The 264,418-nt window shown below is 39.7% G+C and overlaps 2 protein-coding genes and 1 long non-coding RNA gene across 21 annotated transcripts; all 3 read right to left on the minus strand.

The window, feature by feature from the left end:
* Window positions 1–859: 859 nt before the first annotated feature.
* LOC139687819 (uncharacterized) lies at window positions 860–4,427 on the minus strand. Its single transcript, XR_011700667.1, has 3 exons — window positions 4,280–4,427; window positions 2,958–3,163; window positions 860–1,219 (listed from the first exon to the last, which is right to left on the minus strand). It is a non-coding gene; the product is annotated as an uncharacterized lncRNA (long non-coding RNA).
* Window positions 4,428–14,129: 9,702 nt separating this feature from the next.
* Window positions 14,130–193,237, minus strand: Unc-115a (Uncoordinated 115a). Of its 10 annotated transcripts, none has more exons than XM_071585289.1 (20): window positions 193,045–193,237; window positions 57,141–57,251; window positions 55,521–55,616; window positions 52,364–52,547; window positions 50,843–50,967; window positions 49,600–49,726; window positions 48,468–48,561; window positions 47,177–47,267; window positions 45,094–45,272; window positions 44,130–44,201; window positions 42,308–42,506; window positions 41,271–41,534; window positions 38,713–38,822; window positions 37,597–37,783; window positions 36,436–36,561; window positions 25,036–25,133; window positions 23,736–23,805; window positions 22,248–22,291; window positions 17,756–17,962; window positions 14,130–16,739 (listed from the first exon to the last, which is right to left on the minus strand). In XM_071585289.1, the coding sequence occupies exons 2-20, from the start codon at window positions 57,235–57,237 to the stop codon at window positions 16,626–16,628; spliced, it is 2,484 nt and encodes an 827-aa protein (XP_071441390.1). In that variant the 5' UTR covers window positions 57,238–57,251; window positions 193,045–193,237; the 3' UTR covers window positions 14,130–16,625. The 10 variants fall into 10 exon arrangements, with proteins under 10 accessions (XP_071441390.1, XP_071441392.1, XP_071441393.1 ...); XM_071585291.1 differs by lacking the exon at window positions 57,141–57,251 and adding an exon at window positions 123,758–123,778; XM_071585292.1 differs by lacking the exon at window positions 57,141–57,251.
* Window positions 193,238–197,564: 4,327 nt separating this feature from the next.
* trbd (ubiquitin thioesterase trabid) lies at window positions 197,565–241,018 on the minus strand. Of its 10 annotated transcripts, XR_011700704.1 has the most exons (10): window positions 240,815–241,018; window positions 238,973–240,574; window positions 235,395–235,597; window positions 230,592–230,865; window positions 230,268–230,512; window positions 228,836–229,083; window positions 223,275–223,423; window positions 214,823–215,031; window positions 208,607–208,711; window positions 208,215–208,527 (listed from the first exon to the last, which is right to left on the minus strand). XR_011700704.1 is itself a non-coding variant. In XM_071585300.1 (9 exons), exons 2-8 carry the CDS (start codon window positions 240,235–240,237, stop codon window positions 215,114–215,116), a joined length of 2,442 nt encoding a protein of 813 aa, XP_071441401.1. In that variant the 5' UTR covers window positions 240,238–240,574; window positions 240,815–241,018; the 3' UTR covers window positions 214,712–215,031; window positions 215,108–215,113. The 10 variants fall into 10 exon arrangements, 7 of the variants coding, with proteins under 7 accessions (XP_071441403.1, XP_071441401.1, XP_071441404.1 ...); XR_011700702.1 differs by lacking the exons at window positions 208,215–208,527; window positions 208,607–208,711 and adding an exon at window positions 197,565–197,695; XR_011700703.1 differs by lacking the exon at window positions 208,607–208,711.
* Window positions 241,019–264,418: the final 23,400 nt, after the last annotated feature.

Raw genomic sequence — 264,418 nt, forward strand, 5'->3', positions numbered from 1 at the left:
TATTTTTCGCCGGGTGGACTCGGACTTGAATATATTTTCTCGGGGAGGCCTGGAACCTCACTTTTGGCCTCACGGTACTCCGAGACGGCTCGTGAGCGGTTGGGCGTCGATGGAGCTACTCTTTTTTGAAGCGTGACCCGGTTCTTGGAAAACATTCGATACCATGCTTTTTCGTATGTGATAGACCAATTAACTCTAATTATAGAACGTCGTTCAGTTCGGTGCATGACGTAATTTTTCACCAGGCGCGGGCAAATGTAGCTGATGTTTATTTTAATCTCAGATTTCAGATTGCACACAATGTTGCTATGCAGGAAAGTATACATTTACTTTATAATTTGACAACATTTTAGGCTACCAACGTACGGATTAAGGCATCTTTTCGTATTATACATATGCTACACATGTTACATATTTTTTTATATATGGTAAACCTACTTCTTAACAATTACATGATAATTAATTGAAATAATGACAATTTCATGGTTTTCTCGGTTTTGAATAATCAATTCTTAAACAATATACTTGCAGGAAAAAACATTCCATTCAAGTTAAAGCATGTACGTATACGGGTTATAATTCATAACGAATCGAATAACCCACATTGCCAAAAGTATGGCAGAGGGTGAAGATATATTCAGAATGCCATTATTTTTTGGAGATAGAATATTTTCATTTACAGTTTTCTTTGTCAGCATTTGTATAAAGTGTTAACCTTGGAAAAGAGATCTTATTTTTTTTTAGATGAATTCTTCTATTTCTCTTTTTATTCCATGAGTAGCATATTAAGGCAAAAGTAGTCATCCAGAGTTTACAAAGAAATATTTAAAAATTAGACAACATTATTGTTTAGCTCATCTTTATTACTCAAATACATTTGTATGAGATACATCTGAGATACATCATGAGATACATTTGTATTAGAAATTGCATCAGTATTCAAAATATCCTTTTTTGACCAGAAAATTTTCCTAAAATACCCTCATAGCCACTGTCCACAAAGTTAGCAGTGAAGGAGAAGCAGTCTCTTCAGAGGCCTCATTTAAGGCTGACTGAATGAAGTGCAATTCTTTCAATGCTGATGACACTGTCCAACTTGGCAGCAGAAAGGAAATCTACACCTTCGTTCCTTATTTCCTTCGGTGAGAAAGCTGGCTGATCAACCTTTATTCCAATGGATGATTCTGTTCTCACTTAGCATAAGCATCCAATAGAAGACCTGAGGGAAAAGAATTGAAATAGTATGATAATGAATTTTAAGTTAATGTAGTTTTCTAAACTACTATTAGGATGTTTTAAGCAAAAATATAATTATTTGAGTGATCAAAAGGGCTAAAGAAATATTTACTGGTTTAAGATTGAAAGATTGTTCCCCTTAAAAAATGAAACTCTCACTTTAAATCTATGCATATGACCACAAAGAAATATTAAAGATATTAAGCTTTAATTCAAATGGAAATGAATTTCATACATATGGTATTTTAGTGAAACAGATTAAATTCATCAATTAGAATTTATTGAAAATATTTTGATTAACTACTGCTGCTACTTACTTGATTCCAACATTTTATAAATTTGTCTAACAGTAATGGGTAGAACACCTTTAAAAGAATATATCTGTGATTAAGAATGGTTAAGAATGCATTCTGGAATTTAATAACTTCAGATCATCAGTCAAATACCATGCAAGAAATTTGAGCCTAAAATGCATTATTATGTTTGTGTTAAGATTTCAAAATACATTTAAATATAATCATATGAATGTGGAAATTATAAGACAAAGTTAATATAACAATGGAAACTCTTTCCTTTCAAGAAAAGGAAGATAAGGTACAATGGATGTTGGAACAACATATATTTCACATCAGCAAATATGTTTATTTAATGGCAAATCACCTGGGCTAATAATGAATATCGTAAGATGTTTTACAGACTTATTGATGGATTTTTAGTTTTTTTCTTAAGGAGCTCCAACCACTGCTTAGCCTCCTCTTCTACTCTCCTTACCTGCCCATGTGAGCAATATATATCCCAAAAGCTGACCAAATATGTAACAAGGAATGAAGAAGATTGGGATGTGAGAATAAGGACAGACTGAAAGAAACGGAGTGTGTGTTGGGCGAGTCCAAGGCAGGAGAGCTGGGAAAACAGTGAGGGTAAACAAGGAAATGTCTTGCCAGTTATCAATCATCACACCTGGCTTGCTCAATATCCTTTAACAGAGGAAGTTAGCACTTATTTAAACAAATTGTGTTGTTATATAACACTTAACACAGTTGCTACTGCCAGTGATTAAGCATATATTGGAAGCTTATGAAATTGCATGGAGATAGGAAAAAAATTAAATGGTAATGAAATTAAAACAATAAGTTAGCAGCAAGGTAAGAGGGGGGGGGGGAGACGTTTTTTGGGAATAGTTTGAAGAAAGTGGGAATTATTGCAGGGCATATTGCCTGGAAATAAACATTCAATGTGTGCAATAGAAGTGAGATTGCTGGGAATATGAAAGAAGAAGGTATATAAGAAGCATGTTAGTTTTATGTTTGAAGGTTGCATCAGCAGCTAAGGTCACTTTGCACCACTGTTGATTAACTTAAGAAAATAATGTTTGTACGTAAATTCAAAGGCATTTTATATTAAAAGGCAAAATGAAGGGAAAGAGTTGATATTGGATGAAATTGAAAGTAGGTGTTAAACTTGTGTGGTGGAAAACCTTACACCCAGAAAACATCACAGCGTTGACAGAAGTGACCTAATGGACATCATAGAAGGAAATCCAGTGGTAAACAATAAGACAAGAATGTCTCCATCACCGAAGAACCTCTTAACCATCTAGTGAAATCACAAATGAACTCAAAAACAGAAAAGAATAAAACGAAGAAATTGAACATACAGAAGCTGAAGGAATGAGGGCCCAAATAACATTTTTATTGTCCACAGACCATAGATATACTAGCCCTGAAAATGGATGGCGCTGAATTGACGTGCCTATACCAGGCCGTCTCCACAGGACGGACTCTGCTCCCAGTCGAGTGTCGCTTGACGTGGCAATGAGTGGGAGGGTTGCGGCGGCGTGCGCATAAGTCTGGGCTCGAGCATGCCTGGAGCCATTGTCTGTGCAGATCTTGGTGGTAGTAGTAAATTTCGGTAGTAGCATAGGAGTCTTAAAAAAGAAATTAAAAAAATATATTATTTAGCACTATGAACATGCTTAAAAAAAGTGTACACATGAAAGTATGCAATAAAAACTATGCATCACAATGACTTTGTGCAAAGGTTTCCACAGCATTGAATTGCTTCTCTTTGCATTTCCGGGTTCTCCATCCGCATTGGTTGTCTTTTGGTGATGACAGTTTTCCTGGCCATCCTGCCTGCATCTTCAGGTCGTAGGTATTTTTAAAAGCTTTCTTGCCTGTTTTACATAGGGCTGTTAGTCATGTACTACACTCTGATTGGATTGTCCTTTTCCACGCAATGTTAAATGGATATCCATCGCCCAATGTGATATTTCTTGGTCTGGTACAAGAAAGCTTCAAAAAAATACCTTTGACCTGAAGACCCAGGCATGATAGCCAGCGGAACTGTCGTCACCAAAACAACCAACGTGGATGGAGAACCCAGGCATGCAATGACAAGCATTACAATTATATTTTATTTTTATATTTATCCAATGAAAAGTAACACTTCATTAGAAGGAATTTCCTAAGTTTCAATTTGGAACCACAATTTATCATTCATTTCAATGAGTTTGGTATAGTGTTATAAATTATTACACCCATTACTATTGGGATTTTATATGGAATTGCTGATTTATGATAACTTATGTGGATGTTATGATTTCTAGTTGAATAAGAGTGATTTTTGCTATTTGCATGAAAGATCTGGATCTTATTTATGATTAAGACAGACATGGCAAATATATATTACATAGAGGGAATGGTAAGAAATTTTAAATTTTTTGAATAAAGGCCTATATAGTTGATAACTTTGTACAACATGTATACAGATGATCCCCAGAACATGCCCATTATTACCTTGCTGATTTATGAATGTCGCATAAAATTCAGTTTAATACTAGGTGAAATATATCTAAGCCAACCTACAAGTTAATTAATGTTGTTAGATAACCTAAATAAACATGACATCCCAGTCAATATGGTTTCACCCAAATCCATATTCGAAAACTATTGGAAAATCAAAGTAACCTAATGATTAAACAAGAGTAACCGCAGTGATCACCACAAAGATTGATTTTTATAAATAAGAGGGTGCAGCTCACCTCACAAAGGCCAAAGGCATGTCGGATTAGAAGGTTTCACAGAATACCGCACACCAGCTTGCACAGGAGTTTGGCAAAATAGGGCATCATGCCAAAATTAAGGAACTGAGATGAAGCAGTTCATTTCCTTGGGCTGCCTGTGGTTTAAGCACCCTGAAAATAATAGAATGACAGTTAAGCGAGGAATTTTCCAAAGTCACCTGGAATATGGCCTGGCCCTCCAGAGTTAAACTGAATTATATAATCCCTTGGCTACTGCACCTCCCAGAAGAAATAATTTGCAAGCTTAATTTCCATCATAAAATTATGTTGATTTAATGATATTATTAGAAAAATGACTTCTTTCAATAAATAACAAGATATCAGCAATCCTGCATCATTGGGGTGATTACAAATTGGGCTTATTTGGTTACTTTTGGGATGTTTTGCCAAAGATGTCATGCTACAACATGGGCTACTCTACTCTCAAATAAAAGCTAATTTAAAGATGTAATTCTACCTTAGGTGTCATGAAACTGATAAATTTCCTAGTCCTATTAATACCACAAAATCTACATAAACTCACTTGATTTGGCAGATGCTACATATTTAAGAAGTGGTTTCTCAAAATCCTTTGCCTCCACCAGAAGTTGGTGCCATATTTTACAAGTAAGTTTTCATTGCGGATTGATTAATTAGGTAAAATATTTCACCATAAGAGAAAACATACTTTTAACTAATGTTACTAAATAATAAAGCTAACTTGTACATGATATCTTAGTTAATCAATAGCTAGAAGTTTCAAGTTGGTATTGGAAAGATACTAAAACACAGCCACCACTTCTCAACCTTGCCAAGAAAGAATACCAGACTCAACACACAAAAAATCTATCATTCTACCTACCTTCATTCCACCCAACTTCCCACGTATAATCCCACAGTTACCCGTCTTGACTAACGTTCTCCCATTTAATACACTCAATATCAGTCTTGATTGCATGGGAATGCATTTTTTTAATGAAAGGAGAATGCGATGTACTTCCTACAAAACTTTCATTTGCTTTCCAATTTCAACTCAGGGTCATCATCTTAAAGTACCCAAGGACTGACTTCGCATTGAAACTGATTATCGCAAATGTGAAGTTTTATGGAAAATACATAGCAATCTTTTATTCTCGGTTCTATAACAGTGTCAATGTTTACACCATTCCTACTTGATAAGACTATAAATAATTAATCATTGCACGTATATTATCCGGGAAGTGAGTGAAATTAATAAGTTAATTGACTCAGCAGAGACAGAGAAACCTTAAGTTAGTGGATTTTACCCATATTTTCTCATCTCGGCAGCAGGTGGAATTTTATGGGGTGATTCTCCAAAAATAGACGTAAGATGAAATGACGAGGGAAGCTTGACGAGATTCATTCTAGGAGGGACCTCATCTGAAGCGTATTTGCAGAGAAAGCAATTTCAAAATAGTATTTTTTTAAGACTGACAAAAATAAGGAATTGGTGGCTAATTTCACCGAGCTCCAACGCGCCAGGACGGTACCTTTGTTTTCCTTGTAAGGATTCCTGGGAAATACATTGCAGTGGCTCGCTAACCCGACGCTATTTGTGAGCGCACAGCCTCTGTGCTTGAATGGCGAGCGCGATACTAATTAGGGTGCCACCGTCGCGTACGAAGGAATGAACTTCAAAATTCAGATTGAATTTTTATCCACTTAACATGATCGAATCTGCAGTCCCCTCCCATTTCGAAACACATGCCGAGTGGGGGTGTTAGACCAGCAGATAATCCGATTATATATTGTGGATCGTCTACAACGACGAAGAATTGGACGTCGCAAATCGAAATTGCAATGCGTGTGCACACAAGAATTGGAAGCTACCGCGGCAGTGATTGCAATCTCAATATTAGCCGAAGATCGACAATTTTCGGAATTTTAGGTGAGGCGGCCGAAAGCAAAGGTCATTAGCTCCAATATGGGATGGATTAGAGAGGAAGGAAGGGCGGATATAAACCTGACGTGGGCAGTAGTTCACTCTTAACAAAAGTCGCAATGGGGTCCGCAGTTTAACGTCCCATACGACGGACGGTGTACTCCCGCAAAGTGCTCTCCACAAAGCACCTTCATCGTAGGGATCACGAAAACACCGAAATATACCTGCCGCCTCTAGGATTCAAACTAGGACCCTCGGGGTGGGAAGCCAGTACGTTACCCACCGCACGATTCCCAGTGATAACAATTACGGGACCATCATTAATACAACCAAGGACAATAACCAACGACCATTGAGCCAAGCTGATGATTGGATTTACCGCGTACTTTAACCGTTCGCTCAGTGTATATACGGATGCCAGCAAAAGAAAGCACATTTCAAAATAATTTTTTTAGACCGACTACATGCGTACCAACTTACAACCGTCAAATTTCGCAAGTGGCCCTAGGCTCTAGATAATCTAAGCATGACAATTAGAAAATTGATACACTGTACACGCTTATGAAGAACCCTAATCTACGTGGGCTTGCATGGAATCGCCACTCACCAATGATATAGAACTGCCCGTGATTACGACCGCTTAGTCTTCTCCTGAGTAGCCCGACGATATGCCCTCGCGGTTTCCACCAACTCCGGGATATCCATCCGCTCTGATCGGCTGCCTCATCCCAGCTCTCAAAGCGAACTGGCGAGACCAAATACCCGTCGGCAAGTAAGGGGGGTACTTTGGGAGGAAGGCGGGGGAGGCTAGGGAGGTTTATTTAGTGTGAGACTTCGCTCAAGAGAGAGTGAAATCGAATTTATTTATTTATCGACTTAATTGGGCGAGGTTGAGACTAATAGTCCCTTCTTCCACCTAACCCTACATTACAGACATTTGACGACAATCACATACAACCAAGCCCTAGATGGAGGGAAATCCACCTAGGTGGGAATCGAACCCACGACCTCTGGGTTGGTAGGCGAGGACGTTACCCCGCCGCCACCGCCCGGCGAATTGGGACGAAGGAAAAGGAGGCGGAGGGAATGGTTGGCCCATTTCAATTCCGAAAGTGCGCATTTCGCGTATCTTCGCAGGGCTTTGCACAGGAGCGAACTGGGATCCTGCAGTTAACCGCTCCCTTCCTTGGCGATAGATTCAGTGCGGAGTGTACGTACAGCTGTGCCCAAGACCACCAGCCAACGATGCAATTGCATGCCCCTCCAGAAATGTGCGCCGCGTCATTAAACGAGCATTCGTGTGACCATCCAGTGAATCCAGACTTGGGTCTCATTGTACATGCCCAAACACACATGTAAGTAAATGAGTCCAATTATGAGGCTAATGCCTTGCGAACTGGAAAATAATTTGCAAGTTCCAATTAAATTGGCGTTAAGTTGCTGCAAGGAAAATTTCATCAGGGACTCGTTAAAAGAAAAGTGTGGGAAACTATTATTCCTCAGTAGATAGTCGGAACCTGAATATTTCCTTAGTTTTCTTGAGTTTATTGCATAAGGGCATGGTACCTTGTACATAACTGGGAGGGTCGGTTGGATGGTGGGCCAAAAAGAGGGGGAGGGAGGGTGGAGGCACAGGTGAAGCAGCGTTGCCGATCCCGCCTCGGTAATGCGATGAGCTAATCTAGATAATCGAAGCATGAAAATTAACAAATGGATACACTGACCACGCTTATGAAGAAGCCTAATCTACCATGTAGGTTTGCTCGTGGGCTTGTATGATATCGCCACTCACCAATGATATAGAACTGCCCGTGATTACGACCGCTTAGTCTTCTCCTGAGTAGCTCGACGATATGCCATCGCGGGTTCCTCGAACTCCGGGATGGCCATCCGCTACGAACCGCAGGCTCATCCTTCTTCTCAAAGCGAACTGGCGAGACAAAATTCCCGTCGGCAAGTAAGTTGGCGAAGGCGGGGAGGCTAGGGGGGGTTATTTAGAGGGGGACTTCGAACAATAGAGAGTGAAATCGACTTGGGACGATGGAAAAGGATGCGGAGGGAATTGTTGGCCCATTTCAATTCCGGAAGTGCGCATTTCGCGTATCTTCGCTGGGCTTTCCACTGGAGAGAACTGGAGTCCTGCAGTTAACCGCTCCCTTCCTCGCCAAAAGCTTGAATGTCGAATGTACGTACAGCTGTCTCCAAGACCACCAGCAACAATGCAGTTGCGCGCGTCATTAAACGAGCCATCGTGTGATCAGACTTGACTTGGGTCTCATTGTTAGTCCATCAATATAAAAATACGTGGCGAAACACACATTTAAGAAAATGAGTCCAATGATGAGGCCAATGCCTTGCGACCTGGAAAATAATTTGCAAGCTTTAATTAAATTGGTGATAAGTTGCTGTAAGGAAAATTTCATCCGGTACTCGGTAAAATAAATGTATTGGCAACTACTATTCCTCAGTAGGTAGTAGGAACCTGAATATTTCCTTAGTTTTCTTGAGTTTATTACATAAGGGCATGGCACCTTGTACATAACGGGGAGGGTGGGTTGGATGGTGGGTCAAAAGAGAGGGGGAGGGAGGGTGGAGGCTCAGTTGAAGCAGCATTGCAAATCCCGCCTCGGAAATGTGATGAGTCAACTGCGTCCCATCCGACGGACTATGCACTGGGATATCCTTGAGTAGCATTCAATTCCTCTTTCGCGGTGACTTTATCATCTCTTTGGCCGGTCTCAATCCCCCTACCTTCATAAGGATAGGGGTATTATTGAGAATTCTCCCGCAGTATCCCCGCCTGTCGTAAGAGGCGATTAAAAAGGAGGGGAGACATACCCGAAAACTAACCCCTGGTAAGAAAGGGATACTTACAAACAGTATGATTGATTTACTCTCTGCGCACGGCTATACCATCCGGCCTGCGTTCCACATGGGTGTTTTCCGCGTATGGAGACTCGTAAGTGAGAAAAGGGGATCCCGGAGGGGGAGCGCTCTGGTTTCCAACCCGGTCTCGGAAATACGGTACGGACCAGGGAGTAATTTTCCTCTTTGGCCCTGGATTTCTTGAAAACGTGTGTCCGGGGCCTATCATATATCCCAGTCAATATGCATTCGTCACGTTAATATATTTTTAAAGAAGATTGGAAGTGGGACGGCTTTTTTCCGAAATTCTTCCACTTGGTCCTCGATAGTCATCGCTTCAAAAACCGAGCATAACGTTTCTGAACATTCCAATGCATGATACGAAGAACGGAATGAAACAATTCGTGCTTTGCCCTTTTACAATTCAATCAATATTAGAATTCACAGTGTATTATCCAAGTACAAGGGAGAGCATGCTGGTCTGAATGTGTGAGCATAGAGACCATTGCGCTCTCACACACCCTTTGCCCACCGACTAGAATGTATGGAAACAATTAATACACTTTATTATGGCTTGTAAATCAAAATTCGGATCGACCGTAGTTCAGCGTGACACGTCTTGTCGTATAAAAAGCGGGAGAGTTGTGGTCAGAATATTGCTAGTCATTTTCGGTGAAATTTTGTGTTTAAATCTAGGCGAGGAGTACGTCTAAGCGCCATAACACAGTGCATCTGCGATCAATATTTAGGTTGCCCCGAAGGACTTTGAGAGAACCGCACATTTATGGTTGCCATTTCCATCGGAAATCTCTAGAAATTTGGTCATTGAAGCCATTCACTTCCGGTGAGAGGTTCAATTGGGCATTGTAGGCTTATTTCCATGTTTAGTTATGCCAGTATATTGAATCCAGATATCTAAATATAAAATCTTTACTTCCTCTATGACACTGTTCTGTTTTCCTAATTAGAGATTACTGATGACATCTGGTAATTATTTTCATTTATTAATTTACTTTTTTAATCAATAAATTTATTTCATTTAAATATTATTTATAGTGTTAACGTTACCACCTCTTAAATATCACTACAGGTTTATCACCTTTTAATTCATCGAGGTCTAAATTTATTCTGCGGTGGAGGAAATACTTCGATTATCATAAAAGTCGTGAATTTTTACCTAAGAAGCGGCCAGCCATCTCGAAGACTGTCGGCGCATACTTATCAGCCTGGGAGCAAGAATTACGTAAACTTGAGTGTACCTAAGACTGAAACCTAGTATTGACGCAAATGACGGAAATGGCACTGCGGTCGGACAATGTTATTCTTATCCCTTATCGTTCGTGGAAAAATGTATATCTTTAATCCATCTATTCTACCCTTAATCTCTCTAATTTTATTGACATGATCTCTCCTACCGAAGTAAGATGGGGGTAATGATACATTTTCAACATCGCCGCTAAAGAGACGCCCTTCCAATTTATGCGAGAGCTTCAATCTGTAATTTAACCTTCGCTGCATGAGTGATACCGAGCCCTGCTGCTCTAATATTTTGGATGCGCTACTAAGTTTATCACTACAACATTTTACATATCTAGCTCCTCTACGCTGCACGCGATCCTATTTGGCAATTAATCCAACTTCGTGAGGATTCCGTATTCTTGCAGCATATTCTAAATGAGGCCGAACCATCGAAAGATAACGTTTCTCCTTGACCATTTCATCATATTAATCTAGTACTCTTCTCATAACTCCTAATTTTTTGCCATCTTGTCCACATATTCTCCGTCTATGTTTCACCCAGGAGAGGTCGTGAGTGAGGGTAACGCTGGTAAATTAAAAGCAGAATCGACGAACTCGGTCAATGTTCATGTAAACATGTCACCAAGTATTCATAAGGAGGAAAACGTCGATAGGGTAAACGATCAGTTAGGGGATATTCTCGCGGATGTTCCTGGAGGGAAGCATTTTATATTGAAGAGGGATTAGGAGGCATCAGTATGCGAAGGAAAAGATGGTTATGAGGTAGGGTGTTACGGTTGAGGTAGGTGGAATTACCGCGGGGAGAAAGCAATGGAATTCTGCATTAGACAGGGGTTACAATTTACCGAAGAGTATTGAAAAATGAGACCTGTGACTACATTAAGACTTGAACTTAAATAATCTGTTCATCCGCCATTGTTGCCTTGTGAACCTTGACCGTCTTTGTGAGGCTTGTCTGAAACTGCGTTCGATGAGGTTATCGCTTTTTTTATTATGGATTTTAATAGTTATATCTGGTGTTGTAAGTACCTCAAAACCATTTGTAAAACCGTGCCCCAGAGTTAATTAAGTTTCCTTACTTCTATGGCATTGTTTCCGCTTGTTAGTAGACATTTCTTCCGGTAGCATAACCTGTCCCCATACTGCTGACGAAATCCGTCGGGCTTTTTAATCCAGTTTGAAAAACAAAATCGCATATTTCTGAGCCGTTATCCTCAGCTATTTAAAACTGAGAGGTATTAGCGATATAATTTTTCACTTTAGATTGCAATGCGGATCAGTAATCTTAGTTGACGCTGTAACTAGGCGACAAGGCGGTAGGGTTCAACCTGTAAAATATATTGAGACCAGTTCCATGAGCATTTTTTAAAAATATTATCGTAAAATCAATGTATGGCTGCTGTGAATACCTCAATGGTAAATGTACCCTCATTTTCCCTCCGTTCATATCCTCCCGTGACTTTGCTGATGAAACTTAAGTCTTAAACTAACACCCTAATAGTTCACCGCAAACACTTGGCCAAATTGTAAGAAAAAAATGTTCAAGTGTAGGAGATATTGTTAAGTACTTTCTGCTTTTTGGTGTGAAAGGACGACTCTGGTGACTGTAGTGGACCCTGGATCGTCAACTATGCAATGAGCATGGGACAACTGTGTAATTGGTGATAGAGGAAGGAGTACCGAGTGTTTTTGGTGATTTTAAAGAAAAAAAATGTTATAGTTTTGGAGAGTGTGTCTCAGAAGTTTCTCCTTTTGCTATAAAAGATCACTTACAGCTTGGGCAAACTTAAGTTTAATTATCTTTCTAGGGCCGTATATTATATACTATGGCATTAATATCGGTGTTGCAATTGGTAGTGTGATTACAGGGAGTATAATTGAGTATATTATCTCCAATGTATTGAGATAAATTCAATGGTTAAGGAGATTTACTTAAGTATTTCTACCCACAGTAATTTGAAATATATCCTACGATCTTCTCCCAATTTTAACTACTTTAATTAATGACTTAGATGAAGACTTACCTACAAGACTAAAGCTCTCTCAGTGCCTTACACGGACATAAAAATTTTGACCTTCTAGCATTTGTGAAACACAAATTATTTACAGGACCATAGCTAAGTCTTTCATAATTTCTTGAACCAATTAACAAAACCCAAAAGTCTCAAAATATTGTAGATTAGAAATAAGCAAAGAAAGGTCAATATCAAACTCAAAAGGATGTTCCGATGTATGGTGTCAACCATGAAAAGCAATAATGTCCCAAACAAATTCACAAGTCCAGTAATCATAGCCAAGATTAAAGAAATCAAGGGCAGGTAGTAGGAGGTGGAAACAAAGTACTTATTTCCTACTCGGTTTGCCTGTCAACACTGATTCCACATAGTAAACTGAAATTTAGCATGAAGGTAATTATTCCAAAATTAAAATGCAACTTAAGGTTACTCTTGTCAGACATAACTTTTACATGATATTTTTCCATTAATTCAACTCCTAACTTAAATGGTTAAAAAAATTAAGATTAAAAACTGTCGGGACTAACTAAATTCAGTTGGCTTCCTTAACTAACTTCCCCAGCTCTGCTATAATCCCACAACACAACATATCTTCTGAGCTCCACCCAACCTTCTGCCTCCCTATATACAATCTGAAGTTCTCACCTTTCCTCCCTGTGCCTCACTTTCCCAACATTCGCCCCTCCATCGGTCTTCAAAATATTACTGCCTCTAAATATCTTCTGCCTTTTTGAAATTTTCCCAACTATCATTATTTCTCCATCAGAGCAAATGTAAAATACTACAGATTGCAAGAATTGTTCATCAGACCTTGATTTGAACCCTGACACTTCAATTTCTGATGGTACTTCAGCCATTAAAGCTATAATTATATCCTCTTAGACTATGAATTAATTGAGGGATTCATGTTTAAATTCCAGTCTGGTTAAATGATTCTTGTACTGTGAAATTTCTTGTGTATACCACCAGTCAGTGACTCCTCTTCCTTCAGCAATATTTCCCAGTTTCCAATATAGAATTACCAAATGTCACTTAAAATATTTTATTTACGAAATACATATAATGATAGATTTTTAATTAAGGTGGAATACAATGATTTTAATGATAATATTGAGCATCTATAGCATGATACCCACAACTATAAAGATAATTTAGAAGTCAATTTTTCTTTTTACCTCATCCTTGAAGCACCTAAATCACATAAAATATGCATTAAATTCATACAGTGATGCAGCCATTTCATGCATTTTGGGCAAAGTCAGAGTAAGAAGTAAGGGGCTGGAGCATAACTAAATATTTACCAACACAGAACCACGAAAATTAGCCACATCATAAATTTTGAGGACCCAAGTTGTCCATATGCTTGGAAAAGTAAAGAGATGCACATTACGTCTAGTTTCAAATGAAATTTATTTCAAGGAATAATAGCGGAAGATGGGCGCTCTAAATATTTAAAAAAAAGGGCTGGTATTTTTATATAGAACTTTGGTATCAACAATTGGGCACATGATTATATGTACACTCAGGTTCAGTATTCACCACTTGGTTATCAGCATATTTTGATCTTTTTCATTCTCATTCAAAAATTATGAAAGGGAAATTTACTGGGAAAAAAGCATAGGTAACTAGAATAAATATAAATTAAAGCAGAGGATTCCCATAACTGATGCCAAGAAGAAGGTGCATTGTTTACAATGATTTCATCACAGAAAACTCGAATCACCTGAATGAATTTTTTATAGAACTTATTTATATAAAACCAATTACACATTATAATGAGGCAAGATTACAGAAGAAAGATTTTATTTACTTCAGCTTATACATCTAAATGCCATCGTCAATCTACACTCAATGAATCAGTTAACAATTTTGATAAGATATTAGCATCACCTCTGACCTGCAAAATTTCGCACAATTTAGCTACCATTGTGATCAAAGGATGTTTCCCTTATTACAAGTAATTATGGTACCAATGAGTATCAGCAAAGGCATTGAAGAGTATTGAATAATTGTCCTGAATTAAATTTTCTTTGCCTTTTTCAATGTGAAAGTTCCAACTAGCACCACATTTCAATACAATTGAATTTCACTTGGTGTACAATACAAGCACAAAATACACTGGCACCATTTCCAATCAACAAGAATATTATGTCTTTTACAATCTTCAAGTCATAGCTGGAAAAAAAGCTGTTTATTGGCAATGCTAAGAACAAACTCATTCCTATGTCAATAAAAAATAATATTTTGAAAATTCCACAACAACCAAATCTCCAAATGAGATTAAAAATACAATTTTTGACAAAAAGGAAACTAAAAACAGAATTATTACTTTCCATTATGCTTCAAGCTGACGTGAATTTTTCTAATAATTAATTGTTTTTGTAATTACGACATTTGGGTAGTGTGAATATCACCACTGCAATTCACGGCAGAATCAAGCAGTAGCAGCAGGACTATGGGTGACAAAATTGATCCTTTCATCATTTGTGTTTTTGTAAAAAAAATGCGCTCTTCTAAGCTTATTCATTCATTTAATTTAGCTAATTTTTCATCCCACCATTTAGTAATCTACTCCTTACCCTCTATCCAGAAACAGGCAAAGAGTTCTCTAATCATTCAGCACCTGTTTATGAACATTATAAATGGCACCTTTAAGATCAAAATTAAAAGATTTGAGAAGCAAGCGATATCCAGGCTAAGCTAGTTAATATAAAACCACCAACTAAAAACGTGTATGATTTGCAAAAACTCATCAAAAACAGTTTCAAAGAATAAACTTTCATCCTTGCGCACTTAAAAGCAGGATCACTTAAACCTCCATTCATTAGAAATGCAAAAAACAAGTATCATATAGTTTTGTTTCAGACAGTAAAAATCACCATACCAGCAAAATGGCTTCTCTACCAGGCTCAACTATTGAATCATGAAAGGCTAAACATTTTTCTCATGACATGGTCAAAAAAATATTTCCAGATGTTAACACTAAATAGCAAAAGACTGCCACACAACCTTTGCAGCATACACTGTTTTTGCAATTAACCATTTTCACTGGCTCCCATGCTTTTTTTTCCTTGCATCGAAATCCAGCACCAGCACACACACACATATCTTGTCTCATCTCAAATTCAAAAAATATGAAATTACAACCTTAGCAATATCCTCTTCACTTTCATTGATGACCCCATTTTAAGGTGCAGACACAAGCACGCACTTAAAATATAGAATTCAAGAAAAAGCAGGAACTGTACAATTACATTGTCCTCAGTATTGCTGTCCTATATTTGTATACATAATATCAGCAACATTTCCATATTTTTTTTTCTTTTGAGAAGGTAAACTTAGTAACTTTGAAGATAAAAAAATTTAAAAAGTGGATACAACGGCTATAAAACTTGATATCAAAACAATTTTACAGCAACCCATTCAGGAAAGCTTGAATGAAGAGTAACAAACTTTGTTTATACTAGATATCATTTACATCAACAAAAGATTTTGGGAGAGTATTTCTGAAGATCTATGTGCATGTCCTTAGAAAATAATAACAAAGAAATGGAGTTGCTTACTCCTGGAAAATTAAAAAGTTGAGGCCTTCTTGAGAGATAAGTCACAAATGAACAGCATAGGTGTATACAGCTACATTATCTTAACCTAAAGGCAATTTACAAAAAATTACACTGAACAAGAAGGATCAAAAACATTAACATTAATAATAAAATTAGTGTAAAGTAACATAACCTTTCAGGAATTGAATGTACCATTATGAACAAAACAAAAAAATATATATATTTATTATATATGTATAGAATTCCACCACTATCCACCCATTCAATTCTACGTGATGATTTCTGAACAGCTACAATTTTCTTTTTAGAACTTTTTTTTAATAATCTGCACATCAATAAAGGAAAATATATTAACCACCACAGCTCTTCAACAAAATGCAAAAAGAATGAAATTAATTAAAACAGATAGGTCCAACGTTAAAAGATCTGAAAAATGACCTAAATGCTGTAGCCCTAAAGATTAAGACTAGAATTTTGAACCATTGTGAAGAATTAAATGGACATCCATCGAGAAAAATAGCGTCCTTCTTCTTTCATCTCTTTTTCAGGCCACTAGACATAGTTGAAATTTTTAAAACATAAAATTGCTTTACACATTGGATTATATTCCATCTTTGGTGGGAAGTTCAAGGTATTGCAACTTTAGTGACATCTGACGGGCACAGCCATTAGATGTCAATGCAATACCTTAGACAGTGGAAAAGATATTGAAACAAAACTTAAAACAGTCTGGCCCGTCGCTTCAAGTCGTTTCTCCTCCATGATGGCATCCGATAAAACTCTAACCGGTTAACATGAAAGACAGCTTCAAATTCTGCCTCAGAGAGGTGGCGCTGAAACAGAACAAAGAAACTCATTAATTACAACAAAACTAGAGGCTTCCCCCACAAAAAACTGATGAGGGAAACCAGCCAGTCATAACCACTGATAACAATTAGACTTCAGGGTACTACAGTAGCTGAGGTCATACCAAGGAGTTGATAACAAGATGTTTACATTTGAATTTATCAAAACTTAAGTCATGAAATAACTGGAGATCTTAATTCTCTGCTAAATATGACTTGTACATTTTGCTGTAATTAGTAGGCCACGGTGTACCTCTTAATACAAAATAATTTAAATTAATATTTTTTTCAGTCTCAAGTGAATAGTATGACTGGTTTCACTATTTTTCTGAAATTAGCAGCTCTGTGGATTATACTGTGATCGCAGGCATCTCTTCATATTAGAAATATCGAACTCATCCATAGAGAGCCATTACATGTAAAGAACAAAATTCATGTGATGGATTGGAACAAACCGAACAACACACATATTGTTGAATTGATGTTGACAGGTGAAAAAGTTATCCGCGACACTATATAGGGCCTGCATAGAGCCAATCAACATTTGCACTAATATTGAATATAATTACTCATAACACAAGACTTGGAGACCACTAAAACTATACAAGAAATATTTTGTACTGGAGATTTAGGGACTTTTCATGGGTATCAAAGGGTAAAATATAACAACAATGAAAAAATAAGTAAATTTGCAGGAACTTATTTCTCCAAAGCATATAGTGATCAGGGGCATGATTATGTATCTTTTTCATAATATGACCTATCTCAACTAATAACATGTTATCTTTCTGCAGGACAACTTGTGACCATTAATATTGTGATCCACTTTCAATGAGTCATGGTAGCATCAGGAACCAAGTATGCTGGGTTCCCTTACATATATTTCAAGAAAAGAAAAAAAGAATTATTATTACCCTTTAAAATAATGATAATAATGTATGCATGCCATCGTTAACCATGACTACACCCCTGGTCATTGTTAAATAGTCACTGTTGCCACTTACTTCTAAATTGCACCGATCAACGTCGACGGGCAGACGATAATTGGTGGTCACCAAGAGATGATAAGGATAAATTTTTGGAGGTTCTGAAGAGACAGTGGTGGCATGTTGTGCCATGTTGGGCAAGGAGCGGCGTAGGTGAGGACTGCATGAAGAAGCATAGCGAAGGAGGCCACCCGCAAATGTTGTGGAGCAGCGGAGGTCAGCAGGCTGTAGGCGTATCACACAACAAAAATGAGCATGGCTTCCAACTTGGGAGGCACTTTGAGTTAGTGAACAGAAATCTTAAGAAGAGTGAAGGACTGCTTCTCTTTTAGGAACCAAAAGATTTGGGATGAAAACCACTTGTAGACGAAATAAGATGCATATAAATAAAGGAATACAAGAAGTGATTCGACCATGCATTGGTCATTTACAGATTTGAATCATGTTCTTTAAAGAAGCAGAGCTCTGTACATATTTACATGGCCAGCAGCAAAACGTTTCTTTATTATCAATACATTAAATGCAGAGGTGCCTTGAAAAAAATATTAAGGGAACCACTTTCCCACACTAAGCTATGCCAAAATTTATAAAAAGTAGACAAGTATATTTTGTTTCCATGTTAGTCATCAACTGGCCAAATTAAATACAAAAATATCATATTATTGACCAAGGAAACTTTCCTTGAAATGTTTTCCACTTTATACTTAACAGTTAAGACCAAGTACTAGAAAGAGTATATGTTTAAACGAGCAAAAGTTTCATTTGTGCATACAGAAACAATGGTTACATTAATAGCCAGAGAGAGAAAATATTCAGCCATAGTAGAAATATATGTACAGTTTTTGAAACACCTTAAACCATCTACAGGTTGTGTGCACTGAGGAATCAAATGCAAGCTTCATTCAAGGATTATGCATTTTTGAAGTACCATCTAATGCAGACTGCTTCGTGTAAGAAATCTCACTCAATCAAACTATGCATTAATACATAACAAAAGCAATTGGAATCTGTATAGGAAAGTTATAACAAACGTCATTCCGGAAATAGGGTAGTTTCCTAATTGCATGTACAATGCCTCACTCTTTTTAACAAATTTACTGCATGCCATATTGAATGTTTAAGGGGATAAAACTAAATTTCAACATATAGTTTGGCCACAGGCAATTAAAATTACATGTGCAATTACTAAGTAATAGGGAGAATGACTGTAGAAGAACTTTTAAATAGGGAATTAAATGTTTGATGCTTAAACCCGACCTTCTTTTCCTGAAGGTAATATAAAAATGTTCAAGACAATTAGACACTGGAAAATTGAGTATTTACTATTATTGGCACTACATTCCCATAAAGTTAAGGTCTTTATAGAGTGACGTAGCATGAATTTTTAAAGAAACTTAGTTTTACTGTACCAACAGGTGTAAACTATGTTACTCTTTCACACAAACTAGGTGTGTCGCTGCAACACCTTTTGCTGGTCAGTATTACTTTTACTTATATTCTATAAGTAAAATTTTTTATAGACCAGACATCTGTAATATAGCTAGCAATCTGTTCAGTAATTCTGAACAAATGAAAAAGGGATATTGGATGTATGCATGACTTTTGCAGTTAATACAGCAGTGCTGCAGCAATTTTCACACAATTTTTCCCTTGCTGTAAGTAGGACAGTAGGTAGTAGGCATAATAGGGCAGTAGGTAGAACTTTCAAAGAGTTAATTCAAAGAGATGAACACTGTGTATTAGGAAATAGTGACTGATTATGGGAGATCAACCTTACAGTAAAAGTACCATATAACCGAACTTAAGAATGACACTCTTTACTAATGATAAGTACAAATGTATAATTTAATTTTCAAATGGAATACTACACTGAATCTTTATCCAGGCGATACAGTAACACCTTGAAGTGACATGAAAACCCTGGCTAAGGGTCAGCACGGAGACTGAATGGGAATATTTAATGGCTAATTTTGTGGACAAAGATGTAATGCAGGAGTTAACAGAGAAAAAATTAAAGAAAAATATCCTCATTCATATGCAATATGGTATTTTGCCATTACTGGCTTATTTATATAAGGATTAGAAGATGATTTTATTTGAAATTTTTATCTACCTAAATCCACTTATGAAGCCTAAAAATTAGATATGCCAGTAATGAAACAGGGTCAGAGAAACCTTACTCTAGCTTTGAGAATATTATTTGTTACATAAGTGTTGAAATGTTTCCAAAAATATTACAAACCTGGGAAACTACCCTCTAGACATGAATTGATGAAAACTCAATGTTTCTCTGCATGAAACAGAAATCCAAATTATAAAAATATATTGATAAAACAATAGAGCATGTCTACTCAAAAATAAGATATTGTAAGTTATGTATTTTGAGCATTTGACCATGAAGGGAAAATTAACAGTGAATGTAAAATTAGAACTCAAAAAGCAGTCCAATAGATTTAAATTTGGGGGAGTTAGTTAAAAGAAATGAGAGAATTATCAAGGCAAGGAATTAATCAACACTAAGAATACCAAAGAGGGGATAAATTTTCATTGTTACATTATTCAAACATAGTTTATGCAAGTATTTAAAAAGAATATTTCTGCCAAATGCACCATTAGACAAGAGCAAATCAGAGGTAAAAAGATTTATAGTCAAGCTTAGATAAAGAGAATAACTTTCAAAAAATCAAATGAGAAAGATAACATGAATTTCTACTCAAACTGAATTAAAACACTTAGGAATACACAAATAGACTTCATACTGATAAGAAAAGATAACTAAGGTTCTCAAAATCATTACCTACCACCTTATACTTAACTATACAAATATTACTCCTTGTTACACATAGGAAACAGATGAAAAACTAAGATGACCAAATTTGATATGTGCAATCAAAAAAATCTATTTAATTTCAACAATGAAAAAATGAAAAGGGAAAATTAATAATAATTTTAAATTAATGACACTACATTTTGCTACACAATAATTGAATATATTTTTTTAATTCTTCTAGTCTACCATGCAGAATCCTCTACTTTCAAAATACCAAATCCTTACCAATAAATCTGATAAAACAGATCTTGGTAAGATTTGAACCTACATGTAAAAAAAATGAAATGTGACTACGGGGAGAAGATTAACCTTAATAAATGTCTGAGTAGGCTTAGTCAACATATCTGCAGAAATACAACCTATGGCAAAACACACCAGCTGGCCCTGGTGGCAGTGGGGTAACGTCCTCGCCTGTCAACCCCGAGGTCGCAGGTTCAATTCCCGCCTAGGTGGATTTTCCTCCATCTAGGGCTTGGTTGTATGAGATTGTCTTCAATGTAATGTCTGTAATGTTAGGGTTAGGTGGAAGAAGGGACTATAGGTCTCAACCTCGCCCAATTAAGTCGATAAATAAATAAAATAAATATGTGAGAGGAGTAATAAAATATATAAAGGTCATTAAATAATCAACAATGTTCACAGAATAAGGTATACCATTATTTTGCTCTAACATCTTAGACAAGGGAGGGTGGCTGAATTTTTTTAATGAATTTCCATAACTTATTTATGCGACCAATAGGCAAAAAAAACTATCTTGTGGCCAAGGGAATTTTTAAAAATTTATTAACCAAAAAATGTATTATCATTCAATTCGGCATCCTCATTTTTACAGTAAAAGGTTAATCTGGAATTATTTCTGCATTTTCACCTAATCCAAATGTATATGTACACAGTGAAACAACCTTGCTTGCTTACATTACAGTTGAATTAGATAACTTCAATCCATGATTATACACTTCAAATTTTATTGACTATAACTTGAGAACAATATTGTCTTTAACTTCAAAGGGTTGCACAGTTTAAATCAAAAGTGTTGCACATACCTCATTTGGTACCAATTAATTAGCATTAACTTAATCATTACTAGCAATATGCTAATATGAAGAATGCTTAGGCAGTAAGTGAATAAAGACATTATTTATATCCAGTTATACATACATTTTTGACCGAAGGAGTGGCAAATATTAATAAAGTCAGCAATAAAATATTAGCATGAAAACACAAAATGGCATGCAGCGAACAAAAGCCAATCTGATACCTAAAATGAAACTTGCCTTTGTCGTGCATCAATAAAGGAATATGCTTTCACTGGAAGAATGTCATACCCATCAATACCTTGAATACAAATTGAATTAACAAATATTCAAAGCATGCATCTCATCAAACAAATTACCAGCAGGAGTATTAAATAGGAAGATAAGCAACAAGAATAAATTTTGATCAACACAATGTATTTTACAAGGTAGATACATAAGGAGGAAACGGGTGCACTTGTGAAAAGGTGTTAGATAAAGAACGAGACATACATGGAAGAGATGGTTTATTGGAGAAAATGAGATAACTTAGAACATTAAGAGGGAGAGGCCCGCTACTAAGCGAGCCAACTACAGTGGGAGGACAAACAGGCTTGTGAGAGGAACCAAATGCTGGCTTCTCCACAGCCACATTCGTGGTACGTACCAATGCCCCCCGCCTGTCCACCTCAGAGATGGAGCCAGCTGAAACTGGGGAGGGAGAAAGGCAGGCGTCAGAGCTTATAGAGGATGGCTAGAAATTTACAAGAGGGAACTCTCTCTCGTGGTATGTCAGCAAATATCATTAGGGGGCAAGATAAAAAATAGGTATGCAAGTCAATTAAAAGTCCACCCCCTATTCTATTCTAATGTCTTTTTGTGAACCCAATCAGAAAGACCTTCTGCAAACTATTGAAAACTTGAATTTTAGGTAATCTATAACATACTTTCAATCCTTTTCTTAGAATACAGTGATATAAAACATACTTTTTGCTCATTTGAATATGACAACTTTGTCATCAATTCTGTGTTCTAAAAGCATTGATTTACAAAAGAAAACTTGTTTCACCTAGACAAGATTTTGCAAGCAGATGCATTAAAAAGGGCTTGTTAGTTGAAGTGGTATTGTGTATGCAAAATTACAAATAGCAAAGCATGCAGATTATTAGCCTACAAAGGGATGCCATTGGCATAATAGAGCCTTCAAAAATATTAAGCATGATTAATATTACTTTAGGATGAGATTCTTATTGTTATGAAATGGATAATTAAATCTTACTTTATTATTTTCATATTGGACTTAAGCAAATCCTAACATATGAACCAATGAATATTTTAATTTTGCATTTTACAACTCCCACAGACTTGTGCAAAAAGTACAATGCAAATATTAATGTCATGGATTCCTGTGAATATTTCTCAGTTACTAGCTCGGAAAAGAATTACTTGAGTCAACATAAAAGGTTACTTCATCTTGATTCACACACACACACACGTGCTGACTGAAATGAATTGAAACTGATTAAAAAAACTCAGGCGCTTAGAAGGCAAATTTCAAAATAAATAATTTATTATACAGCATTTACAATAAGAACATTCTCAATTAATCCAAAATTAAGTAATTGATTAGGAATTTATGTATTTTCATAAAGCTTTACATAGCCCAGCTTCAAGTAAAGGTGAGAAAATTTAATCTTGTGAAAATATTCAGTTCCAGGAACAAGTAAAAAGACTTCTGCAGGACTTAATACTGCAGGTTAATGGCAAATAAAAAATAAGAAAAAGGTGTAGTTACTTCATACCTTGTGATGCAGCAGAAATTAGCTCATTAGTCTTTGCTAAGAATCAAACAACACCCCAAATTCACAAATTTCGGACATCAATCACCATCATTCTTTCAGAAAACCCACCAATCTATAGCAGACATGTTCATTCAATTGCCAATCAATGCAATCAACTTCATCTATTTTTAAAATGACCAGCATGAAAACAGAAGTTCACTCCAAGGTAAGAATTAACCAAACCAATCTAGGTTGTCATTAAATCATATTTTCTTTGTTAATTGAGAGACTGCACTAATAATGTCATCTAGTTATTGATCTATCTATCTGTCACAATTAGTCATACACACACACACTGACATACACACACTTACTGTCTGACTTTCCGCTGCTGAACTCAGTGCTTTGAGTCTTGTCACCAAGGCCCGTGAAGGAAAAGTCACCCTACAAAAAAAACAAATTGACACATAGACAGTCCTGGAAACATCAATACAGAAAAAATCTACTAGAATTACTATATTTCAAATACCTATGAGATGGTCATGACCAGTTATCGAGGCAATACTTTGTTTTCTTCCCTCATGTTGAACTATCTCTGCTGTCAACATGCTTTTCAACACACAAAGGGAAACTAGCGATTTCTAAACTAAACACATACAGAAAAATGCACTTATCAAAGCCATGGGGGTCATCTCTAATTCTGAATACTCTCATGACAAGCGTTAAATTAGAGAACATCACCTTTAAAATAGAGTAATGAACATTTTAACTCATTCAAAATTAAGGGCAATCAAAATAACAGGTAAATGTGAATATAATTAGCTATTTTTTATCTCAATTTCATATTACCATCTCCACAATTTTCATTTGAATAAATAATTACAAAATTTGAAGATAATGTTCTCAAGTTGGTAAAAACAATTGACAATTCATGCAATTTCATTAATTTACACATCAGATTAAATATTGAGCCCACATTACGATGATAATGGAATAAATAGCTGGTTGGGATTATTTTTATGAATTAGATCACCATAAGGAAATATTTAAAATCAATCCATATTGAATTAACTAGTTTACTTTGAAATATTGCCACTTTTTAAAGTTTAAATGCCAACATATTTAGAGAATTTACCAAGAATTCACACCAAATTAGATATTCATCCGTGAAAAATACTCTAAATAACTGCTCTATTTTAACTTTAATTAAAGAACAACTGGAGGCTAAAAGTGCTTTTAATATTTAATATAATAAGTTACTTTACCACTTAAATCATGGGAGCTTTTACTGTCATAATTTTCACAACAAAAAATAAAAACTATATATTTCATTCAACAACAGATACAAACTTTCACATAGAACTTGTTTACACAGAAATGGAAATGAAAATATATGAATCAGTCTTTTGATGAGAATAAGTAATGGACTAATGATGAATGCATAAACACTCAGAAATGAAAGATAAAAATGAAAGCATTGAATGGAGAACTAAGAGAAGAGATGAACAAAGGAGAGAATAACTAAACTCTCACGCGAACACGTAACAGTGCATGCCATCACAATCTAAACCAGGATTCTGGTACTTCCTCCAAGCAAGTTGACCTTCATCTCCTTGAGAACATACATACACAAACACAAGACACAAACACAGGGTACTGAATGGGAAAACTTACTCCAATTCCTGAAACACTTCCACCCGTTGAACTGAAAGTGTGCGAACGTGGGGCGAGGCCATATCCAGGCTTGGGTACATGGCGGAGGGCGCTTACGACTACAGGTTGGTGTGCCAGTGCCATGGCAATGATTGCAGTTTGCATAACAAGGGATAAGGGAGGTTGGGAGGGAGACAGGGAAATGGGTGAGAAGGACGTTTGGTGTGGTGATTGGAGGGAGAGAGAATGAAACATATGAAGTACACATTCTACGACATGAGGAAGGAACCTCGCCAACTAAAAACCATGATGACTACAGAAGTTAAACCCCTAACCTCTCATGTGCCCTCCAAGAATGACTAAAATTAAAAAAAAAAATCCTTATGTTCGAAGATACATACTGGTGATGATGGTGATAGGGTTTTATTGTACTTAAAAAGAAGAGCATATACTCACAGCTAACCCTGCTGGACCACCATTCCTTCCAGCCACTGGCAAAGTAGAAGATTTCAGTCCATACCCTGGTTTTGGGACCGAATGTAGTGATGAAACGACTGTTGGCAAACAAGATAAACAGACATCCACACAATCAAACAAACATGCAAGACTTTGAAGTGCCTATCAATTCTCATAACAAAAACAAAACATCAAAAAAAATCAATAATGCTTATTTACACATTAATTTCTCCTAACAGAAAGCCAAAAGTTATTCAACCAAATGACATACAAAGAAGTTGATCTACCATGCCTTATCATGCATATATTCAACATTTTAGATAAACAGTAATTAGTTTGAATGTTACTTGCTACCTATTTTATCATTCACAAAGTCATTGCAAAAGTTCTTAACACCTCCAATAATTTTTTTCCTGAATCCCTTTAAGTTTTAGTATGTTCACAGCAAAAAAAACTATTACATAATATTATAGTGGCTATGAGATGTTTTTTCAAAACAAAAATAAGGCAGGATGGTAGAACTCATGTATCTCAGTATACTCCACTCAATATCTCTACACCAACACGAATTGAGGTAATAAAGGCAAGATATTGTCAATAAATTTAATGTATTATATAGTAACTGATAAAATATGATATCTTGAACAAAAAAGGGAAACCTGAACAAGAGTAATCTTCAATTACCTAGTTTTTTAGTTCACTAGAACAACTCGCAACTCTTGTCATCATTTAGGACTGGGATCCATCACTACAGAAGAGCTGGCCAAACAATTTACCAGGCTTCAGACAACGTACATTGGAATGAAAAATGTGCCGGGGGAACACTAAATATAAGAGTCAAGGTTAATCGAACATTCCTTACCACCTTGGCCCCTTTCCATTAAGCTTCTAATTTTCTATAAATTACATGAAGGGTCAAATACTGATACATACTGAAAATTAGAGATGAGCTTGACACTCAATTACATATACATTGATGAACTAAAAGTATTGGCGGGACAGCATTAAGTTGTAGACCTCAAAAAAATATTTTTTTTAAATGTAATAGGGAAACTTACAGAGTAGGGTAGGTAAAAAAGTAAATAAATTATATTATTTTATTACAGTGATACCAAAAGGTCGATTTCCTTCAAATTACATAATATAAAACAAGTTAGCTTTGGCTCAGTTGCATTATTTTTCAAGATTATTTGGATCCATCCTGAGGAAGTTCCTGATATTTCATTCATGTTCACAAATAAACCTGACATCCAACTTCGCATTTCAACTGAAAATTTGAAACAAATTTTTTGTAATAAACAAAAATAGTGACTTATAGTCTAACACTACCAATGCTATGAATTCATAAATTTAAATAAAGAAGCACAATTGTGAACAGCTCAAATAAATGGTGAGCTTACCAAAATGCAAAGAATGTTTTTAATTGTGACTTTCCTTCATGATACAAAATTAAGGCTACTAAAATCAAAAAGTGAATGATACTCTTAATCAAAATTGGAGAAATAAATTACCACAAGTTGTGGTAACTTTTTAAAGTACAAATCAAACAGTTAAGTTTCTAAAGAGTCTGATGTCATTTTAAGATATGCACCTTTAAGAGGATAAAAAAATGATCTAGTTTCAATGCAAATGCATACATACTAAAAGAACAGGCAAGCCCACAAGTCTCAGGTGGTAATGGTAAACTAGACAACATTTTCCAAAGAAAACAACTAAAATCATACAAGAACAGATGCTCATTTTAAATGCATGTTAAACTGCCTAGACTTGCATATTTCCTGGGAATCTTGCTTGAATTAAGCCAGCTAATAGCACAATATAAATTATTTAAAAACTCACTACTAAAAACAGTAGTATCCTTGGAGTTTGACGTATGTTTTTGCTAACTGTACTACAGATGAATATCCAATGTAATTAAGAACTTAATCATGTGCATGACTTGTACGAGGGTCATCCGGAAAGTAGTACCCGTTCGTGAAATAAAGACACAAAAGTAAATATTAACAAACATAAAAAATTTTATTTGAAAGAGGATACTTTAAACTACTTCTCAACATAATCTCCAAGCAAATTAAGGCATTTGTCATAACGTGTGACAAGTTTCTGTATTCCTGCTGCATAGTCCTTCGCCGCCAGCTCATTGAGATACGCGAGGGACCCATCTTGCACAAATTTTTGCATAATGCAGATGGTGTTTAACAATTTCATGAACAATTGTTCGAGAAACATTGGGAAAATGCTCACAGATGTCATCAATTGTGACGCGCCGATCGTTCCTCACGAATTCGTCAACTGAGCTCACCAGTTGGTCTGTAATGACAGACGGTCTCTCCGAACGCTCATCGTCGTGTGTGTTCCCCCTCCCCATGTTGAAGTTGCGACACCACCGCCGAACAGACGACTCGTCCATTACATTGTCTCCATACACCTCCTTTAATTGGCGATGAATATCACATGGGCGAACGTTTCTTGCATTGAGGAATTTAATCACTGCCCTCACTTCACAACTGGCGGCGTTCTCAATTTTTTTAAACATTGTAAACAATCACAGAAACAACACAGGCAATGCTAGCGTCACGCAACTTGGCTCAGAGAAGGCAGACAAGCCACTGAAGCTATCTGACCTCGTCCAGCGGCTACTCGCGTCGTCAGCACTTCATGCGGCACGAACGGGTACTACTTTCCGGATGACCCTCGTACTTTCAGTTGCATGAAGGTAATAAATGTTTTTAGTTAAAAAGCTTAATTAAAAGTTTAATGAAATAGGTAGCATTATTGTCCAAAGTTATCAAGCTCTGATTCTTGCTTCGTGCACATCAACATGCTCTGATTCTGTTCCTTCTCAGTCAGTGCTCCTTATCTCATTCCAAAGTTCAATAAAGTCAAATACATGAACTCATTATCATCTACGCTTACCAAGAATTACTTCATTACTTCCTCAATTCAATTTAGAGAATTCATGTTTTAGAAAAGGCTTATTCAATATTAGTGGCAATTTTGATATTGAGTTGGACATCAGCTGAAATATAGATGTCTAGGACCCAATTTCTTCAAGAACTATGTTTTGACATATTTTTCGACTCTTCCAAAACTTTGGTAACTGCCACCTAGATATTTAATGCAATTAGAGAAGCCAGTCTGGAGATTACAGAACTCCAAAGGCAAGCTTTTCCTTGGGAGGATATATGTAATATCAAATGCCTGGTACATACATGTCTGCTCCACATTCTCGAACAACCTTGAATAATTTTTTTAACTACATTAACTAGATGAATCTTCAAATTTAAAACAAATACAGGCTGATTCTGTGAACATTATTAGATTTACTTCTTAGCCACTGTAGTACCTGAACGTTTGCCAACAATAATCAATGTAAGCAGCTATGATTTTCTATTTATAATGCAAAAACATTTCTAATAATTTATATAAGGAAGTAATATGGATGAACATTATTATTATATTTTCGCCAAACAATGTATTACTATGCCAGTGCCATCAAAAAGCAATTGATAAAAATATTTGAGATAGCACATAATGTCCAAAATTACAGTTTCACAATACTTTTTACTTTATTTAAATACCGGAAAGCAAGATATAGAAGATCTTATCCTGAGAGCAGTTGTTATGGAATAAAATTTTTAAAAAATAACAAAATAACACAAAGGAAATCGAATGAATCCATTAAATCAAAAGATTTACTTCTGACCCAGGAACTACTTATGTGCACGCTTTCAATAAAACTAAAATAAATTAATACCATTCATTAAATATATAATGGGCGGCATTCAAGAGGTTATTAAAAAACAACTTTGAGCTATGACACTATCCTTATTAATATTGTGTGAGTTATTTACCAATTTAAAATCTGGCTCAATGGAAGATACCTATTATAATGAGCTTATAAAGAAAAATCCACTAAAGAGCTTTTAGCGCTAAATTACAAATTAACACATGCAGAGAAAATAAATTTTACCATTATGGCAGACATAACATATGTATCCCCAAAAATTATTTCTAATTATAGTGCCAATGCATGACTGGCATAAAACTACCCCTTTTGCCCTATGGAGCCACTACAACTTTAACTGTATATTACTACTTGAAGACAACATTTTCTCAGCCTTTTAAAATCAGCTAGGTATTATTGACACCATAAAACACCAACAAAATATTTCTTTGATTACCTAAGGGCTAGCTTTTAGGCTAAGGATGGACTGTGGAATTGAATGCAGTTAATGAATTTTAGAAAGAAATAACTACATATCTAAATGAAAAATAATTTTTTCATGAACCACCAACAACTGACATTTTTTACAAAGAAAACTAAGAGCATTTGAGAACACTTCTTTCAAAAATCCAATTAAGATTTTAAAATAGTTTTTAAATAGAATTAGTACATAGGTGACAAATAAAGTGGTCAGGGTAACTAAATTCTTCAAAGGAATCATGAAAGTCAAAGATATCAATATATAGGATAGTATTAACATACACAACAATCTAATGTCAATGCCCTGTCACAAAAAATTAGGAGGGCCCTTCAATAAGTATTCCTTCAAGTATGATATTTTTGGTTGTTGTAGTCATTCAAGATCAATAAGTGTGGTTTGATAACTCAAATGGAAATTAGAGTTGACTAGAAACATCACACTATTGGTCACATTTAAAGTGAGCAAACATACATATGTTTTAATCATGATTACCATGATGGGAAATTCTTCAAGAGTCATAAATCAGATTGCTAATCTATGATCACATCAGACAAACACCTCATTAGTACAGATTCAAATTAGACAAGGATTTAAATGTTATATCAAACACTTCAAATAATTACATTTTAATCTATAACATTCAAACATACAAAAGTTTATGTGGATAATTTAACTTTCTTTAAAAATAGCATGCTTCTTACACAAAAACCATACAAACTGGGAATGAGTAGGTTGTGGAAATTTTAGGAATTCTAAAACTTTAGTTCTTCCCCAATATCAGGATGAGATAGGAATTACTTAAAAAAATTGACTTAGGACAAGAACTTTTCTTTATACCTTTCATTCTTGAAATTACTTTCATCACATACTGGAGAGAAAATTCACCAAGCTTAATTTAATATCAGCTGTCTTACTCTAAGAGAAAAAATTGACAGAACTTGAAAACATTTGCACAAGTAGACATAGCTTCAGGTTTTGTTGGATTTTTAATGCACACTGTGTTCATTTTTAATTGTTACGAATGATTTTCAAATTCGTGACATGCAAGTGTAACAGTTAAGAAAAGAATAAAAATGATTGAATGCTCGTCTGCATACAAGAAAGCAAGTTTAAATTGTGAGCAAAAATTATTCTATTATTTATTCCATTAAAATGTTCTAATGGTTAAACGACTTCACTGAACTAACATTAACGATGTTGGAATCTGTGCTAAAAATGCAATGCTCTGATAAATGCCAAACAAAATTCTTTAATTCCTAACTGACATTATAACAAAGTTGACAGTCACAGGGCCAAAAATAATCAAAGATAAATTCTATCGAAATGGAGTAAAAAGGAGACGGATGAAGAATTAGACCTCAAAATTGTAACTGGCTTAATGGATGACTCAATACTTCCAGCATAATCAAGGAGCCATTATTAGAGCATTTTCAAGACAAAAGCTCATCCCAAGTTAAAGGATTTAGCTAAGCATAAGAAGAATATTGGCAAGTCACTTAAATTATTCAAAGCCCTAATTTTGACAAAAGTTAGTTCAAATCCTCTTCATGATTGCCAAATGGATAATGTTGGGAAAAATATTTTACCATCCTATCCCACCCCAGCCCAGACATCTTTCCCACTCATTCCCAGTTAATAGAAAATGACTAACTAACATTCACAAAACTTTCAGTCTATTGACTCATAAAATGTTATATCTCGTGTCTGAGATAAGAGTTATTACAAGCAAAAAATCAAATGTAATTATAATTCTTGAATCATTGGTAATACAATGAAGTCACAATATTTTCACATTTAAAATAAATTTACAATGGGATTTCTTTTAATGAGCAATTTCATCATGCAGGCAAGCAGTCAGAATTGGGAAAAGAATACATATAGTAAGTAACAAATAATTGCAACAAATAACATACAAGCTCTCTACATGGTGCTGTTAAATCATCAGCATACAAAACAAAGAACTAATATAACAAAAATTCCATGCAGTTTACCCTTCTTTGGATTGCCAGTACACGAGCTTGTGCCACTTCAGAAGCAAAAGTGTTTACATAACAGAGCAATAAAGTATTAAGAAACATGTACACTTTGGCTACATACTACAATAAAATCCCTACTTTATTTCATTTCCTCCCAAGAAGCATTTCACTAATAATATTAGTTTGTCACAAGAAATATCCAATAAGAAAAGAATTGTGAAAACCACTGAAACATAATGGATAACATGGAGGTTTAAAGAGTTTATGTTACTTGAAATTGCCATGAGAACCAAATACATTTAACATTTTACAGATCAAAAATATGAATAAATGTTTGCAGTTTGATCTGACAGGAGGAGATAGAAATATACAGTAAGTCCTTGTTTTATGTGTTGATTTTACAGCACGAGTTGCAACTATATAAACAGCTTATTATTATGAACTGAAACTGAAATTCTATAAACTCTATTATTCAAGTGCATACAAACAGTCAACTTCTTAACCTATTTTTAATAATGATATTTTGAAAGGGTGATTTCCTAATATTGATATGGCTTTAGTTAGATAATATTTTAATACTGTCCAAAGTATAATTAGAACACAGATTAAATTGATAGATAAAACAATATCTATTTTTTTAAATTTAACTCTCTTGAGACCAACCACCTCCATGAAGCAAATCATATGCACCAACAAAATTAACACTTTCACTTGATCCTATGCGTATTTTCATTAATATTTCAATGCCTAGCTGAGAGAACATCAGTTAAATCCACATTAGGTTTGATACAGACTGAACATTAAATTTGAGCACCATTTAATTCCCTACAGCATGAGGATATTGATTTTAAATTTTATAAATGGATGAAAGCATCTTGTCAGCAAGATAATAAGTATTTTATTTTAATCATAAAAATGCCAGAATTACTATCTTGGTTACTTTGGTACATTCAATGCATTTCTCTCACACCCATTATTAATCTTATGGGTGTGAAATGAGCAGAGATTTAAGGGGACTAATATAATGCGGTACACAGAAACCACCATAATTTTTAAAACAGGACATTCACTTTCTTATATATTCAATTAACTAGGTTAATACTGGTTGTTACTACATTGTGATTTTTTAGAAAACTGGCTATGTTCAAAACAAAGCCTTTAAGGTTTTTCATTAAAAATTGCCATTACAGATGATGTCCTACTGATAAACTTAAGCCGAAGCAAGATCTCAATTTTAACCTGAAAAGTATTAATGTAATCTGTTCATAAATGTTAACATCTCTCAAATAACCAAGTCTAAATTTGGTGAGCAAGCAATAACTTCATTCATCAAGGTTAAATGTTGCATTTTGTCATATGCACACATGAAATTAACTCTTCCACTAGGCATATATATTATCACTGAATCAAGAGAGAGAGAACATCACTTCAATCAATAACACCTCCCCTAAATTCTGTACCGAATGAATTTGAATATACCCTTCAGTTTTAATTGAACTATGATTAGAATTCAGCCACACATTTTTGCTAAGACTTATTTGTTGGCAATTAATTCCCGTGTGTTGGCATATTTTATTCAATAACCAGTGAAGATTTTTTCTGTTGAGATACATCAAATTTAAAACAGAAATCCTACATGTGAATGGTCTACCGAGACAAAAATACATTTCATGAGGGAACTGCTGCAGATAAAAAATTCAATTATTCTGGAGGTTGACATGTTTTTCACAATAACATGACCAACATAATATGAGGCACATGTGATATATTTTTCCATTTTACCATCATTTTCAGCAATAAAAATTCAGAAATTATAGACCTGTGAAAAAATTCCATGACACCTGTCCACGCTACTGATATAATAAATGGTTTTTAATGGGTTGACATAAATCAAGGACTCACTGTAAGTCTTTAGCTAGACTATCATGTTTGATTGAAACAACAGCAACTGGTAACAATTAAAATCAAGGATTTAACGTAATCAAATTAGGAGAAAAACACTCATGTTTCACTGTACACTGTTAAAAATAATCTTTCAAAGCTTAAAGCACACAATGGAATCAAGTGGCATTTTAATATATATAATAATTATTTACAAAATACACTACTTTACTTGACTTTTTGTAAAATAGTTGGTTTTACCTTCAGTAACCAAATGTAACTGGCACCTAAAAATGGAGGGCACATACTGATTCAGCTATGTAAAACTGGTAACTACTCTTTATTTGACTGATCATCATGATATATTCAATATTCACTAATTCTTTATAATAGACCATACTCAAGAATAACAATATTACCATTATGTTAAAATTTAAGAATTATTTTCACACACACAGTGCACATTGCGATAATTCACAGCTGTATACAGTACACTATTGTTTATCAGGAATTAAATGACATGATTTTCTAGTATCAATTATTTACCCATGAGATGCTGGAAATTTGGCAGCATATGTACAAAACTCAATGCTGGAAAATTATTTTTCTAATGATGCTTTTTATATACATTTTCATGACTTCTTTAATATTTTTACTCTCGCTACCAGTAAATGACAGGGATGAGAAAAAGAAGGCACAGTTACTATTCAATTTCAAACATAAACTGAAAATACTTTAGAAAATAATCATGGAGATACTGACAAGAAGCCCTAAAGTATTATGGCTCCATTGGGAGGCAAATTAAGGGAATCAGATAATTTTTATAACTATGATGAAAATTATTCTGTTTCTTAGCGACAAATACATTGTTGATGGCAGGACCAACCAAGAGTGTCTTAGACAATTATCGGGAATTAAGGACCAGGGAACAATCCTGTCAAGATAGAGACATGCTTGGTTCAAGATTTTTAATATCAAATCACTTTCCCCTAGCCATCCCAAGCACAGTTAACACTGGGAAATTTGGGAGATAATCTCTCAAGCCTAGAGGACTGTGTAAATAATACAAAGCCTTATCCCCTCCATATGAATGGATGAACCCCTAACCCACACACAATTTTTCCTAGATATTCCAAAAATGTACTGCACAGGTATCAAATTCTCTGAGCATTCTAGATAAACAGTAGTGCACTGTAATGTGAATTAATATGAGAAATAATGAATTCCATTACACATAATCTCTCACTTACTGCATAACATCTTAATACTTCACAAAAGTGAATCACCTTAGAGAAGAATACAACTTGGGCAGGTGTCTACATGCCCATTACTCTTTCAGTTCAGTCTTTGGCACATTGGCAATTTTACCCAACCAGCAACCCAAAATAGAGATCAGGTGGACTCTATACCCTCCCCTTACCATCATTTATGCATCTTTGACATGGCCTTCATCAACCGGTAACCCTTACTTAAGCATTTCTTCGTTGAAAAATTGTAAGAAATTTTATGAATTGGGTGGATCATTGTAGAATCAAATAAATGAATCTCCTTCAAAACACCTCACATTTTAAGAGAGAGTTTTAAAATAATTTTTATATCATGTGTCCCAAGGACCCTCTGATTTTTTCTGGCATACAACAATAACTTAATTCAATTAAATTCGTTTGAATGTAGGATATTTCTCGGTGATATAGTTATTACTCATTTTTATGCATGTGAAAAATATTTCATGAAAAATATAAGAATTGAATGAAACTCAAATTTTTAATATTTGACTAAATGAAACAAAAATCAGCCCAAAGGAAAGTGCAACGCACCTTATTTTCTATTTAAGCAATTGCAAAAAGTGTTTTAAGTGCTGGTCACATTCTATCCATTCAAAAAAATATATTAATAAATCTTCAGTAGATTTAATTATACAAGAACAAACACAAAAGGAAGTCACCATTTAAAACTTTTTCAACATTATGCTCACTTTCATAACTTTCATACTAGCAACCATCACAAATATAAAAAACTAACAGCCGCTAATTAGGGGGCATTAATGCATATTAGTGCATTCAGATGATAAATATTCAAGTGGCGTGCCACGGAAGTCTCGAGCTATTGAAATTGAGGCAGCATTTATAGTGTGATCAGTTGATTTCTATTAAGCCCAAAGAAAAGTTTTAATTAAATTCAGAAGTAGATTTCACCCAACAAATAATGAGGGGAATTTTTTTGAGATCGAAATATTTTCTTTTAAATACCAAGGTGGAAATCCAGGTGCCATTCTATCTAATGCCTGCATCAATTTGATAAGAAAGGATTTGATTGGAAAATCATATTATTTTCAAAATCTGCATGTATCATTCCAAACTGTAGGCTAACCTGTTTATGAAGGACTCTTTTGAGTTATCAAATCTTGAAAATTATGAGATTGCAATATTAAAATCTCAGGGAATCCCAATTTTTGCATGCATAAAACAGTATTTTTTTCAAATAGTGTCAAAGTTAAAAGCACAGCCAAAGCTTGACAATTTTGAGTCCTAACTAATCAAATCTTCTGACCCACTAAAATTCACAATGAAACAATTTCAGTGTGTAAAAATCGTTTCTCTTGACTAGGATTGAAACCCAGATCCCTATAAGTCCAGCCAAATACTTCAGCCCATTAAGCTAGCAAGGCATCCTCTTACACTCCAAATGAAATAAAACTTAGCAGAGGGCCTATAGTAGTGTGGAAAAACAAGTACATAATATTTGACCAGAGTGCATACTTTGAAATGGATGTAATTTCAATATACAAGTCTATTGCCATTGAGAACTAAGTGGTGCCATTCATATTACATTAAAATATGACATAAACCTTAAATTTCCATTGTAAACATAAAAGTGATCCACCAGACACTAAGACATACCATTATAGCTGGGAATTGTACCCACTGATCTTCCCACCGAGGAACGATAACTTGAACCTCTTTCAGCAGCCATCATTGCTTCTTCTTCTTCCCAAGGCCGTGGGTGGTCCATATTTCGGGACGGAGCTGTCAAAATTCATCAAGTACTCAACAGCAAATTCTTCATATGCATTACTAAATTCCTCTTGATTGTGAATGTGCTCATTTCATAAATAAATCCATAATGTCAGACATGGTAACAATAACATAAAATCACTTGCCCCAAACAATACAGGAATAGATTCTACAGCAATCATAAACATACCAAAATAATCCAACAACCTTGCATTTATTCAAAATATTGGCTCTACACCTGAATTGCAATGGGTAAAAGAGGAATAATTCAACGGTGTTCACAAAAGCGATAGTAAATAAAAATAAGTTTTTGAACTCACACCAGTGATTAAAAATTAATTAATGTTTTTTTCCTCCTGATTAAAAGAGGTAAAAGGATTAAAAGGGGAAAATTATGAAAAAGTTATTTCTAGTGCTCTTGGAGAGTAGCCACAAGTTTCTAAAACTAACTGAAATAGAGCTTGAGTAATATGTCTTTTGTCTAATTTTATTCTAACTGAATTAATGCTTCATGCTGGAATAACAATCAGGCCAACCTTATGCTTCATATTCTTGAATTCAAATAGAATCATTTATTAAATGTGCAGAAGTGAACTGGGATCTAAAACCTGAGTCACTGGAACACTCAATGCTGCTAACCGTTGCGCTTTTGATTAAGTTTATTCTATACGATTTTAGTGGCTTTATAGCTTATGGACGATGAAAACATAAAAATCTTTATGCATATTGGTCTTAGATTAAATTCCACTCACTCCACATACAGTTAGCTCTCTTCCCAACTTCTAAATGTGGCTTCTGATCTCAGAAACACTGAGCAGTGATTCTATCACCCTCCAGCATCCTTAAAACACTGTCCTTGAGTGAAAATCCATAATTTCAGCTCAGTCCTAGTCACATGCACTATTACTAATAAAAGGATTTTGAAAACTGTTCTCCACTCCAGGAGCCAGCAATTCTGAATAAATATCAAGTAAGAAAAATTTTTTGTACATATTAATGATAAAAGTTAGCTGTGCACAAAAGACAAGGCACTTGTGCAGTACTCACAGGCATTAACTGGTGACTCATAACGCAAACGGTTCACTGGCTCTCGAGCAGCCGATGGAGTTCTCGATGCATTCCTTGGATCTAAATGGCTCATCTTCCACTGACGCATCTTCTCTCGTTCACGGACATTTTGCAAAAACACTTTCCCAATGCCAGTTGCAATCTTACTCAGCTCTTCTTCCTCTTTCTGCAAGGTGTGTGACACAATGATGAATACAATAATGCATTCCAGAAAGGAAAATGTTAAAAAATTATTACCTAGATTTAAATGCATGCTCTTAACTAAAATAAAATGTTTCTGAGGGGATACAGAAGTTCGATTGCTGGTAAAATTTTATATTAATATCTGGGTAATACTACTTCAAATACATGGAAACTAAACTAATATCATACTAAAAGCATACGACAATTACATATTTACATCAACAGATAGTACCTTTCTTAATCAATTACTCACGTACTTAATCACTTACCCAAGTACATGGAAATTTAATAACGTGTGTGTAAATCATTATGTGTTTGGCATTATGCATTCCCTAGCACTAGCCAAGCAAAGTCAGCAATTAAAAATACATTAATAATTTCACACAGAGAGATAGATATCCATGAGCTTTTAGCTGGAATACTAAGCCAGAAAGCAATAGACTATGCAGTACAATTTATTCAGCTATTTAGCTAACTATAGACTAAATTTCACATTTTTCTATTTTGCATACAAGTTTTATGCACAATGCATCTAAAATGTCTCACTTCACAACGAAGACATACATCCATGCTTATTTTAGTCCCCAAGAATACTGAATTTAATGAAATTAAAATAATCAGATTAGTTTCTCAAGTATTAGGATAACCTGATACACACTATATTCCCTTTTATTTATTAGCACCAGAGTATACATTTCTAAAACTTTTCAATTAGTAGCAAGTTAATTTTTAAATTGTTAAGCAGCTGATAACATGTCTAAATACCTAAGTCACAATTCCTTCTGTACTACCGATGAAGTTAATATGTTTTACAGCATTGTCAACATATAATTGTTCAGCAAGTATTTATTTAAAATATGCAAAATCCTAAATGAAACTACTATGATCTGATTTGACCTAAGCATCTCATACTTTTAGTTTCTGATCTTCTGTCTGCTCAGCTGTTGCTGTCCCATCCACTTCTTCCTCATCATCAGATATAGGAACACCCTTATATGTATCAGACCAACGGCGTCTTCGTTCTGTAAAATATTTAATACAAATACATGCTATTAAATACATACAGCGAATTTTTTTATTTAAAACAGCGAGTAATATATATTTTTTTATTTGTGCACTTCCTCAAATATACTACCTTGATCAAAAATTTCCCGGAATTTATTCAGAAAATTAAAAATACAAGTTTATTCATCTAAATCTATATTGTCCCCTTCAAAGTAATCCCCATCGACTGCAACACACTTATGCCAGCGCTTGATCCAATCCTCGAAACATTTTTTATATTCGGTTTTCGGTATGTCCATCAGTGCTTCCTGCGATTTTTCCATTACTTCCTCTCGGCTGCTAAAACGCGTTCCCCGTAATGGTTTTTTAACTCGATTGAACAGAAAGAAGTCACAGGGAGCCAAATCAGGTGAATTCGGTGGCTGTTGGATGGTATTTGTTGCATTTTTCGTCAAAAAATTACGAATAATGATAGCACTGTGCGACGGTGCGTTATCATGGTGCAAAATCCACGAGTTTTCTGCCCACATTTCTGGTCTCTTTCGGCGAATTGCTTCACGCAAACGTCTCATAACGCCCAAATAATACTCTTTGTTTACTGTCTGGCCTTCTGGCAAAAATTCATGATGCACTACACCGTTGTAATCCATGAAAACCGTCAGCATTGCCTTCTTTTTTGACTGAAAACGACGTGGTTTTTTTGGTCTCGGCTCATTTGGTGAACGCCATTCACTTGCCTGATGTCTGGATTGCGTGTCGTACTCATAAACCCACGTCTCGTCTCCAGTAATGATCCTTTTGATGAATGTGGGATCGGATTCAGCCTCGCAAATCATGTCTTTTGCGACGTCAACACGGTCTCTTTTTTGCATGAAATTGAGGTCTTTCGGCACCAACTTTGCTGCTACACGACGGAAACCCAAATCATTAACCACAATGTCTTGGGCGGATCCATAGGCAATGTTCAAGTCCTCCGCTATTTCTCTGATGGTTAATTTGCGGTTATTGACCAACATTTCTTTTACTTTATCAATTTTTTCACCGACTTTCGATGTCGATGGTCTGCCACTGCGTTCATCATCTTCGATTGACTCACGACCACTTCTGAACCGCTCGTGCCACTGGTAAACGACCGTTTTTTTTAGAGAATCGTTGCCGAAACACTTTTCCAACATTTCCAACGTCCGTGCGCCACTAAATCCGTTTTTTACGCAAAATTTAATACAAGTTCGTTGTTGCAAATTTAAATCCATTTCTGCAATTGTAAAAAATCGCCAACACACACAGAGATAGATGTACTCTTGGCTACGTAACTTTTGCAAATGTCAAGTTATGACACTAAGATTTAAAGGGAATATCAACAACAGATGTACCAATTTAACAAAAAAAACAGAACTCAAATCGGAACGATGGGAGCGCCACACGGTGGTTATTCCGGGAACTTTTTGATCAAGGTAGTATTTTAGAATTTGAGCTCAAATGTGAATTTTTCCAGGTTCAAGCAAAGGAATGAGCCAGGACTAATGTTATGAACTAAGTCATCAAGGTATGCTCATTTCAAAGATGTAAAAGTAAAGCTCTCTCCAAAATTCACACAACCATGCACATCAGGGAGCAGACTAGGCCTACCTAAAGCTTCATTAAAAATCTCACCTCATTAAAAGGCACACTTTCATTAAAGTAATGGTAAATAATAATAAAGTACCCTTAACACCATTCAGTAGCATATGTGGCTATTAACATTTCCAACATATTAATGAAATTATGAAGCCCATTATTTGGTAGGCAAGTAATTTAAACAATATCGTTTAACAGTAACAAGGAAGATCTCATGTATTCAAGCATACAAGGCATATGGACAACAGTTACTAAACAGCATGGAAACTGAAGAAAAAACAATTTAGCAATATTTACTTATCAATAAATACATCAGAGCTAAGTAACACGAAGGTAAGAAACACAATTATGTAACTGCCAAGAAAAGATTATGAACTCTTTAAACATGTTGAATTAAGTACTAAATGTGTTCATTTATCCAGGGTGCGGCAACAAAACTCCCTTTCATGAAAGCGTTTTCAGTTTGAGAAAAGGAAGTTATATTGTCGCACCCAGTATAAGAATAAAAAACAATGCATTTAGCATCAGCCAATAAACATAACTTTACAAAATATTTAATACAGCTTTAGAGTGAACAAAGAGAGAACCATAGCAAAGAGTGTAGAATAATCCTTCATTTAGGGCAATCACCCCTAAAATGAGAGTAAACTTTCGTATGTAAAAATGATTAACCATGGTATTGCCAAATAATGAAGTAAAAGCAATACTAATGGGCATATTTCATTCCTTTTCTCACTCAAATGCATGTGAACCATGATTTCCTACATAACTCTCCAAAAACGAGATATTTCAACTCTCACAGTATTAAAAATGACACCAGGCGAGACAATTGTTAAGGTGACACAAACCTGGATCAGTGTATGGGTATGGAGGAGCAGGGAAGTCATCCCTTTCAATTTTGGGCTTTTCATTTGGTGCAGGTCGCTTAGCCCCAGGGAAATGGGCCAACTCTATTGGTTCTTCATTGTTCATGTGAGGAGAACGGGGTCGAGGAGTCTCACTCTGAATGCTCTCAACCAACACCTTCATCCCTGGCTTCATGGAGCCACTCTTCGGCATGTAGTAAGACCCAGCAGTGCTGCTTCCAGCTGACTTGGACCGTGAATGAACGGCTGAAAGTTATAGCATCGAGAATTGACATATTGCATTAAACTCCAACTGTTTAGCACAGAGGCAAATCAAAAATATCTCAGCATCAACATGGAAATACAAAACAAATTCAAATTAAATTATTATATTTTGTTCATTTTTCACTTTGCATAACTAGAATATCCACCAATGCCGGCTTCAGACAGTTGAAGTTTGCAATTATTTGAAAATAACAACCCCTAATCTTCCAAGATTTTTTTAAATTTAATAATAATATTTATGAACCAAAAGAGCATTGATATAACAAGAGACCTGATTGAGGGTAAAGATTACACTGAAGAATCCAATATAATATTTCCCAAGATTGCATACATATTACTAACAGAATTTAATACAACTACTTAGAAGGACACTCAGACAAAATTTAACTGTTTACCTAACAGCTATCATAACATTTACATTTAAACTTTACAAATAAGTTAATTTCAAATATCTAGAGCTTATTGAATAACTTCATTTGTACTATATTCAACAGCTCTGCTGCTGAAAATTCAGTACATAATATCATTATCATTAACAGATCTTTCTGGTTTAAATCAATGCATCAAATTAAGCTGCAGCTTTCAAAACAATTGACAACATAATTACAACACATAATATCTTTATGCTTTAGGTTCCTCTTTCTTTCATGAAGCCAGAAATTTGGTTGTCCATTAAGAAGACCACCTGTAAACATATCTACTTATCTTCTCAACAAGTTTGCATACAATTTGCACACTAAGGTAAATAAACTTACATGGAGGGCGATGGAAATGAGGTGATGTAGGAGGCTTATCATATGGGTCAATTGGTCTTTTGAGGTAACCATGAGTTGGTTCTTCTGTTAAGTAGCTGTATGTGTATATGCGGCTGATGTCCTCTCCACCATAATGCTGGCTTCCCTTGTATTCTCGCAGGATGAGACCTGGGCTGCCAGTGCGATATCCACCCGAGTACTGGAGTGGTAGGGGAAAAAACTTATACATCACATAATGAGAGTCATCCAAATCCAAGTATTCTTGAATTGTAACATGACAACATATATTTACTTGGTTATGAGCGAGGGGCTACATTATACTCTCTCAAATGGCCATTGAAGTGATTTAGACTATGTTGATGTTTCTTTTAGATGTTTCTTTTTAAATTAATTGTTTTTACTTAAATATTTCCGTAGATGCAATTTGGTACCCAGAGTATCAAGCATGGAAAAGGTCAAGAACACCTTGCTCACTTTTATGACACTCCAGGAATTGGATATGGAGCCTCTTAAACTTAAAGCATAAAACATTGATCTTATTGATCAATTTTCTTACAAAATAATTAACTTGCACATGTGGACACATAATTAAGTAATTATGATCTCCTGAAGATGATATATCAATGACATCAATAGCCAAATTTAATGGTCATTTGCATCAGTGCAAATTGATGGGTTCTAGTCTCAAAAGCATTACACATAGAATATAAAAATTAATACAAATAACTAGCAATTCATTTTTTAAAACTGACATAACAAGGACCGATTGAAAAAATGCTTTAATTATTAATTTCCAATTGCCATTTCACTCTTAGAATTGTCAGAAATCAATCTATTTAAACAATTTAACTTAACAAATGATACCACTTACAAAGTTGATGTTTGCCATTAAATTATGCTGATGCTTACAAACTGACTACATTTTCCTCATTCATTCGAAATAACAACATCTGGTGAAAAAATATGGACGAAAACAAGTTTTCATAGTCAAAACTCACCATGCCTGTTAAATCACGCTATCTGGTTCACAAAAACAAAATTCCACATGGTGTGCTCTAACGCGCAATTATGGAGAGAAAGCACTTCCTTGTCAAAATAATTGAAAATATTACACATATAATTGGTAAAATCCTATATAGATTGTACATGATGACTAAGCTAAGTAACCATCAGTCACAACATGACATCCATGCTTAGGGCAGATTCAAGCCTAATATATTTTTAATAGCCAGCATTCAAACTAACTACAATAGGAACACAGCTGGCCAGACACCTATGTTCAGTAATACATCTTCCTTCAAAAATAGCTGATGCAATGAGAAACTACCGAAATTATTTTCCTAGAGAAACTAGTGTTTAAAGCTCAATAATTTCACTTACATTATTTGATCATTGAAGTTTTTTATATAATACCATTAATACATATTTCTATGGTATAAAATAACCATTTAAATATAAGGGATGAAAATTAAAAGGTTACTTAGCTGGCATGATTAAAAAAACTCTAATCCATTAAAAGCAAAGCCAAGCAAATGAAGAACAATGCTGATGTTACTCTTGTGTGGAACAGAGTGTGTGGTATCCAAGATACACTATGGTATCCAAGTTCAAATTTTGTGAATACATGTAGATTTTTAGTGTCTATAAAATAACAGTGGCCATGTATGCAATGACATTCTAGTAAAAGGAACTTTTTCAGTGATACACAAAATGTATTCTAGTAAGACAAATGGTAGCTCAGATTTACTCAGCATGCTGAGTCAAACCATTACTAATAATAATCAACAGTGTTTTCGACCGTGTATTATTGCTATACACCAACCTTTCTTGAGAGGCTATTATATGGGCTATAGAAAGAACCGTTAAGACTAGGAGTGCGGGATCTCATGGAGAACTGAAACCAAACAAAAAAAACATAAAAACAAACTATCACACAAAAACTATTACTTGTCAAACAAAAACAACTCACAGCATGCCATTTTCAAAATTAATACAGTTAAAAGTCATTCCCTTTCTATCACTAAATATAAGCCATAATGTGAATTACATTAATCATTTGAAAAAACTGAGCAAATTAAATTGCAATCCATTATATCATTAAATTAGACATGCTCAAAAATTTATTAACAACCAAATATCATCTCAAATAAGATATCATGAAAAACAATAGCAAATGCAACTTTCCATGCACTTGAGCAAAACAAATTAATTAAATAATTATGTTTCACTCTAGAAGATGAGCAACTCATTTGTTTTTACAAGGATGTACGTAAATAATACATATAACAGTTCCAAACTGGAAAAAAATGTTTTAGCCATGCATGTATAAATCATCAAGTCGAACTAGTGAATAACAAAATAACCTGAATGTCATTGAAGTTAAAAAAATAATATAAATCCATGCAAAAGTAATTTTTCAACTAAGGTGCACATAAATTAAATGTCAGTTGCAACAATCAGCAACAACAAGTCATTAAAATGTTCAGCCCTGCTAATGATTAATAACGTACTAACATTAAAATGTTCAGTCATTGAATTTAAAAGTAAATTATAAAAATACACACCAAAGTCTAAGTAATGAACTCTCTTCAAATGAACGAAATAAAAAAAACCATGGTTAAAATAATAAAATTTCACAGCAAACAATGGTCTGTTGGCTTAAACATTTTCTAAAGCCTGCATGCTTAAGTTATGGGGACAGACAGGCTAATTCTCCCTGGTATCCTGAGGTGTGGGTCCTTCCTTCCTTCAGCCACATATCCTGCACAGAGCCCTCCCCCCCTTACCTGCATTTCACTAGCCGAGCTGCTCATGTGGTCAAAATCTTTCCCGCCATCCTTGCTATCCTCTCCACCTGACCTGTGTCCATCACCCCCTCCTCCATGCCCATTCTCCAAGGAGCCATTGAGCACTGTTCCATTCTCGGTTGGTCCCGGTCCACATCGAGGGTGCCAAATTGCAGCACCTGGAATCCATTGCAAGCAAGAGATATTCTTTAGTAAAATTCTATGTCACCACAATGTGATCAAATAAGTATGTTGGAGTGATAAACATCACCAATGATTTGTTACAGCACAAAATTATTTATTAACACCTAATAAAACTTATTTGATAGTTGAAACAAGAAAAGACTAGTAAAAATAACATATTCGGGTGGAAATTTCTTTTTTAGCATTGAATTAAAATCTAGCAATTTTGTTAAAAGCCTTTAAAACAATTGCTCCAAATCATTTTCAAGGATTTATGATTTGCTTGTTTACTACAAAATTAATTGAATAATTATTAAATGCATGTGCCCAGCAGACATCAACTGATATTTCACTATTTTGATTGAGATAAAAGAAAGACTGAATTGGTGGAATCAACTTATATTTTACTATTTCAATGCCAATTCTTTTCGTAGTAGAAGTCATAAAGATGTTCTATCACTGACTTATTCAAAGAAAGTTAATAATAAAAAATTGAAACCATATTTTTACAAATATGCAGCATTTTCCAACATTATCCAATTAAAGAAATATTCATGAATTAATTTTGGTTAATTACAAGACATAATTTAAGTATGTCTAGACATTTGAAGATATCCATAAAAATTATTAGGGTATTGAGTGGGTTAACTTTATTTGGGACAAATATGTATCAAATTATATTTCCTAACCTACTCATGAATACAGCCATATTTGCACAGCATGTTGTTAATTATCTCTTTTAAAAGATGCTGTTCTTCATTTAATGAATTACTTATGTTTCTTCAGAGGTATTCGCAAATCTTCATTTAATAAAAAGAAACTTCTTTTAGAGGGCATGAACAAAAAAGAAACAAAAAATCATTTCATTCATACATAGTGTTGGTGGACATTACATATAATTTTTCTGAATAATTTGTTAGAAGTTGGCCATTTATTCATAAAAAATACTGAAAATATCGATATTTAAACACTAAAGCTATACAGGGTTCGTCCGGAAAATAAGTGTACTGATTTTTTCCCGCCTGTATACAGCTCGGAAATGAGAATTACATAAGAAATTTGCTAAACTACCACATTCAATGTGAGTAGTGGACCAATCACGGTACAAATGAGTTCATCAGAAAATATATCATTTCAAAAGAGGTACAAGTTATGTCTGAAGGCATCCTTGCAGGGATAAGGATGGTGCCATGGCTAATGCCCAGGCTCCCTTCCCAGGGCCTGGGAGGAAATCCTGGATGTGGCAGGATTTTTCATTGTATACCAATCCCTATTTGGGACGTCAAGTGGAAAGTGCCTTGAGTGGAATATGCCATCTGTTTGGTACGTTAAACTTAGGACCCCTTGGCACCTGCTGTTAAGAGTACACTAATGCTAATGCCTGGTTTCTCTTCACCCTTCTTCTATTCCCTAAACATCTTACCTCTACCAAATTACCCACCTATCCCTAACCATGCAAGGACCTTAGCTGTCAGTATGCTCCCCTAATAACAAATCCATCCTTACTTTTCAAAGGCATCAGAGCATAAGCAACCTAATATTACAGGATATAGAAGAGAACTGAATGATTATCAATGAAGATACATTCAGAAAAACTCTTGGATCTTTTGTTGTCTCAGGCGTAACTTTGTGGAACTTGCATAACATATGATGACGTTCAACATCAACACCTGGGTCGTGTTTTTTTAAATTAAGTGTGTGAAATAACAAAGTAAATTATTTCATTTCAACTCTTGGATCTTGTCTTTATATCAAAAGATATAACTATAAAAATTAGTACCCGTACACACAACTGCTGCATGAACTTCAGAAAGATAAATATAAACTAACTTATGCAGAGGAGCTAGAGTGATGACAAAAAATATGATCCCTAACTATGGTAAAAAGCACTGTTCAATACCTTGTAGGTACATTTCTTCTCCGTCACCAAATGGATCACCACACTTTGTACATCGAGCGCAGGTTGGGTGGAAATGATGATTGTCTCCAGCCTGAATAATTGAAAGAAAGTAAATGATAAGATAATGAATAGATATTGTTTTGTAGACACTAGATATCTAATTGCCATAATTTCAAATTACAGTCAAAAAGACAACTCAAAAGGTGAATACTTTGGAATACAATATGCACTAATTTCATTTTGATTCATAATTCAATGAGAAAATGACAACACAGAGCTTGGCCAAAATAATTATGTCCTCATTTGACTTGACAATAAGCATTTTGGTTTCTTCGACCTACTTAATGAAACATATTTTCATGACAGAGCAAGAATTCCATTGGTTGAATTCGAATATCAAATGTTGAACTTTTACCATGAGGATGAATTTTCAAATTAGTTTTAATGGTTATCAATTATTATAATAATAAGTGAAACTAATTTAAGGGATTAGAATACTAATCCTACATGTGAATGGGCTTAATCCCCATCCCCTAACATCCACAACCTTAACTACTTGTTCAAATTATTACATCCCACATCCCTTCCTCCTACATTCACCTTAAAGAGATGAGAAAATCCTTTTGTAAATCTTTGCTCATGGCTATGACTACCAACCAAAACTAACCCAGATAAGACTTTCACAGATTACATATCATATCACCATTGCACAAATTAATCTAATGACTGACTATCAGATAAGTAGCCAGTACAAGCTAATACTTTTATTCTTAGTACATACAATACTAATCACTAAGTACAGAACATAAAACTGACAAGATTACACAAAAAATTAAACAAGCTTTACAACATTTCGGTAAATATTACTCCCACAACAGTATTGCCATCACCACACAGAAATTGAACAGCAAACTAACTTGCAGGCATAGGATGAGGGAAGTCTTTTTTTTAAATTCAAACTTCTGTCGTTGATACTTTGGCATAGAAATAAACCATGATTGGAGGCTAAATATTTTTTATCAAAATGTTTTAAAACACTAAAATAAGTGAGAAAATCTGGCCAAAATAAATGAATAGGTAAATAAAATCATGCAATCGATATGATCAAGAACGATCAATTCATTACAGTTTTATTACTTCCTATTATCAGAAATATATTTTGATCCTAAAAATGATTATTCTCTAACTTGTAAGTATTATGTTCCATTATAAAAATACAGATTTACATACCTTCAGCACAGAAGACAGTATTTTGTAACAATACAACATCTTCAATGCATTCCTGACTCACCTGAAGTACTTTTCCAGATATGTATCGACTGCAATATGCACATTTTACTCCAAACTGCTTTTGGTAATCCTTCTCACAGTATGGTATTCCATCCCTAAAAGAGCAGAAATGTCATTAAATAAGAATAATTATAATGCAGAATCATGTTTGCATAGAAATGTTTCAGAGACCATTTGTTTGTAGTTTCCGAGGGGGGTCCAAAATATATTCTCGTGTATTTAAATGGCTTTCAGCACAGAATAGGGCCCCAATTTATCATTGAAAGAAGAACACAATGTATTTTTCCATTTTTCTTTATCTAGGTACTACTAGTTTCAACGCTTTAGGCGTAATTATCAGGATGATGAATACATTGGGTTCTTCATTCCATGAGCATGAACTTCCACGAAGTTGGGCCAGAAACCGTCAAATACTCCATGTTTGTATTTTGCAGGTTCCATCACAACTTTCTCAGCTACTGAATGTAACCTAACTAACAATAAAACTTTCCAAGTGTATACACTGGAAAATATAATGACCATGCCTTTCACTCATGGAAAACAAGATTTGCCGGCATATTTATAAATAATGCTGAGTGGTATGGCTACAGTATATAAGTTTTACATTATATGGTTTGTTCCCACTGAGTTACTTATTTCAACTACAAACTCAACAGTCGCAAGCATTAAAAACTTAAAAATGTCTACAGTCTGCCATAAATCTACAGGAATGCAAGTGGTTGGCTAACTTCATCAGTAAATAATTACAATAATGAACCAATATAAGAGGAGTTATGAGCAATTCATCATACAAGCAATGCCATTTCATCTCACAATGACCATAGTAATAGAAATTGAGTTTTTACAAAATTCCAAGGGCATATCACACAACAAAAAATACAACATTCATAACAATATAATATTCATACAAGAGATGGGACACTCAAACCTACAACAGTTAAGAGTTAGCAGGAAAACTGAGTCGCAGAATGATGAAATGAAACTGAAGCATTAACTTATTTTACCATTCATTCACACTCACAATGTTTAAATAAAATATATGCATACCATAACTGGTAGAAGTATTGGACCAAACAATAAAATTAGAACTACATCGAAATAATTGAAGGCAACCACATAATTTAATCACTCACTTTCCCATGTACTCTCCATGAAGAACAGCATCACATGTTTTGCACTTGAAGCACCAAATATGCCACTGGCGATCAAGAGCTATCAGGGCCTGTCCTTCTTTCAGCTCCTCCTTGCATCCGGCACATTCTGAAGTGCAGAAGAAATCAGAGAGAAATGGATTATCTTCATGATCCACACCACTACTGCAGAAACATCACCAAGAGTCAACTGAATCACATAAGGGCAACAGGTAACTGATGAATAAAAGGAATTAGGATCACACAGGGGCTGTCCAGGGGATATACCCTCAATGCATTCTGGCATCACAAGGAAAAACACAGGACATTCAGCCACTTGGCCCCACCAAGGTACTGTGAGGTTGAAGTCCAGAGTTAGGAATGATGAGACCATCCTGGTCAGGGTGTCTCCATGAAACCTCTCGTCTTTATCCATTCATCTGATTCAAATGATAGGGCATCCACAGAAATAAGGGGAGAGAGAAGTGAAAGTGGTGATGCTTAAATTCTCAAGGAGCATGGCGGGAAAATTTGGAGGTACAAAACAATAGCCTTATGCGGTAGGCTTGTGGGAAGGGGAGAGGGAAAAGTACAAAGAGCAGACAATGGGTGAAAGTGTGGGATGATTAAGGAGAAAGGAAGGATGGATATCAGCAGATGAGAAGAAGGTCAAAATGAAGCTGCTTATGAGGGGAATTATAACAATGCCAATGAACACACATGACAAGGGCATTCTACATTATTGTTTCAACTATACAACATCAGCAAAAGTATATGATTTATTATTGTAATTCATTTGGGGAAAATGTCTACTTTGATGAAACAATATGCAATATACAATGCAGATACACTATTGTCGAATCAATTAGAAAAAGTAACTTCCTGTTCTGTTTTGTGTTACATTGACTGATTTAAATGAACAACAATCATTGCCTTCCTCTGGCCATTTATGAACAACCACAGCCTTCTGTTACTATAAATGACAATTTATCAAAAAATATTGAATGTTGATGCAACTATGAGTCTAAAGAAACTTTTACCTAACATTAAAATAATATATACCAATAATTTGGTTCCAATATTCCACTTCAGATTGAGAAAATAATTGACGAATTTTAATTAAAAATCATGGGACACTTGTTATCCTATCTATGATTACTTTGTTTCTCTCACAAAATGATTCCACACTTTGGCCTTGTTGGGTACACAAAGAGTGAAAATACTATTGGCCACCATCTGGACTCACCTGGAGTAGATCCTGTGGGGCTCACTTGAGAGGACTGTGAGTCTAGGACTGGGATCTGCACACATTTCTGACACAGCACCTCTTTGCCAGTGTATGTCACTCGCTCACCCGTTGGGAATGGTTGCCTGCGAGACGAACCACATGAAAATAATAGAGTATATTACATTTTCATAACCTTTCTTTTTTAAATAGACACATTACAAATCTGTAATAATTTTTGCGCAATGCACTTTCAACCTTGAACATTCAAAATTGATGCTTAAAACTTTTCTATTAATAACCAGGTGTACATTAATCATTTTCATTTAGTATTAGATTTTATTTTAATTTTTCCAAGCAGCTATGCATAAAATTTAAAATTCTGAAAATGTTGAAATTTTGTCGACTGCAAGTATTCTCCTTCCACAATTTACATTCTGCTATCAACTCATAAAAAAATGGAATGAAATTCTGGGCAACTAGATAATATAGACTGCTTCCATTATTTCAAAGCTAAGCCTCAAGAGCTGACAAATTATATTTATTTAATTTGAAATAAATATAATTGAAATAAATATAGCTTTTATTTCATTTGAATCACCACAAATAAATAAAGTGGTAAAATAAAGCTTGCTGAAAGTACATGTCTCAAATCAGTTTGAAATTGAAGATTCACAAAGCCAGTTCATTCTAGCTGACATATCAAATTTCACTGATAAAACAATTATTTTTCATTGAATTCAATTATTTTTTAAATGACCACACACAATTAAGTTCATATTTCTATTCAACAATTCCAATGAAAACTAAACAGCTGAGTTTTCAACTTCAAGCTGCATTGACTCTTCACTGAATAGATTTATAAGTTCATGAGACAAAGCCTTTGACAAAGGTTATGGTTAAAGAAATTTTTCAAATGCAAGTACAAAATGAGAACCGCCAATGAGTAACTGCCCAACCCTTAGTTTTGACACTGATATTTGAAAACTTTTACATTATTAGAGTACATGCAGATTTACAACAAAAATGAGCAATACTAGGAATCAATAATAGGAAGTCATTCAAGATTATAGTACACATTCCTTGCTTAAATTATAGTAATCCACAACATTCCTTTCAAGTTGCTCACAGACCAATAGCATCATAATATTTAAATGGCATTGGTGTACTAAATCAAACAAATCACACTATATCAAACTCATACAATTTACACAACTTGCAAGGTTAGGTTAGTTTACATTACTCATACAGCACAGAATTTATTCCTATATCTTACACTTGGCCATGTTAACAGTTAATGCAATGCTTGAATGTTGCTAATTGATGCTAATGCATGGTAATTGCATAAGCAACATTCAAGCATTGCATTGAATATGCATATGCATTAGCATGCTGTTGCAATGCCAATGCAAATACAATTCTCAAGACTAATCCCACACACTTAAATATTAATAGCCATGGCCTTAAAGCCTTCATGACAAACAATGACAAAATGCTACCGAGCAAAAATCTCATGAACTTCTCTGATGAATGACAACTCACCTGCACCTTGCACAAGTGAAACATTTTTGATGGTAAGTGTTCCCTAGGGCAGACACAACTTCTCCCTCAACATATTCACAGCATACTGCACATTTTGTTCCAAATTGTTTCTGGTAATCTGTTGTGCAGTAATAGGCACCATCCTTACAGAAAAATCCACCCTGGGCCAAAGAACCCTTGCAAACTGTAAGCAAGAAAAATTATTATAATACAGCATGGACACCATACCGACGACAGGATGACATTGTAAGAATAGAGAGAGTTTGGTGCATCATTTTAAAATTCAGGAAATTTAGAATAGTTCTCTATCATTCAAACTTATTCAACCAGAAATAAAAAGGAAAGTATTTAATTCTTTTAGCCTGCCCTCCTCCATTACACCATCATATAAATACGGGTTGTATTGAACCAAGATATGGGGTATATCTTCTACCAGGGAAGAGACAAAATTAGTGACCAAAGGGAGCATGATAAAGATAAGCTCAGAAAATTTTGAAAATAATATGTGATATAACTATGTGCGAAAATCCCCTTGTTGGAGAAGAATTCCATTCATTTAGAGATCAATAATAATTACAGCTAAATGAATAGAGCAGGTATTAATTAGCTGTTTTCAGTATGAAAATAAACTTAATAGATGATATATTTTCACTCGTTTCTAGGCTGCAAAACCATTACCTTAAAGTGGGCACAACATTAACTTTGTAAATATAAAAAATTCGGCTCTACAGCCTCATAAATTAATAAAATAAAAAGAAAACGCCTATTGCCATCATAAGTTTAGCACCACTCGTCCCCCAATGAAAACAAAATATTTTTTCAGTTCGCTGAGGTGTACAAACACACGTATCCGACACACACACTCGTCTTTCCCTGTTTTTTTTTGGCTAACTTTGAGTAATAATCTTCCAGTAGTGAGGCCCTTTTTGAATGTGCGACTGATGTTTCCCAGAGTGCTTGTGAGTGTGTCAGCTCCTGTGTTTGTCCCTGGCATGGAATTTATTCCTGTAAACAGTCACGGATAATATACATCTGTTAATAAACTCAGGTATCCATAGCAGAGTCCCTTTATCCCCATCAATGATCTGAATTGGGTTTTGAGTGTTAGGGTCAAGAGTTAGTCACAGGCAAGGAAGTAACATTCCCGCAAACTACTGCAGAAAGGTGTTCTGATTGAGAGGTTGTGGTTGGTCAATGTCATGCAATTTCTTTTCCCACAAACCATCGCAGCAAAAATTTTATTTTCATAGCAGGCAGAGTGGTGCTAACTTATTACGACTATAGGAGTTTTCTCTTTATTTCATTAACTTTGAAGTTAATTTCCTTCTTACATTGATCATTAATTATTCCTGAAGAGATAAATGTGGCATAACTGAATTTATGTGGCATGAAATGATTACAGGATTACCTTTGTTGAAATAGGTGCCAAAAATTTGCATAAAAACATGACACACGTTATTATCATTAGTTACCTTAATATTCCAGCATATTTGCAGTATGGGGGGGTAATGGCACATTTGATTAAACAAATTCAAATTTGAAAATTTTAATGGAAAAATAGCAATAGGAGTGACTTCGGGGAATGAGAGGCAGGGTTGAAAATTTGTGGCAAAATACGAAATACATGATTGTGACAAAAAAATGGGCTAACTAAAATAATGCGAGAGGTGGACAATCTGTAATTAATCTATATGAAGAAATATTTACTAAAATTTAACCTTAAATATTTAACTTTTATATTATAAAATATACCTTCCTCTGAAGTCTCACATACCACAGCCTATTTGTGAATATTCTACATGGTATTCAGTCTTCAAATACACTTTAATCCTTTGACTGCACAACTGAATTTTGAGTTAATTTTTGAGTAATTGAAATTATCTATTTCAAAAATATTTATTTCCGTTACAAACATTTTTTTCAATGGCGATTCGAAAAGTAAGGGCCCCTAGTTTTTTTCTTGAAAAATCAAATTTATTCCCAACTTTGCATACATCGTTGGAAAGGTTGAGCATTTAGCTATTTTTCCACATAGTCGCCTTGACGATCAATCACTTTTTGTATCCTTGTAAGCAGCTTTTTAACACCACGTCGCGAAGGCAACTGACGACTGTTTCTCCGATATAAATTCATCGCCATTTAGTGGAAGTGTACGGTGAGAAGTGTATGGACATCAAAAACGTGCGGGAGTGGTGCAGGGAGTTTTTTGATGGGCGGGAAAATGTCCACGATGAGCAGCGGCCGAGTTTGCCGGAATCAACAGTGGCTCCTATTGACGAGATGGTGCACAATGACCAGAGAATTACCCTTCATGAGATAAAGGAAGGCCTTAATGAAGAGAGTGGCTACTACTCCGTTCAGCATAAAATTGTGTTGGAGCTCCTCGGTTACAACAAGGTGTCTTACCAAAGGAGTGTTTGCATCATGACAATGCACGTCCACATGTTACAGTTCAAACGACCACCCTACTCAATGAATTTGGCTGGGATATCATCGGCCACCCTCCTTACAGCCCGGACGTTGCCCCCAGTGACTACCACTTGTTTCCCGCTCTAAAAAAAATCTTTGGAGGACAGAAATTCAAGTCGGACGAGGAAGTGCAGGAAGCAGTCGTCAGTTGGCTTGGTGATGTGGTGGGAGAAAGGTATGATGCCGGTGATAAAAAGCTGCTTACAAGAATGCAAAGAGTAACTGATCGTCAAGGCGACTATGTGGAAAAATAGCTCAACCTTTCCAACGATGTACGCCAAGTTGAGAAAATTTGATTTTTCATGAAAAAAAATAGGAGACCTTACTTTTCAAATTGGCCTTGTATGATACATATATTGGTATCTCTGGCCACCAATTGACACCCTTTTTCTAGAATGTAGATTAAATCTGACTTTTACAATGGGGGATGTAAGAACCAGTTTACAAATATATTTACCCACATCCCATAGGTTTTAGTTTAAACAAATTCCAGAATATTCCAAGGGAGCATAGTTACACCCAAAATGAATGCAACTATTAAATACCTATGGCATTAAAGGAAGGAATTAATAATGGGATAATTTGGGGCTACATTATAGAATTGCTATATGTGTGCGAATTAATGCTTACACACAAATGTTTCATGAGGTTATTTACTTTAATTATCCTGAAAGTTCTCTACTCTTACCTTTGCACTTGAAACAGCTAATATGAAAGTACTTGTCTTGAACCCTCAGCACTTCTCCTGAGCACTTCTTTTTGCATAGTTGGCAGTATGTTTTCCCTGAAATTAAGAAAGGAAAATTTAATATAAAATACATTAAACATCTTTTTAAATCCAATTATTGCTTACGCCTATTAGCAAATCAACTAAAATTCCTTAATAAATTAATACCAATTGCATTATAATATCATTATGCAGTACTTCTAAGAAATTTTGTTCAATTAAGTAGATACAGTTATGGAAGCATACTACATTCCTTCTCTCGCACTTCACTCAGTAGAACACAACAGAGAATGCAACTATACTTCCATATAACCATACTATTAGATGCTGTCCTAAAATTTGTAACAGTTTATGTTCTCATGCTTGCAACAATGCCCAATTGCAAGCAATGTCTTACGCTTCATAACAGTCCCCAATACACTGATAATAACAAGAATCACTGCAAGAGACTAAGGTAAGAGCTGTCTACATCATTAACAGGCCACAGCAACAAGCCAGAGCTAATCTCATAAACTTTATGCCTCCAAAGCAACTATCTTCTCCATTTAACTTTCAATCAAAAATTATGGTTTACAGAATAAAATTATGTGCAGCACAAAATACAAAACTGTGAATGAAGGAAACTCAGACAGATTTCTTTGAAGCCACTACAAAAATTAAGGACAAATCAAAATCAGGGCTTTGGAAAATCTTTAGTCATAGAACAAGATTCAAAGATCATCAATATTTAGCAAGAGTTTAAAGCAATTAATGCAGTCAGGATATTTCAATGTCAGTTCTTGACAAATAAAAACACAAAATAATAATCAGAAAACAGTCAAACACTTCCCAAACTCTAAAAAAACTTAACGTTGCACCAATGTAACTAGAAACATTCAAATTGAAGCAGTGGTTCTCAATCATGGTGTCTTCTCACTCAAGAGCCTGGAATTATAGGCAAAAATGACAGAAAAGACCTTCATCAGCAGTGTTTTAAATGTGGAAAGTAATGGCATTCCTCTACTTTCTTTAAGACACTTCATTTAAAGCAACTGCATTGCTGAAGGAGTTTAAGGAGACATAGCTTAAGAAGATGTCTCCTCTTTTTGTCATTTATTCTTTCATTTTTCCAGTGACCAAAAAACGAGGACAACCAAAACTTCAACTCTTCTCCATCTGATCCAGTGCTGCCACTTCTGAATGATTCACAGGACAAAACCGCATGATTCTAATTGATGCATCTATGGACTTACTGTTCAACTGAGTTCCATGGGTATGACAGACAAGCAATTCTGATTTTTCGACTTCATCACATAATACAGTTGTGAACCACTGCTTTGTTAAGGTAAAACTCACATCAAAAGCATGAATCGATTAGAAAAAAATCTGACCGTTTACCAGGGGCTTGGTAGCAGATTCAGATTTTATCCAAATTATGCAAGTTCAAGAAAAATACCTTTCAAAGAAGAAAAAATTGCTTTTCATTGCAATTAAAAGTTTGTAAAAAAAACTTTAAGCACTAATCTGCATGCTACAATACATCATGGCATGAAAATGTATGGAATAAATAGGCTTTGTAGGAACTCCAAGCATAGACATTACAGTAAGAATGGCAGACTGGTGAAGGAGGTACATTTGTCATGTTATCACGGAACATTGAAGCTGATCTCTCCTCAAATCCCAACTTGCTCTCCGTCATTAGTTGGGCTCACACTTGCATTAGGAGACATGTTAATACAGAGAAAGATTTTTCATGTTATGCTCATGGATAACATTGGATAAAACAGTCTAAAAGCTGCTAATTAGAGATGGAATAAGAATAGTTATTAGTTAACATTTATTGTTTTGCTAGCAGGATAGAAAAATTATGTCGCATACACCACATTTATTCTGGAAAATTAGGTCAAGGTACTACTGCTACTCATTAAAAGGTAATATAAAAATTCATACAGTGGCATTGTGGATATAAGACTGGGGGCCTATTAAAAAACTTTGAAGATCAACTTAAATTTTAATTTATGCACCCCCTAATATTTCAACATTTTTTTAACTGCAGCAATCATAAAGGTTTGTTTTCGTATTTAATTTTGGGGCTCCTTGACTTGGAATCATTTACGGTTTGATTCCTGGCCACTCCCAGGGGGTTTCCACTACACCACTATAAAAGTATCATGAACAACCAACTGTTGAGGAAAATTGCATTTATAAGCAGTGAGTTATTACATTCGTATTTTAATAAAGTTTTAACACTTTATCGTACACTTCTCATTGTCAACATGTGGAAAAATTTAGAAATGTATCTGTCTCTTCAAGATGAAAAGCTCAATTGGTACGTTTGGAGTCATCCCTGAAAAATCTAGTGGACTTCAGCAACAGACTCACTTCAGCAAACCACAAGAAGAGGAATGCAAATTTCGCTAAATGGTTATGAACTACTAGCCCATAGGTAAGCTACTAAGGTTTTTTCACGTATCAAAGAGTTCAACAAAAGAAAGAAGGATAAAAATGACAATAGTTTGTTTGGCAGAACCAGTCTCCACTTTGGTAATGCATCTTATATGCTTACAGTGCCCTGCGAAATTTAACGATTCATTTCTTTCTCTCCCAACTAAAAGCCAATCACCTTTCAAGTGCTCCCCTTGCGTCCTGAATGTCAAAATGGTGGAATCAATCCATTCCGTCTTCGGTCCAGGGTTTCATTATCAAAGGAAAAATTTCACGGGCATCAGACGGATGGAGTGAGAGGATTACGGCCGTTATACCGTCACACAATCGACATTCGAGCCAATCGCACTGCGTGAGGTCAACTCGTTAAAAGTTAAACAAAATGAAACGACCATCGCTTGTTACTCCCCTCCGTTCATTCGTGCTTCAATTACGAGTCACCACGACTTGGGTGCCGAAATTTGCAAACCATAAATTTGCTTTGATTCACAGTGTCCAAACCACGGCACGGGAGTTCTGGCGGTTTCGTCCGTGGGTACCACAACAAAACACCCACGCAAGACTGAAATCCGCGACTTTCCGTTTAACCTGCCAGCGCGTTGTCCGGCGCAACTACTGCTCCGGCTGAAATATTACGATCATACGGTGGGATCGGATTTCCACAACATTATTCAATCATACAACGTAATTGGCATATTAAATATTTTTGTTGTTTCACTTCTTTTTCATTATTTACGTTTAACGTCTTTTTTGCGCAGAATATTTTTCTAAGCCGAGCGTAATGAGTGAAATAATTGCATACAACACTTCGGTCGAGTCTAAATCGGTTTTAATCAACATTTAACAAATAATTCCAACATTATTGTGGGTTCAATTTTATTTGGCCTTAATTACTTGAACTTTGAGCACAATGAAATTTGATTTATTAGATTGATAGCATTGCCATCAAAACGTGAAAAACAACGCTCACACCTGCGGCGCTATTCGAAATCCTCAAGTTAAGCGGTTAACTAACGAATGAACCCGATTGGAGACCGACCCTATGTCGACAAGATTGGTTGAGCTCCTGCGCAGGAGAGTCAAGCGACTAATGGCATCAATCCATATGCATGATTGCGAACCGAAGAAGATAATAATTGTGTTCCCAGCGACTTAATTTGCTTGAGCTTCCGATAGGCCTTCCACCGAAGGATGAACACTGGAATATTTTCCATCAAGCACAAATTACTAAGCATTAATACGGCAATAATAATAATAATCGACTGCTTCACACTTCACAAATTGATTTAATTTTCATTTCACGGGTGTTTGTGCCGCCATAAGGGTTAACAGCGGGAAAGAAAGGGAACGGGATATTTTCGTGGACATGATGACCTAACTGTGGACGCATGAGGAAAATCTCGCCCCATTCTCCACGGGCTTCGCAATTACCAGACGAGCCGGCGACTATGTACTCGGTTACGCAATGGATCAAATGAGCGAAGCGGAGAGGCACACTCGCTTGAGAGCACTGTTCATTCGCGATCAGAAGGGATATAAATACACCGACAAGTCAACTTAATCGCTGTTTATTAGCGGCAAACCGACATCCACTTCCACACAGGAAATACGGTTGCAGTGGCAGCAAGTCGAGTGTGCGAGACTTGCATAACCGCCTTCTGCACGCGCGTAGCCGCCACGAAACAACCCTAGAAAGAAGAAAGGTCGCGCAGTACGTAGGTAACGATTCACAGGAGGCTACAAAACGGGCCCATGCCCTAGACCTTTCTGGAGAGTAAGACACCACACAGTGATGTCTTCGACCACGAATGACCATGCTTTGAAAAGTCAAAGGCCGAGGATAAATTTTAGTTGTGTTAGGAATTCTATTTAATTTATTTCGAAATATATTGCCCACAGATAGCAGCACGGTCTATAATACTGACATAGAGAACATATAGGTAGTTACCATCAACAGAACGAGATTAGCCAAATACCGGCAACATGAAAATAGATGAAGGAAGAGCGCTAATTGCTTTCAGAGAGGTGAGATAATAGCGAGGTAGGTAAATGTGTTCGAGCACACCGAAAATGGATGAGAAGTGAACTCCAGAGTTGAGAAGAGATGCATGAAGAGCAAACTTTTCATTAGAGATAATTTGGGAATGGGCGAACGGGATGAGCTCGTACGCGCAGGGCGTGAGGACACTCTTTAGATAAGATTAACAGTTCAGGTCAGTCTGCGACCAGAGTTTTGCCTGTGATTGGGGAGATTACAGATGAAGAGTGAAACAGAATTGCATCGGAGAATATACATGTATTTGCACATTATGGGCAACGCATTCTACTATTTTACTGAAGTAAATAGCAACCGTTAAAGAGAACTAAGATTGAATGTAGCTGATATCGACAATGCATGAGAAGAATGAATGCATTTACAGCGCTCCGAAATTACCATCCCTCAACAGGTCCAGTGAACTACTCCTTCGAAAAAGACTTTCCTTGCCGAAAACAAGGCTTAATACGATGTGACTGGCTCGATAATACTTCCCCTATCCTCGACAATCCTAAATCGTTTTCGTTTCACATCTCCACTGAGATTGAAATTAATGCCCTAAATCTCTCGAAGAAAACACAAAAAAATCAACAGATCAAGCACAATTAAGCTATATTACAATTATGTAAAACAGTGTCTCAATAGTTTCAGCCTCAACTTTGTGGAAGTTCATTTGATTAAATGAAAAAGAAAAACTTTGTTCCAATCCACCACTTTATTTCAGGTACGACTAGTTTCGACGCTACGGCGTCATCCTCAGGTACCTTCCTATGGTACCTGAGGATGACGCCGTAGCGTCGAAACTAGTCGTACCTGAAATAAAGTGGTGGATTGGAACAAAGTTTTTCTTTTTCATTTAATGTAAAACAGTGTTTCATATGTTTAATTCGCCGGGGTATACATGTACAAATAGGAATGTCGGGAAAGCTAACAGAAGAGCTCAGGCAGCTCAAATGCGATAAAGAAAAACTGTAAACGTTATGAATAATTCATTATCACGAAAACGAATTTATAATAACACACGACTCGCAACCAGCCGTTTATACATTGGAACTTTTTCGTTCGCCCCGATCTAATAAATTGAGTTTCATAAATATTAAAGAAGCAATCAACAAATTTAAATCTCCCAATAAAAAAAACAAGACAACTTACACTAGCAAAAACAATGCGGCAATTACTCCATGCAAATCAATTTCTTGGGAACGTATTTTTCAATTAGGTGCGTACAACGTTCATAGGTACGTAGAAATCAGACAATTGAATCTAAAGATTGGCAACAATGAGCCCAATAGGGTCGCCAATTCTTCCAGAGGCAAGTTCTCTCAATCACGCCGGCAATATTCGGGATATGAGAGCTAATGGATGCACGCCCTGACCCTGAGATTTCCACGTCCGCGTCTTCTCAACGCGTAGGGGTACGCGCTGACGTGGGAGGTGCGGGGTCGATGATCGGTATCACACACACATACAAGACACCATCAACGCCCGTTCGACGCGAAATAAGGCGAGGGGCACCACCCGAAGGCATTTGACGCGCCGATATGAATCCCAATACGAAGCAACTCCCACGCCCAATAAAAACCCCATACGTGATCTCTCTCTTGCCCATCACCAATCGAACTCCGGCATTACACAATCCCGAGACACACCTCCTCCCTCTTCCCTTCCTTCCCCGTCCACGCCGTGAGTCATCCTTAAAGGAACAATTTAAAGAGGCGGGGTGATATGTGCGGCCAAGACGCGACGAAGGAGGCAGAACAAGATAGACCATCGTCCTGCCGGCCATCCCGAAGATCACGCCTCTTGAAGCAAGGCCAAAAGTAATAACTCTTTCCCTCGATGCGCCATAACGCGGTAGAGTACCTACCACTCACGCCCGCGTGTAATCACGCCCTCCCCCTCCGGTGGGGAAAAATAAGGAGCGTTGTACACGCGAAGCGAATCGATTATTAAGAATTGCCAATGCTGTTTACGCGGCTTGGCACGAGAAAAACGAGCGTGTCTCAACGAGTGACTCATTTGCATCGTTGGCACGAGATGTGGACTCCTCCTCCACCTCGTACTCGAGAGCACCAAGAGGAAAGGGGGAGGAGGGGGAAGGACAGAATTGAACAAATATTTATTCGCTCGGGGTTGGCTTAAAAGTCTCACGAGGCATCTTGAAATATGACGCGTACGCCATCATGGTTGCTTGTCGAAATGCCGTTAACACACCAATGCGGCTGTTTTTTTGCTCACAGGCATACAAGGTTAATACCAAAATGGTAACCACACTTTGAACTAAAGTCGGTCAACTAGGCAGCCAACCCCCGAAAATATTTTGATTGTATTTTATTATTTTAATTGCCTCGGACCAAACATAATAACCTGACCAAAGCGCCTCCGATTGCCTGAATCCGACAAGCAAGTTAATTATGCACCGGTTCATTTCTTATGTTTCGGGAAATTCATAAATATTATTAACACACCGACGGAAGATTATCTTGCTTAAACACAGTGGCGTCGACTATCAAATTTATAATTTGAGATTTTTCAGAACAAAAATGTTATGTGCAATACTTATCAACGAATTCTAGCACTTGTAAGTGCCACTCAGGTACTCTGCTTCCGGGTCCCCATCGGATTACATGATTTACAACATATGGATGAAACAAAATACCATACAAGGCTAAAGCAAAGACTGTGGGCTTATACAATGAATTGTTGAGGTTGAAAGAGGAAAAACTAAAAACATTAATTTGGCTAATTATTTTCCATCATTTGGAAATCAAAACTGAATAAATATGGTAGAAATGTTATTGTTCTTAACGAGCAAGATAACTGATGCAAAGAGGACTATACATAACTGATTTCAACTGTCCAAAGGATGTTTACGCCATTCATCGAGCAGATGCAAAAGATTCATGTCCATATCTGTCAGCGGAGAAAAATTAGACTCGACTGCAGCTTTATTTTTTGTCGATACCTCGAAGAAAAGGAAAAGAATGAGCGAACTTGATGGCCGCCACTTTCTTTGTGGGCAACGCAATTGCTGTTGGCACATGGTGGGATTTTCTGCTTCTACAACAGAATTTCCTTCGTATTTTCCAAGAAGCATAATGTGCTTCCACCACGATCGACGCTTACATTTCGGAAAACAAGACAAAAACGTTGTCTGGAAGAAAATGAGGAAGTGCACGTCAATTTCAAACCATCGTCTTTCTAGCAATTCAGGGAATTAGCCATTTCGAACGACCCACGGTGAAAACGCCCATTCGGGAATATCATGGGCGTCGACTGTAGTATATCGTCGGTAAATCACAATAAAAGAAAGAGGAGACGCAGTGTCCACGAAGCTCAAGGGAATTCTTTTCTCTGCCTTTGCTGGTGCACAAAGTACCAGCAAAATTAACAAAAATAATGACTCTCACGGAGTGAGATTTATAGATCATGTATTTTTCATGCTGGATGCTCCGACATCGCAGGTAATTTCGCGAAGTAAATTAAAGGAGCGGCTAATTGTTTCGGGTCACTTTCATTACGACCATTAACAGCACCTGACTTCATGGGCCCTCGGATTCGAGCAATAAAAATATTTTTTGTCGTAATTTGCCTAATGATGCTGGGCAACACCGTCACACTCGGTGCAAGGAGAAGCCAGGGAGGGGGGTGGGCTGGCATATACCCACCTCGCTGGTTCAACTGGACTTTACAAAATGGATCTCCTTTTAGCAGTCGCGTCTTTAAAGAAAATCAATGCTCTAGTCGGAACACTTTTCTCCCAGTCTCCCGGCCGAGACCGGCGAGCACAGATAGTGAAAAAGCACCCGAAATGGATTAAAACTTAAAGCTAGCCCACGGAGCGGCTAAGCTTACGATTCCCCGGCTGAAAGTGACTGAGATTCGAAATAACACAAGCATGCCAAAAAACACTTCAGCAAAAAAAACCTCATTCCACACCATTCTCATGAAAAACTCTCTACAGAAGGATTTTTTACGACAACATTGGTGTACATTGTATCGGAGATTGTACACGGTAAAATCCTTTGTTGACTGGACACACAGCAAATTAAGACGTATTAATTTCCCCAACGACAACAATAAAAATATAAGGCACGTCATTACGCCACTGCGATACTAAAAAAGTATGCATGCACACACTGAGGAGATTCTATTCAGATTAGCTAAAAAAATCCATGACCATAATACATATTATACGATCTTAAATGTGACTTCTGACTTAATTTTTAACCGAAGAGTACCTCCTATACTTAGGATCGGCGTCAATGTCTCTGTATTACGAAAAGGAAGAGCATACTACCTTCCTAACCCGTACCATAGCTTTTCTTCGTGGAATTCGTTTTCACATTTATGTTTTCCATACTTCCAGGTGGATTTCAACATTCGATGCAGCCGATGGTAAACTGATGACGCAGACAAGGACGAAAAACTTTTTCACCATACCATTGCGGTTTTCTCGATAGACTTCAGAAAAAAAACCTGTCAGACCAAACTTGCTCAGATATCTATGCACATCCTCCTTTGACTGTAGACTTCGTGGCGGCCAACTTCACGAGAACATTTGGGTACAATGACACCGAGTGGGAATTTAAGCGAATTTTCTTTGGGATTTTTCGCGGTCGGTGGACTTCCGGGCAAACTCAACCGTGTTTGAAGGGAGTGCGCACAGACCGGCAGAACGTCGCCTCATTGTTCTCATCGCAAGATGCAAAAGGCAAGAGTGCAGTCACCTCTGGGGACCATTCGTCGCTCCCCGGAGCAGCGCTGATTAAAACTGCACTCGGAAGGGATTCAAAGACCCTTCGAGCCCGGCGGGAAGAGGACGAACGAAGGGCGAATGTCACCGGCCGGCCGAGAGGAGAAAATCACTTTGGATTCGCTGTAGACGGACGCCTTTACCCGGGACACACGAGCCCTGGACAAGGGGAGCGAAAGGGAAGAAATTTCCCACGGTGGCTGTTTCCGACGACGGAATTTCGCGTAACAGCCAAGAAAAACAATAGAGGGATTCACTGTTTTCACTCCTGAAAGAGATTAACGATAAGCTGGAAAATATTCTGACAATAAATGAAAATAAAAGGCGACCTAAATACGCTTAGAAAACGAGAGTGCCATTGTGTGTAAATAAAACGTCGTCAATTTAGACCGTTGCGCGGATTTTTTTCATACAAACATATTTTTTATGGACTGCTAAGTGGATAATTGAGTGAATTCAAGGTTAGTCTACCCAGCAAAACGACGAGAAGAGTAAATTATCAGCTGCATTGATGTAAGTTTAATATTATCATTACTTTTGCCAATACAAGTATTATGACAAGAGATAACTTGGAGGTCTTTCAAAGCGAATCACCTTTCACACGTACCTAGAATGAAAAATGTACGGCAAAATATGAGCAAGCGCTATTGCGCTCTGAAGCTTAGAAATTTTGAATACATAATACGATGATGAAGTTACAGAACTACACTAAAACCTTTCACATGGACAAGGGAAGATTGGAAATGGAATTATTGCAATTTGCTTTACTGCCAGCAAAACATCCTTAGCCTATTTATTAGTAAAATTTTATCAAAATTCAACCGCTAAGAGCACTCACAACTCCTAGAATGTAAATACGCAAGAGAATCTGAATGAAGTACTACCATGGAAATTTAAGTCCAGAAAGCAGGGTCGAATTTCTCGAGCCCAAGTCCGCGTTCAGTTATGGAATGAGAAACCCAGGCGGAAAACCACAAATTAGGAGCCATTTGGCAAAATTAATAATGTTGACAGATATATGGGGACAGGGGCGTTGACAGGGGACATTAATAAGGTCTACATAATCTGTTGTTTATGGGATGGGAATTTTTAAAGAGAGATTGGCGTTTAGATGTTTTCTGCACGAGTATCTTTTGCCTAATTTGATTTTTATTTTTTGATAGATTGTATTTGAAACATTCATGTTATTGTTTCACGCTTGATTGTGATGCTAGGGATTTATGTGCAACCTGACAATACTGCACGTGCATTTTAATAATAATATTACTAGCATTCAATTTTCATTTCGTAATTATTAATTTTTAAATATTTCTTCGGACTAATGATGAAACCTGAGTACATCCTTAGGTAAATAATTTAATCCGATCGATCAAAACAACCAACCTGAGCAAACAAAACAACCTCTTCCAAGTTCTGATTTTTCTGTCACCATGTTGGGTAACTAATTCCGCTGACGCAGCATAGAATTTGCAGTGTTAAGATGAGATTTTTTCATAATGCCGATTATAATTTACGCAACTTGGAAGGAAAAATTTACGAACGAGGGAGATCGCACTGGGGGGTACTCCCTCAGCCTTGGACAATATGTAGGCATCGTACGCCCGTCAACCTGTCACCTAGCCGACACGTAACAAGCTCAAGCCGTCCTATTAGTCAGTCGGCTCTCGGGCGGGTTCAAGAAAGATTCTAAATAACCCAATTCAATTTTCTAAACACGCAGCCATGTCAACGTGGACAGCTAAAAAGGGTTATCTTGTATAACGCAAATGAAAAAACAATCACTTCGTTCATATTTCTCTCTACATTGCAGCGAGCAGGAAAAAGAAATTAATGTCAACACCAAAGAAAATCTTAAGCAGCAATGTAGTAAATCTCAAAATAATATTTTTTTCAAACGCATGAAATCTAAAATTCGGAGTTACTACTGAGTGAAACAAGGGCCTTACACATACGACTGCAATTGTAGAAGTAGGACCCCAATACCAAATAAATATAATTTCTTTTTCCTATAAATAATATAAGATTCAATTCCTTCCAGTTTAATAGTTCCAAGATAAAAGGCGGAAAATCAATGTGAACGAATAATCTGAATCCACACTATTCCTGGTGGACTGCCAATGAAATAAACTCGGATTGACAGCTTGTGGCGAAGCATCGACGAATTTCTTGAGCCCAGGCCCGCGCACAGTTTTCGAATGAGAAACCCGAGCGACAACCACAAATTGGGGAGCATTTGGCGGGCAGGATTATGATAAAAAATAAAAAAAAACAGCACGCTCCTTCGTTAACTCTTTCCGGTTCGCTCTTTACACGAATAGGGGATAGGGAGGGAGGATATTCGGGGAAGGGAGCTTGCAGGGAGGGTGGGGTTAATTGCAGATGGGGAAAAGGAGGAAGGCGAAGAGAGATGAAGATGGGAGCAGGCAACGTGGTGAAAAAAAATCCAATCATACAAAACGAGGAAGTTGAGAAGTGTGACGTGAGGGGGGGCTGAGACCACCTTCGTCAAGGGCAGCGGGCATCACAACGTGCCCAGATGACGGGGACGCTCCGTCGGCGGTGGCAGGGCGGAGGGATACTGTGCAAACCTAGCGCGGGGGGGGGGGGGGGGAGAGGTTGCTGTCTTTGCAGCGCAGCTTAGTTAAATTATGAACGAGAAGTGAAATATTTTGCAGTCGGTCTTTTAATTAATATTTCCACCAGAAAACAAAATTAAATGTATGGCAAAAAGCAAGTTTACTTAGGATATATCAACTTACTGAAAGATGGTGTATTATGCTAAGACTTTGGAATCGAGAGTGCCCAATGACGGGAACAGAGTTTTCACAAAAACCATTAAATCATCATACTAACGATTTCTACCATTATCATTTCATGGGAAAATAATTGAGAATTTTTCTTCCTCAATGCGCTTTTAATTGACACCATCACGTGGATGATCGCCCCCTCTTGAGTTCAGAAGCCATTGCAGTATCTTTGCGTAACAGACACCCCGTGGACTACCTTTCGTCTGACTCCTAACCTTTGACCAATTATTGGCATAGGTGACCGTACCAGGAGGAAATATTATTGCTCCCGCCAGCACAGCTCCAGGAGTCATCAGAATAAGCTAGATCATCCACCACGTCAAGGCTGTATTCCGCGGAAAATGAATTTTGAACGACACGAAGGAAGGCGAGAAGTATGTTGATCTGATAAATAACCTAATATTGCCATGCAAATGGTTCGATAGTTACAGAGTCCTTAGAAAGGTCCAGTTCTTCAGAGGGCCACAGTGCTTCAGGCCCATCTAAAACCTACGTTCGATCGGAAGAACATTACTTAAAATAGTACAGCTATGCTTCCCTTATACAGGTATGCTGTCTTTTTTAATCTAAGGCATTTAAACTCTCTAACTCCAGTGGAATCATTCCATGAAACATGATTAACCGCAATTAATACAATAAGAAATGCCTTTCGCATGTGCCAGATGAATTCAACGCATAAACATAATAACAACTTAATTTCCTTTCAACAAGATGGACGAAATTTCAGTGGCAGTTATGAGTTCAGAAATCCTAGAAGAACTCGATGTTTGAATCCGCCCATGAAGCTGACGCGGACGCACTATTTCGGGATCACTGGGCATTTTGTGAATGGAGGCAGGGAGGCGTTCCGATGGATGACTCGGAAACCAAGCCACGTCGCGCCGACCGACGCCAACCACAAGGGCCCACCCCCCTCGAACTAACCATTTTTAAACTCCCCTCGCCGCGCGCGTAAATATTTGAGCGCACCTTTTAAACGGTTACACAACAATTTTTGGAACTGCACGTCAGGCGCGAGCCAAGGCTGCTTCACAGCTGTTTCGTGGGTGTCAAGTGCTGCAGTATCGGGTTCTCGGGAGAGCAAAACATATACTCGGACAAAATTGCCTTCGGACACACCGCCTTGATGTTGTGCCTGTCGTCAGTCAATGGCTGGCTAATGTAAATACGATAACTCTACACGCAAACGCAGCTCTTATTACATTAACTTGCTGCTACTGATTACAAACCCGATGTTAAACAGACACACCCGTTTGCAAAATATAGTAGAATTTCTACACTTTTATTATTTTTACATTCCGTTGTCCATTTTTAAACTCCCCTCGCCGCGCGCGTAAATATTTGAGCGCACCTTTTAAACGGTTACACAACAATTTTTGGAACTGCACGTCAGGCGCGAGCCAAGGCTGCTTCACAGCTGTTTCGTGGGTGTCAAGTGCTGCAGTATCGGGTTCTCGGGAGAGCAAAACATATACTCGGACAAAATTGCCTTCGGACACACCGCCTTGATGTTGTGCCTGTCGTCAGTCAATGGCTGGCTAATGTAAATACGATAACTCTACACGCCAACGCAGCTCTTATTACATTAACTTGCTGCTACTGATTACAAACCCGATGTTAAACAGACACACCCGTTTGCAAAATATAGTAGAATTTCTACACTTTTATTATTTTTACATTCCGTTAGGTACTCAAAAGTTTGAATCCTCAGCGAAGAGTACACCAATATTTTAAATATTTTTCATCAATACTCTGTCGCACACTTTTTTATTGACACAAAATGGCCTTTATAATAAGAGCTATCTTGAACCAGCCAATACGCGAATTTTATTAATGAACTAAGAGCGGTGTTGTAGAAACGGAAGACTGAATTTTTTTAGCAAGTTAATTTTTTCAGTATGGATCGGTTTACATCCATTAGAATCAGTTTACAACCCATGATACGTCTCCATTATTAACCTCATTCGGATTGTTAGAATACTTTTGCCTAAATATTTTCTTGCGCGAGTCAGTTCAGGAGTCTTGGCAAGCCTTGCTTCAGGCTAACGCTTTTCTTTGAAGAACTTTCAAAATGCAATAAAAGGCTACAATATTCTCGCCTGATTACTTTTCTTTGGATCAAATAAGTGCAAAGCGAAGCAGGTAGATAAAAGAGGCAATAAAAAAATGATTACCTATGTACATATTTTAATTTCACACAAAAATTAATGCAATTGGCAACGAGTCATTGATAATATCGAAGATTACTTTGGAATTTATTAGCCTTGTTGCACCAGTACCATGGGGTTAACTGATGAAACGGGATAATCATTAATTTTCTGCAAGAATACAGAACAAATAATATGCAATGGCGATTCCAAAATGTGTTTTTCTTGCCTCTTATAGCTAATCTGCTTTGTACTCGCTTGACCCAAGAAAAGCGACTTACTTGACCCAAAAAAAAAGTCTATCAGCAGATAATACTGTCCCTCTTCGTAATATATTTCGAAACTTCTTCAAAAGAAAGCGTTTGTCCAATAATATGATTACCAAGACTTCAGAAGTGAGCCACGCAGTGCATTTACACAAAATTTCATTTTCTGCTATTTTAATGCCGGAGAAACGTTTCCGTTAGGAGCTTGGCACGCTCACGCATGTCTAAGACATGATCACACGAAGGTCATTGACCAAAACCTAGATTAACATTCAATGAAATAGAAGTTGCAAATGCTGAAATATCTGCCTGCTGGAGCCCGAGACGTAACAATACAACCGTTATTTAAGGCAAGAAAACATTTCCAAAATTATGAAGAGCAAGGAGGAACGCAGCGAGCCAATCGAAATGTCCTTAGATACGAGTCAATCTTACCCGTAGCTTCGTGGACATATTGCTTCCAAAAACACGCCGCGCAGCTCCCGCCCATCCACCAATTCGTTTTCTGGACAGGCGACGACGGAGGCGGCTTAATTTTTGCTCGCATTAATTCTCGAACGAACACTCATTGCAAACAGATCATTCCAAAAGTTAGATCCCCCCCCCCCCCGAAAGAGAACGTATCAATCAACCGGCACCCATATCAATCCCTCACACCATCCAGCACGAGAGCTGGTTTCGATTTTTTTCCCTTCCTTCCTGTGCCGGGAAGCCAGAACTCGGCGCCTGAACTATGATCCACGGGACGGAAATACTTCCCCCCACCCACCTCCAAAGCGTGCACGCATTTGGCGATCGTAAATATTTCTCCTCGCGCTAAGACGATTTCGACTAAGGAATGCGACGGTCTCCTTTAAAGCGAGCATTCGTCCACCTCGGAAGGAAGTGGCTCGCTGCTGAAGATAACCCATGGGTGGAATCGGTGGAGAAACGTGGGGAGGAAATAGAGATTAGAGTGCATTACTCGAATCGGTCTCAAATATAACGTTCCCGACTATGATTCTCGGAGAGAGGAAAGGTGTATTTCGGGCGGCAGGCATGTATGTATAATAGGCGTGATCGGTCGCTCTCGCTCAAGTGATTGTTTGTCCAAACCGATAAACGAACGCTTGAAATAAACTTTCGAGTGATCGACAGACTGAAAAGAAGATATGGATCGATTCAAAAATATTCCTTTTTGCGCTCACACAATAAGACTCTTCCCATGATTGCCAATCGGGTGTAAAATGGAGCCATACAAGAGGCGGTGGTTTTAGATACCCTGCCTTCTGAGGAGAAGACTCATTAATGGAATCAATCTCACACAAAAGAAACATGTAAAAGGATTCATTTAGAGGCCCATCCCAGATAAAAGAAAGCAGCCCTGACGCCTCATTAGATTCTTAAATAATAGTTCATCGTGCCCGCACGTTTTTTACAAGCCTCAGTTCATTGTGACTAGGTCCTTTGTCCTTGTTCATTACTGCTTAGGAGTCGTGTCGAGAGCCGAGCACCGACACTTCAGAAGTTTCACACCGTCAGCATTAATACGAAGGTATCGATTTTGCCGCACCGCCCATGGCTGAAAATGTTCTATAAATATATGAGGAGCCGGGGACGGCTTGAGCCATAGAATTTGCTGGGCAGCAGACCCTCCAGATAGACATAAAAGGTTTTAAGCATTCTCGTCGAGTTTGAGACAACATCATTCAATTCGCCAGTCCTCTTTGTCGGTACCCACTCGGCTAGCGGGTCGCCTGAACTCGCGCTTCAGGGCTGCAACCACTGCAGCCCACGAGGTTATTTACGCCACACAATCAGATCTCACCATTTTTCCACCTCTTCCCCCAAACAAAAAACCGGTGGTGAATTCAACAGCATCGGTCTGAAAATTTACCACTACTTTCTGTGTGTGTTAAGAGTACTTTGTAGAATATTTGGCAGCTAGTAGACTTTGAAACTAAAATTTGATAAGCTCATTAACTAAATATTGCATAATACACCACTGATATGCAATGAATAATGCCGGAATATTGAGAGCTCATCACAATTTTACCAACAAGAAAAAAAATAAACGGTCAAATTTTTATAAATCAGGTAAGTTTCAAATAATCTTCCAAAAAGTTTTAATATGGAACCTTAAAATTGGTGTGATTATAATATTTAATTACGATTCATAACAGCGATTAAATGAATTCGCAATTCTCAGCATGTCCAACGTAAGAACTGAAGGTCAGCAAATAGAATGCCCTAACGTATTGATTTTGCCGCATTGCTTCGTATGAGAGGCGTTCTATGAACATGGGTCCGTTCGGCTTGTGGCCATGACAGCAGGGAGAACACGCAGTTATCTCACATTTACTTCTTTCAAAAGGGATGTTTTCGACAAGTTATGGGCGGTAATATTCAACAGAAGCACACGTACAGAACAGAGTTTGACCTCGAGTTTGACTTAATGTATGCTGAACTTGATCGCTTCAATGAAAAACTAATTGGCCAAAGCTTCGATGATTAAAACCTAAGCTCTTGATTGCACGTTGTCTACTTCGTCAAAGTCACGGGAGGTCGCCTGCGCTGATGACATTTAAGCCATCAGAGAACCCGGCAGAGAAAATAAATTATGAAACCTTTATAGTACAGCTAAAAACTACATCACAGCACAACGAGACGATACTGACCACATAAAGACGAATTAAAAAAACAAGTATTGGTTAAACCTATTTCGTTTCCATTAGCATTGACGGGTTCAAAAACCTTGCATTCTTTTTACTGGTCCATCGCTGTCACATCATGATTCGGAAATTCTTCGATTACTAGATATTACGAAAACTTCACATTTTCGATTTACGCTGGAGAATTAATACCAATACACCTTAGTATCTCGTTAATCTTCCTAATAGATGAAATCGAACGCGTTTCTTGTACACAGTGCTGCAGGTTTAAAATTCACCTTGTGAATCCGACAGCGGATAGACAGAAACGACGTAATACCAGGCTTCAACACCGGTGGCCTATATCCTAGGCGTGGTTCAGGGAATCAACAAGGGCGCATGAGCGACCGTTTCGCTGGAAAACTGGCCTAGGAATTCAATGGAGTCAAACACGGGCGAGGCAGCGCCTCCCAGAAGACACAAATGCGATTTTACACCGCCAGCTATGGGCGCGCTACGCTTTTTACAAGACCCACTGCCCCAGTGCGGCGCCATTTAAGTCGACTGTGTTCGGCCGAAGAGCTGCTGAGAGACAGCAATGGAAGAAGACCGAACACGAACATCAAGAGCATGACCAAAGGAGAGAGAAGGACGGTCCCGAAATTACAATTACGCAAACGTGGGTTGCATTATCGTCGCATTATTCCCACCTGTTAGTAGGAGCCGCTGACCGTTAATTCTATGACCCCAAAACATCTTGGAGAAGTGAGCGATGGATTAAATCACCTGATGGATCCGAAATTCTTACCAGACAAAAATCCAGATGGAAATCATTTCTATTGAGGTTCAACCGTGCAAAAAAAGACCAGCGAAGACACGTCACCAAATGCCACGCATTCATTAATCCATTGGTGCTTCAAAATATGAAGTTGGTCGATGATTTAATTATTTCATTCCGAGGCCCATTTTTACGATAAAGGAAAAAATATACAGGGAATTTTTCTTATAGAATAGTTCTTCCTCCTGCTTTTGAGGACGTTAGTACCTCATTATGAGTCATGGAAATTAAATGGTTAAAAAAAAGCATTTATTTAATGGTTGACTATATTTTACATTGCAAAAACTTCGTTTATTGTATTACGCATGTCTTTATCATAGAGTTTAATAACATTTCACGAAAATTTAAATGGTTTCTACTTGTGACGCTCAATTATCTACCATCCTTGAGGTCACTGATCAAGTCTTTTTCCTTTGTGTGTTAGGGTTTCCCTTTCCCCCATAAGTTCCAGCGTTTCTCTGAGCAGCCACTCCCTTCTCGGCGCACAGTCAACCCATTTTCTTTTCGATCCTCCATGGTGTTCGGTATTAGTTCAGTATGCGGCGTTGCCCAGAATACTAAGTTAACCAATGAATTGCACTCGTGAAACTTACTAATTAAACGATGGTTTATAATAATAAATGATGCAAAATTTGCCCCTATAAGCAAGTCCCACTGTCCACAGGTGCAAAACTTGCGACGTCTCAAAATCGAGTCACGTTCCCATGAGAGGGTCTCGAAAACAAAATATTCTTTGATATAGAGAAAAGATATTTTTGCGCGATTGGAATCTTATACCTCCTCCACCGTGTACCCAATAATGAGGTCACTTAGGCTCCCGATAATGGGGTTTTCCGATAGCGAACTCGCTACCCAAGGAACGAGGGAAGTGTAGGTAGGGATGGACAACTGGTTACCGATAGTGAAGGGACTAGGCGTACTCCGCAACGCAGCCTTGTTCTTGATCGTCGATAGCGTTGTTTCACAGAGCACAATGACATTCAGTCTGACGCCGAGCGATACGACAAACACTCGCAAGCAGAAGAGAATAATTTCCATTAATCCTCTCATTAAATATACACGACATTTCTACCGTTATCATCCGAAGATCCGTTTGATAGGTGAGGATAGAGCTCACCTATTCCCAAAAGCGTGAGAAATTCACGCATCAGGATAGAGGGGAAGCATTCCTTCCCCTATGCTGTCTGTTTTCCAAGGAAGATCTGATACCCGAACGATCGAACAACTTGGATGAAGCCGAGGGTTCCCAGAAGCATCCCCGGGAATCGAACCCGGGGCCTCCGGTCAATATCCCAACGCTCTACACACTGAACTACCCATCACCATTTCATTTAATTTGTATATATTATCTTTATCGTTGTTAATATTTATCATGCATTCCTGAAACTTCTATGTATTTAACTTGAATGAATATGGATAGCTATACTTTTTTTGGACCAATTAATAATATGATCTGCAAAAAAAATGTAAACTCTTTCTCGTGAATTTTCGAGTTTCCATCCTACTGAGCCAAACGATTCGATTGCTGAACGCGACACACACCGATTTCAGTTATCGGGGCCCAAAATAGACACGATGCCAGAGCACCCATCTAGGCGAAAAATGGATCATGTCTCCATCATTGCCTCAATCGACCGGTGCGTATTTCGAGCCCTTGACATCATTCTAGAAAGTACACGTGGGTAGGCACGGGAAGGCTGCTTTGGGAATAGGCTGATGACACGTGAGAGACTAAATCCTCCTTTCCCTCCTGTTCGGAGGTAGAAGATACCCCCGGTGTGACGGTATTGCAAGTACCCCGATGACAGCGATCACACGTCAATCGAGTCACGTGCCAGTTTACACCTCGATTGTCCCCGAGCCAATGAACAATGAAATCCCTCTCTATTGGCCAAGGACCGATAGAGGTGAGCAACCTGAAGCCTCTTTCTGCTACTTATATTGCAAAACAATCACCAGATCGAACAAGTAGATATTTAAAAAAAATATTAATGCGGATTTGATACAGAATCGACAACCTCAATTGTTGCTTTTCACAACAGGCACAATATGAACCAAAAACCTACATTCAATACCAACTACTTTTCACAGCGGTGAATCCGTGTTTGAGGGCAAAGTTTAAGTGCTTTAAGGACGGTGGTATTTTAATATTAAACTACGCGTACGATTTTATTATTTCAAGCAAAATTATACATGAAATATTTACTACACGGAATAGCTTTCACAACAGTCTGCTTGCATCGGCCCTTTATCAACATTTACGAAAGGGGAGAGTTCACTACGCTTTTGGTTGTTTTAATCAAATTTTTTATCGGCGCACTTAAAATACCGAAAGTCGTTCACAATATCCTTGCCCCATGGTTTCCCACACCGCATTATCATTTTGTCATTCACCGACAATGTGGCCCCAACGCCAAGGTACTCGTAGGCCCCTCCGCACGCGCGACAAATGCACTAACTTCGGTACGTCAATAATTTCCACAGCGCATATCAAATCGCCACTCCCGTCCCACCCCCTCCAAACCAATGGGCCGCCCCGAAAGAGTTTAACGGTGAAAATTTTTCCGCGCCGCTGAATAAGAAGATGGGCCCAAAGATTGAGACACGGCCGCCTCTCCCCCCACGCTTCCTCAAAAGCCTTCCGCTCCTAACCTCCTCCCCTCTCCCGTCGTCCCTCCCACCTCTCACAGAACTCGGTAAAGGGCGGAATAACGCTCGAACGGGCACGGGGCATATTGAAGGGACGGCGAAAAGGGTGGAATGACGATCAAACGGTTCTCCTCGACAGATAATCACCTGCACGCGGGAAAACTCTCAACCCGCCCCCACTCCTCCCCAATCCACAGTCTACCTTCCGCCTCCCGAAACAAAAAAAAACAATCCCACGGACGTCGTTGCCGTGGCCACCTGAATAACCGCGAGATTTTTAAAAAATCAGATAGAAATGTACATCCTCATCGCCTCTACTTCCTATTCCCTCCTGATTTAATTCCTCCACCAGCAGAACAGTGTCAAGGTCTATCTTCTTCCGAGGGGAAAAATCATGCTCCGCGACACGACTGTTGACGACAAAAGCAATCGCGAAGAAAGCTACTCTACGTGGAAACAAACAAGAGCATCGGAAACGTCGAAGCAAAACCGGCCATGGGCGGAATTGAAAGAGGCCACGTGATATTTTTGGGGACAATCAGATTTTTCCTCCCAGAAAATGGGCACAATTTTGTGAAACACAAACGCTAATATGACGAAGAGTATTCTACCGGTGCAAGCGTATTTTTTAAGCACCCAAAACCTATGCAATGTTACATTTCTACGCTCCCGACTAAACACGGTACTATATAAATAATATATATTTTAGCACACATCAAAATAAACCATTATCCAACACCGCATACCACGATTGTGATATTGCCACCTTTGGCTGGCGCTAGCCAGATTCCGTCAGCGACCGAGTTTAATGCGTTTCAGTTAAACTAAGAGGTGGTGCTCTCATATTACGGAAAAACATTTAAGAGCACGCGCTCTAACACAAGCAGTCACTTTTCTTCACGTCGAGATTATTAGAATGAAGACATAAGGTATGCATGTACATTTCGTGATCTTTTCAACGGCGCTTAAGTTTGCTCGCGGAAATGTCAGCAGGTCTAATTGAGATGCATCATCGCTTTAAGCCTTCTTGTTAAGGTTCTGATGCAGTATTTCTGAAACTACCCAAATTATTTTCCTTGGCAGCACGACGCGGCATGTGGAGGAGGCGTGAAGAGGCCGAAGCGATCGGTTTCCCTTGTATCGATTTCCGTAATTCCCATAACCATAGAAAGAAGCTTTTAGGATGGGGATTGTACACGTAGAGGAAAAGATGGTGGAATGGTTAAAACGAGGAGTGAGACGGATCCGTTTATACCAGGGAAGAGCTCACACTCTTCCCACTGCTTTGGGTATACCCTCATGCGCGAGTATTTATTCTGACGCGCCATATCCACAGATTATTATTTTTTTTACAATTTACATCCATCATTTATGCCGTTTGCTACATTTTCCGAGTTAAATTTGGGCGGAGGGAGACCGCTAAACCATTAACAAAAAAAAATGCTTAGCGCAAACTTACCGGCATACTTATCGACTAAAGGACAACGGGTTTGAAAACAAACTAAGTCGACGGGATTAAATCGAAGATGATCACCACGATGGTCTCATGCAGTATTCGATCTTCCCCTGATATTTTGGGTTGGCAACACCAGGCCTCACCTCTTCTCCCTTGCGCCCTCTTCACGAGCTCACTGGCGAACCCACGCAGCGGTCCCTAACGAGGTTCTCCTCGCCGCTCCATCGCCCACCCAGGCCGCCGCACCCTCCCACACCTTCCCACCATTTCCTCTCGGGGCGGACCGAGGGCCGGGACCGAAAATGCTAACGGGCCCGTCAAAAGTGAATGTCAAGTCAGTCCCTTCCTTCGGGATTCCCCCTTGGCTCTACCAATCGCCCACCCTCGCGCGAGTAAACCAGGGGGATGTTGGGGGAGGGAGGGAGAGAACCTCCACCTGGTGCAGGAGGTGGTACGCGGTAATGGAGATCTGGTATTGGGAGCTGAGAGACGGGGGCAGGCCCGGATGCTGGCTGATGACTTTCCTCCTCATCTCGCCTCGCGCCACATACGTCTGCTGCCCTCCCCCACACCCACCCGGAGGAAGTCGAGGAAACAGCCATTCCCCCTTGGGAACTTGGGGGAGAGGAGGAAGGGCGTACCAATTGGGACGTTTGGGAATGGGGGGAGACGGGGGTGGAATAGCGGAGATGTTCGATCCGCGGAAGGAAAGAACCCTCGGGAGGCGAGCGAACGCTGTTCGGCGGGGGATGGGAAAGGGGAAATGGGCAATTACATGCGGGACGCAAGGGATCCGGCCGCGCGAACGATATTAGATTCCATTCCCTGAACTTTCGGAACACCACTGACTTCTCCCGCCAAACCCTCCGGTTAAATGGTCCCTAGGCGGACCTCTTTAAGTACGCTTGACGTCGTAAACGTTGCAGGTAATGGCATTTTGGCTTAATAAATTCGGCTCGGTTGCTCGGACGGCCCAGGGGCCCGTTTCTTAACGCTAACAGTGAATTTACAAACTCAAGCAGATAGTGCTCGTATTGGATTCTTGAAGAGCCTAGGAAGTTCGTTGACCCGAGGTTCATTTATCACCACATAAGAACTTAGTAATCATTTTTCCAGGAGAGATTGCGGTCCAGAATTAAGTACTCCGTAAGTTGTCAATTTCCCAGGTTCATATTGGTCTTTTCCCAAGTTAACATATATTCACATTACCCTGTTACACAACACGCCATTGCAATAGGTCATTGATTCTAATCGGAATACGGCTCTCGGTTTGGTCTGCCATTAGCTCACTTACTCGACCTGACGTAAATGGGCAAACCAATTACGGTAATCAAGAATGGTCTATACAAAGGAAAATAAATCAATGACGCTTATTAATTCCTGAATTTTTAATCCCTATATTACTGCAACACAACTTAAAAAACGTATCTTCATTATTTTGGATGGTATTTAGAACTACGCCGATTATGTTAATACTTACAATAATGGTAACCAAAAGACAAGTGCATGCGTCCCAAATAAAACGCATTGTCACTTAGCAACTCTATTAAATGACATACTCTTTAGGCCCAAGATGAATAACATAAATGTTCATATGAACACCAGAAAATCATTTCCAAAAATTCGTCGTCTATAGGGGCAATATTTCACCTCAAATATCTCGGAATAATCGTATTACTTATTCCAAGAAATACGTTAAATAATTTAGGAAGAGATGAGAAACGATGGTGTCTCAACTCTTTAATACAACTTCCAGCAGCGTAACGGCAACTATGACGAAGCCAGAAATAAGTTACATTTCCGTACGGCGATAACCTTCAACCTTCACTGTGTCTTGAAAGGAAATACAAACGAGTCAAGCGCTGAGAGAAATAAAATTACGTAAATGGCACAGTGGCCGTGATACTAAGAATCACATAATGAGATTACACTCGAACATAACACATGGAACGCGAGCGTCAGGATTTTGCTGGAGTGCCCTCGACGACTGCGTCACACGACTCTCGAAGATGGGGGAACATATGAAAGAAAGAGAGGGAGGCGCATTCGATCCCGAGTCCGTCAATCTTCATTGCCGATGCGGACCAAAGGCCACTGCCACGTCGCACGGGGCAATACTTCCTTCTCCCTTCAAGAGGGAAGAGTTGCGGAGGGGTGATGGGAGGTGAGCTCCTCCTGATGGATTCGCGCGGAGACGGACGGACGAAAAAAAATCTCTGCACATTCGCCTTTTCCTTGATGAAATGACAAACGGCGAAAGCCTCTCCAACCCTTGTGGCCTCCGCCATTGAAAAGACCACTCAAAAGATAAAAGCGTCCACTGCCACCATTTCACGGGCCCACTAGAGGTCGCGGACATTGGGATGGTGTTGTAATTTTGAAAGGCTTCGCCCAATTTTTAACCCCTCCGTGAATGCCAAGTTAATTGAGTCTTGATGGCTAACATATATCGGGATCGCTAATCCAGGGGTCGGTTTTTGAAGTGCATCTCCATTTAGGTCTACCGACTCGCTCTTTTCCGACATGATTTCTTATGCCTTAAACCTTACGTCATCCGTTACGCTTCGGACATCTCATTCCAGTTTTTCCTCAGCGGTTCTTTCCGTTTGCATTCCATTCAATAAGAATGCATCTAAGGGTGTACATAGAATCGCAATCTGTTCCTCTTTAGAAACAGTAAAGTACGCATGTACAGCTGCCGAAAATTGTTAAAGATAAAAATTTACGCCAAAGGAGACTACGAATTTGCAGGTTGAAGGCGGGAATATCAAGAATGGCTCGCATAGGACGGTTTTATTACTCGATAGAACGATTAATTATCAAGCCGAAACAATTTAACCCGAACTTGAATTAAAAAAAGATAGGCAGGGCGCTTCAACTCAATTTTGTAATTGCTTTAAGAAATGATAGACTAAGAGAGAGATATTCATTAAGGCGACGAAACAGGAAAACCTTACAGAGAAACCAGTCAACAAAGCGAGAAGAAGGTTCACAAAAGCCATCATATGGCTCTTCACCGTAACTGCTATAAAAACACAGATTGGTTTTTAAATTGGTTTCACACAACCATGCTCACTGAAAACTAATATTTTAATTGCACCGATCTGTCGGTGGAAAGTCGTTAATTAAAGGCGACAGAGATGAACATAAAATCCAAAGAGGTACTGAGAAACATCAAGCAGTGCTCTAGTTCGTGCATAAATCAAGACACTTTCTAGTGCACACCTGAACTAAATCTCAAATACCACTGCCGGAGGGCCTAACTAGGACGCCAAGTATGGCTGGCTAAAATCTGATGAAGGAAAGTGAATTTTGTTGAATTCCTCTACTTCTTCTGCGAAATAATTTGAGAGAAAATGAATATTTACCATCAAACTGAAGACATCAAGCAAAGGTTCGTCTCGGCCATTTTTCTTTTACCTCTTGAACGCCTAATAGCTACATGTATATCGTTCCGAAATTTAAGTTAGGCGCAGAGGAGAATCTGATAAATAACCTACAAATATACCACATATAATTATCCCACAAAATAGGTTGAAGTGACATATTCGACCATTTTTTTGAGCGTGCAGAAAATTGTAGATTGTTAGCCCATTCATTCGTTTCGGAAAACAAAGATGATACAGACATTCTCACCAATGCGAAAGGAATTTGGGTAATCGGCTAAGCAGCCCATGACATAAACACACCAAATCCTTTAGAAATGCGCGTAAAGCATTATTAGTTGTTCCCACTTACAAAATACCATGGAGTTAGAAATAATTCACCCTACATCAAATTTTTATCGCCCACCGACGTAGTTTAAACAACAGCGGCCACTCTCGGTTTGGTCGAAACAAAAACGCCATGTTTCCATCCTCGACTTTCTGACCATCCCGGGATATTATAGCCTCTCAGTTCCCAGAAAAGATCGACCATCCCCGTACGAGGGAAGACGAAGAAGAGGGTAAAGTAGACAGGCGGAGCAATCAAAGCAAATACGGCAGAAAAACGGCTTGCGGTTCTTTGAAACTAAAAAGATAAGACTAAAAAGTTAAACAATCCCCATGTTTTCAAGGGAAGAGAGGGATTGAACGCGCCGACGTGTAGCCTTCCTGTGCGAACGAAGAAATAATAGGATTGGATATTTTCCTGACCACAATTTCCGAGAAAGAGATGACGTAAAAGACGAAAAAGGAAGGAGGCAGGAAAAACATAGCTACATGGGAATGGAAGCGATTAGGCAATCACGCAAAAGAAATGTAACCCATTTTTTTATCTCCGCGACGCCAGCTCGTGCCTCTCATTTTAAGTTACGATTATAACACGCTAATACATCCTGTGCGTTGTTCGCTTGGACGATATAACGACGGATCCACACCTGGGCGTCACCACAATTTGGATGTTGCTGATCCCAATTATGCACGTCACTCGTGTATCTATTTCAGAAAAAACCGAGCAGAAACGCAAATTAAGACTGAAAACTTTTGAATTGCACAGTATTTAGAAACATAAATAATCTTCGATTGGGAGAGGCATATCTTAAAAAAGAAACTAAAGTATTTCAACGAACGTTTGATCATCCTCGTTCTCGCGCCCAAATTATTCAAAATTCTTGCAAACACAACTCTTCAGACAAACTACACTCTTATAGGATTAAATAAAAGCCTTTAACTACGGTAAAAAAAGGATTGGCGAATAATGAAGTTACTATCCATGAAATTATACGCTGGTTGAATATTTTTTGGCAGCTCAATGCATACCCAACATAAATAGCGAGCGAATAAAACATCTGAACGACACCAATAAACCGGGACTGATTCGGACGGGATATATGATCGATTTGGCAACCTCACCGTCATTACGTTCACGTTTCAAATTGTGGCAAAGCTCTACCACACGATGTTAGGCTATTGCCACGGTGAAATATGACTTAGAGAAAGCGGCCGGCGAGGATGAGATCAGCCGCTGTGGGACAGGAAGGCCAGCTCGCTGGAACTAATTCACTCGCTACCCTTCCACAGCACCCCACAGCGGAGTGAACGCCAGATGGGGAAAGGACTCGCTCCAATGCTGCCTTACGCAACGCCTACCGCGAAGAGATGACACCAGCGCTTCTCCTACTGGTAGCGACGGGTGTCGAAGGTGCCCGACAACGGAGGTCATTTCGCATCGTTAATACAAATCCACTTGGACACTAATGCCACTACGCAATATCCATCCTCTCGCCGGGATAGAAGTACCTGCCGGGGGCGAAAATGGCCCATTGCATTGTGGGAGCACGTGGGGAGGGATACATTTGGGTTGTTTACGCTTCATTCAGCTGCATTATTAGCATCAGGAACTGGAATTTTCGGTAAAAGAATTTTCATGACAGAATTAAATCTACGAAACCCACGTCGATTGACTGGGTAGTTGTAATTTTTAGAAGAGGCGACCGACAGCTAAGGTCATTCGCACCATTAGGGATGATTGGGAAAGGAAAGGTGGGGAGGAACTTGGCGTCGGCATTAGCTTACTCTTTTCGAAAGGCGAAGAGGGGTTCGCAGTTTAACGTCCCATCCGACGGACGCCGTACTCACAAGTTCTCTCCGCAAAGCACCTCAAGTAGGGATCGAGATACCACTGAAAAATCTGTCGCCTCCAGGATTTGAACCCGGGCCCTCTCGGTGGGAAGCCTACGTTAGGCACCGCAACATCCCGATTCCCTCGATTGACTGCGGTGATTTGATTGACAGTGGAGGGCGACGGTTGGTTTGTCACGCAGTTTTACACTCCACGGATGGCCTACTTTTCTGAATATTGTAAGTATAATTACGAAGTGTAATTTATTATGCACCCAGAAATTATTCAGCGTCGAATTGGTAGCAAAGGAATCACCAAAGGTCCCGGACCCGACCCAATTCCACGGTGGTCCACTGGGACTCGCGCGGTTGACCCCCATTTCGTCAAGAATGCAGTCATTTGATCCAAAAATACATTCCCAGTGGGTGTGAGGTCACGATTGAATTCCTTCTTCCCCGTGCTACATTACAAACCGTGTCTGAAATCGTAACGAGTAGCAGGCGATGCAACCGGATAAGTTCTCTCGTTTTTAAATTGCCGTATTTAAAAGTTTAACCTTAGGGAGTCTTCACGCACAACTCGTGAAGCGACAAGCGAGTGGTATTAGCACATCAGTTGATTGCGTGAAAATGATTCCCAACGGTCATGAAAATTACACGACAAACAAGGAACTCTTTAATGAAGACATTAAAAGAGAGCTGCCCTTCGACATTTTTGCCGCCTTTCCCAATAGCAATTACTACAAATAATTATAGCAATTACTACAAAAGAAACATTGGTCACACCTCAGTGACTTATTAAATAACTCAAGGAGACATTCAAAGCCGCGTCCTGCATCATCGATAACTGCTCCTTTCATTGCTCAGCGCCCGAGCACGAAAAAAAACACCCTCGATATAGGCCACGCCGCCAATGCAAGTGAAATGCCGACGGGGGAAAACGGAGGAGTGAAATGTTTCATGTGAAAAAATAATATAACGATCACTCATTTCAGCGTGATCACGTGGACGGCTGGGAGGGAAAGCGTTTTTTTTAAAGCAGATTCCCATGGAACAATAATCCCCTCCTTCCACTCAAACGCTTCAATTGGCTTGTGCTCCCTTCCCTCTCTCGGGCATCTTTTTTACTCGAAAGGATTTGACAAAAGATATGGTAGAGAACGGAAAAATCGGGGCGCTTGGGGGAGACAAGGGGAAGGGAGAAAAGGAAGGATGGAGAATGACGAGAGGGGGTGAGGAAGAAAGAGAATAGACGAGGGAAGATAAAGAAGGGGGAGTGCTGAAGTAGGGCATGGTTTCGGAAAGGTTTCAAAAGGAGGGAGCGTGGGAGATGAAAAGGAGGGTCGAGGGGGAAATAAAACTGTGATTAAAGTTTAAACAGAAATATGGGAATGGCGCAGTGACCAGCAGAGAACTGCCTCTCAACCCTGTTCAGTCATAGGATTCTTCAGATGTATCCTGGAAACCACTATCAATAGGGGAGACCTGTAGCTCATGGAATCTTACCAAGTTGTTTTTTCCTTAAGGCACGGCCCTGAAGTTTTTCTGCGAAATAAGGTCCCTTAACGAAGGAACACTTCCGTCAGTAGCCTTAACAATTTGCTGCCTTTATTTGAATATACGTTTATAAGAGACCGTTTGGACCTTCCAATCCACTATAAAATAAATATAACGATTTACCATTCCAGGAGGTAAACACGAATACGGAGCATTTTGGGAATTGACTTAATAGGCCTCCAGTTCAAGTTTAGAATGCATTTGGACGCGTTCGAGAGCCTGCTAACTAGAATGGCATTTTAGCGCCATTAAACTCTCTCGTCAGCCCCAATACGCACTTGGCCAATAACCATCACGTCACCGCCGAGAATTGACTCCCGTTTAAAGGCGGCAAATACTCGACGACATCACTTGGAGTTCGGCCAGAATGGTCAAATCGGAATATGATTGACGTGGGATAGTTGGGGTGAGGGGGGGGATAGAGACGATTTAAACGTTAGGGGAGTTGGGATAGTGCCCGAGCCCGAGAGAAGTAGGGTAAAAACACTTGAAGCGCGATTCAAGGGTAAGAGGTTCGAGAAGGAGTGATTGATTACGTTTACAAAAACCAAAGCAGAGGATAACTCCCCTCTCCAAACGATTTTCATTGATCACAATGGTTGACAGAGCAAAATCACCCGATCCCAGCATCAGTAACCCATAGCGTAAACTCTCGCGCATCAAGCTGTGCAACACGGAAAGAATTTCACCACTTCTACCACTTCTCAATTGTCCAAACCGAACCACTGCGTTGTTTGGCGATCTGGTTCGTTCGATGCCAGGATCTCTCATCGAAGCCTGCGCGGGATTCCTCTCAAGAGAAATGGTCTCTAGAGCAGAGAAAAACAAATGGGAAATTTCGGGCTAAAAAGGTAAAGTAATTTCCGTATTAGCTCTTGGTTCTCATGTTTTAAACACGGCGAGCCTAACGAAAGCCGAACGCAAAATATCTGCTTTTGCAAGATCGAAACTAATAGTGAGGAAATAATTTGCACAAATAAAAATTTGATTAAAATTCGAAATTCAAGTTTTAGGTAGAGATATTGACAATAATGGCTGAAAAAGTGGAATAGCTTGGGAAGATTGACCGTTCGGTTACAGACCGAAGGGCCGTGTTTCTATTTTGGATGACGCCTTTGGAAGCCACTGGCTTCACCCAAATCATGTATTTTCCGGTGAACCAGATCTCAAGAAAAAGTAGGCGGAATAGTGAAACCAGCTGGTGCCATAACACCGTAGAATACGTGAATTTTAGGCACTAGCTATATAGGGCTCAGTAAAGGGTACCACCACCATCGCCTGTCAAATCAGCATTCGATAATGGGTTCAGGTAGTAATAGGAAAACTACAAATCGCTACACGATCTTTTTAGGGTTGGCTTAGTAACATTTTCATTTTCCCCTTTTCTTTTTCTCTCCAAATTTTAAGGAGATACCACCTCGCCCTGATGGGAACAATGAATTTTTCTCTCTTCGTCCCCACCACAACAGAGTTAGCAACATCCTCTGGTACCCCTTGCAGAGGCGAAGATGAGAGCAGCACAAAGGGGAGAGGGGATGCAACAAAGGAGACAAGAGGAGACTGAAGGAAGAGTCCTCGGGCGAGGAGACGGGAAATGGAAGAGGGGAGGCACTCCAGAGGAGCGGTCACCATCCCCTTGGAGGGAGCGGCGGCCTTCGCTCGGGGGTGGGCGAGGAGATTCGGGTTAATGAGCCCAGGTGGCGGAGAGGGAGGAGACGACGGAGTGAAGGGTGCGGGAAGGAAAGGCATTGCCGAGAAGAGGAAGGAGAGCGAAGGAGGCGGTCAGGGGAGTCCACCACCCCGAGGTACCTGAAGCGGGGGAGTGTCCCTCGAATGCTTTCTGAGGGTATGACTCGAGGGAAAAAGAGGACGAGGGGAGAGCGGCAACATTCTTCCCCAGCCTGCTCCCTCTTGCTGGGGGAGGAGCACGACAGGAGAAAGATGGGAACGATGGGGGGTTGGAAGGTTTGGTGCTTCCGATTCGGGGAGAGAGAGGGAGATCACGACGCGACTGGGTTTGAGGGAAAGGGGGGCGATTGAGAGGACACGTGGGGGAGTTGGTAGAAACGAGGCAGGCGGGTGGAAAGCCACGGACATAGCGTCGCGGCGGGTGCAACTGAATATTGGGGGTGGGAGATGGTTGGGAGTTTATGGGACCCGTGGGGGTCCGCAGGGAGACGAGAACGGGGGAGGGGAGGAAGAGCGGACAGGGGAAGGAAGAAGGGTATTACACGCACACGCTGGGGGGGGGGGGGAGCCGTACACACTGCTGAATGTGCGAGTTATTGTCGGGAGGGGGAGAGGAGGGTCGAGGGGAAGGTGGCGAATAGGACGGACGAGGGACGGGGTTCGGAAACGCGAATGGGAAGGATGCGTGGTGGGGGAGGGAGGTTAGTTAGGGAGGGGTGGTGGCGTTACCATGGCAGCGGACATAAGAGCAGGCGCCGTCTGGTCTCTTTGGCTTGGCTTTTTCAGTGGCAATCGATGCCTGCCGGCCCCTCTCCTCTCCCACAACTGCCACCTTCCTATTCCAAGCGGTCCAACTCCAGGCAACCACACCTCAGAGACGCCGTGGATTTAGGGGAAGGAGTCAGTGACAATGGGACAGGGATAAGGCGGCGAAAGGGACGGGAATAGAAAGAGGAAAAAAAGGAAACGGAGAGTTTGGGTGTGGGGAATCATAAATTAAATTCAGCAAGATTGAAAAACGTGTATGTACGAGTGTCTTCTATATTGCATGTACACCCACGCACACAGAAAGTAGGAAATTCTAAAAAATAATTGAAGTAGATAAACTTCTACAAAATGCGACAAGAATTTGTTTCGATGGTCATACCGCCTTCGTCGGTCGGAGAAAAGTGATCTACCCCCTAAATCGAATTAATAACCTCCAGCCGAAAAAAACTGAACAACTTCCGAAACGTAAAGTACTTCCGTATCTTTATTTGTCTCTCTCCGAGTTTATATTAAGCTCCACCGGTCTCGAGGGTTTTTTCACGAAGACTTATATATGCATACATATAGGTCAGGGGTGAGAGCGAAATGGTGAGAAGGGGATCCGGAAGGAGAGATTGAAAAATTGCGCGGCCAATTGGGGAGGAGACAAGGGTATTGGTCTCCATTTAGCGGAGCGAAATTTAAACTAGAATCCTTCCTACCAACTAACCTTAAACGGGCCAGATAGAGAAAAGAGAGAGAAGGAAGAGAAGAGAGAAAAAACTACGAATAAAAACGAGAGAGGGAGAAAACGAGAGGGAAAGAAAAATAGGTCAGCGGGGAGGGAAACGTTGGGTGGGAGGGAAACGTTGGGAAGGCGGGAGAGGAGAAGGAAGTCGGAGAGTGGGAGAGAGACAGCCTCATGAACACAGCCAAGTACTCGTACACACGCGCTGCTGTTTTCGTTATTTTTTCATTTATTCTCCAGACGGATCGTGAGCAAAGGAGAGGGGGGTGGGGGCAAGAGCGATGAACTTTCACTGCGACAGCCCAAAAAATGGTTTATCCGCCGGAGACGTAAGGTAGCGATTTCATATCAGTCGCTCTCCCTCTCTCTCTCTCCCGCTGCGACAGTCGGTGGAGTGGCTGGGAGTCTCATCTCGAGGGCGTCGCCGCTGGGGGGAACACTTGTCCTTCCAACGGACGCTTCGCGAGAAGGGGCAAATAAATGAATGGGGGGGCTGTTTGCCGAGTGCGACGCGGGACAAGTCCCGCGGCTGAATATTACTATATATCCCACTCGCACGCCACTTTAAGCGCACGGCTCACATGAGATGGGACCATCAAATATCATACATGAAAGATATATCTCCTCCCAACACCATCCCTCTCTTTCTCGAGCACACTCGAGATACTTATTCGACGACGACACTACCCAATGGTCCGTGATTTCACTCGACGGTAAATTTAAATTTTCCAGCGACCTGAGGATTGATCATTCGAAAAAGAGTCATATCCACTTTAATCCGCAAATTTTGACGGAAAAAGGTATGTCTCGTACACGTCTGAATACACGTACGTGAACATTACTCCGGTACGAGTGAAAATTGAACGGGATGCCCATTCTGCTGGACATTTCAGCAAAAATAATGCGTACTGCACCTATTATTCTTATCTCCTCCCCACCGTTACCTAACACATAATAATTCAATACTTCCGAGATAAACACAGGGAAAATTCTCATCCGAATGTCCAATGAACAATAATTAATGCTGAAGATCCAGGTTTGTCTAGAAAATATGTTTTAAATCACAAGAAGATCTGTATCTGTAATGATCACCCGCTTACGGACATAATATGAATACCATAAACTAAAAAAGTCACCCTAGTAACATGAAAGCGTTCCATTACCACAAGCACGGATGAGGGAAAGCAAAAGTGAAAGCCATCGCTATCCTATATTAAGCAAGTTTCAACTTTCTGCCAACAATCATAGTTTGGATATTACTCCGGTAGGAAGAGATTAGGTGGCGAAAAACAGAAGGATTGGCCAAAGAAATGATTACACAACCGCATCTCAAACGCACTAAAAAAAAAAGAAATCATGAAGCGGGAGCATTTTGAGTGAAGTGTAATGACAAGGAACACGCTAGGACTTTTCCACTAATAAGGCTTAACTATAAGTCACATTGAAAGTGAAGCAATGCATTGAAAATAGTAGCAAGAAAGCATGCCTGGTGGCAAACAGTGAGCGCGTTTCTTGTCATCGAGGAAAAGTCCCACCACAACCGAACTGTTACCGTAACATTTAATCGAGCGTAGAAATTCTCGGGGTCGGGAACTGGAAATGAAAGCTGGCGGAGCAAACAGGTAGAAGTACCCTAAAACAGAACGGAAAAGGTAAGGTAACGGCGAGGATGAGCGCAAACATTGAGAGAGAGAGGACGAAGCTGGACGACCGATGGGCTTCCCATTCCTTCTCCCCTCACCCACTCTTCCTCTTACCACGGTCTGGCATGCGATTGATCGGTGCGGCACCTCCCCCCCCCCCCCCCCATGGCGCCGCTGTGGGTGCGAACACCTGATGGGAACACACGTTTCGCGAGCACGAACCAAACAAATTGAGAGCGGGAATTCTCACGCGAGTAGAGGTAGCGCTCGCGGGGAGGTTCTACAGAAGACTGAACTACACCCCTCACTTCACCCTCCAGATACGAAAAATACATGGGGCTTACATTACATCGGGAAGTAAACAAAACGAAAAATATGATAGCCATGGCCAGGGAAGAGGTGGCTGCCAGGAAAGGAGGGAGAATGCAAAGTAAGCGAGGCAGAGAAAAGAAAAGAATAGGTAATTTGGACGGCATGCGGGCGAAATGTAGGACAGAAGAATGATTTATCGGTGAAGCAAATTGTTTCTTTGTTGTAAAGGGCGAATAAGTGATTCGCCCTTTATCGAGATATCACAATGAGATATGGAACGATCGTCAACGACGTTGCCATGTCGCACGGCCCTAATTTCCCTTCAACGGAAGCACGTATGTAAATAAGCTTGTGCATGGGATCGCGAATGTGTGTGTGTGCACTCTCCCTAAATTAATCCCCGTGTGATGGAGGTCCTCCACGGCCCCCCCTCCTCCGCACTGCCCTCTTTAGGGGGGTCGGATAATTCGCTGACCCACCGCCGAATTCTCGGCGACCCAAGAGGTCGGGGGGTCTACCCCGGGCAAAGCCGACAATCAAAACTTCCCCGCGGTGATCTAATTGCGGGTCAACAATCTGAATGCGCGCAATTCCAATCACAATGGCCGCTCGGTGAATGGAACGAGCGAACGACGATGAAAAGGGAGGAGGGATAGTGAAGGATTAAGAAGAGGAACGACGGCGTTGGAAACGCGAACGTTAAAAAAATATATAAAATAGAATACAAACACCCTCTTCATTCAACTCACTCATAGCAAAATCTTATTTTTCATTGGATCAAACGGAGATTTAAAAGAACAGACTGATTTGTAAGCGCTTGCACGTAATGTATGAATTTCCTTTTTCGAAATGCTCCCAATGTTCCCAACAATAAAATTGCAATTCACCGTCGAAAAAGCCACAGTTATCAACCCGAAGGTTGGCGATGGGAGAGTTCACCCAGGACTCAGCCCAACGGCGTGTTAACTTCCCAACTACCTGGTTACTTAGCTTCCTCCATAACCCTCACTCCATGGGGCATAACGACACCTGCGGCATGGATATATTTTCCTTGTGCATTTAAAGGATAGTAATGATGTGACATGGAGCCAACCCTCGGGATAAAGAAAACCTTCAGCTCTTACTGATGCGCGGATCCAATGGGGAGGTTAACATCATCATTTCCAGTCCTATTAGTAGCCAAAATATCACTTAAAGAGAAGATATGTCAAAGAATGCAATAAGAAGGACTCTCAGGCCGCACTAGAAAACCCTAAGATTCACCGTTGCCATAAATAGTGCTAAACGAAAGAAACTCTCGAATTAAATATCGTTAAAAATGACTCAACACCACGGCGCATGTTTAAGACGCAGAGTGGTGGTAATTGGTTTTATTAGAAAGGACTCATCTGCATTTCGAAGTGACCATGAACGCCCTCGTTTAAGAGGCCGATAATTTCGTTACGCCATCTCTCTAATTAGAGCCAACGAACGAAAAACCACTGTTACATGGAATTCTTAACATTTGGCAAAATGATTTGCGCAAGTCCTTCCGGGTCACATTTAGCTGCTGCACTCATGTTTAGAAGTACTCGGGGGATCAACCCCCGAGTACTTCTAATCATGAGTGCAGCAGCTAAACGAGCGAACTCTCCTGCACATGAATTGCATTTTGCCCAACAATTACCCACTTTCGAATTTAACCTGTTGCCTAAATAAAATGAAACATCGACCCAACCTCTCTCTATAATCAACAGATTCAGGCGAGATGTAGTGGATGTTCGTCATTATGATAAAAACAAAATGTGCACTTTGCAAACTTTGGAAAAGTGCAAATTTTGTTTTAATCTCTATAATATCCACTGATTTTGTGGTGGTGCAAACACGGAAATTTTTATTTCACATAATCCTACGAAAATATGGAAGTAGTGCACATATCGATACACACTCTTGAATCGCCTACAGACGGGACTCCCAGCGAGCCTAAATACAATAAAAAAACCAAAGAGTATGTTCTTTTACCTGAGGGAAAAAACTATGATGGAGAGGAAATTATTGTACTCACAGCGTATCATTTTCAAATCTTGATAACATCAGGCTGAGCTCGTTCTTTCATTGTAAATAATGTCTGGAAGCGCCTAATGTTCTCTATTCAGTACCCCAACTTTTGTGTAACATTAAAAACCAAACTACCTTTCCCTCGACACAGGTTTTTTATGTGAAACCCTTAAATTTTCTAGACAGCCGTGGGGAACGGCCCTCATGAAATCGACCGTATGCCATAAAATTTGCAATTACCCCACGACTAAGGTCTGACGGAGTCTGGGGTTCAAGAGAGCACGAGGAAATGTACATATTTATTCACCTCTCTGTGCCTACATTCGATACTGTATTTTGCATTATGATACCTGCATGTAGTTGTAGTTTAAATTAACTCCATAACAGATTCACATGAAATAACGCGCATACCGCCAATAGCACTAGAGATTAATTTCAGGTTCGTATTATTAGGTAAAGAATTGGTATTATGACTAACGGCATTCACTTAATGTTATTTATATTTTCACAGTAGTGTAAATTATTCCTTCAACGTCAGCAAAGTTATGCACACACTTTTCCATGCAAAAGTTTAAAAAGATCATCAGACCCGAAGCAAAATATCGAATGAATAACAGCTCGGGTGTATTGAAAGGGAATTAAACGGAAAATTACGATGGAAGTAAAATATTTGTCAGTCGCACGCGAGTTATTTCCAGCCATGAGAACACTGACGATGAGAATATCATACCCTCCAGAGCGAACTCGGGTTTTTCTAGGAATAAGTAAGCGGAGTGAACGACTGCGGGTAGGTTTTCGGTATCATGCACAACCTGTAGAAAGGGAAATTAAATAAAGCGATCCCTTCGGTGCATGCCTCCGAGGGAGAGTGAAGCGAGCGAGTGAGCGCTGTCGCCAAGGCTTCTCCCGTCTTCCACCCTCCTGACCTAATTACCCTCAGTACGCCAGGAGGTGTCAATTACCTCGGCCGTCGCCGCCGAGCATCGACGGGCAAAGCCACGCACGGAACACGCCCTCATCCATCCATCCATCTCGAATTCCTCGACTACGACATACTGAGCAAACCCCCACGGGACGAACTCAATACCTTTTGGGGTTGCATCGGAGAGTTCTGATACAGGGCAGCATACGGATTTCTGTGGAGAACTGGAGAGGATGGGTCCTCGTTTCTCGTGTTGCAAAGAAATCCAATAAAACCACATCCACCCACTATTCACTGATATCTTTTCCCGAGTCGTCGAAGAAATTAAAACGACATGGGTTCCATTGAAAGGAGAACTTTAACACTACGGAAATATTAAAAAAAAAGGATCCAGGAGGGTTTATGGCAAAACAAGGTAATTTTGAGCGTAATATCATGCGCTTCGAGAGTATTAATTTTAAACAGAGTGAAACAAAATCAACCGTTTTAAGGGAAATATTTTACATTCGCGAATCAGCGTCCGAAAATCATGTTTCACATAGTATTTCCGGGGAATATTTTCTCGGCTGCTCAAAAAATAATAGAAGAAAAAAAGGCGAAAAGATAAACTATCTCTTTTGACATTTAACACAAATCATGAATAAAAGGTGCCTGGGAAGTAATCCAGCAGCATCAACCAGCTGACGTTGAATTGGAACTGAAAAACAGGATGCTATATACAGGGCACGGATCATGAAAAACTTTTATTCCGAGATTGATATCAACAGATGTTCGGAGTCACGATGGATGATAAAATTTAAGATGATGTTTTCAAATTCTTTTTGATTTATCTCGACTTCCCTTGTCCTCCATTACCAACGGAAATCACGTTCGCAAAAACGGAAAAGTTATCTTCAACGACGCCATAACGGCATCCGCCAACTTTCGTCGAACACGGACTCAGCCTCATCCGTTCATTGTCGGAGACGGTGAACGTCGAAACAATTTATCGTTCAGTCGGCGCAGAACTTTTGGCTCATTATCATGAGAATGCCTTTGCATGATTCATTACCACAGGCATGCATTGGTTACCTAACTTTTTAAAGACATGCATTCACTTTACGGCGAACCAACTCATGACAGACAAAGTAGAAAAAATTAATTTCGGAAAACTTTACTCCTTTAAACAATGTCTTACAAACTACACCGTCACTGAATACTTATTTCGTCTATGTCACGTTCATTAGTTGTTTCAAACTCTTTTCTTTACTTGAGACACCTAATACTGCTCATTTCTTCTTTCGAAGTCTCTTCGACAACGTTTACCCATGAAGCTCCCGATCAACCCATTCCTCTCAAATCATTTGCTCCCCCCTTAAATATCCATTTCGTGAGTCTCGTCCATTTTCTTAACAAAATCACATCAATGTACTACACATCTTTCAGTCTGAACCGTGATATTTAACCTACCCTAAATGGTTGCAACTGGATAAGATTCCTTTCGATTCCATCAAAAGCATGTTTTCTTACGAGAGAGAATTAAAAAGGGTATATTTTTCGAACATCACGGAGTAAGGGTGCCTTTAAAAAAATTCAAGGGCTCCGAAAATGTAATTCCAATCTTCCTTACCCTCAAGTGATATTTTTATTCGCCACGAATTGAGTTAATTTCATGGGTCACCCTTATTTCTATTCAAGCAATCTCGAAGTACACACGGGCGTGCGACAAATGACCCTGGCCACATCATTAGGGGGGCTCGAACCATGCAGAGCTTTTGCTCTTTAAGTCCAATTCCGTCGATTCGCAACGCCTCGGACAATTCAAGACGCCTTGGCACGGTCCGGGGGGGTAGGGGGAGAGAGGGAGGGAGATGGAGACAGGGGGTAAGGCAGAGGCCGTCGGGCGGGGAGGGGGGGATAGGGCGGCAAGCTTGGCTCGATTCCCAGTCGGTGGCCGACCGAACGAGGAGGGGGGGTGGGGAAAGGAGGAATATATCGCTCGGGCGCTACTCGGCGGGCGCCGAAGATATGCACTCCCAGAGGCACCGGGGGAGGAAAAGGGGGGCGAACGATGGAAAGGGGACGGGGGCGTGGCCCAACTGGGAGTGCTGGGCGGGAGGTGGCCAGGGAGAGGAAGGGCGAATTAATGGTAACGCTGGAAACTGGAAAAGGGGGAGGGCGCAAGGGGTTCCGCTGAGACGAAGGAGGGCGGGAGCGCGCGATCGATGGGCCCGCTGCAGTCCTTCCTCAAGAAAAGCGTCCTGCGAAACCGACGGGTGGTGGTGCTCTATCCGTTCCCTTCGCCCTCGGTCAAAGGGAACGGAAGGGTGAGCGGCGAATCTTGATAAAAACCACAATTTGGGTGAGGCGACTCTATTCGGAACGAGGGTGATTGTTCCCCAACGAAACCACGCCAGCTGGCCTCCGACACGTCGTCGACTCACACTCTCGGGAAGACTATAGAATCTCCCAACGCCACTCTCTTCTTATCTGCAACATGTGACCCTTCGAAATTCAGCGATGAATTCAGACTAAGGGATGTTTGAATCGACCTTCAATGTAATGGCCCGTAAACCATGGGCTCACTATGACCCACAACAGGCTCTGAATCCGGGCACCATGTGGTACTCGTGCTATTTTCCTTTGTCGTCACTCATCACCAGGTGTCATCAATCCGGAAAGTGGTCCTTCATTACTTGTTCCACATAACTCATCCAGAGTTTTCCCAAGTAGTTCCTCCCATGAACTTTACCCTCGTAAACTGTCCTAATCCGAGCAATGTCAAAATGCGCATTAGAAGACCTTGTTTATTGGCTAATAATTTAATTACAAACTCTAGCAGCGAGTGGTGTGGTAACCGGATGGGCAGAGCGATCGGCTGCAGAAGATAGGGTCCCCATATTCAAATCAGATTAATGTGTACGCGGCACCCTCGGGTGAACCCAAACTGCTATTCTTCTAGGCAACAGATGTTTCCATACCATGACATGGTAAAAATCACCTGAACATGTGTAAAATAATCAGCCTTTCGGTGCGCATTACGTTCTTTTCTTTCAAAAACACCCTTAAAGGAAGAGAGGTGCCTCACAGTCGCGGTTCCCTCTCCCCACGAAGCAGAGACAAATTGTCGACGGCGTCGAATACTCGACCATCCGACGAGATGAGTGGGCGGAGGGACATCGCCGAGGAGACATGGGGAAGACAAGACGAGAGGAAACCCCGAGGGCAGGGGGGTGGGAGGGTAGAAAAGAAGAGAGAAGTAAGGAGGCAAGAGGGGCCATTAAAAAGGAAATGGACTAACGAGCGCGGAAGCGAGAAGACGGGAGTCAAGTCCTCCCGGAGCTCGTTGGATAGGAGGAACGGAGCGAATCTCAACCAGGGGCGCAGTTGTGGGGCACCCACAAGGAAAAAAAAATATAAGAACTCATTCCCCACAGTTTTGAGTCTTCCCCTCTTTCCTGGTAAAATAAAAATACGGAAGACGTTATGCACATTAAGCACGCAACTTAAAAGCTATACGGAGATTCCCTTTACTTCCCTCATTAAAGGGCTGGCAGGGAAAAATGAAAGGGACGTGGTAGGGCCGGGATGAGTCCTGGCAGCAGGAACGAACAATTAGCGCAAAAAATAAAACAAACTGCTTTCATGGCGTTCTGCGTGGGAATAAGTAGGCCAGATATAAAAAAAATAAACACTTATTAAGACATTTATCGCCAACACTCCGCCAGAATGGTGCGAAATAAAGGAGCGGAGACGAAAATAGCGAAACAAAAACGCGGCAATACACGAATCCTGTCTCCCACGCTTCAAACATACGTCTTAGGATAATTTTTACTTTCATAAGCCGCCGTACCAATCTGTGATTATGAACAAACGAATTGACTATCGCGTCATTTTAGGGGGATTTTCGGGCCAGCTATTAATACATGTATTATACATGCGAATTTGATTATCAATGAAAGGAGTTCAACTGAGCTGAGATATTACCCGTGAGTCTCCAGCCTGCAGGGCAAATTTGAGTTATTAAGGTTTCAGGATAATCTTGGTGGATTAAAACGAAACACATATGGATTATGTTTATCAATCCATCAATGATGAATTCCGAAGAGCGCAACCATATATGTTTTACAGAAAGTTAAATTAAACTTCATGATTAATGTGGTAGACCAGGTGGTACCATGATATGGCTAAGTATAAATAAACAGAAAATCGTATTAATTTCCTTCCACATTACCGAAAAACCCGTTATCCCCGACTTTCTCACGGCATAAGGTCTAAAACAATGAAATCACTCATATATTGGCAAGGAGGAAGAATTTTTCATCAAACTGTGCCTAACTTACTCCAAAGTGAAATCAACGAAAATAGTTTTCGGAAAATCGTGAATTTTAGCAATTTTGCACTTTCAGAATTACCAAATTAAAACAAAAATATTTCCTGATTTTTCTAATTTAAAAAAATGAATAACGCGAACACGAATGCGAATTTTGATACGTCAGATATTGTGGAAGGTGCACGAAGTGTCAATTTGAGCCATCAAGGACGAGAAGATTATTAAGTACCATTTAGTTATTATCAACGAGAGAGATGTTAAAATGCAACTTGGCGCCGGCGATAGCGCATGATAAATAACGTCAGTGATGCAGTTATATGTACGTCTCCATCAACGAGCATGTTCGTCACTTCAACTGTACCCCACACTTGGAACTCGAATACCAACGAAAATAAATCTTCTGAATTCGGGAATCGATCCCCGAAAAGTACCTATTTACTCTCAATCGAGCGAGGTAGCCCTCATTCCATAACGATCCATGAAAATATGCGCACGACGTGATCATTTTGAGACTCACAGTGAAAGAATGTAAGACGAAAGAGGATTCGGAGAAGCGAACTCTTTCAACAGATTATTAATATTACATTTGGATAGGCTGCCCTACTTCCGCGAGCTCAGAATTGGAGTATTTATCTGCACAGGTGCCACCACCCGAAGCTGCAAGCGACTCTCTAACCTCGGAGTCGATTAAACAATTGAGACGCCAAAACAATACGGCACGCTATCATGGCGCAACACTTGCAGGAGTCGGTGATTGCACCCTGTTGGATACGTGCGGATCATAAATACGTAAATAGTGTGTGGTAATAGCACTACCTTATTTTTAGGGGTTTTGCTTTATAAAAAAGGAAGTTATGTAGCCGCACCCTGTATTTACAACAACTCCTTTCCCCCAAACGCCGGCGTGCGATTCCGCCGACGAAGGCTCCGTTGCCCGGCGAAGGTGTGAGCGAAAGGAGGGAAAAAATCCCGATCCGCCCTCATGACTGAATGAAGAAGGCGGCGTCCCTCAACTCGCCCCCGGGAGTTATTTCCAAAAGCGTAAACAACCGTCGAGACACAATGCTTCTGAAAAACCATTCCCCTCGCCCCACCAACCCCCTTTCCGACCCAATGACTCCGCCCAACCGCGCCACCCCTTTCCACCTCCTATTCCGAACCAGGCGAGCCCGCCCGCTCTTTCTCGGACCCCGAGACCAAAATCCCACAAATACCCCGGCTCTCCCGTAAAAGAGTCGAAAGAGAGAGAAAAAAACATGAAAAATATCCACGGAAGAACAACCTCGGGGTTTCCCCTGCATCTCTCCCGGGTATTTATCCGCCCGTCTCGCCCCGGATTTCTACTAACCGAGGTTATCCCGCGGATATTGCGCCCCCACCATACGCCGCGCAGGACGTCGAAAATAGGACTAGGGGGATCGCGGGAGAAGGGAGAGAGGAGGAGGGAGAACGGTGGAAGGGGAATGGGGGAAATAAAAAGGAAGGGGGCCTCTGACCTCGCCGGCCGTGCAATGAGGGGCATAAATCATTTCACGCGAACATTTTTGATGAGGTCCCGTGGAGCGGTGGACCCAATTCCCTCTGCCACCCCCTCCCTTCACGTCTTCAGCACCCCCTTCTCTGCATTCCCTCTTATCTTCCCACATATCTTCCACAACACCCCCCTCTTCTCTACCCACATCCTTCGAATTGGCGGGGGCGTCCGAGCACTTCAAAGTGACGGGAGGGGGAGGGGCTCGAATTTTTCGGCTCCCTGCTCCCCGGTGAGGGAAATTTGACAAGACAGACCATAATTGCCCCGGGGTTATTTGCGTAGAGCAAGACGTTACCACAGCACTGATGAGATGCGTTTTACGCTCGACGGGGTAGCGTTCCTTAGGGTCAAGTGAATGAGTCAGTCGTGAAGACCCGTGTATCACTTGCCCACGCATCACTGAGCTGTGATGCTTAGCTACACTCGGTTCACTATTTGAAAAGAAGAAAGAATGACCGACGAAAATTTGGGTTCTAAATGGAACTACATCCTCCCGGCATTTGGGTGAACGACCCTTAAATCCAAGCACCACCTCCTTTGGGAAGTCTCAGCATCAGCCGGAGGTGTTCGAACACACAATAATTGTCTTGTGCGATTGATTCCTCTCTACATTTATCACCATACTAACTGAATGCTAAATTTAAAATGGTAAAGATTTAATTCATCATAAACGACCCCACAAATTTCAAGGGACCGAAACATCCAGAGAACTGCACGGCCTGTACATTTAAAAAATAAACAACTCGCAAGTTTTTTTTAGCTCAACAACGTTTGTACGCGGCGATAAGGATAAGGGGGTGTTCCCACCAATCGCAGTCACGGCGGAAACCGTCAAAGAGCCGCAATCTGGACCGCAAATTCCGACAAGGGTCGGGCGAGCTTTAAATTTTCTCGAATGACCCAAGAAACACTATTTTCGAACCTACCGCTTTCCACTTTACGGTTGGAACGCTCGCAACTCCGCTTTATCTTTACGAGTAGATGCGGTTAGACCTGTTACTTCAAGAATTTCGCGCGATTCACTCCATGGACACAACCCTTAAATCTCCGCGTCCCAGAATGGACATTCACATCCCTCGACCGCCACACTGCCCTCCTCACAGGCGTTCCCCTTCGGTGGTCCTTGTCTTTCCACCCTCCCCTCCCTCTCTCCGAGGCATCCATCATCGCCGTTCTTAATCCTCTTCCTCGCCCCTTACATTCCGTCCTTCATCCGAAGACATCATTCAACGGTTCTTAATGAGTTATAATTAAAACTGGACGGGAAGGATTGGTATGGGGACAGTGGAAATTGATGACCGTGAGAAGCTTCGAGACGCATCAACGTTGTGGAGGCGTTAAAATGTCCCACTCGATCAATCGTGGTGGTCCCATTGCGTAAACCATTGCCATCAAATGACACGACACATCTGAAGAGCGGTCCTCTCCACGAAGATTTTTATGAGGAAATGGGATATCATTTGCACTTAACATCGACTTTAAGATACCGTATGGATAGCGACCGTCTATATTTTATTCTTCAGGTCATAAACGTACGAGAGGAATCGCCGTCCAATACCCATTAAGAGAAATTTTTATTTGGTCGTGAAGCGAAGAACACGAGTTAATGCGATTAGTTTTCACTTAATTTGTATGGACCTGCGATCCTGCCATTGTGCTCACGATTTTTACGCGAAGCAGAATATTCGTTCATCTAAACTATCCAGGTTATGGACAACCTCACCCGGTGGCTAACCCAAAAATACTTCATCTACGATTCCTGCTAAGATTACCGAGTAAATTCACAGTTATTTCCTTCAACTTACTCATGGGATCACGACCAATATAATGTTGTGTAGCAATTATTACCTCTAACTCTAAGACGGCACTCTTACGATATTAATTTTCGCATATCCTACAAGCTCTTTTCACACGTGGAATGACTCCTAATAACATTTTTTTAACATATTTTTAAAACCTATCGTTCATTCAATTGTAAAATCTACTTAAACCTACGGGTGTTACGTTGATTCAATCCGACTTCACCACTTACGTCTTATTAAAAACTTTGAAAAATCAACAACTGAGCAGCACTGTCATCTTTTCACATTAAGGCGGAATTTCCAAGGTTATGGGTTGTAGAGACAACTTTCAGTGGGAGGAAGAGTAAAAACATCGGACCTACAAAACAAAAACAAGTGAATTGTAGAAAGAAGAATATTTATTGAGTTTATCATATTCCGAATACGGAATATTCAAAACAAAATGGTAAATTCATTACCAGATAAATAGTGTCCTCGGTGCAAATTTTTTTAATACAAAAATTTTGGCATAGGAGTGTGTGTGTTGGACCGCGTCAACATTCGCAGAGGCTTACGAAAGAAGTTCCACGGCCCGGGAAACTAAAGGCTGGCGGCAGGCTCAACGTGAAATTGAGCCAAATGCACCTGCAGGGAGATTAGCAAAAATAAAAAAAGAAGAAGACAACTATCTTGTGGCAGAATATTTGACACGCCTATAATTACTGACTACTCGGAATTCGTGTTGCAAGGCGGCGGCGCATTAGTAAACCACTGCTACCGAAATAGCGGACCTCTCTGAGCCACCTTTGCCAGCCAACTCTTCCACGAATGTTCAGAACACGCATCTTCGTTTGAAAATTGAATGAGGTGGCAAACGAAGTTCCTAACCGACCGATTTTTCTCCAAATCACATTTGAATCCAGTCCTTATCATTAGTATCACTGAGTAACCGGAATTAAAATTAAATATATAGATAAATTAAAAGGATTCTTCGGATTTAATATTCAAATTTAGTCAAATGGCAAGAGAAATTCAGATAATTTTTTAAAGATAAAATTTCATTTTGATATACATAACAAGACTGGCATATAAAAAACTATACAAACCAAATTATTGACATTAAAAGTAGTTGTCTTTTGGTATTCTTAGGAATAGGAGGCAGCAACGCTCCAAGATTTAACGCTCCAACTAGATTTTCTAATTTTTCATTCCTTCATATTTTGTTGCGTTAAGGAAAGTCATATCATTGTTTGTCCAAATTCCACATCAAAAGTACTTCGTAGGACATCCTTTTAATGTTTCTGCCCGAACTCCTTTTCATAAATGAATAAAAATTGCCTTCATGGCGATTATTGGCAATTTTACAACGAGACGACTCCACTCTATAATTACTTGGTAAAGATGAACTTTTTTGAAATGGCATTCAAAACCCATATCGATTTCACTAGGTAATAGCTGTTGCTGGTCAACTTGACGAGCATTTATTTAGATTTGCATGGTCTTATTGAATGCAAGCATGCCAAAGTATGTGCGTTTCTATAATATACCAATGCACCCCAGAAAAATAAAGCAATGAGTCTATTTCAAAATCTTTATTAATACTTAACAGTTCATGATATACACATTCCAATTGAATTAACTGCAAAACTTAGTCCTCAAAGCATATCTCTTTACAAAAATCTTAAAGAATTAAAGGCTGATAATTAGGTTTTGGAATTTTTCGGCGACCGGCAACAGGATAGTCTTCGAAATGTGAAGCCAATATTATGGCTAGTTAAAAATGAATTTATCGAAAGCCATGGGCAAAAGTACTTATTAGAGTACGGAAAAATTAAATCGAAAACATGTACGAGGAAAGAACTAAGCTCGCGGCATAGCCAAAGGCGACGGCTTTTTTATATGCTAAGACGCCTCTTATACCCTCCCTTTGATCGAGCGTCAAATTATTTCAGCACTAAATATAGTTCCCGAGCTCTGCGGCATTTAATGTTCACGTTATTTAGCCAATACACTACTAACCACGATACAGAAAAGAATCAGAACGACATCAGGTGCGAGCTAAAGGAGCCATTCCCCGCCGCACTGGCGACGGGGTCTATATTTAAATCCACGAGAGATGGGAAGTTTTGTCAAATAAGATTGATGAGGGGATGCGGCGGCGGCCGGAGAGGCGAAGTGGGTCAGCTCGCGGAAATCGAGTGTTATGAGGGAAAAAAGGATGCCAGCCAAACCAGCCCACCACCGCCAACAGGATGAGGGGTGCCGCACGAGAAATATGCGAGTAGGGAGAAGCAGAGAGAGGAACGGAATCGGGTCGAGCGCGTCACGGCTTGTCGTATTACGGGAGAGCGAGATATAAAAGCGGGGCAAATCGATAGTACGAGAACGAATCCCCAATGCGCCCGCCGCGTTTGCCGCACCGAGAGCACTCGCCATCCCTTCTCATCGTGGCGTATTTTGCTCGCTACCGAGAGAAGCTCACGGAAGTCAAGACGTGCCCCTTTGGCATGGACGGGAAGAGTCGCCGAGAAATCCGCGCGCCCTTGGTCGGGATCGAGACTGTCTTTTCTAATTCCGATGGCTGCACTTCGCCAGCCGCTGCTCCTTCCGACACACGCCCGTAACCCCGCCAACAGGGTGACAATGAGAGCAGCCGGAGTAGGTTAGTACCTTGATACTTTTTCGTGTCGGACCGGGACGAGGGAGGAAGGGGGACGGGAGAGTAGGCAATTCCTCAGGGGAGGACACAAGCTCGAAAATAGGAACGCGGGATGAGTTGCTTCCAAACTGCGGGCGAGTTGGTGGAGCAAACAAGTCAAAAAGACTTCAAATGAAAATAAATTCCCTCTGACGGTGACTTTAGGAAAATGACACTTGCCCATCATACCTGTCGCCTTCCAATTAAAATATTCCATTAACTGGAAATAACTATGACCATGTGACGTTCGAGGTTAGAGGGGTGTGAGAAGGAGAGTAGAAACAAAGGAAGAAAAGAGCATTTTAATCTCCAGAGAAGAAATAAAGAGGTCTAATTCGCGAGTGGTGTGAGAGGAGGGATTCATCAATATATCTCACCCATCCATATATACCCCCAATAATCAATAGAAGTTTTCAAAGTGCAGACGCGACACCTTTGGTCCAAACCGAAATATTTTCCGATCGCGTGATATTCATTTTAGTTATCTGAAAATTGACGAAACTCCACGATCCAAAACAAGTTTGGATTTATAGATAACAAGAAGGCAAAGTAGGGTCTCAGATATGTCCAAAGAAGAAAATTTTTACACCAGTCGAAACGATTAACGTGATGGAGGGGAATTATTTAAACCCGTTAACATCGATCACGTTTCTCAAAAAGAAATGGAAATGCTAGACGTCGGTCAAAAAAATTATCCTCATAAGATTTCCGACAAAATGAATTACAGCACTTAACCAACCTTAAATGTGGAAAAAACTTGTCTTCAAGCTATCAAAAGAATATGCTGGGATAATAAGGCGCCGTTCCCAGACTCTCTTGGCTGAATCTTTTGGACAATGACGGATGACTTTTGCGGTGGGGCGAGAGATTGCCCAGGCCGACCCCCCAGCTGCACTCGAGCAAATATTTTGATACTCTTTGGCGAACGGTGTCAGTTGCTAACTTTCAACTTTCGTTCGGAGCTGGGAACGACGCCCGGTTAAAATAATAGGACGGACAGTAGTTAAGGCCTTCGTGGGACATTTGCTCCCCCTATCGGGAGGGGTGCCATGCGAACTTCCATTCCGAAGCCCTTGGACGATGGGGGAGTGGGATGTCCGGCGACAACTTTGTCGTGGCGACCACGTCGAGTTGTGGGACCAGGGGTCAAAAACAAGGAAGAAAAACTACCCTCCCCCCGCCAACCGGCTACTAACCAGGGAAAGCAGTTTGTTGAGTAATCAAGTTCAGCTAATAATCTAAATGCAAATCGAAACTTTATTGACTTTCGTCCGGCGCCTTCCCCTCAAGGTCGCCTCCCCTTCGTGGCGCCAGCCAGACACCCCCCACGACACCGCTCCCCAGGTGGCGGCGCCATGGGCAACCGCCTACTTCGCCTGGATGAAAATGCCCACCATGGTAAGATTCTGGCTGAAATTTACGAGGGGAAATATATAATAATATTGCGAAAATTGTCTGAGGTGGAAATCTGTAAAAGACAGAAACCTGTCAAATCCGTAAGTACAGGAAATGTAAAACACATAATCAACGTTATATAGTATTCTATAATAAGGCCCTATGAAAGAAGGAAACCGTGAAATTAGGACGGAAACCATGACATAGCTTGTGATGTACGCATCTTTGGATCAGTCGAATCTGAATCCGATAAGGCCGAAATAATATTTCAGAAACGCAGTGATTTTGAAAATATATTATTACCCCCATTCATACTACCTTTGGAGAGATCATGTCAATAAAATTAGAGAGATTAAGTGAAGAACAGATGGATTAAAGATGTCATTTTTTCCATGAACGATAAGGGATAAGAATAAAATTGTCCGACCGCGGTAGGGTCATATTCGAGTCAAAATTAATCTGGAGTGCATTCACCCCCTGCCAAACACGCTAGCGGTGGTTTGCAGGGTACTAAATTATCTTAAAAATCTCATTTTTTTAAGCTTTTAAAGCATCGCGGGGACGTCCATATCCTATTCTTTCAACTCTCTAAGCCTGCGCATTAACGAAAATCACGTAGTGAGCTACGATTCCGCCTTTGGCAGTTTTTATTCTAAAAGGACGTTTTCATGGAAAGTGAATACTCTGCGATAATGGTGTCAACCATTCGACCGCCCTCAAAGAGATTTTTAAGGCAGGAGACAAGGCATTAACGAGTAAAATTACAACTTGAAAAAGGCTCTAACTACTTCGCATTAATTCACCGGCTTTTAAGAGCCTTATGCGAGTGCTATCGACGGCTGGTGATTCAGTATTCCGTCCCGTTCCGCGGTCAAAGTAAGGCAGGCCAAAGAGCAAAGAATAGTGCAATGCTCGAACTCGAACATCGCACCGCACGCAATACCGAACAAAAAATACATCAATGCAATAGAATTTGGATTTCGAAGGAGATATAGTATTTCAAATTGTAACGACTTGACACGGTCTGCACGCATATCGATCACGTTTACGACGGGGATATTCCATTTGCAGATATCCTAACCCATTGTCGAATTGTACGAGCGCAACTCGCTCTCTTTTCATTCCGAGGGCCGACATGGGGTCACGAAATACGTATTTACGCGCAGCCCACTAACGTATCACAGGAGACACCGCACTCTTGGTGGCGGTGAGGCATCGAAGTCGATATATCGCAAGAGTGCAAGGAGAGCGGTACTTCGGAAACGGGCTAGACGCACAGCCTTGGGGACCCCGATGAAAAAGACGACAAACCGCTCGCCCATCTCCATCATGCAATCTCCCTCCCCACACGCCTCGTGCCGAGCCCTTAGAACCCCTCACGCCACCGCGGCGAAAGCCCACCTCAACTTGCCTGGATCGAAAGTGAAAGAGAGAGAAACCAACAATTCACCACAACCACGGACGCGACCGCGGACGGTGTGTCGCAGATGAAGCACAATGAGCAGCAGAAATGCCCAGCCCCTACCACCGCCGCCCCCAAAGGACTCCTCCGCCCACGCTCCCCCCACCGCCGCAAACGCCTGCCTCCTCCACCGTAGATGTTTACGCGACGACGTGTGGGACGGCGAGTTCAAACAAGACACACACGCGAGAAATGGAGGGAAGGGGAAGAGCAAATGGAGAGAAAGGAAGAGGGGGGCCGTGACCCCGCATCGGAGTACGAGGCCCCGAAGGAAGGAGGGAGGGGAGAGAAGAAGAGGAGGTGGTGGGTGCCTCGCGACACTCCGCCGTGATGACGATGATGTCATTCCCGGGCGGGAGATCACGAATGCGGATATCGAACCGTCCGGAGCTGCGGTGCGGAGGAGTCTCGGCGGGGAGGGTCGTGAAGAGGGAACGGGTGGGTGCTGGGGGATCCCGGCAGAGGTGGGAACGTAGAAGGGTGCGACTACCCTCACTCCATCCCTACAATATCTGCGACTCCCACGTAGATTGGAACCCACCTACCGAAACTGTGCTCCCACTTCGGCTGCCCACTCCCCAGGCTTCGCAAGGGGACTGCTGGATTTTAACGGTAAACCTAAAAAGTTGTCCCGGCTCCAGGGTTTGAGACATGCTCCCCTGGCTTTGACTGCACAAGGAGACATGTTACGGTATGCTAATTATCAGATCAAGTATTTCCTAATTCGTGGTTCCTGAAAATCATACTACTACAAGAGTTTACCGCGCAGTGCCTAAATGATTTTCGAACAATTATCTTTCCCTCCTTTCAGAATCACCATTGCGCGTACCGCGCAGTGCCTAAATGATTTTCGAACAATTATCTTTCCTTCCTTTCAGAATCACCATTGCGCGTACCTGATACACCGGCGGGGGTAGGATGATGGAAAAAGTTATATGGACGAAAAAGAAAACAAATTTCGAAGTTCATGGTAGGGAAGGAGAGAAGTTTCCTGGTGGAAATTTGAAGGCAGGACAAGGGCATACAGGGCATATTGAGTTGAGCGGCAATAGAATGTCGAAGAGATTGTGACAGAGGGGAGAAGGTTACGTCAACGAGAGTTAAGAAGAGAATAGGCACGTTGGACGGAATAAAGGGAGGCAGGAAGTATGTGGACATGAAGATTCATTGCCATACAGGTTTTAGTGCAGTTATTTAGTACCGTGTTGGGTGGGATTTAGAAATATAGCAGAGTTTAGTCATTGGATCCATTAATAACTTATATTGAGTTATTGGATCCATTAATAACCTATCTTGACCAGTAGACTACTTAAAATAAAAATCCTGAAGACCATCGTCCACTTGAGATCCGAGGAAGCAATAGTTGTGGGCCACTGGTTATTATCGTAGAAATTAGTTCAATAATAAGTTTCAGTCGGCCTTTCCTATTCCTTCGAAACTGGCTCACCTTAACCGGTAGAATACCAACAATTATGATAACCAAAGTGAAAGCGGTGAAAATATTTTTCAGCATTCCAATCGGTTACACAATTTCTTGTAAAAACTTACGTTAACTCCGAAGGTTAAGTAGGCGCCTCACTTATGTCGTCCATTGCTTTCAATTATAATTCCCAAATTTCCTGATCACAGAATGGTCATCCCCTATAAAGAACTCGCCAAAAGTTTGCAACAATGCGTCCAACTAAAATGCAAAAACCGATAATTTGTCCTGACGAAAATATTCCAATCCGCGATTTAAAGCAGTATGGGGTCCGGCGTTGTCTCGGAGAGCAAAATTGCTCACATCGATAACTCGAGTGGTACAGTGAGTTGAAGCTGAAATCATGGCCAATTTCAAGGATTTCTTAAGCTCATTTCGCAGTGGAACCCACCGTCATCGTGGCTTGCCACGAGCATTAGGTCGCCAAACAACTTATGCCAATCAAAGATTCTAGCGATATGACACACAGAAGATCAAATATTCCACTCCAGAGCTACTCTTGTCAGTGTCAAATGAGAAGTCCAATCGCAGAAATAACAGAAGATCCTCTGGGACGAAAACGAAACCTTCCGTCCTTTGTTAAGTCCAGAGTACAAGCACCCAATTATTCCAGAGAGTGAACTCAGAGGGACACCGAGAGAAACGCGATGGGAACCAACAAACACGTTCTCCAATACGGAGCAGGCTTTGATCAAAACCCAAATGATGCTCCCTACGGAAACATCCATCTGCCTGCTTCTTCGGCCTTTCATGCGTGCCCACCGCTCGATTCCAACGAGGGTGACTATTGATTTCGAATACCAACTGCCGCTCGCGGCCGAAAAAGAGAGCATTCTTTCATTTCACTAACCTTCAGTATTTACACAATGCCCAATTGACGCAATGTACTTTATTGTAACTACCACTAGCAATCAGTCCCTCGTGCGTTGAGCTAGAAGAAAAACCAGTACAGTGGAAGGGGGGAGCGTGGCAATTGGGACATCTCATTAATTCCCATATGGGTTAAATGGAAGAAGGGACCATTAGGTCTCAATTTCGCCCAAATATAGACCTCTACCTATCTATCTAATTGTTCCATCCAAAAAAGCGATTCAATTTGATTTCTACATAACAGTTGCTTTCAATTCTTACCGACTTAGTGTCTTCTTCTCCACCCTCTCTCATCATTGTTAAATACCCCTCCCTCTCCAAAATTCGACCATGTGATCCCCCTGCGCTGTGCAGTGGTTCAAAATTGTAACTAATCACATATCAATGTTAAGTCCTTGTAAACCATTTTCATCGCTTGAACAATGAAACTTAAAGAGCCTAACCTATTCGTAAAATATTATTTAGGAGACGCATTCCTGCGTTGCAACACATTCTGTCACACACCCTAGAGGTGGATCCCATGGTACTACAATACCATGTTCATGTAGATCTACTCTTAAATTCGGCCCGGTGTCGCGGGCGCCAACTAGCAAAATCGCATTTTAAAAGAATCACGGCCTTGTGCTGAGCACGTTATTGTTCGAGCGATTAAGTTCTCAAACAAAAACGGACATCAAACAAACCAGCCTGTTCATGACCCAACGACCCAGAACACATTCGTTAAAAGGAAAGAATGGGTGCTTTTACCACCTACCCTATTTCCTGCCGTAACGATGACGATGCGAAAAAATAATAAACCTAACCATCAGGTTGTGCGGTCTTAACGCAGAAATAGATAATTACGATGGATGAAATAGCGGAAAAATAAAGTATAAATTGTAACGTAATTATTGACATTTCGTAACTCAAAAGTACCTGGTAGTGTTCCCTTTGGAGGAGGAGATGGCGGTTAACCGGAAAGTAAAGTTTTATTGGTAAGAGGGGGGGGAGCAATTCCTAACATGTAACTAAACCCTGCAGAACCGATTGACACATTTGAAAGCAGAAAATCTCAACGCCTGGGTCAAGCCGACTATGTCCAAAGAAGTTAGCTGCATTTGAATGTGGACTATTCGGTCAAAAGAGGAATGACCCATCGAATCCAACTAACGACCAGGCTACCACGCGGCCGCGAATAATAGAGCCATGGAGACTGGTGCCGAAGTTATCAGTGCAGTAGATTGAATTTCAATGACAAGAAGAAAGTTGGAGCGAAAGCCGAATCCGCCTTGAGAAGATAAAGGCAAAATAACGCAAACAGTTGAACTGGGAAAATCCCTTTCCCTTGCAGCGCTTCACGCTTGACCACAAATTACATTAGACACAACAACCAAACAAGGATCTGAACACCACCGATAAGTCAAGAATAATATCGGTAGATTAGACCACCGAGATAACATAAAGAGAGTGAGCGTCACCAATTCGACTACTGGCTCTTCCCTCGAACGATACGCATGAGTAACAAAACGAACCGAAGCACCCGAATATATAACATTAACACCAAAATTTAATTATTAAGTCGCACACACCAATTGTTAGAAAATGAAGCATATGGGCATGCACGTGTGTGTGTGCAATGTGGGTGTGTATATGAGCGCATACACACAACCCAATACCCCCTTGCAGCGGCTTGCGGGGTATTGCGCAGGTGTTAACGTACTCGCAACAACTAAACAAGGATCGGAACACCACCGATTAGTCGAGAATTGAACCAAGTTCTACCCACGGGTACGCATGCAAAAAGTCAGGCCGCCAATTCGCCCCCATCTGCGGGCACACCTCAGTTAGCTAATACACCGACGGCGTGCCTCGGGAAACCACGTAATTCAAGTGAAGTGGAAATGCCAACGACTGCCAATGTTGGACTGTCACGCATCCGACTCGGGGCTAGCCTCCGACGCACCCATTTAGCACGTCGATTTTCTCCTCCTCCGTGAAGGAAGCCTTCAATTACGACCGCTGATGTAAAAATAAACGTGACCGCGGTTGCCGGGGAGAGGCCATCGAGACGGATTAGCTAAGGGTGCAGGGGGCAAACATGGCCAGATTGCTGCAGAACCTACAGAAAAGCAAGTCTTATCTCGATTGTAGAGAAATATTTCACAATTCGAGATCGTAGTGCATTCAGCTATTCTTAGAAGTGTTTCCATTACTTGAATTGTTTAACTGATTTATTGGCAACAAACAATTGAGCACCTTCAATCTGTTGCATGTCACGTGTGGATTCACCCCTGCCCTAGACCCTAGCGGTGGATTACAAGGTAACATGTAAATTTATATAAAAATAAATCTGGCTGTCGCGCTAATATCGATCGATGTAACTCGCATGCGAGGTTAAAATGTTTCGTTTAAATCGGGTCCCATGGTCGATTGATCGTAATGAACTGATGCACAGGTGGCTGGATATGACACACCTTGGTATATCACCCCACTGACACTCGCACCATGCCTTTACCCGGTGGGATACTCTGTCCAAACGCAACCATTGCGGGTGGGGAGTTGGGATGCAGGGAGCTAGCTGCACGAGGAGGGGGGTTGCGAGGGCAGAGGATTGGGGCAGGGCGGGGCAACGCCGACCGGGAGGAGGATGGGCGGAGAGGGGAGGTGAAGCTGGGACCGTGACCTTGAATGCCCTCTTTATTTCCTCCTGAGTCAGGTGAGGGAAGGTGACTCACGGTCTTTGAGGCCTAGGGTGGGGGGGAAATGGAAAATAAACAAGCGCAGGAAACCCACCCCTCGCTCACTTTTAAATCCCAACTTTGGGCCGGCTGACCCAGACACAACGGGATTTCGCTCCCAGGGAGTCTGTCGAAGAGATTTCAAATAGATACGTACACAAGGAAATCGATCATTTTATTTAATAAGATCTGTTTTTTTAAAGATCTATCATTTCAATTCTACTCATACGCACGGGAAGTAGTGACCCAGGGAAGAGAGCACAGGCCGGTTTCTGAAGGAGTTTAAACCCTAGAGACTCCTCTGGACACCCTGGTCATCATCATGCAAGTGTGAATTTTCAGCTTTTTTGTTTCCCCGCACGTGACGCACGCACCACGAGGAAAACATAGAAAACAATGAGACCTTCGTCACCTCATCCCTGATATTGTAAAACAAACTGCTATTCAAGGTCAAGCATCCAGTGTATTACTAGGTTTTCCAGACATAAATTTACAGTTATTTTTGGTTATTGTTTCCGCAATTTTATAATATAGATGAGCGTATGAAACGAATCTTGCTTTGAAATAAAAATATTTTGGATTCTACCGATGATCTTCAAAAACACTGATGTAACACATTTTAATAAAAAAACATTTGATTGATAATTAAGACAGAAGCGAGGGGGTTTTGAAGGCTTCGAAAACTTCAGAAAGGGAAGTGCACGCTCTGCGATAACAATGCGTTCACAGCTTATTTGCTGTTAAATAAACAAAAACACATTTAAAAAATCGTACTCTTGCCTTATTCCATGGCAATCCACGTTTTACAGATTTTCCAGGCATGTGACCTCCCTTACACTGTCGGCAACAATTATAACAATTGAAGAAAAGAAAGAATTTCTTAATGTAATAGAAAATATGTATAACAACTGAAGAAAAAAAAGAACACACAACAATGTCTTATTTAAAAGCGTTGTCTTGTTCCTTTTGTGTCTAAGTCTCTATTAACATTTTACTTGCTGAGGAATTGTAAGGCTACTGCGCCAGAAGGGGCCTCAATATACTGGAGTCGAGGCGGGGCATGACCCAAAAAAAGTTAAGAAATACACTGCTCTAATCGATTTTCAGGAATACTAACTTTATTTGTGTGAACCGATACACATGGCATGATTTAAATAGCTTCATTCTTTCTTAACGCCACTCGCTCCCTATTTCCTTGCTTTCGCAGGGGGCGATCGGCGACTTCCCGACTTGCTCCATCACAATGCTCGCGTGGTTGGGGGGCATTAAAGGTTTCCTGCCCTCCTCCCCATCAACTGTGAGAGCCGCTTTTAAGCAGGCGCCCTACCGTCACGCCTTCCTCTAGAATTCAGATCTCGGGAGTTACTGAGCCCTTGGGTCTCACGATCAAATGCGGAAGTGGTTTGACCTTAAAACATTCCAAGCCAATAAAAGTATAGGCAAGCAAATATCAAGATGCGTTTGACACACGCATGTAAATTCTTCTACGGTCGCCGCAAAGCCAAGATACATCTCTGGTGTTAAGCCACCGTAGTTTGGCAGTGCTCAAAGCTTAACAAGAGCATGGGATGCTTCTCATTTTTCAGCCATGTGGATATTATTATTATCAATCTCGTTCTGTAAATGTGTTCGCCATTAATGATTACCGAGGACATGGTGGAGACTATTTTGAGCATCGGAGAGGCATTTACCCAAACAAGAACGGCAAAACGATCCGCCTGCGTTATACTCGGTTCACTCGCGTTTGTGTTACGGCTAATGGATTCCAATCACTGAGAGAGCGAGAGATCTCAATGCCAAACTTCCAGAGGATTTCAAACTTCCTTCTGGGTCCAGAATATTTGAGAGCATGTGAAAAAAATAGTGCAACGCCTACGTCAAATGTCCACATCATTTACTGCCAACATGATCAATTGGCAAAAAACCGTAACATTTTGACAAATGCACATTTAATATCTATTCAGTGCGACAGTTAGGTGGTCACTGATTAACCGGTTCTACACTCTCTGTTCTGCGAGTGTAATCTACACCAAGCCACCGTTATAATATTCCATCCGAAGTTTCATCACATATTTGCCTAGTTTCCGATTTGAAAATTCCTCACAAATATTAGTGACCTCCTTTAGATTTTTTTGAGTATCTAAAATATATATGGTTTGAAAATTCAAAGTTCAACGATTTCTGGCAACCAAGGATGACACGATTTTTACAAAAATGTTAAAGATGAAGTTTTCCATGAATTGGGCAGATCATCTTCCCCATGATTTATAATGTGATGCCACTTTGATCATCGTCGTTTCCAAACATGAATCCGGGAGATGAGCTAAGGAAATACTTTGTCCACGCACACGAACATGGCAGCCTTTCAGCTGGTGACAATCCAACAGACGATGAACATCCAATGGCATGGAATTTGATCCCAGAGAACTGGCTTCATCACTTTCCCTAGTCCCTATCAGCATTCTAGTGAAGTATTAATAACACTGTACCAATGAACTAGTAAGTTATCAACCCAGGCATTTTCTCCATTAGTAGAGAATTCAATATTAACTTCATATCAAGGTTTCATTATGTTGCTGGATTAAAACGATTTAGTAGTGTTTTCCAAAAGGAAAATTAAATTGAAATGCATATGAATAATTATTTGCTTAATTAGCAGCACTAGCAAGAATATAGGTACGAACTAATCATACTCATTGCAGCAAAAATAATAAGAATTTTTGCCCTATCTAGATTAAAAATTTAGAAACATATAAACAGCCTTGTAAACAAGACCAAAATGGATCGCATAAACATACCAAGATGCGGTCAACGTCGACTATTTTTCCAAGAACACAGGCGACGGAGGATAATTGCCTAGTACAAAGTGCACACTATTAACACTAAATCACAAAATAAGAGCGTCCCAGTTTTAACAGTGCTCCTGTTGATGGCAAGAATCGCCATGCAGGCGAATGCGTGAGTGGACGGGTTGGAGTACGAAACAACATCTTCGCCTGATTAACCCGATTCTTCCGGGAGGATGGAAATTAAAACGATGAAACAGAGAGAGACAACATTCAAAACTGACGAGAGGGCCAAAACAAATGGATCCGAATACAAAAAATATTCCTCCGTCCTAAATGAGGTTAAATGCTTGCTTCCGCAAGGATAACGGACTCGAAATGTAACAGGCTCGCAGTCGAAAAAACACGAGCCTTCGTTAATCGAACGGTGCTTCGGCCAATCGATTGCTGTTCCGGATGGCGTGGTGCCTCCGGTCTGCCCTCTGCTACCACCCCCCTCAATACAATGCAAGAGGGGGAAAAAGCAATTATTGGATGGGACGAGGAGGGTACGCAGTACAATTAAAACAAACAATGACAAGCCTGCACAATGTTTATAAAACCCCAAGAAACTACCCAATTGAATGAATAAATCCAACATTTACTTAGCTCTCAGAGTGAGAGGTTTTCACCTAAGGTTTTCGCCCCTTGAGTGCCCACGGGCACAATTCCAATCTCCCTCGTTACCCGAGCTATTTCTTTCAGTAAATGGTGCGCTCGTAAAATTCTCCGTGGATTAACGGTTTCCATATCCAATTTACGGAGGCCTTAAGTTTCACATTTTTGGTAAAAATCCAAGCTCAACCGATGTGACGTGAGGATAAAAACACGCCTAATGCACGCCGTTTATGCTGCGGTGGACAGAAAATGGGTGAAACCCCCTAACCTACACTCTCTTGTCCACGTTAATGGAGCTCAAGTGCCTGCTACATCAGTCGGTGCAAATCCGAGAAAAATATCTAGCCACGCGTTCATATATGGCTCTAATCGCTCTCAATAAGATATCAATTAGCTGAAAATGCATCTCAAAGGTTACTGAGTGATAAAATCTTCGAACTAAAAGCGCTTTTAATTCCCACTACTGCAAGTGCACAGCCAATCAAGATAACGATATCGTTAACCGAAAGGGATTCCTGGAAATATATCTACTTTTCGAAGGGCTTTCCCCATTAATGGAGGGAAGGGTTCACTATGAGTCTGCGGTTCGCCAATTCCAACTTATATTTTCAGGTCCGGAGAAGGACATAAGAGTCATTTCAAACGAGTAAAAAAAGGTATTTATGAATATGCCATTTTCTCAGGCGTTACCAAGGGAAATTTACCACAGTCATTTTCTATTTGGTGACTCTAAACTGCTCACCCGACGGACTGTGCATTTCTGCACATCTTAATTGGAGGAGGCCTTTTGGGATGTGACGACATCCACCATCTCACCGTCCTTGTACGCGAACTTGGATATTTCTGTTTTTAAGTATCTTATACGTGCGGAATTCATTGTTTTTTTTCAGAAAAGTAATAACGGCTAAATGAAACCCCTATAAAATTGCTTTCAGGGCACCACTTTAACGGCGAATAACTCGCTCGTCACTATCATTTTGCCACTGCAGAAAATGCCAGCAAACCTACACTAAACCGCATCCTCGCAGGTTTCAATTACCACTGACAAAATATCTGACACTTTCATGTCTAATGAGATTATCACTGCTTAACTGTTCCCTTCTTTCATTGTCCCTCTCTCTTTGGTAATCGCCTTAAACTAACTTCAGCTAGCACTTCGGGCATGCACCCTGAAAATAGACCTGCCACGGTGCACCAAGTTTACCTGGGAGAATAAGTTGACTCAATCACCACAAAATTCCTTCAACTGGAGCACCACGGTAAAAATTTAGTTTATTGTACGAATCATGAGAGAGTACACTATAATGCCGATTGATATTCTTCAAGAAGTGGAGTATGTTTAAATTATAACTCTGATGATACGGATTACCCGAGTTAGTGGGTGGCATATTCTATGGCGGTTGTCGATCCCGATACTTGGCGGAAGGAGTGAAACCTCTGGAAGGAGCGACGAACAGTCAGAAATAAGGAGAGGAGGAGATGCTTAAAACGGCGTAATGATCGTGGGGCGGAGTTAGGAAAGGAAGGCAGAAAGACCCCCGATGGGTACGAGGAGATTCGAAGTCGCTATCGACACGAATAAGAAAGATATGACTATCGGAAAGATAATTTTCTTCTTGCAATATTTTCCGTGCCAACAAACGACTCCACCACTTAAAGAATGAGCTCTATGCATTGCGATAGGCGCAAAAACGGCAAATACCCACGGCCACGAGGCGAGTATTGGCCATGGCGGCTTTCCTGCCGATTGGGCAGAATAAGGAGGAAACCCATTCAGGCAGATTCAAACACTCACTCACTGCCGGATACAAACCGTTGACTTAGGAAGCATATTCCTCTCACTGTAGTCGTTGAGACTGCGCAGATTCTGAAAGCTCAAGTATCAGCTATGTAAATGGTAAAAATTTCATCGCCATTAAATATACTTTAACTACTTCCAAGAGTGAAAACCATTCCAAGAGTAATCAAAACGAAACGAAAATTTGATTAACTTTCGGCGACCATACACAAACTGCTTGGCTCAAGCTAATGAAAGTGTCACAAACGAAGGAAACTATGGACCAACTGTCTTAACATGAATAAATATCCAGAGATAACGGTTAGTTTGAATCATTTGTACAACAACACTCAAAGTTATTAATTTTTTCGTTAAACATCGTATACTTTCTATGCAAAATAATTATTTTTAATTGCGGTTCTACAAATAACATTGAAGTGTAAAAAACTACTTTTATTTGGACATATTGAACCACGCTAACAACGAACGGTACCCTTCCAGCGAGGCTATGATAATGGAGACATTAGATTGAGGCTAAAGGAGCGCCGATGCTATTATATAACAGCCATCGAACTTTCCGTTAGACGCCGCAAAATTTGGAAGATTTATTAAAATAAAAGATCAAATAACAAAACACTTCTTGGAACTTCACCATCACAGAAAAACCCTTCTTTATCAATTAAATCCATTCAAAAACTGGGCCAAAGTTTCGACACAGGCTTCGTGATTACGCTATGCGTCGTAACAGTAGTCGCGGAATACACGACTCGAGTTGATTCCTTCCTGTGGCTAGCTCGAGTGACTTGAGAGGCTACGCGACCCGTGACATGGTTGGAGCCTTAAGGGATTCCCGCGCTTCTCCCCCCTTCGACGCCGACCCTGGCCTTTCGTCGCGTTTTTTCTCCCGCGAACCCGTGTGATGGAGTTTGGAAGCCTCCCATCGAAAACATTCGGGTTAAGTCACCACGGGATGAGGAGGGGGGAGAAAGAGAGAGGAGAGGAAAGAGGGGAAAATCGAGGGAGAAAGGAAAAGAGTTGCACAGTGGCAAAAACGGGAAATGAAAAAAAAGGAGAATCGACGGTGCGTGTCGAAAAAACCAACCATAAATGCTCGGTCATGTGGCACACCGGGGAAATGAAATCGAGGCAAGGGGAGTTCTCTGGTATCGTCTCTCAAACTTCTCCTCCGCGAGAAAACTCCACCTTCCCAGCCGAATCGAAATATGTGGTCGCCGGTCCAATTCACCCCTCGCCTTCACTCTTCCGCCCGTTCACGTTGTATGGCGAGATTTTTGCGAGTCGCGTATCAGGGGTGTGGAAAATGATAACACCTGCGCCTTTACACTCTTCGCTGATGTAGGAGAAAAAATTCCTGATCACGCAAAGACAGGAAACCTCTCTTTCAGAATTTTTATCCATACTCCCCTAATCCTTGTGTACTTCTTTTACCTATGTAAAATTCATACACTCTTTCATGCATGCTATTCTGCTGTCAATACCGTAAATATTCCTTGCCTCGAGAGTCTCTTGATTGAAATACGAATCGAAAGAACTTAATTCTCAGGGTCTTTGAAGAGAAAATATGGAACGAACCCTCACCTATTCAAACTAACCTTCGGGCTCATAACTATGGTGGTGTGTAGAAATTGCTATAATACGTACGAGTTTATAATATTTTAATTTAAAATATAAAATTTCACTTTATTTTCTGACGATGGACTACACCATTAAGAATTCGCATGCATTTTAAACATAAGGAACCTTTAAGCATACAAGTACGTCAGTGCCAAGGGTGGTGAGGAAATTACTCAAATTCTAATCTTATCCCTTCAACGAACAGCTAATTTTTGCGTGTTATCTTTTGATTCAATTGCAAGCGTTTTACAGTACCTACACAAGTGAAGGCTGTGAGCCACACACCCTAGCGGTGACTTGTGGGTACCAAGTACACGTGGACAGAAACAATGAGGGTGAACATTAAATTACTTAATTACCTATTTATCACTTTCGCTAAGTGAAACTGAACACAAAATACGTCGAATAGCAGCTGCGAATTGGTAAACGAATGAAATTAGAATGAAAAAAACGAATTACGAATTCTCTTTGCCTTCCAATATATTTTCCTGAAAATTTAACATCACGGGCATCTGGGGTTCGTGAATTCCTGAGTCACCAGCCATAAAGTTGGGGTACCCATGCCCTCCCGACGAGGCAAACCCGTCGTCTGTCTCCTTGACAGAGACATAAAGTATCCCATTCCGCCCACACTACACCGAAGAATCCCCCCACCACGGGGAATACCCCTCTCCCGGCACGCCCCCCTCAACCGTTCGACGGTGTTCCTCCTCGCTCCGGATCCCATACTTACGTATGCCACGTTCCGACCCCCCCGTGATCAAGAGTTCGCGCATGTGCGCTACTCCGCCCCGGGTCGTGCGTAAGTTACACGCTCAAACAGCCGTACGTTGCATCAATAGACGTGAGGAAATGGGATGATGGAGATCTAAGGGAGGAACTAACGAAGAAATCTGTTAATTCCAGATGGGAACGAGACGTCGGGGGACGGTTAACGGGAAAGGGATCAACACGTCTGACGTATCTCGAGGCACGACCGATAGTTCAAGGCGATTCCCGTAAGATTGCAAAGAACAGAGAATTAAAAATGCATGAATATAAAATGTAGAAGACTTGGTAACTAAACGTTAACGCTTATTAAGGTCGACAAATTTAAAACCCGTACTAATTACTAATACGTAATACTAATGCTTGTCAGGCCTATCCTACTGAAAATGGGAGTATCACAGAGGAAATCATCCGCCAAAACTGGCATTGCCTACGGACACAGTAAGGACGCTTCGGCAGTTGTATCACTCGACCGGAAATCGAGAGATCGGTAGGGACGAATGATTTCAGCACCGTGGCATTCTCACCTCTCTCGTTTACTTGCGAAAACGCAAGAACATCACTAATCCGGCATTTCCCGTCGTTTTTTGATTATGCTATTGCACTTGCGAAACTATCTTGCGGGGAAGAAATATGTGTACGAGCTTGAAAAAAATATTTTCCGAGCCTATAAAAAGAACTAAACAGCTTAAACAACAAAGTTTTCTCCGGTCTTTCTCGGCTAACACAACCATCAATTATTTGGGCCGAAGACAAGTTTTGCCACTCACAAATTTTACCGAGTTGCTATCATCACATCTATCTAACTGTAGGAGAAGAGTTTTACCATTGATGAAGAAAACGGTGCGACTAGGATTTAAACCTACTACGCGTATAAGTACGTTTAATCCCGTTAATTCATCAAACGAAAAATACACTTGAGACATTGAACGGTGATCATCCTTCACTAGAAAAGAACCGACTATTCTCAAGTATCGATTACTTACAGTATTTGTTACTACTTAGAAAGTACGGTAACTTTCGACCTACTAATGCTGTGGGAAGGAACGGCAAAATGTCTTCGCCTAATGGCCCTTGAATTAAAGAGCATACCGGTATGTACAAATAAAAGCGACAACAAGGATATCATTTCACTCGATACCAGTCGAAGATGCATACCGTAATATTTCGCTGTGGCAAAGAAACGGACGAAGACGAAATTACACGGCAACGGACCAGTAATGTATATCGAAAAAAATAACTTTTTATGGCATTCTTTTTTTCTTTAGGACACCTCCCTCCACTTCCACATTCCTTCCCATTCCTACTCGAGCTTACTCCCTCCTCTCTATAAAGGCGCACAACCACTCATTCCCTCCCCCCCAACCCCCCTTCACATTCCTACCTCCCCTCCGCGTTTTTCCCCATCCGTCTGCACCGCCCACTCCCCTCATCCCCTTTCCCGTAGGAAGGTATATTTCGGGAAGGCGTCTATGCCAAGCGTGAAAAATCGCTGGCAGAAAACTATCCCTTTAGCAGAGAGAGGGGAGGAAGCAGAGAGAGAGAGAGCGAGAGAGAAAGGGGGAGAGGATGTCACCTCTTTTGTCGCCAACAGTATTTCCCGCGCCCTCGGACCTTCGGCGCGACTGCGTCGACAGAACGAACGGAAGAACGAATAAAAAAAACCAAAGCGTTCTCACCCTCCGGGTGGGAGAGGCTGCGGTCGCCATTACGGCGCAGACCATGCGAACCTTAAGCTGCCCAAGATATCCCCGAGGGAATCTTCGAGAAAGAATGAAACAGAGAAAACGGTCGCTTTCGTGAAATTAAGTTCGAGGCGAAGTCTCTTCTGAAAGTTCCTGAAGTTGGCTCTGCCATTTAGGTGTTTAAAAAATCAGGATTAAAGAAAAATACATTATGATTCAGGATTCAGATTGCAAAAAAAATAAAAAGGAACAAAAACAGTTGTTCCAATATTTATTGTTTGCACCATCACCGCAGGCATAAATGCAGCGCGGCGGAAACGATTTAGGATGTTCAATACATTAAAAGCTAGCGTTCGATCAAAGAAGCTTCAGACCCCCTTAGGCCTCCCTTTCACACGAAGGACTGGTCGACGCAGTCACCACTCACGACTTAAGTCTTCGATACATGCTTAGTTCTATTGTGCTTGAATTTTCGACACAAAAGAAACACCTATTGACCCCTACTGAGATCATAATCACATGTTGTTTCCCTCCTGACTTCCGTTATCGAAAGTGCCCATTGTGTAAGGATACAATTTGTTGAAATGATCTTCTGCCAGAAGCTCCCACGACAAGGACCGTGTCCAGTAGCACGGCACCCGATCGCACTTATTCAACTTTCATATTAATTTCCTGATTTTATTACCAGGATCCGCGTGAACTCCTCCTGAAAGCACGTGCTGCTCAAAATACCCAACGAATGAATGGCACCAAATGAAGCTGTTTTTTTGGCGAAATTAAGCAGTTGGAACCATTAAAAGTCATGACACATTCGCAATATTTACACTATACGATCTACATCTACAATTTGCCAGCTGTACCTTTCATTACAATGCGCATCAAGCGGTCGAAATGTATAAATCCCTCCCACTCGTGCTCGGATGGAAAAACTGGACAAAAGCGATGGACAACGAAAAACAATGGCAAGCCATAGAGGCGATGTTCATTGAGAAAGTTTCAAGGCCAACGACGTAAAGCCTAAGCCAATTTAGCCAAAGAACACATCACTCAAACCGCGATGGAAACAAACAATCCTTCGTTGAGGGTCAATGAGACTTATCAAAAATACCCCAAGGCTACTTAATAAGATTTTATTAATGGTTTAGTTTAATCCTTGCCGGTGGTATGAGTTACCGTTTTCGCAGAAAGTCCTGAGGGGGAGAGAGGAAGGATTCTTTTTGGGGCATATTATAAATATTTTGACATCCGGCCCTGAGGAGGAAGAATGTCTTCGGTTGGTCTCCACGCGCGAAGTATAAATACACCCGTTCGCTCAGGAGCTGGCTGGAAGGTGAGGTGGGTGGGTGGCGGGGGAGAGAGAGAGGGTGCGGCCAAGCGGAAATGATTGGAAAGTTCATTTCCTTTCGCCTCGCCTCGTGATAGGCAGAGAAATATATGGGGGGGAGGGAGAAAGAGGAAGGGAGCCTACGCACCTCGTGCCTTTGAAAATCTAACCGGGTATCGCAAGCATTATGCAATCGGCCCCTTTGAATCTACCTTGCTCTTGGTCGGGTGGTGAGATTAAGTCAATCGAATCCCCTCTTAATATGCATGTTGGAGAGTACCTTTCCAAATATGCCCATATCCCACTGCGCATGATTTTAGAGTGGCCTACACGACGCAAGCAAATATGAATATCGGATTACTTTCCTTCGTTAACCAATTTGTTGGGCCTCTCTTTCCGTTTTCTAACACCCACCCAACAAATGCAACATAAAAAGATAAATTTTAACACCAAAGCTCTCCTCAAACCACCTCCATTGAATGATAGAGAAGTCACGTCGTCAAAAAAAAGAGCCACACTCTACTGGGTGCAAACCGAGTACATCGCTTTTCGATTCCTAGGGCTTAGAATATCGCACGAGGGTGGTGGCGAGAAAGGGCAGGTGCCATAAATACTCAGAATTAAGGTGGGGCTCGTCGTTATCACTTCGCAAGGCACGCGTTGTCCCAACAAGCTAACCGATGGGACATGGCCGGCGTCATAATCAAATGAATCACGTTCATCGCCTATCTTTGCGATAACCGGGGATTGCGGATTCAGGGGCAATGAGTTCCCGTTTTGTGGAAACAAGACGATGTTTTGATGACTTCACGCATCGACATACACGGCTCAAAAGCTTAGTCATTCGAACATGTATTCATATGGTTGGAAAGTAGGATAAAAGGTATATGAGCGCAGCAGCATACATTCAATGAATTAATTTCGGTTACTATACTCCGGCGACGCCGAAGGTCATACAGGTGAAGTCGAAAACAAAAACTTGAGAAATACACAAATATTTCAACGATCCAGCTCTCATAAAACAATCATGGCAGCCTAGATGGCATATTTCACTCGGTTCGCCAAGAACCACTGTAAAATCATCGGAAACTCTTTTCCTCCAGAAAAAAATATTAATTTCAAATATGAAAAGGCACGAAGCACGTATTTGAAAGTTCGTACTCTTAAGGTTTATCGGGGCATGAAAGTTCATGACATCGCCCACCTAAGCAACGGGAGAGGATTACGAATCTGGGCTGCGGTGGCTGCGTTGAGTAACTCCAAGCACCTAATAGTGACACTGTCAAGCCAAAATTGCTTCATTCATCATCACCGAAAAAGGAAGCACTTCCAACATTTTCCTCTGCCTTCGCTAATTATAATCGAATCAGGAAACAGAACAAAAGGCCTCCGAAGAAACCCTCTATAATCTTGTAGAGAACTTCGCTACGCCACCGTGACGACTCACCATCCACGGCTAATTCGAACGTTGGTATTTACCAGATACTTCCGACAAGAATAAACTTCCCCACGTTGAATTCTTCAGCAATTACAATAACCAATTATTATTACACATTATAAATTTCATATTCAAATTTTCACACGACATTAAATTAAATAATCTCTTCAAAGTAGAATACTTGGGAACTAGTTCAGGCATTATAATGTGAAATTAAATTTTTTACAGAGCATAAAAATTTAAAATACGCCACCAAACTAGATGAGGGGACTAAAACTTAAGATAGAGTGCTCTTACTGCTACAAATTTTGCTACAGAAATACGAAACTTCGTTTTATACACCCGTCGATAGTGAAAGCACTGTGATTACGGAATATTTTAAGCAACAATAATAGTAAGCTTTGCAAGATACATGAAGCCGACAAATTACAATACATTTTAGCATGCAACTAAATTCTTATGTCTCAGATAATTGTACGAAGTACAAAGCAACGTTATTCAAGGAAAAATAGAATAAACGGTGCATAGAGATTTCAATGTGAGGAGGTAGTAATAAGCTAATTGAGTTATCTATAAGCTGATAAATATTATACGTATGTGTGTTGAAGCAACATTGACGGATAATTTTGAATTGCCGAAGAAAAGTATGCCAATTAAATCTGAAACCACCTACCGTCCATTTCAGCAACAGCAGCTGAGCATGAAAGAAGGAAATACATCAGTTACAACAAATATTTAAGGCGATCGTTTGATAAATTATTTTGATACCTTTAACTGAAATATAATATCGACAAATTTAAGTAACAACGGTGTGAAAGGTTAACGATGCTATTCTTCGATTTAATAGACCAACCGCCCACCGAATTCGTCAAGCGGCTAATGCACGACTGCTGGAAAACCAAATGTTGGGGGCTCGAGTTACGTCTTCGGCATGGATACAATAGTGTCAACTCAGGTGGTTCCATACCTGCGACACTTGACGGCATGGGTGAGTGGCTTATCGGTATACCCAGAGCAGATGGAACATCAGATATCTCCGGAAAACCAAAAACAATATTAATAAACCAAGCTTTCACCCAAGAATTGAAAGCTATGGAGTAACACTAAGGTGCATGAAATGGATAATAATAAAAAACTTTACTATTCCATAGAAGCGAAGGGGATACCTACATAGATAAAAAAACCTCCAGTAACAAACACCACTGCAAACTTCCACCCGGTAACTAAATCTACCCAAGACATTGATAACAATATATAAATAACTTATGGATGTATAAAACCGTTCCCTAACCACCATTCGACCTGAGTAAGTACGTGTTTTAAACATTAGGGTCCATCCTTGAATTACAATTTAATCCATTTCTGTGACGATATCCGTAGATTAGCCTGAAAAATGGTTATACCCGAGTATATGGAAAGTTTTAATCAAATGCATTAAACTAGAATGGACTTGAATAATATGCGAGTTCCCTTTTAGGTAAAATTTAATTGCAAGTTTTCATTCAACCCAGCGGAATGTGGAGCAGAGCTGTTTTATCGCAAATTTTAGCCGTTAAATTTCAAATGAAGAATCTAAATTTTCGATCGGCCGAGTGCAGAGCGCTCTTTGAATACCGAACGCCACCGGAGGCCGGATTTTTTTGTGATTCGAGGTCACTCTTTCCTCATTCGCGAAATCACTAAAAAAATACCATTGTAGCACGGGAACTTGACCACTACTAAAAATTTGACTTTCTGAAAACATTATTTCTGTACGGATATCATGGTCGTGTTTATCACGGTCATGTCTATTATCTGTGACCGCAATCAATATTCCTAAACACTTGAAATTTTACAACGTCCAATGAGTGATTCGAGTCGTACGCATGGATACACGAGGCAACTCAACACGACCCCCAAAGGAAAAGAAACTCACACCGGTTCTCGTCTTCAATGCTCTTTACTACTATCTACACAAAAAGGTTTATGGTCGGGGAGAACTCTCGCTTGCGGACCGCGTGTTGCACAACCCGACAAGTTGAAAAATGAGTATCTTAGAAGAGCAAACGAAAAGAGTTTGGTGGAACGTATTTCCTCGGACGGCACGCAGTCACGGGCTCTTTCCTATCTTATCTCGTTTACAGCGGCTCCAAAGGACTAAAACAACAACTGAAGTACTTAAGCACACACAAACGCACTGGCGAGGTGGAGAGTGATGGCTACACGGGATTAGCCAGACCTGAATATTATCGGGCGAAAAAAAGCAACCCCTACTGAGTAGGAGTTGGAACGTTGCAAAAATTGATTGATGTAACGCCGAAAACGGAATTGAATTGAGCGTACATGAAATTAACTTACGATGTTGAGAACTGCTGCATAATGCTCAAACTATATGAAGAATCAAATGGAAAGGTAATGGGCGTATTTTTTATATGCTTTTTCATTAAATTAGTACCTCTGGCGAAATGCCAACCGACAAGAAGCAAAGAGATGCTTAATCGTGGGGATAAACGGTCCTCATCGTGGTTTATCGAATCATGAAAGATTTTACAAATACACAAGAATTTTTAACTCAAAACACACTTACCTGAAAAAAGTCAAAAAAGTTTCCATCACATCTTTTACACCGTTATGTCTTTTTCACGGTATTTGTGACGTTCTCCGAATTTTTTAATTTGAGAATGTTAAGCTTTGAAACACTTAGTAGTTTCATTTTGAAAACAGAACTTCATTAAAACGAGTTTGTCCGAAAATTATGGCCTTTCCGGAAACCCGATGTATGAGTATATATAATTCTTATGTCACCAGGTATTCGATATCAACTTCCACAGAAAAGTAGTGACATCATAAACATCTCATGCCCCACGAGGTTATGAAGCTCGAGTATTTAACTTCTTATGAATAAAGATAACCAGTTAATAATATACCATTTTAAGGACTGGCGAGTGAAATCCTCGCAGGTTTCCCACTCGGTCAAAAAATCAGCCAACGGAGGCTTCCACGAATGAGACTGGCATCTCCCTCAGAGAGTTGAGTGACAGACAAGCAACGAAACGTCGGCAGTTACCTGATAACGTGAATTGATGGAAGATCCCAGGTCTCAATCAGTATCCGATTACTGCTACGAATTTTCACGGAACAAATTCCGACGAAATCCACGCGAAATCCAAATCTACCCAAACACGTCATAAAAAAATGACCAAAAAGCCCACGGCCGAGCTTTACAGGAAAAGAGATCGTGATAGAGTCGCTTGGGACCCACGACCACGACAGAGCCAATGTAATCCAGCGCGAGTAAAAAGACAGGTATATCGCACGACTGCTCTGAGAGTCTCGGGAGACCGTGGCTTCTCGACACGCGTTTTCTCCTCCCTCCGTCACTCTCCTTAATGACCCTGGGCCGTGAATGGAATGTCCTCCCAAACATTCCAGTGGGGAACAGGGTCCGAAGAAAGACGAAAATATCACAGACCCCGGTCGGTCGTCGAACCGCACGCGCGGAAGAGCTTGCACAACGCACGCCCTCCCTCCTGTGAGCAAGTGCTGGCTGGCTCTCACGGTAATTCAGACATCGTACTCACGTCTTGCCTACTGACCAGAAGGCCCGGGTTCCAATATGCACTACCCCTCGACCAACTTGTGTAACACTAAGCAGAAGAGAGAATACCATTCCGATGAGTGCAATTCGCCAATGAGCGTGAGGTCCAATACTGACGAAGTGCGTTCGATTAATACGAAGTAAACAGAGAAGACTTAGAATAAAGCCTAAGTCATAGTCCCAGAGGATGCCAGCCGCCACGTAAAATTCCTTAACGCAACCGACCTTTTCAAAAAAAAATTTCTTTTCATAAAAATTACAGCTGTAAAGATGTTATTTTCTATCAGTGAAGACCAATTTCTTCCTATGAATAGTTTTTTTTCTATTTCACTAACTTTTTATCAAATAATAGATATAAGAGCGTTCCTAATTACCGCAGTTGTCGGCGCAACCAAACATCCAAGTCTGCCACTCAGTGACATTTACTCAAATCCGGGTTACTGCGGGCAAGCTTAGTTTCGACCTCGGATTGATTTTTCGGGTAGCATCTCCTTTACGGGGAAACCGCAGTCGGCACAGGGATAGGTGCCTCCCACCCTTACGTGTGAATTTCACACACCCTAATGCTCGGTAAGACGCGAGATTCACCGTTCACATATAAAATCACACTTGTGGTTGATTGCTGCCTGTTTCATGGAAGGCCTCGAAGCCGACCAGCCTTGAAATAACGAAGTCACAGCTCGCTACGAATGACGAAAGAGGAGACTGCCGTCTCGAAGTATTCCAAGCTGTTGAAGGCACTGGGGGGATGAATTGAAAAAGTATAGAAAGAAACTCTTCAACTTACAGGAAAATTGTGAAAATATAAGTCCGGTAGCAAATAAATACCAGAGAAAAAACACATCGTCTAGAAATGCATGCAGCATCTTCAAATGGGAGCTCTCGACGACCCGTAGGCTCGAGATGCTACGATAAAGCTATTACAAGGCTATCAATCTTGTCCTTAAGGCATCGGGGTAATGACAGAAGTCCTCCACTACATCGACAGGTCGAGCAATAATGACACATATGCCAAGAGACATTTGCGATGGGATTCAAGGAGTTATCCTCGAACAATTTAAGGCCACGAAACATATAGAAGGAATATTTTCAAAGAATCTCCCATTCCAATGCTTCGTTCTCTTCATTGCTACGGTTTTTCTATAATTATAAATGAACGAACCTAACGAAAAGAGCATTATCGAAAATCTATAGCGATGATTCAAAGCATGATTGATGTCAATACAAAATGATAATTTACACGGGTCGAGGACTCAAAAAGAAAAAACAAAATAAACACATCTGAATTACACAATAACTTCGGATAATTGAGGAAATGGGTAGCATGATCATTACACACGCGCTAACAAGTAACTGCTTTCAAGCAAAGTATTTTCTTAATTTAAATAACAGATTTTGGACGGTTCCTAAGAACCATTTACTTATAAGTAACGTGAGAACATATTTATGTTTGCCCTACCTTACTTCTTTCTTCGTAAATTCTGCAAGCTTTCACGCTGTCCAAAAAGCCTACTCTCTTCTCTCCTCACCCACGATTACACAGAGTTCTTTCTTCAATCACGCCCTTCAACAAACCTTAACGTATCTCCTCCATCCACTTTCGCTGCCTTTTTTATGATTCCCAATATCAACCTCTCTTCGCCCACCCTATTTATAACGTCAGCATTTAACCTTTCTCTCTTTCCAAATTATTTTTTTCCATTCTCTCCCTCAGAAGCATCTAAAATGCCTCAAATGTTTGCTCATCCTCTTGCCTCTCAAGACCAGGTCTCTTCCATTATGCACTACGCTCCTTATCATATCTTTGCCAATATTTTTTCACATCTGTACTCAGTTTATACCCGTCAAAAAAACTTCTTGAAAATACCTCTTTCACTATCGAAACTCCCTTAATGACCCCACTAATATGCCCCTTCTACTCTAAAATACTGCCCAAATACATGGACTACTCTTTTTTATTTCCTCCTCAAATGTATACCTCAACTTTCCTACTCCTCAAGAATCTTGTTCATTTGGGTTTTTTTACGAAGTAACACATATTATACCCAAACAATATGATTACGATCAAACCCGCATTTCATTTGGGTTTCTTTAAAAGAACACACTTGTAAAAAGGAACATTTTGAAGAGCATGCACAGGACAACAGGTCTGCGTTGTCACTCATCTTCGTCCATAGAAACCACCTCCCGATGAATCGGCGACATTCGTGAGATGGGAGGGGAGGAGGCATGGGAAAATATTCCACTCGCCGAGACAAGCGGCGGCGTCAAAAATGAAATAACCAAACGGCAATCAGAAAAAAATCGCGTTTTGGACAGCAGAACCGGTCAACAGGCCGTCCTCACTATGAGGGAAAGTGGAAAGAAGCCAGCCAAGTCTCGCTTACAAGTTCAACCGCCAGACCGCGAAGAATTCCGCAGAGGTGCCCGTGTATTCTAAACGGGCGTCCGTGCACGATGGTAGGGGCGCGAACGACCTGCTAAAGAGCATTAAGAAATTGCCGAGCTGGCCAGACGGTTTAACTCACATGAACGGTGAACTTAGCAGACGACACGAAGTACGGAGAGGAATCGTGCTTGAGTGTCTGCTTTGTCAAGTGCGATAATCCAACGCAAAATGATTCCTGCACGGATTCTTACCAAATCACTAGATTAGCATCATTGTATTCACTACGAAATTACGCCAAATCAATGTATGCTTTAAAAAATCTCAGACGTCACTTTTTGGAAACAAGCATACAATTTTCGAAATAAAAATATACTTGCAGAATCGACAAAATATTTTTAACTAGCCGACCTTCGACGATTCCTTAATAATAATGGGTTTCAAAACCTGGGTTAATAAAATTTTTAGTTCAATATGTAAGGATATCTATTTTTCCTATCAATCAATCCTTTCGAAATTATCAGTGATCACCAAGATATACATGTACTGTTTATAGTTTTTTTATCAAAGATTAATTCACTACCATGGAATCTCAGTCACGAACGAAATCCACAGCTGCACGAAGTACACCTATCATCCTTTTTTAGCGTATAGGTAACCCCACCTAACCATGATACATAACCCAAGTTATCATAACAATAAAATAAATACTAAATTGAAATAAGCTACATGATAAATGAAGCACTGCAGCTAAAATAAATCATCAAAAACATCTTATCTCCTTAAAAATTACCTCTCACACACCGCGTTCCATTAATTAAAAAACTCTGGGGAGTGGCTTTCCGATCGATTCCCTTCGCTTGGAAGAAGCCTTAACATGCAAGGAGGCGCGGAGAATGACTAACCAGTGCAAACGATTATATTTCAAGCAAAGATAACAATGGAAATACACCTAAAAATACGAATGAGCGAACACAAAGGAGTCCACAACCACGAAGTAAACTAAATCCAAATCCAAGAAGCGCCGTCCCCTAAAACCAGTTCTCTTTTGTTTTCCAAGAGAGAATCCGTACGTTATTTCCCGAAAACTATAAAGCAAACGACGCCATCCAATTACGCAATGCAGCCAACTTTTGCGAGCGGCGGAAGACATTGAAAAACGGAAAGCACAAACGCCCTCTCACGAGAAAGCTTCTCAAGGTTCTCTTTCTTGTTTTATTCTCCGACTGCGAAATGCACCATTAATCCTCACGGAGGAAAAAGAACCTCGCACGACTAATATGAATCTTTCTATGACTGCCGGACCAATTTTAAAAAGGTCGGTAAAGACGGATATATGTATAAGGGAGAACATTAAAAATATAACCACGAGGATTGATGGCCTATCGGGAAGCCTGCTCGTGTCTCGAGTGGATCGCGAGGACGCTAATGGGAAAAACAAGACTGCCGGCGCCCACGCCGGCCGATCGAATGGAAAAATTGAGAGGTCCGCAGGGAGGGTCTTAAAAGCAAGTGATTAGCTGCAATTGAACCGAAAGCCCGTTCTCTAACTCACATAACGAGTCTTGCGAAATAACACGTCGCACTCGGGCAATTTTCATACCCTCCGACAAAGCTCCACTGTTGACTTGTAAACCGGATTAATGTTGACCTTTTTCTCCGAAGAATATAAAGCGCCAACCCGAAAAGTGCGAGCCTAACTTGAGGCGGCACAAAGAAAGCTTCGTCCAAGTTGAGAGGGATAATTTCTGAATCAAACTTTTTCTTTATCTCATAAATATTAACATTTGGATCGGAAAAAATAAAATCCAGTAATTCATACCGAGAAATGAGCGCTGTCAACATAGAGTGAGACTGAGACGAAACGAAATGACAATTCGCCTTAAGAGACGCATTTTGGCCGTCTACTAGCAAGAGAGATTACAGCAAAATGTCCTCCTTTCATCCCGCATGAATTTTCTACGATCATGGATACGTACAAATTGTACCAAACGAAACGAAATATGAGTACAGCTAGCATAAGCTGATATCAGTTGCGTATGTATCGTATTTAATTTCATTTGATTCAATTTAATTCAATTGGATAAAATTTCATTATTTCATTCAATTCACTATAGATTTCATTCAACGCCCCTCACTCTAAAGAATGTTCAAAGAGGGGAGGAGTTTATTAACCCCCTTTACTCATCCCCACCCTTTCCCTCTAACCCTCCCATACTGGGAGGTGGGCTCTAGGGCCCGGCCTTGGTGCGTTATTCGCGTGGTATCAGCGGAATCCACGCCCTGCGAGCGAAGAAGCCCACTCGCGGCCAACTTCAGCCTCGCTTCGCTAGGAAGGAAACAGCGCCGATTATATTCGGAACCGACGCAATGGTATGTGGAAAACGTCCCTCTCTCCCTATCCCCCTGAACGAACTACTCACACCGTGGGGCACGCCAATTTTGATTAAATCCTCAAAGTAAACTCCGCAACCTTGAGGGCTAAAATAACCAGACACTGGCGCCCCACTCCCATGAATCTTTGGACTTCATCCATCCAAAATATCACTCTGAAAACTTTTATTTCCTAAGCTCTTCCCCACCGCCAACCGGACCTTAAGGGAAGTAACTCTCGCGATAAAACGAATACGCGAATACGTAGAGTTGGAACGCGAGGGAGGGGCGTGAGGAGAACAATATCCAACCACATATAAGCTGAATGTGCCTACATTCCTTACATCTAAATATCACAGTTTTATGGATTAATCTCACAGGTTATTTTACATTAGTTCAAAATATTTAAAATCCGCTCGCCACCATCTCGGAAGAATATTGTGGGAATAATTGTTTAGCCGATGATATATCAGAAAACAATTTTTTCCTGAATTATAAAATGCTATCATTTAACTGATAATAATATCTAGCGTCATTACTGATCAGAAGATAATTAGCACCACTTTCACCAAAGGCAGTCTTCACAATTAAAAGGTTGGTTTTGGATTGTTCCTAACAACTATTACATGTGGCGTGAAATTCATCTTACTCGCCCTACTTCAGTACTGTTCACTTTTTCGTGTCCTCATACATTATTTCAGCCTTTAAGCCGCATGAAAAGGCTTTCCCTTCGTCTCCTTCACTTAACCAAACATTTTCCCATATATCACAGCCATATAATGATTCTCTCACTGCTATTATCAAAAAGAAGGTGAGAAACAACCTTTCCCACCCCTTATATTTTTTTCCCAGCTCAAGAGGCCAAGTGGGTAACTAACGACCGCGTATCGCCTCAAGGCATATGGTACTTCTGCCTCCAACATGTTGGTAGCTTAAATTCATTTCTCTCATCCAAGAGATTTTACGATCCATTTGATTCTTTTTCAATCCGCCAGCACACGTCCTTCGTGCAGAAACATGACGGACGGAGGAGCTATCGATCGACGCTAAATTGAAGACTCGTGAGGGCGGCGCTAATGAAACTGCTCCAAAGCAGCACGATCCGCACAGAGGGAAAAAGAAAGATTATGAGGACATGAAAGAGTTCAAATTTTTTTTTCGATAGTCTACATTGATCAGGCCAAATAACCACGAACGCAAAATGCACGACACTGGGGCCGCTCGAACAGACTGGTGCGATTCTGGACATTCTACGTGGCTCAGAATATTTTCCTTGCTGAGGAAAAGATTATTAACCGGTTACACAGGATAAACAAGGGATAGAGAACGTGTTATAACCAACAGTTAAGAAAACCCTATAACGGTGCATCCATTACGCTATTTTTCATGGTTATTGTCTTAATTCGAAAACATTTTTTACCAGCGAAAACGGATCTTCAACTCATGCGAAATAAATTTTATCAACGTTTTTATTATTTGTTGCACAAAATATTTATTACCCTAGATATGCATGCGAAGGCGAAAAGGTAAAACATGTATTGCTGAGAACAGGTTCGCGAAATGAGTCATTATTATTCGACTAAAACATTTTTTTGCCCAGAAAACCATTCATGGAATACTCATAACTGTTATTGTTCATATCGGGCCTATTTTCGAAGTCGCCACAAAACTTCAAACGGAGAAAAAATTAAATTTGTGAAGCGAAGACAACCTGAAAGTGTATTGATGAAGGCATGGAGAATTAAGGACTTTGGCATGTTGACCGGTTACCCAAGTTCATTAGCCAGATAATAGAAAGCGCACTACGGATCCATACGAGTAAGTACGAAGAATATATATTGAAGAATAAAAATGTGGAATAAATATTTCTGAAAATTTAATTCGGTAGGTAGCTAGTAGCGTAATTAAGGCAAGATAAATCGCCAGGCTAGAAAGCAGTCAACTTGCCCACCAATGGAATTCTAGAGAGGCAGGAGCGATCGATGGGGACCTGAAAGAAACGGAGGAACACGCCCATTTCAAAGATAAATTACATTCACCATCCACACCACCTTGATTAACTGAATACACCAAGGATCGCATATTCTGAGAATTTCGAGGAGACGGCGACATTAATTCTCATTCGCAGGGAGTAATTACATTTAGGCGAAAAGAAATGGGATAATTTAGGTAGGTGCATGAGAAGAGATGACGACGAGACCTCATCCTCCTCTGTGGGATTACAAGAGAGAGAGACGAGAGAGGAAACAGACAATTTGAAACCGACCCACGCAGCCTATGGGAGAGATACGCCCCCTGGAAACAAGGCCTCTCCTCATCCCGTCCGCAGCTCACCCACTACTCTTCCAGTGCCCCGGCCTTCGAAACGCAGATTGGAAATGACGCCAAATGCTTGATCCTTCAAAACCATTTCCATTTTATGTCCTCTCACCTATCAATTTCCATAGCCTCAAGTAATAAGACGTGTACCTCGTACTCTCAAGCCTGATTGTTCCAATCACAGTGAAATCAACAATGACGATCCCTCAAAATATATCTCCGAACTGAATTGACAACAAAAATAGTTTCACCGTTATTTTCATTTCCAGGTTGATAACCTCTTTCCCACGGAAACTATTAAATGTAACGATAGACTTCCCCGGGGTAAAGAACAGTACCAATTAATATGAATGAAGGGAACCTCAGCAATGATAATATAGAACAGAACCCAGTTGACATTAACTATATTGAATGTAAAATTACATTTACAGTCATAAACGCAGTGACTGCATGGATGCCATGGCAGTTAATTCGAAAATTCTTTTTTTTACATGCTCATTGACTATGTCATTTTTTTCCATTTCATGTCAATGACCCCGATGATTGTACACGAACCCCAATGTGATCGACGAAAGAGAAATGACAAAGAAGGTTTCACAATTATATCTCAGAGGAATGCATTGATCGAGGTTTTCATTCGAATCAACAGTAACGAACTGGGCATAACGTCCGAGTTAAGACTTACACCCTCGGAGCCATTACGTTTTTAGGATGTTTTTCTTCGGCAATAAACGAAAGGTTGAAAAACGATGAGGAGAGAGAAGGGTATATGAACATTGGTCAAGGCCGCGTCTCCGATTGACCATGCGGGGAGCGGCGAGAAAGAGGAAGGGATTGGGGGGAGGCGGGCATATTTACTCCGCGCGCTGTGTTTCGTCCCGCAGACGCTGGGTGACAAATATCCTTCCCGCCTCCAACTTCGATCCCCCTTCCACCCACTACGGGGCTTCCCCCTTTTGCCCCACGCGCGACCTCCCTCCTTCCGCTCCGCCACTCCCATCCGCCAGGTAGACGCGACAAATCCGAATGCGGCACCAGAGGGGTGGAGGAGGAAGAAGGAGAGAGGGATACCCGACGGGGCGGGGGACAAGGAACCTCTTAACACCGCCCGCCCGCCCGCCCTCCCGACCACCGCCACCGCAGACACAGGCAACCCGCACTCCTTCCCCCCCCATCCGCCCGGCAACCCGCAACCATCCCACCGAAGCCTCGTTCCTCCTCCACTTCCCTCAGCGCACCACAATTCGACAAAAACCACACTGACTGACCGGTGCCAGCGGGCAGAAAGGGGGCAACGAACGCAGCATTCCGAATTGCACAGATCGACGGATACTTCACGCGCCGAGGAATTCCTCCAGATCGCGTATCAGTAGGCGACGTTAGGCATGTCTTCAAGGCGTAGACGGACACTTTCGTTCGAGGAGTATCGAGTGAAACGGCGTCGTCCGTCTTCACATTTCCACCGCAAACACCCAATTTATTCCCTAGAATGCTAAATTGTGACAAAATTAGACCTCTTCACTCAAAAGAAATTATTTTTTTCCGATTGGTCTTCAGGCTGTCACCAAACGGCAACTGGAATACGTAAACAAGCAACTGATGTCACTCGGGTTCCGTTATTACGTCCATTCCAAAACGTACATGATCGATTTATTATGATCACCTGACGAAACACATTGGCTTTGACTTTTCTCTCGTTTCAGTGAATGCTCCAACAGAAGAAGATTTCGAAACTAACCCAAGCATTAACGATTTAATGCGAAACCCTACGGTCGGTGATAATTACATTTAACTCCTGCATTTGTTTGCAATAAAAAAAAACCCTTTCCGGAGAGAATACTTCACGAGGACATATTATTACCTAGGGATGCAGTCTTTAAAAAATATGTACATACCAAATTAAATCAACTCGTATCCAAAGCTCCCTGAAATTCATAAATGCAATAGCTTCCAGTAACGTACATCATACCACGGTCATATTTTAAAATGAAGAGTAGTGAAAAATGAACTGTTTACATGCATAGCGTATTTTTAATAAGGAGCTCGAAATATATTATACTATGCATGCAAGCTCTAGTTGCTCTCGCATGCGTCCATTCCAGAACTTCTGTCTAGAACGTCCGCATTGCGAAGTTATAACAAACTGATTTCGTGCCTGGAAGATCCATGGACACACGAACTCAGCTAAAACCTTGCCCTATATTTACGAAGTAAAAGAAGGCATGATCTGGATGAACGAACGAAACTTGTATTTTTAGAGCATCCATGATTTTACATGCATAACGACGACGAAGAAACCAAGAGAAATTAATTGCGCAGTTAACAATATTTTTCAGAAAGTTAATACTCTATTCGTCATCGAATTTTTATGGTCTCTGCCAAACTTCCGGACAAAATATTACTTGATAGCTCAATCATTTTCCAAGACAAATAGACTCTCTCCCATTGTGTTGCTGGAAAGGGTAGACTAGTCCACAGGATAAAAACAATGACGCCACCGGTCATACCGAAGGAAACGAGTAAGAGAAACGACTGCGTCTTTATGAATCTGAATAATTCCCTCCGGTTTCTTTTTATATTATTCAATATGCCATTATGGGAAGAAACAACCCCAGCCATAGTCTCAATAGGATTAAGAGTACGGCTGGGGTTGATTCTTCCCATAATATTCATACGGCCGTAGTTACCGTTCCTTATATTCATTATTCCATATACCATGTTGGGATCTACCTATGTTGATGGGCCTACAAATTATTGTACTCCTATGACCTAACTGACATGATATCGATTATCCTTAAAACCCATGCTCCATACTACAATAAATAATTCCTCCATATTACTTATCGCAAAAACAAAATATGAGACGACCGAGATAAAAATGACGAGACGACGACCTCCATGCCTAGCCTTGACTGATATCTCTGTCGATTGGGTGAATTTCATGACAGCTCCATTATTTTTCTAGCCACCATTAACTCCAGGATTTCAGAGTACGGATGAGTCTCCGTTTACAAGCAAGTTTTGAATGCGTGAACAAATCAGATTCAGGCCGACGTGTACACACATTCCGACCGAAAATCCGTCCATCATTCACACGCAGCACACCCCTAGCTAGACCCCACTCGCACGTGATATAGACTACATTAAAACTGGCACTATATCAAAATAAAGATCTAAAAAGACGACCACGAAAAATGAGCTCTATTCAGTTCACCCTGCTGAAACCGGAGACGAGACGCTGACCGGAGCCCGTTCCGGAGCTCCGCGCTCGTCCCGCACGAAGGCCGGCCGTTCTGGAAACGCTCGAATCGTAGAACAACTGACAATCTTATTCCAACGGTTTCCGGTTCGCACGCACGAGCGGCGTCCGGGGCACTGCGATCGCAGTAGTGGGCGGGGAAGGGGGGGTTGGAGTGAGGGGGGGTGGAACGTGTACTTCTCACGCACGCCGCGGGGAAGGGAGTGGGAGGAGCCGGCTCGGGATACAACACGCGACGTCTTGCGTGCGAGGCAGCGGGTGGCGTGGGGAGGAGCGGGGAGGGTGAGAAGGGGTGTACCGTGGCCACGAAAAGTCCCGAGAACTCGGCGGACCCTTGACATTCAAGCCAGAACTGGGCCCCTAAACCAATCCTCATACGCCATTCTGAATTGTACGCCCCCCCATCACCCTCCGTTTCCTTCGACCTTGCGATAAGGAGATTGGCGTCGCCCATTAAATGATGCAATACCAGCCCATTTTTCCCCCTCCCGCTTCCCACGACATGCGACTCGACCAATTGATGATGACCGCCGTCGAAAAATAAGCCAACCCCCCCCCCCCACTAAGCGCCGAAACATGGGTCGAACGGAAGATTGAAAAAGTCAACCATAAATGTGGAGTAGTAGAAATTTTCAAGGTAGGGTTCGTCGGTTAGAGTCGTAGCGTGCAGCATATTTTACGATTCCCCTATCTCGAGCGCTCAAATCCTTTCGCGTTTTATCGGTGGCACTCCATTACTTCTTGATTTAAAGACGAAAAAGTAATTCGAGAACCATTCTAGCATTAAAAGTTAGTTTTATCAAGATTCCTGCTGGTGAGGAAATACATAACTGGTGCCTACGTAAACATATAGGGGCTTTCCTACTAATCCCTGACGCCTTGAGGACCGTTCCTCAAAGGCAGACGTGTATTCACATGTCATATAAACAGTCGTTTAAACTACACAAAATCCAAAGCGCAGCAAAACTCAGGAGTTGATGGCTCACACATCGGATGTACCCAATAAACCCTAGGGAGGGCGAAATCGCCGATTTAGGGACATAAAGCAGAAGTAAAGGTTTATTTTCCCTGTGTCGCCCAATGGTTCCTCTCAGCTTGGGTAAAGAAGCACGTTCCGGGAGATTTAAATTAGTGACCTGAGGTTAGCAACCTAACATCCAATCCACCATAATATCACGCCACCTGCTTAGAAAAAAAACGAATCAAATTCACGATCTGTGACACATATTCTAGTGATATATCCAGTTAACAGATTCACTGTCATTCGAAAGCTCAGTTCGATTTATCACAAGACCATGTACTCTGACCGGTTGCTTTGAGTAGCGGTACTAGCAAGGGACGAATTTTCACGCTTGACGAATTCCACATTTTTTCCGTAGCCTTTTGCGCATAACGGAAGGAGGTTGATGGAGGTGGACTGAGGCTAAATGGTGGGCGCTTTCATTCCTCCCTACCGGAAGCTTTCGATTCAGGTTCTCAAACTGAGAAACGGAAAGAAATCACCAGTCACCAGATCGGCAGGGCAATTGATGCAAGATTAATCCAGGGCACACTAAAAAATATTAGACACCGGAAGGGGCACTAAACCATACTGCCATACATTAAAAGACTAACTCCTTACACTTTACGCTAACTGAAAAGGATTTTCCTAATGGGGGAACATTTGGGCGGACATTTAAAATCCTCGGCGAACAGTTAATACTCAATTGGCAACCACCATCATGCGATCATGAAAACATTAAAATATTGAAATCGCCAACACATCAATCAATCGACTGGGATACGGAGATGCACTAAGAAATTCCCGACGTGCATGGAGAGAACCGATTAAATCTGCCGAGCCCAACGGCCGGAAGGTAGCAGCAAGACGACCCCATGGGCTATTAATAAAAGATTCCCACTTTCCATGTACACTCATTTTTGTGGTTGGGAGATTTATAGAGAGGGGGGTGGAGGGGGCCACGTGCATCGTCGACTTCAAACGAAACTCGCAAGATTAAAATACGGAATGCAGCCGTCGACGGGGGACGGGAACACATGGCGCCCGCCGAGCACCCCTGCAGCGCACCCGGGTACGGAAATTATTCTTGCGACCCTGGAGTATTGCAAAGCATCAAAGAACCCAATATATTACTCGGAGCGAGCAAATGATTAGACTACATCACTGGCTTCTGTTGAAAGAGAAGCGCCACACACAACGGGATAAACAACGCACCGAGTAGGATTACGAGACGTGAGAACGAATTGGTTTAACAAGCACGCGCGAACAACGTTAAGCCGCGGGATAGGACGTAAATCCAAACGCGTACACGTTAATTATGATAAGAGATTTCCAAATGAGCACAATCGTTGAAGCCATGAATTTGTTAATTTGGAGATTAATGAGATAATAAAAAATGTCACTTCTAATTGTTAACAAGGCCGGAGATAATATATGGTAAGAGGTTTCCATTAATTATAAACCCAGTTAATTCTTTTTTTAAGTTTTACGTATGAAACTTACGTCACTCGGCCACGAATACCAGATTTACCCGCCACCTTGAGAAAAATAAGCGTAAAAACCTGCAGGGTGAATTAAAATTTATCTCGACTGAAGATAGACATCAACTTCTTTCATAACTTTATTCTTACTTCCTCGGAGCTTGCCCTCGTGGTTTATTGATCCTTCCTTTCACAACATGTCGTGACATATATTCCATGTAGGTTATCACTGATCCTGAACTTTTGGAAGCGCATAATTTGATTCCCCAACTACCTTTGACCAATTATAATAAACTTATGTTTGATAGCTTCGCTTGAACAACGAAAAATAAAGCGAGCGTTATTATTATTTTCATGGGCAATAGTTAGAAATCTTTCGCGTCGAGAATACCACGTGCTTTACATTAGACAGGGCGCGACCCCAAGGCCATTCGCATAACAAAGCATAATTCGTATTTGAAATGACATTTGAATCAATGAATAAGTTTCAAAACACTCTCACAAGCATTAAGTTATTATTCCGAAATCACAAATTAAAAATGTGGATAAAAATAAATATTCCTTGTGTTGACTCTCATTTTGTAAATTTCCCAACACCGAAAATGGAGCTCGCCATCAGAGCGATAAAAAGTGACCAATCCGTCCTTTCCTGCCCCCCCCCCCCCGATGACTCGAATGAGGATGGGTCACGAGTCACGAAACGTCCGCACGTAGGCACTTACACGAGCTGGAACTCGGCCCCGCGAGGCCGGAAAAGGGGGCTGGCTTCATGCCACCCTGCACACACTCCACCCTGTGAAAACGACGTCCTCCTCCCGAAAAACACGAATGGGGGGACGGGTTTATCTTCCATGTGGACCGATTTCAAAACTTTCAGACAAAAGCTTCACTACCCCTTCCATATTTACCACTCGAGATAAACATCTCCCCTTTAGAACATTAGGTCAACAAAAGATATGAAATGCACTGTTCCCTTCGAAACAATCACGATGCCGCTTCAAAAGGGGTAGTATGCCTCTCTATCTTCCGTCGCCATCGGAATATTATTCGATCCTCATTTCACACTAGGACCTCTCTCCACCTCACACACTCAACTTTCAAGCATCGTTTATAATTTTCCCCGAGTCTCCCGATCTCCTTTTCCCATGGCTAAGTGAGGTTATTTGTTGACGGGCTACGCTCAAGAGATGTAAATCACACGAAGAGAGATAATACCAAGAAAAATACTTAAAATTTTTTCCGTCACGATAAAATAATGGCAAGCATAACTTAAATACTGCTGCGTAACGGCCGGTGGTCATGTCCGTGGCAAAAGGCAAGGAGAACAAAAACCTCAAATACAGAAAATACGATAACGGCTCCCATTTCCGGAAAGACCGATTTGGATTGCAGTCCGTTTGATTGCAGTGCAGGACGGAGTGGGCAGAAACAATGCAATATCGAATTCAATGGGTTAAGCAATGAATGTTTTCTCTGTCCATTTTCTAATATTGTTTAGAAATTAAAAAAATGCACACGATTTCTCACATGATAGTGGGAATTAATATGCATTCAGGTTTAATTGCATCAACATAGGTAGTATGATGGATATGTGTAAGTACTGGATCGGGAAACGGAAATCATTAATCATTACCTGGAAACTATTAATCATCCCTGAAGTGCTCTGAAAAACACCAATAAATATGATCGCCTTCTGCCGAAGAAACCATTTACCTTCATTCGCTCTTCGCCGCCTCAATCTCTCTTACACCGCACATAATACTTTATTATTTTCCCACTCCACTCAGCTTACCATTCTAGCAGCTCTTTCGAACTTCAAGCAAACAACTTGAATATCGATGTGCTTCACTTGTTGAGATCTTGAGAGCTCAGGAGGCGTGATCATTTAAGAAACGAGGCCGTATACGCTGCGACATAAAGACATTTCAGAAATCTATAGGTTGCCCTTTCGCGAGTTGTTTCGCACCTGATCCCAAGTACCCCCCACTACTTTCGCTGCTATAAGTTTACAAAGCAGTTCCAAACCACCGCCTCTCCGATAAGTGTCTTATTAGAGTGACAATGAGTGTTTTAGCGAATAATAACCCATTTGTTACTCATTTTACTTTTTTAAGGGCCTTTAAACTTTTCATTGATTACCCTGTATTCCCATCCTTCAATCTTCTCGGTAAATGCAATCTCCCTCTTCCAAGACTCGATCCCTCATCATTAATGCTATTTTTGCTCACAACACCTCCCTAGCCCGTCCAACATTTATTTTTTCTAGATAGCGTCCATTCTGACAAGAATTCTTGGCCATATTTCCTCGTTCATTCTTCGAAAATGGCCTTACCATTGGAGAGCTGGTCTCTGGATTCTTTGCACCTCTGATTCTTTCATCTTCAATATTTAAAGAACGTATTCTTCCTTTTTCCTCCCTAACTTGGAGCCACTATCCTGGTGGTGGCTCTTTGATCCACGGCCTGTATTTTACTTTTCAGGCACTCACTTTAAGTCCAGCTCTCTCCCCCGCAAGTCAGTATGCTCTCTACTATTGTTTGCAGGATTCTCCTCTTTATTTTTTTTTTTAATTTAACCCTGCTCCATAAAACCCCATACAACATTTTCATTGGTCCTCGAGCCTGACGTACTCTGTATTCTACGTCACCTTCACACCTTGCGAATTCGTGGTCAATGGAACCTAAATACTTAAACTTTTTTAACTGCCTCGATGGGGCAGCTTGAAATCTTTTCTATATCCTCCTAAAACCATATACGTAACCCACAAAAATTCAAAATTCGCGATACTTTTTTAAACATACCTCGTATATCCACCCCTTCTAACTTCTTAAAAGCAAAACTCACCCCCACCCAACCTTCTCCGTTTGCTTATTCCAATACCTGCGGCTCCACAGCTCACTGCATCATTCCATTACTTCCTCCGACTTTCTTCTCAAGCTGAAAAAGCAGCATACGTATGGCGCAGCACCACTCCCTCCCAGCCTCACCCAGTTCCAAAACGGAGGAAGACTTTCCCTCGTGCGAGCAAGACCCTCGCCCAACACTGCCACATTTCATTTGGACAAGGAGTGCTTACCGTAAAAGGCTTAAAACCGGTCCAAGCGGGCAGTCAAATCGCGAGCTAAGACGAACGGTAGCGAGCGGGTCGGCTGGTTAAAGGTTGAGAAACGCGCCTTTATCGTTTGCGGTGGTCGCTGCGCGGCGATTGTAGAGGACCATCACATTTCCACTCCGATTGTTCCTTTTTTTCGGCACCGGCAAATGGCGATGAGCGGAAGGTTTATGGGGCGTGGGTCCTTTGTGTCAACCCGCTTGTTTCGAGAGTTGCGCAATCAGGCAAACGGGTTCGGTGTATCCACACCGGCGCCGTAAAAAGGAAAGGAAGAAATTTATTACGTCCTACTCCGTCTACCACGCCGCCCTGATACCCCGGTGTATAACTTGCAAGTGAAGCTTAAAACTAATCAGAGTATTATATCGCAATATACCTCAAACTCTAGATTTAGAAAATGATGAGGCATGAATAAATTATTTTGAAAGTAAACCTAAAACAGTGCGTGGAAATTTTCAAATTTACAAATAGAAAGTTACGAGTCTTTAATGACGGCATATTACTACATCTCGTTTTCTTGCGAGTATTTCCGTAAATTCTGAGTCTCTCATTATTTCTCTTTTGAAGAAGGATGAGGAGTACCTATTTCCTTACGTGTCCTAAAATAGACATCTTTAAGATGCCATCATCAGAAAAACCATCGGCAAATTGGCTGAATACCCTAATGACAAAGGTCTTCTGCCGAGTATGGTTTTTGGACAGCGAATTCAAGGCATTATGTGGGCTTTTCCCCCATGTTTATCGCATTCCCCATTCCGCAAAATTAAATGGAAAAATAGAAAACAATCGATTTCATGTTCTTTGCAAATTTTACGACAGGATGACTAGTACCAGGTGGAATTCTTCAACCTCTTTTTCATGCTGCCTGATAAGGAATGTGCAGCGCTTAAATAATGACCAATGTGATGACTTAGCCTCGCCGGATGTCTATTCTAAATTCTATACTCATAAACTTGACGCAAACCGAAAAAAAATGAAATATCATTTTAACCTATGCGAGTTTAAACCTATGATTTGCTCACTCTTAAGAAAATAGTTATCCTTCAGACATAACTCTACCAATCAAAGTCATGAAGGCGCGGTTCACGCACGGTTTCAGTACACGGCGTTAACTTATTATGTCCATTAACCATTAAACAAGTTATCAAACATTTTCTGACTCAATTCCGATTAAATGAAACTTCTTAAAAACTTAAAAGTGCACATCTAAGTTGTGTTTCAATCCATATGACTGAATGAAAAAGTCGTATGACTCGCAACAATCCACTAACAAAGGACCGAGCGATATCTATCGATTAATTCAGAGATGTTTTGTTGACTTCGCGCTGAAAATAACGTGATATTTATAGACAGTGGCCCAAATGGCAACTTCCAAGAACCGCGGCACACGCTCCTCACAACGAGGCACACGCCAAAGTGTTTATACGAAGCGCTTGGGGTTGCTCTTGCGCACCCCTGATTGTAGAGTAGGGCAAGGCTGTTGAACTTATACTTTCCCCCAACCGAAATATTCGCGAAAATGGCAAACAAGCCAAAAGGAGTGACCCAGTGGACGCAACTCCTTTGGAATCGAAAAGTAGAATAAAAAGAGCCGTACCTGCGAAGAAGTTACGTCATCTCCGATAACCATTGCGATGAATATCAAGAATGGCGATGAAATAACGAATGGTGAAGAGTGGTCGAAGGCATTCTATACAATCAAGTTTGCTTCAAGGGTGAAGGCTGCAGATAAAACAATAGAAATCAACAGAAAAATACTTTGAGTATTAGGTGGCTTCGCGATTTAAAATTGCATTTTTAGGGATAGTACCGGTTGCGGTATCGGATGACTGATAGCAAAGCTAATGAACCACATATTTCGAAACCGCGAAATCGACGCCCGACTCAAATTAAATAATCGCCGAATCGGAGATTTATTTTAAGACGATAACAAATAAACACCGACGTCATTTGATGTTTCGACTGTATGAGGATGACGACAGAAGAAAAAACATGATGGGTTTCAAGTAAAGTAGATTTCGCAGTGAAGAAATTTTTTGATGGACAACAAAAGCGAGGGAGCGGAGGAAAAGGCTCGCTAAGCCACCCACAATGACTCTGCGGGAAGCGCGTGCTGACAATAAAATACGTCCCATTCCCTCGCGACACTCCATTGCCACTTCGTATTGCGTGGTTTTTCCATCTGAGAGAGAGAGAGAGTCCGATTCAGCCACTGTGCTAATGGGCGCTTTGAAAGGAACGTTTCTTAGCGTGAAAAACTCGACTCCTTTCACACTGTTTTTCGTTCCTTTGTTTGGTGCTATTTCAGAGTGACGAAACCCGGAGGAAATAATTGGGATAATCTACAAGTGCAACAACAGCTCCTTCTCCCGCCTCTCCCACATACGAATGGTTCCTTACGAAACCGCTTTCTCCTTGACTAAGAAAAATAATAAAATAGCGCCAGGATCGATTGTGTCATCGCGGCTCACTTCTTCAAATACCTAATTTAAACTATAAACAGAAAAGGAAAGGAAGACGCAGAAAAGATGTATTCACTAAAAACTCCAAGGAGACCATCACAGAGCTTATCGTCCTATGTAGATTAAGTGGAATGGCGTTATTACTTATTATTCGTAAACACGCATGCATTCCCACGGGTCGACGGGCGCAAGATGCGAACTTTTACACGTCAATGAATTCCTTCCTGATGGGTAGTCCAGATCAAAGAGTTCTCAAAAGGAAGATCTGCACTGAGTACTTACTATTAGCTATTACCGAATTAATTTGGGGAGTAAACGCGGCAGCGATTAAAACATGAAACACACATGACTCGCCCAGGGAATCGCGGTCAAGCTGGAAAAATATTTCCATTTCTCGCTTCACCGAATGGCGTAACCGAGCGTACTGAGAAAATGAAGACTCTCGTGGCATTTACATTAGTTGATTTACATGGCGATGTTTTATAGTACGACAATTTTGCTTTCCAAGGTCGGAGCTTACAGTATTCGAATAACTTCTTATAAATGGTGCAGGAAATAGAGAAATGACCTTGCATGCGAGTGCAGTGTTACCGATCCCGAGGGATACGCCTAGGAACTTAGCATTCAGCAAGGCCGGCCAACGTAAAACCATTGCAAAAACGATGAACGCTAATCAATCGACACACAGAGTTAATTAAACCCCGCCTTTATTAACTCCTACATAGAAATATTTAATAACTTAAATATATCAAATTAATCAGCACTCATTACTTGGGAACAAAATATTATTGACGGACCGGTGCCTCAACTTTTACCTTCAAATAGTCATGATGAAAAATCAATATTGTTAATTACTAACGATTACGTCGTAAATGATTTCGCGAAATTTTACACGAGTTCGCGACGCTAAAACAATGGGTGACGTGGTACATTTACGCAACCGTGTGCTGTCTAACTGCCATCATGCAAGAATAATGCAACAATATACATCCTCGGGTTCAGCCAGAGACTATATGTAGACCTACTATAAATATTTTAGTTTTTGATCCTATCGAACGGTTAATTTTGCGTTTTCCTAAAAATGTCTTTTGCATTGCTGGGCTATACATGACCCCAGATTTGAAAGTTAACTGAATTTGTATGAGGTTAGCTAAAGCATCACTTGTCACGCCTATCTTCGGGTCGTTACTCCATGGTTTCGAACAATTACACACCGTTGCCATTACACACAAACACATACATACATGTATGTATGCATACATATATACATACATATATGTATGCATGTATGTATATATAGGCCATATTTACATATATATTTATATACATACCAGGGAATAACTCGAGTTTTCCTTATTGATTTGAGGGCTTAAATCGAAACGCTTCTGATGCATGAGGATAAATATTTGATCCTGATTGGAAAATAATGTTTTCCCCATTCTATTCGTAAATAGTCCTTAATATCGAGGCCTCGGCGACATTCTCTCAACGGCCAGCACGAACGCGAAGGGCGGCGACAATCGTGGATGCGGCCCACATTTCAATCCACACCGCCCCAGAGCGGCCGATCCCGTTAACCCGGAGGCGCGCGGATTTCGACTCTTTTCAAAGGTACAATGGGAAAATGATTGCACGCCCCCTTCGTGAGCGGACTGACACAGTTCGCGCATGCCGCCGCGGATATCCTCGTGGGGACGTGATGAGGAGGCGTGTGAGAGGGAGGCACGGAGAGGGAAGCGGGGGCGAGGTTGGGGGAGGGCGGGGCGGAGATCGGTGGAATCCTCGAGGAGCTGAAGGAATCCAGTTCGAGGAGAAGAAGACGATGGGGATGCAGGAGAAAAAGAGAACTCAAAACATCGTGCCTCCTCAGACTCGAGAGTCAATTGTAGGTTTTTAAGGCAACAAAAAATTCCGAGAGAGTATTCGGGTCGGGGTGGGCGGGAAGGTCGGGGAACGGGATGTTCACCTTGAGCCATCTTCGCAGAGGGAGGTAAAGAGTGCCCCGACGGGGTCGATGGGATGAGGATCTCCTCAATAATGGTGTCATCCCCGAGGAACTTGATTCTCACGGGTTGCATATATCAGGGCGTCGCTGGTTTTGGCATTACGAAGTTCACACAACTTCCAACGTTTGAAAGAAAGAGCGTACCCTGGTTTTCCACACAAATTTCTATTTTTATTTAGCACGACATGATCTAGGTTTCTTAGAACATATAGGTAATTAGGCCAGATCTGAGGGCGTGCACCAAGAACTGATGATGTACATCATCTCCAAAACCTAGGTCGTATTTTGCGAAATTTAACTTATGCGCGAAAAAAAGTTGTGCTTTTACTTTTGCATATGAAATATTTCCACACAATTACACCGGATGGAGTTAACCTTATCAAGTCGCACGTGTTTTCCAGTCAGTAATTCGAGTAACCCATCAGGGCGACGACTCTTTTGAATGAACATTTAGCAATCAGACGATCTTATTACCAGCACTACTTTAACATGCCGACATTCATATCGGCTGCGATGCGCACTGCATGCTCCACGATGGTCGTCAATACTTCACCTAGCCGTCCAAAACCAATTCAACAAAGCACATTTTGAAGTAATGTTGGATTTCAACATTTCAGTAGTAGTAGCAGTTATTACGGAAGGCGACCGACAGCCCAGTTAAAATGGGTTAGGTAGGTAGTTTGGCTGAGGTAGAATTTTTAGGGAATGGGGGAATAGGAGTGGAGAGACACAAAGCGTCAGAACTAGCCTACTATTTGTTGAAAGGCACTAAAAAGGTGCCCATAACATTACGTCCCATACGACGGCCGGTGTACTCCCCATGAAGAGCTTTCCACATTACACTCCAAGCAGGGATTGTATTACCACTGTAAAATCCGGAGATCGGCGGGATTCGTGCTGGGAAGCCAGGACACTAGCCATCGCACAATCCCGATCTCCATTAATACATCAGAAAATAGATGAATCGATGACACAAAAATGACGAGGCGTAGTTCGGAAATATCGAGCTATACCATGCATAAACCCTCTCTGAATGAAAAAGGGTTACGCGTCAGGACAGATTCATTTTCGTTATCGTAAATTACGGGAAAAAATTTCGTAGAATTACAAGATCACTCAGTTGTGTTCAACCTGTCATCAAAGTCAAGAACGATACATTTAGTCCTAACATATAATGAGCATGTAAGACGTTAAATACGCAGTCACATTGCATACGTCAAGTAAGATACGAATTTCCCGTGAAAGGCACCAAATGCGATAGTCGTGCGAATTCAAGTCGACGCCCATCAATCGACACTTAAGCGATCTTCAATCGATACCCCACATCACTAACTATTCACCTCGAGGATGTGTCTTCCACCATGTCTAGCTAATTCGAGATGGTGAAATTTTCGAATCGTCAGCATCATACGCTTCCAGGCTTTCACTTCCAAGCTGACCATTTCAAATGATTTAAATGAATTTCTATGCATTCTCCGGAATTTTCGGATTATCCGCGCTCCCACCAACCGTGTGACTCGACAATCGGAGACAAAATCCTGCACGGACGCGAGGGTTTTCTTGTGTGAAAACTCCGCTCACGGTGGGATGAAGTTTTCTCCACCATCCCACGTGATGGTGGTGGTCGGTGGTGCGGCGAAATGGGCACAAATCGCACGGAAGTGTTTCACTGAATGCAACTGAACAGATTTGTACTTGTAAAACGGAGCAACAAAGATTTCAACGAAAAACTAACATTTTATTCCTTTCCTCTTCCTAATTCTGCCCTCGGAAGTAATCATGGATTACTTGAACAATCAATTACTGCCAGACTATATTTAAATATTTTGACATTTATTCGCGCTATACTTCCCATTGCAAAAACTAATTGCGTAAATAACAGTGTAGTACAACATTGATGGCAAATGAGATATCAGTATATATTCCTCGAGTCACCATAGCACTTTAATTGACCAAGAGTTATTCATACTCACCAGGTCATCCTGAATCTAATATTACAATTCACTCGTCAAAACACGCAGAGTCAAGGTCAAGGATAATATCGATTTAGATTAACCGTGTTCTCGAAATTATAAAAAAATCAACTGCATTAAGACAAATGTGGCTCAAGCAAAATACGTTGGAGATTTGAACTCGATGAAATAATCGAGGGTCATTCAGTGATACTCCCGAGTTATGTCTCGCTGCAATCCGAGTGATGACCCAATGAAACCTCGAGTGCGTGACAAAAATCGATAATTCGAGGCACAACGCACGATGGATGTGACATTTCAGGATCACGAAGGAGATAACTATAACTCCGAGCTCAAGGATTAAACACACATAAAACCTAACCAATGAAAGATTCGAGTAAATGGCAAATTTCTAGATCCTCGTTCAACCAGAGTAACTGCCTGTATTGCCCTTTGCTCGACCCCACTACGCATTAAAAGGCAATGCATTTAGTAAATCTGAGGCATCCATTCCACAAGCTCATGCCATTCGAAAGATTGAAGACTGATGAGTTAGTTGGTGACCTTAAAGAGTTATTTTGGCTGAGAATGCAAATGCAATACGCAGGCTAGCCTGACGCGGCCGAGAACTTAAAATTCTTTTTCCAATCTGCGGATTGTTACTACTGAGATACTTCTAGAATAAGAATATTTAAACGATCAGGAACACCACATTTTCTCAAATGATCAAGGAACAAGTACGTGATATGAAATCCTCCAGCGTCGGACAAAAAAACATCATCATGTCCTTTCCCTTTACGATCGCGAAAATCAGTTTTAAGTGAAAACGAGAACTTACACCAAGGAAGATGATAATATACCCCACGCCTTTCCAACATTAATCACTAGTGCTAAATGAGTAAGGTTTAATCGGAGGTGCAGCATAGTTATTTACATATTTTATATATTAAATGTATGAATGATAACCAAGGCAGTCGTTTGTAGAGATTTTTATAATTCGTGCATACATTTCCGGGATAGTAAAATCGTACATATTTAATTGAAAGAAAAAAGATTAGCTCGAGCGCGACCTTAATTCAACCTCTGAATCGTAAGACTAATATAATTTCAACCTTAAAAATGACCACGTACACCTTTACATGACTAAATGGTACATAGTATTTTTTTAAACTTTTTTGGCTTTCAAGGTATCCTTATCAATGAACTAAGTATTTAGAAGATATTATTTTGTTTCTCCTTCGGCTATATTCGGTTTGCATGGCACAACAGGTCCGCCTACTCTTCCATCAACGATCTCAAAAATAAAAGAGAAAGAAAAGTGAACGCTACCTACTGAACTCGAGGAGGAGCAGTTTTTACACCAACTCTATCACAGATACAACCGAAGGAAATTGTGGGCCAGTCCGAGAATAGAATATGCCTTCGGGAAGAGATAATGGCTATCTTCTTAGCGACAATTTTATCAAGCCCATTAAATGTATGGTTAGAAATAGGACAAAGTTTTGGGGGAACTAGAAAAAGGAAATGAGAAAGAACGGTTTACAAGGAGCGATGGTATAGTGGAAGTGACATGGGAAATAAATAAGGCTCTCCGTAGAATTTTCTTGAACGTAAACACATCTTCGACGCAATATGGCTACGTCAAGAAAGCGCTAAATAAATCCCTTTGCGTAACAAAATCGAGGTGATTGAAATCACCCAGGCAAAGAAGTTGGCACAGGACCACGAACTATCATCCCCATACAATTTACCCTCTATTCATCCATAGGCTTTAAAATCATGGGAAACCGATTGAAAAAGGAAATTCACAAAATTTACGTTCACACAAAATCGTCATTGCCTCTTCAATGGGGTCACTGGTTTTTCGGCGAGAAATGCATAAATCACTCCGTGCCAATCAGAAATCAAAGGGAGAGAACTCTTGCATGAATAAATATGAAATTTAGCCATGACAGTAGACCCATAAAGTAAGAATTATTATTCGAGATAAGTTTTCCATGGGGAAAATTTCTTCTAAGAAGGCGAAACAAGCGTTTTGCGAATGAGACAGGGTCAGAGGAGACACGGGGGCCGTGAACGAACGAGGTATAGCCATTGAGGTAAATGTGAATTCGGAATATTATGGAACGAGGTCACTATTTTTGACGGATATTCGATATAAAAGACAGACCCCACGTGAAAGTCAAATAAATAAAATAATAATTCTGGTGTGACCAGCATACTTTCATAAACCCTAAAAATTCATTTTTCCCCGAGAGAAGTTCTTTCAATCACAAGCGCTGGCATTTTCCTCCTGATGCGAAGGATAATACATTGAAACGCGAGTAATTACTCATGAAAATTTATTTCAGATGGCAATGTTAGTGGAGGCGGAGAACGGAGGGCACATGGTGGAGAAAGAAACCGCAAGCTTGACGATCAACTGCCATTTTATGTATGTACGTGGATATCTGCCGATCATCTAATAACCCGACATTTTTCTCCGAAAGGAATGGTAAGAATGACTTGGCGAGGAAGACTGTCAGGCATGTACACATACAGGACTGACCTTGTGAACTCCCGAAAAGAGTTTGCGGATGATCAAGAACGAAGTCTAAACATCCCTGACCAATGCAACTCCCTGGCGTTGAGGGAGCCCCTCGTTAGTTCCCTTCGTATTCATTAACGAATATAATTAAAGCTTTCGTTGATTAAACTTGGTTCAATTGTTTATCCTTACAACCAGATTAAAAATGAATACAAGCATGAATTCGTCAATCACGCTAATTTTACCGGTTTTTCCGTGTTAAAATTTTAACTTTTCTCGTTGAAAATTAGAGTGAGAAAATAGAAATCAGTTAAGGCTATAATTAATAGATTACCAGCAACTGCATACCCTTACAGTTGACGATTGCAGTCGCATAGTATCATAAAAACCCTTTATCTGCTTTATCATCGAAAAACGACATATAGTATTAGTATGCGCGCATAACCGTATCGATGGTGTGTGTATATTGTACGACATTTCTCGCAAATTTCCACAACTACCAAGCCGTTACATAGAATTACCAGAACTTTTAATTCATTTAATCGAGTTCTCTCTTTACCTCTGTTTCGTATTAACTTGTAGAAAAGGAACATTCGTCAATATAACAATCAGGGCCAAGAGTATTGGACGAAAAACTATCCACGCACACTGCCACCGCATCTGCCCCTATTCTCTTCACATCCAATTGAAACTCCGGTGATCACGGCAAGAAACAGTTCAATACGGGTGCGTGCAGTAAAATAAATACTTTCTTCGCGGAAGTGGTTACCGAGTCATCTCAACCGTAAGTCGATGACGATTACATTCCTTTGGCATTACATGCCCGTCAACAAAAATAACCAAGTCGACAACAAAAACACAACTGAACGCGAGGGTAGAAGAGAAACATGCACGCATACACCGTGAGTGAGCTCGTGAGTAGAGAGGGTACAGTAAACTCAAGGGTGCCGGGGGGAGGGGCGCAGCATAGCGCAGGAAATGACCCCGAGTAATGAGCGAGAAGAGAACTTGTGAACGAGAGGGCGATGAGAACGGCTCAAGTAGAGACTGGAGAGACGAGCTCTTGGAATGGTAAATGCGGCCCACGGCTTAATGGTATGACAGCTGCGTGGTCTGTTCACACAAGGGGTTGCAAGCGACGGTGGATGGCGGGTAGGGGGACGAGGATGCGGCTGGAGGACCGAGTGGAAGACGACAGGAACGAAGACTTGAGAGAGAATTTCATGCCAGGATCGTCACCTTCAGACACAAAGGTTCTCTCCAAGATTACACGAAAAAATTACTGGCAATTATTCCGGTAAATATGTAAAGTGTGTTCTCATCAAACAACCCTAAATTCATTACAATGACTAATCCACTTGAATTCCCCAAGAATATGAAATAAAACAAAAAATGTCTTTCCGCGTACATTTATTTATTCCGGACGGCTTTGATTGGCATTCCACATCATCACACGATTTATACGACACTCAACCAGGCTTTATTGACTGAACTATTAGTTGTGTCATGTAAAAGAATCACCTGACGCCGCCGAATGTCAACGAAACCTAGGTCGTGTTAAATAAACGTGTTTTGTTTTATCGCGACGCAGTTCTACTAAGTTTCGACGGATGGAGTTCATTTTCTCCGAGAATAGATAAAGACGGGATGGGAGACCTTTCGACTCAGGAGGCCATTCGAGTGCAAACATCTACACACACATAGACCACGAGTAATGCGGGAAATACATCCTCTGGGAGGCACTTAAAAATATTTACCACCAGAACGGTGTTTTGTGACACCTTGACAAGCCGGAGAAAGTGGTCGGCATGCCTTTGCTTACCAGCCTCAGGGGCGGACGCCTTAAGGGCTTTTTTCATCCTTTAAAACTTCCACTGGTGGCTCCGGCGCCATTCGGTACTGGCACACGATATCATTTTAAATAAACATGAAACTTTCAAAGTGATACCAAAGCTAAGATACTCAGTTAACCATAGTGGTAGATCAGTTTAGCACACGATCGTGCAATGGAATGGGAATCAGTAATTACAACTACCGCCATGTATTTATAAAATCGGCAAAGCTCTTTTTTTGCTACCAATCAAGAGGCGGTTCCCTCCGTAATAGTCGCAGTGGAAATCACTACTCTTACGAGCTTCCGAAATCTCTGCATCATCATGCTCTCAAAAGAAACCAATGGAAAAAGAACCAGCCACGGGTTAAACACGACGCAAACAGTCGTGGATAATGTTTGATAGGAATAAATTATCCGGGTGAAAGCAACTCTCTTTAATTGGTCATGGAGGTCGACGATCATACCAACTGCTATCAATTGAGGCACTTAACCGCGACCATTATCTAAGGATAGAAAACTTTCTCTGAACTACTTTCGCGAAAGAGCAAATTCTCATCAACTGGAGACGGCTTTTAGGTACTGAGGAAAGCACTCGATAGTTCCCCTTAAGTGAGAAAGATAAATCAGAGGTACCTGTAATTATGCGAAATGAAAAAGAGAAAGGTATTATCAAAATGCTTCGTGCAGCTTAATGGGATTTAAGTGAAGTGAAAAAACTGGAAATATTTCATAATAATAATAATTTATGCACCACTTAGATTAGTAATAGTATAACGCGCTATAAAATTTGGCCTAAAGGGTAACCTTACGCAAATCTTGCAAAGCTCAGGAGATTGCATTATACAAAAAATTTAAAACATTACATAAGCGAAATTGAAAGCATTGATAGGTAACAGTATGTTGAGATGATAACAGATCTTAGGTGGCTTATTGAACTTTATACTACTGCCTCACTGCACGAGGCATTTATTTCGTTACGATTCATTTTCGCAACAACAATCTCAGGGGTATCTCTGTTTTTGACATCTTGGGACGATCGTAAGAGATATTACATCTCGTTAATACTCCTACGATGAAAAACACACGCATAACCAAACGTCACAATGGGCGTATGACTGTCCTCGATTTGTAAAGAAGGCTTAAAATTATTATCTTTTTATCTACAGAAAAAATGCTCATTTTTTTCTTTCGGCGTGAATTATAAATTATGGAAACCGAATTGATGTGAGCTCGTGGCCATTACATACAGTTATACGTAGAATGTGGAGTTGTATTTTGCTAGGAGAAACAAAATATTTAATTGGTAGTTGTGTCCTACCAAAGCCGTCCTTTATGTGTGTTCCTATCCCTTTTCCTTATATCTGTTTGTATATAAATGAGTATATATATAGTATATATACATACATACTTTATATATATATATATATACACACATACATACTATATATATATATATATATATATATATATATATATACATATACACATATACACATATATACATATATACATACACACATACACACACACATTTGCCTAAACCATCCAGGAACTGTCGGAGGAAACACGAAGCAAGAGGGACGCCACCAGGTGCCGGGGGAAAGACCGGAAGCGAGGTGAAATGAGGCCACGGAAGGGAAGAGCCCAATCCGACAATTGCACCCGACAAGAGCACAGGCTAAATGACACCGTCTCTCGCTTTCCCGGGAAACAGAAAATATATACGGCGGAAGAACAAGCGAAAGTGGTTTTCAAAGAGACATCGCAAATCACGAGACTCTCGATTGCCACGTCTATCAAGGGGAAAACACTGCATTCTGGAAATGACACACGAAGCAAAAAACTTTGGCCTTTCGCGGAAATGAAAATTTCAGATGGCCACGCGAAAATCGTCAATCTTTGGGTTTGCAGCTGCGTGATGAGGTTCATAATTGATGCCGTTCGAGAGGTAATTTCGCTTATTTTCTCAGAAAGAGAAGTGAGCATTTCGCTGGTGTGAGGGAAGAGCAGCCTTTCACGACGTGCCCCCGACGATGACGGAGAAATTGGATTCAAATAACCATATGAAAACGGTAAGTTCCAATTGCCAAATGCAGTCAATTGTCACTGAATATTGCTATTAAACGAAAAGCGGAAGGCAATACCGGGTTTACCGCCTACGTGCAAGCTAGTGGGCCTCACTTGGGTAGCCAAGGGGGTGGACTTCATTCTGACCGCGCAAAGTTATTTTCGAAAGTCGAAGGGAGGAAATATTGATTAAATGGACCAATTAAGCCAATCATATAACCCATTCTATACATTCCAGAAGCCAACAGTCAACCATATAACTTTTTTACTTACTTAACCCATTCTTTACATTCCAGAAATAAATTCCACACGTTCTTTCTGAAGGTTTATTTATCGGTAAGGGTGCCTAATTAGCGAAAAAATACTCCGCCCGAAAACAGGGAGTTCATTCTAAATATTTTTCTACATAATCACGACTCAAGAATGCATTTATGTACTTCAAGCAGCAATGACTGGTAGACACCATTCAAAAGTCCTTTTAATCGGAAACGATTTCAATTGATTATAAACTAAGCGGGAATGAAAAACGTTGCTAAGAACAACCGAACTGGAGAAAAAAATGACGTGTAATTGCTTCGAACATACATACAAAATAAAGGCGGAAGCGAACGAAAGAGTGGACGTCCAAGGGCTATTTTTTCCAGTATCGGACATTTTCCCAAAGCGAGTCGGCGGAAAAAACACATAGTATTATATGTTTAGGACACTGTTCCATGGAAAAATCGAAATTTTGCTCAAAAATTAATTTAGGAAGGCCAGTGAAGCACTACTTTTTGATCATGAGACGTAGGCTTTAATCTTTTGGTTCAAATTTTTATTAATTTCCAGTCCGAAAAAAAGGCAGAGAGTAATACATATTCAATTAATTTGAACTTAGGAAATGAAAATTGAAATTCAAAATTCAATGACAACCTTATCCTAATATTATTACGCCACCTAAGAGCCCCAAGCCTTCCTCATTGGAACTAAAATTACGTGGTCATATCGTACATTGAAATTCTATCACCCTTCGTAGCATTACGAATATTCTTAGCCTGGCATTTTCCTACGCCCATAAGTTTTTGACAATTATAAAAAGAAACAGTAGTGGCAAAACGCAGGCTACGCTGACATCTGATTGATGTTAACTATCTTTAGAATTATTATATATAGTTTACCGTTTACGGTACGTTTAGGATGAACACAAAACTTAACACCCCTCCATTTCTTAGGCTCGCCCAACAGTACATAGCCTGGCAACCACACTACACCTAACCCTTAATTAATTACGCTTACACTATACTTTTATTTTACCTCCCTAAATTCCGTCTAACATGCCTCTTCTTTTCCTCACCCTACATCGCTTGCCTAACGTTCTCTCCCCTGTTATCATATCATCATTCCATCACCATTCAAAATGCTTCGCATCCGCTTTTTTGTCCCCTTCGGATTTATCCCTAAAATCCTCAAATGCATTTCATCATTTTTACAATTATGGCATTATTCTTTTAAGATCTCATACATTTTTTTTGCGAAGGATTAAAAAGACCCAAACGATCTCCAACCAGTCACCGAGGCGCGTTGACTGTTGGCGAAACGAAGACGCGGTGCGTAAACGCGAAAACACTGCGAGGGGCTCACCCTTCCGACGAGTGACTCCCACGCCCGAGAGCGAAACAAAGGACCCCTCTGAAATCCCAGCCTCCCAACCACAAGTGGCGACACCGCCCCTCGGGAATCACGAGCTTCGGATAATATCTCGACGAGCACTCGTCTCGTCCGGAGAGCTGCTTTAATGCATCGGGAGATGGTGGTAAGGGTGGGTGAGGGCGAAGGAAAAGAGGGAGGAGAGTCTTGGAGAGACGACGACGCCGAGATGGCGAACTTATGGGGAAGTGGGGGCCACCGTTTCGCGAAAATGCACCACCGCAATGCCTCATGGAAGTTAGAGCCATTTTGCGACCTACCGACTGTGATAAGAACGATATCAGTACGGCCGCTCGATTCATAGATTTCCATTCCCGACAAACATGATGCCATTTTTTCCATATTTTAATCCTTGAGCGTTTGGTATCTGATTACGTATTTTTTTGTGGGTCACCCCTCTAAGTAATGTTTAACTTTGGCCAGGGACTTCACGCGCAATGACCGACGTCAAACACGAACATATGCCACAGCTGAAAGGAACGTCCAGCTTCGGAAATCCCGATTCCCATAATTTCTTCCCGACTCACATATCAAAGTCCATACTTTTTTCAAAAAGTTTGGCCCTTTTTAGTCAGATACATGGAATTCGATTCTACCAACACAAAAACCACAGCAGACTTCAACCTGAAGGTCGATCTGACAGATGACGTCATCGCTCACCTAGGTAGATATCAGGACCTCTGTTGCGTTATCGCTTATCGCTGCGCCCACGAGGAAACCGTGCTCGCTCCCTTGGCAGACGCTATCTCACCGGCACGCCTAACCTAGTTGTGTAGTAAGAATTCGGATCGCCTCATTCTCCTTCACTCAGAAGTGAACGTGGTGCAATCTGCTGTTATTGACCCCAAAATTTGTAAAAAAAAACCGCACTTACACTTCAGGCTGAAGAGCGTTCTCGTTGAATGAATATGTGAGCTTACTTAAAAAAACCGGACGCATTGCTTCTCCGCGTATTTGACGTACAAGTGGAGTAATTTTGGTTACTTCCATGCTTTTGCCATTACATTGCGCTGCGGTCCCTTTAACCCATCGGTTTCTATTTTCTGATTATTTCAAGCGCGCAAACTAGCAATATATTCGCCAACAAGTTCGGAGAGTGAAATTCGACCGTTGGGAGTAGATTCCCTTTCCCGCGCTCCCTTCGCTCCTCCTGTATACCGCGGTTCCCGGAAACTCACGCGGCCTGGGTTCGGCTGCGGGCACCCAGAGGCACCACCCATTCACTGGCCTGACACGCCGCCAAAAATGTAAACTCCGGTCTCACGATATTCTCGTTTCTTTTATCCACTGAGGAGATTTTAAACTAGATATTTGCAGATGCTACATGCCAGTTCGTTGAGCATGACGCCCATACAAATTAGAGTACACCGAGAAGGATTGGGGGGGGGGTGCAAATGGACGTAGTGGAAGGTATATATTAATAAATAAATAGTGATTTTGTAGAGGGGAGAAAACCAGCGTCGACACTGGCCTACGGTTAACGAATGTCACCAAGGGATCCACAATTTTGACGTCCCATCACAAAGACGGCTCTACTCCGCTTGTGGTGCCCCAAAGTCTGGATTAAGATGCCTTTTAAAAACCGACGGGATCAAACCCGGGCTGTACGGATGGAAAGCCCGCACACACTGACCACCGCACCAACCTGATCCCCAAACATCGACTTCCCTTGGCATAAAAAATAATCTCAAAAACATATTGCGTGGGCAAGCAATCGTATAGACACTTCGGCGAGGTTCAACTTTCATCGCACAGCACACATCAGTTCTTAAGATAGCCGAGACACCGCGAATTAGTCCGATGAAATCCAACACCAACCGGAGGACTAATAAGAAATATAATTTTTTGAACCGCATCGCAATGCGCATCTCTAAGTCAAGGGAGTGTGGGAGTCCGTGCTGCGTGGGGGGTTGGGAGGAGTGATGGGTGCCGGGGCGGGGGAGTTGAAGAAGCGGCAAAGAGAGAAGAGGATGCTCTCCGGCTTTGGTGGGTGGGCGTGTGGAATGCCGCTGAAATAGTTCTGGCTCTCCTCGATCGGGTTAAAGGGGGCGGAGAGAAAGGGAAGGGGGGAGTACGGGGTCCGAGACGCGGCAACGCCGCCGCCCCCTCTACGTCCCCCCTCCCCTAACCCTGGAGTCGCGACTCCCAGTCCGCCGCTTAATCATTCATCCCGGAGATAGACTCGTGCACCGTGTCGTCGTATGTGGGAAGGTCATATCGGGGCGACCGGGAAAAGACGAAGCTAGGTGGGGAGAAATAAAAAGAGGCGGCGGAGACGATGCAATATTCATTACGGAGAAATGAAGCGGGCGGGCAGGAACGGACGGGAGGGTATAAATAGGCTTCGTGCGGCTAACCGTTGTCCTTGCGAGAGAGACGAAGATGATGCGGGGAGAGGGAGGAAAAATCTCAGCCCATCGCCTTCGACTGTGTTCTCGTCTATCCGAAGGGGTTCGGGGGCGGGCGCGAGAAACAACTGGACGGGTATGAGCTCACAGAGTGCCATCACGTATGATACGACGGTGGTTAGCCCAAGTAATTGGGAGCGATTCTCGTAGAGAGGATCCGGTCATTGCGAGTGATCCTCTCTCTCCTCCCAGTCAGACCCACCCCTTTCGGGAGTACGGGCTGAATTGGTAATTGAGGATATGGGGATCATTGAGATTTGGACACGGAGAGTGATTCGTTCGAAACACTTTTCAACATGGAAGTCATTTTTTTTCAAACAAGAGATTGTTCCGACAAAGGGCTCCCATTGAAGGACGCGTACATCTGTTTTCCCGAGTATTATAACCTTGTGTGAGAGTGAGGTCACACCAAAAATTAATTTAAGGAGGGGGCAGGGAGATGAAAATGAAGGCTTTTCACACCCAGGGTGGAAGGACTGGCTTTAGTGAAACACATTGTTTGTATAAAATACATCGCGGATAATAAATTGCCTACAGAAAAAACAAATAACACGAATTTGATAAACAGTGATGTCGCCAACATAGGGTATAGTTCATACCCTTAAGTGGTATTTGCGCACTGAAAATGTAGTTCAAGAAATAACTTCTCATTGGAATTATTTCACACTATAACTAACATCTCATATGTATTTTTAATCATTTTACAATTCCATCAAGTTATACGCCGGTTATTAAAGCCACGAGAGCTCCCCGAGCCAATATGAGACGCAACCCCCAAGGCTGACGGATTCGCGAGTGCATAATCAGAGCATATATATTCCGGCGGACTGCTTCCTGAAAGCGCCATCTCTTGGAAAGCAAGACCCTCCTAATTAAGGCTGCAGGATATTTTAAACATCGACGGTTACCATAACATATCCAAGTGGCGACGATAGGTCATCAATTAGATACTCAGTTAAATATTGAATAACATCGATCGTATCATGGAAATCGAGAAACTTCGAAAACACCGCTTATGAACCTTTTTTCTCTGCCGACGCCTCTGATGGTCCGCGCACCACCGGCAACTGCCGAACTACCAGTTAACACAACATCCATGCCCAACTTGGGACTCGAACCCACGGCATTTGAGATATCAGGCGTGAAATATTAGAATGATGAAGAGCTGTTTCCGAAATAAATACTCAACCCCAAGTTTTTCTGAGTGTTAGAATAAGTGCCCTATGGGAGGAGGAAGGTAGTAGCAGGTGTGAATAATCAACATTGTCCTGAAGACGATGAGCTAGTTGTTAATCGAAATGTCGGCGTAGATAGAGGACCGATCCCGGTGGAAAACTCACTTATGTTTCACTTATGCCATACGCCGAGAAAGTACCAGAAATTACGACTACAAAATCACGTCGATGATTATTATCGACTCTTAGTATATCCGGTTACTTTAAAGCATCCCTGTCAACAGGGTAGATATGAAAAAATACCGTAAGGTTGATACATCTTAATATCGCGCAGGCCTACTACCGAGTACCCGGCCTTCGTAGCTACCAGGGGGGGGCGTAAAAGCAGACAACCCGTCCGGACACGAGGACTGTTTCGATTCGACCTCGGAGAGGCCATCAGAGAGACACCCACCCGTGGGTCACCCCCCCCTTACGTCCTTCCCCTCTCTACTCCCGGCCCTCGTTTCCCGAATCCTTTGGTTAACCGCGGCCGACGGTGATTTTTCAGCGTCCGAATCACCCGGCACGTACGTGCCGGCACGTGAATCGAAACGTGGAGAATAAGCCAAAGACTTGTAGCCTAGAATACGGGAATCGACGTGTTTATCTCTTTCTCCCCCGCCCTCCTTCCTTTATGGCCGAGCCAAGTTTTCCCCACCCTTACCTACAGAGAGCCGCCTAAGACGATCAAACATGGGGGCGCACTCAAAGCGTGACCACAGAAATACATCCACATTTACGAGGAGAGATACACTGCACCCACTAGCGTGTGACTTGAGGCCTTCTCCCACAGATGAGACTGGGGCTGTCGGCTGTCCCGCTTCCGTGGAGCGCTATTCGACATCGTAGTTGACTGACGGACGGACGCATGGCGGCTCTGTGCGAACAGTACCCGCAACAGACGAAGGTTTCCTCTGCCATGAACCACCCTGCGTTCACTCCGAATTAAGCCCACACGTAATTTTTCAGCAAACATACTTGCTGTCTCTATGCTGTTACCCACGCCGTAATGGCATCAAATCCAACGATGCAATTTTCTGAACAATCGGTAGCGTGGTGATCGAATGGTGGAAGAATGGGTTTCGGTTAACTAATAAGGAGAGAGGAACGTTTTGTGCTCTGCTGACGCTGGCTTGGCTTATTAAATTATGAACATTAAGGTTTCTCAAGGAAGTAGGGGTAAATAATGAACCAAACGCTGAATGTGAGGGGATAAAAATAGAAGGCAAAAAGCGGAAAACCTGTTGTCAGACTGGCGACTCGCACAATGATGAATGTAACTCTATACCTGGCTTATATTCCTTCCAGTCCTAAAACGGAATTTACGTCACCATGAGAGATACCAGCTGTGACGCGACAACCCCGCTCGAGTATTGTTTATTACTTTAGCACTGGCTAAAGAACGACACTCAATGACGACGATGGGTAAATTAAAAACTGATTTAATCACATAACTGTCAGATTCCTAACGAGTGGAAAAAGTTACATTCTTCTTGAAAACACATGGGTACAAGATAACACAGTAAGCAATCCTTTAATTCAACAAGTGTCGTCAGACTAATTCCTCAAAACGCGAGGGAATAGAAAACATTATAATGATCATTTACTATTTCAATTTAAGCTGACGATTCTCGACCAAGTTTTGAAGGTCGCTAAGGCGGGAAAATTAAAAACAAAGTTTTTGAATGCAGTAACCGCCAGATAATGACAGACAAGGGATAGGAACAGCAGCATTGCCTCATCCAAACTACCGTAGGCACGAGCGCCCACAACTAATTATAATTAATCATTGAAGCTTTCCCATTACGTAACTATCAACAGGACTTCACCAACAGCTAATGAACACTAGCGTACAATGTACTGATACTGTAATAAGAACTTCCGAAGCCTCAATTTTAAAACCTGGCCTGTGAGTAGCCGAACACTCAACCCAGCTGAGCTACCATGCCGCTCGACGAAGTGGAATGGAATATTCCCGATACATCAAAAGAAATAACTTAGTTCGGAGTGTTTTCTGGAAAAACCAGTGTTAACATTCTCAAAATTCCTTGCGAGGGCATCAGCACTCCCGAGGCCACAAGAGCGTGCACCACGCGTTATATAGATTTTACGACTTAAAGAGTCACTGAATCTCAACTGCTGGAGGAATTAACAGCATTTTAGCAAATGCTCGCCAAGGGGAGCTATAAAGCAGATAAATCAACAGAAGAAACATGGCTGCGGACGACGACCGCAGAGCGCCTCGCAAATCCAGATAGACCGTCCCAAAGAATCTCCCCAATAATGAGAGGCTGGCCTTTAATCGCCCGAGGAATGGTTTAATGGGGCGGACCTCGCGAGAACAAAAGCGTGGGCTCTCAGTTTCAGGGCCCCAAGAATGGAAGGACACGTATCAGGAAATTCAGACAATCATACGAATTAACGTTGATTAAACGCCCAACGGGAGTTGGCAGGTGCCCTCCGGCAAATACGCCCAACTTCAACCTTTCCTGGCTTGGCGAAATTTATACTGGTTGAATCACACTAACTAAACCATCAGAAATACTTCAGTAACAAATAATGATTTTAAAATACTTTCCACGAAAGCGGAGCCAATAGAATGCGCTCGGAAAACGAGAAGATAAAATATTATTTTGATTTCATTGAAATAATTGTTTCTTCTGAAAATTTTTTAATTTTTTCATCCTCTTAGAAATTATTTAATTTCAATTTCAACACAAATGAGTATTTTTGGAATGCAAAACACAATTCCAGCCTGCGAGCAAACCAGAAGGAAACTAAAAGCTTAATTAGAAACCATATTCGGTCATCAACTTTCGTCTTACCACTCTAAGGCTTTCACAACGGAATGGTCCCAATAACGGTCCAGCACAAGTAAAAAATTAAACATTTCTAACGAAGTCCTGGAGGCAATTTATTTACATATATCTAATCATCAAGTACTAGTCATTAGTTTAAAAGAAACACAGCAATGGGACGGACAGGTAACGTGGATTTCAATGTTTAAGCTCGGTAATTTTCAGGCATGGTGTGGGCGGGCGTGATGCCATGAATTCGATCCCCGAGTCGTTTTTGTGAACAAAGAAGTTAAAGAGGAGAAAACCCAAGTTTTCGCATCGAAGCTGAAAGTAATTACCTCAGGTGTCACGTCAACATTAACTTTTCCCCATGTTTAATACCGTAAGGGAGATACCGTATTGCGTACTGTAATTTCTGCTCTGTTCCTCCGATGAGTACACAATTTCAAGGGTACACTTTCTCGAAGAAGCGACTTTAAGGTTGCTATGAAGAGACACCTTTCGACTGCTGAACGCAGGGTACTGGGTTCGAAGCCGTGCGATGCCTCTAAACGACATCACTTTAAGGATTTCATTTCGAAGCGGCCAGCTGAATAAAAGAAACGTCTGGAAAATTGCCGGCGGCACGAGTAAAGGAACTCGACGCCCTCTCCCCAAAATACGTGAATTTTACACGCCCATTTTTTAAGATACAGGCTCTAAGACAAATATATATCATGTTTTTTTAAAGGCGTGAGTGTTTAGTCAGTGAAAATGCATTTCAGTTTTTGCCGTCACTAACAATGACGGTATCAAGTATGAACACCAGGAGCAGTATGCTTATAAAGCGCCGCGTTTGGATATCGTATCAGGCAAATGGGATCAACCAGAGGAGTGAGCAAGGAAAGCGCTCAACTGTAATGGCCCTAATTTCCTCACTTCGTGCCCTTGAATAATGGCATTCAAATATATTCACCCCATATCGAGAGACGGTTCTCGAAAGAAGCAAAAGAAGCAGGGACGAATATTAATGACAAAAATTGTAAACGGCCAATAATGTACATTGCAATAGAACCTCCGACTACATGGGAAGGCATCGCCAGGCAACGGTTATGTAAATCTAGGAAGATAAATACGAACAAATGGTATTGAAAAATTACCTAGAGTGAAATCATAAAAACCAACGTACAATTAAACATCTGCTTTTTCAGCTCAATAATTTATCAGTTTGGCGCGGTGAAGCGCGGAGCTTTAAATAACGATGAGTACACGTGAATTGTACCTATTTTCCATGAAAACCAATTTTACCGATGAAATAAATTGAGCAATTGGACCAGCACGACTATTCCTCGATATGAATTAGATTCGTAATTAATTACAATTTTCAAAAGTGATTTAACAAGCGGCCACTCAGCTGTTTCGATGAAGCTATTTCTAGGGAGATCACCTAACTGAGCTATCATAAATCATGTCTTCCCCAATTGGATTCCACATTCTTCCGAAAAGTGGAGGAGCCAAATGAGTTCTTTTTTTTAAGTTAAGATTTCATCATAACTCCGTCACCACCATTTCTATGACGAAATTTTCAAAACGCACGTTGGATGATAGTTCCACAGTATTCTTGTTCACTCCTATATTTAACTTAAAGGCGTAGATAAAAGGTTCACCAGCACTGAGGCACACATCGTCAAAGCGCCTGCAGCGGAAATAATTGCGACCAAGTGTGTAAGTTATTGGGTTACGATTCCCCACGAATAGGAAACGGCAAGAGAAATGTCGATTAATAGAATTCTTTTCGGAAGCAATAAGAGCGGCAGAAAGCAGCTAATTACTGATTGGGCCATTTTGGAGGGCCAATGAATGAAAATTTCAATCATTTCGTTCGTTGATACGCGAACAGAATTCAAAATTCATAGTAAGTACATAAAAAACTTATCTCATTTAGGTCTCGCTTTTAGTACTAAGTTCAACCAAAATGATATTGTTGGCTGAAAATAATTTTAGTCGCAGGTAAATAACAATTTTCCATGTTGTGCACCGAATGATGTGCCATATAGATGACAAAATAACACGAATAACTCGACGAGGAAGGCACACGCGGCGATAAGTAGAGACGTACGAGGGAGAAGATATCAAGAGTAACAAAATTAGCAGTTGACAGAAAAGAATGAACGTCTGCATATAACTAATTTCCGAATTTACCAGATAGCATTACATATGTGGCTATATTAGCTTGAATCTGTCCAGGACCGACCATTATTTACTGAAAACACACGGAAATGAAATCTCAACCAGCAACACAACACTAGGGCATGCAATATGATCAGCCATTAGAGTGATTAGTGATTATGTACGTTGGGCATCATTTTATTTTCAATTTCCACCGAAATTTCTCGTTGTGATCTCTCAAACTTATCAAGGCAATGCGGGAATCCGAGCAACGGCGCCAAGTTCTACATCTACACCTTATCCTTGAAAGCGGCCACGACAGTGTATGGCAGGAGATGTTAGGTCACTGGCCACTCGAGTAAGTGTTAACTGGCGATTGATGATGTACAAGAACGACGGCTTTTACTTAAGTCACTAATTTGGTGGACTCGTACGGTGCGAGTGAGGGGAAATTAATTCTTATCGTCGATCGGTTCTGCAGTCAATCCCCATTTACATCTCCACGAAGTCTCACCTAACGATGTGGGCATTTCGTAAAGCCCGCGAAAGTGATCCGTGGTTGTCCCGTTCCTATTGCGCGATGGACTCTCCAGGGAAGAAACTGTCGTCGCTTGGGTGCACGCACCCGTACTAAGCCTATATTTGCATTCGCCGAGAAGAACATCCCAAAGTACACATGAGTGGGCCACGGCGGGAGAACGAGAGGGCGGGAGAGAGAGACCCCCGAGCTGCAGCTATGGGGAGGCGGAGAGGGGTGGATGGGAATGGGGGGAGGGGTCATTTGCGCCACTTCTCACAACCACGCCAATGGACTGGTGACGCAATGTAGTGTGGGGGGAGACGTGTGCGAAGCGTGTGGAGGGGGAGAGGGGAGTCTCATGGGGATTGAGCGAAGGGCAGCAGCGACGGAGAGAGACGCACGCCTTACGTCACCCTCCCTTTTCCCCAATGTCTCGGTTGCAGCGTGGTGAGGGGGCGACGCTGTGCATGGGTTTCCATGCACCACCTTGGTGGGTGTGCGATGATAATACGAACTATCGATCTGAGATGCCGAGCCACCGAGGAATGCTATGTAAACATGGACTGTGCGATATTCCAATTCCGATCCTCAGCGTAGACAAAAAATCGACGAGGAAATAAACATGTACATCTCAAAATGGAGGCTTCATTAACTTGCACGAGGCGGCGTGGTAACCCGGTGAGTGGAGTAGACGAGCAGTCGGGTTAACACTAATAGGTTATGAGTGTTCGGCCTTAAATCTTTGGTGATGTCCTCAGATAGTCAAACATAAAAATATAAGCTGTGCTATTTCCTGGATATTAGTACTTCGTGGGAAACCCAGTGCTGCCACTGATAAGAGACATAGCGTGAATTTTACGCATCTTAAGACTTGTTTCGGGATCAACTAGGTAGCATCGCCTATAAAAACCAACCTTACGGTTCACCACCGTAGCTTTTTCTGAGCATACTACGCTGATATCGCCCCTGCGACGCGCGTGGCGGTTTCCAGGGTGCAATTTGAATTTCGAATGAGGTGAAAATCAACGTTCAACCATTACCTTTCAAATTTAAATATCCGTAATTCATAGTGACAAATACATTTCAATAATAACTAATTTTTCCGTGCACTGGTATGAATATTTCGAAGTTTTCCCGATATTCTTATCAATTTAGCCGCGGCTCTCCCGCCAGAAGTCGCGCGGTGAGGGCACGTTCCGACCACGCTCCCGCAGAGATCGGAAGACTAGAGCAGAGAGGTAACGCCAGGAAGAGAGAAGAAACTAGAAGAGGGAGAGAGAAGGGAAAAAAGAGGAAGAATACAGAGTCACACCAAAGCCACCCCTTCCTCTCCCCTCTTCCTCCCTTACGTCACCTCGCCCGCCTCCCACGACCAAACGGACGCCGACGGAGGGGCGTCAGTCCAATGGGGGAGGGAAGGGAGCCAGCCAGACGGGAGAACGCGGCGCAACGAAAGAAATATCACATTCCGCCACTGAATAAGTCCTAAGGGAGTACGCACAGACCCGGGGGTGATAGGAGTAGAGCCTCGCCCCCCACCCCTGACCCGGAGAAGGCGCAACAAACATGCACACACAGCCCTTCTCCTCATCTCCAACACTCTCTCATTCATACCCCCTTCGTGCACCCGGTACGCCCACTGCGCTAGTTACCCTTCTCGCGGAGATTTCATTACCAAGCCGGCTATTAGCGACAAGGCTGGAGGGGCGGAGAAGGCTTTCTCTCTACGAATCGGCAATGTGCGCTTCAAACTACTTCAAGGACGACGGAAATGGCGAATTTAGCCCCGAGCGGTCGGGATGAGCACATGGGGAAGTCGAGGAAAGGGAAGAAAGAGGAGGATAAGGGTAAAAAAAAATTCGGGAATGGGACTGACGAGGGGGTGGCGTGCGTCAAGCGAAATAATACGACCCATCCAGCTTCCACCGAGATTTTCCCTACGCTCTGCGTCCGCTATGGTCCGTCCGCTGCAAGTTGGGAGCGACGTCGCACTGAATATTTGCAGACTTATCGAAATCCCTGGGCACGTCGGCATCGAAAATCTGCATAGGGAAACCAAGTGTAATTTAGATCGACGGCACTCCAGATATTTTCTCAATAGTTTCGTTTTCCTAGTCTCTCTCTTTCACTCTCACCCTCGTGAGTTCCGAATTCCAGGGTGGTGAAAAGTAATCCGAAGTTTATGATATTCCCCACAACTCTCATTGTAGGGAAGCTATTATGCCATAAATAATCGTGATGAAAACGTCAAGTTACTGGCGCAAGGGGTATTGGCTTCCGGGAAAAAAGGATGTATTATAAATTTCATAAAATTATCCCTGTGGTCTGCAGCATTATGGTAAAACTTCCACGTCCACAACCGAAAAAAAACAGAAGCTATTATCAAATTAGGACTCTTTTGTGTGTCGTTAAGAAAAATTTTAAAAATAATCAGTCCAATCTTCTCAACCTTAGTGGTTCACGGAGGATCAATTCGGTTAGATTGAAATACAGAAATCTGGTATTTTTCACGACGTCCCCGAATCCCTACAAATGCAATTTCCCCGCGTAACAATCCCGTTCGGATGTTCGCACACCATAAAATGAACAGAATTCAGCAAAAAAAACAGACTGTGGGCTCAGGTAATAGGCAGCTTTTGTCATCTCGAGGTACACAGCAATTTCAAAAGCAAAGACATTCAAGTTTCTCTGATTAGGATATCTGCTGGGTTATTGAGGCTCTTCCAACCGAATTCGTTAAAACTGACTGGAACTGAGTTGCAAAACACGCGATCTGACGCCGTGAGAGAGTGGTGAGTCGAAGCCGATTGCCCCGCAGACCTCCGCATCAAACCTAAAATAAATGTCAGTTTAAAAGACGCAGAGCGAATTCGAAGGCTAACAAATACATTTAAAATGCAGTTATTAAAAACTCTCAACGTTAAAAGGACTAAAAAATACCGCTTTTCACCACCGTGATGTACATCGCACTGAGAAAAATGGCACCCTCAGTTTGTAACTGCTCGTAGCTTTGCGGAACCGCTTAACACCAGCGGCACAGGCATCGATAGTAGTACCACGAGAAGTATATTTACGGCTCTCCAAAATTACATACCGGAGAACTACATAGATGCGCTGGCTAATGACGATAAGGCAACGAGTTGAAATTTATTCTGAATCTTAAAAATCCATCCATTTTCGAGTACGTGGACACTGATTCGGGAAACGCCAACACAAATTTCCGTCCTCAAAGATGAAACGTATTACATAATATATCTATTTATGCCCTTGAAATATTTATAGCAAAATACGTTGCAACTGGCTTAAGGGTTACGTATATATTGATTTCCATTTATTCTAGGTAAACACCGATTTTAGTCATTCAGACTGATAAAAACCAGAGGTCATAAAATGGACGGTGCAGTTCCGAGGACCTTTTCGGAAAATAATTCCAATTATTTTCATAAGTATTTTCGTTTGGCATTCCGAAGCCCACCATTTCCTACTTTGAATGCTGATGGACTTTGACACTTCGGCATTTCAATAAAAACATACAAGAAGTCTGGTAACATTCGAATTCTGTACTTTTCTATGGATAGCAAGCCACCTAACGAGCGAATCCAGGCTAGTCCTCCCTCAGAAAGTTACATGACCGCACGAAGTGAAAATAAGTACCTACTCATGTAGTAAATAGAAGTGGATTACTCAGCGGGTTTTCCTCGACAGACACCTGCCTTCATTGCAAGTAGATTTGGCGGGCGCGTGCCTCAGATACATGAGTCATGTGGTCACACAATGATCTTCTTGCCGCTGGGGTCACTCCCAGCACATCGTTGGTGAACACAGTCGCATATTCCACCTCATCACTGACTCTTAATCCCATCGGGATCGACCATTCCCTTGCGACTCAACAGTATGCCTGGAAAATAAGGATTCCTCCTCCAAAACGAATCCCTCGCCTGCCAGAAATCACACTCCCCGTTCGCGAAAAAAAATTGGCGAAGGAGCCGGACGAAGGAAATGACGTAATCGGCTCGAGGGCTCCGAAATACTCGTGACGTCATCCTTTCGAAACTGTCATTCCGAAACGGAGCGGAAAAAAATAAACTCCCGAAATGCCCTCTTAAAATATCACACAAAAACCGCAGAATGGAAACCGCACGGAGGGAGCTATATATCCACCGAGGGGGGGGCAAGGGCCTCTCATTTGACAGTCGCTACGTCCCCATCCCCGAATCGTCACCTATCGAACGATCGTACGACTAAAAAGAATAAGGAAGTAAGCGATTAACTCTTTAGAACCCCTTTTCCTGACTCAAAACGTGACGAACGCTTCCCGCAAAGTGGGTCACATATCGAAACTTGAAATATCATATTACGTTTTTACCTATCAAAATGCTATATATCGTGATTACAATCAAAAACCCTAAGTTCTCGGACACCGATCAATTACTGGTAACAATGAGATTAGCGATTGCTGCAACGAAACTAGTGAACATCAAGATCCTTTTCGAGACGAACATAATCGAGATGGTTTAGCGATGAGGTTTGAGATTACAAAATAGAAAGTCATACGAAGAAACCAGTTAATCCGACCTCTTCAAAGTATATTCTAGCACAAGGTTATTCGAATGCTTTAAATCCAATGCCCTAAAACGTTAGAGATGGGCGTAATGAGAATGCTGACAGACTTTCAAGGTAATATTAACGAAAAGAGGAGAAAAACTATTAATGCTGACTACCCATACATCTTTCCCGATTCACCTTTAAGGATAATAATGAATGCATACGGCACAGGAGTCAAAGCATTAATTCAATCATATCAGTCAACTAAACCTACTCATAAGGTAATAAAGAATACCTCGAAGTTAACTACGCTCAAATACGTATTTTTAAAATGCATAAGTTTACGTATTTATAATACTGATTTAGTAGCATCAACATGCTGAGCAAATATTTGGCACAATTTTGGCCTTTTGTTCGTTGAGACAACTAAAAGTTATATCGTTAACGGCTAAAAAAATACTCATTTCCTTTGCAACATAAAGTTGAAAATAGGTACCAATACACGTATATAAGGAGGATTACTACAGAGAGCCATTCATTATAAATGGATTTGCCGAAAACACCTGAACACTCAAAACTGATCGAATCAGCATATTGTCAAAGGTAGGTTTTGGGTGGACACAGGCTAAAATACTGTTACAGTATTAACATCACCTAACAAGACACCTATGTAGGCTGCACTATATCCTTCTTTACTTCTGCATCATATGTCCAGCCTCCATTCTGTCCAACTCCTCTGCTAGGGTAGGTTTTGTATGGACACCAGCTACCAAATGGTACAACGATTCCCTTGTCTCTCCAAATAAAATACAACCTGATATCCAACAATGCAAGAAGCCCCTCTTCAATTCCCGATACTAACTTCCTCCCTCCATTCTGCTCAACATCCCTTTCATATTCTCACCCTGTCCACGTTTGCCTAGCATTCTACCCTCTATCACAGTCTCCCATTGGAAATCTAAGTTCCCCGCATCCATCTCTCCTGCCTCCATTGGATTTCTCCCAACATGCCTATCACATTACTTCAACGACTACATTTCCGCAACGAACAAACCCAACTCAATATCAACGTTTTCAATTATCTCTCCTTAACCTCATTAATCAACATTCCTGTCATCAGATCATTCCTCGTGAAAGAAAAACGCTTAAGGCCAAAGGTAAAAAAAGAAAGATAGGCAAACTGTTCCACCTGATCTAGTTTTTGTCCTTCTATTATAAAGCTAAACTTGGGCTACCTCTTCCTCGAAAGCCATCATACCTTTGTCTTCGCAACATCGATTGCCATCCCATGGCTATCGCACTGATTTTCTAACGCAATCAAAGATGATTGTAACTCCTTGGCTGAGCGGCTAACTAACGCTTGATCATCTGCACTATCAGAAAAATAAATGAACCGGCAAAACAATGGCGGCAACTTTCACAAAACCGTGAGTGTGAAATTGTGATGAAACCTTAACGCGATGGCGCTCGAGTTAACAGCCTGTGACAGACTTAACATAAGATCCGAGAGCCCAAACGACAAGCTCCATGCCCTCTATCACAGACGCCGACACTTTTGCGGCCAATCGAACGAATAAAAAGGACAGTGTCCGAGCCGAAAACAGGAAACCGGCTCCCATTGATTCGCCCGGGTCGTAATCTGCCCTCGGAAGGGGGAGGGGTGTATTGAGGGGTCAATCTGCCTAGGGCTCCGCAGTCGTTTCGTCCCGGCAGCGAGCAATTACGAGGGCCAATAAAAGCCAACCTACGAAAAGTGTTTGCATTTACGACCGCATTCCCAGGATCCCGGCGACTTTTGAGAACGACGCATCACGATCCCCCTCACGAGGATTCCACGACGAACCGTTCGACGGGCGAAAAGAATTTCAAGAGAAAAAACCACGGCGGCTTCCTCCACTTTCCTCGCTTTCGTCACTCGATTCAGACGCAGCCTGAGACGAATGAAGCTGTCTTTGTCTCCTCGTCAGCCATCGACGACTAATGAATGCGAAACCTCACGACGCATTCGAGAGATAACTCATGTCCCCGACTCTTTACTGAAACATTCTACGTCAAAACTTAAAGAGGATCAAAGTCACGCACCAAAGTATAGATTGCCCTGAAAGCTCGCAATTCTATTTGGGAAATATGTGGGCTGGGGGGGGGGGGGCAATATAACATGTCACACGGCACTTACGCTCCTTTCAGGCCTATAGCCAACAACGGAACTTGCTGCCAGCAGCATTCCTATCCGGGAATCGTTTGATGCCAAGTATGCTACACCAGTGAATCTGGATATCCTTCTCATATCTCATTTGATTTTCAAAACTATCTTAGACAATATCATGAATTTTTCGATGTTAGAGTTCAATATTGATTGAAATGGTATCGATTGTTGTCGAAGTCTCCGTAAACGCCTCAATTCTTCGAAAATATGCTGAATTTGACGAGAATACGGAGAGTGTTCAGTAAAGAATTGACTGATGGAAATGGGAAAAGTAACTAAGGGCTCAACCTATCGTGTGATTAGTGGTTTTCCCGGTAAGGAACGGCTATTTTCACTTGTACAAAATGAAGGGCACTGTTCATTCGCTGATTGGAGAAGGCGGAAAAACTCACAACAACCAACAATATGTTTATAGACAAGTTCCCTGAGTCGGTGCGCATATTTTACTGAAAAATATCAGCCGTTGATGAAGTCGCCTACACGGTCCGTTTACAATAATTGCGTAATAAGAACCATAAGCCGAAGTGACAAGAATTAAATTCGTCGTACGCTCCCAAACAAACCAACACTCATAACTAACTGACCAACTAACCCGCGTCTTAATCAACAAACAAAGTGACATCACACTCATACAGGGCTAATATCACAAGGTATCAATTACTCACTCAGTAGTCTACCTGACCCCTCCACAAGACGAGTTGCGGCAGGTGCTGATAATTCACTCCAGGAGAGTAACGACGGCAGAAAAACTAACCACAGAGAAGCTGTAACTGATGATATAATAAAAAATATGACGTAATAAAATTAATTTTAATACAATTGTCGTAAGAAATTTATTTCAATAAACGTAGGTACTGAAGGGACAGCGGCACTAACACAGAATGTAATGTACCTTTCATCTTTTCTTTTAATAAAAAATTAATTCAAAAATGTTCACATACAGGGGCGTTTCTTCAATGCTGGACTACAGAACAATAGTGGCATTAACAATAGATTATTTTATCAATATGTGTAATTCGCAGCTTTGTTCGGAGTGGGACTAGTCTCAAGAAATATTTAAAATTTAATGAAACTCAACAACCTCGACAACTGACAAGTGGACCTTCGTATCATCTGATCGACCAACGAATATTTCACCTATCTCTCGGAGTTCCTCGCTTCACTCGCGAGGAAAAACAAGACAGCCTCCATTCACAACGCAAGTAATAATTTCGACTGTCTCCACCGACAGGTAAGCGAACATGAGCACCAGAATGGCCCACCAGCAGGTATTTCGGCCTTCGGCGAGGCACTCGCCCGCGCGAACCGGAGATGGGTACCTTCCCCTCGTCCTTGTAACAGATACCACTCACGACGTAAGCCGGCGAGCGCGTGCCCGCAGGCTTGATTATGTATGAGAGCTTCCTCTTCTCCTACCTCCAACCGCCCCTCACGCCGAGAACCCAAAGCCATTATTCACCTTAAAATACCTTCATTCAACACTCACGGCGCTCATGTATCTCGATGGCACACCCCATTCCGAATGTTTGTTAATTCCAATACCGTGAGCTTCGAAATAATTTAAGTGCTAGTTAATGACGAATCCTCAATGAAATATTTGCGCTCAAAAACGAGGAAAATCCATAAATACCGATAAATTTTTCGATGTGATTTCAAATTGCCAGACATTTCGCAACAAATAAAATACGCTCCTCGCGACTTGACAAGTGAAGGTGGACTTTATTTATATCCAAGCAAGCCAACCGTATATTTTTGTTAGGGCTCAGTGCTGCCGTAATATACTGGCAGTGTCATTTATAATGCGTATTGCGAAACTCTTCAAATGGAGGTGAGCTTAGAAGCAGCCATAGTCGATCAAACTGACGATTGACGATTGTGGAGCCGGCAACGGTACTCCACGGTGAGGTAACGCTTCGACTTCACCACTCCCAAGATCACAGATTCTATTCCCATCTAATAAATGCCTGTTGCTTTTGTTCCAGAAAAGTTCATTTGGTGTTTTGGTACAAATTGGCCTTCACCTGAAACGTAACATATATACTTTTAATTTCCTATCTTGGACTGTATTCGTCCGGATTAAGGCAACAACTACTCCTACTTGGGTCTGAAGCTAAGACCATATGCATTTTAGCCGTTAGAACTTCTAATGGGGCTTAAATGCCTTGTGAGAAGACTTGAGAAAACCTTTAAAAAATGTTTCCATTCTTCATATTTAAAAAATTAAAATAGTCCAAGAAACCAAGTTTCCAAGAAAAAAATGGCAAATTCCAGAGGCGTATATAGAATTGGTATCAAAGTTCAACTCCAAAAGCAAAGAGAATTACAATATTACGTCATAGAAACTGGACTAGCTAGGGAACGGTTTGTTTTATTTCCTCTGCCCTCACCAAGTTTTCAACATTCCCACAATTTGCGCTTAGAATTCAACAGTCCGGTTGTGTCATGATTTTGTAACTAATCCGATATTACGTAGGATTGACTCACGTGGTCAACTAGAGTGCACCTACGTGGCCTTGCAACCTGGACTAACAACAGCCATTGAATTTATTGCGGGTACCACATAATGAAATTTTTTGATGCATCCGAAATTATCGACTTGAATGAGGTTTCCCTAGATAATGAGCGGGTGCTATGATATAAATCTTAATATCCCCTTTAATAGGGAGCGGGACCACGTTCGCGTGACATGCCCAAGAGCAATTTTCGCAGACACTTGGTCAGAATTGAAAACGACTAATTTTACCATAAAGTGACGTCTGGCACGCATGTGAGGTCAAGTTTGACCTCGGAGAAAAATATATCCATCTCTCTCACTCTCGTTCCCAGATGATCAATACGACCAAAAAGTACAATCAATTCTGCATGGCGCAAAATAAAAGAAATCAAAGAATCATTATCAAAAGAGAGGAAAGCTGACACACTTGAAGTACAACTCGACCGACGGCATCTGTAAAAGATTTATAAATGAGTATAAAGACAATGCAGGCCATGCCACTGACAGGGACAGTTGCGTCACCTCATGAATCATATTATTTAAGGCCGGAGAAACTTTCAGGGCCTAATAAGAGTTTTTCCCACATGGAAAATTAAAAAAAATAACTTCTATAACTACATTCACCATACCCTCACCCCCTACAAAGGTACTGACATGTTTATTTGATAGAAATATTTCCAACGCACCAAACATCAACAACCCACATACGCACTATCAATATCGATGAAGCCGCCAACAAAACACAGTACAATAAAATCAACCGGGTCATAAGCCCAAAAGCATAAGAACAAAATCGTAGCCGAATAACGTATGTCGGACGATGAGCCTCTCATAAAATAAACGGACGACCGGCTAGAATCCTAAATTCCCGTAAACATACGACGTTTATCTAACGAATTCACGAAACAAACACGGGCGAGGCGAGTTCCCGAAGCGAAATAATCTTGGCTCCTTGAAAAAAATAAAACCAAAGACAATAGCGCCACGCCCACAAAATTGGCATTCCAACGCAAAAATCCTATCCTCTCACCAGCGCGGTTAACAGTCCGGACATCACCAACAAATACGACATATGCATTGGAGGTGGAGAGCGCCGGCTCCTCAATTAAGTGATTTAACTTTACCACGAGCATGGACGAGGGAATTCTTTTCCCTTATCCCCCTCGACCGTAACACGCCAATAACAAAAGCTCAGCTGCAACAATGGGGCGGAAGAGTGAAAGGTGGGAGGCGGAGGAGAGATGGAAAGAGAAAGGTACCCGGAGGGAAGGAAGCATTTTTCGCGGAGAGCGAGAGAGTCATCAACTACATCGGCTTTCCTTTCTCCTCTCACCCCGAGGGGGGCTTAAACTCTCCCCTCCGATAAAACATTGCCCGTCACAGCCACCAGCGGATGGTGCGCAGGTACATTAAACGCCGGCCGCCTACCCGCAGGCCACCAACTCACTAATGATGAGGCAGACCACTTCAAGCCCCATACATGCAAACAACCCGCCATCTCCTCCCTCTCCCCCAACAACCTGTCGTCCGATCAGAGACGTGCTCGCCCGGGAGAGTCACTTTCGTTTCTCCTCCTCCCTCTCCGTCCACATCACTACCCCTCCCACCCGCCGCGACCAGTTTTCTCGATGACACATCGCCGCATAAGAACCGATTCCTCCCAGATTTCTTTCCTCCTCTCTTTCCAACCGACCCTTTCCCCTCCTCCTCAGGAGGAATATTTTTTCATCCCTCGACCGTACTTTCCACACGATGTACCACGACGGACTTGCGCGACGGACGCGCCGTCCTCTCTATGCCCTTCCCCCGAGACACACTCCTCGTGGCACCGACCAGTTTTTAATTCCCGCGACCAACCCCCACCCCCCGAGGACTAAGATTACTCTCCCCGACACCCTGAGTGCGCCTGTGCTTGGGAGCCGCCCACGAGTCTGCATTCCCCATAAGCAACAAGACGCGTCCTTCCCCAACCAAGGCAACAATACTGCAGGGGATCGGTGAGGTACACAATCTACTGGCTTCCCACTCCAATGAACTGGCTTCGAAACCAAGCGGTGGCAGAATAATTCATTGCTAACCTGATCCGTAATTAGGTGCTATGTGGAAAGCACTTATAGTGGAGATCACCGTCCGTTGGATGGGATATCTAACCGCACACCAATTGACCTACTACCTTGATCAAAAAGTTCCCGGAATAACCACCGTGTGGCGCTCCCATCGTTCCGATTTGAGTTCTGTTTTTTTTTGTTAAATTGGTACATCTGTTGTTGATATTCCCTTTAAATCTTAGTGTCATAACTTGACATTTGCAAAAGTTACGTAGCCAAGAGTACATCTATCTCTGTGTGTGTTGGCGATTTTTTACAATTGCAGAAATGGATTTAAATTTGCAACAACGAACTTGTATTAAATTTTGCGTAAAAAACGGATTTAGTGGCGCACGGACGTTGGAAATGTTGGAAAAGTGTTTCGGCAACGATTCTCTAAAAAAAACGGTCGTTTACCAGTGGCACGAGCGGTTCAGAAGTGGTCGTGAGTCAATCGAAGATGATGAACGCAGTGGCAGACCATCGACATCGAAAGTCGGTGAAAAAATTGATAAAGTAAAAGAAATGTTGGTCAATAACCGCAAATTAACCATCAGAGAAATGGCGGAGGACTTGAACATTGCCTATGGATCCGCCCAAGACATTGTGGTTAATGATTTGGGTTTCCGTCGTGTAGCAGCAAAGTTGTTGCCAAAAGACCTCAATTTCATGCAAAAAAGAGACCGTGTTGACGTCGCAAAAGACATGATTTGCGAGGCTGAATCCGATCCCACATTCATCAAAAGGATCATTACTGGAGACGAGACGTGGGTTTATGAGTACGACACGCAATCCAGACATCAGGCAAGTGAATGGCGTTCACCAAATGAGCCGAGACCAAAAAAACCACGTCGTTTTCAGTCAAAAAAGAAGGCAATGCTGACGGTTTTCATGGATTACAACGGTGTAGTGCATCATGAATTTTTGCCAGAAGGCCAGACAGTAAACAAAGAGTATTATTTGGGCGTTATGAGACGTTTGCGTGAAGCAATTCGCCGAAAGAGACCAGAAATGTGGGCAGAAAACTCGTGGATTTTGCACCATGATAACGCACCGTCGCACAGTGCTATCATTATTCGTAATTTTTTCACGAAAAATGCAACAAATACCATCCAACAGCCACCGAATTCACCTGATTTGGCTCCCTGTGACTTCTTTCTGTTCAATCGAGTTAAAAAACCATTACGGGGAACGCGTTTTAGCAGCCGAGAGGAAGTAATGGAAAAATCGCAGGAAGCACTGATGGACATACCGAAAACCGAATATAAAAAATGTTTCGAGGATTGGATCAAGCGCTGGCATAAGTGTGTTGCAGTCGATGGGGATTACTTTGAAGGGGCAATATAGATTTAGATGAATAAACTTGTATTTTTAATTTTCTGAATAAATTCCGGGAAATTTTTGATCAAGGTAGTATTTCATTCCGCTAGGCTAATGCCGAAGCCGAGTTTTTCTCCGCCATTCTTTCATCATTCCCTGAAAATCCTACCTCTACCAAACAAATTACCCCCCTTCCGCCATAGCGGCAAAAGCCGTCAACCGTCAGTCGCCCCCAATAATTCCCACTACAAGAATAGTGCAGCGGACATTGATCAAATTGACCGCCACAGGGCTTGGGCAGCAGTCTCACATACTGAGTACATATAAGTGAATTATTAAATAAGAAGCCCATTTTTCAATTTCTTTACCAAAAATTAGAAGCACCGAATCAAATACCCAATGTCTTAAATAAAAGATACTTTCCAATTCAGAATGTTTAACTTCACTTCGCCCTCTTTTTACGTACATATCACACTATTTTAACAGGCTATTTTATCTCAATGAATGCCACTGCTTCCCCTGCCTGGAGATTAATGTCTTCCCATTCATCACGTGAACTCTTGCGAAAGCATGAGCGATTCATTTATCCAGCACGGGACTTCCTTTGAAAAAACAACAACGTTGGCGAAATTTTTCACAGCTTCAACATAACGAAAACAATTGTAGAATAGCGTAAGCTCATTTGCAAAAGCCTAGATCTAAAAAAAAAGAGAAAAAAATGATGACACAACACGCAAGATTATTGGCCAAATCATGCCCGGGGAGGGACACAATTCTTCCGACCAATTGTACGACGAACACAGGAACCTCACCCACCGAAACGACTTGAGTAATGACCCAGTTTCGTGTCGCGACTCAAAAAGGTTAAGAACCTATGCTAAAAATCTACAGCTGCCATTTTCTTCCTGCTTTCCCAAAGAGAGGGGTCGACAGTCGTTGCAATGGTCCGATAAGCCACACACTTTATCCTTTCGAGAAAAATCCATGAAAAACACTAATTAAGGGGCATTATGCAAATGGAAATCCCTCTTGTATCTCACAGGAATACCGGTCACGTATGTGCTCAAAACACGTATCGCATCTGTTGCAACACCATTATTCCATAAGATGCCCAGTTTAAAAGCTTCAACCTTCAGTTTACTAAATGCTCGTAGATAGCTAATCGGTGCGTTTTACTGCACGAAGGCTAGGGAATAATATTCCGGCCACATGGTTACCGGAGCATTACCTAACATCACTTTTACACACGCATAATTCAACTAGTATTATGACGACCCCATTAAATGTGAAAGGTTCCAATGCTCATACCGCAAACACATAATCCACCACTCAACTATAATGGGGTCGCATAAGTTACGCGAGATTTAGTCAATGAAATGCATTTCATCAAGTGAGATTTGTCTTTACCACAAAAAATAACAAATAGAAAGGTCGAAAGACGATTCATTTCCTCAGGTACTCCACTACGATAACACAATAATTCGCACTGCAGCCAGATTGACAAAACGCCGAACAGTTATTCAAGCGCGGATTTTTACCGCGGGATTTATCGCGAATTTAACGAACTACCACATGACACATCGCGATTATGTGTACAATCGTTTAATACTCGAATAGATCACGCTTTTCACACCTAACGTAGCAGAAGTAGTTGCTCAAGGCAATGGCTAAATATTTTAAACCGCGTGACGATCAAATAAATCCACAAGAAGTGCATGCAAAAATTACCCCGATTTTTCTCGACATTTCCGCGTCAATACGAGTATACCGACAAAGGAAAGTAAAACTCATCGTGATCATATAGGATTAATTGTTGGCAGCGGCATTCCACGAAACAAATGAGAAAATGAAGCACGACCGTTGCAGCGGATAACCATGGGTCACTTTATTTCGGACTGGGAAGGGAATTCGCGGATACATATATGCACACCAAAACCTGATTTTTTACAGTCAGCAGCTATGTATTTAAATCGTATTTCAAAAATAAAACTTTCCATTGTGATAAGATAATATGAGAAAAACGCCAGGTTGGCTTCGTAGCTTTGACACACTTCGGATACCAGTACCTCAATCATTATTACAAACTATCAATACGATAAAGCACACTCCTCAATCGGAAATCGAGATTAGTGACGACACAGTCCATAGTTTAATTGATATGACCATACTTCCAACACCTAACATTCGATGGCATATTTATTGATGAAGATAAATGCTTGGAAGTTCTACTCGCTACTGTGGGAGAGGATTACGTGAGAGAAACAAAATGTTCTATGTTCGTTTGCAGTCTAAGGAACATTCAATCGTGATCTGATATTGCCAAGAGGCAATAAATAAAGCCTGCCGCTATCTCAAAATATTTTGATACTTTTTGACAGATTTTAAAAGGCTTGAGTTTCCGTATCATGTCTTTGAACAAATTAAAAAAATATCCCGCTACGTATAACCAGACACGGTTGTGGTATGTCCTTCTTCATCAGTCGATCCAATGAGCCGTCCACAGACAAAGGAAACATTCGAAGTTGAAAAGGTTCCGAGGAAGGATTAGTTCGAAATCTCAAACAAAGTCATTCAAACAATGATGGGATATAAACCGGTTACCTATGATTCATTGGGCTCACAAAAATAAGCATTGCAAAACAACTTCATAAGTCAAAATTCTAATAACCTCGCGACTGATGAAACGCATTTTTAAAATTAAGAAAAGGTTATTGAAATAAAACAACGGCAGTGGCATAAATCATTTGTTTGCTCTCGCTTCATTGCCTTCAAACATCTTTAAAATTACAAACAATAACCTGATAAACCGGATAAACTTGGAAATTACAATCACCTAATTGCATCTAGTAAGTTTTCCCTCGAGTTCTCGAAGATTAAATGTGAACGGTAACCTACAATATACGCAATGAATCGCAAGAACAAATTTACTGATTACATAACACTCGTGCACTCTCTCCGCGTCCCACCAATTTAATAACAGGGCATGCAAATGTGCCCACATTTTAGAGGGCGACTATTTTTCACTATTAACACAGAGGGAATTTCCGGTTTTGACTACGCAAAGATGTAAAACCTTAAGGGGACAGGGAAAATGTTATTACCTGCCCGGAGGACCCCGTATGAAGTTTTAGTTATATTACTTAAAGTATTTCAACACAGGAACACAAACCTTATCACCGCTGCATTTTGTTGGACCCCAAGAATAAATGAATAATAAATGCGCCCCATGTAGTCTACTGCTTCTCAAACAACAAGTTTCTTACGCTAATAACGAAATGGCGTCCCAAAATACACAAACATATGGCAATATCTTTCAAACATTCTTTAAAATTGCCAAAAATAACAGTACTTTCTACCTGATACGATTTCTAGCATTAGAAGGAGGAAGAGACCTCAAAGACTAATAAGAATCAATTACGGCGCGATTAAACTAAATGGTAGCTGCACAGGACGTGTCTCCGAACATTTGAAGCCAGAACATCCAACACTACGGATAACTTCACGAAAAAATGGTATAAAAAATAACATCATCTTCAAGGTTATTATAATGATATCCACCAATTTATCCAGGTGACCTAACATCCTGTGCGGCTTGTCAACAACATCAAGTGGCGGCTTGCGCCTCTCTACCTAGCACTGCCCATCCATTCGCCACTCGCACCTGTCTGAGAAATGTTCAGGTTGCTGGTAAGTCGCCCATCCCTTCAATCTACTCATTTTCCGCCATACATTGATTAATCATTAATTCTACCCAATTTACCCTTTCGAACGCATTATCGAAATCTATGAACTAACAAATACTAATTAATTATAATCTGTTCCTCTCTATTAGTTGCCTCATGCATATACTTAATAGGAATGGAATAGGAGGAGATATGGTTGTTAGGAGATATCTAAGGACGACAAACTTGTGATGCAGTAAATGTTTACTGGCGAGGGAATGTTGAATACTATCATAAGGATGAGAACGTTTGTGCCGGGGAGGGGGGGGGAGAGAGGAACGTCGAACTGAATGAGGTGAGGCAGAAAGTAAACAGAGTTGAAAGTTTTATGGTAGAGCGTCAGGTTGTATTTTGTTTATCGAGAATTTTAAATGTAGCGATGGGTCCATCCAAGACCACCTACCTTGTATGCACGGAAGACTAAAAAATAATAATTTATGCATAAGTTCACATTTATGGCTGAGTCCCTAACGTCCCTTCACACGCCCCTTTCGAGACATCGTTCAGATGTAGATTCAAGTCAACTGGACGAACGGGCCCTGAGGGATGCCAAAACACTCGAGATGAGGGCTACCCCGTCAGCACTTAGCGCATTAGTCATGTATGCCCAGTCGTCTCTAAAACAGTTCACGGCGGCCTTTCACATTTCCCACACAATGCTCATATCGCTCAATTTCCAGTTTCGAAAAATAGTGAATGGAAGGAAGGTGCTATTCCAGCCGAGCTGAACGCTGAACCAACCAGTTGACCTAAATAACAGCTCAACCCAAGGTAACCACATGACAATGGCTGAATATACGTTTGGGTGCCTGCACGGGTTGAAATACACAAACTATAGCGACGGCAGCGCCACGTTTTCAATCCCGTAAAATTTAATTTTTTATTATTATTATTTTTATTTTGAATGCTCGCTGACACCCATCCACCAACCAGCCACATTCCATTACGTACGTCTGCAGGAAAGAATGCAATGGACAGACGTGTTCATTCATCTCAGACGTCAAACGCCGCCGGCTGCTTTAGTATGTCCAATTCGAGAATTGATGGTTCGAAATCCGCTTACCCTTTAAGGGGGTCCCGCGCCTGGAGGCTTATGAACTACGCCAGCTCGACGAACGACATTCCAAAGCTTATCGTTATCCATAATGCTTTCACTCCTTCGACAGGAATGAAAAAATAAAAGGTCCAAAATGTCGACCATACGCAGACAGAAATCAATACTCGACCATAATGACTAACCCGAAGTGGGAATAATAACTTTACCATCGCTCTAAACTGAATTAAGGCCTTCTAATTGCACGCACGAGTTTATTCAAAATAGAACACTCACACTAAGTTGTTTCTCAACTAATTAATTACTTTGAAATACAAATCCAGAAGGCATCAAATGTGTACACGGTGTAAAATTCACACTTCATTAAAGGATGAGTACTAAATGTGGTTAACTTTGTATGTTAATTGAAGTAGGCAACTCGCTGTTCCACTTTACGTAGAACTACTTATAATAATCTGGTGTATATTACGTGGGTACATTTGAGGACGAACAAAACGCCACAAGTGAGATAGAATGCCATCGATCTGTTAAAAACTATCCTTCCCAACCCCAACTGAGGTGGATGGTCGGGAATTGTGATCGCTCGCCTACCATCTAGAAGTTTTGTATATTAATGATGTTTTCCCAAATGCTTGAACGAATTTAACGGAATTGTTAACCTACATCATCAACAACCACAATCGCGTTTCTCACGCAGGACCAACCCTTCGCAGCAGGCAAGTATGCGAGGCTACCCCAAGAGCATTCTCCCAGACAGGGGATGGAGATACAATGGGTGGGTGGGAGGGAGGAGGTGAGGTAGGAAGTTCTTCCCTAAGAGCCCGCCGGGTTTAGGTGAGTCACCCCGCCCGGCACCGAGGAAGCGATACCAACGGAGAGGCCAAGTTTTTGTCACGGGAGTCACGGTTGGTTGCGCCCGCCAACCGTTCAGATCTCCCGGAGAAAAAAACATGGAATTCCTCCGTTCAATGCTAGGCTGAACTTGCGGAGGCGCGGAGAAAAAGAAAACAACCGCCAATCCGGAAAGACCGTAGCAAATGCAAGGCATTGGTGTATTTTTACAGTGCACCACTAACATCCTCGCAGCAGGTATTATGTATCACTGCGACCGCGGTCTAAGCGAACCAACAGGATCGCATTCGTTAGGAGAAAACCTGCCAAGCCCGTACGAAAAAACCACGCCAACTGCGGAAATGATCGTGTATCCCTTTTCAACCTTGAAGTAAATTCTTCTAATCATAACTGAATACTAAGAGTCGCTTCTTCCTGCTGCTGATGTACGCTACATATACACCTGCATAATACCAACAAGCCGCCGCAAGGGCTTGTGGAGGGTACGGCAAATTACACTTGTAAGTGATCAGAGTAAAATTAATATTTCATGAATTATCATACAAACAGGAATATCTTAAACCGTTTGGGGTTGAACCAGGGGTACCTTAACAAATAAACAATAGGTGAATGCTGAATACCATGAATTATGTGACCCGAAATATTTAATACTCGTGGAATAAACCACGAAATGCCAAAACCGATCAGTTACATTAGCAGTTCTTCGATCCAGAAAGGTGTAATTGCCATCATTTATAGATTACTAAACTAAGCGACGGAGGATTAGGTTTACCCAATATCCCTAATCCAGTCTCGGCATATCACTTTGTGCAGGGCGATGTCTATATTCCCAAAACAAGTTTGAGTTTGTTCCTCAGTTTGAATTCCCCAAAGCAAGTTGTTTGAGCAAAACTAATCACATTTATCCTCTTTGCCTACATATCCCTTTTCATATTGTAGAATATTTCGTTGAATTACTTCATTGCTGCTTTTACTATGCGACTACATCAATTAAGACCTGATAAATTAGTTAGGGCAAACTAATTCCGAATAAACTATACTTTGTGAAAACTATGCTGCGATACAAAGATGTAAATGATGCGAGGGTGTGGCAATCCGAACTTACACCCCAAATCTAGGTTACGACACTTGTTTACAAGAAAACTTCGGTATTTGAGGCGTTTTGAAAACATAGAATATAAATCTACGAAGTCCCAATACACTCAACTCACGACCCGCGAATGACCGAAACGTTTTATATCTAGCACCGTTTAGGGCATCTTAAATTTCCTATCCTGGTCCGCGAATGGTCTAACTGACACGACCACATCCCGAACGGGTATGGAGCGACCAGTAGGCCTACCCGAGCTGCGCGTAAGTCACACCGAACGCGAATTTCGTAAGTATCGCCGACTCAAATCACCACGCAAAGGGCTTTTTCCCTCACCTTTAAGCTTCTCCACGACACTCGGGCCTTCGCCGGCCTCCTCGGTCTTCTTCGCCGCCTTCCCACCTCTCCTCAGCCTCGCGAGACTCCTCTCGAGTGTGCCGCCTCCGGAGGTGCTCCCGTTGCGCGAGCGCTTCTCCTCCTTGGGAAGTGTGGACGCCTGACTACTCGTCTCCCCCTTGTCATCCTCCCGGTCCGTCCAAAGCAATACCATGGCGATTATCCTCGTTCGATATCGAAAACTTCCAGAAGAAGACTCGCAAGAATTACGTTACGTCACCCCCCGATCCTCGTAACTTCCACAGACGACGCGCCGCCGGACTCCCTGGAGAGATGCCGACGCACCGCCGTAGTCGCCGAAGAGAACTTAGCGGATCGCAAGCCTCTCACTCTATTGCTGCTCAAATACCTCCCTTCTTCACGAGACGCCACGCAACACTGAGGCGGAGGACACGTCGAGGCACCCACACCCACTTCTCTCGTCTTCTCCGCTCTGCCCCTCCCACCCCCGCCGCGGACACCACTCTCGCCCCTCGCCAACCCCCTACCACTTCCCAGAAACCTTTCTCTTCTCTCCTCATCCTCCTCCTCAATCTTTCTCTACCCCCCCTGCCTCCTCATTCCACTCCGTCAATCTCTCACCCTCGCCCGCCCCCCTGGATCAACCAACCGCGGCAGCTGACCTCCCCGAGAGGTGACGTCACCCTCCCACCGACCGCACCCCCATCCCACTGGGACCAGACAGGCCCGAGCTCTCTTCCGGCCGCCTCTGGACAACGTTGTGTTTCCCTGCCTCTCTTCTTCCTCTGTTGTTATAACATGCGTTTGTTTGTCCGCCGCGACGCCCGTTACTCCCACCCACTCACTTATTTCACTCGGGCGGGATTACCGTGTCACACAGTGAAAAGCACTTCACGTGAAGAGTGGAGACTCGGGGAAAGTCTCCCCTCCCCGAGTGCGCCATGCCGTAATTCCTGAATAATTTGATCATCACCTGGAAACGCTAACTTTGGCGAGCACGCAGTCTCTCGTCAGCGATTACGAGGGTCCTTCGCTGCTCAAGTGCATTCCGTCGGAACGAGATTTTGCACGAAAATATTGAATGCAAATGTAGTAATATTCGCACTGTTAAAATTCCACGGTACGGTTTACATGAAGAGTCCTCGCTCATAACCTTGTTCGTGAATTTCTCCTACACAAAACTCCATTAAATGAGAGTGACCTATCAGAGATCAACGCTCGTTCACCACGGGAAGCGATACGCAACAGCCGGTTAGTATGATATCGTAATAAATTTGCACCTGCATAATAAACGCCAGGCGATGTGGGCAACCTATACTGAAACCAATCGCCCTTCTTTTATTTATGCCGGAATACTTGCGCAATAAACTAATTGGTTATCTGTTATCACCTGCCACGCGCTGGTGGCCTTATAGATAACAACTATCATGAAAGATTTTACGTCCATCGACACGTGAAAAGCCTTGTCGCGATCCTGTTGTTAAGGGTTCGATCGAACGAAGACTATACTTGAATTCATAGCTGTCGGTTCAATATTTTTTGGTCAAAGTTTCATTGTATCTTGTTCAGGGGACTTTGGCCCGAAGCTCTGTTATTTGTTACCCGCACCCGTGGTTACGTGCGACTCATAATTATGGTGTCACGGATATGGTCTCTCAACATTGCTGGGTGCCCTCATAGTTTCCGGCGTCACTAAGTTACCACATGGAGAATGACGACTAATGAATACGTCGTCCGCATATTAATGATATATCTAAAGGCGGCAGTGTACGCGGTGAAAATTTTCACAATTGGCGTGCTTAATAAACCACCCCTAATCCGGAAGCAAGTGACCAGTGCCTTCAACACCACGACAATACAATTCAGTATGTATATAAGGTGAACAATTGTACTCGTTTGTAATGAGTAAATATAAGCACTCTACTTGCCACTGACGTGACAGGATACAATGCGTGGTCAGAGCAGTAATTAGTAAAACACAAGGTCATTTAAATAAAGCATCAACACAAAAAACCTTAGGCTCCATATTGGCTTATTTTTGCCATTTGGACACTACTGGTGATCCCCGTGCCCCGGACGTCCCAACAGACCACAATTTGCCTCGTTACTCGTCAAGTTTCTCATAGAGTGAAAGAGCGGAGTTGAACTTACAAGACTCGATCCCGCTACCACACTTTTCTGCAAAACATTCCTGAGTATTCCCACATCTTTTCGATTTCCCCTAAGTTTTTTTCTACATTATCAAACCATCAAGGGCATTCCAAGATGCAAAAGTGATAATATGCATTGTATGAATACCCGAATCACACACTCACATCCATTAAGAGGGCTTACGGCTGGGAACTTTGGGACAAAGGTTTAATTTTGCCAAAGCTGAGATGTTTTTAAAAGGAATGGCAAATAATAACACCGTTTTTCGACTTGACTGATGCTCGTGCTCGTAGAACGCTGTAGAAAAGAACGAATACAAAAATCCATTAGTCGTTTTCTTCCTGTATTTTGTCCGGGTAGACGATTCGACAAAAAGCGTGCGGGGTAGATAAATTTCCTTAAAGTTGTTAAACTTGAAAGCCCTCTAATTTTCCTAAACCTTTAGTTTCGAGGGACTTCCATCATATTTTCCTCGTTAACCTATGATACTATATTTACATTCTCCCCGTAAAACTTTAACAAATCGAGTGGCTCTTCATCTAATTCCTGAACTGATACTTTCACCGTTCTATCCCAAATGCTAGCCGCATATCCCAAATGTAATGTAACTAATGCACAATAACATCTTTACCTGTTCAATTTCATGTTCCCGAAACTGATTGAGCGTAGAAAAATTTATTTAAGTCCGACCTACTCATTCTCCTAGTAAGACTTGAATTGACGTGATGTACTTACTAAGAGTAATTTAACTCGATTAGTATAAAAACTAATCCCATTTATTTTCTACATTTAATCAATGCCCCCATTCCAAATTATTTGATAAACCGACAGAGGGTTAGCCCACATAGTTTAAGTCGAACAAGATAAATGGACACAAACCTTTTAGGAAATAGGCCTTAGCTGCTGGATGACAAGCGTTTCTTTGGATCCTGTCAAGAACCTAGTGTCGACGGCCGTGATCGGAAACGATTTACCGTAAGGTCCAGTAGAGTGCGATTAGAATTTAGCTTAAATCCTCATACATTGTAAACGCGGCTGAAACAATACGAGGCCATTTTCATTTCGAAATGAACACAATGTTGAAGCACACGCAACGATGCAATAGCGCGCGTTATGGGGATATGTTTTTTCAATTCTGTTGAGACCAAAATCATTCAGGGAAAGTCAAAGGAAAATTTGGCTCCGTGGACAATGAAGAGGGAGAATCTCTACGCCCGGGTCACCTGGGAATTCGAATAGCTTTAATGATTTAGTTTCATGACCCAGGGTGCCGAGATCTCCTTCACCGGGGTCATACCACACCTTATAGGAACTCCTCGTACATTATTGACGCAATTGGAAAGGTGCCCAAGGGTAAGTCCGAACTCTTGGTACGAGTATTAGGGTCATGCGAATTTAAATGGATCTGGAAATTAATGGCAGCGAACTTGGTATGAAATCGTACATGTATATATGGTAAACGAAGTTGCTAATGAAAACAAATGAATTACACAAACTAACACGCCTTCTCGAAATCAGAGGAAACACTGCCACTAATTACACCTTTAGCATCAAATTACTTAATAAAAAAATTTAATGGGAAGTACAAAATTGCATTTCGTACTAAACGATTTCAATTGGGCATTAAGGAATTTCTTTTCATTATTTCATTGTGAAAATGCTCCCGCTATGCTACCACCCTCCCATTTTCGGCGAAAGTATCCGAGTAGCAGTACCGGCAGGCATGAAATAAAGCTAGATTAGCACGGATACCAATGTATTATAATCAAGGTATATACTAAATTTTGTATAACCGCAATTTCAATGCAGCCAATAAGGCCAATGCGAAAAAGGCAATAACCAAGTTAGCGAATCAAGGAGACATTTCCCACACAGTCGCGCGATCGATGCAATAGTGGGTGGTTTCGTTATAAACTCATCACGTTCCTAGGCACACTAATCGGAAAACACTTAGCACCTGACTCCCAGATACTTGAGCTTACTGATGTTCCGAACCTAGTTTCACCGTCAAGGTAACTCAGGTTCTCCTAGGCCGATGCAAACAAATTATACTGTGGATACCTTTTTTTTAAAAGAGCGAAGGATTAAGTGATTCGGGTGGAAAATAATATACTTGCTTAAAACAATCACTCTTTTCAGAAGGCAAACCTATGACACTTCCTTAAAAAAAGCAATCGTTTTGGAATATAGCAATCGGTCCCTTACAGGTGAGGTAAACCAGCAGCGTTAACTAGGGGCGGCAAGTTACCGCAATGCGGGAGGGCCACGAGCAAGAGATCGCTCCGATATGTTTTAATAGGTTATTAATATACGAAAGTATCAACGGTGACTCAATTTATTATGGCAAAACAAATTTACTTCACCGGTTTTTGCTAGAAAATCTTCCCATCCAGAAAGCTAGCATGCACTCACTTTTAAAATGTTGCTTGATGCATGAATTGTTTTTAGGATTAGGATGAATTAGGTTTAGGTTTTATACAGGCGCCGAGGAACACCTTCAACTGGTCTCAACTTACGAAAGTGAAATTTAATGGTATTCTCCAGCGAAAACGGAGAATTAACTTCGGATTGCATCTGAAGACTAATTACATCAAACATAAGCTCGTGTGTGCCTTCAATGACGGAGACCACGAAGAAGACCAGAGCCGTACAACTGGGCAGTTCGCTCACCGTCATCTCGCGAACGGGTTACTTCGGTCAACAGAAGCGAAATCCAACAGTTAGTTCTACATATAGTATTACGATAAGAAATCAAGTGAAATCGAAGTTACAGGTCCCTGAGGCAAGACACTTGGTTTTGACACAAAATGCCTGCCTCGGAATAACAATGAAATAAAAACTGTTACTAAATTCATATCTGATTGATAGTTTTAGTTTTACTCAGAGAGTATGCTAAAAGGGTAATTAGTGCAACTCAAGAAGCATTAATAAGCGCATGGGTATAGTGCCAGGATTTCAGGTACGTCGTGTAGGTTTTCTAACTATCACCCGAATATGTACATTCCGGTGACAGGTAATACGCATGAGCCTGGAAGATGACAAGGTAACGCTAGCCTAAAATTAAAATGCTATTTTCTGCTACAAAAATAAAACCAGAAGAAACCAAGAAAATTGCCTGCAGGGCATCATGTAAGGTAAATATATTTGAAGTTCCTAATAAGCCCAAGGCTTGGCGAATGAAAATATTACTGCTAATGTTATTGCGGGAATTACAAACGATGGGATCGCGTTATTGACACTTCGGCTAACTCAACGGATGTATGTAACTTGCATAGAACGGGAGAGCTCCACAGGGGGGACGTCGCAAGCGTCCTCAATCTCATTCCGACATTCAAAAGATCGCAGAATGGAGGACCATTCAGATGTAAACGACAAAAGAGCCGACCTAGTCTGTTATGGTCAGTCAAACTAAAACGATTTGCGCCAATCATAAGGAAACAACAATCGTCGACGAATCAGTAAATCAGAATCGTAATAAGATATGCAAACTCTCTTCCCTGCACAATCCAAGCAGAAAAGATGAGGGAAGCAAAATGATTTAAATGTCATCCGGGTTCAATGGCATAAAAATCATAAACAAATGGTCTTAAATTCCACAATTTCTGTAATTAATATACCAAGAGCATGTCACATATCCTTGAAATATCGCTTAAAGTCTAAATGAAGGACAAAAACGACATGAAGAAAAAATAATATCGTATTGTTCGGAGGTATATTGCTCTAAGGTTGAAATATCTCGTGTTGCCTCCACTACATATTTCACCAGGTAAAAATATCAGTTCCTGCCTCTAGATCTAACAGTTGTCACTAGTAATTAGAAGATGAAACAATTTACGCAAGAAAAGCCCGACGCCGCTGGTTCAACCCTCTGGAAGCGGTACTCAAAATTTTCCAAAAATAACTAATCACGCGAGAAAAGATTCGTACACTCGCAGCTTGTTTGTTCATTCCCCAAGCTGCGCAATGGGTCCCAGATTGGCTCTTTCCACCTTAGCTAAGAGAAAATATAACACACAACGAGCAGAATAACTAAAAGCCTACATAGGATAATTTTGTTTCTGATCAATATTGATAGACTAAACAAGATCTCCTCTTTCAAATTTCTATTCCATAATCGGATAACATAACATTAAGGTGCTTCACCGAAACAAATAATATTAAAGCGCTTGCTTTCTAAAGAGTAATACAGAACTCACGACAACTGTGCATGCCGAATTAGTCATTGTAATAATACAGGTGCGAATTCCTAATTATCCCTCCCACCATCAACTAAGTCCCAGTCTTATCCTTCTCTCAACCCTTATTTCGTGGTCTGCCATTTTAGGCTACGATGAGTCAGTCAAACGAAAATCAGGAATACGGTGAGAAGGACGCACCGTCCACCACGCCCCCTGCTGTACAATCGATTTATCTGTAAAATTATCGTGCAAATCTTGAATCAACGATCACGTTTACAACACACGAGAAATTTCCTCTGAGAAAATAGCACCAGTGCCATTAATAAATGTTACGAAATATACTTCACCCGAAATATTTGTCAAAAATAAACTTTTCAGCTCGGCAGCATATAAGCACTAAGTGCGGCTCGTGTTTACGCATTTACTGATGTTGGGAACCCGTCAATAGAAAGACCGACTTGAGCTAACTGAAAGATTTGTACAAGCCTTTAGGAATTTCTACACTGAACTCCACATGTATCGGTCAGAAAAAAAACAGAATTCTAAGAGTAAGCAAAAATAACACATATTTGAACCCTAACATTATCACCAAATCACTCTCTTGATATTATAATCAGTGAGAAAACCGGATAGCCTCCGTACTTTCATGGATAAATTTTGAAATATAAAAACTAGCTTACACGATCCAACCGCGGTAGCAGTAACAATTCTCCAAAAATAACTAAGCTAGAACACACTGCAATATAGCTGGCCGGGTTTAGAGGGCGACTTACCCATTTTGAAGATTCGGGGTTCTCCTTATTATCCCAGGTTCACAAATATCCAGTGTACGTGTCACCTTATTTCCATAGTATTTTAAAAGAATGTTATATGATCAAACTCTCCACAATCAAGATATAAACACGCCCAAAATCCGACAACCAGCACAACCTCTTTGCACTGATAAATGAATTCCTTCAGCCGAAGAGCCGAATTAAAAGAGTAGCCCAATCATGGAGGTGGGGCGCCAAATTCCATATTTCCGGTAGCAGACAACACTTCACATAAAGCAATAAAGAGTGTTCTGTAAGTTTAATTTTTGCAAATATTTTTCAAGTCATTTAATTGATTATTACAATTCATATTTATGACATTTATTTTTCAAAAAATGTAATAAAATCTGGACTGTAATGACGACCGCGCCTCTCTGGTGAAAACGGCGAACTCGATGCTGGAAGATGTGTGCACTTTTGAATTTGTGTTTGCCATGAAGAAAATTTACATTGAAATGCTTTCTTTTACCGTGAAATTGCCTTTGTATTACCAGAATAATCAAATTTATTAAAATTTTGATTTGTTGTCAAGTAAAAATTATTCGATAATTGATGTGAGGAAAGGTCATGCTGATTCAGTTTTGCTGAACAGAAATTAACTCAAGCTCCAGAGAAAAAATGCTAATTAATTCACTTGCACTTGTAAACATAAGTTGTTGAGAAGTTAGTATCCATGAAAAAATCAGATTGTTTTGAAGGGTTTCGTTTACCTCATATACTAATTGAATTTTTCAATAAATTCTTTAGTACTCCTACTCCTAAGCATAGTGCCACTGCCAATGAATTTCTTATTATAAGATTTCATGCAAAATCATTAATGCATTCTTTGAGTTAATCTGAGGGTGTGTAATTGCAGCTAGAATAAGATTTTCTACTCTATGGTGATATTTCCCAATGTTGCTGATACCCCATGATGCAGTTGTAGAAAATGTTAGGATGAAATCAACGGATATCTTCCCTGTAAAACTAATAAATGTCCACCTGCCATTATGAAATAAATACCTCTTAAGTAATAGGCATTCGTTTTAGCATTAAGTATTGAAATATTGATTATTGTTCAAAGAAATGCTACAAGATTGTTTTAGAACTGTTAGGGCTTGTGCATGTTGTATTTCAGACCTAATAGTTGCAAACGATTAACAATGGTTGATCATGAAAGGCTACTTTAATTCATTTACCCATGATCAACTATTATATCATCCAGTTGGTGACATGGTTACAACATTATGAGAAAGTTGTTGTAGTTGTGTTCTGTTTTCCAGAATGCAAATGATACTTATGATGTAGACACTGTATCCATTTGACAAGAAATCCAATCTATTTTCCATTTCATGTTAAGAGATAGTGTCAAACATCCCTTTGAAGCACCCAAGTTTCTTTTTCTATTACAGTTCTCTTATGAAGTTACCAGAAACATGCCTCAAAGTTGATTAGTTTTGTACAAATTCTTTGAAAAAATTTAATTGTTGCTCCAATACGTGTATGAGCTGAATTCTTAACTCCAATAACATATAACTCAAAAAACGTCTTGCACTTTCACACCTCATTTCTAATTTTGAAATTACTGTTTTAAAAAGTTAGGAAAATTGAGATGTGTTTATTTGGAAGGTGTAAATTAGCTTTCGAGTGGTAAAGATAACCAAACTTAACCATGGAAGACTATCAGTAAATTAACCATGGACAACTGAATAATATTTCACATTATTTATCTGTTTCAAAGGTTAATCCATCAACTCATGAAATGCATGAGATTACCTTTATTGCTGATTCACCAAATCACAGTAATTGATCTGAAGGGTGCTTATATAATTTAGGGTAAAGCTCACTTAATACTACACCCTACATAGATTGTGCAATTCACTCATTAGGATTGGGGGGGGGGGGTCAGGACCATTCTCTGTGCCACTTGTAGTTTCCAAGGAAGACCACTTGCCAGAAAAAGCACACAGCTTGGGTGGAGCTGAGGATGCTGAGAGGCATCACCTGGAATGAAACCCGGGCCCGCCAGTCAGGAGCCCATTACTCTACCTACTGGACTATCATGTCCCCTTTTCACCAACAAAAACTGATTGTGACAAACCAAAGTGATAATCATGATAATTAGCTCCAAATATTTAACACCCACCTAAGCTCTAAAACAAACTATTGTTACTGTTCAAATGAGAGGATTCAAAGTGATATGAAAAAGAATTGCTTCACATGTTAATTAATAGGAGTCAGCTAAATTACTCTTCTTTCACTAAGGAGAATCTTGATTCAGTTCTCATTTGTTGATGACTGTATCTCTGTCTCCAATCTCTTCTCCATTACACCATACACTAATGTTCAATTCAAAGTACTCTGAACGATTTTCATTAAGCAAAGGAAACTATTTCCTTTTCTCTTGTATGTATTTCTGAATATGATCTCTTGAACTAATTATTCACCTGCCACTTCAACCAATCTTTAAAGGCCAAAGATTTTGTCCCAACTCAGCTTGTTCTTTTTTCCCATTATATCTTCACTTTCTCCATCATATTATTTTCCTTATATATGTATATTTCCTAAGTCTTTAATGTGGCACATTTCCTTCCATCATGTTTACAGCATATACTCAAATCCATCTGCTTTGTTTTCCATATTATCTTGTCCTCTTACTGAGCTGAATACTTCTTCATTTCTCACTTTCTCTGACTATTTGGTATTCGTCACCCAGTTTCAAAGACTCCTTCTTTAATCTGGCCTGATTTTATTTGATCTACAGAGATGCACACACCAGGAAAATGTTTTCACATACTGTCACTTTCTTATAAACATGTATCTGCCAACTGCAACAGGAAATTATTTCAGCATCCAATTGCTTCCTAAAATGTGGCAATAATAGTTTTCCTTTTACTTTCTCTAGAAAATATCAATATGTAATTTATGGCATTCTCAACTATCCATACATTATGCTACTAATTATGTTGGTGGAAGTGATGTTCATCAGAATGGCATTATATGATAAGCAAGCAATATGCCCAAAATTTAACTGATGTTAGTCATTAGTCCTTCAATGTAATTCATTGAACCCTGATCCAAACACAGCCATCTTTGGCCCTTAACATTAGATTTCACACATGAAATAAAAAAAGGACAATCAAAAATGCCAAATCCTGAGGCGAGCACTAAATCTGTGGCCTCTGGGTTAGTAGCCAAAGACATTTAAGCCACTGCTGCTAGGCATGGTAATTATGTGTTATGTTGTGAATAGTATAGTAGTAGCAAACACCTTTAATTTTCTTCATACAGTGAAACCATTTTATATAAGATACACTTACCAAAGGGGAGGAATGCATTTTTTATTAACTTTACTTGGCAGATCATAAGGGTATAAGTTCAAGTGTCTAAAGAAATGGAGGAAATGCATAGGCAGAGAGAGTGGACCTGAAAACTTACCATTAGTGACAGAGTAGGGAGAAATTTATCCAAATATTGTTTCGGTAATGAAAATTGCTTACCGCCAGCATAATGTACGTTGGTATGAGTTTTAACTTTTCCTGTATGGCATAATTTGTAAAGAATAGTATTTAAGGTATAGAAGTATTCAAAGTATAAAAGGTTAATAAGGCATTTCATAAGCATTTTGTTCTCTCAAGGCCACTCTTAGAAGGGGCACTCCCAAAGATAGTTCAAAAAATACCCAATTTTTTAAATGATAATATATATAAAAATTTCAGTGATGTGATTATTTGATTGTCCATACCAGAGGCTCCATAGTATATGAAAGATGTGAACTCATCATAAATCCTAGTCTTATCTTAAAGAATATATTCAGGGTAGGAGAAGTAAAAAATGTTTCATTTTTGAAAAATAAATTTAAACCACAAATATTCCAGAACAGGAAGTATTATTAGCATGGGTTAAAATGATTAATAGATCCTTTACATGGAAGACCTGATTATCATGAGGTTTCATTGTTAAAAATAAATGTCACCATTTTCAGCACAACCACGCATTAATCTTTTCTTGGAGACATTTAAACTAACAATTTTGATAACTGATTCACATTGTTTTGGGTCTGTTATGTCCTTCCTTAATCTTGATGATATTAAAACAGAAGAAGGGATTTTATTGATGAATTTGGTATAACTGTAAATGAGCCCTAGAAAAAAAACAATTCTTAGGGAATTATTACGTGGAAAAACTTTTAATTTTAATACACGCGATTGAATGGAAAATTCCATTACAAGAATGTACTAAATTCAAGCCAATAGTGAATCTAAATGGAAATTACCATTATCATGATGCAAATTGCTAAACATGAAAAATTTGCAATGAGCATAATAAATTCCAAAAATGGCATATAACTAGTTTTAGTTATGGTCTAGGTTGTAAAATAATGAAGTAAATTTATTTGTATTAAAAATACACCATTACGTATGCTTGATTGTGAGATAGTTGATGGAATGACAATTGTTTTTCATGCTAGCAGAGGGTCAAAATTGACCCTGGCCAATGAAGTCATATTTCATTTACTCAATTTTATTCAGTCCAAAATTTTTATTAAAAAACATTTGTCCATCCCAAGGTACATAAGAAGATGTCATTAATCACCCCTTGGAGCCTTCACCTGGAGAGGTTATATCCAGACCTGAAATGGTGTAGATATATCAAGCAAGGCAACAACTACTAAGTTACAGAATAATCAGAAGATAAGAGTAAACAGATAAGCACAATATAAATATTTAAACTTTTTGAAAGGTTTAGGTGGCATACACATAAGCATGTGATGACTTTGAAGTCATATATAAATGCAACATCATGAGCGATGCGGATACGAATGACTCTTAGCCATTTTGGGTGCTATAGCTATCTGCATCAGATCTGGATTTCCCATGAATATAACATTAATAGTTCATTAAGTCACATGAGAAACTGTATATTTATGTATATATGTATTTAAAAATACTCCAATTATTTTAAAAATAGCAGTTTGTCAAGGGTATAGCCTACTTCAGGCATCCTTCGTCACAAAAATTATGCTACTAGGAGAAAATGCAGATTTTAATGCAGCTTAGGACCATTATTGTCTTTGAGAAATAATAATGTCATCTTCAGAATAATTACTTATATATTTGCAATTGGGGATGAAGAACAAGGTACAGCCTGAGTTTAACACATACATGTAAATATACTCTGGTGTTCAAAATAAGTGAAACATCTTAAAGTTAAACGTACTTGAATAATGTTGAACAAGTAAATAGATTGAGCCAATGGTAGTGCAGTATTATCCTAATTATATTATGCACTTAAAATGTAACAATTAAGGGTAAAGAGATAAGGTACACAGTGATATTTTCTTGCTTTGTAAAAGGTTTTTCACTTCTTGACCTTGGCCATCTCCAGGAAAGAAAAACTGAATAAAAGCTGGTGTAGTTATGATTTCAAATGATAATATCACATTTATATGATCAGCAACCAATTAAAATAACCAGAGTTGCACTAGCTGCATTTAATTCACATGATAAGCAATAATTTCGAGTTCGTATGGATTTAAGATGCAATGCATTTTGTTTTTTATGGTATTGATATTTAAAATTTAAATGAAGAATGGGAAAATAGGTTGGTATTTTGCAAAATAATATCCAAAACAAAATCCACCAGAAAGAGAAAGGTAAAACTAAATTTTGTTAACCACAAAAATTGAGAAATCATTTGCGAAATGGGGCCTAAGGGTACAGGAACAGAACCCATGAGGAATTTTTACATTTTGTAGAAGTGTCATAGGCCTCTAGCAAAGCACGAATTGCTGGTGTACCTATGTCTAATTTGAAGGGGAAATATTCAAATGGAGACTGAGACATAAGGTATTTTTGACAAACTGAAACTCTTGCAAGATATATTTTCCTACATCACATTTAGTCTTTGACAAGATTTCTCTTTTTGGCGAATTATTTTCACAAACTTACATATAGGTCCTATATATCCTCATTTTGAATGATCAACTAAGGTACCTACCTCATCTTAATCTTTCAGAAATTTTCTGAATAGTGGAGAGTACTAATTGCATATTAGGGTTCACAGTATACATATCCAATCACACTTGTATGTAAGCTAAATCCTGTACAATCAAATCTTATCCTGGCCATGTATAGGTAGAGAAGAAAAGGTCCATATTGAGAAGTAAGTGAAATGACATGGCAGCAAAATTTTTCACATAAAAACTTTCATGACTTGAATCTAAGACTATCAGTTGAATGAAGTATAAAAAGAAATCACAAATACATATTATTAACTTTTCTTTTTAAGAAAATGCCATAAATTATACATTATCATACAAACTTCAAAACATAATTATAATTTCTTCCACGAAATGTAGCTGGTGAGAGCTAAATTCCTCTTCCAGTGGTTTCCATTGTGGAGGTTGTTTGGGTGACCACAATATCATTTTGACCTTGAGCAAAATTGTGCCAGAACCCAACTATTTTGGAAACAACAGCTTCACCCTAGCCTGAAGATCCCTCTACGACTGGGGGTGATACTCTTGCCACCCAAACAACCTGCATAACAGAAACTCATGGAAAAAGAATGAAGCCTCTATAATAACATAGTGCCATAAATCAATTCATTTTCCATGACAAACACTAATTGGCTTCAAACCCTGCTTTAAATTCATATGATTTATACTTTCTGCATGATCTTTGGTGCTGTACCAAATTGAAGCCACCCATGAAATGAGAAAAAAAAACATGGCAGGAGGAGAAGGATTAAATTGAGTCTCCCCTTGCAGTTGAAGCGTTGATTGAAGGAGGCTTGTACATAAATGGTATGATGGTCTCAGTACTTTTCCTAAAATGCTGTGGGGCAATAGATTGAATATACATTATAGCACTGGTTTCTCATGCCAATATGTACTTGGCATATTTCCAGGAAGAAGAATGGAATTTTTGCTGGTGTCGAGCTTCCCTTTCTGAGTTACTACAGTGCAGTACACCATTCCATGGATTCTACTAGAACAATTATAGTATAAAAACGTAAGTATGAGTGCTCCCTTCAAAATGCAAAAGTGGCATTTCACAAAGCTAACTTCCCACATATACCTTGTCACATCGACATCACAGAGAACTCTCTTCAAAGGTCAAAACATTATGTCAATTCAAATTTATATTGAGTTATTTACCAAAATTTACAATTTTACAGTTTATAACAATTAATGAGCAAGACCATTGTCTTAATTGTTGCTACCATCACCACAAATATTTCTACTCAATTCAGGAGCACATATTTCTACATCTACATCTACATAATACCCCGCAAGCCGCCGCAAGGGCGTGTGGCGGGGGGTGTTAGGTCACCAACCGTAAAAACGAAAAATACCACATGCAAAAAACAACACGGAAAATTACACCCCAGCAGCGCACACACTCATGCAAAACTCCCTCCATCCAATACTCATGCAAACACATACACCGCCAAACAACAAAAAACTGCACCCCAGGATACAGCACGAAAGCCATCCTAAAACACGCAAGCCAGGACACAACAAGCAAGAATGTGAAACATCACTACCACATGAAAATGCACCACAAAACACTCAACCCCCCAAAGAGACAGTAAAAGGAAGGGAATTCGACCCAACGTTGCAGGTAGCAGGAATTTCCCCCCGCGGAGAGGGACGAGGGATTGAAAGGGAAACTTAAAAACAGATGAACAGAACACGAATGAGGTCATTCGGAAAGAATGGGTTATTATAACAAAACACATAAGGTTAGTGGAGGAGCATGCATTTAAGTAGAACTAATTATTTTTTAGACACTGAAGGGTGGCAAGTGGAATTTTTACTATCTATAATCCTACAGTTGCTATCCCGTATTGTCCGTGGGAAGAAGGAGTCCTTGAGTATTTACATGAGTATGGTCAATCATGGAGCCATTAAATGACTAATGTTGGATACAAAGTACACAGGCACACTATGATCAATTGCATCTCTACAAAATACATTATTAGTTTGCTCTACACGATTATACACACTGCATGTTATTCGATTAGATTGGGGTGAGAGGTTCCTCAACAGGAGTCCTGGGCACTAAAAATGTATGGTTGATTGTGACAAACCCATGCTTACCTCTCTTCCACAGGTAGGCAGTGGACAAGAGCACCACAAGGTATGAAGGTCACCCATCCAACCTCAGTCAGAACCTTGCACAATTTTTGTGATCTGACCAAATCATTTTTTCAAAATGGCTAAGCCATTACCTACCAAGAACCATCAGATCAATTAAATTATGTGTGCATGGTAAATATTAATTTAATTATAAATAAAGATAGGAAGAATAACTTTGTGGTAATTACCAATATTTAGGGTTCAAATAAACGATTTATTTTTTAATTAATTTACTTCTCAAAATCGATTTAAGACTGAAAGATTTCATATTTTCCCAGATTATGATATTTATGAAATATTCTTGAGTTTAACAGCTATTGGGAATAAAATACCAGGTCAGGTATTTCACTGCCAATGTTTTTGAAGGCAAGTAGTTTTTCAAATAAATCAAGCAAAATATTGTAAAATAGGTGAAGATTTCATTAAGAGTACCATGTATGAAATCATGGAATGCTGACATTATCACGTTTTGCAATCCTGCCATATACTCGTAACATTCTACACTCCAAAATTAAATTAATGATTATTTCTTACGAACTTCCATCATTTTCAATGCTATTGTTTTGTAAATTATGTCAAATTTTTAAACTGGTAAGCAAATACCAGTTGATAGGGCGTGTGTTGAATATCACAAACTGTAATTCCTTGGTGTGATAACCATTAAATATTTGCTATTAATTCACAATACCTAATAGATATATCCACTTCATTAGCACTGATGGTATTGCTATTATTATATTTTTAAATTAAGTCATGCTAGTGGTTCATTTCAAAAAGGTCACATTCAGAAGTTAGGCAGGAGATTCTGTAATTATATGATAGCCCATGGAGGCAGGCCAGCATATTGAGTACAACATAATTTATGGGTATATAAAGCACAGACAAATTTTAATAACTTCCACAGCAAACTAGATTAGCATTTCATTCAGGCCAGTAATGAAATCTCAAATTATTCTTGGCTCTCTGTGGTGACCAAGAGATATTTAGATAGGCTTCATATAATCTCCAATGGGAATTGGCTCTATACAAAGTGCTAGAATTCCAAAACCTTTGTACATATTGGATTAGGACAATGCTAGAGGCTGGGATTCAGTAAGCTTCCCTTAAAAACATTGGGAGGCTTCTTTCATGCTTGTCATGACTTCCTCAGTTCATTCAGTTTCATATTCATGCTCTAATGCAACCGAAGTTGGAGGGCACTATCAGGGTATGCTATGATCATGAACCCCAAACTCTTTCCATTGATTAAGATGATGAAGTGTCTTTGAATATTCTCATCTACACCAGAGAGGAAGAGCCTAAGTTAATACAATTTGGGATTTAGTAATGAATGTTCTAACTTTGAGTTTTATTTGTTGTTGTAGCTGATGAAAATCCAGGACTTGTACAGTGGTTATTCAGGTGGATCATCATGGAAGAATTCTTGAAAATTGGTGGATAAACAGAGGTGAAAATATAATGATCACATATCCTATTGCAAATGAACCTAAAGATCAAATATCCTATGTAAATGAACAAGTTCACTGAGTAGTGGCAGGGGAAAGGTCATGAGCCACCAAGTCACATTCATTTGTAAATATTAACCATATTTTGCATAATATTGGATACATTTTAGCTAGATAATTCTCACTGCCTCTGGTATGTGAAGTTCGTATTATGATATAATGTATGAACCATCAGGGACCCAAGGTTCCCCTGATGTTATATTCTATTGAATGTGCATAATCCATCTTAAGTTGGAGTATTTATTTTAACAAATTTATTATTCCATAGCCTTTAATATTCCACTTCCACTCACTATTTTTTATTTTCTTAATATTTATTCCTCCTTGAAACTTTCTATTTTTTCCCATCATCTTTAAAACTTCCTCAATGACCTTTGGGTTCAAAATATTGTAACAGTTATTCTCCATATTAAACTCCATACTAATCTTTTCTTAATGCCTTCCCTTAGCATACATCTCATCAATACAATTCTTCATGCAAAAACTTTCTTTGTGAATGCTGTTCTTCACCTGATTATCATGTCTATTTCCTTCCAAAATACTGCCCAAATATGTGGAGTGCCCCCACCGTTCTAGCTTATGCCCTTGTACTTAATGTTTAACATAGATTTCCTCTTTTGTGATAATCTCATTACATTGGCTTTCTTTCAGTTAATCTTCATCCTGCATTTCTCACATTACTTCCGTAAAACACTCAACAATAACTGCACTCCCTTGGCTGTCTTACCTTATTAGCACCAATAAAATGCTATCACTCACTCTTTGTCCACCACTCTTCTCCTCAGTTTATTAAATTTAAGGCTACTGCATATTACTTCTCGTTCTACCATAAATTACTCTGTAATTATTACTCCAATCATCGCACTCTCTCTCCATCTCACAAGACTTCATCTGTACTTCCATTCTTTATCGATATTTTATAATTTTCTCATCCTTATCATCATCCTAATATTCCCTGTCCCTAGCCTAACAGATTCCATCTTCTTTTGAGCTTCTTTTACCCTGTTGGTAGCTTGATTGTGCAAGGATTTACCATGATGAAGACCATTGAGACCTTACCTCCCTTCTGCCAGACATGTCACCTGGCACTGTGGGCTAAGTGAGGATTCAGTATCAGTTAGTTTCTGTACATACTATTATCATGGAAAAATAATTGACATCACTTCCAACTACTTTCCTTGAAAGTTTCTAAATGTAACACCAACTTTACAGCAATAGAAATGGCCACCCCACTGGGATCAGACTCATATGCATCTGCCTGTGTAACAGATACCTTGTAGATCCCTTTCTTTTGCTCCCTCCCTTTAGAGATCGGTCGGAGATGACTATACAAGTAACAGTAATCATGGCCCCTGCCAACACAACTTTATGGTGCATTAGAATGTGTGACCTCTTCCATGTCAATGTCAGAAATGACAGTGAAGTATTAAGGTGAAAATACAGAGGCTAACTGATAATAAAAGGACAACCTTCACTAGAGATTATAGATTTTTTATTCAGATAATTTATTCTGAAACAATTTAATTTGATGCTATATTGTTAGCTTAATGGGTTACTTATGTGTGGTGGGTAAGGGCCAAGCAACATTGACACACAAGTTCCTAATAGATCACTAAAGTTAAAAAATGTTGAGCTCAGATGGAGGTTGGATAGGTGACCTCCATAACTTCAATGTGTTGGTCTTATTCCATTTCCATATGGAAGGCAGGTTAAATATGGATAGGCACAATGGACCAAGTGACCCGAGTGCCTTTTTATCCTGTCTAAGCTCCCCACACTAGCAATCCACATGAAGTACAAGCACGTGTGGTATAAGTGTCATTGATTTGACTACAACATTACATAACTGGTAGCCAATGTTGAAATGCTCAGTTTACCTATGACAATGATGAAGGTATACTACATTGAAATCATGCTTTTGTCTCAAAAAATCATCAGCTGAGGCCTATGTACTGCAGCAGGAGGTTTGTGGAAAGTGTATACATCCCCATAGATCAACTAGAAGATGGTTTAAATGTTTAAAGAGGGAAAACTATCAATTTCAAAAGTAGGTGAACCCCGAGCTTCGGTCACTGCTCTTGTGAAAACATACATTATCACCCACAGCTTCCATGGGAGGAGAAAATTGTTTAATAACATTAAGAGCACCAATAAATTGAAATTCTCATTGGGTACCACTTACCAACTTGTAACAGAAAAAATTACACATGACACACGTTTGTGCACTATGAGTTCTGAAATTGCTCACACCGAAACAACAGGATTAATGCAAGCTGTTTTGTTTGCAGATGAATTTGAAGTTACAGAAAGATGAGGAGTTTCTTTAAAAGATTATCACAAATGATGCAATTTGGCTTCAGTATTTTGTTCCTGAAAGCAAACAGCTACGCTCTGGGTGGAAATATCTGGCATTACCCAAATTAATTCCCAAGTAGTGGTGCTTTTGTTGGAAAATTTATAATAATATCAATTTTTGATATTCAGGAATGTCATATCAGATGGCATACCATCACAAACAACTGTAAGCAAAGGAACATACTATAGGGATACATTGGAAATTCTCCGAGGCCATATCAATTGCAAAAGGCCACCAATCAAAGCAACAGGATGTATATGGACCAGAATAAAGCCCAGCTGAACATCACAAATTTATTGATGAACATCTCACAAAAATCCTGGAGAAGGATGTTCCTCATCATCCCTTTTTTCCTGGCCAAGTCTCAAGTGACCTTTTCCTTCTCCCCGATGCGAACAACCATTTTTCATCACCAGGACAGGCAAACATGAACTGAACATGTCTTGCATATCAACCACTGCAGCCGATGCAATACTTGAATCAAATCCATGGAACTTGTACCACACATGTATCACATCCACACTTGTACCACAAATTAAGCTAACAATATTGCATCCAATCAATTGTTTTTAATTGGCACAATAAATTGCAAGCTCAGCTTAATGCAAAAAAGTAAACATGCAGGGTTATATTATCTTTTGCTCTACTGATATTAATATGCATTAAAAAAAGCATGAAGTCATAATAGACAAAACAAAACCATTTCATCAGAACCTGGATTAGCCAAAGTTAACCTCTGGCTTACATCAACTCAACAGTTCACTGACAGAAGAAGATATTTTGCAAAAGGGACTCTGAACATGCATAACTTGCTACTCTGAAACAAAAATGTAAATCCAGCATATAACAAAGTTTTTGTTACGGTAAGGGCAATGATATCTGGCCTTTGTTGAGTCACCCACCAGGCTGAAACTTAGGAACCAGACATAAGTTAGTCTGTGCAGTGTCTATTTGGGTGTGAGGTGGCAGCAAGGGCATCTGACCCCAGTGAGCGGCCATTTCAGGGATGGTGTGCTGCTCAATAGAAATTTGATTGAGGAAGGCAATGGGAAACCACTTCAACTATCACTCCCATGATAAAACATAGATGGACATAAAGAGAAAATGAATCCTGACAAATTCAGAATAGCCTGGGCTGGGTGCCAGCCCAGGCTATCCTGTAGTTGTCAGGAAGAGGTTGTAGCCAGCACTGGGCCACATGTCATGCCTAGCAGTAGAGGAGGCAAGGTCTCCTCTCCTTGCACAACCAGGCTGAAAGCAGGGGAGAAGAAGATCCAGAAGAGGACTGCACAGATTAGGATAGGTAAATGGAATGTTTGAATGATGATGAGGAAAGAGAAGCCAGAAAACAACAGAGAAATGGAGAAAGGAGGTATAGCTAGGTTAGGCAGATGAACAGGAGAGATGGTTGAGAATACCCAAGTGATAGTTACAGAATAATTTTGTCCTAGGTGGGAAGAGTGCCAATGTTGAGTTGATATAGTGCTATATAGAAAACTGGGGATAAGGGTAGCGAATACAGAGCATGTTAGAACTATATTGGTAGAGACAAAAGTTGGCCCAAATAATCCATTGGTTATCCAAGTGTATATGCATATAAGTAGTCTTGGAGAGGAAGAAGGGGACAGTTTGTATAATTAATTGGAAGAAATAATTTGGCAAGTGCCAGGAAGAAAGCAACTAATGTAATGGGGCATTGAAACATAATGGTTGGTGAAGGAATGGATGGGAGAGAGGTAGGAGAGCACATTTAGTAATTAGGAATGAGGAGAGATTCTGAAGAGGATGGACGAAAGAAGACCATAGAACATAAACGGGAAGAAAAATGTACAGAGAGCTAAACAAAGAGAGAAAATAACACAGGCCAAGAAAATGTGAAGGCTTTAATGTGGAGCATAGTACTCTATGGATGTGAGACCTTGCCTTTGAGGTGAAAGGATGAGTGCACATCGGAGTGTTTTGATATGTAGGTAGGGCAGAGAATGGAAAAAAATTAGATGGGCAGAGAGGAAGACAAACACTGAGGGTTATTTGGGGGGGGGGGGGGGTGGAGAGAGGAAGTTACTAGGAGAAACCTGGAAAAGGTAGAGAAAGTGGCTGGAGGAAATATGGTAATGCAGGTAGTCATGCATTGAAGGCTGTAATAGTTGGCAGAACATCGGGTAAGTGGGGTAAAGGAAGCAAGTGAGTTTTTATACCGCATTAAGGTAGGCTGACGTTACAGAAGCAATGGAAAGAGAAATATGTAGAACAAAGACAGAGGAGCTTCTCATGATACTTACAGAGAAATAGTCATTAGAAACCATCCAAAACATACCTTTAAATAGATAAATACCTTGAATCCAAATCATTCCCGATATCACCGTGGGCCATGTGAAAACTAATTTGCTAAAAGACTTTCAGACGTTTGCCAGAATCATTTTGATTCATCATGCTAACTTCCCATTCCCATCCATAAAGATATGTATGAACCTCATAGACAGTGGACATACTTAAGGTGCTAAAACCTTATATCATAAATACAAAAATTATGTCAGCAATTTACGAGGAATTGAAACCTAAAATTTTACTAGGTAATTAAAGTCAAAGATGTAGGACTTCAATTTCTCCCGGCGGATGATGGCAGTGAATTCTTCTCGGGATTTCATCCGGGTAATCTCCTCCATCTCCATCGCTGCCGACGTTTCGATGAAATCCTTTTCCATCGTCATCGGCCCTGATGACGATGGAAAAGGATTTCATCGAAACGTCGGCAGCGATGGAGATGGAGGAGATTACCCGGATGAAATCCCGTAAAGTCAAAGATATTACAAGACCAATTAATTTGTGCAGGGAGAAATGGTTGATTGCATATTAGTTGAATACCACGGAACTGAAAATTTATGAATGAATTTATAAGTTTGGGATGCTATCAGCATAGCATCTTGGGTCATTAATCCAGGGAAATATTAACAAAATTATTTGTTGCATACAAACCAATACCTTTACCTAAGTCAAGTGAACAGTTGCCTTAGATTGGACCATACTAAAAAAGCAGACATGAATTATGTATTTGCTTTCATTGGTTGAAAATTAAAAAAATCCCATTACAATATTATGATACATATATCCTAAAAGAAGAGGCAAAATTGCAACACTGATAAAATTATATAGGTACTTCATTTATTTTATTTTCGAGATTGCATTGATTATATTCAGTACTAAAGCATGGTGGATTTTAATCCAATCTGAAAGCCACAAGAATTTACATCCTTAACAGTTAGTAGCTTGTGGTTTAGCTTGATTCAGCCCAGAACATCTGCTAATTACAGTTACTTCTCTTCAATTCTCTCTCCTTGCACTCCATGATTATAACATTGTCATTCCTGCACATTTGTCAGCCACTCACTAGGTATTTATTAAAAAAGTTGTGTTCATAAACTTCACGAAATTATTCATTTCCACCAATCTTCAGCCAACTGGACAAAAAAATAATTTTATTGATAATATAATTGCTTATGTAATCAATAGGATGTTTTGCGCTTCATATTTACTCACATCTTCAGTGGTTTTCAGTTATATTTTCAGAAAATATTGTCCCGGCACAGAGAAATACATAGCAGCATTCTCATGTACTTAGACAGATTGGATCAATTTACAAATCTGAAATTCACCAATAAATAATCATGACCCATTAATAATACTAATAAAATGCCAATTTCCAACCAAGAAATGTTCATAGAACTGAAACTGTGATTTATCATGCTGCTGCAACATCTATATAACCATTGAATGTGGGAGCACTCACAATACATAAGTTAGGGTGTAATACTGAAGTCAAAGTTTTCCGGAAACACGATTTGCCCAATTTATTGGATGACCTTGGGCTTTTACATTCAAAATACATAATGATTCAAATGAAAACCACTTATGAAACAAATCCCAAAATGTAGGCCCTGCAAATGTAATTACACCTTTGTCAATTTGTTGGATAAATCTCAAACAATGTTCTCAAGCATTAAATGAAAAATGCTGCTGAACTTGAGCAGAAATGCATAATCTAGCATTTTTATGTTCAGTATTATAAGTGCAATATTTATTCAATGCAAGAAAGTTGACAGAAAAAGAACTTTTTACAGAGAAATTATTCAACTTGAGAATATTTAACGCTCTGGATTATCCGGTATAAGATTGTAAAAAGGTAGTTTTATTTCATTTCCATTGACTAACTTTTTCGAGTTTATCACCTCATTAATACTTAAATTAGTCATAGTAATAACATTAAAAAACATAGTTCCCAGCATTAACATTTCATTAGCATACAACATGGAAATATTATATCAATAGACTGAAAAATAATTTATAAATAATGCATATGGCAGCAAGAAAGAGGCCCAATGCTGAACCTTAAGCATGCCTATGTTGGTTCCAAGGACTATGGCTGTGTGGTAGTACATAATATGTATCTTCTGATGACTTAAGACCCTAGTGCAAAGCTAACGTTCTTCTAGAGAAGGTTCCCATCATTCTTAATTTTATTAACTTTGAAAAGGAGCTTGTGGGTGATATGACAAAACACCTTGCATTTGAAGGATATAAAAAATCTCCAGTCTGTTTCATGATACATTATCTAGAAGTTATGAAATAACTTTTCCATAACCTTTAGTTATTTGAAATGGATCATGAAATTTCTTAGGGACTACTGCAATAATGGAGAATTCATTCTTTCATGGAGGACTGCAGCAAATATTTTAAGAAAGTCCTCCACAACTCTCACAGGAATATTATCATAATCAGAAGTCGTTATAATACTAAAAAGTTGAATGATATAGGCAATTTAAGACATCATTTTGAAAGGTGCAAAAAATAGCATCACTCTGCAGTGTCAACAGGATAAATTGAGCAATGCTGATGAATACTTTGTTAAAATAATTAACTATTTCCTCGGGGTTTGGTACCAGAAAATAATCAAAAGTAAAGAAATCTTCAACTTGCATTGTTGATTTTTGTCAATAATGAAAGTCATTAGTTATTTTTCAAAATGATTGCAAGAAATTTTCCACATACTATTGAAATTATTATATTAAGACAATTATTTCCACAATTGTGTCAACATTCAATATTCTTATGGAGATCACAGATTTATTAAATAAATTTTCTTAAGTAATGTTCCTTTTAATTGATTGCTTTTTATTCAATCTTTTCAGACCATCTTGAAAATATTACAGTATATCTTAAGCCCTGATAGCATCAATGGACCTTAATTGCAAATTTAATATTACTATTCAAAGAGGTTGTACAAAAAAGGCCAAAATCAGTGTCAGTAGGCATCATTACATTGGTAAGTGTTCTGATAAAGCAGATTAAAACATTCTCCATGAATCCAGCCTAAGTCATCAAATGAATGGTATAACTATTTACTTGATGTATGGAAGCATCTGGTGGATAAAATACCCCAAGGCAAAGCATAAAATTTATATTATTATAAATAATACATCTATCTTTCTTGCCATATTCTTTAACAAAAATTTAGCAACTAGTTCATTTTGAAAATCAAGGAGATTATATTTGAAAGCAATTATATAAGGATAGCTCACTTATCATGTCTCAAAACTCAATTCCTTTGATGCTGTCGACCAGCTTAATGACCATATCCTTATAACAAAAATCAAATTTAATTGGCAGAATACCTACAACAATTAGCCAAATATTTATGCTTCAATCATTTAACCTCATATTTGTGACCTCAAAGAAGTGACAGAAAGAAAAAAACATGATGAAAAAGTAAATGATTATTAAACCTTAGAGACAGGGCATTTTTTTCGGATTAAAGAACAAAGTTGCACCACGGTATGTTAATGCATGGTTGAAATCAAAGTATGATAAGATAATGATACATAATGAAATTTAATTTCTCTTTGATTAAGTGATTATACTGTCAAAACCATACATAAAAATGGCTAAGTACAATACTGTGTTAACACTTGTGTGCCTATGCTATAGTACTGTGTTTCAAACTAAACAAAAACATAAGTCGGAATACCTGGCATTGTACAAAAAAGGAATTCTCAGCGTTTCAAGAATCTGAAGTTAAAAACAGATTATATCATAAACAGAAAGTGATTTCTAGGGAAAGCATAGCATAAGTTAGAAAATACTACCTTGATCAAAAAGTTCCCGGAATAACCACCGTGTGGCGCTCCCATCGTTCCGATTTGAGTTCTGTTTTTTTTGTTAAATTGGTACATCTGTTGTTGATATTCCCTTTAAATCTTAGTGTCATAACTTGACATTTGCAAAAGTTACGTAGCCAAGAGTACATCTATCTCTGTGTGTGTTGGCGATTTTTTACAATTTCAGAAATGGATTTAAATTTGCAACAACGAACTTGTATTAAATTTTGCGTAAAAAACGGATTTAGTGGCGCACGGACGTTCGAAATGTTGGAAAAGTGTTTCGGCAACGATTCTCTAAAAAAAACGGTCGTTTACCAGTGGCACGAGCGGTTCAGAAGTGGTCGTGAGTCAATCAAAGATGATGAACGCAGTAGCAGACCATCGACATCGAAAGTCGGTGAAAAAATTGATAAAGTAAAAGAAATGTTGGTCAATAACCGCAAATTAACCATCAGAGAAATAGCGGAGGACTTGAACATTGCCTATGGATCCGCCCAAGACATTGTGGTTAATGATTTGGGTTTCCGTCGTGTAGCAGCAAAGTTGGTGCCAAAAGACCTCAATTTCATGCAAAAAAGAGACCGTTGACGTCGCAAAAGACATGATTTGCGAGGCTGAATCCCATCCCACATTCATCAAAAGGATCATTACTGGAGACGAGACGTGGGTTTATGAGTACGACACGCAATCCAGACATCAGGCAAGTGAATGGCGTTCACCAAATGAGCCGAGACCAAAAAAACCACGTCGTTTTCAGTCAAAAAAGAAGGCAATGCTGACGGTTTTCATGGATTACAACGGTGTAGTGCATCATGAATTTTTGCCAGAAGGCCAGACAGTAAACAAAGAGTATTATTTGGGCGTTATGAGATGTTTGCGTGAAGCAATTCGCCGAAAGAGACCAGAAATGTGGGCAGAAAACTCGTGGATTTTGCACCATGATAACGCACCGTCGCACAGTGCTATCATTATTCGTAATTTTTTGACGAAAAATGCAACAAATACCATCCAACAGCCACCGAATTCACCTGATTTGGCTCCCTGTGACTTCTTTCTGTTCAATCGAGTTAAAAAACCATTACGGGGAACGCGTTTTAGCAGCCGAGAGGAAGTAATGGAAAAATCGCAGGAAGCACTGATGGACATACCGAAAACCGAATATAAAAAATGTTTCGAGGATTGGATCAAGCGCTGGCATAAGTGTGTTGCAGTCGATGGGGATTACTTTGAAGGGGACAATATAGATTTAGATGAATAAACTTGTATTTTTAATTTTCTGAATAAATTCCGGGAAATTTTTGATCAAGGTAGTATATCTTTTAGGAAAAAAAAATATAATACACTACATTCAAAAGCCATCAGCTATTTTCTTTAATTCATTGCCATAATTTACTGATAATTTCTCCCTTGTATATATAGTATACTGTATACGTGTAGTGTGTTTGTACAAATGCATGTACACATAAATACATATACACACACATCCCAGGTTACAGATGACTTGACTTTTGACACTCCTTCCTCTTGAACTGACTCTCAACCCTCTCCATGAGAATAATTTATACGCGTTATTAAATTATTAATGCAGGAACTAATTTCTTTTGTGCATGCAAACAAAATTCAGTGTAAGCGGTTAATTGACACTGCCCTTTACAATAGTGCCGGTCAGTTTTACTCAGTTGCTAATACACAAAATCACTTCCTAACTATTTTATTTAATATATCTGTGATTATCCATAAGAACATCTTTTTATTACAACAAAGCAGCTATTATAGCAATGTTATTAGTACTGCCATATAATTATGAGTTGCTCATCAGGGAACTAAGTCATCAACAAACCTATCTATAGGCGAATCCCATCCATTACTCACTGACCATCTGTATATGCCTACATCTGAGTTGGTGTCATGGTTTCTTAGAAAGTCAATTCATAATATGCCAAGGGTGGGACTTACATGGAATTTCAGCTGATCATTTTGGTCATATTAACACCAAAGTGTGTTAAGAAAATGTTTATTTTCCTACACAGGCGAGCAAACAATAAATAATTTATTTATTGTGACACTAACAATAAATTTTATTAACATATTCTTCAACTCTATTAACAAATAATTTATTCAATTTAACATCCCACTATTTCACATGCTTAAGAAATTATATAACAGACCATGTAGCAACAGTTTTGGAAATACACATTGTTAAGTAGCACACCACTTGCACATACAATAAATCCATCAATCTGTACTTCTCAGCTTCACATCGGTCACACTTAACAATTAAGTTCAGTTTTGGAAGATAAAAGCCACCCTTGACATATAAGGTGGACACTCTTGTATTGTGCACCCAAATGATAACATATCCTATGAAAGAAGCAGGCATTTCCTAACTGACTACAAAATGTTAGCACAATAATTCAGTTCAAAGCTTGATAAGTCAAATGAAAAAAATAAACAGCTAGTTCTGATATATATGTATATATATATATATCTATGAGATTATTGTGTAACGTAATCACTTATTAAAATACTGTTCTCTTAGAGACAAGTGTGATTGGGACTGACTGATAAACATTAGGTAAAAATCCATGAATCTACCAAAGCAAATTTACCACACCCAGAGTAAAATATATGAGACAACCTGTTTATATTAGTACTAGCTGATGTTCATAACACCAGCATATGTGCAAGCATGCTGTCACATATATGCATATATTTTTATGTACATACAAGATAAACATGTAAGCAGGAAGACCATGAAGGTGGAAAATTAAGATTAAAAGAGAGGACGGACTGAAAAACCAATTCTTTCCAAGCCTCTGTGATTTGCATTTTAAGTGCCTTCCTCTGTTACTTTTGAAATATATATATATATTTATATATATAATGATTTATCTATGCATTATCATATATTAGAATAACAACTTTAAATGACCAAAAACTCCTTAAGGAGTCACTGGGCATATATGCAACAATTTCCCTCATCTCCACAATACTTACAATAAATTCATTCCCCTTAAAGGACAGTGTTTTTACTGAGAGTAAAAACAAGTCCAAGTAAATGCTTTTAAAACTGAAAAACAAGCAGGGATATTCACAAACTTTCTATGAAGAGAAAATTACACAACCTTGGTATACACTAAACTCCTTAATGTGATTTTCATTAATGTTTGTCCTCAGTACAGAATCAATCAACTCAAGACTAGACTTCCAAAAACATCACAAAAATATATGTATAAAATGGATTCACTGACCAAGTATCAAAAAAATCAATCCTTTTACACCCAAACTAGCAAACAGAAAACAAACCTTTCAAATTTGTACATACAGTGAGATTTTTTTGTACTTGGCATAAACTAATAGAGATGTAGATAAAAACATAGCTAAAATTTGGCTCATATAGCTAATCTTTAATAAAATTTATGCATAGCAACTCTGGAAATGGTACACAAACTAGCGGGTGTACTGGACCACTACTAGCCTTTTGGTAAAAAAAAAAGGTCATAGGGTATACTTTCACTCATTTTCACTGTCCATCTTTTGAGAGTTATTAATTCAAAATACATAAGAGATTATCAAGAAAATACTTTAATTACGATACCTTTGAAAGGCTTAATTTGTCCAGCAACTATATCACTATGAAAATCAATTTTTCAACAGCAACTTTCCCACTGTCAAACAGGCCTTTCATAGACAGACTATGGTGAAGATACTGAACTCATTTCTCATTCTTAATCATCCTCTGAGTCCCCATCACTAGAGTAATCTTGTACAGGTGCTATTCTGGAGAAGGGAGCTATTGCCATCTGCCTGGGAAAGGAGTGCAAATCTTTTTATTCAAACTGCAGGCAATCATTCCAGTAAATGCAAAGTAACAAAACCTTACCTGGGACTAGCAATCTAATCCCAAATTCATCAGTCTACGCTTCAGCTGTGAACAATCTACGATTCTAAAAAAAAAATGAAAATTTTCACACTAATTACTGAAACTAATAAGTGGAGCACAAATGAAGAACCTGAGATTTGAATTAGAGAAATAAATTATTCACATGGGCATAATTCATCAAGAATGCACACTAAAAAGCAAAGACATAGGGATTAAAACAAGAGATTTTACAAATAAATATAAGTTAGCATAAAAAACAGGCTTATTGTAAGCATCGGCAATTCTCAGACAAGAGGTTACTGAATTTCACAATAATAATGTATGAAGGAAGTGGAAGAGATCATTTCACAAGAAAGTCCAATCTCTTCAAATAACGTATCATGAAAAGCAGTTAATGGTACAGGCATTCAGGCTCTATACGAATGGGAGGTTACACTTTTGTTAAATTTCTGATCATGGCATATCATTAGCAATTTCTGAATTATACAATTGAATGAATCATACTTAACCAAAATATTAAATGTTACTTCAGGTAAAAAAGGGAAATTGGTTCTCTTAAAATGCAATTAACTAAAACCATAGGAACATTATTTAAAGGCAAGCAGTTCCAAAAAAAAGGGTCAACCAATGCACAGCTAAGAACTCTGTAAATAAAGCTTGATGAGTAGTAACAATCCAATTGATGTTACAACTGAGTTAAAAAATAACTATTCCAGGAAATCCCAAGAATAATTCTCCCTTCCCTCCAGCCCCCAGACAAATTTTGCCACTTAGCCTACGATGTAGTGTGTCACTGAAAATTAAAAATCTTTTAGTTCCAATGGAAAACTGCATATTAAAACATTTAATCAAAATTCATGCTTAAACACCGTCTTAAGTAGCAGAATATTATTTTGTAAATTAATCATGTCATATACTCATTCAATCACCACCATGAGCATCATTCTCTAAGCACACACCACTAATTATTCATATTTGGATGCTACACAACTCAAATGAACAAATCCATATCTTAACTGAAGTTACTACTCATCAACTGTGCATATGATTGCCAGCAGAGGCTGTGAAAGTGTTTTCTATTTAACCTAATTTCAGAGTTTGGAAAAATGATGGGGCACCTAAGGAAAATATTATGAGAAAATGCTTCAAATCCATTGAAACTATAAATATAATATAGTGCTATTGTACATAAATTGTAGGTTCCTATTGTATTATATTTTTGAATAATGTAAATTAGGTATAGAAATCACATCTATATCCATATAAAATTATCAAACAAAATTCATTTACTCAGAATCTTCAGTATCGCCTGTCAACAATAAAAATAATCTTTGTGAAAATGTAACTGATCCCAGGAGTATTATCAGTTCTATTTACCACTACAGCATACAGTAAAATAACCAAGGAGATTAGTCTGAAAATATAAGTTAAATTGCCCCTCAAAATGTTCCTCAGGGTAAATAATGGAACCATGGACCTTTTGATAGCCAGGAAGATGTACAGAAAACCACCGCAATCAGAATATAGACTATGCATTGAATAGCCATTTTCTTGGCCAATTTCAACATTTATATTAGTAGAAGGTGTACTCTGTAAATGATAAATTGGTGCAAAACAAAGTACAATGCTAATTGCAATAAGGTGCAAATCAATGGCAATTATAACAAATAAATTAATAACATATTGTAGCTGAGTTTTTCAAACAATAATTTTTACATTATAAACACTTTGACTGCAATAAAGACTGCTAAATAAGTAAAAATACCTGAAATATATGTAATAAGTAAAATGAGGAAAACAAGGAAGACTAAGAGAGAAAACAATACATTAAGTTAATGGGGTAAACAAATAAGAGGGAGAAATTTTAGAAAAACAAGAAAAGCCTTCATTTTAAAATTACCCAAAGCAGATCACTTAAACTACGTGTTTCTAATGCATCTATTCCATGCATAATGCAATACCTATCAAAGCAATCTTAATGTTCCTGAGCACATCTACAACACAAAAATTAACTTCTTTCAAACTCTTCCCATCTTAAAACACAGAAATCCTTATTAAATATACCTCAACCAACCTTGGAAGCATTCAATACTGCATGTGGCAGATGGCATTAGGAATTTAGGTGAAACGAGTAAGAGATTTTAATAGATAAATTTTCTAACAAGGGAAGAATGCAAAATGTCCTCAGTTTATTTTAATATATATTTATAGTCACGGGATAACACAATAAAGACAGCAAAGTAGAGATAGAATCTTAATGACTCCTTAAAAAATATAATTTTTTAGAGTATAATTAGAAGACAATTAACAATCTTTCACTTTTTATTGATATGACCAAAAATGGCTTCACATTTTTGTTGCTTTCAATACTTCTTTCGTTTGTCAAAAGATTCTCAACTTTGGGTAAGGAAAACATATTATAGAGCACAGCTAAATAGAGATGAAAAAATAATAATGACAGACTAATTTATTGATAATTCAAATTTGGAAGTAGATAAATATTTTTTCAGAGACTTTAGTTCCAAAACAGCCTTTTTAAATCTTACATGACCTTTTCTTGAAGCATATACAAGTAAAAAAAATAAATAAACATGCTTAATTTATATTTTCTTTTTAAAACTCTGATAATTTGGAGGGAAACAATAAATGATTAAAGAAATAACAGCCCATTCATTAAGCAACTTTTGCCATTGACTATAGTTGCATATCAAATTAAATTAATGAGGAAACTGAAAAAGAATTAGAAAGAAAATCCTTATCCATGCGCACTCATGGACAATAGCTTTTGTATTAATTTACATGAATGAGAACAGAGAACAATGAAAATGGCCAAGAGAAATCTGAATAAGCTGGATAAGATAATATCAGTTTATTTTTTAGACCAAATATTTCAAGGCACTGGAAAATTCATGTTCCATTCCAAACTTTGAGGATAGTTTTAATCTTCTAAAATTTCAATTTTGGCAAACTTACTTTAAATAATTATGTTTTTCTATGCCCTCCATCACCATAATATTTAATGGTAATCAACTTTAGTCAACTTGTTTTATTCCCCTTAAATTGCTGCTAAAGGAAATCGGAAAATTAATAAGTTTACATATCAAACTACAAGGGCGACCAATTTCACTGAAATTCCCAAACTGGCAATATAAAAAATGGACAAAAAGATATTAAGTCAAATATGGCAATACAAAGTCTTGAATTAATGACAACTACATGCCTCCACATGCCATCTCCTGCAAAATGCTGATCACTGTGAGTTAAGGGAATAGGTCAATATGCACAATGACAGTATACAATATGACAGGACACTATCCAAGGAACAAGTAATTTAAAGTAATTAAACCCAAGATACATAAGTGCTAATGAAAAAATAATGATAGAAACTAAAACATACAAATTGAACAATTGTAGACATGCTGAATTTCTGCAAGCTACATTAAAAACAGAATGCAATGCAAAGGACAATCTTGTAATGGCAAGTGTGGGAATAGCTCAAATTGGCTGGACTAATATTAAGAATTTTTTCAGAGAAACAAATGTACAAGTTCAAATGGCAGTACCTAAAACACAACTTCCCCATTTTAATGCAGTCATTAGTTGAACTAAGTTCACCACATTATTTCATATGGCCAGTTCAATAAAGATTATTCTATTCAAAGATTGCAAAGCAAATCTTCAACAGAACAAAATTTTCTAACACATGGCATTCAATCATGCATAGAGTTCCTTGTAGGGTAATAATTTATTTTTAAAGGCACACCCCACAATAAATAAAATGGTTTACCAAAATGCAACAGACTAACAAAAATCAAAGTATATTATTGAGATTCATTAAGCCCTTGACTTATATCATTTTGGTTTATATTTATTTTTCAATATGAACTATTTAAAATTAACTCAGTCTGCTCTCAACTCTCATAATTATTTCTAGAAAATTATTTTCCCAAGGTGGTAGATTGTGATTTTCTGGCAGCCTTCTTCACAAGCAGCATATATGCAATCAATTTTTGTTATTTAATTTAGCACATTTTAGTCCAGCAATGCTTATGCCTACTTTTCTTCATATGAAAATTCATCTGTATAAGCTCCTGCCTCTTTAAAATTTGAACAATGACTGATTTTGTTAATATATGAGGGGGGACCCAAAAGTAACAGAAATTGGGCTGTGGTGAGGAGAATGGGCCTTTGTTTGGCCGGTCGTACATCAGGCTCACGCCACCTGCGTTAGTATGTGCAGCACCATCACTGTGGCTGAATCGGTCTGTCAGTGAGAGCTGTTTCAGTGAAACAGCTTTTTTCATTTCAGCGAAAAACGTGATGGCGGATTATCAAGGGCAATGCACTGAAGTGAAATTTTGTTTCCTGTTGAGGAAACCAGCCACGGAAACTATTATGATGCTCAAGACTGCTTTTGGGGAAGCTGCCCTAAGCAAAACCAGAGTCTACGAGTGGTTTACACATTTTAAAAATGGTGAAATGTCAATTGAAGACTAACCCCGTTCAGGCCGCCCTTAAACATCAAGAACTGACGAAAACGTCGACAAAATCAATCATCCCTCATTCGTGAAGACTGTTGCATAGCCATTGATCAACTCTGTGAGATGCCTGGAGGGTCATGGAGTTCAATTCAGAGGATTCTAGAGCAGATCTTTGGCACACAGGCGACTGGTTCTTCCATCATGACAACACACCAGCTCATACTGCCATCTCCGTGATGCAATTTTTGACAAAAAACGGCATGACATCGATTGTCCACCCTACTCACCGGATTTAGCTCCCTGTGACTTCTTTTTGTTCCCCAGACTCAAAAGGGACATGAAAGGAAAGCGTTTTGACACTGTGGAGGAGGTAAAAAAAAAGCACTAGAAGGCCTAAAGGATATCCTGATAAATGAATTTCAGAGATGTTTCGAACAATGGACGCATCGTTTGGAGAAGTCCATTGTGGTCAATGGGGAATACTTCGAAGGTGAACAAAATTTAATGTAAATATATTGAAAACTAAAGAATCTATAACAACATTCCTGTTATTTTTGGGTCTCCCCTCGTAAGTACATAGGCTGAGATAGAGACAGTTGAAGGCAGAGCAGAGGTTAGCAGAAGGGGGTCATACTTGTGCCAAGAAACAATGCTGTGCTCCTTCCCATTACATGCCACAGAACAACACCACAAAATAAATACAACATGACAAATTCTATCATCATCATTCCCAAAATATCACAGCTAATACTGCTAAGGCAAGAAGAGAAGCATGGAAGGTGAAGAAGTGAGGGAAGGGAAGATAATTATAGCCTGAGAATTTTTAGTACTCTATGCATCTGTTTCCTATGGTCAAGCACTCTCCAGAAAGTCACCCCACAGTGGTTATAGACTGATCTTCTAAGCATAACTCCTACAACTTGAAAGCATTTTATACATCCAATCTCGTCATTTCAATTAAACTACCATTCATTATTATCGAGCCAATAAGCTCCTTTGCAGAAATGTGATCAAATTTTACTTCCTTTACATAGAATTAAAAACATAAACAATAACAAGAGAAGTAAAATGATTAACTAATGTATATGGTCCATAAGGAATCCTTCACTTCAAAACTAATGACCACAAAAAATAAGGACAATAAATGAGAGCAATAGTTGTATCAGAACTGAATAATAAATATGCAAACTACTTGCTTAATATACATTTCTTTACATTATTTTTTTCAGAATAATTCACCCCTAAATAAATCACATAGATTTCAGTTTTCCCTATTAAACCTCTTTGAAAGGATAACTTACGGCATTGCTCTTCTGATTATGACCAAAAATGCATACTTCGAATTCATCTTAAAACATGAATTAAATTGGTCTTGAGAATATGGCTCTGATTTAGATTATTTCAAATTACATTCTACTTTTCTTTCATATGCATCAATAACATAAAACAGGGACTTCCTCATTTCATTTCAAATTTGCTGAATTATTATGGTGCATAATAACTGCTAGTGATATGGAAGTTTACCACATTGAGGGATGTATGAAAACTAAATTGTTTTACAATTAAAAACTTCCCTCAGATACAGTAAATCCTCAAAAAATCAACGCTAGAATGGCTCCAAAAATTGCAACCTTAGAGTAATCAGAAATATGGCTTTCCACAAGTCTTAAGAGGGTAATGTAAAATGAAAGACATTAACACATTATTGGCATCCAAACTGCACCTCAGAAGAGACAACTTACACACTATTTGGCTGTTTCCCAAGGCATAGCACAAAGCATGTCATGCAACATGACTTTACATATCAAATTGAATATTTGTATATTTTATCGAGTAATTATTTTAATTATATAAATGCATTTAATTTAAGGAAAATCACGCAGTTTTTACTTGAATAAATGTCTGGAAAACACTGATTTATGATAAACAGTCTCAAAGGAATAAATATTTTATTTTCATTTGGTAAAATTCCTCCTGAGAGTCACTGGCTAGCACTTGGTATTTTTGCTGGCACACCATTTTAAAATGATGAAGGCAATTGTGGTGGGAGGAGAGGATTACATCAACCATGAAGAACTATTGTATTTATATTTGTGTCGAGTACAGAGTATACTTACAATTCAGCTGTTGTTTTGTAGCAGGGAGTTTAAGAATATTATAAAAAGATGACAGGTGGCAATAAGTTTGAAGCCTAATAGAGATCTCATACAGATAATGCCCATTAACGGGGAGGAAAAATTGCTTATTAGTTTCAACTTTAAAGATATGAGGGAATTAATTCATCTAGAGAATGTTGCACAGTTTAAGAATTTAGCAATACCAGTGGGTAGAACTTCAAAGAAAATCAAATTACTTCTACTATATTAACCACCTTTAGAAAGAATAAATATTCACCTAAGAATTATGAATTAACCGTTGCTTAATTAATAATCAAGGAGTACATAAAAATTCTGAATCCACGAACAGAAGTTCCCATTGAACGGCACAGAATGACATTAATTTCATTTCATGACAAGTGAAGCCTTGTTGATACGAAAATGGGGGTGCAAAATTCCTTTATAAACCTCTTGTTAAATCATCAGCTGAAGTAGTCAAATAACATAAAATGAGTGTTAATACATGTGCCAAACATGGTACAGATATCTAAAAAAGTTGCAGCGTGCATTGCTGTGATGATTTATTGTAAGGATGATGCTATTTTCTATTCTCACTAGAGTACATTTAGGATGAAAGAAGAAACAATTGGGGCATCAGAATAATTAGATTTCTTTCACTGTATTCTGACAGCCAAATCTTAATTTGGCAATTCTTAGTATGAAAATATACATTAAAATATTTCACTAGCAGAAATATTTTTCTCGAATAACCATTTGAGACCAACAGTTTAAGTGTGTGTGACCTATTTGTAGAATTACAATTAAAATTGTGGCTATACTAAATCTATACATGTGTTAAAAGTGAAAATTTTGTCAGATAAAAACCACAACTACTTGAAGAACTTGAATGTATCATTCAAATTTAGGTTTCACTTCAATAACAAAACCTTAGTCCAAACTGTATTTACATAAATTATCAACTAATTGATAAAATAGAAACACTATAAGTAGAATGCAAAAATCAGTACTAAAGCATTTACTAAGGTTATATTATTCCAAATGTCAATAGTAGAAAATGAGCACACACCATGAAAGGCTGACGTTTTTAACAGAAGCATAAATTTTGTACTTTTTATAAGAAACAAGTTGATAAAAGAACAAGTTGTCATATGCATGCTTCAGCATTACCAAGCAAACAATGGGAGAAATTGAAATTTGCAATACAAATTATCTGGCAGTAATTATCATTAACCTAATTTCACCATAGTATATGCTTGGGCAACTTTATAAAGATAACCATTTAATACTATTAATGATTGCAACCCCACTCATTTCAGAGTAGCAAACCATCACATTGGGCACTCACAAGCCTTGAATCTGCACTGATTAAAACCCTATCAAACAGCATTAGAATCATAGTAAAATTATCCTCATGTCTTTAATCAATGAAGAATAATTTAAAATTTTATCAACAACAGACCAATATGAAGCCTTTAAATGTTACCTGCAATCTAATATGCATTACAGGTACACACATTTGACTCCAGAAGTCAATTATGTAGTCAATGACTTTAAAGCACCAATACTCACGCAAGCCTTCGATAATGATTGAGCCACTCCTCAACCATTTGGGCAACTAATAGCGGTTGTTTATGAAGCCGCTGTTGTGCTACGAGAATGCCACCTTCGGTAACACACACATCTAACCACTGTCTCAGAATTGATTCTTCTCGGCCCATCTACAAAAGGAAATTAAATTAAAATGAATAAATATGACAACTTCCAATTCAGAGACTATGGCACACATTTGAATTTAATCATAAAAATTATACTGTGAATAAGCCATTTCTATGTTATTTTACTGATACATAGGTATGTATTTCTTCAATATTCAAACTCAGAACATTTACATTTAACCTTTATTCATTATGTTTTAAATTATAGTAGAGCATTGGCTATCCCCATTAACAGATAAGATGCTTTCGGCCAACTGAACGTGATTGATAGTCCACATACAGTCAAACATCTGTTTAACAAATTCCTTGATACCAGGAAATATTTTTTCATACCGGGAGGCTTTGTCACATAGAGGTTAGCCAGTTCTACAGCATGAAATAAAATTTACAATGAAATCTCTGTACATATTATTTTTGCCATCTCACAGAATACCCAAGGAATATCACATTTCTAATAAGTTATAATAAAAGATACTTTTAAAATGGCATTAATGAAACAACATACAACTAATATACAATACAATCAAACTTTAAAATATGGCCTAGTTTAAAGAGCAAAAAATTATTTAAATTACAAATGCTTTCCAAATTCTAACAAAACATTGCCCTTAGATTATTCTATGTGAGATTATTGAATGACTGAAGGTACACTATCTAATACTTTCCTGACAGCATTGAATTAGCACTGTATTTGAACATACCAAAATTAATTTTTATATTTTATTGACACCATCTGCAGTGCTGTGGGGACAAGTACATGGTTGAGGGGTCAAAATAACAGAATAGCATAAACAGGTTGGCACAAACAACACTAGTTCAAAGAAAAAAGGAACCTTCAACCACCAATGCATTCAAGTGAAATTAGAACTAAGACCCATACCACAGTGCTACTGAAAGAAATACTGAAATTTCTAATGAAGTAACTACTTCATTAGAAATACTGAAATTAATATATTATGCCAAAATCCATTCTCACTTGGCTCATTGTGTTGTTTTATGGGGAAACACAAGTGCTGCTGCTAGGGCATTCTCTATGCAAAAAAGAGCTTTGAAAGTTATGGCAAACGTGTCCATCAGGTTTCCAGGAAAGCCATTATTTCTAAAATTTAATATAATGACACTACCAAGTATGTACATTTTTTACTGTGCATTATTTGTAAAAAAGAACCCTACTTTATTCTTACCAAACTCCACGGTTCATGCTTATTTGACCCGTGGGAGTGAAAACATACATATCTTACAACAATTATGTGCCAGAAGAGGTCCCCATCACTCAGCTTCGCTTATTTTTAACAAACTGCCTTTGAATATAAAACTTATTTCAAATATTAACGTTTTTAAGACAGAATTAAGGAAACTTCTACAGCCAAAGGGTTATTACAATGTAAATGAATTTTTATATGATAAGTTATGACAACATGTACGCTTTGATGTCTTGCCTGACAATGTTCTATGTCGCATGTATGACCTACAGAACAATAAATATTATTATTATTATTATTATAACTTGGTTTCTAAGTTCAGGTAGCCGCTTTTTTCAAACTACTATCATGGAATATTACAGGTTCATATTTTGAGAAACTTCTCTAGCATGGTTTTTAAACATGACTATAATCCTATTTGTAATAATAATGGAACTTATTCCAAGCAAATTTAAAGAATATCTGAGAATATATGGATTGTTTAATAAGTCCTTCGGAGAAAAATGAAAAATTTATTTCCGGTAGATTTTTTTAGTTTTTAACAAACTCCTTTTAGCTTGATACTCTTTCCTCAGCATTTCTCCAACTTTTTTAGCCAAACAAAGAGCAGGATTTCAGAAGGTTCTCAAAAAAGGCATCTGGGCTGGTGATGCCTTTCTCATTCAACATTAGCTGTTTTCCACAGAACCATTTTATTGGGAGTAAAAAAAGTCAAGGATGGCAAAAATGCTTGTTAAAAGCACCAATATTTACAAAACTGTAATAGAAAAGCTCAGATTTCACAAACTGTGCATGAGGGGTACTTAAAATGCTTATCGACCAACACAAAGAGCAAATAATGTTGAGTGGACCTAGGCAGGGTGAGTCCTGACCTAACAGTTACCAACCATTTCCTCTACTTGCACCTGAAATAGTGGCTTGATGGTCAATTGCTTAAAGCCGATGAAGAATTAACAGTGATTATATACAGTGATTATATATATATTATTCATCAGTGAAAACTAATTTCTGATGAACATATGTTTTTATGACCAAACACCACTTACTTTTCAAATACACCTCAAATATTGAATAATTTTCATTAAATATTTTGGAATTTTAATCATTTTTGAAAGGTTGAGAAATCTTTTAAATATCAGTACCTTATATTCCTACTGTCATATGTGGATACATATGCATAGGACATTTATGAGCTATAATACTTTCCACAAGGACTCATTAATTTACATTTTATGTATTTCCATTAACATAAAATGTAAATAAATTAGTCCCAGTTTATAATGTTTAGAGGTAATGAATGCCCTTTTATTTTGTAATGCTATTCATTTTCAAAATCTGCCAAAGTTACATTATTATTTCATGCACTGAAATAATTTCAAAATTCTAAACCATGCTAAAGGGAAAGCTATAAAAGTTAATCTAAAAGAGTAATGGGAACTTTGGTTAATAATTGTGAATCCTCTAAACACCTAAGAGTCCTTTCTGTTATTACAAAGTATAATTTGCAATGGGATGAATGCACAGGATGTGCATGAAATAGGAGTATATATATATTGTGTTTAACATCCTATTCTATGCATTGGGTTTGTCTTACTGTGAAGCTACCCATGATCGATTATCCCAAGCCAAAGCACCAGTATTACACCAACATTATATGCATTTTGACATAATTCTAAGAAATTTATCCAGAAAATGTGTTAAGTATACTCTTAAAGAGTTGTAAAGGCATGTGCTCAATCTTCTTACTTTTGATTATAGTGGTCTATATCAATTACCAAAATACTGCCATATCTGAAGGGCAAGCAATTTGCCATCTGTCTAACTGGCAATGTGCTTTGTGAGATGAAAGGCTGACTAGAAAAGTAATAAGCCAGCCACATAATTTTATTTGAGGGGAAATCAGTAGAAGAGTTATCAAAGTTTACTAATACTATTGCTCTGTGTTGGAAAGAAGACAATAAAAAAATTAACAAGCTAACTACAGGACAAGAAATTTAACACAGATGAGATTGCTGAAATATATTGAGCTCCCTTGGGATGTATGCTGGCAGTAAGTCTAATTCTTTTTTACTGTATGAGTTTTAACAAAGCACTATCTGCCATATATGCTTTTATAGGCAAGGTTATCATTCATAATATGTGGAGGTGAGGAAGCAGCCAAAATGGCATTTGCCGAATGGGTATGGGCCTATAACACATGCGTGATCATGGATAATTGTAATCATCACGATCACATTTTCACATAAATGAAACCAAAAAACAGCAGGGTGTGACTTAATTTTCAAACATTGGAATGAATTTTTTATTTATTTTTTTACAAATCATCAAGTTACTTTTACGTTGAGAATTCATGGCAAAGTGTGGCTCAAAAAGATTCCAGATTTCGCTATGATATTGTGTTCAATCAAGGACTTATTTATGATTTGAAAGATAAGATTTAAGATTACTTATGCCAAAGAACATGGAAACAACAGCATAGAGAAATTACGGATCACCGCCAACTGAAATGATTAGAACTTGGGGAGACAGGTAGAGGAACTACAAAATCTAGTAAACACAACCTCGAACATGAAATTGCAAAATGGCTGGAATTAAAAGAAGAATTAAAAACTTGGACATAACATCACTGAAGATAAGGACTTCCAGTTTCCACAAAAATGGCTATTCAACAAGCAAGAGTGATTACTACTAACAGACAGCATTGATTTTGCAGGATCTAAATCATGGTATTTCAGATCCATGAAGAGTACCTATATATGAGGACTAAAACTAAATTGGAACAAAATATGCAAACAGAATATGAAGACAAGATTATTGAGTTTCATAAATTTGTCATTAATGGAAGAAAGAGAGAAAATTTCAATGTCAAACATAGGAAACATGAATGAGGTCCCACTGACATTCGATGTACTTGCCAACATAACTTAAGATTCTAAAGGTGTAAAAAGTGAAGTAAACTTGTAGACATGAGAAAACACACTATGCAGCCATGTGTTGGAACGAAATTGCAGCCAAATTCGACTAATAATACCATTAAGATAGGGTAGACGTCAGCCAAGATAACTTAAGATCTATAAAATCCAATTTTTGGTGAAATTCCAATTTTAAAATTTTTCAAAAGTGTCCACTGTAAAAACATCAGCTTACTAACTTCTACTAAGGAAAATAATCCTTCCTCGTGGGTTATTCTAAACCAATGATAATACGACGCATATTCAAAAAGTAATGGCAGTTAGGACATAAAAAATTATTCATCAAAAAAAGTTTTCATTAACGGTTTTAGTTTCTTACAAACCTAATTCACCTACAGTATCTACAAATTGCCATTTACTTCTATGCAGTTTTTGTAACACTGTACCACCTTCTTTAATCCCCTAGCACAGAAGTTAGCCACCTGGGAATTGAACCAGTCGACAATGATGGTCTCTTGTTTCTTACCATCTTCAAACTGTTATCCACTGTTTCAAGTGCAAGAAGAGGAAATAGTCACAGTAGGTGCAATGTTGGGACCAGAGATAGTGGCTCAAAAGTGCTCATCCACTCAAAATTCTTAGCTTTCTGTGATAAACGGCAAGCATTTTTGGCACTCGCCTTACACACAAATTGTGATATCTGAGGTTTTCCATAAAAGTAGAGTAACTCGTGGCTCATCAAACAAGGGGAAAATTATAGACAGAGAATCAACTGTCAATAGTCTGTCAATAATCTTATTGCAGTTCTTTGTCCACTTGCTGAAGGACTTTATTGGTTTGGATACCAGTCCTGCCAGTACACTCTTTGTCATGCACATTTACATGGCCATTGTTGAAGTCTTGACACCATTGCCTAGGCTTTACTCCACTCATTAATATAGGTCCATTAAGTAGGTACAACTACAGATTAATTTGTGATGATCTTTTTCTACATGAAAATTGAAACAAAGCAAGCACTTTGCAACTGGAAGGAGTTACAATTTTTGGGGACAATGTTATCTGCATTCACTGACAGGCAAATGACTAAAGAATCAAAACAACTTCAGTGGCTTTGAAAAGAATCATTAGATGGCATTGCATGCATACAACTTCATTCTGACCCACCATTACTAAAATATTACAAAACGGCCAGTACTTTTCCACTACATCTCATGTGTTAAGTTATTACACACATTACGCTAAACCTAGTATAACTATATGAACAAAGAGTTTTAAATATTGTACTCGAGATTGAAAATTACCTCAGCTTGAGTAAGGAAGTGTACTGGAAGGAGACTGTGATCTTGAGTCATTAATGGAAGGAATGCCATTTGCAGATCTTCTTCCTCAGCACCAACAGCACCCACTCCAAGGCCAAGGCCCATTCCCAGCTGAGCAGCAGAGTATGGCTCCGTGGCCACAAGAGCAGAGAAGTGACCCCTTGTATAACCAAGAGCTACCGGTGACTTCCAGCAGAATCCCGGATCCCAAAGAAGAGGTAAATATACACCTAAAAAGTTAAAAATGTGAACATTATTATTTAGGATAAGAATCAGCAAGCAAGAAAAAAAAAGACTCCTTTCATACATCAATAGGTAATGAAAACAATTTTTGAGAAAGGGAATTTGCAAGTAGAATTATCATTATTGATATTCTGCTGGTTAAGGTATGTTTTGCATGGACACAAGCTACCAAATGGTACTGTGACAATTCTTCTGCGTCTCCAAACCAAACACAATCCAGCATCCTACTCTACAACAAGTCCTTCTTGATATCTGGGTACTTCCTTCCTCCCTTCATCCCATCCAACATCCCTATCCTATTCCTGCCCTTTCCTTGCTTGCCTAACATTCTCCCCTCTATCACAATCTTATTCATTCCAAAGCCAATCAATATGCTCTGCATCCACCTTTCCTGCCTTCTCTGGTTTTCCCTCAACAATCCTCCCTCCTCCCCTGCCATACCAAGCTCTTCCTCATTTATTTGCCAAACATAGCACATTATTCTTCTCAGAATCTTACCAACTTATCTGATTTGATTTTAAGTACTGCGAATTATGATTTTCCAGAATTCACCATTTGTACCCATTAACACGTTTTCTGTTGCCCCACAAAAAGAGGGATTTCACCACAATGGAATAAAGTTCCACTTTGAGGATGTAAAAATTCTAATGGCATAAAGAAAATAAAGTAAATAAAAATAAATGTAAACTTCAGGTTGTAAAAGTAAAGTTTCACCATTATGGAGTTAATAAATCTTGCTCCCTTGATTTCTATCACCAAGACGCTGGCAAATTTTTTCTTGTTGGCATAGTAACGATAAGAAATAGCATTTTTTTATAACCTAGAGTGACATGAGGACATGTGAATGCACATTATATTGCACCAAAATTTGCATTGAATATGAACACAAAATACAAGCGCCGTTGTGTGACATCAACGTCACCTTGACAACCTTGTAAGGCATTTCAAAATAACCTCCTGATTAAAACCTTTAGAAAGAGGTATTTTAGGGCCAAAAGACATTCAAATTATGTAATAAAACATCACATTAAAGGCTAAATCAACTTTTAATAGGATTTATGAAAGCAGGAAATGTAACTGGAATGATAAGATGGTATTATCACTAATTACATAATTAAAATGGGGTATAATTGACACCTTGGAAAAATGGGACTCCCCACATAGCACCCACCTTCAAAGCGTGCATAACCAAGAGCCTCCCCACGAAAACTTCTCACATACTTCACCCCATAAACTATAATGGGTCGACGAAGTACATGAGCCAAGGCAAATACATGTAACTGCTCAAGTGAAGAGCCTGGCTGTGCAGCCAAAGACAATAAACCAGCCCAATCTTCCTCCCATTGGCACTCTTCTAGGCTAAACTCAAGCAACCTTGCTTGCACGGACTCATATTCCTTCCATCTAGGGTAAAAACTATAAAAGAAAAGATCACAGCATCAATAGACTCATCAGATTCATCCAAGCAAGCCGGGTCAGACAGAAAAATGCTTACAGATGACCTCCTTGGTGAAGGCTATCAGACAAAGCTCGGCGAAGTGCATTGTCACGGTCAAACACACCCCATGTAGCTTGCATGGCTGAGTCAAGGAGACAGTCCCCAGCGGAGCGATTCCAAAGAGCATGCAGTCTAGACCCTAATCTAACAGTCACTTCCAGTGACCAGTTCAAAGCTGGTGGATCTCCCTCCTCAAGCTGTGCTTGGGCATCCCTGTCCAGCAGCTCCTCCAATAGCTGTTCCTGCACTGCAGGAGGGAGGTCTTCTACTTCTGAAAGTGACGCGAAAGTTTCCCAAGTAGAGCAAATAAAAAACAACATACAGAGTTGAAAGATGCTATGCATCATTTAGGGCACCCTTAATTGGTTCACCTATTGACTACAAATGTAATTATTTAGCAGTACCTAAATTAAGTTACATGTAACTTCCTAAACACAGGCCTGACCTGGGCTATTAAATCTTTCTGTCCAACCCACAAAAGGCAAGAAAACGCACAGAAAGGGACGACACACCAGTTTCATTCTTCAGTTCCTGGCTCTAATATTGGCACTGAGATTATAACCATTATCAAAATGAAAAACAACAGTTCTAAAAATTAATTTACACACCAATTTAGATGTTTTCATACACAAAAACCTCATAAGAGATAATAACATCCACTTCAGGGAATCAAAGGTCCAATGAAATATTTTTAATCAAGTAATTATTCCTAGTAGCCCTTTATACAAGGGCTGTTGAATAAAGAATGATCATAAATTTTCTTTAACAACATACCTTTACCCAAACTCTAAATTTTTAGGGTTCTTCTCAAAGTAGTCCCCATGGATGCAATCCACTTCTCCCTTTGCAGTCTTGGTAGACATGCTGGAAGCTATTTTTTGATAGGTCCTTCAAAACTGCCTCAGCAGACTTAACCACCACTGCTTCCGATAAGGAAAAACTATTACCACGAACAGATTTCTTTATGTGGAGGTACAGAAAAAAGTCACCTATGTTGGGACTACAGGGAGGATGAGTAAGACACTTCAGATTGATTTTTGTGCGACATTCAGCAACAAAATATTGCGATGCATGGTCGTGCATTATCGTCACGCAGAATCCATCCTATTGACTCTACCAACAGAAGTCATTACTCAGGTTTTTTTTGATGAAGATGATGCCTGAGATTTCCACACAGCTTCACTGTTTGCTCTCAATGCTCTATAGCGATAACCTCCAAAAGAAGCTCCTCATCTTCCTGTAACATCCAATTGAATTGCAAATAAGCCCGCATGCAAATGTCCTGTTCAGGTGTGAGTAGTCTCGGAAGCCAACAAAAAATAACACATCTCATGTGCGATTTTACTTTTACCAACCTGTGGATGGCACCCAACAAAATTTTCAATACTTCAGATAGTCTTCTTAATTTTACTCAACAACCTTCTCTCATATTGGCAGAAGCAGTGATAATGTTTACTTCTGTAAGAGCAGTGGGTGGAGCTTTGGGGACACCGTCCATGGAAATTGTCTCCCCTCCTGAGACATTTAAAACCATCTTTTAGTTAAACTATAGAGAAGAACAGTCTAAATAAACCTCCTGTAGCATTACATAGGCCTCATTTGTTGATTTGTTCAGGTGAAAGCAAATTTCCACTGCGGCATATTTCCCATCAAATGTCATCTCCATCATTGCTGTAAGCAAACTGATGTGTTCCAACTTGAAATTGCTGACACTGATGCAATACTGGAGTCAAATAAATGAAACTTGCACCACGTATACACTGCTAAGTAATTGAACAATTCATGATCAACTCTTCATCACACAGCCCTCATGCATACCTATGCCCTATTATGTTAAAAATTTTACATTATGTAAACATGAGATCCACAATTTATTCTTGCTCAGTTATAACTGATGAAAGTTCAAGTAAATGAAACATGAACCATTTATGCAGGCCATATTAAACTTACAATAACATAAAATGAAATAAAAAATATAATAAATGAAGGTTTTACATATGGGAAGGCCCAAAAGTACCTGGCCTGACCTAGAGATGGTGGCAGTTGTTTGAAAAATATCACTGTATTACAAAGTTTGCAATCTGTAAAGCATATGTTTCAAGTTTGAAGACACTACATTGTTTAGTATTTGTCAGGCAGCCATCACTAAAGAACTTTTTCAGTGAATTTGTGAAAATGGAGAAAATTGGTCATCGTTATGAGATACAATACTTTTATTTGAAAGGCCTCAGCCCAACCAATATAAAGGTTGAACTGGATTCTACTTTGGGTGAGTCTGCTCCTTCATTTACAACAGTAAAATATTTGGTAGCAGAGTTTAAACGAGGCCGTACGAGCTGTCAAGACGAGCATTGCATTGGTCGACCAAATGAGGTGATGAATCCAGAAACAGTAAAGAAAATCCATGAAGTGAAGCTGGATGATCATCGACTGAAAGTCAGCGAGCTAACAGACATAGCAGGCATTTCAAAAAGTGTGGTACATCACATATTACCTGAAAATTTGGACATGAGAAAGCTGTGTGCAAGATGGGTGCTCACACTGAAGCAAAACCAGTGTTGTGAAGATGTTTCAATTGAGTGTTTAGCAAAGTTTCACAGCACCTAAGCAGAATTTTTGCATAATTTCAAAACCATGGTTGAAACATGGGTCCATTATTTCACACCCTTGACAAAAGAACAATCAAAACAATGGATTCAAGAGGGAGAACCGCTCCCAAAGAAAGCAAAGACCGTTTCATCTGCAGGCAAGGTCATGACCTCAGTTTTAAGGGATGCCTGTGGGTTAATTATAATTGACTATCTTGAAAAAGGAAAAACTATCAACGGATAGTATTATGCAAACTTATTGCAACATTCAAACGAAGAAATCTAGCAAAAGCAGTCACATTTGGCTAAGAAGAAAGTGTTGTTTCATGAAGACAACACACCAGCTAACAAATCCATCATTGCAATGGCCAAAATTCAAGAAATAAATGTGAATTGCTACCTCATGCACCCTCTTTGCCAGATTTAGCCCCCTCGGACTATTATTTTCTGCACGCAAACTTGAAAAAATGGCTTGGTGGTCAAAGATTTTCAAACCGCAAAGAAGTGATGTTGGCAGTTAATTGCTATTTTGGGGAGCAAGACAGTTCTTATGATAAAAAGGGTATCGAACTTATTGAACTTTGCTGGGAAAAATGTATAGAGCAGAAAGGACATTATGTTGAAAAATAAATGCATTTTTTTCCAAAATTTTTGTGTTTTCTTTGTTGGGTCGGGTACTTCTGGGATTACCCTCGTATGCATAATGGTGTGCACGATTCTGGATCTATTGAATTCAAATATGAAAGTTGGTGAAATCCACATTCTGTAAAACGTCTTCATTTCAGTTTATTCAAAAAATTGAAATGAAGGATGTTTCTAAAACATTTTTTGCGCATGCAACATCTTGAAACTATATTTTAAGTGTCTAAAATTTATTAGAAACTAATTTACATCTATTTAATTGCATTTGAATGACGACTGTGTTGTAATTATTTTGAAAGCTATTATTTTTATGAGAGAGACTACAAAAAATTGATTTTACAATATGTACCTTTAAATTTTCTAATATCATCTTTCAATTTGGAGACAAAAAAAAATCGTGAAGATTGTATTTAAAATGTTGTGACGGTATGAAAATTAACTAGTCCTTAAAAAAATACTATTGGCTTAAAAGTTTCTTCTTTAGTAGTTACTTAATGCTTATTATAAAAACAACAGAAAACATATTAGAGAACAATGAACAGAGTACTCACAATATAAATCAAGCACAGCACTAATCAACAACAGAGGTTTAAGAGTTTGTGCAGATTGCTATAATATGATCTCAGGGAGCCAAAGACCTCAAAAGGAATTGACTCACATTTATGGATCTGACCTCAGGATACAGCACCAAACTTGAATTATTTGTTGCTAAATCAAGTTATACTTTCAATATTATTAATATTTCAGGTAATAGTGAACACACTCAACAGATTTGGGTGAGATGCAGTGGAAGTTTGTCATTATGAGAAAAACAAATCTCCACAAGTTTATTGGTAATGTAAAATGCATTTAGGTTTACAGAAACATTATTGTTTTTCACATGCTGTGTACCTGATGACAGTTCTGTGAACTGAAGTGCATTGTACATTACTGATAAACTTATGGAAAAGTGCAAATTTGTTTTTTTTCACAAATAATAGTGAAAATATATATAAATATTGAAAGAAATATAAGTAACTAATCATGTTTCTCATGCAAAAAATATATCCCTTTTTAATTTACCTATAATTCTATAAAATTAAAAGATTTTTACAATATTAATATTACTTATTGTCACTTACATATTTATTACAGATTTCAGAAATAATTTCATTTTTGAGGTGCTCTGTTGGCTAAGGCCATACTACAGATTGTATCTTACAAACAATAAAATGTTACATAAAAACAAAAATCTATGCTCAGGAAAGCACTCAAAAACATGACCTTTAAGTAAACCAGCGTTTACATTACCCGCTGTGCCAACCAAATCCATCTTAATACATTACTTGTAGATCCATAAAAACTGTGAGAAGCTTACAGCCATGTATAGTAAATCCAATTTGCATTACCATTATGAAAGCATTCAATATCTCTTTGCAGCTGAGGGGAGGGCATTACTGCAACCTCGAATAACTTATTCTCATATAATTGACCAATTTTAGTTTTGCAACCCATGATTTAGTTAAATGAAGAAGAGATGAGAATTAACTAATTATAACATTGAATTGGCACCTTTATACAGCTCAGTTACCTGCTGGCAGAGCAAAAGTAGCTATTTCCGTGAGATAATGGCAAGGAAATGAGGAACCCTTTCTTTGGCGGATGATGGAAGAAACATGGCGGTGGATATCAGCAGCCAGATCGGGTGCAACGTAAGATGGAACGCGCTTCACTCCTGGACCACCACCTTCTATCTGAGACAGCAGGGTGGCCAAGAGATCTTCCCGATGAAACCTGGAAAAAGTAAATTTAGATTTGTTTCCATCACAATTCCTGCTCATATGTACCAGGTGTACAAGTATGAAATACAAGTTTTTCCAAAAATTTTTTTTTTCAGAAGAATGATAAAAAGAGCTTCATAAAAAGTATTCTCCATTGCTCGTTTAAAATTTTTCCTATCTTTGGGACAATTTGTGGATACCACGCCAGTAAAAATCTTTCCCTTTTGCCGTGAACCATACATCGAGCCATTTCTTTCACATCTTCGTACTAACCAAAGTGCTGCTCAGCAAGTGCATGATCTATCGAGGCAAACAAGTGGTAATCGGAAGGAGCCAAGTCTGGTGAATAAGCCACATTGAGTAGAACTCCCCAGCTGAGTGCATCCAATGTGTCGCAAACCGGTTTGCCACATGTGATGGAGCATTGCCATGAAGAAAAATGACAGTGCTGCCTGTTTTGGTATTCTCGTCTATTTTCAAGCAGCGAACAGTTAAAATGCAGGCCTTCCTGTGCTTTTCCCCTGATCACGATTCCCAAAGCATCAGGTATCATCCAGGATCTGTCCGCTTGGACGAAATATTATAACAAACGTAAATTTACACTCAAGGACGCCACCAAAGCCCTTGAAACAATCCCACCAGGCTCCTTCCTAGCCAAGATAGATTTGACAGATGCATTTTGGCAAATCCCTATCATCCCGGCTCAATGACATTTTTACCGGATTTACACAGGAAGCAAATATTACGTTTGGAATAGGCTACCCATGGGACATGCCCTGGCACCTGCCATCATGCAGAGATGGGCACGGGCAGTAGGGGACGAAGTCTACTCTAGATTTCGGACCCAGATGATCGCCTATTTGGATAACTGGGTTTTCGTTTTCCCTCTCAGAACCCCTCACCTCATACCCGAAATCCTCCGCTTCCTCCAGCAGGAACTGGGTATCCAGATCAACATGGTTAAGAGTATCTTGCAGCCAGCACAGATTAAGTATTTAGGGGTATTAATTAACACACAAGAAATTACTCTAAAGTTAACTCGTGCATCATTGCAGCGTGTGCAATACATATTGGACGTGATAAAGTGCATCAGAAAAACAGACATACCAAAGGCTGCAGGTTTTATTTCGTGGTGCATATATATACTTTGCCTCCCATACTTCCTCATTACTGACATGTAGAGGCGTCGGACTAGGTGGGCAGAAGAATTATGGGAGACGAAGCTATGGCACAAGGAGAGACGATTCTCCCCAGCATCCATCACCGTGAAAGTATACGCGAATTCCACGCCATTCCAGGTGGCGTGGGTAATCCCGGCCAGGGGCCACACAGAAATTTGGAGCCTGGACGAAGAGCGGCCCATCATCGAAGCAGAAGCATTAGCAGCCCTCATGGCAGCACATCACGTGGCGGCTGTGGCCCCCCGGATATCGACCTTGTTATATACACTGACAACCAGCCCGTATTGTATTCTCTAAGTAAGGGAAAAGGGCTAGTATTGTATGCTCTTGATGTAAAAATGCTTTACCTAAGTTTAATAAAAGAACAACTATGAAATGTAGCCTGGAGGTACGTCCCCTTGCTGGAGAATCCGGCCGACCGTCCATCTCGGACCATCCTACCTCCCTATGCCATGTCGGCCTATGATTCACCATCGACCGGCATGGTATATAGTATATAGGTGGGACGACGCCTGGGACAGGCAGTCGGTTGAAAATTCTTGAAGCGGGCGGACCTGCTTCCAGATCTCCCATAATTACCGTCAGTATATAAATTAATGATACTCAAAAATCCATTCCTCATGGAGAGATATGGCAATATTTTCATTCTCAGGGAATTCAATTTTTTCATTATGCATTCAATTTATTGGATTAGGGCTTTTTTGTTTTTTTAGCAAGATTTACCACATAGCATGAATAATTTCAAGGCCACTGGAACTTAATTTATATGAATGGACAAAAATGAGAACTGGAAAGATTCAATCAGTGTATTCCATCTGAAAACATGGTTATTTCCCAAAGAGGCATTCAATGGTTACATATGCATCAATATCAGTATCTGGCTACTTGCAAGCCATTGAGTAAAACTACGGAGCCAATTTTAGGGCAGCCATATACAGATATGCCCATAAAATGAGGAACATTCACGGCAGAAATAATTATTTTCCTTGTCTGTAATTCAAACCAAAATCCCTGAGACCCTTACTTCTAGTAAAGTGCTTTAGCCAATTAAACTTCGTCGACAAAATTTTCCACTTAGAATTTCTTTCAAATTTGAAGAAAAAAAGAGAAATAAATTATTTTACATAAAATGTCGCAATTTTTTTCATGCAGCTTAAGTTTGGTGTGTCTGCTGTAACATTATGGACCTATTTATACTGTACACATTTGAGTAATCTGAGGCATACTTTAATATAGACCTTCACAAATTATCCATGATGATTATAATTTCTAAGAACTATGGGAAATAGTTAATACAGAAATATAGTAGACTAAGAGAAAGAAATTTCTCTTCCACTATTATATTTCTCAGCAGAAGATGCCAAGATGTGTAACAGTTGCAGGACATCATGGCACTCTACTGTGCAAAGTATAATGTCAGGAGAAGGAATTGCACATGAAAGGGGAGAGGAGGAGGAGAGGCCATAGCACACAGAGCAGCCAAAATACTTGCACTTGGAATTTTTCAGCTTTCTGGTTAAGGTGAATTAGAAAAAGAGCAATTTAAGGTTGGCAATGCAGGAATGCAACAGTAATGCACCCTGGCGGATATATGTGGCCACTGCCCATCTCCCCCAAATTAAGGCTTTCTTTAGAAAATGAAATTCCACAGAAAGGGGTTTTACTGTGCCAGAGTTACCAAGTTCAGAGATGACTGTGTAGTAAATTGTCTATTATTTTGCTCTTTAACTAGCAAGAAATTCGGAGATCTGGGTTTAAATCCTGGACAGAACCAATTGATTTTTTCACTACTAATATCAGTTTTTACACCTCACTTCATGGCATATGTGATATATTATAATGTACAAATAATTTTTACTGACTCACTTACGTTATAAAAAAATGAGAGTTAAAAAAGCATATTTGTTCATCTCATACTGTTAATCAAGGAATATAAAGGAATTGGTAGAAAGAATATGCATTATGGAGATTATTTCAGCATAATGTAACTCGTACAACTAATTCATGAGGTGAGTTACTAAGACATTGGTATGAAAATCAGGTTACTTCTCAATTTATACAAAGTTTCAGAAGAGCCAGCAGTGTTTAATACAATTTCTGAGAAGGTCAAAACATGGAAGGTTATATCTGAAGGTGAATATCACTGCTATTGATTTAAAATGAATGATTGAAAAAGTTGAGTGTTGACTCAAGATTCATTCACTCACCTGATTGCTAAGTGAACAAGAGTGTGACCTGCATCAAATGCTGAAGGGCGGTTGAGTAGTGCTACCTCGCTGGAAGTAAGCTGCCTGGCAGGATTGCCACCAGAAGAGATGTAAGCCTCCACGGGGTGTGGATCACCTTCCACTACACCCAAGCAAGCATTCAGCCAAAGCCAATCAGCCTCCCGTTTGCGCTGCCTCAACTGCCTCAGCCGCCTCTCATATTCACAGTTGTTAGGGGATTGCATGCTTCCTCCACCCCCACTCCAGCCCACCCTCCCGATGGTCCCAGATTGCTGGTCAGGTGCGATGATGAGTGGTGCAGCATCCAAGGATGGATCCACTCTGGACCGTGCATAGTTATTGTTGTTGTTGTTGATCAGGCAACCGGACACCGACCTCCCACTCCTACTGCCTCCCCCCGGCGAGTTGACTCCGGAGTCACTGGGGATGGCATCCGTGACACCACTGACGTCCTGGGGGCCCTTCGGCGAGGGTCTCGATGACCCACACATCACACAACGCGTTGCTTTCGGCCAGTTCTCATACGTGCAGTGCCTACATGGCCACTTGTGGCATGATGAGTGTGCAGCCGCCTCAATTGAAGTCGAACTTCCACTGGCGGACGCCTGACAGCTTCCAGCAATCATAGGTGGCCTCCTAGGTCGTTCTGCTTTGCTTTCCTTGATTGTTATTGTTTCCTCATTGTCGGAAACCTTCTTCTGACCATCTCTCTCCGACGTGAACTTACTACAGTTCTCCTCCTTTGGAGAACCAGCTGAGGGAGTAGGGGGTGGGGGAGGAGGAGGAGTAGGAGATGATGGCTTTAGTGAATTACGTTCTGCAGTGCAAGATTTAACATTTTCGTGAAGGGAATTAAGGTGCTCATGAAGGCTTAGAGGAGTTGCCTCTGATAACAACGATGAATTACACGAAATGGGCAAGACATTAGATGTAGCATTTTTTCTACGAGGAACTGAGCACTCAGCGCAATTGACAGCCCTTGGCCAATTTAGGTACGTACAGGTGGTACAAGACCATTTTCCATTGGAACGTTCCTCCGATGAGGTTGGGTTGTCATTTGGGGAAGGGCTGTCTAGTAAAGGGGGAGCACAACCACCTTGCAACTGGTATATGTCCTGATGGCAAATAGCTTCCGCTATCAACGTTGGTGGTTTTGAAGCTCGGCACATGGTACATTTCAATGACGAAGGCCAATTTTCAAAGGTACAATACTCGCACGACCATTTTCTGGAACTATCACTCATAATTAGAATGCTAAAATACTAAATTAGGCTTGCACCTTAATTCCTGTTCGCTGTGCTGTTATTTATGTATTCAAAAACCTTTAGACATAGGAACACAAAATGTCAGCATCATAAACAATGCTTTTTTATACGACAGTTCCACTGTCATGAAAACTTCATGACAAAACTCACAACGCTTATCCGCACATACTTTTCAACGTTAATCTGGCAATGCTATTTTCATATGCAGTATTATCCTATTATTTGGATTCATCACCTACTCCTTGCCAAATTAAAGGATTCCTTCCCGTTTCAGAATACCGACTTCACGTACCTTATGAATCATGATCGCAGATCACTGTAAATGAATGAATAACATTCACATTAATTCTACGTACGGTAGAATATCAACATTACACATTCTGAATATGAAATCAAATTTCACTAAAATTAACACTGACAACCATAGCCATGTGCATAGCTTAACACAAACAATAAAACGTCACCAAAATAGCGATTTATCGTTAACATCGTGCATCACATACAATATTTACTTCAATTACGCACAATATGCGATGCTCTGTTCATTCTCACCTACCTGGACAGCCTCCAATTTTGGTCTGGTCTAAATTAACCTGGAATTTGTTACAACATGTCTTTCATCAAAACGTACACATTACAATGCCGAGAAAATGTTTTGTACCAATGCAATGAATAAATTATATTTTCGGCATCTAAAGGAGGACGCAACTATAACTAATATTCCATTCCTACATTAACTTAACATCCACTCGCATATTGCCTAAGGAAACATTACGTCACTATACATTACTGCCATCTATAGCTCAGTTTTTTGTTTTCGTTCGGGTAAATGTCATGCGTCTGGTTAGATGGAAGTACAGATACGGTTAGAAACTTCTGTGGCAGTATTGTAGGTACTTATATTTTGTTTGTTTGTTTAATGCAGCACCCATCAAGTTCGTTAGACAAACACATTGCCTCCAGATACGCCTTTCATTTTATCTCATCATGAGCATGTAGCTACGACCATCCGGCTTGTTTATCAGATTATTTTAGCAGCAAAAGATAGTAGGAAATTGTTTTAAAAATATTGGCAATAGTTGCTTCAAGTCATAGTGCTATGAGGCGCCTTAATCCTTCTAAGGGAAATCTCGGTTACATATGCGTTAATTCTGTGGTGTGAAATGCGTTCCTGGGCTAAAATTGTATTTTTAGGCTACATAAAAACTGATCCCCTTAAGTCCATTGAGTCAACCCACATGAATTGTTTGCGGTCTTTAAACGCTTTAAACATTGATTGGGCGATGTGACAACCTCGCTATTGAATGCATGAGCTATGAAATAAATAATGAGAAGGTCGTAAGCGTAATTCAAGTTTTTCATTAGTTTTGAAAAGGATCGTAATCTCCATTTATCTTTGTTCTTTGTACTTAGTTTTTCTTATTTTCATGAACGCATCTGGACGTCTGACCATAAAGATTCCGGGTTTATCTCCAAGAAGCAAGGCACGTAATCCATGTAGAATGAATTCCGCTATTATTAAGGATGAGGCTTCAGTCCATTGATTTGATTACGTTAGATAGACGTGTATATGCTGAAAATTCGGTGAATTTATTGGTTTCTCTGACCTCAGCTTCAACCGATATCCAAAATTGGTTTTATGATACAGAATAGAACAATAAAGTAATTTAAATTTTTCGAGGATCATAAGCTTAATGTCGGTACACCAGTGGGCTTGGAAACGGGAATGTTATCATAATTATGTTGTTGGTGTACATGGTGGTTATGGGTTGGTGTACCTGTATGTCTATTCCTAGCTTGAATGTTAAGCCTAAATGTATCAATATTAAATTGTTTTGAGTCCCGCTCTGCAATGTTGATGGCCCACATACTGCTGTAATTGGAGTGACACGATTTTAAAAGGTGCGTGGATAGGAAGCCACGGCAACCGGAAGAGAGAAATTATTAAACACTTAGCCGGCTGGATAGGTCACCGACTGCTGCATTCAGACTTAATTTGTGATATCTTTAGCAATTCATTCGAATTAAGTAAACTCTGGAGAGAAAGTCGTAACTTCAAAAATAAAATTGTACTGTCTTAAAAATTTGAAAAAATATAGAACACAATAATAATCATTCGTTCCTCGAGGCATTTCTTTCGGAAGTTCAATGAAATATTTCGGTCAGCTCAAATCGATAACGCTGTGTTACTAAGGCGAAATAAGCTCGAGAGGACCAAAAACTACCGTTAGCGGACGAAGTCGAAAAAAACGGTCAGCTTCACTCTATTCGGATAGAAGGTGGGCTTGTGAAATCTTGTAGAGGGTATTTACCTACTTATAAACAAACTATGGTAAGTGCACGCTATAAAGTGCTTTCCATGTGATATATGAACGATGAAACTCGACCAAACCTATGAATTAAAATATTTCAGCTCTAAAATAAAATATTCTATTGTGTTGGGCATTCGTGGCCCCAAGCTTCGGATTCTCAAAGGCGACATACCTGTAGGTGCGGTATATGGAATATTTCTTGCACTGAATCATCAGCGTCCAAGAGGTCGCGGACGAAGGGACGTCGAAAGAAGCAGATATTTTACCATTGGCAATGAGTTTCCATCCCTTCCATTTCGCAAGAATTTCTAATAGGAGTTTATTTTTTATTTTGTAGGCAGGTGTGGTTCTCTTTCACCATAAAACAATCTGATAATTCATTGTATTATTTAACCAAAGCGCCCCTTGTTCGAAGCGGAGTCTGGCTACTCAGTATTCGGGTTAGCGAGATGTTTATCCATTGAACTGACTGCGTTAGTTCTACGGTTGAGACTACTTGTCCGGGGAGAACCAATGTTCTGTAAAGCACAAAAGAATGAAGGTATTTATTTCCCTTATTAGCTTTTTAATGCTCATTTTAAAGTTCATTAAATTTGGCGATCAAAATTGTATTAGGCACTGTATGCGAGTATAGCATACATAAGTATATGCCAGACAAACCACAGTAATTAACCTGAAGATTTGTTTGATTTTGTTCTCCCTTTGCACCAAACACAACAGCGTGTGACGTTCACAAATCAGCGTAGGGGTCCAGTTCCTTTTCTTGTGCCACCTATGGTTTTCCAGGAATATCTGGTTCTCGAAAAATAACACAACTTGGGTGGGGGTACCTAGTGGCGCCCTCTAGAATCGAATCCGTGGCCTTCAGCCAGTGGACCGGTGCTCTACCAACACTACCACCTCGCTCGCATATATGTAAATACGGTACTGTTCTACGAATTCTAGTCGTCTTTGATTTTTTATGTGCTTAGCTTTTCCGTGGTATCATCCTCTAATAGAAGATCATTTAGTTTTAAAATACAATTCTACCAGATGAAATGTAACGGAAACATAGGTTGTACGAAATGGTATGACCGAGATAACGAAACATTTGGGCACAGAAGCTCTCAAATTTCTCAGTAGGCTCTAAATCCTTTTAAGGTAAGATCTGGCTTTTTTTACTGCAAGAAATAGAGCAGTGATGGAACATAGTAGAGGGTATTCGTTATCACCATAACCAGCTATTTATATCCATTCATTTATATTCCATTAAAATCTACTCTCCCTCCCTTCTTCGCCTTTTTAATCTTCTTAAACGTTATGTCTTATTCATAATTACAAATGTATGATCCGGATTTGCGTCCATCTCAGAACAAATATGTAAGTTGGCGTTGTATATTTGCAAGTTGACCCAGATGTTCTCAAATCAATGGCTAACCAAAAATAGTCTCATTGATATCTTCCCTTATCTTGCGGATTTTGAACGGGTTGGAATTTCAACCAGTTGTCAATATAAATGGCTTAGATATAACAAATCTATTGCTCCTAAACCATATTTCCGCAACTTACTCCCATTTCTTTTTTTGTGCCTCTTCATTCCAACCACCCATTACTGACAAGTATTTTCTTCCAGGAATATTACTAAGTAAAGCACTCGATCGGATATTGAGGGATCTGGGTTCGAATCCCAGTCAAGGTGAATGGTTTTTACACTCTGAAATTGTTGCATTGAAATGTACATTAGCGGATGACTCCGTTAAAAGTTACTTTTGCGGCATCTCCCGCAGTTTCTTTGAGAAATATTACTCAGTGCTTTAACTAATTGACCATTTTTACTTGTTGGGATGTAAACCTGATTTACAGCTATCGTTCTTCGATCTACTTTAATTTCCATTAAGAATATTCTATCCCTTACCTGATCTACAGTTATATTCGGACCAAATTTTATTAATTTTAATGGCTAATGCTTGTTGCCTCTTCTTCCTTCCGCTTTAAACAACTCTAGTTCTCGCCTAAGTAGTCCCCGTTATTTTACCTAAATCATCATAAACTTAACAAATGTTTACTTACTTTATCCATTTCTTCTCGTTTGCTTTATTAGCCACCGGCTTACATCTTCACCTCGTCGTACCCTTCGATGGACCTATTCTCCCCGTTGTGATTCACTTCTGACTCTCCTTTCTATCTGTTGCTAACGCGGATGCAAAAGGAGTTCGTTTGATGGCAACTCTAGAGGCCTTGCTTCCCCAGCTTCCTGGTAGTCCGATGCCCTGTGCACTTTAATTGCTGCTTGCCCGTTAATACTTAGAAGAAAGTTTACCCATGTTCTAGTTTATAACACATTACTACGCTTATAAATTGTTTCCTGAAGGATAGACGTTTATGGTCGAACTTAAGAAAAGCACCCGAAATGAGTGGTCCCATGTTGCACGGGGGTAAACATTACTGGATTGCTCCCACTAATAGGGTCGTAGGGCATGTGGATATCCTTCCTGTGCCCCATTCCAAGTTATATTCCATCTATGAACATCTGCAATTCCAAAGGAATGTCTAAGGAGAGTGAACATCTTTTTTGGCGAAAAATCATAACAGTTTATCATCAGTCAAGTATTTCTCGACTAGGTCTCTGCATATTTCAATTTAATGGAACATTCGGTATTCCCTTACGCGCATAAAACACTGAATGCAATTAGTTGATAATCGTAAGACTTAGAATAAACTTGCAATGTGGATGATGTAATGAATAGTCCCATCTTACAAGTATATGGAGACATAAGGAATAAAAAATATGAATTATTCTCGTATTTCGATTTTATCAGATCGAGGATCAGCGTGCATTAATCACCCTTCTGTTTCCCCAAATTTTCTTTCACCCCGATAATGGTATGCAAACATCTCCTCTAATTTTGAGAGTGACTTTCAATTTCAGATGACACATTTAATGTTGTTCCATCTATGGAATAGAAGCAAAATCCTCAACAACTTGGAAATTCAGCTACATGTTATCTATCGCCTCTTTAAGGTACGATGGATTGATTTTGGGGTAAAACTTCGTACCGGTGAAACTAGCAGTTCAATGTGATGAACAGAATCGATAATCGTCAATCTGAGTAATTAGCACTGGTAATTTCCTCTCCTGACGGTCATCAATTAAAATAATCAAAGAATCCACCTCCCCAGTTTCGCATATTTAGCTTCCTGGGCATCTTTTTTTAAGCATGATATATTTTTGTACGCATTGATCTCTGATTGCCTCTTTTTTTACGAGCATCTATTCTTGGGAAGGTGCCAGATATTGCGCCGTTTCCGCGTGGCAACCGGAGGAATGTTAGAGAAGAAAGACTACTTGAATTTTCTCTGCCCAATCTGCTTCTTTCGCCTACGAGTCCTCTACAGGTGTACTGGAAATAGCTCGCTTTTGCCGTTCATTCCCCTGCGATTGATTAAGTGCAAATGCAATTGAACATAAACCCACAAATGTGATGATGGGCAGGATGCCCAAAATTTATTCGAATAGGCATTCGGATTCATCATTAAACCATCGCAGAAGTGATTATGTTGTTTTTTCATTAGTCCGAGCGACTTGGGCGCCTCCTACGACGGATACGCTCTCCTTTCCTCCTCACCCTGGGAGTTGATTTTCACCCCTTGCATGAAAATCAGTACGTTGGGTGGTGTCTTAAGGATCTCTTAATGTTGCGTAGGCAATGTGAGTAGGGAATTTAAAACGGGTGGGTCAAAGATTTTATATAAACTGTAACTCGCACTGGAATGTGATTTTGAACTCATTATATCCTGAAAAGGAAGTTTTGTTTACAATGAAACATCCACGGAAAAGCATTCAGATCACTTTTGGCTTATAACTCCAAAAGTGTGGCTCTCCATCCTTGGGAGGAGGTTTTTCTGTGCAATCTTACAGTACATCGCATTAAGTAGGTAAGCCTACCTAGTGTGGTGTGGACCGAATATATCTGAGGATCGCTATTCCATTGATAAACAAACGTCTCATAATCGTATACCAGATGAAACAAGTATACGCAATACCTCAAGTGGTGACAGAACACACGCATGCGGATGATGGTCGTTGTTTGGGACTCACCACTATCTCCATTCCTGATAATTAGGAACTCCCGTTGACTAACAGAATCTGGGCGCCTTCGCCGCTTTTTTAACCCATAAGAACCCTTCGAAACAAACTGGTGGTCCAATCAGCCACCTAACTTTCCAACTCACTTATTATTAACTCTAATAATAGCATTAATTATTAATTACATGAAAAATTCATAACTAATAATTCAATCTCCATAAATTTCCAAACATTGTAGCAACACTGCTCTCTTTATTATGCCCTCCTATGTATACATGTCTACTTCTGAAAACGGGCTTTATATTATATCTCTTTTTTATTCTTGCCTAATTGTGTACCTTTTATAATGTTTTAACTTCAAAATTTTAAATCTATAATTTTATTACGTATTAATTGAAATTAATTACAATACTTTCCTCACAGAGATAAGGGGAGCAGAAGAGGGAACTAAAAATTCTCAATCACGCCCAATGTTAAAGAAATTTATCTCGCTATCTATTTTGTTTGTGGGAAGAGCCTAGCGATTCATCATGCACTTTTAGACGTGGCCGTAAGCCGTTAACATCCCGACCGAACACGCTTTCCGATATGTTTCAGGCGTCTCTCCAGCTGCAAACCAGGCGCATGCGTGAGATTAGGACTGCAACCCAAGGAGCTATTCTCACCATTTTTTGACCCCCCCTCTCTCTCTCCTCAACCCCTATCTCATTTCGCCAGACCTTCCGATTTGCTTCCACACAACGCTGCATAAGTTTAAAATCCTCATATCAGGGCGTAGACTAAAATTTCACTCTCTGACGTAACTTCACACTTGCTCGATGCCACATTTTTAGCCCTTTAGTGCATGCATCGATTTACCTGATGACTTCTCCATGTTCTTACGATACTCATGCTACAATAATTCAAATTCAAGAATTAAGTATTCGTTCGCATGAAGATATTGTTTAGATGTTTTAAGTTTTTGCATAAAAGTATCTTCATTGATATTTAACTTAGTCTGTTTAGCCATTATACTGGAAGGTAATGACGGAACAGGCAAAGAATAAAGTTAATAATTTTCTTCTTTCACGTACTTATTTTAAGTATTAACAGCATATCGAGCAAATTCTGTCACCGAATAGCTATTCTTGCGATATTAAACATCGCTGACACTTTATTCCCGTATTCCGCCCTAGACATCCTATGGAAGGTTATCGTGAACATTCTTCTCGCGGTCACAAAACCAGGAAACTTGGAATGACTCAACTCCAACGCGATGATGCGATCTTCACTGCACCTAGCCCATCATCAAATATAATATAACGTCATCAAATAAAACCCTATCTCTAGAATCTGATAGATTAATTTAATATTTTGATTTTTTGGGGGTAGAATTGTATTTTAAATACTACCAAAATCCCTGATTTCCTCCGAAGAAAGTACAGCTGGATGAGATAACTGAACAGAATAACAACCACTTTAGATGAATCGAGCTCAAGGCCATTGGGTCTCCGAGTAATAATAAGGAGTTGCTTGTAAGAGTTAAACAAAACTCCGGTGGGTACGAAAGAAAATGCTATTGCCTTTCGTACTCACTCAACCTAAACCTGGGTAGTGAAGTCTGTTCCATTTCCAATTCATCACGTTCATCCAATGGGACTATTCCATATTCAGAAAAGAAAAATCCTTTTGATATTTCATCTGATAGCGCCAAATTTTCTTGTCTCAGTCGTGTTTTTTCTAAGGGCATAGTTAGTACATATTCAGCTTGTTTCAGCGCTACGTGCTATACACGTAAAAATACATACCCTGGCACAGTTCCCTCTCGGGCTAAGCGAAAACTACGTTTTTACCCTTGAAAATGAAATCGAAATTTTGATAGTAACAAATGAGTGTATGAGTGGAATATTAAAGTTGTTTTACTTATCTCAAAAATGCGTCATATCATTTTGGCACCGAACTTCTTGTACATAGAAGAATTATTGGACACTAACATGGTGATAACGCATTCGCAGACCGCCCTCGACGTCTAACAGGCAGAAGGAGCGACAGCTCGCTTGTTTTTTCACCAATGTCACTCACAGCGTCCATTAATCCCACCAGTCTATTTTTGGGGATAGTGTGTCCTAGAGTCGCAGTGGATCGACTTGGGGATCCATGACACACATCATGAGAGAAAAAACGAGTCCTTTTCGGAGCAAGAAAAATCAACGGAATGGTAAATCTGTGTTGTCTGCATTCCATCGGAATCCAAGATTCTAAACATTCTCTCGGCTAAAAAAAAAGAAATGAAAACATCTTCAAATCTGGAGAATGCTTTTTAATAATAGTGATATACTGTTTTCAAAATAATCCGCGAAAGGCATAGGAAATGTAGTGCTCCTGAAAATGACGAAGAGCACACTAAGAAATGATAGTATAGCTAACAAATGTTGGGAGAAGGAATAGGTTAGTTGAAAACTTTGAGAAGAAGAATGGATAGCCTTATCGGGAATATTCTGGAGCACGATGGCCCGACGAGGCCAGTCTTCGGGGAGAAAGCGAATGGGAAGACTCCAAATGAGTTCTATTGAAATAATAGTGGCAAACGTCAAAGGGAAGAAATATGTCGACTGGATGTAGGTTGGTCGTTAGAGGAATTGAGAGGAGAGCTGCATCAATTCAGTCTTAGGATTTATGACATGTCATAAAGAATGTGACGTTCACTAACTTTCCATTATCCATCAATGCCCACGGAAACCGGAGTGCCCAGTCTGCAATACCCCTTCGCACATTTCAACGACAAACATTTAGAACGCGATAAAAATTACTCAGTATGAAAGTGAAGGGGTTACGGAGAAAATTTCTTGGATTGCGGAGAAGGGGAAATATAACGCAATGGGGCAAAATTTGTTTAACGTTTTCACACAATTGGCATCTAATACTTATGGTCGTTAAAATTAACATTTTAAATTTTCTAACTTTTTATAAAGTCATGTCATGCAATTCAGTCTTATTTTATATGAAATATAAATTTTTTTTAATGAAATAAAATAAAGATCACAAATGACTCCCAAACAGTTGTATGCGGAGTTCTTTATCGTACCTCTGTGTCTTTCAACATTGTCTTGGTCGTTGGGAACATTTCGGTTCATTAGTGCTCTACAAGTCAAAGTTGGCTTTTAGTTGGATCCTAAAAAATATTACAAATTACCGTTCTTTTAATGCACTTCCAAGTTCTGTCAAACGTAAAACACATTTGCATTTAGAGATCGACATATGAATAATTAACCTTACCCATTGTAGATTTTGGATCGACGAAATTCGTTTCAGTATTATGTTCTGGAGATAAATCCTTATGAGCTCACAATACCTGTAGCCAAATTAACATTCGTCTTTAGCGACCTTAGTAAAAATACAATGCGATTTGGTAAGATGGTTACAGCTGGTCAATAAGTTTTACAAGCAAGCTTATGAAAATATCCATAATTAGAACAGAAATTATTGCAAAACTATGATCAGAGACCTTCTATCTTTTTCAGTGGTAGATTTTCGACTTCAAAAAGGAAAGGATACAAAGAGTTTCCCAAGAAATGTGTGGTGCTCAAAATGGCAACTAAGTATAAACCCTTCAGAAATCAGCTGTGATGACCTTTTCATTTAAATGTAAACGACATTCGTACAGCCTCGCATTGAAACTTAAACCCATGTTAAATCCTTCTACGACGTATGTGTTAATTATGATGATCAACTCAACTTCCACATCAGCAAAACTATTCGTAAGGTGATGACAGTGGCTCGACTACGCCATCATTGCACAGATATGCAGGACTCTCTCAGATTGTTGTTTTCTTGTTGGGTCCTCTCCTTTTTAGTATGCTTCGCACCGATCTGTTCGACTGCCTGACCCTCAACTTTAGAGTTACTGAATCGTCCCGTTGATTTGTTTGTCGCTATTACCCTCCATCGCATCCCCTCCCGTAGAAACTTAACCCGTGTGTACATTTCATCCCCCATCGGAATCTCTGGCACCTCTCACAACGTCGCGTATTATCTGAGAAGAAGTTCTTACGCAACGTCATGAACGGATCTTTCCACCCCAACGACCTCCTGCTTCTCTTTTCAATCCGCGTTCCTCGACCTACACGCGTCAATAGTCTACCGCACTATCCGAAATTCCGCCTTTTCATATCCAAGCTTCTACCGTATCCCCAACGTGCATATTTCTTAAGCGCTATTTAGGTAATCAAGCACGCGCTAAGTGGTCTCCTTGTTTTCATGTACCATGTTCAATTTATATTTTCATTCTTTAATTACTTTGCAGTTGTTTTTTATTGATGTCATATCGATTATTATTTATTGTTAATTGATTTAGCCATTTTAAAAGCCTTTGTGTCATTTTTGGTTGGTTTTGAATAAATAAACTCTGACATGACTTCTTCCTTCCCTTTTTTTCTTCTCTAAAATGATTGATTCGATTTGGAATATTTTCCGCCTCCTTGTCGTGTCTTCTACTTTTAGTGGCATGTAGTTACAGAGATGGGATATTGTTGATCCATTCCTCGTGGATTTCCTCCATGTTCGCCTACAGCTCAGTCGCAGTTAATAAGCCTTTCACTTCAATAAGGGCATCGGTTGACTTACGATAAAGATCTCTTCGAGCTCGTGCTCACGTGGTTGGTTTCCGATGAGGCTGGTTGTTACCCGCACGCGAGACCGAAGGGCATATTTTATACTTATTTTCCTACTTCCTTAATATATTGATGGGGATAATTTTTTGGTAGTCCATTTTGAATCGCCTAGCTCTTTTTCATAATTGTTATAATATCTGACGATGCCATTGGATTTTCTTTGACGTGAATCGCAGTCGCTCATGTTCACTGATCGATTGATTGTTATCATGATAATCTGCGGACCGATCTGAATGATAATTTAGGTTTTAATTTTAGGATAATTATTCTCTCACTGACGTTCAACGAAATCTAAGACACCTAATAAACCGTGCACAAAGCAAAGGAAACATACACTTTTACACGATCATTCCAGGGTTCTGAAATTTATCGTACATCCATTTTTCTTCATATTTTCATAAAAAGTCAAATGATGTTGTAGTCAGAAATCCAATTCTTCAATTTTTTCAAATACACTTTTACTGACTTATGTCAATCGCTGAGGAGATACTTGGATAAAAACGTAATCATTTTCGGTGAAAAAAGACGTGCTAGAAAGTCGAATCATTCACCTCGTGACGAATAAGAAGCATGCTTAATATTTGTGGTTTCAATTCATTGAATAATGGTGAAGCGACCATCCCTTTCCCATACCTTAAAAAGGGGTCATTTTGGTGAGGTTAGAGTATAAATTGGAATGGAACTCAGGAAGTGGAACCAAAATTGCATCGACCGCCACAACGACGCAAGATAATCCCGTCCAGATATCCGTTGAAGAAAGGTCGTTTTATCGATTTATAGCATATAAATTAGTTTTTATTAGCAGGTCTTCCAAGTCCTAGTGTAATACGGTTTTATGATACCAGAATAATGAAAAAAAAATTCAAATTAGATATATAGTTATTCTACTGGCATTTGTTTGAGAAATATTCGATTTTCTTATGTATAATTCGGTTTTCTCATAATTCGGTCACCGTAAAATTCGAGTATTACATCCTCCGAGTTTATTTAGCGACATGGTTTATCGAACCGGAGCTATAGTTGGCGGTCATTTTTCTGGCCAGCAGACGTGAGTTTAGAAGGTGGTTCCAAATAACAATGGCATTAAATTGTCACTGGGCCATTTTTTTCTCGCGTGGTAGACAGCATGCGGTAAAATGAAAACGCAGAACAAAATAGTCAGTCCAAAACTTCCAATGTGGAAATATTTTCATACTTGTATACTACTAAATGTACATTTAAATATCCAAAGTGTTCGGATGACGGATATATTTCTTCCTTCCTTTGAGAAAGGTGATTGTGCCACCCAATCATTCAAGTGTCTCTTTATTTTGTGTTTCTAAATTTTATTTGCCAACGCCACGCATGGGACCCAACATTATATTCAATTTGTGAACATTTTTCGTGTATACATTACATATATATATATATATATATATATATATATATATATATATATATATATATATATATATATAACATTTTGACGGCACAATGGAACGCAAAATAAAACAGATAACACGTAAAAGGTCACTCACATTTTAGATTGTTTGAGCTCTCGCTGAGGCCTTCTTCAGCTAAGAGTCTGATAACACTTGCGAACAAAAACAAAAACAGAGAAACACAAAAAAGAAACTCGTATTCGGAATTTACGTGGGCGCTGCCATCTTTCTCAAGGGAGAGAAGGAAGGGACTATTATATCACATTACATTACATTGCATTGTATGATATTAGATTGCATTGAATTATATTATATATACATATAAAAATATATAATTATATATATATATGAGTGAGATATTATGAGTACAGTTTAGAGATATATTTGCGCAATCTCTTAATATCTTCCGGTATTGCGGCACTGGCTAGAGATTGTCAGAGACCAGAGTGGCGACCGATCAAATGTGTATTCTCGCGGAAACAACCGTGGATAGATGATGTGGTAGATTTGCTTTCAGTGAGGCGGATCGTCATGTTAGAAATGCCACGGGGAGAAAAGGCCCCCTTATCAATGATTCGCACTGGGTAAACTCCACTGCATTCTCCTGCTACACATATCAAGGCAAGTCATAGAACGCGACTGCTCCCAGTTAACATTCGGTGAAGGTCTGGAGAACAATAGAGTTCAAAAACAAAACGTTTGCTCCCAGAATCCTGTTTTCTCGAAATAAAACTCGGCCAGTTCTATCATCACGAAGGTGAAGGAGAAATAGAATGTCCGTGTTATTTAGCAATTGAACAGACGCCGAGCGGGAAGTTCGGAGACGCATTTAAGGAGTTCGTGGTCGTAAGTGCTCAAATTGCTGGAAATTTGTTTTATGAAATATTATCAATTGTTCTCTTCGCGGATTCACAAATGCAACGCGTTAAGTTAGCTCGCGTCTTTCATTCCACCAAGTGATGAGACTTAACCCCATACATTTTATAAAATAAGAATAATTCTCGCTTCATAAAGTATTATAATTTTCAATTACTACAATTGAAAACTATATTTATAATCTGTGGAGCACACTTGGCGCTCACTTGGAATTCCTAAGTTCCTAGGGCTTTTTAAAGGAATGCATTTTAACAAGAATTTAGATTGATACGTATTGTCCATAATTTGCGCGTAAATTATTTTTGAGAACTTCAGAGTTTTGAAAAAAAAGAGCAATGCATATTGATACATATGGGTTACCGAAGTTTGTGCTACTGCTTGCCTCTTAATCCTAATGTTGAGGTTTCAAATCCAGCTCTTTGGTGCTTTTCAGTGCCTTGGGCTATATTTGTTTTTCTTTTCACGGTATCGCTCACTCCCAATGATAAAACATTCGTGATGAGGATTAGTGTGGGCGATTTAAATGTTTTATGACATGATTTTCTATCTATATATCTGTAATGATTAGTCGAACATTCTGGGGTTCAAATTACTGGAGCCGTCAAGGATACGATCCCTCTTTATGCTGACATATCAATCTATTTAATGGAATTCATATTTTAAAACGTAAATAGTATAGAGAATCCAAATACAACTCTTTAACTAATAATAACGATGCAAGATATTTTACAGTCGAGAGCACACACGAGTTCTGAAAATCGGCTTGGTTCCGCATTTGTGCGTCATGTGATAAATGTAATTCGAGTCGGCTGACGTCGAAATCATATGTATGTACCAATATTTGATAAATAAAAAGTTTTTTTTAGCTTCTTAAAATCAAGTTTCACAGCGCCTATAATGTTCTACGTTAGTGTGGTAGACTCCAGAGACCTCGTGTCCGAAGATTTATGTCCGAAAAGACCTCGATTTATGTCTGGGTTTAAAGCCGTTGATGCCTTGGACACCCTCAGCATAATCAAAACTGCGTTATTATACAGGCACCAGGGAAGTTGCAAGCAACATAGGAATGGGACATAAACGAAATTTACCAATACCCTTCAAACTGACGTTCGAGTCTAGATTTACATTGTTCTATCAGCTTTAGAGGCATGGGTAATTTTTGGTGACACTTTACCTTTAATTAGACTACGGATACGATACTTTTTTATTCAAGAAATACAAACAAGAGAAATATGACTCGCATAACTTTCACTTCAATCGGTTCCTACGTTAAATACGCTCGACACTCCGGAAATTGTAGTTTTTTAATTAAATGCCTTTAATTGTTTTCACCGGTTTGAAAAAATAAAGCTTTTCGGTGTTTTCGAATTATGGCGTGACTCTTAAGCTTCCACGGTTGAGGAAATATCCAGCACGAATGGTGAAGGGTATTTTAACCTTGAAGTTACGTTCTCATGCATTCGATTTTGCGTTGCCACAAGTTGCAAAGACAATCGAAGCATAGAATGCCAACGCAGAATACCATGTCGCAGGAGCTGGCCTACTCCTAACTTTAAAAACAGGTTACATTGCCTCGGTCGCGGGCCTGATCGAAAAGCGACTTTTGCTATCTTCCATTTGTTCATCTCCCCTCAAAACATCCATCGCAAATCCCACCTTCGTTTTCTGCTCCCCCCAGGCTCTGCCGCGGGTTTGATCATGGAATGTTGGTTGACGCACGCAACTGCGGAGACTTAAGATCGGGCGCATGAACACGTAGTTCTATTCTACGCGCGTCCGGGAATAACAACAGTTCCAGCGAAGAAAATGATCGAGGCGGGAGGGGCGGTACATTAAATAGTCGCGTGACGAAGCCGGACGCGGAGGCGTTACGTTGCTGTCAATGCAACCAAACGTTTCGCAAATGGTCGTGGCAATAGGTCGCGAGAAAACTCCGTAAAAATTGACCCTGCCAAAATAAGTTGACGATGGTGAGGGTGTTGCTACGACGAAAGTATCTGACGTACGAAACAATTGAGCGTAAAACTTCATTTTCATAGTGTATGCAAAGTTGTAGGATGATGGGAGACTTGTAACGCTCGGAGGAGTTGGAAAAAATCAAGAGGCAGACGGAATACACTGACGACCTCGAGTTCTCACTCAGCTCCCTGGACAACATCGACGCACTCGCTTTCCACGCCACCTCTCTCATCGTTTCAACGAAATGCGTTGTAAGCGAATCCCGGAAAATAAACCGTCCAAGGCTAAAGGAGTTTACGGAAATGCGTCTGCCTAGTTTTACTTTCTACTAGCCTGAAGACGATTTGCAAGGATTCCACAATTAAGCAGAGGTATGTTTTTCGTCTAGAATGTTCTAATTAAATCCGGATTCAATGGTCAAGGTCGTAATAAACATTTAGACAAAATTGACCCAGGTTAAATGCATTCCTTTTTCCCTTGAAAATTTTTGATTTTCAACTTTGGTGGCAGTAAACCGAGCATTTACACCTGCAAGAAAGATTGCGATCATCATAATTCTCTGAAAGTGAGTCTTCTTTTTTTTTAAACTTAAAGGCTTTTAGAAAACAGTTCCCCTTTCGAGTCTGGCAGGTATAATAACATGCAGATTGACTCAGAGTACGGTTTGAGAATAATACCGCGACGCAAATAAACAACGAAAAGAATAGAATCGAATAAATTTGTTACAATATTTTCATATTTTTGGTTTGATATCGATCACTCTGTCACTACCCCTCTCACTTCAGGATTTCGGTTTTTAATACATACTTATTAATCGTGACGCTCCTAAAACAAACCGTATTTAAGTTTCTGTTTATCTGGGAGCTATAAAAGTGTGGTTGCCGTATGAAGATTGGAGAAGATGGAGAAACTGAAGCCAAATCAATTAAGAGATTTAGATCTAACCCACTATCAAATCACCACCACGGAAATGAAGACGAAGGATTGGAAATTAGAAGTAGAGGGGAAATAAATAGAGGGCTGTAAGTTAACCAATCTTCGTATTTAAATACGTGATGATAAAGGAGCGCTGCAATTCAGTGGACTCGCAAATGAAGTCATAAAGTAAATTTCAAATTTGATCAGGCAAAACTGCTCTCTAGGATGCTTAACCTTTAATTAAATCTCTGAATGAGTAGTACAAGGAGTTCGCTCTAAGCAGAGCTGGCTGCATTTAAGTTTTGACTTTTGCATGCAATGATATGTTATAGTTTGACGAAAGAAAAATAATAGTGTCTATTCTAAAAAAAATCGTACTGAATGAATTCTTTTATTAGGTAAAATAGTTTATAGAGATGTTATAAATATTAAGTTAATCCAGTTGGAAATATCGTGATTTCCAAATCAAGTAATGGTTCTGAACATCTCCATTAACCCATTTTCAATCAATTCCGGAATATTAGATAATTTCAATCTCCTGCGGATATGGGTATTTATGTTAATAAACAGGCGAAGAACCGAGTTTCTTCTTACGGACTGCGTCTTTTGACAACTACGCTTCATACTCACCTTATAATAAACCGTTCATTACCTCGATCTCTTGTAAGAAATCTGGTTGCTCCTTCAAATGTGTGACACTTTGTGGAAGTTGGTGTTCGTCTTCCATCAGGTTCATTTTAGGAAGGCGACAGTCGTTTCTTGGCTTCTCCGGTTCGAATAATTTCGTAGAATACATTCGCCGACGTGTCAATTGGTATAAGCAGGGTCATATTTTGGTTTTATTCTATAACAAAATGCAACAATACAGACAAATAATTCTGCAATCAGCGTCACATTAAAATCGTCTCAATAGGTAAGAGTTACCTGTAAACCGCACGCGACATCTTGATTTCGGCTGTAGACCGCATACAACATGGATACCGTCCATACGCTACCCCAAAGACAAGAACGTGGGTAACGCTCACGTATCACCGGCGGATGAAGATGAATCGGTGTGTTTTGATTTGCGTCGGCAGTGCTCGAGGACAGCTTTAAATGAACGGTGCGAAAGCGGTTAGACCTTGGGACGCTCGGTCACCGGGACATTTCGGTTAAGGGCACCACATTGTTCTCCCGCCTCAGTTAGAATTCGCAACGACGAATCAAAGGGTAATAGTGATGGGAATTGATGCCCTTCTTAGGGGGTAGGTCACGGAAAGTTAGTCGACCAGCTTGAACTCTAATTACCCACTTTTTTATGCTGCGATTTGCATAACATCATTCAGAAGGAGTATGGAGAATTTAGTTTTGCGGCGTAGAATTTATATTATCGGTGAGAAAAAGTGTAGGAATCATATATAAAAATGTGTGTGTGCCAATCATGGAGTTTAAATTAACTACAACATGAGAGTCTCCTTTCGACGAAGTTAGATCCGCTAAATATCCAGTTAAAAGCCTACGAACTAAATCTAGCTGATGGTGAAGTACTATCCGCATCTTTAAATCAAAAGTTATATTTGAACTGTTTGCTAATTGAGCACTCATGAATACTGATCCGAAAAAAATGAACGAATTTTTCTAAAGATCGTGTCCTGAATTCAGAAAAGAAATAAAAAAATTGAAAATTGGCAATATTTTCCACAAAATAAATGTTTTTATTAATACGACCGGTTTCAATGTAACTACATCATATTACTAATAACTAATTAATTATGATATTCCAACCTATCACGGGAAATAAGTCAACTGTTAATTCACTTAAAAATGATAAAGGCCAAAGAGTAACCTGCAGTTTGGAGAAGACTAAATTATTAAATTCCTTCTTTCAAAGCGTCTTCACCAATATCTTACCGGAGGCCTCCGATAGCTTATCAAATTGTGCCGGTCAACCGATGCATAAAATTGAAATCTCATGCAATAGAATAGAACGTTTGCTGAAAAATATTAAGCCTAATAAATCCTCCGGGCTTGAGGAAATACCCGCTCGTATATTTTAAGATCTAGCTTCGGAAATTGCGCGGTATCTAGAAATAAAATTTAAGAAGTCCCTGGTAGATCACAAGGTTACCAGAGATTGGAAAACGGCAAACGTAACACCAATATTTAAAAACGGAGCTAATGAGGAACTGAGCAATAAAAGACCTGTTTCCCTCACATCCATTTCGTGCAAGGTTATGGAACATATAGTTTCCAGTTCAATCGTAAGACACCTCGCCAATAAGAAGTTATTAATTAAAAATCAGCGCGGTTTCCGAAAAGGTTGATCTTGCGAGACACAACTTGCGCTTTTTGTTCATGATATTCTTACTTTGGGAAAGAGAAATGTTCCAGAGGACGGGATTTTTCTAGATTTTAAGAAAGCCTTCGATTAGGTGCCTCATAGTAAACTACTCGCAAAGCTAAAAACATATGACATAGATAAAAATATCCGGGGTTGGATTAAAGACTTTTTGATGGGTCGGGTTCAAAGAGTAGTGATCGATGGAGTTAGCTCAAATGCAGTAGAAGTTACTTCAGGTGTTCCCCTGGGAAGTGTGATCGGACCGCTTTTATTCCTACCTTATGTTAACGACATTAACTCCCTAGTCACTAGTAAGATACGTTTATTTGCCGACGATGCAGTAGTTTACCGTGATATCCGTAATCCAGAAGCTTTATCAGATGACCTTAATGCTATACAACGCTGGTGCGACACTTTGCAATTAGGATTAAACTTAAAAAGGTGCGTAGTGATAAATTTTTGGAAAAAAAGCAATTACCTGTAAATATAAAATGAACGTACCTACGGTCTTGAAGCAATGAAAACGGGATAGCCGAGACCGTAAACTTGATTGACACAAGGTTGAAAAGGGGGAAAAGCGCAGACTCGATTAAATACGAGTACCTAGGCGATAACCCTCTCTCATGATCTCTCCTGGGTGAAACACATACGGGGAATATGTGGACAAGCTAAAAAAAAATTGGCATTTATTAGAAGAGTACTAGGTAAAAGCGATGATAAGGTAAGAGAGAAATGTTCTCTGTCGCTGATTAGGCCTCATTTAAAATATGCTGCAAGCATATGGGATCCTCACGAAGTTGGATGAATTGCCGAATTGGATCGCGTGTAGCGTAGAGGAGCTCGCTTTGTAAAACGTTGTTATGATAAACTTGGTAGCTTATCCAAAATATTAGAGCAGCTAGGCTGGGTATTACTCAAGCAGAGAAGGTTAATTTGCAGATTGAAGCTCTTACATAAATTGGAAGGAGGTCACTTTAGTAGTGATGTTGAAAATGAATTATTTACCCCATCGTACGACGGTAGGTGAGATCATGTCAATAAAATTAGAGAGATTAAGTGTAGAACAGATAGATGCAAGGTGTCAGTTTTTCCACGGGTGATAAGGGATCAGAATAACATTGCCAGACCGCGGTAGGGTCATGTTCGGGTAAAAATTATTCTCGTGTGTCCCCTGCCACACACCCCAGCGGTGGCTTGCAGGGTACATAAATAGATAAAGAAAACAATGAAGTTAATTTATGGAATGGATTGAGAAAATCTTCCTATTTAGATATTTTATACTGATTTTTCGTGTTTGATATCTGAATAAATATGAATTATTACGTGAACGGTCACGGAAGGAATGTCTACGCGACTCCGTGGCTGTCAATAAAACTTCCAGGCCAATAACCCAGAGATTCAAATCGATATTCAGAGCACATTTTTGTTAAAAGGCGCGATATTTGAATTGACGTATGCAAATTGTACCTCAATATATTCTTTGGGGATTTTTCCATAATTCATAGACAAACCCTCACGTTGAGTTAAAGATTTTTGACTATTCTAAGACACTCAGTCGTTCTGAAACAAATATAATTCCCGAATCTTTATTTTATCAGTGGGAAATTGGCCGAAAAGTTTTATGAACGACCGAGAAATTCCGCCATTATTTCATTCGTGACTTTTCACGTGATCGCACACACTGCATATTTTAAGAAGTCAACCGCAAAAAATCAGTCTAGTTTATTTCACTAGTACGAGTTCCGCAATCCACTATGGAAATTAACTTGAGAGTGCTGTCTTCGATGATAACATGACAACTATGTACACTGCTTACGCTTCCTCCAGTTCCGTCACAAGGTAATCAATTAGTTCAGTGGCTTTCAACAACCTTTTTCCTATACGGTCCACCCAGCTGATTGAATTGAATTGAGTAGAATATATATTGAAGGGCACTACACTTTACAGAAATCAGAGTATGAGATTAATTACAGAATGCTACAATAGCGTGAATCGGGCCTATACTTTTACGCGACCTTCACGGAGAACATATTTAAGGTAACGTTTCATTTCCATGACAGCCTTTCGAGGGTCGGGATCGGGCTTTCCACGCTGGATAGGGTTCCCGGTGGTCGCCGATTGGGAAACGCTGCCGGAAGTGCATCTCCCAGCGAATCTCATCCCCTCCGGCGATGGCCGCGTGAGCCGCTGTGCATAGGTCGGAGCGAAAGTTGTGGCGGCGCATTGTGGCACGGAGAGCCTATTTTTTAGGGCGAAAAAATGGTTAACAACTAAGTTGAGGACGGGGTATTCATAGTGACTTCTTTGGAGTGGCAAACATTAATACTATTACTTAATTAGCATATGCCAATTTTATCCAGGCCCACCGTCGTCATGAGGATATGATACTATTAAATGGTCGCATCCTGGATTTAGGTTTGCTTACAGTTTGCAGCCTCTTTACCAATTTCCACAGAGTTAAACCAACTATCGGAACGGTTCCATTGCTGGTATGTATCAGGTAGCATGTGTTCGGTTGTTGAACTGGGTGAAGTCTTTCTAATCAATATTGACAGATACTGCCCAATTTAGATGGATACTGAAAAAGATATACTGAAGATCGTTTCAAGTGTCTTTAAAAAATGCTACAAACTGCTACCGAGTTATGTCAGAATGTCATCGTTTCCTCGAAGCTCTATGAGGATGCTTTAAAAGAGATTTACTGCCTCCACTAGCCCATTCGATTTTTATACAACAAAGTCATTGCGCTGGCGGGAAGCTATTGCTTGCTATTGCTTTTAGCCATTGTTTGTAGACCTACATACGGTGCAATAAAATTCATACAATTTTCATTTTATCTTGAAGGTTATTGTGAACATTTATGGGACATCTTCCCTAAAAAAAAATTCTATCGCCTCTATCGTCACAACTACCTGTCTTCATAAGACTTTCCGTGGATCCTCTAATAATTGAGACAATAAATATTTTTAAATTGTTTATTGGAAACCTTCGAAAACATTTTGACCAATTAAGGGCTTTTGTTCAGAAAACGGTCGCTAATTGTTTCATTGACACTGTTTTGGCAAACGCGTGTCGTTCAAATTATTTAACATTTTACTGCCGTACCTCAACGTTTGACGGGATATCCATTGCGTGACATGAGATTGAATTAATTAATCAGGGAAATTTCGGATAAGCAACACGATGTTCGGTTTCCTTTAGAGTAAAGGCATTTTTCACACACTTCAACACTATATCACCAAGAGGAGAAATGGCGGCGTCATAAAAAATACTGTCGCACTTCCAAGCCTCTGAGAAAGGATGCGTGGTTTTCTTATTTAAGTACTCCGCAAGCCAACGCTGGGGTGTGTGTGTCAGCGGGTGAATACACACCAGACCAATTTTGACCCAAATATGGTGACCCTACCGCGGTCGGGCAATGTTATTCTGATCCCTTATCGTTCTTGGAAAAAATGGCATCTTAAATCTATCTGTTCTACCCTTGATCTCTCTAATTTCATTGACATGATCTCTCCTACCATAGTACGATGGGGCTAATAACACATTTTCAACATCACTGCGAAAGAGGCATCCGTCCAATCAGTGCAAGACCTTCAATCTGTAATTTAACCTTCGCTCCGCGAGTGATTACCAGCCTAGCTACTCTATATTAATTGGTTAATACACTAATTGGGAAAATATCTCCTTAGCAGTGATGCAGAAAATGTATTATTACCCCCATCGTACGAGGGTAGGAGAGACCATGCCAATAAAATTAGAGAGATCAAGCATAGAACAGATTGATTTAAAATATAATTTTTTTCACGAACGAAAAGGGATTAGAATAACATTGCCCGACCGCGGTAGGGTCATATTCGGGTCAAAATTAGTCTGGTGTGCATTCACCCCGTGCCACACACACTAGTGGTGGCTAGCAGGGTACTAAAATAAATAAATGATATCCTACTGTTGGGAAGTTATTTCGGCATTCCTCATCATCAAAGCTACTATTTCACACATTAAAGAGTAAACACATAGAGAACTTTCGAGGTCCAGTGACTGGGGCACACACTAGTGTTGTCGAAAGAGCCCTATAAAAATAAAATGGGACTATAAGCCCTTGAAAAACTAGGAAACATGGTAGAATGTGGAAAGTCCAGGGCCCTTCCAGATTTATATCTGTGAGAATTAATGTTGCCCCTACGTTATGCTTGAAAAGACCAATTCGAGAGAATATTACTGGACATTACTTTGTTAAATCCTCTGCAGCTTAGTTTAAAGTTTGTGTTCTAGCAGTAAAATATGGAGAATTTCAACAAAAAATAAATGCGCCCGCTTTCTGAACAAGACCCAAAAATTTCTCCCCTCAACGCCCACTGTACCAAAAATTCCGAAAAAACAAATGTAAGGTCTAAAAATACTTAGGTTGTTTCTCTTATTTACGACCTGTCTTGGTGCGACAGAAACTATGAATACTCGGACAATATGCCATTATATTAAGGTTTATTTCAAGAGTACTGGGGATTAGTAATTAGAAGACGAAATAGCTATGGCATCTTTCCCTACTTAGGCCTCGTATAGAATAAGAGTATACCCCCAGTATATTGAATCCTCCCGAAGTATGTTTCATTACCGAATTAGAGGATGCGCAACGAAGGGAGGATTATGGAAAACAGTGTTATGACAAACTTAGTATTGCATCTAGAATATTACAAAAAGTAGGTTGGGAATCACTCATGGATCTAAGGTTGAATTACAGATTTATATTTATTACATAAGTTGGAAGTTGGTCTCTTTTACGACTAAATTAAAAATATATCACAAACCTCGTCGCGTGTACTATGACATGGAAACAAGAAAAGAGAGATCAAGCTTAGAACCGATTGATTTAAAATGTCTTTTTCCCCTCAATCGATAATGGATCAGAATAACTACAATTGATAATTTAGTCTCGTATAGTTTATATAGTACCCTGCGAGGAAATGACGCTAAGAAAATCATATATTTATCCTAAGTTGCCTTGTATCGCATAAGGTCATCATTTTAACTAACCCGTACATTATTGTTCTTAATAGGAGCTCGCATCTTAGAGATAGAGTATACGTGTTTAACACTCTGATGCCATGGTGCATGTCAGAATTTGTTCAAATTTTCAATAGCTGTTGAAATATGACAAAATATTGGTAACTAACATTTGAGCAACAATCGATTTCGATGTACGTCTTGTTTGGAATCACCTCCTGCCACACACACTGATTGGCAGATGATAACCGTATGATGTATGACCGTTTTAAATGCTAGAAATAATAAAAATTTTATTTTATCTAAATGCAAACAATGTCCTCCATTATTTGCGCCTATTTAATGGGTTTATGTTGCGTTATACATCCCAATAATTCAATTAATTCTTGGATGTACGAAACAATCCTACTGTGATGAATTGCTAAATGGCTATTCCGAGCGATATCAGGAATCATACTGACGCCCACTGTCATTCAGGCCTTTAGTGAGAGCTCATTGCTGGTCGTGACCGCGGTGCCACATGATGTGCCAAGTAGGTGCCACTTAAAACTGTTTGCCATCATGTGAAATGAAAACGATTAGAATTGATATGGCTGAGAAGAATTTCTAAGGGAGAAAAATTAAGACTCGTCAAGTGG

The sequence above is a fragment of the Hetaerina americana genome, unplaced genomic scaffold, assembly GCF_022747635.1.
Source record: "Hetaerina americana unplaced genomic scaffold, ioHetAmer1.1.p SCAF_2, whole genome shotgun sequence".
In the NCBI taxonomy this organism is placed as follows: domain Eukaryota; kingdom Metazoa; phylum Arthropoda; class Insecta; order Odonata; family Calopterygidae; genus Hetaerina; species Hetaerina americana.

What these genes read in the sequence shown, in the direction of transcription:
- Unc-115a (XM_071585286.1), bottom strand. Translation starts at nt 186,135, where the DNA reads ATGGTATTGCTTTGGACGGACCGGGAGGATGACAAGGGGGAGACGAGT. An exon ending in CAGAAGATCAGAAACTAAAA is followed by an intron (nt 37,784 to 38,712) that starts GTATGAGATGCT and finishes CACACCTTGCAG; the next exon opens with AAAGAGGAAGAAGAGCTGAG. An exon ending in TGAGTCACCAGTTAATGCCT is followed by an intron (nt 36,562 to 37,596) that starts GTGAGTACTGCA and finishes GAATTTTGACAG; the next exon opens with CTCCGTCCCGAAATATGGAC.
- trbd (XM_071585297.1), bottom strand. Translation starts at nt 240,237, where the DNA reads ATGAGTGATAGTTCCAGAAAATGGTCGTGCGAGTATTGTACCTTTGAA. An exon ending in CTTGTTCACTTAGCAATCAG is followed by an intron (nt 235,598 to 238,972) that starts GTGAGTGAATGA and finishes TACTTTTTCCAG; the next exon opens with GTTTCATCGGGAAGATCTCT. An exon ending in CTTCACCAAGGAGGTCATCT is followed by an intron (nt 230,513 to 230,591) that starts GTAAGCATTTTT and finishes TTTCTTTTATAG; the next exon opens with TTTTTACCCTAGATGGAAGG.